Source organism: Lichenostomus cassidix, chromosome 3, assembly GCF_008360975.1.
Source record: "Lichenostomus cassidix isolate B80296 chromosome 3, HeHo_3.0, whole genome shotgun sequence".
Lineage (NCBI taxonomy): Eukaryota > Metazoa > Chordata > Aves > Passeriformes > Meliphagidae > Lichenostomus > Lichenostomus cassidix.
The window spans coordinates 73,243,393-73,528,253 of NC_139483.1; the positions used below are offsets into that span (position 1 = coordinate 73,243,393).

General features: G+C 38.8%; 5 protein-coding genes and 1 pseudogene across 13 annotated transcripts in view; 5 read left to right on the forward strand and 1 right to left on the reverse strand.

Annotated features, from left to right (window-relative positions):
• Positions 1-35,321, forward strand: part of MMS22L (MMS22 like, DNA repair protein) — a 90,426-nt gene extending 55,105 nt beyond the window's left edge. For both annotated transcript variants that reach the window (XM_085056297.1, XM_085056298.1), the window contains 11 exons: positions 10,207-10,397; positions 12,831-12,981; positions 15,702-15,844; positions 16,627-16,769; positions 16,929-17,088; positions 20,134-20,303; positions 27,004-27,215; positions 29,319-29,485; positions 30,904-31,000; positions 32,139-32,306; positions 34,626-35,321. In XM_085056297.1, coding sequence (XP_084912423.1) covers positions 10,207-10,397; positions 12,831-12,981; positions 15,702-15,844; positions 16,627-16,769; positions 16,929-17,088; positions 20,134-20,303; positions 27,004-27,215; positions 29,319-29,485; positions 30,904-31,000; positions 32,139-32,306; positions 34,626-34,725 — 1,702 coding nt within the window. In that variant the 3' untranslated portion in view covers positions 34,726-35,321. The remainder of the gene's footprint in view (positions 1-10,206; positions 10,398-12,830; positions 12,982-15,701; positions 15,845-16,626; positions 16,770-16,928; positions 17,089-20,133; positions 20,304-27,003; positions 27,216-29,318; positions 29,486-30,903; positions 31,001-32,138; positions 32,307-34,625) is intronic.
• A 7,714-nt stretch (positions 35,322-43,035) lies between these two features.
• KLHL32 (kelch like family member 32) lies at positions 43,036-187,127 on the reverse strand. 7 transcript variants are annotated; one of them, XM_085056302.1, is made up of 11 exons: positions 186,648-187,127; positions 143,167-143,255; positions 140,483-140,663; positions 119,774-119,881; positions 107,956-108,054; positions 82,886-83,101; positions 60,404-61,130; positions 50,935-50,993; positions 48,354-48,546; positions 46,142-46,236; positions 43,036-44,381 (listed from the first exon to the last, which is right to left on the reverse strand). In XM_085056302.1, the coding sequence occupies exons 2-11, from the start codon at positions 143,187-143,189 to the stop codon at positions 44,220-44,222; spliced, it is 1,863 nt and encodes a 620-aa protein (XP_084912428.1). In that variant the 5' UTR covers positions 143,190-143,255; positions 186,648-187,127; the 3' UTR covers positions 43,036-44,219. The 7 variants fall into 7 exon arrangements, with proteins under 7 accessions (XP_084912428.1, XP_084912425.1, XP_084912429.1 ...); XM_085056299.1 differs by lacking the exon at positions 186,648-187,127 and adding an exon at positions 169,384-169,519; XM_085056303.1 differs by lacking the exon at positions 186,648-187,127 and adding an exon at positions 160,789-161,119.
• LOC146439996 (uncharacterized) lies at positions 157,636-172,939 on the forward strand. The gene is made up of 4 exons (XM_085056742.1): positions 157,636-157,820; positions 168,499-168,883; positions 169,048-169,774; positions 170,114-172,939. The coding sequence occupies exons 1-4, from the start codon at positions 157,636-157,638 to the stop codon at positions 170,137-170,139; spliced, it is 1,323 nt and encodes a 440-aa protein (XP_084912868.1). The 3' UTR covers positions 170,140-172,939.
• Positions 170,910-177,879, forward strand: LOC146439997 (kinesin-like protein KIF11-A; annotated as a pseudogene).
• Positions 187,128-187,212: 85 nt separating the features above from the next.
• Positions 187,213-191,179, forward strand: NDUFAF4 (NADH:ubiquinone oxidoreductase complex assembly factor 4). Its single transcript, XM_085056307.1, has 3 exons — positions 187,213-187,382; positions 188,149-188,246; positions 190,326-191,179. The coding sequence occupies exons 1-3, from the start codon at positions 187,256-187,258 to the stop codon at positions 190,638-190,640; spliced, it is 540 nt and encodes a 179-aa protein (XP_084912433.1). The 5' UTR covers positions 187,213-187,255; the 3' UTR covers positions 190,641-191,179.
• Positions 191,180-214,626: 23,447 nt separating this feature from the next.
• On the forward strand, positions 214,627-242,772 carry GPR63 (G protein-coupled receptor 63). 2 transcript variants are annotated; one of them, XM_085056308.1, is made up of 4 exons: positions 214,627-214,960; positions 229,638-229,723; positions 234,171-234,248; positions 237,202-242,772. In XM_085056308.1, exon 4 carries the CDS (start codon positions 237,343-237,345, stop codon positions 238,600-238,602), a length of 1,260 nt encoding a protein of 419 aa, XP_084912434.1. In that variant the 5' UTR covers positions 214,627-214,960; positions 229,638-229,723; positions 234,171-234,248; positions 237,202-237,342; the 3' UTR covers positions 238,603-242,772. The 2 variants fall into 2 exon arrangements, with proteins under 2 accessions (XP_084912434.1, XP_084912435.1); XM_085056309.1 differs by lacking the exon at positions 229,638-229,723.
• The last annotated feature ends 42,089 nt before the right edge of the window (positions 242,773-284,861 follow it).

A 284,861-nucleotide genomic window follows, 5' to 3' on the forward strand; every position in this document is an offset into this window, starting at 1 on the left:
TTAACTAAGGGGCTGTTATGCTGTTTGATAACAAAACAGTGAATACTTTTGGAAGATACTTGTGTTCTAAAAGAAATACGCAAAAACATTTTGGAGTAATTAAGTTCCCCATCCATAAATTATATATGAATCAGTGGATTGAAGGAGTGACAGAAGATACGTTGAAATTTTCTATCTGACATTAATGCAGACCTAGTAACGAACAGCTTTCCTCTAAAATCTGATGTTAAATACATAGAAAAATCATTGGAACTTATTGCCCCATCTTCAATATTACACATTATAAAATCAGAATTTTGGTGACGCTTGCACTGCATGTCTTTAAAGTAAATGGAATCCAGTCAGTAGAGAAGAATTCCAAGTTTGATTTCCTTTTCTTTGTCCATGATTATGTCATATGCTAGTTCTTTTCCAAATCCGTGCTGTTCCTTGTAATTTAGTAGGAATTGTTTCAGGTAGACTGCAGACCCATTTCTCCATATATGTAAGACTTCCATCAAGGAATCAGTGGAAAGTTCTTGCAAGTGTTTATAGGACAATATTCATTTGGATCTCGTGATTATGTCATCTCTTTGGCCTGGATCATTGAAAATCTCACTGAGAATCTGCATGAGAGTCAGAAGGACAGGACAGGCTGTTCATAGCATGTTCCAGGTCACTCTTCTGCTGGAAGTGCATGGGGTAAAATTCACTGCAGGAAGAATGTAATAAAAGAAGTAGTATAGTATAGTAGGGTGAACTGGCTCTGCTTGACACTTCATTTGTGTGTTTTATTTTTTTGTGTGTTTTATTTTTCTTTCTTACTTAGTTAAATTCTACAGCATTAGCTGTGTGTCCATTTTCCTCTTTAAAGGGTATCCACATTTCTTCATGCAATTCCATGAGTTTTAAAACATCCTCTTTTTTTATTCTCTTGTCTCTGCCAAGTCTGTAGGTGATATCCTGGGAACTTTTACTGCTCTTCAGTAAAGGGCAGGAATATTCAGGCTAATGCCACTTTGGCCTTTGTGCAACTTCTGCCATCCAGTAGAAAAAAAGTAAAGAATATGAATTACACCTAGATTTTGAGTCTTTGTCACACCAATGTGCTGTTTCCTTCTAAAAGTCCAGAAGGTGAATTCTCAAAGAATATGAAAGTTTCAAGGGATAGCTGTGTTCAGAAATGCTACAGCTTGACAAACTCACATCCCTTACTCTGAACGCTTAGTTTTAAAACTTTGAAGAGGATTAGGTCATGGTTGCTTTTGCCATTTTTAGTGATTCCTTGATTGGGAAAATCATTTAATCAGTGAGAACTTTGCTGGTTATATATCGAAGCACGTTATTGTTTCAAAATTGCTGTGGAAAAAATGGCTATCTTAAAAGCCTGAGACTTGCAGTTCAATTTTTTTGGTGTGGTACATACTGTTTGCTCTGTTGCATTTAAATCTAAATAATTTAGTGAAGAACATAAATCTAGCAAATTCTTTTGTATTAGTTTCAGACAAGGAGCTCCATTTCTTGAATTATATTTCTCTAAAGAAGTAGCAGTCAAGCTATGTATGAAAAAATTTAGAAACTTGGACTTAACATTTGAATAGTGTATATTTGCCATTTTTTCGTATTATGGGATCAGTTGCATTGGTTATGTTTTATGGGGGTTTTTTCTTTGCCTTGGGTTTTTTTTAATATAACCTTTAAGTTGGAAAGCTATGTATACTGGGTTTGATTTAATTTTATGTCAAAATGTAATGTCATCAATTGCTTTTAATTGTGCAGTCGATAGAGTGATTTGCAGAAGATGCATGAAACAAACAGTAAAAAAAAATTGCTTATAAGAAGATTAAAAAAAAAATCATAAGCACTAGTTCCCTATTTGTTGATAGTATAATTATTTAATTACTAACATCTTGCATCATCTATTTTAACACCCTCTCAGGTAATGTGAGAAAATACTACTGCCATACATCACTATAACATTTAAAGGGATCTGATACATTTTCTCTTCTGTTCCCTATGTTTTAGTGACTATTTCAAGTAATGTCTGAGAAATGAAATCTGGCCCCAGTCTTCAAATCACTAGAAGGAAAAAGGTAGTGGTTTAAAGTGGTTAACTGTTCTTGAAACATTTATATCTTCAAAGAGCTTTATGCAATTTCCTGAATAGGTTTAGTTATGCGTAAGGATCGTTTTGTTTAAGGCATTTTCTGTTGATATTATTTAACTTGGGAAGGTGACCCTGAGCTAAATTGCAATGTGTAATTTGAATGCCCATGGGCTGCCCTTCATTGGTTTGATTGGGAGAGATTATCTGGATTTCTAATATACTTTAATTACTCTGCTTATATAAATTGTCACATTAGAATCTTCTTAACTGTTGAGTCTGTTCTGTCAATGATTCACTAACAATAGGAATATACTAGGCTCTTCCACTGAGATTTGAAGATTTATACCACCAATGAAAAGACTGGAATGGCTCTATTTAAACCTACTGTATCTTCAATAGGAAAGAGTATGTGATCTGTTTCTACTCAGGCAGCAATTGATGTGTGGTAAACTGAAAGGATCTGTAGCCTTTTTTTTTTGTTAAAAGGCATTTTTTCAATTAAGGGAACACAATGCAAAATACGTTTTAACATGTTTGGGGGTGATGTATTCCTGATGTGGATGTGGGAAAAAAACCCAAAAAACAGTCTGAGTGGGATTTTTGGATGGAGGAAGATGGAGTATATTTTAGCAGTGGTTAACTAAGGTTTGCAGAGGAGGCTTACAGAGAAGCTGCTGTAATTGAAATTGCAGAATGGGTCAGGTTGGAAGGAACCACAGTGGATCATCTGGTCCAACCTCCCTGCTCAGGCAGGGTCATCCCAGAGCACATGGCAGAATTGTGTCCAGACAGTTTTTGAATATCTCCAGTGAGGGAGACTCTACAACCTCTCTGGGCAACCTGTTCCCAGTGCTCAGTCACTTGTACAGTACAGAAGTTCTTCATCATATTCAGGTGGAGTTTCTGTGCATCAATTTCTTCCTACACTATTGTGATGATGTTAGCCTCTTTTGATCTTTTACTCCTGGGCATCTGCCTGCCTGACAGCTCTGTTCAGCTGAGCTTAGGTGTTGCCAGCACTTGGAAGAATCCTGCTCTCACATGCTGCAGGGGTCTTCCAAGATACAGTAGTCTGATTGCCTACAGTAACAGGTCCAGCTCACCAGCAGCTTGTTTGACACATGCAGCATGTGTGTCTTGTACAGCAAACCACTATTGCTTCCTCTCTGGGATTTTGTCTCCTGTTAACCTACAGAAAATTTAAAGGATTGAATCCAGCGCATGTCTGGTGAGCCTAGAGACATCTGATTTAGTGTCATGAAAACAGAAATCTGTGTGTTTGGAACCACTTGTAGAGCCCCACTGCTGAAGATGTATGCTTAAGTGTCTTGGGGTTTTATTTTGTTGTTTGATAGCCATTTAAATCACAGGCAGCAGCTGGAATGATTAAATATCTGCTCCCTAGTGATTAGTATGTAATGTTGGGAGAGAGGAGTGTCATGGGCTCCATTCCTCATTCTGGGATTTCACATTTTTATTCAGTAACTAGTTCCTACTAGTTAATAATGAACTCACAATCAAGACCAGAGCCTGAGTCCCAGCACAGTGTCAAAACTGGACCCTGGTGCCCTCCACTCTGGTGCTGTGATTCATTGGTTTTTACATTAAAAAAAGTGTATTCTGTGTTTGAAAATGCAAGTAGCTACTGCTGCACCTTATGCAACCTGCTCTTTTTTGGTGTGGATTAGTCATGGTCAAATTTCTGGGCTCCAGTAGACAGAGATTGTGAGTTAGGTGCTCAGCTTTTGTGTAGATCAGTTGTAAGCACCTAGGGAACTTTCTAGTCAAAAGAGGGTGATCTAAGTGAACAGTTTGGGAATTGTTATTCAGGAGTCTCATATCTGTTTGTGCCCTGCTTTTTAACCATTTCATCCTTGTATCCCTTTGGATCTCACCCAATATCTAAGACACATCATTTGGTGTATGCTTCATGTTGTGCCTGATGAGGGCATGCTGTAACACTGACATTTATGGTGTTGTGCAAGTCTGCTAAAAAGAACTTAAGCACCATGGGTGAATTTAAGCATTTGATAAAAATCTTGCATATTAGAGGTCTGAGAAACATCCCTCTTCCCTTGCTAGGCTACCCTGCCCTACCCCATTGCACCAGTCAGTAATCATCATACACATTCATAACTAGGCATGTTATTCGGACATCCTTTTTTGAGTAAACAATTAAACACATGGTCTATTGAAGCAAATTAAAATGAAAGGAGAACACTAAAATATCATTTAATGAATACTGAGCTGATAGAGGCATGTTGATGTTTGATAATACTGTGTCATGATTTTTCCAGTTCTGCTTATACAATCTGCAGTACAGCAGTACAGCTCTGTGATGGTTCTGATGCTATTATTATGGCTTACGCTGTGCTGACACTTATAAGCTGTGGGATCTTTTTCCAAATGTTTCTTTTAATGGCTGGGAAAATTTTTTTTGGTCTTAAGTTTCTCATCTTGCCTAGCTTTTTGAAATGTAGTTTTTAATTCCATGAAAATGAGTGAAAATTCTGTGCACTTTGAGAGTTCCTACTGTAGTCATACCAGTCTCAATATACTGGGTGCTATATAAAGGGATATAGAAAAGAAATTGTATCCCAGAGAGCTTGGAAACAGATTTAAAAGAAGGCTTGGGTGTTTGAATTAGACTTGGGTAGAATTTAGTCACCTTCCTTCATGCGTGTCTCATTGATACAGACTGAATGTGGAAGTGTCTGACAGTGTGTAGGTGACTCCGTTTTAAGCACCCAACTTCCCTAGGTACCAAAACGTGTGCCCAGAGACATTAGGGCTGTTTTCACAGGCCTTAGCTGTTTAGCATCCAGCTTAGGCACTTTGAGGCCATAAAGTAGATGTTCTAGCACATAAAATTCTTGTAAGCACGCTGTCAGTGCCCTTACTAAACATGCTGATAACCAGGAGTTCAGTGTGGAGCTCTGCCACTCGGCACACCTGCATTCATGACTGGGGCCAAGAGAAAGGAGGTTCACCTTTCCACATGTTAGGTCAGGTGGTCACAATCATTCACCAGTGACCAGAATGCCAAAAGCCTTTACCATGTGATGCCTGCAGCCTGCATCTGGGATTTGCCTCACTCTCTAAGCTGCACCACCATGCAGCTAGTGTGCCATTTCTGGGAATCCAGATCCATTTCTTTTGCATGAATCCGCATTTGTAATAAAGGTAGGATCATGCAGTTTGTTATTTGTATCTTGGCACACTGCTATGATACTGCATTGAAACCATTTTGGTCTTGCCGTTGTGAATGCCAATACTACAGTCCAGACTGAAACTAGCTTCTCTTTTTTAACGTTTAAAAAATCCTGTATAAAAGTATTTAATTCACTCTAAGAATGTATTTTCCTTTACACTTTGTATTATATTTTAGGGTATTGTAAGTGTTATGATTCAGAAATGTTACATGTATCGGGTGTCAACTCCATATTTGACACACAGACAACAGGTAAATAAATGCCTATGAACAAATTACTAAGTAGAAATTGAACAGTGAGTTTGTCAACATGGGAGTTGGTATCCATAGGGATCAATGAAATAAGTGCTCTAGATGCAATTTTCTGTAACATGTAATTAAATGGCATAATAGTTAACTAGTTGAATACTCATACTGGATTGTTTTCAAAGGCATGCAGAGGGCACTCAAGGACCTTTTTCAGCTTAATCTTGGGTAGATTTGGTTGCTGGAAATGTGTGTGGCTTCTGCTGAAACCTTCACCGTAAACAGCAGTTCTGGTAGTATGACAGGAAGAAATCAGTAGAGGTATTAAAGAAGTGTTGATGTTTTACGGCATTTGAAGAATGTGAAGTTGGATGAGTAGTTTTTAAGTAACTCTGCAATACTATTTGCTAAATACCATTTGGTTGCTAAAAGCTGAGTGTGCTGATCATCAGAGACTGAATGTTTCATTGGAAACATTGGAATGCTGGTGTCTGTGTCTGGTGAGAGGGGCAGGCTGGGCTTTGCTAAAGACGAGGCAGTGCCCTGCTCTGCCCCCAGACCCCCTAAGCCCTAGTTGAGGTGTCAGTCATGGCATCATCTGGAGACCTGAGCAGAGGACAGATATAGACCTGTTGGAGCAAGGCCAGAGGAGGCCTTGAAGTTGACAAGAGGACTGGAGCACCTTCCCCATGAAGAGAGGCTGAGAAAGTTGGGGCTGTTCAGCCTGGAGAAGAGAAGGTTGTGTGGAGATCTCATGGCAACCTTGCAGCATTTGAAGGAGCCTACTGGGAAGCCAGGGAGGGACTGTGTGTCTGGAACTATAGTGACAGGACAAGGAGTAATGGGTACAAACTTAAAAAGGGGAAGTTTATGTTAGATATTAGGAATAAATTCTTTACTGTGGGGACGGTGAGAGGCAAAGGTTGCCCAGAAAAGTTGTGGATGACCCACAAGTGTTTAAGGCCAGGTTGGATGGGGCTTTGAGCAACCTGGTCTAGTAGGAGGTGTCCCTGTCCATGGCAGGGGTGTGGGAACTAGGTCATCTTTAATGTCCCTTCCAACCAAAACAATTCTGTGATTCTGTGTTGATAATCTTAATGATATAAAAAGAGGGAGAATATTTGGAAGGGAAATCTCCAAATTTAAGTATTGTGCAAGTGCCATTGATTTTCAAAGGGCACAAAGCACTTAGATCTCTTTGAATCTGACTGTGATGGTGCTTTGCTTCTTTTCACTTTGCCTGAGTTTTTCTGGAAATAACTGATGATTGTAGTTGAAATTCTATACATCAAAACCATTTACTATTTTAGAAATACTCCTATATCTCTTCCCAATGTCCCTAGTTTTATCCAAGCGTGTTGGTCCTTCAGGTGGTGTGTTTTAATTATTTATTTGTTTCAACATCAAAAGGTCATTCAGGTCCTTTAAAAAGACTTTCTTGAGCTTAATCTTGGCTGTGCTGGGCAGCTGAAATTTGTAGATGCTGTGGCTGGCCTGGCTTGGACTGGGAGTTGAGGAGTTGGGAATACTGTCTGTGAAGAAACCAGTATCTGCATTCATAGCCTGTGAGACCCTGAGGGTGGTAGCCCCTGGCAATGCTGGTAGGAGAGAGGTCTTCTCTCATGTTGGGGAGTTCTGAACCCTTGTAGATCAAATTAAATGACATTGCATTAAGTCTGGATGCTAATATGCATTCAGTGCAGATTATAGACTAGGAGTGACTTGGAAGTTTCCATTATATAGGCAGGCTGATTAATTTTGTGTTTTACTGTTCTGGCTTGACCTAAAGTTTGGCTTTGTTTTAGTAATGCAGGCTTGCAAGGGCATATTTTATGGTTACAAAATCTGCATTCTGATAAATGGCTGCGATTCCTTACCCTAGGTGTAGGATATAGAAAATAATCCTGTATGCTACTATGTTATCTACACATCCAGCACAATCCTCATTCAGGTAGTACAAACATTCCCTTGTTTAATAAGCCCAGGGTTTATTTGATCCGATGGCAAAATGAAAAAAAAAAAACCACAACTCCATATCTCTTTTTACAGAAATAGGAAATTCATTATTTAAAAGTAAAAACCACACCAAGTTGTAACCAATGTAATGAGGCAACTGGTGGATCCAGATTTCTTAACAGAATGGAAAATTAAATGTATAAAATTTTAGAAACGGAGTGATGTTTGATGGTATGCTTGTCTAGTGTTAGAAAAATGTAGAAACCTGAATAAAAAGTAAAATTGCAATTATTCATATTTTTGTAGAGTTAAAAAATGTACTTGGTAGAAGCAGCTGGCAACATTAGCTGCAGCATATATTGATGACCCATCGATTCTAAGCATTTACCTTATTGTAAGCATTTGTGTAGGTTACTATGAATAAACATAAATACTGATTTGTACGTGTTGCCCTTCCACTGACACAGAGATATATTACCTTACTTTGGAAGTCTGTACACCCTTCTACTTTGCATAGATGGCTAAAGGAGATGCAAGGCACCCGTCTTTGGAGAGGCAATTTAGAGGAGAGAAAAAGGTCTTTGTGCAATTTCACAGCGTAGTCTGGATGTAAGTAGGGCAGAATTTGGTCCCAGAAGTTTTATTCTCTGCATTATGAGGCATCATGCTTTCCTTTCCTAACAAAATAGAACAGAAAAGTCCTTTGTTTTTACTGTTAAACTTTTTCTTTTAGTAATAGGCAAAAATAATTTTTTGCTTGTTTCTTTAGCCTTGCTTTTACATTTTCATGGTTTGACCTCTAGACCTCACTATTTCTACACCCTTTTCTTTGTCCTTTTTTTAACAAGGGGATGCTCCCAAAGAAGTGTTGCTTGACTTTTTATGCTAATCTCACTTCTATTTGAGTTCATGTTGACTTGGAGAATATGCCTTGTAAATAGGAATACCAACTGACATACTGAATATAATCCTCAGTTTCTAAGCATTGATTGTTTTCACAGCATCCTTAAAGGGTAAGCTGTCTCACTATCCAAATATCATGGCTGGGAAACTGAGGCTAACAAAGGCTGTATGATTTATGTGAAGCCACAGAGGGAATAAATGTTGGGTTTAGAATTCCTGGCTTCTGTTCCTGTGTTTGGACTCATGCCATCTCTCAAAGAAATCCTTGATTCCTCCTAATGCTGCATACCTTTCCTTGTCGGTTAAATGTAGCCATTCGAAAAGTAGCTGGTACTCAATTCTCTCTGTCTGTCCTATTGAAACTAATGAATGCCTGCAGGCAGGCATAAGGTATCGTTACCTTTGACAGCCAGTGTGTTTTATGTTTTAAATTATGTGTTGGGCAGAATTTTTGGATACTAATTTGATATAATGAGATGCGCTCCTAATATCAACCATAGTACGGGAAGGCCTTGCAGCCAACCTACTCTTTATTTAAAATTATTCCATTTCAGATGTCCTAATGAGTGCTGTGAGTTGTGTAATTCTTTCATAATTTTCCCCTGTTCCCAGAAGGGAACTAGGAGCTGGAGTTTTTTCTATTTTTGTTTTGGTTTATTTCAAATTCGGGTAAGCATAAAATAAAGATCTAGGGGAAGATTTTTTTCAAACAGTTGCTATTGTGAGAATGGCAGCTAAAAAGAAACAACATTGTAGTCTAGAAATGTTAGTGTTAAGGCAATTCTTGATACCTCTGCGGTTTGCCATTATCTTATAAATATCTTGACTCTGACTTTACAGTGCTGTTTATAGAATTTAATAAAGCAAATGTAATAATGCTGCCTGTGCTTTAATGCACAATCTCAATTGGGTTGACCAGAAGATAAATAGGAACAGGAATGATAGTGCGTTCCTGCAGATTGTTTTTAATAAGCATGTTATTTAGTTGATCAGCCCAGTACTGTAATGCTTCCTATCCTGCTCTACCAGACAAATTTATTAATGTCCCCCCTCCCCATTTCTCTGAGAACATTGATTCCCTGCAGACATATCTCTATTAAACCTCTAGAAAGTCACAACTTCCAAATTAGATTAAGTAGCAGGAATGGTACTAGAAGAATCAAAGAAAATTGAGTGCGTTATTGAATTCATGCCACATTGTCTGAGGAAGAGACGGGAGTTATGTGTAGTGGTAACTTTTGTCTTTACTGTACTAACAAAGCTGTGGGCATTGCTGTCAAACCTAATTGTCTGCCGTGCATCAGGATAAAATGAATCTTTTATCTAAATCTGTGCCTAGTGAGATTTTACAAGTGAGAAGTAGATTTCAGAAGGAAGCTTTGCAATTGATCAAAATCATTTGCTATTATTTTCTGTACACAGCTCTATCCTAAAAATTCTAGTGACAAAAATTTTAAAGAAGCACCTGTCTTTGGATTGGAAGCAGACTTGCTTGTCATGCTAGCAGTTGCAAAATGCAGATATTCATTTTAAAGCTGCCAATTTCTCATTTTGATCTGACATATTAAAAAGCATATAATTAATGGTTGACATTAGTAATTAACATTAACTTTATGGTGCTTAATATGCCATCATTCATCCATCAAATAACTGGTATGCATAATGCCTTTGCATAAAGGTTTTAATTGCTCAAAATGATCCTTCAGTTCTCAGGCTCTACGGTTTAAAGTAGTTGTAAATGCGTTTTAAAAAGATGTGAATTTTTCATTTATTGAACGTAAACATTGTTTTTGTTTCTCCCTAGGAGCGTGCATGAACGTGTAAGCCAGGGACTTCAACTGGGAAACACAGCCCCAGATGCACAGCTTCCATTAGTGGCTAAAGAGCACCACCTTGCTGTCGCCAGTGCTCTCTGGAGAAATTTCTTTCCCTACTTGAAGAGCCAGAGAATGTCACAGACGCCACCTTCCCCACAGCTTGCTGATACAGCTGCAGGTTAGCACTGACCCTCCCTGCGACCTACTGCATTTGGTGCTATTCTCTGGGTCACCAACTTTCAAGGAGTTTATATTTTGGGATATTTTTCCTTCCATGTAGGAACTTAAGTATGTGTAAATACACAAAGTAGAATCTGTTCTAAATGTTTTGGCACAAAGAAATATTGTAGTGTTGAATTGCTTAATAGGATACAAACACATTGAGAACTCCAAACGGGTTTGAAGCTACACAAGCCTGACTTCTTTTTCACTACTATTCACAGACTATAATCAACATGTAAGTGTTATACAATATAAATAAGAGTACTGTTTTTCATGATATCTAGAATTTATCTGTTTTTGTAGAAGTTTGTGTTGAACTGTTCATAATGGTTGAGATTCAAACTAAATTTTTAAAAATATTTTTCATTTGAAGGCAATTTTTAAAAGGTTGCTTACTTGACTGTTGCTTTTTGCCAAACCCTTATGTTCATGGTCATAAAACTATTTCATAATTCATTCTAATTATTTGTCTTGCTTTAGACTGAAGGCTTTTAATCTTGAAATACAGCATTCCATATGTGTGTGAACTCTACATGCAACGAGTCGACTTGGCAGTGAATAGAAAGATATCTCAGTTTGATCTTTAACATCAGTAGCTAACATTGTATTCTGTAGTTACAATGAAATCTTGTATCCAGTTAACTAAAATTCAGAGGAGTGGAGCATAAAATATTTTTTCCCATCATGATATGAATTAGATAAAGTTACAAGCTCAGGAGTACTGAGTTGGTAATAGAAAAGCTAAAAGACCCTTCATTTGAAGCAGCTCTGTGGTAGTTAGGAGGTAGCATTAATGAAAGAGGCAGTGTGCAACAGTAGTGGTCTCACACCGCTGAAACGTGTGAGAAACAGCAATACAAATCAAAGGAAGAGGTTGTTAATGTCAAAACTTTCATTCATTTCCTACAGTGACATAGCTTTTTTTATTCTATATTAGCTCAGTGAAATAGCAAGTGCAGCAAGCTATTATAAACTCCTCTGAGAAGGAGGGGAGTGCAGTTGTGACCTGCTTTATAGAAATGTGTTAGGTAGCACTAGAGAGACAGGCAAACCTTTCCCACGCTGTTTGATTCTTGCCTTAAGGTTGCAGCCCAGAGGAGAGAGAGAGCAGCTGTCACAGCTCTCCTGCTCCCCCTGCCAGGCAAACAGCCTGGCCTCACATTGCTGTTCTGCCTCCCATTTCTCCCCAGCCTATATTGTGGCTAATGCTGCAGAAACGAGGTGATAATCTGGAAGAACGCTGGCACAAATTGTTTCCTCACCTAAGGCAAAGTGGGGATTCTGTATGACCTTCTTGTTTATTCTGAGGCACATAAGGAAGTGGGAAGTCCTTCATGGCTTAAGATAGTCTGTCTCCGTACTATTAATTAAAATAATTTCATTGTTATTTCTGAAAACTAGCCTTTCCTTCTAATTCAAAGTCAGTTTATCAATGCATACAGGTTTATATTTATTTAAATGTTGTGTTTAAATTGAATTGGAGAATTTTGAAACTAGTGAGCCCCTTTATCATTGCCTTTCAAAGTCAGTCCAAGACTCACTTAATGCCTCTCATTTCCTATAATCTAATAACTGCTCAGCATTTAAGATTACATTTAATTTCTGACTTTTAATGCACTTGTCATTTGCAATATTAATAATGTGCTGTATTTTTCATTCTGGTAGTGTTGGATACAAATTCTACCATAGACCTAACAGAAACAGCAAAAGGTTATGCTTCATTAACAAAATTCTGCACAAAGTAATGCCCCAGTTTCTAGATATGCAATTGTTATATGGAGATCCTTTTCAAGAGTAAATTTTTGTGTAGTGCTTCATTTATATGGTAACTTTTGATACATTAAAGTCTATTCTTAAAAAAGAAAGGTACCAGCTTTTACTGAGTGAATTCTTTCCAGATACAGTTTTTCACTGTGAGAAGTGTGTAAAACCAGCAAAACAAATAAATAAAACTCAACCCTGTAAAGCACAGTAATACTTATGTGTACAGGGCAGGATGTAGTGGATGGAGGTAAGAAAAGGAAGTCAGGAAGACAAAAAAGCGAGTTTCAAGATGTTTTTTATTGCAGAGGTGGTAAAACTGTGCCTTCAGGATTTATAAACTGTGGTTTTGTGAATCTATTTAAAATTGCATATGTTTGGATCCATTTTTTCTCCTTTGCAGCCAGTGTATCTTGATGACTTACAAACTGCTTGGGATAAAGACTACATTTTTAATGTGGGTACAAACACTCTCTGTTAGAACAGTTGCCCACTTCTAATTGAGATTTCTGGTACTTCCAGACTGCACATTATTAACTGTAATTAATATTCAGTACTTTTTAGTGGAATGAGGATTATACTGAGAAATTATTAACATGGTGCCTTGTTTTTCTCTTTTTAAAAACAGGTTTTACTCTCTTAGCTTTGGATATACCCAGCAAAGCCCTGTCAGATCTCCAGCCACAGCCTGTTCTGTCGATGATGCGGCTGTTTGGATGGGATGACATGGTGTGGCCTCAGCTGGTGTCAAGATATCTAAGTCATCTAATTCAAAATAGGTGAAAAATTGCAACTACCTGTTCTTCCAGTACCTTTTCATGCTTCATCAGACTTGTGGAAAATCTTGCTTCAGACTGTAATGTTTCATTAAAATGGTCCAGATTTTTTACATCTTCTCAAAGAAGGTCAGCTAGTGCAGATTACCCAGGCCAATCCAGTCCAATTCTTATATACTTGAGAAATTTTATTTTCACTAAGTAAGCCTCTGTGAACCTAAGATGGATGGGTGGTGGTTGTTTTTGTGGTGTGCTTTTTTTTGCCCGCCTTGCCTGCTTCTGAATCAGGTTTTGGAAGCAGGGGAGGTGAGAAATGAGAGAGAAAGAGGGAATATTTCTGTTTCGGACTGTATTTGAAAGTGAAAAATGCACATTTTTAAGGTACATAGTGTACTAAGGACAGTAACTGTAAATCAGGATATGGTAAAGATTATTTAAGTGTGATTGACACAGATGAGGCTATGGCCTTCTTGCAGGGAGGTGTTAGAAGAGGTTGAATTTAGTTCCTTGTGTGTCAGTTTAGAACTTGGGAAAGGAGTGTTCAGTCCTCTGCTATATTTCTCTTCTATGATTTTTACAGGGTGAGTTTCATTCAAGGTTGCAGATAACTACTATGTGCTGAATGAAATAAGAGTTAGGCACATAAATTCCTTTTATAATTTGAATTTTATAATTTTGAATTTCATTGCTCTTTGGGTGAAATCAAGAAAAACATTTTGATTCCTAAACTTGAGTTTTGGTATTATTTAGGTGCTTAAGGTTAATTACTAATTCCCCCAGTAAATACTGAAGTGAGTGATAGAAAGCAGTTATGTAAGTATTTGTTAGCAATATTCATTAAGCATCTGACATATTGTTAAAAATGTATACAAAGATACATTGTTATCCTGGCTCAGATTCATTAAGTCAGACATTCTTGGTAGAATATAGAGATATAATACTTGAAACACTTTTTTTGTCTTGAAAGCACTTTTTTTGTAGCATGATTCATGTACTTATTTACCTTGGGCAGCTGTAGAGCAAAAGTTATCAAAGTATCTGAGTGCTGGGATCTTAAGACTTCATGGTTACTGTGCTCTGATAATTTTTACATCACACATTCTCAGTTAAAAAGGAAAAAAGATTCTTTTGTTTGCAATACTGTTATACCCTGAACGCTCTGGCAACATATGCATGAGCTTTGGAATTTCTTCTCCAGCAGAGGCTAAAATTTCCTCTCCAGAAGCATGTTGTGTAGTGTATGATAGAATTATAACCTGTCTAAACTAACTCTGAGCATATGAATAAGCTCAGTGTTCTGAAAGGACCACTTGGCCGTGCTTCTAGTAGGTAGTTATTGTTCTTTCCTTTCTAAGGCTTAAGAGCATATTCCTCTCAGTTCTAGGAAGATGCCTAAGTCCCCCACCTACCAGCAAGCAAGAGAAACAGGAGGGAGACTACAACAGAAAGGGGTTTAGTGAGCCTTTGGGACCACGTAGACTAGCTGTGTACATCAAGATTACTTGAGACTGAACTTGTTTATGCATTACTGCAAGGAGCATGAAGTCCATGGGCATCCTATTTTTTTCTCTTTTGGACCTGGAATTCATGCTATTTTTTTTTTTTTTTTGCTTTCCTTTAGTCTCCTTACTTTTTTTGTGAGATGTACTTCAGCAGGGATGTTCAGACAAAATATACAGTTGTCACTGGTTTTAAATAAGTGAAGCAGAAAAAAACCCCAACTTTATTATTGTTGTTTAGTGAGAAGCAGAATCCATTTCGGTTTCTATTTGGACCTGTGTTGACATTCTATTGCAAGATGAGTGAAAATCAGTAGAAAATAAGTAGATTTACCTGTACATATATCAAGAAAGAATACTAGCATTTTTTGTTAAAGTTGAAGCATCTAGGACTGACCAGGGAGGAAGTCTCTCAAACAAAAGTTGTAACTATTTTCAAGAAATTTCACTGATGTGAAGCACACATGCAGCTCATTTGATAGTAATTGGGAACAGAGTGCAGAACACACCTGCTGTCTTTTAGCAAGGAGTTTCTGCAGAATTAATGATGTGAGGCTGATATGCTTGGGAAAAATGACTGCAGTAGCTCTTCATGATAGTGAGGCATGTAAAACGTTGGGAATAGAGAAGAGCAGAGTACAGGGATTGTGCATCGAGTGACTCTGCTCTGACACCTGACTGGGAGGATGGTAGCAAGTGTTTGAAAGTATATATGGCAAGTTTGTGTGGGAATGTATATACTTGTGTGTGTATACATACCTAAGTGAATATGTCTGTAAGTGTACTGCCAAGTAGGGCAGTATCCTTTCTCATCTCCAAGATGCCCTTTTTATGTTTCCCTTTTTGATCTGTTTTGAACATGGCATACCTTTATTTGCTAAAGCAGACCTTCTCTTCTCCATCTTTAATGTAGTTAGAACTAAGCAGACTTCAGAGTAGTGTGGGGCACCTGGACTGGCTTTATATAAAAGGCTGGAGCAGCTTAAGCAGTGTCAGATAAAATATTTCCAGCATTGTACATTGTCAGTGTAGATAATACAGTGAAATAATCCGTTGTTAGAACAAGGCATTTCTCACTGTGGGAATTTTCCTCCGTTTTCTGTAGCCAAAACATATGTACATGTGTATAAATGTGCATCTACAGCCAAATGAGACACTCTGTCACCTTTCTGCCTACTTTCATTAGATCTCCTTACCTTTTTTCTTCCTCTTCTACCTACGCAGTTCACTGTGTGAAGCTTTTTCTAGCATGGGCTATACATCCTACGAAGCTCTGACAGTACGTTCGTGGTTTCGCTGCGTTTTGCAAATGTTCCTCGATCAACCAAGTGGCGCCTTGGCCAAGACAGATGCTGAGAGAACAGTTGGTAAGTGCTCACATTTCCCTCATGTTTGCAGTAACAGGGCTATATTGCAAAGCTGGCAAACATTTTCAGCTAATTACAAAATGTATTTTTGTTTGTATTCCTTTACTTTTACCTAATTACAAAATGTGTTTCTTTACACTGCTTGTGCTATTTATTGATAGTTTGCCTGCTCTGCATATGACAAATTTATCACAAACAAAGATAAAAGAGCTTGTTTCCTTGGAAGCAAAGAATAAAAACTTGCTCCCAAGGAGACAAGTTATTTTTCCCCCATGGAGAAACTGCTCTAAAAAAAGTGAAAATCTGAAGTAAATAGTCAGAAATCATGCTGTGAATGGCCTAAAAGAAAAAAATGGGGGGGGGGGGGGGTGGAATCTAGCTGCAATTAATTCTCCCTGGTTTTTATACTGGATGTTTTGCTTTCTTAGAGCTATACTTCATCACTTCTTCTAAAACCATTGCAGTTCTAATTATCTGTAGAACACATCTTCTAGTCACTATTTTTCATCCACATTTTGCAGATTTTGAAAAAAAACAAACCCATCAGCACAATGAAGTACTTGGTTATCCATACTTAATACTCTTCATTCTCTTACAACTTATGTCAGAAAAATTACTGGTTTGGACTTAGGTTCTTTGTCTGGAGAGATGCAATTGGTTACTGGATACTTGTGGTTTAGGCATTTTAAAATAATGTTTCACTTTATCATTTTGGGACTAAATTAAATCTAAAAGCATAACTGTATACTGTATTTACTGATATGCTCTCTTGTAATAATCAGGAAAAGCCTACATGGAGCAGCTGACTGAAATGACAAGACTGATTTTTAAACTCTCAGAAGTAGAAAACATTCTTTTAAAGGCAAATGTTGGAGAGTTGGTTTTCAAGCAAGACCCAAAAAATGCTCTTGTCCAGTTCATTAAGGTACTGTACATCTATCCCTGTGTTAGTTTCATAGGACAGTTTTGGTGAAAAGAGACTATGTATCAAGTTTAGAGTGCTGAAAAACAAATTACTCACAAAAATCTCATGAGAGACTTAGTAAGTTGATTTATATTTATTTGAATGTTTTTGTTTTCTTAGGCTCTTGGTAAAACTTACAGTGGTCTTCACACACTCCCTGAGAAATCTGCCATGGTTGCAAAGACTCTGGAGTATTTAGGTGATGTATTAAAGTATGTAAAACCTTATCTGAAGGCAAAAGGACCTCCAGAAGGCCTGCAGCTTACATACTGGATCATAGGTAATTATTTTACAACCTCTTTTCTTTTAGGAAATAGTTTCAAGGAATTAGTAAAACAAACTTTTAATACTATTTTTTCCCCTCTGTACTATCCACATATATATTTCCTCTATACTATTTAATATTTTAAAAAAGAAAGCACCAAGATGCTGCAGTTAGATCTTTTTTTCCAGATTTTCTCTAGATCCTGATGTCTAACCTCCTTGTGGCTTTTGTTTGTGGGGTTTTTTTATTACTCCTGCAAATCAGTATTTTCAAAAGTAAGATGTTTTCATGTCTTTCATTACTGAAAACCAACTGTTTTACCTAAACAAGCCCAAGAACTGTGACAAGAGTTGGTTTCTGGCTATTTAGCTGTAGTGAGGATGGTTGTATGTCATAGAAGTTCCTGAAGTTACAGCAATTTATGCCCACAGTGGATCTGCTCTTCCCATAGAGGGTCATGAGATCTTTTTGTATGAGGTCTTTTGTTGTTTCCTTCCTCTGCACACTGATATTTCAAACAGAAATGATGAGCTCTGAGTTTTTCCTATAGAACAGAAAAGTGTACACCCTTCTTATTGGGTATACTATTCTTGAAAGATGCTAAGTTTTGAATCACATGGATTGAGATAACATGCAGCTTTAATGTTAGGTATCCAAGTTATGGGGAATAGCCTAGCTCACCAGAGAAAACACTGGAGTAATCACTTATTTAAATTATTTTTTTCAATCATTGTATAGTTAAAGTAGAAATGGAAATGTAGCCAAGGAGTCATAGAATTCAGCAAACTGTAGGCAGATTTTGTAAGGGCCAATGTGGAGGGGTAGGGTAGAATTTAAAATCATGTTTAGGAAAAGGTGTTTCCCCCAGTGGGTGGTTGGGCACTGAACAGCCTCCCCAGGGAAATGGTCACAGCACCAAGCCTGACAGAAGCATGTGGAAGCCTGACAGGAGCAATGCTCTCAGGTATGTGGTGTGACTCTTGGGGGTGTCCTGTGCAGGGCTGGAAGTTGGACTTGGTGATCCCTGTGGGTCCCTTCCAGCTCAGGATATTCTGTGATAAGCAGAATTATGACTACATGGCACATAGTGGAGTTATGTTAGGCCAAGTTGGCTTAGGTATGTACTTTGCTTCTTTTTGGAACTGTTTCTCTGACATACACTCTGTACTTTACTAAAATGCAATTCTAGCATTTTTTCATTAAGTGTGGAACCACTGATAGGATGAAAAGAGTGCTTTAATTATCAATGAATATGCTAGTCTGACCCACTTACCTTTTAAAAATAGAGTAAACTTTATGTATCTTAAAACAGAGGTATGCACACACAGTTTACATGATGATTATAAGGAGCACAGAGAAAGCATGACCGAGATGCAGAAGGTGCATCAAATGTTCTGGAATTAGAGTTTTGTAAAATACTTTGCTTTTCTATGGTGAGATCAGCATACTTTGATACACAAAATGTATATCAAATTAAATGTTTTTAGGTATCCAGATGTGGGTTGGAGCCTTGGACAGTAATTTTAGATTGGTATTTTCCTTTTTAGATTGGTATTGTCCTTTTTGTTCTTTGCAGTAGGAAACAATTAATCTTCAGTCATACTGTTGTGTGCAAAAAATTGTCCTTTCTTTTTATTTAAGGAAACATAAAGAAGGTTTAAAAGAAAATATTCAAGGGTATTTCGATCACTGCTTCACATTCTGTGGGATTGTTAAATTATAAGGACAAAGCCCGAAATTTAACAAATCTAAACACCTCCTGTCTGTAGTCAGATTGTGTCTTGTTCTGTCCCATACATCACTGCAGTGATAATAGAAGAAGTACTTTTAACTGGAATGACCATGTTTCTTTTAAAGCAGGAATCTTAGACAACATTATTAGAAGTATTGTTAGGTGATCTTTCTCTTTCTCTATGATTGATCAGTATGTTTTCTTTCACTCCACAAGATTAATGTTGTTTTACATTGTTTTTAGAGATGATAATGAATGACTTTTATAGATTAATAATATCTTGTAACAGCCTACTTTTGATTTTCCATTATTTTCAAAGTCTGAAACATGTTTCCTTGGGTTATTCCTGTATTTTTAACCCAGCAGACCTTTTATTGCCTCTAATTAAATGTAAAGGTGAAAATGTCAAATGTCTGTGGAAACTACTACCTAAGAATCTTGTTTTATTTAATGTGTATTTTGAGTATTAACACTTCTGAATAGAGTTATTTTTTCAAGAAAAATTACACCTCGCCTGCAATAAAGATGTTTCTCCAAACACCTTTTTGCTCTTTTTTTTTTTTTTTTTTTTTTGCAAATCAAAAGAACAATCTTAAAACTGGCTCAAAGCTGAGCAAGTGATATGTTATCCTGCTGAAAACAAGAAAGATGTTCTCTGAGGCTCTCAGTTTGTGAGCTGATAGCCCACAAAGACCTGGGAAGACCATGCTGGTTTAATGGAGTTGGCTGCCCCACATTCTTCCTAATCTGCTGAAATTAAATGCAATTTGAAGGATATTTAATGTTTTGCTAACACTGAATTGCTGTGTGAGTAGTTGCTGATGTGGTGTTGCCACAGTGGTGTTAGACAAATGTGATGGGGAGGCAAAGGCAGCATTTCTCTGTAAAAGGGATGAATGCACACAGCAAGGTAAATGTTTAAGTGCATGTGTGCTGCTTGCAATAGGGTTATGGATCAAGTTTAGTTGTGTTTTCTGCAGGAGACTAAGAGACTCTGCAAGAGTCTAAGAGACTCGTCCTTTCTTTAGCATTGCTGTACTTTTCCTAAAGCAGCTTCACTTGCCAAAAATCTCCTAATTGTAATGTGTAGAATCAATTTAGTATTTTATTTTGATGAACTGTAAATGGACTTATGGGTTGTTTTGACTGGGATTTTTTAAAGGGATACCGTGGAATGAGTACATGGGAGTGAGACAATTCAGTTGCTCTTGCTACTCTCAGATTATCTAATTTAACATAATTGCCTCTTTAGGCTTTCTTAATTTTTTTCCTAACTGTAAATTGCTTTGGGATTTTTTGATTTTTTTTTTTTTAATTTTTTTCCACAGGATGTCTGGTAAAGTTCTGTGCACCGATACTGGCTACTTCCAAGGCACAGCAACTCTTGTTTCGCATTGTGGATTGCTTACTGCTGCCACATTCTGTGCTCCAGCAGGACAAGGAGCTGCCTGTGGCTTTGCTGTCTGCCATTCAGGAAAGCCTGCATCTTTATCTCCAGGTAAATACCTCAACTCTATTATCAGCACACAAATGTATCTTCAGAAAAAGATTCATATTGCAGAGGAAGTTTTCTTTTCCCCTAGTCGGAACAAGCACTGACTGAATTTACAGAAGCAGTAAGAGTTTTTTCTTATAAAACTGGAATAAAAATTGCCACCCCTTTGGCTTTCCTCATTGCAGGTAGCTATGCTGTGGTACGCTCCACAGATGAGCTTCTGGCCTCATTGCTGTGTATTGAAAACTTTTAGCCAACCTGCCAGTTATACTGGTCTGTGACGTGAGAGATTTCTCAAACAGTGCACCAAGTAATCATAATATGTAGTGAGGCAATTGTTTAGATGACAGACCAAAAGAATATTTTAAATCATTGTTGACTTGGCCAGCTGTAGATAGTTGTAGATGAGATACCCTTTCTTCATTGCTCTTACAAACAAAAGAAAATCCATTGTGTATTATGCTACTGGTTTATCCTAATGCTTTGAGAATGTTTTACTAAGTGCCTGCTGCTTATGATTACATGACTAAAGCCTTCTTACCTATTATGCCTCCTACTCTTCCCTCAGTTTCCCTATCACTCTTGAAACTCTGTAAGGCTTGTTGATGCTGTAGAAAGAAACTAATTTCTGTTGGTGAGAAAGAGAAAAGACTGTATTTTGAAAATAAATAAGTTGACACATTTTCCTTGTAAATTCTTTGGGTTGTTTTGCTTATCATTGTCCCTTCTCTCCTAGTCCTAATTTTGATTGCATTCTTAACTCACTACTTTGCAGGATTGTATTGTGAAACAATGCAGTGGTGACACTGTAAACATCCCTTGGATTTATTCCTTTCAAAAGTAGTTCCCTTAGATTGAAGGCATGTCATATGGAAGTGAATGTGGTTATATAATGCTGTGCAGAGTATGAGTTGCTTTGCTGTTCTGTAGGTATTTTCAGAAGCTGTGTACATGTAGGACCATCTGGACAATGGTATTAGCATGGAACATGAGTGTTTGCTAATTTGGCATTTTAGTTGTGGAGCCAGTTTCTCTGGAGTGTACACAGACGGATGTAGTTTTCGGATGAAACCACTTGAGCTGATTTTGAAGACCAAGTGTTGTGTACCATTGTTTCCTGCTCTGTTTGCCAGATTCTGACTTCCTGACCCCACTTTTGTACTCTTCATCAGTCTGCTGCATTGTCCATGTGCCTTCCAGCTATGCTAGATGATCTTGTTTGACCAAATATTATTTTAGACAAACACTGCTTCTAGAAAACAAGTAATTCTTTAATTTGATAAATGGTATTGGGGAGAAAAGAGAAGAACTCATTCGTTATTTTTCCTGTTTCAATATGGAACTTTTGCATTTTATTAATATTTTGTAATCAAAGATTCTGAAACTTTCAAGTGCTTCAAAATGCTTCATTCATGTAAAAATACTTCCTTTTATGTGGAAAAGTAGAAAAATTCTGATGTAGAATCCACTCAAAGATATTTCAAGATGAGTGTAAAAACAAAAAAAATCTCTTCTGACATCCTTTGAGATTGAATGGATTCTAGGCACTCTCTGGCATCTCAGTTTATTGTTTCACAGTTGGCTTAAGGCTAAATTCATTCCCTCCCACCACAATATGCATTCCTATTTAATTTGCTTTAATGCGTCTGTGAATAGCAATTTGTGACCTGAATCAAATAGTAACTAGCCTCACAAAACAAACAAAAAACAAAAACTCAAATGGGCATATCAGAAAAGTGATAAAACAGGATATGTGGGAGGGAAAGCATGTAAATGTGGTGGGAGGAAAGATGGAGAAACAGAATTCTTTGGGAATAACCTCAACTTGACTAACTTAAACTACAGATGAAATATGTGATGAGACCCTCCTTGGGTGGCTGCCCTGTGCCTGGTGCTCATTTGTGGAGGTAGAGCACAGGTATTTTAGTGCAGGAGCCTTAGTTCACCCTAATGTTAGACAAATATTGTTCTGTAGATATGTCCCTATTAATACTCCAGCTTACAACTTAGTCCCTTGGCAGTTACTTGAAAATAAAGAAACAGGAATTTGGAGACCATGCAAAATATCTTCTTATACTTTTTATTCATAGTGAAAGTATGAGAGCCCTTGAATGGAATTTCTACTCAGCAGTCTGTTTGGTTTTTTTTTTTAATTTTTTTCTTCTTTAGTCTTCTGAATAGTTCCTGGCTCCATCTTTTTTTCTTCTCCTTTCATTCCTTTGGGGTTGGCTGCTTCTGTTTTGTTCAAAAAAACTTCGTCAGATCTCAGAAAACATTTTAGTTTTACTAGCAATGATTTGAAGAAACTTCCCTCTTTCCAGAGTTTTGGACAACTATTCTTAATGTGGTTTAATTGATCCTTTTTGTGGGTTTTAAAGGGCTTTGAAATCAGTACTAGAAGCAGTTAATTTCACATATTCACTGATGTAGCAATTTTATTAAAACCTATAGAATTCATTATTTTTTTCATCTTTTAGGACAACATACAAAACTCTTCCTCTCCACACAGTGTAGTTTATTACTAACTTCACAATTCATCAGAAGCAGTGACTGTATCTCACCATCCCTCACCACCGAAACCTACAGGTTTATTTTTAACAGATCAAAATTAGAGGCTTTGTTTAATTTTACACAAGGACACAAAATTGTCAAATGTGCTAATTAAGACTGGATGTTGCATTTCTCTCTCCTCAGTTCAGACAGACTGGGTTTACTTGTTATGTTTGTGTTTAACTAGAACTTTGGGTTATACAGCTCTGCCTTTTGACCGGTTTTGGGCAGCTGGTCTGGTCTCAACTGTGGAAGTTTTTCAAACTCAGTCACTGATGCTGCCTTGTCAAAGTAGCTTAGCTCTAGCAACTTTTAAACTAGTTGTTTTTTGAGGTTTTTTTATCTTGCCTAAAGGGTTACTGTCTGGATACTATTTTGTCACTGTGCAGCATCTGTTTTGATAATAGTTGATGACCTAAGAAAGATTTTATTGAGATATAATATAAAAATTGCCCTCAGAGTTGTTTGAATGACTGACTTTGGAAAGTAAAGCATGAAGAACATGAATTTTACAATTTTATGGGACTGTTCTTAATTATGAGATAGTGAGGCATGTAAAATTTAACTTTAGGTATTTCAGTACTGCAAAAAATTGAGTTGATTTGTGTGGTAGTGGATTGCTAAAATCTACCACAGGAAATTTCAGACCAAGATTGCTCTTGATGGATTTCTTGGGGAATGTTTTGGAGGAATTTTAGTACACATTTACCAGTAATTTGGGAAAGAACTGAAGCAGTGCAAGAAACTTGTTTTGGAGAAGAAATATTAGTTTAAATATGTCTTGCAGAACACAGTGTGAGTGCATGGAATGAGCATTGTATACATAACAATAGGGAAGGTAAGATACCTTGCTTGATTTATTTAATCCTGTCCAAATACAGAATATTTGTTGATTTCTATCTAAATATGGAGAATGGCAAAAAAGCTTCCTTCTGAGTAGTGTGCTTGGCACATACACTTTCCAATGATTTTAATGGGTCTGTGCAGGCTAAGCATTTGTTAGAGATCAGACCTTAAAAGCCCTCCCATGAGCCACATCTGTGGTCTGATATTTGAGCAAGCTTATTAATACATTTTGTGAATTATATGTATTTAATAGGAATTGTACAACATTAATTGGTGAACAGCAGATTTATTCCAACAGCAGGACTTACAGTATAAGTCATCATTAGGTAGCTTGGCATTTCTGCAGTGAATAGTTCCAGTAATCCATACTAATCGGTTCTTTGCTCTCCACAGGTGATTTACAGATATAAGGATAAATCAGAAGAGGCAGCTCTGGCCACAAAAGGTTCCTGCAGTGAACACACACAGGAATCAGTTGTCTTTCTGCTAAAATGAGGAGCAGATGATGTCATGCTTTTCTGCTCCCCTTAAAATGTCCTTTTTTTTTTTTTTTTTTTTTTTTTTTAATCTTAACCTCAGAAGATGGCTCAAGAACGTAGTTCAGGAAAAGAAAGCAACTCTATCAACCCTTTAAAATCCATCTGCTTTGTAGGGATTGTCCTGGGGGTCTGATGTGATTGATTGCAAATCTCTAGTCCAGACCTGCAGCCCAGTAGCACATGTATTTCTTTTTTCTCCTATTTGAATGGTAGCTCCCTTCATCTCTTTTAATTACTGGTGAGATTAGAAATGAGAAATTTCTGTGTGATTACCTTGTAATCACATCCTTGGCCAGCACTGCCTAGGACGTTTTGCCATTGTACCCAGAGATTTGCAACTACTGTGCAGTGTTGGCAATTTATGCCTTGTGCCACTTGGAATATTGTGTTGTCAGACTGTGTGGAGTTCTGTTGCTCTCTGCACTTTGTAAGGAAAAGGAGTCCAAAATAAAGAACACAGTTTTGAGCTGAAGTCAGTAGACCTTTTTGTCCAAGAGAGAAACCCAATTCTTCTCTAATTTTTTGGGATGCAGTTTCCAAATCAATTCATTTCAACCAAAAAAACCTGAAAACACTTTTATGAAAGATCAGGCTAGGTTTTTTGTTCACTTTCAAATGAAATTATTAAACCTACAGAAATTAGTCAGCCTTCCTTCAGATATCTAAAATATAATATTCTTTTCTTTTCCTTGCAATTATTAAATAACTCTAGGATCATTCTTAGAAAACAGTAACTCTTACTTCTTAATAACTGATGTCTTCTGGTTTTGATACTGTGTATCATTTGTTCATCCTCAGTTTGAAGAACTGTCTCATTTTAGCAACTGTCATTGTTAGTTCTTCAGAGGTGCTGTGTTCTTCATGTATTCCTGCAGGTATCCTCTGTAAGGTTGTGATGTTGTGTCCCTTTTATCAGATAAATTAATATACTTTGTCATAGATATTTGGGTTCTTTTAGTGCTAAAACTGTCTAGAGTCTTAAGAATGCCAGTTCTGATATTTGGATTATGGAATACATTCTGTCTTTCTGTATGAACTTCACTACAGAAAGCACAGGCAACTCTTCTTTATGCCTGCTGCAATATCTTACTGAAAACATCAAACACTGAAGTTTACACACTAAATAGTCTGTCATCTCTAACAGTCTCTCTGAGTCTGCTACTTGCCAAGAAGTAGCAGACTTCTTGTTTTTAAGAATTCTGATATAGCAGCAGCTGTTTTTCTCCTACAAAAATTTGCTCTATGTACACAAAAGGAGGAGAAAATATGAAGTTTTAATCAAAGCCTCAGTTCAGAAAGTGTGTTTTTTATCATTGAGACTTGCCAAAATTATCAAGGAGGCCTAGAAGTATGTGAAGTGAAACCCTTAACCCAAATCTGCGTTCAAGACAGCCACCTACAGCAATTCTTCAGGTGCCTCATTTCTTGAAATTTCATGTTTCCTGTATTTGTTTACTGCGGAACCAGAAGTGGGAAAGTCCCCATTTTAAGACCCTTAGCTATGCCTCAGCCTGCTTTTTTTCTCCTGAATGTTCTGCCACGTTCACACAGACAGGTATAGATAAAAATGTTTTTGGGGAAGGACTTCTATATAAAAAGCAACAGAAATATGTTTTGTCCATAGCTGGGGAACAAAAGCAGCTTGACTTGATTGTTGATTCCTATATTAGGGGCATTAGTTTACCTCAGCAATCATAAATATTCAGACAGGTACTCCTCCTACCCAAACTGGAGACTGGATTGCAATGCTAATGTAAGCTTCAAGTACTGTTGAAATTGCTGTCTAGGGAGCTCCATGCTTGACCTTGTTTTACACCATTATTCTTGTCGGACAAAACTATTGTGAAAACTGAGTTCTCAAGAGGCTTCTGTTTGTGCTGCTGACTGTGACCCTTGAGATAGGAGATCACAGGATCTTTTTATTTTTTTCTTAGTGAGTTTTTTCTTCTTCCTCTCAGTAATAAAAGGAGGGAGAAGGAAACAAGATCCTAACTTCCTCTTATGGCAACCCATTCCAGTAAGAATACTACTCTTTTTTTTTCAGGGATGGGCTATATATATGTTCTATGACTACAGGTAGTGTTCAGATAAGCACTTTCTGGGCAAGTACTTTCATTATAGATTTTTCTCTGGATCAATATAGCTTATATTGAATAAATCACAGCGGTTTTAGTCTTATCTTAAACAGAGTTTAAAACCTCCTCTAAATCCCTTATAAATGGTGCCTAATTTACCCTAGTTTGTTCATACTATGAGCAAATCTTTTCTTGTTGGAGCTCAGTTCTAAGTGCTCATTTTTTTGCTATATCATTTATACAGAAATTTCACATGGTCCTTTACAAGCAGATGAGGTATTTATTCTTTCTATCCCTTCTTAAATCTTACCTGGCTAACATACTTTGTTAGAACATGTACAGGATTGAAAACAGAAATGAGAAGCTTTTGGTCACAGAAACTTTCACAGGTCTGAAATGACAGGGTTTTATTTTGACTTTTAAGGGGAGCTTGCATGTCCCAAAGTTTATCTTCCAATATATTAGCCTAGTGAAAGATTTTTCCGTCCTTTGCAAGCCTTGCCTGACTGTCTTCATTTGCAGACCATCATATCTGCAGCAAATTACCGGTGCTCATTTGTCAGGCAGTAGTTACTCTGTATGCAGCAGTTTACACAGCATGTAGTTAGTGTTTAGCCTACAGTTGTTAAAGATTTATTCAACCCTATTGTTAAAAATTTACTCAATTTGTCATTCTAAAATTTTCTTCTACAGGGCCTGTCCTTCATATGTTGTCAGTCTCAAACACAGGGTGCCTATTTAAATCAGCTCCTTGGGAACATTATTCGACACTACTTTGGACGATTTCTCCCTTCCTCCCCAACTGTGCCTGGTGCTGGACAGCATCCTCTGCTCACTGCTTTGGGCAGCTCCATCACAGCCCCCCAGCTGCTCCGGCTCCGCAAGACCACTCTGCACGTCATAAGGTCAGGACCAGTGAAATATAAAACATCACTTACTAAGGTTTCAGATTTCAAAAATAGCTCATGCCTCTGTTTTCTGCTCAGTTAGCTGATGGTGTGGCTCTTGGAACAGCCTGTGAGTTGCTGGGCAGGGAGCAAAGGAAGGACAGTGTTTGTACATCAGGAGAGCAAAATTGGAAAGATTTGTGCATGGGGGTCTTGTTGCTCTGTAAGTGTCAGGGCATACACAGGTGTGCCAGCTGCCCAGGGGACATGGAAAACTGCAGGTGTGGGAAGAGGGAGACAGGGAGACAATACTTGTTCATTGCACTGTCACCGTTCACATGATGTCAACAGTAGCTACAAATCTGTGTTCCTGCTGCTGAGAGGCTGATGCTTGGTTTTATGTACTGCAGAATAGTGAACAATCTGTATGTTTTGTCCATGCTGGGAAAGGATTTAAACCCCCTCAAATACAGGCTTATATCCAAGGTAATTGGATCGATCTTTGTTAAAGAGTGGGTATACATGTTGATCAGAAAAAGGATGTGAGTGTTGATTTTGGGTAAATATAATAGGCAATCCTGTAAGTAATGCCTGTATTATCACATATTAAGGGAGTGAATTAAGACTTCACAATCTGATATGTTTTTAACTTCGTCATCTTAATGAAGTTATTTTTGAATGTGTGAATGCATGTGTGAACATGGGGATTGAGAGTGGAAAGTTCTGAAGGTGTAATGGCACTTGGTGATTTTGAAGATGTGAAACATTCCTTAGTGATCTGGGAAGAATGTGTTAGAACTGAGCAGCACTCTGCTTTGCAAACTGCTGGGTGGTCATGAGGCAATCACGGGGTCTGTACCCAAATAGGTATACTTTGCTATCCCATTTGCCATGTGAAAGCTGGTGAATGTATTGCTGCTGCACAGAGGAAAGGGAACCACACCGTCTATCCATGCCAGAGAGCTACTTTAGTGGAAGAACACCCAAAAAAAATTTGTGGGAAATCTTCAGAATAATTAATGGAATAAGAAGGTTTCAGAATTGCTAATATTAAAGTAAGACATTACATGATACACGAACTGTGGGTGTTACAGTTTTCATTTGCCTAGTTGCAGTAGTGCTCTGAGGCAGTGCATTGAGTACCCAGAGCTCTGAAAATCAGGTCTCATTTGAAAGTTGCAGAAGCATCCATTACTGAGTTTTTAATAAGGATGCTGTTTTTCAGTTGATGCACTGCTCAGTCAACATATGTGCTTTGTTTCAGTAGGTAACAGTACCTAACATTAAATCTCTTAAAAGGTTTTTTTAAAGGTTCTGGGAGTGCTCATGCTGACTGATGAATAAACGCTATGTTCTTTTTCACCTGCGCTCCTCTGCCCTGAATGCTTCAATTCAAACTTACTGTCTTCAGATTTCGTTAATTTGTGGTGCCAAACCAACAGTACTTCATATTCTTGTATTCTTTTGTGGAAAATTAACAAATCAAGATGTTAAAATTGGAACATTCCATGATGTCAAAATTTGCTTCTATTGCAGACTGACATGTTACCTTTTATTTTTGTATCAGATTTTATATTGGAGATGTTTATGTTAATTCTTACAGAGCAAAAGCAGTCGTTGGCTGTCCTGTTACAACATACTGTTGACAAAAATAAAATAATAATACCAGTGTAACAGCAGAGCTATTACCACAAGTTGGATTGTGAGTTTGCAAAACCACATAAAGCTAAATAATGTAACTGAATAACAGCTGTATTATGGATGTTGGTTTAGGATCTTAGAATCTCGATTCCTTCATCTATTCAATTATATTATGAAGCTACATTTGTGTTTAGCTTTTATAGTCACACATGGGTTTTTAACCGTAATTATGGTAGCTCTTATTTCTCACTCCCCTTTCAACAGAAGAGTCAGAAGGTATCACTGTCCTCTGACAAATTGGGAGCCATAGCTAAGACTATGACAAATAGAAGCCATTACTTGAGCCTAGATAAAGATAGAAATCTATGTAATAGGCCTCCTGCTGAAATATCACAGTTATTTTAAAATATATGGTGCTTGCATTGCATGGAGAAAACCCCCAAATCATAGACTTTGTTCTGGCTTGCTTTGTCTTCCCAGTGAAAACTACCTGCAGTTCAAAGGGAATGCTCCACCGCCTCGCTTGGCCTCCGTTCTTGCTTTCATTCTTGAAGTCCTTCAGAGAACCCAGAGCACTGAACTGTGTGACATTGACTTGGTTCTCCCAACTGTGTTGAAATGCTTGGTACTGGTTAATGAGCTGCAAGGTGAGCTGTTTGTTTGCTTTAAGTACATCTCCCCACACCTGCAAGATTGTTGGGATCTTTCATCCCATTATTTAAGACTCTCAGATGAGGTGAATAAGGTAATCTGGTCAGCTAAACTGGATGAAGCTTTTTTTTCCATTAACTGGTCTGAGACTTCTGTCTCTTAGGCAAAGAAGTCCTGCCTCATTTAACTCTCTAATGAACTAATCAGCTTCTCAGGAATATGAAGGCATTTCCCTTTTCCCCATCCTTCCCATCTAATCTCCTCTGGACTTACCAATTGTGGAAGTTTTCTTCCACCTAAACTTTTGAGACCAAATAAGACTGCGTATGTTCTCTCCATAGAGGCATTATATATGGATTAAAAGCAGCATGTTGCTCTCTGGAGGCATCTCTGAGTCCTCTTTCTTCTTTTAGCATGCTTTGTTTCGTAGCAAGAACATCTTTATTTTTAGCTACTTAAAGAACAAAGCACTCCTTTCACCCCACCATTGTATAACAAATGTACATCAGCTCAAAATTTCCATTTCTTGCTGCTAGAGAGGCATTAAGCAAAATTTGGATTCACCTCTGACTTCTCCTGGGAATTTTCTCTAATAAAGTACTTTTTGATTCTGGTCTATAATAGTTTCAAGGACAAGATGTGCTTAGGAAATTAGCTCAATCATCACACAACTTTCTTCCCCCTTTTGCCATCACAGCCATATCTGCTGGAAGCTGAGTACCTTGTAATGTGCTGGGGAATGAGCTGGAAGTCCTGTGGTACTGTAGCCACCAGCTCCCTGCCTGCCTGGACAGGGCTCTGGCACACCCTTCTAGGAAAGTCCTTGCAGCCCAGTTCCACCTTGATAAAGGAAGGGCTGTATCTCGCAACTTGAGTATTTATTTGGGAACAATTATTGAGAAAATAGTGGGGGGTTTTGGTGGGCTTTTTGGGGTTTTGGGATTTTTTTTAGTGGTTTTTTCCCTTAAAAAAAAGAGGGTGCATTTCAAAACCATCTCTACCATTGAAAGCACAGAGTAGATCCACATAGCTTTGAGCAGGATATAGTGCTGTGACTACCTTTCTTTTGAATCAAATAGGAATGATTAAAGAATATAAACAGAACTCACATTTAAATGAAACTTCTATTTCCTCTAAATGTATATCTCTTGGCTTTGACTTAAAAAGACCATAGTGTATTTAAAAATCTGTTTAAAGGATAATGGTGGTGAAAAGAAGACTTTTGCATAAATTTGTGACTTACTCTGTTCTTTATAGCTAATCTAACTAAGTGCTCTCACAGTCATTTCACTTGTATCAAAGAACAACAAAACCTTTTTTTTTCCCCATTTAAAAATTTTAGTCTTCATGAAAGACATTCTCCAGATGGTCAATTCAAGAGCTCTGTGTGAATCTCGTGGTTTTTCTTTTGCAGTTAAAAAAATATCTACAGACATTGTACAGTACATGGTAGAAGGCTGCCAAGCAGGGTCAGGAGGAGAACATGCCACCCAGCTGACTTCTGTATTTAGGTAACCAGAAAATATGCCAACTGGCAGCAAAGCTGCTGCAAGCCAATTGACAGCAAACATGTTTTTTTTAAATAACTAATTATCCTAACATGCTGCATTGTTGCTTGTTTATGGTATTTAAGTAACGGTGCTTTTGGCACTGGGTTTGAACATACCTTTGCCAAAAAGCCAGAGCAGAAAAACAGTAGAGAGAGAGACATACCTGCTTCCTCATGGATGAGGTACTGTTTTGAGGCATACAGTAGGGAGGTGTGTTGCACCTGCAATGGGAAAATCTCCTCAGGAATGCTGATGGTGCTGTGAAATATGTGTGTGCCTAATTTGAAGTGCAGGTAATCTTCATATAACAAGCTTAGCTTTTTTATTTTATTTTGTGACAATAATAGATTATTATAATGTAAATTATGCTTATTCCATAGCTTTGCAAAATGGCTACTGTATCTCACATGGATACAGTAGAAGAGCTGCATGACCTGGTACTCAAAGACATTCTGCAACCCTTAAGCACTGCTGCTGTATTGGGTCAGGTCTAGGTGAAAACTCCAGACTGACCAAAATAAGAGTGGGTGGTTTTGGGAATGCCAGTCTGTATGTGATACATCACTTTCATGGGATATCATCCCTAGGGTGTTAATTTTGATTTGACTGTAATCTGTGATCTTTAAAGACTTCAAATCCTCAGGAAGGCCAAAGGATGTGCTCCCATCCAGTGGTCTGCCCTGCTTAAGATCCAGCGAGGATTTATAAGAAATGCCAATGTTGTTTCTGCAAATTTGATTCTAAAACTCTTTTGTTAGTCTTTTTATTACAACTATTATTTATTAAATAAGAAGTATATGGTTTAGTTTTGCAGTCACACACATTACAAAGCAAAGTGCTCTAGAAGAAGGCAGTTCTGGTGAAACAGCAGCGGAATCTGCCAAATTGCTTGAAAATAAATGTATGGAATTCTTAGCATTAGGCTTTAAAAGCATGGCTTTGTTTAGAGAAAGTATTCCAGGTAGAGTATCCAGTGTAACAATAGGAAAATTGCTATGCAGCCTGATTGCTTGTTCTGATTAGACTCTTCAGTTGTTCTTGGCATGTTCTCTGCATCTAGTTTTGACCCAGCATTAAAATGCCTCTGTATCCCCCTCAGGCAGTTTATCCAGGACTACACTGCTGTCTATGATCAGCGGGTTTTCAGCATACTGCAAACAGTGGCAGTCTTGGATCAGACGTTCGTTACCAGCCTGATTCCCACAATCACGCAGTCTCTGAAGGATTCCGAGCACAAACAAGGTCTTGGAAGGAATGCTGCCCAGAGGTTTGATTTTTATTTAGTATTATTTTTGTCAATGAATAGTAGAGGTTTATTGTCTTGAACGAAAGCAGTGTTTAGACAGTAGCAGAGACACTTCAAAAATGAGTGATTTTTAAGTGTGTTCAGGCAGACATCTCCCTTAACTCAAGCCTTTCATGGTTTTAAGCCATCTATATTTGCTAAATATTTTCAGAGATACTTTGACAGTAGGGTCCAGAGACCACAGTAGAATTTAGGTGAAGCCAGGTTGCCTCTACATTGTATGCTGCAAAACAGAATAAAGAATTCCTTACCCAAAGAATTTTCCTGTTAGTCCCTGTTTTAGAGGACTTTATGGGTCACATATGAAACCACGATATAATCAGGTCTGATCTGACTGGAAAAGAAATACCCCCAACTTAATTTCAAGAGCTGTCTCATAATCTAAACATAGAAGAGTTGTGGGTGTCCAGGAAAGACTGGCTCTGATAGGCACAGCAGGCTCACACTTCCTCCATTTGCCCCCCAAGAACTTAAGTCAGAAATACTTGACATGTGAATCCATCTGGCATTGGGAGGAAATGGCACATGAGGGGAGCAGCTCTGCAGGGATGGATGGTGGTGTCTCCGGGTGCAGATGCAGCACTGACCTCTCAGCATCTATACCAGTACTGTTCCAAAACTCCAGCAAGCTCTGCGTCATGTGGCAGCCGAGCAAAAAGGGCTCCTCCTGCTAGTGCTGCTCACTGTAAGGCTGCCTGTGACTCTCCTATGGTCTGGGCAAGGAACTGGCCCAGGGTTTGCTTTACTACACGTCCTGGGACTACTCAAAGGGTAGGATCCATTCATGCCCTATGCTGGGGAAGTTCTGAGGTGTGTGTCGGCAGGGCCTGGGCTATAAAAAGTCCAAAAGACAGAGTTATGCAAGAATAACTCGTGAGCCTCTAAGGGATAGTCACAGGGTGTTAATGTTCCATTTAATTAAAAATATATTTAACTCATTTGTAATTATATTAGTCACTTTTTATTATCCACTACCAACAACTGCATGTTTTTAAGAGAATTTTCCCAGGGTGAGTCTGATATACCACTATATGCAGGATTTCCACACTACCTTCTTTTTTTGCTTTGACAATGTATTTCATAGCTAAAATTTCTGGTTTTCTTTTGTTAAATACTGTTAATATGGTAACATTCATCCCATTATCTACAAAATACTGAAAGCAAGGTTGTTTGAGCTTCCTGAAATACATGCTTGGATATTACCTGAAGAGCTACATTTCCTTTAGCCTCATCACTTAAAACATATATTATCTAATCTGTTGCCAATGTTTTCTATTAGTAATTTTTATTTAGAATGTGCTCCATTACCCAGCAGCCTGAGTGATCCATGAGCATTTTGTTGTAAGAACACTAATTTTCTCTCTTCAAGAACACTTGATTTTCTCTCTTTAGTCCCAGCCCCTAAATAAAATTATATTATGTTCAGTTATTGTAGACAATTATTGTAGACAGTTATTGTAGACAATTATTGTAGACATTAAAGTGCAAACCCATATCTATAAAAGAAGTAAGGTTCAGAAGTTGCATTAAATGCTTATTGTGGTGATGTCCAGTGTTGTTATTGCAAGGATCTAGTATGAAAACTGCAGTTTTGTTTGTTCAAATTAATATTTCATGACAAAAATAGGTAATTAGAAAAGACTTAAATGTCATAGGCAGTACTTTAACAATAATTACACTGTCTAGGTTGGAGAGTATTAGAATGAACTTAAAGGTGAAAAAGTCTCATCAACACATATATACTCTTCTGGAAAATCCACTTGAATGACAGTTCCCTTCTGAATTCCAGGTTTATTTTAAAACAGTCATTGTCCTTGGTTGAGGATGGTGGTCTAAATCTGGGTCAGTGCTGGGCTGCACCCAAGTGCCAGGGGCTCACATCACTGTGCTGTGGTGAGAGTCACAGGAATTGCTTATGCAGAAATGAGAGAACAAACATCAAGTCGGAATGCTAATCTCATCTAGGTCTTGAAAACTCTACCTTTTAAAATTAAGAACTTCTGTTTCGCAACAGTTTACTAAACAAGTAGGTTTCTAAGCATCTCCACCACATTTCTAGCCACAAACAGTGCAATCCTTATTCTTCCTCTGACCTGGCCATGCAAAGATTCACAGCAAACAAAGCAATTGAATAGGTGGGGAGAAGTTGCCATATTTTAATATCCCAATATCTCAACAATGTGTTTACAGAGTTTTACTCCTAGGATGTGTGAGATCATTCAAGTAGCATGTTACATGTTTTGATTTTTTTTTCTCTTTTTTTTTTCTTTTTTCCAACAGAGAAGCCTATAAAAGACTCTTATCTTACCTCGCAGAGGCTGGACAAAATGAGATACAAAAACTGGAAAATGAGACAGATCAGCAGTATACTGGTGATTAATCCTTTCCTCTTGGACGCTGTGACATTGTTGGTACTTAAAACTATAGACTACAACACACTAGACAAGTTCTTTATCTTTACAATGGAAATACATTTATCAATTTTTGTGCTTGTTTTTTTTCCACCAATTTATGTATTAATTTAAAAAAATCGGTGGTATTTTGTCATGCATTTGAAGATTAACTCAATATACTCTTGAATAGCAATAGAAAGAATGAAAGCTAATTTATTACATATACAAATGTCTATATTTGAGCCTGTATTGCAACATACAAGACAGGATTTCAAAGAATTTCACAGCTTAGTTCACATTGAATGAGACCTGTCCCTTTTAATAGTGTATTTTTGAAAATCTTATTCAGTCTGTTCTTAAGAAAATCATAACTTTGTAATTTCTAACTTATTCTTTTAGTAGATTGAGAAAAATGTGTGCTCTTCAGTACTCAACTTTTTGAATGCAGTGCATTCACCAGGAGTTGTGCCAATGGGATAAAGCTTGTGTTAAGAGAGCTGCTTTTTTTTTATGTTTATGTTGCACAGAATGTATATAGCTGTCTTAACCTTCCACCTGTATTAAAACATTCCAGTATTTCATATTTCGTTGTAAAACCTGTTTTCTTTGTGGGTAATACAAGAAAAGGCAGATTCAGTTTTCCTGTTCCCTTCATTTTCAATGCTACGTTCTTAAAATCAACTCATAATTTCCAGGGGTCCCATGATCTGCTAATTAGTCATGACACTATTAGTAATCCACTTAGACTAGGTGTGAAAGGTGTGAGGGAACAAGAAGAGAGGACACACCTCTAATGAAAATACTCATAATTTGATGATAGACTAGTAATTAGTCCTGTTTGCCTGGATAGTTGGATCTTTCAATTATTTTGCTGTGCTATGGGTCCTTCCAGGGTGGATCTATCTCTGTAACTTTTTCTACTTTTTTTTTTTTTTCTCTAAAGTTCTCAGGAAACTTTCATTAATGGCTGTGGTATCCACACTTTTCACTTCCCTCAATAACCTGAAGCTTTCTTAAAATTTCTGAAACTACTTACTGGACTTTGGGGGTGGGTTTGCCCTTAATGGCAACACTGGTGAGCAGGCTCTTACTTTTAAAGTTACTCACATTTTAATTTTATGGTGTTAATGGAAGAAAAGATTATTTTTGTGTCTAACAGCTCCACAAAAATCCCTAAAATCTTGTTCAAAACAGCTTCCCTTTCGTTACAGTAATCTTATCAAGTTGAACTAGATAATCTTCTTGCCTAAATCGGCTATCAGTACTTCAGATAATGCAGTAACTAAAAGCCTCTTTAGGCTACTTAATAGTGCAGAACATGGAGGTTCTTTTCATTATGAAAGTGACTTATTGAACTTGCATTGTAGCTTCTCATAAGCTTATGTACCTGGGAGGAGTTTTATTCATCCCAGGAGGATTCTGCTTCTGAAAAGCTTTTTTTGAAAAAATAAAAGCACCCCTCTCCAAGAGAAATTGAGATGCCTTCGAAATTTAAGTCCTACCACACATTAGATCCCAGAACAGATGTCTGACTGTAGTATTACTTCCTGAAAGTAAAAACTGTGATTTTAAAGGATAGAACAGATATTCTAACAAAGCACTTAATGATGTGTTTAGTAGGTTGTTAAAGACATATTTAATACTATCTGTAGTGGTTGGAAGTTTCTGAAAAAGAAATAGGATTTTATGTAAATGCATAGCACCTCCTGGTGCATGAGAAACTAATTTAAACAGTTTGGAAATTATCATTCTTCTCTGTCACAAAGTTAATGTGAACAGAAATAAGGCATTTTGAATCATATTCATCAACCTCTGCCAAGTGGGTGATCTGGTTTGGTCTATTTATTTGGTATGGACATTTGCAGATGTGACTGATAGTTCCCATAATATTAATGAGAGGAAGACTTGGCGAGTACTAGTCTATGCTGACTTACCAAGCATACACCAGAACAACAGTCCAAAACCAGTTAGGAGGAAAGAAGAAGGTGCTGGTTTTAACTACAATATAGAAAAAACCTAAAAGCTAAAAAAATATATATGTTATGTCTTATTTGATGCTGTCTGTATAAAGGCTGCTTAAGGCAATAAACATTATTCAAATTAAGCCTTCCTATATTATTTTACATTGAACAATTTTGTTTAAAAAACAAAAAAAGGGTAGATTCAGATTAGATATAAGGAAGAAACTTTTTCTTGAAACACTGGGACAGGTTGCTCAGACAGGTGGTGGATACCCCATTCCTGGAAACATTGAAGGTCAGGTAGGATGAGGCTCTCAGCAACCTCATTCAGTTGAAGATCCCTACCCATTGCAGGGGAGTGGGACTAAATGACCTTGCAACCCAAACCATTTTGTGATTTACAGATGTTGTTGATGTATTTGCTTAGAAATTCAAATACTACCCATCATGAACAACCCCTCTTACTACTGGCAGTTGGACAGATGGACACTGCTGCAGTTCTGCTCCTTTTCCCCAGCTCATTCAGGCTTCCATGTCCTCTCTCAGGCTTGGAGCAACAGCATTGCCACTACCCCTACCTGGGTCCTCCCATCCTTCTCTTCTCAGCTGGTGCCTGCCTGCACAGGCTGCTGCAGAAGGCAGTGCTGACCATGGGGCTGTTGTCTCACAGAAACATTCAGCATTAGCAAAGTGCTGAAAGGAAAGCAGAGTTGGTGATGTGAGTGTCAGAGACCATGTTGATCTGAGGTACAAGTCTGACTGTTGTGCCACAGCCATGCTGCAGGTGACTGTTTATAGGTCACCACTCCAGACAGCTTTGTGCTGCCACTGTTTTGGTCTGAAGCATCACCATAAAGTGACAGCCTGATTTCAGCTTTTACAGGCTCTTCCTTTGGCCTGCATTTTTGTAGCACTAGGGCAGCATTTTACGTGTTGGATGGAAAGGGTCTCTCCCAGTACATTGTTTAAAAATACTGGGAATTTTAAAGTTGCAAGGACAGACATTTATTAGACTTGTAAATTGTGGAACTGATGGTGAAAAGATCCTGAAAATAAGTTGCACCTAGAGTACCTAATTCAGAGAAATTTTATCATTCATACCCTTCTATATAATCAAAAGTTGATGGTGTTAAGCCCTTTTGAATGTTATGGTGGTTTAACCACAGCCAGCAGCCAAGCCCCACACAGCTGCTCCCCCACCAGTGGGATTTGGGAGAGAATCAGAAGAGTAAAAGGTAGAGAACTCCTGGGTTGAGATAAAGACAGGTTAATAGGGAAGACAAAGCCGAGCATACAAATAAAGCAAAACAAGGAATGAATTCATGGGTTCCCGTGGGCAGGTGGGTGTTCAGCCATCCCCAGGAGAGCAGGGCCCCATCCCATGGAATGGTGACTTGAAAAGACGAATGCCATCACTCCAAATGCCCTTCCTCCTTCTTCCCCCCCCACTTTGTGTACTGAGCATGATGTCCTGGAATATCCCTTTGGTCATTTGGAGTCACCTGTCCCAGCTGTGTCTCCTCTCATCCTCCCATGCAACTCCAGTCTCCTCCCCAGCATGGCAGTACAAAAAGCAGAAAAGGCCTTGGCTCTGTGTAAGCCCTGCTCAGCAATAACAAAAACATCTCTGTATTATCAACCCTGTGTTCAGCACAAATCCAAAACACAGCCCCATACCTCCCACTGTGAAGAAAATTACCTCCACCCCAGCCCAAACTAGCAGAAATCTTAATTAATTACTCATAACTACAGGATCACTGGTTGTCAGTGGAGTTTTGACAAAATATTTAAATTCAGTAAGCTTTTTCTTGCCCCAAGCCTGCTGCCCAGTCTGTGCCCAGAGTGTCCTTTCATTTGGAAATGCTAATACTGGTGACAAGAGATCTGTCTGAAATAGAGCTGTCATGAGCCTTGCCAGCATTTTCTGCACTCATCTTGTTGGCCAGAACTGTTCCAGGATATAACAGGACTATGTGTAGTAAGCACTTTTTTTTCTGCAATGTATAGAATTGAGATCTGAAAGACAGTATTTCATTTTTATATTTTCCCTAAATACCAGTATTCAGTATACCAATCACCTCTGACCCATTATCATCCTTGTGATATGAAACAGATGTCCAGCACACGATGAACAATGGCAGGCAGAGAGAAGTCTGGCTTATCTTTCCTTTAGTAACCTTAACAAGATAATATGAAAAAAAAAAACCTGTTCAGAATTCACATGTGACTTCCATTAGTCCCACAAAGCTGTCCCTCTATTTCGTAGGAATTTTACATTTGTTATTGTTATTGAAGAGCAGAAACACAGTAATTTAAATTACTCTTTAGTTTCATTTTCAGTGAAAAAAAAAGGTAGAGGGTACTTGTTTCAATAAAAAAGAGCTTCTGAAATAGAAAATTTCACACCTTCTATGCTGGCATAGAGCAGCAGACCTATGGAAAGAACAAGGTCCTGTGTTATCTGTTCTAATTGAACAGAAGAGGAGCTGTCAATACCATAAACTGCTTGGCCATCTAAGGAACTTTGATAACTCTCTACTTAAATGCAATGTATCTCCCTCAGGAAACAAAAAAGAGGTTTTATTGTGCCCTGGTTTTCCTTCTTTCAGTAGCTTTTTGAAAATTATGTATGCAACGGGTATTTCCAGTTTAATCATATTTTAGAATTTTTAACTATTACTTAAAACTCAAATTCAGTGTAATCAGCCCATCTGTTAGCAATGGTTATAAAATTACATTGAAGATTAAAAATCTGATGCAGTGTCAATATGTCCTAGCATAATTAAGCTTGTTTTCTGATGAATGACTAGGATATGGCTTTTGTCTACTTGAGCAGCTTTAAATGGTAAACCTTTTGCAAACTTAATGTACAAAGTGCTAAGGTATGTACAGAACAACAACAAAAAGTAGAAGCTCAGATCGTCTAGTCATAGATGTCATGTCTTCACAGGCCTTTGGAAATGCCAGCAGTGTAATTCCATCTTAACAACCAAATTCATTGCATTTGTCAGTCCATCAAACACTATCTTGGCTCTACCCTTCTCCTTGCAGAATGACACCAAAACAGGCATTAAAAATGCAAATTTGCTAAATTCATTATTTGTTTTTGAAAGGCCCAGCATGATCTGCATAGGCACTGGTGGAAAAATTAGCCCAGCATTTGCTTGCATGAATTGAGGGTATTGCTAAAAATACTTACTCTGTTCTTCAGTACTTGAAGCATTGCAACATTAGTGTTTTAAGCATTTTAATTCTGGCCTTACTGTGAAACAGCTATATATAATCATCTCTATTGGAAAACCATTCTTTATGTGGACACTTGATCCCTTATAATGTGTCCTTTGGGGGGAAAAAAACCAATTCATTTTGCAAAAATAGAACTGCATAAGTCCTTTATATACAGTCTATGTTCTAAAGTTCCTGCAGTTTTCCTCCCCTACAAACTCTGCCTGCAGATGAAGTGTTTTAACCTTGCCCTCTTAATTTATTCTACATTCTAATTTTCAATAAACAGATGCCGCCTCTTTTCGCGCTTGTTTCCACATTGTTCCACATTCTGCCTGGGTTGTTTCTGCATGTGTGAATATTCAATTATCTACTTCTCCACGATTCTGCAACTGATGTACTAAATGTCTGTACAGGTTTGGGGGAGGGTAACTGGGGAAGGCAAACTTAGACAAAAAAGAGTTACAGAAGTTTCAGTTCTTCTGAGAGTCAGGAACTTTGCCCAAAAGCTGCTTAACTAAGAAAAAATTGTAAGCCACAACTAGAAATCGAAGGATTGCAAAAACATTACTGTGCAGAAGCAGAACTGCTGCACACTGGCTCATAACATGTGAGTGTTTAGTCAGCACTTGGGTGTGAAATGCTCAAGAGTGACAGAAGAGGCTGTTTGTGCTGCTGCTTGTGAAAATCGGGTATTTTTTGGATTAGAAGCACTAAGCAGCTGATTCCCTTGTGGTTATTTATAGCTAAGAGGCGATAACACATTTTAGGACTCAAAGGTAAAGTATATATACTTCTTTAAATTATATACTTTAATTAAAGCTATATAAAGGATGCAATATTACTTTATGGGAGTGGCCTGAAAAAGATCAGAGAATGGCTCTTCAGTACAGCTCTTTAAGACCTTGTTGCCCAAAAATCATAGTTGCAGATGTAAGTAGCTTTAATGTGTAAATCTAAGGAGTTAAGGGCACAGAATTGCACTCTTCCAAATGGGACAGTCAGTGACTGCTGCTGCATTATTCACTGGTAAGAACACCTCTTTCCCTGAAGCACTAGTGAGTTCTCATTGCAGCTTTTCCCATTACCTTGTACACTCCCAGCTGGATAAATTACTTGTGTTGTATCTGCTCTCACACTGTGATAATCAGACTCTGGCAACAGAACCAGCAAGTGTGGTAATAATATTCTTGTTTTGGACAGCTTTAAGGCTGTGCAGAAAAACCGAGCTAAACTGCATGTCAGAGGTACATACCAAAACCAGTGGGTAGGATGGGGTAGGATGAAGGTTGGGTTCAGAGTTGTATGTTTGCCCGAAATGGTACAAAATTTAGAACATCAGAGGTGGATCAGGAGGTCACACAAAGGATTCTGCAACCATGGCAGTTTCAGAAGCCAGAAACACTCAATGGAAAGATGGCAGACCGAGGCCATGGTGATTCAAAAACTTCAGCTCACGGGGTCGCTTTGCAGGAGTCCTGCACAGCTGCAGGTGGAAGGTAAAGCCAGCCTTGCTTTCTCATCCTCACTCCTTCCAGCTGAGACCCCTCAGCCACAGCAGGGTGCTCTCTGTCTGCTCTTGCATCCTTACTGTTCCCTTTTCTTACCTGGCAATAATTAACTGGATTTTGCTCATCTGGCAAGGGCTATGAGGCATTTTCTGACTTCAGGTGCAGCAAAGCACCCTCCATCTGTCCCTGTAGGTCCTGCAACAAAAGTAGAAAGACCTAGATAGGAAGTGTGACACAAAAGTGACTAAGAGGTTGCTGTGAAAGACCTCTGTAATCAGTGGAGCCTGATGATTAAGAGCCAGAGCAGAATCCTGACACTAACAGGAGCATATGTGCTGTCCTGAGGCTCTGTGGCAGAGGTACCCCTAACCAATACAATGCAATTGCACAGCTGTTTGAAACTGCCATTCACAGTACAGACAATTGGTGATAACAACCAGAGCAGTAAAAATGTCTAAAGGGCAGAACAAACATGATCATTTTCTTGCCTTTCAGACCTCAAACCAAGAGGCACATGCTGCTTTGCACAAGGAAGCTGCCCCCCTCTGCTTCTCAAACCCAGACCACTGCTGCCACTTTCTGCCGCTGCTCAGTAGTCATCCTGATCTATCCTAATCCCTCCCCTTGCTCTCCAGAAGCAGCAGTTTAGGAATTATTCCATAGCTACAGCTGTGGTAAGCTATGAAGCCTAGGAATAAAAGCCTCTGAACTAAGGTGAGACACAGAAAAAATATTTTGCACTCTTGTCCAGAAGTGCACTGGGCTTTATAAAAAGAAGTGTCAGTTCTTGAAACAAAAGCTGATGACTCACCTGGTGTGGTACCTCTAGGATGAGACTCAAAGCTCCTGCACACCTTTTGATTATTTTAGCCACCCTCTTCTTGAAAATGAGATATGTACTCTGTTAGTGACTCTGAAAGCCATACCTAAGTCAGAGCTTGAATACTTGCCTGGCTTGGGCCCTCCAGCCCACACAGGAAAACAGTTTCTGTAAATGGCCTGTTCAGAGAGTTGTCCCTCACACGTGGATTTCCAGAAGATCAAACAAATTAAAACAAGAAACTAGAATATGTCTTGATGTACAGCCTATCCAGCTCCCATGCAGCATAGAGAAAAGTCCTGCCTGGATGTAGGCTTGCTTGGTGCACAGAGGGAGATGTGTTAGCAACTTGAGTCAGTGTGCCAGGCAAAGACAGTGCAGCTGCAGCTTGGCTTGAGGCAATGAGAGTGAGAAAGCTCAGCAAAAAAAAAACCAAACCAAAACAAAACAAAACACCATAAAACATTCTAACCTGATAAGTAGGGGAAAGGAAAGGTGATGTTCCACAAGTACACTGCCCAGCAGGAGTCACAAATGGTAATCAAGCTACCTCCCTGTAACCAGACCCTTAAAAGTTCAAAGATGCATTTCATTTGAAAGCACTGCTCACTGGACTAAGTCAAACCTGTTCCTGTCCAGCAGGCAGGAGCTACTGCCACAGCGTATTCCACATGTGGCATTAGCAAGAGCATCAGCAGGAATTTGATAGGTCTGCTCAGGCAGCACAGTGGCAGGGAGCTGATCAGGAGGTAAGGCAGAGAAGTGCAGAGTATCCATAAATCAGAAATAGAGAAAGATTTAATTACATGCTTGGTTAATATTTACAAACATTGACATTTTTGTTCAATATGTAAATAAAACACAGAGATAAGAGACAGGGGCTGCAGTAGCCAAGCAAAGCCAAAATATACCAGGTTAGAGTATTTGCTGTGAACTGGCATATGCCTGGAGAATGGAATGGAGATACACTATATAAACTGAAAGAATAAATAAATAAATATTGACATTGTTCTACACCTGCTTAGCCTCGGGAGACCAGTGATTTGTGGGACCATATGTTGGACAAAATGAGACTGTTCATTGATAATTGTAAATGTGGCGACCCCTTGCAAACTGGATATTAAAAATATTAAGTAAATGGCACATTTTAATTATACAGTAAAGAGGCTGATCTCCACCATTAAAAGACTGCAGCTGGCAGGAAGAATTGATCATATGACAGAAGGTAACATTTATTTGGTAGTAGACCTTGGTAAATGACATCCCAAACAATCTTTAGATTCTCAGACAAACAAATTCAGTTCAGACTTGAGTTTAACCATGAGGCTTCATTTTCTTTGCCTTTCAGCTGAGACAATTTTTATCTGTTCCTCATATCCTATAGGGCTTGTTTGTTTTTTATTTTCGTTTTAATCTGTTTTGAAGTGTTTAAATTTCAAATGAAGTATTATTAAATGAGAAACTAAACTATGGAGTTTGGAATTGGGAGTCAACACATTTGTTATTCTTTTTTGCCAAAGGTATCGAGTAAGTTGCATAATTAGCACAGTATTATATCATCTTTGTCAACATAAACAGAGCTTTTTTATCATCTTTGAAAGCGCCACTGGTGAACAACTGAATGTGCAAACTCCAAAGAGCAGCAGCCCAGGAAGAGCTGAGAGCATCCACAATGCCTGACAAAGTTGCATAAGGAAATGAAGTACACAGGTAGCAAGTAGTCACCAGTAGAAATGCCCAACACTCTCATGTATTTGCTTCTACATCTGAGGCCGAGGAGAGAAACTGCACACAGGTTTTGTAGCTTCCTTCCTGCCTGCCATGATCCTTTAAGACAAATGTGTGATGGTAAAGCAGCAGCCCAAGTGGATTGATTCTTCTCACTGATCCAGAGAAACCCTTCAATACACAGGGTTTGATGTTTTCCACCTCCACTTCTGATTCTGAGAAGCGCAAGGAGTGTGTCACATTGTGCCAATCCTGTGGTGAGGCACTTGCAGAGTCTGAAGGTTGGGACATGTGAAATAAGGAGCTGGAAGAAAGCAGGCTGCTATTCCATTGGAAGCAAAGGGGAGTGTAGGCCCATAGAACACCTCTTCCTTCCCCTCCTTGCTCACATCCAGCACCTGCACATCAAAGCACACAAAATACTCTTGGGATCACAGAAAAAAGATTAAACAAATTTGCTGGCACCCACCACATGTATTTACTACTAATCCCAACGGAAAGGTAGTTTCAGATAATTTTTAGATTATTTATGGATCTGGTGATCCATTTGCTGTTCTTATCACCCAACCCAAAATCTGAGTGCTCAGGCACTCGGTAGCAAATGGTGCCATTGGATCCTGCTTCTTGGCAGGAGAATGTGCAGCTGTGCAGGTGGGTTACTCTGCACACAGGGGCTCCTGTTAGCACAGAGCATAAATCATTTGTCAGCTCGGTGGTATATTGGGGGCACAGAAGCTCTGTGGAAGATGGGAATGCCAAATAAATGACTGACTTACAGTAGGTAAAGGTATTTGAAAAAAGTGGAACTTTTTCTTCCAAAGGAGAGAGCAACCTCAGTTTTCCTTAATTGAAAGATAAAAAGGCTAGTTTTGCTGGTTAAAGCCAGGCACACTGCCAACAGCTGAGAAGGGACAGCACACATAGCTCTGCCAAATCACTCATTATATTTCTCTTCCCTTTTATGTGGTGACTGCGTCAGGCAGACTGCCAGTTCACGACCAGTCTGGGGATGTGGACAAATGTCCATTTAAGAAAGCAAGATCCCAGGATCATTTTTGCTTGTCACTAAGCCCTATTTAAACCCAGGTGCAATACTGCAAAGTACCTGTTGATTATAAATGAACCCACTGGTGGAGCACAGCTGCTACCTCTATATATCCAAGCCAGCCTGAATGACTTTTTCCAATAAATTGTTAGGTATGGTATCCAACAACTTGCTAAAATACAATTATAGAATGAGAAGAACATGTTTTTAACTGTTTATCTTGAATGATCTACTCTTTACAAATTCACACTACAAAGCATTCATTGTGAGACCAGCAGCTCAGCATCCCAACATACTCCCTTCTTATGCTAAGCCTAACTTCTAGTCTTATGGGACAGTTTGGAAGTGAAGTTCTAAAATCCAAAAAGTTGGAAGCTAATGAAAATGTTGTTTATCAGCAAAAGTGCAGAAACAGATATAAACAAGTTTCTGTCTGTAACTGCCCAGCTGGCCACAAAGCAATGGCTATGATGCAGAACTGCTTCACTCAGACACATGCAGAAAGATAAGAATTCCTAATTTCTGTACTGAAATCCCTGAAAGCCATGGATCTCTGGGTGAGCTGCTTTTATACGAGATGGGAGAATAGAAGAGTTTGCTGAACAACATATTGTCTAGAGCAGGGATCAAAAAACTTCCACTGCTTTAAAGCACTAAGCAGCAGGGCAGGTCACAGGCTGAGTGCACTTGGTCAATGAACAACTTGTTAACTCTGGCTGCCCTTCAGAAACACTTGGAAGGAAAAGAAAAATTACAATATGGGCAAAAAATTCTTAGCCCCATCATCCATTTCTGCAACCCTTTTACTTTTGAACTTGCTTGTGTAACCTGTGAATATATACACATTATTTTATCCAAACCTTGCCAAAGGAAAGACATCTCACCCCTGGTTTACTGGAATATCTTAGAGGAATTTCATCTATTGGCTCATCTGGAAATGCTTTTAATACCTACAGTATTTCCTCTCTGTGTTTATGCAGGTTCAGTGGCTGCATAAGAAATATCCCTAATCTCTCCACTTCACATGTATTTTCCTTCTTTAATAACAACTGTGCAAAACTTACCCTTGCAAAGTTATTGGAAAAGACTTTAAAAGAAACCTAAATCACTCACCTGGATACATGCCAAAGGCTCATTTGTCCAAATTGAATAGCCACCAACTAAATATATTCTGCCATTGTGGACAGCAACTCCAGACTCATTTTGACCTAAAGCAAAGAAGGAAATAGAAACCACTGTCAGTGTTTAATTAACCCTTTTAACACTGAATGCTGGAGTTCTGTAATGGGATGCAAGCACTCCTGGCAGTAACTTGACTGTTTCAGAACTCCCAACATGTGAGAGTGAAGGGGAGGCATGAGGGCAGCTCCTTGCTCTCCACAGGAGCTGTGCCTGGTGCTGCCCAGAGATAGCCCAGAGGAGCAATAACGTGCCTGAGCAGGGGACCATCTGCTCCCTCCTCACGTGTGGCACAGGTGACAGGCATGGTCCCCACCTGCCCCTCAGCCTCCATCAGACATGAACATCCAAACAGCTCCAGAGGCTGCAAATGCCGAGTGCTCCTCACATGCTGCCCACACTGCTCAGCCCTGCTCCTCCAGCTAGGAGAATGGTGAAAGTTGCAGGAGCTGCTGTGCAAGTTCATCCCCATAGCAACGGGCTCCAAACAAGTTTGGGAGTTCTGAAGGAAAAATACAGCCCTAAAAAATCTGCACTGCGCAGTGCAACAGACACCTTTACTGCCAGTTGCACAGAGAGAATGAAAGGCTTAGATAGCTTCTTAGGCAGCAGAGAAGAGGCTGCCTCACAGCATTTAGTGGGACAGGGTCAGCTCCAGAATGATGACAGTGCCTGAGGTGCCAGGGTTTTGCAGTTGCAAATCAGATGACATCCTTCTCAAAGGCTATCAGTTCCTCCAGATAATAAAATAATTAACTGGTGAGCAAAAGACATGCAAAAAACTAGTTCTGTTTGACCATGTGTAATACCTTTTTAATCTATACCTCTCTCCCTAGTATCCATCAAGTACTCCGGTGGCCTGACTTGGAAACCAAGCAACCCTACTGCTGATGCTACTCTAAGAATGTATCACATGCCTGTCTTAAAGTGTGGCCAGCAGGTTCAGGAGGTGACTCCCCTCTACTGCACTCCAATGAGACCCCAGTGCTGTGTCCAGTTCTGGGCACCTCAGTACAGAAAGGACAGTGACATGTTGGAGTGAGTCCACCAGAGGCCACCAAGTTGATTAGAGGGATGGAGCACTTCTCCTACGATGAAAGACTGAGACAACTGGGGTCTTTTTAGCGTGAAGAAGAGAAGGCTTCAGGATGACCTAATTGTGGCCTTCCAGTACCAGCAGAGAGCCTACCAGAAAGCTGGAGAGGGACTTTTTAAAAGGGCATGTAGTGACAGGACAAGGGGGAATGGCTTCAAACTGGAAGTGAGACGGTTTAGATTAGATATTAAGAAGAAAGTCTTTACTGTGAGGGTGGTGAGGTTGTCCAGAGAAGTTGTAGATGCCCAATCCCAGAAAGTGCTCAAGGCCAGGTTAGGTGGGGCTTTGAGCAACCTGGTCTAGTGGGAGGTGTCCCTGCCTATGGCAGGAGGGTTGGAACTAGATGATCTTTAAGATGCCTTCCAACCCAAACAGTTCTATGATTCTGTGTCTCTCCCAGGGATTCAAGGAGACACTACATGTGGGAATTGTATCAGGTGGAGGTGAACTCTGGTGCACTGGGTGGCAGGGACGGTGAGCCTCAGTGCTTTGCAAGTTCCAACTGTAACAGTTCTTCCCAGTAACAGTTGAGAAGAACTTTACAGCTCCTGTAGCCAACTAAGTGCTCAATTCACTTCTGACTTGAGAAAATTCCAAAGAGGATACCTCCTTTTGGGTAATTTATCAAGAACATACTGTTTAGAAATAAGCAAGAGTTAATAGATTTCAGTGAAAGCTTTGCCCTATAATGCCAACAGAAACCATTACAAAATCATGTTATCATGGTAAAAGACACATCAGTCTCTTTTACACTCAAACAAGGAGCTAAACCAATACCACAGGCAAGCTTCTGGAAAATCAGAAAACAGTACCAGTAATATTATGACAAATTATTTTTGACTGCTTAATTAAATTAAATTTATGTGCACCTTCTTCAGAATTTAATGTACAATGTAAAGACCTTTAATCAAAAGTGTCTTCTTGGCTAACAGTGATCTCTAAATCAGAAGCAATTTAGTGAAGTCATGGAGTTCTGCATACTAAAGGCATCTAAAGAGAAAAGATGTTTCAGTTCGACAGCAGTGAGTTTGCCTTTGGTACAATGCTCACCTGTCAGCATGTTGAAGCTGCAGCGGGTCCACTGATCGGCGTCTATGCTGTAGGAGTCTATGTGACGGACCAGGATGCGATCGTTGTTGTAGTCCAGGTCATTCCCACCTAACACGTAAAGCTTCCTTTGCACAGCGGCCATGGAGTGATACACTCTCCTCTGCAGCATGGGGCTGCGGCTCAGCCACTTATTCTGGGAAGAGAGACAGAGGGAACTTATCTCAGCACTGCTCAAGGACACACCTATACTGGTAGTGCAAAAAACAGCAGCTACCGGTTGCTTCTCACCCTTGGTCAGGAATCACAGGTGCACATAGCTGTTCTGTTCATATGCTACACGTGTGTTGGTTGTAACGCTGACCAGACATACTGGACTTTCAACATGTGTTTTACAGTTCTCACATTTAAATTCATTAATTTTATCTTATTTCTTCTTCTGTGTTTTGGTGGTTTTTTTGTCTAGCTCATCAGGTTTCAAGGTTCTTTTTCTTTATAACTCAGTAGCAAATGCTCCTTAAACCAGACTATTAGATGTCTCCTTTATATACAGTGCTAAAATTATCTGTACCAATGAGCTCTGTTATGAGAGAAGAGAGATTCTTCTACCTTTCGTTATGCAGAAGCTTATTTGATCTTATCCTTGGGGAATGAAGCAACAGGGAAAAATAATTTCCTAAAGAATCGTCTCAGGTGATTCAAGTATTTTGTTTAATGTTAACCCTTTATTTGTGGGAACTTACAAAGTTTGCATATTTTTCTTACTCATTAACAATATTCAAGAATTTTACCTGTTTAGGGGACAGTCAAGAAGACATGGAAGACAAGAGATTAAAGCACAGTATTTTATACCTGAGAAAACAATTGCTCCTGCTATGCACACCAAATTAAACAGCCTGGCACTGGGTAAGATTAATTTAAGTGGAGGAAGTTAAAAACCTGTAAGGAAATTTTTTGTGATGCATGTGCAGCAACTCGAGAGCCTCTAAACCTTCTGCCTTTTAACCTCCACAATATATAGCTATACATTTCAATGTGTAATAGTTGAATATTAGGCATTAATGTTTGCATTAGTAGTCCAGTCTCTTAACACCAGACTATAGACACCATCTGCTTTGCAAAGCCTGCCTGCATCCCCTGATTATATCTTTAGCTTCCTCCACTGCAGTGCCTGCCAGGTGAGCCTCAAAGCGCTGCAAAGGCAGAGAAACAGAGGGGCCTGGCGGGGTCATTTCTAATAAGGCGGTGTGTGAATACTAATCAGCGGTGGGGAGGCAGAGGTCAGCGCAGCCGGCTTGTTGGCAGGTAGCTGTGTGCTCGGTGGCAGATGGCAGGCATTATCGACTCACCACAAAGGCCTCGCGCAGGAGCAGGGCTGGGGCTCCGTGATGGAGCTATTGAGATTCCGTGCGAGATGCGAGCAGATGTGATGGTTTCCAGTACCCACCGTAAACAATATGCCAGCAGAATCTTTAAAAAGAGCTCGTGTGTACAAACACGAAGAGCACCTCGTTTGAAGGATGCAAGTGCACAATTCCTCCGTAACTCTTCACGTGCCAGGCTGGGCTCCTCACTGTCAGCCCTGCTCACCGAGGCAGCCCCAGAACTGCTATTCTGGGGAGCAACTTCCACACCAGCAAGTGAAGAATCAAAATGAAAGGTACACAATAGAGACATGGGATCCAAATACATGTCCCTCTCACAAGCAAAATAAGACTGCTGCCTGTAATTGCTACTTGGATTTAGGACAGTCAGCATTTGTACAGTCAATTATAAAACTGCACCTCAAAGAGTGAGGCAGGTGTGTCATCTCCTGTTTCTGCTTCAGGCCCCATATGTGCTATGCATTAAAATGTCGGTGGGAACCACACAGAAGTATCTCCTGGCACAATTTTGTTCCGAATACAGCAATCAAAGCCCCTATCCTACAATCAGAAAAGTCAATACTCTTCCACCTGGGTGTAAATCAGGCTATGCAACTCTGATTGCAAGCTTAGGACTTTTAATTCCTAATACAAGCAAGAGGGCATAACCATGCCCTAACCCTCTGAAATGGTTACTGAGCTGTGCTAACCTAATCAAAACACATACATAATGTATGAAATAATCCCTAAAAGATATTTTAGGTGCTTGGGTAATGAAATGATAGGCACCCTTGCAGTCAGCAGAGTAAGTCATGGCCAGGTAGTACAGTTCTCAAAGTAGGCAGGAAACAAAAAGGCCCATATATGCAATTCAAAGCAGAAATGCCAATGACAAGGAGCAGTTTTGGGACACTGACTTTGAGTATACATTGCCCAGGGCTGCTGGATTACAAAAAACCAAAATAAATACTGATAAATACAGGGGATTTAAAGCACATTTCTGTATTTAATCTAAGATGTTTCTAATGCCTACAGGCTTAAAAAATATAATGAATTGTCAGAGTCTCCATTACTCTGTTAAACTCACATATCAGTACAAAGTGAATTTAAAACACCACTAATTCAAATGGTCAGTGCTTTCAGCCTTACAAAATCCTTATATGCATTTGCCAAGAGAACTGTTTGATGCAAACCAAACCATATATAACAGAGATACTCACCTGCTTAGGATCATAGACCATGAGTCTGTTTTGATACTGTGCAGTATTTGTTACTCCTCCTATAAAAGAGTTTATACAGGTTATATTTTTTCACAAGCAAAGCCAGGAGCAAGATCAGGTACAGCAAAATAACCAATTCCAAAATTCATTTGCAGACAATAATTACATTACATACCACCACTTCTGCTTACATTCCCCTGCACTTCTTACTCTGCTTACAAGGGGAAAAGCAGTCAAACATACAGAAATTCAGAATAGCAACAATAAACACCCCCACACACTTCCTTTGTAGATCTAATTCTATGAGCCAAAAATTAGATAAAAATTGATCTGTTTACAAATAACTGTGCATTCAGCCTTCATCAAGACATAAAGACAAAACCCATCCCTGTTCCAAGGAACATACAGCAGGTGACACAGTTTGAAAGAAGAGGAGATGAGCCTACATGAAAGAGAAGGAAGAGGTCAGAGAGAAGCTCTGCCACACCAGGAGCATGACAGGGGATACCACTGCCAGCTAGAAAGCACAGTGCAAACCTGTGCAACTGTGCTCACCTACATATCAGAAAGAAATTCTGTACTTTGTATTATAGAGAGAACATCTAGTTTAGTTGTAAACTTAGGTTGGAAGGTTCCTCCACAGTGACCAGAAACAGCACTACACCATTTACTTTTCAGTAATGGTCACAAAAGCATGGTGTAAAGCACCTCAGAAGAGCTCAGAATAGAGTCTTACCCAAGGAGATGCTGCAAACCAACTACTTACCTCAACACAGTAAAGAGATGTTTAATGCCCAATCATCCTATTCTCATTTCATTTTAAATGGAAAATTTCACTAAGAAAATATGGAAAACTTCTTCAGTCTTTAATCTTACCTGTGCAAACATGTTTTTGAGTGTGCTCAAGGCTTCTGGGGACATGGTGTCACTGCAGCAGTGCCACAGGTCCCATTTGCAGACAATAATTGCAGGTCCCTCTCTGCCACCACCCTGGGCCCACAGGAAGATGGAATCAGAAATAACACCTGTATGCTACACCTCACCTTCCTCCTCCCAGGAGCTCTGGGCAGAACTAGGAAATGTCAGTGGCCACATACCAGTGATACTCAGACTGACAGGCAAATTATATTACAGTTTTAATGGCACATGCCAATAGTGGACAAAATCCACAGCAATGAAAGGAAGGAATTTAATCTATCATTACATTTTGTTGATGCTTCCCTTTTTGTGAGGGCATACCCTGTTTCAGCCAGGACAGCAGCACAGTGACTTACATTCCTGTTGGCTGTGCTATGGCCCAGTCCCAACAAGGTTTCTGGGTTGGTTTCATTCCTTTTATCCCCAAGCTCTGTGCTGGGGAATCCTCATTTTGCCAGCCTCCAGCTACACCAAGGGCAGCATTCTGGTTCAGAGCCCAACCATGATTTTGAAGCAGCTCTGCCACCTCCCCCATGCTCTGCTCCAGATGTGCAACAGCTGTGCTCCAGTTCCTAATGGCAGCATAAGGGTGTGAAATAATAATTGGTCTTCTGGCTTTGTACCATCTGAGTACTGGGTACATTTGAGCCAGAGGACCAAAACAAACCTAGTCCAAAGCAAAAAATGTGGAGGGTACATAGAGTACACATAGAGCACTCGGCATCCAAGTTTTATCTGCTGATCTCTTCCTACTGAGCTGAGCCAGTTGCTGACACAGAAGTACCCTCTTATCCCTCCAAATAACTTGAGTAGGGCCAAGAACCAATAGCAGAAACTACAAACATATCTATTTTAGAGTCTTCTTGTGAACTGCAGTGGCAGGGAGAAATGATGCTGTTACTTGGGTGCATCTCTGCAAGCACCAGCCTGCACTGGGCACCTGCCCAGGGACAGCAGCACAAACTTCCAGCTCAGAGATGTTCACAGGCTAAGGGAGAGCTGGGATGAGATGTGGTCTTTCCAAACTGTTTCCATCGCACTGTGCCACACCCTGCCCATCACAGCACCTGGGAAGTGCACACACAAGAACAAGAAAGCCATGACTGCTCCTATGTCTGATCTCACAATCTGTTATTTGCCTCTACACTGTTGTGCAGCCTTCACATTCCTAGTGGTCATCAGCCACAAACACACAAAACAATCTTTTCTAATATTTTGTAATTTGATTTTTTTTTACATACATTTTGTTTTCACTCCCAGCACAATGCCTAACATGACACATCAGATTAGTATTTTGAAAAATAAAAACCATAGTAATTTAGATTAATACCTCCAGAATGTTAAACTAGAGGAAACACATCAGAAACAAAATGCTGGGTCATGCATTTCCATTCTGAAAGCACACCTTAATTTGGGGGGAAAGATGTGAAGGAAGAAGAGAAAGAAGAGCATTGTTTCCTCATAAAATAATCAAATAAGCAAATAAGCAAAATTATTTGCTTCTCTTCACAAAGAGCCCCTCACATCAAGTACACAGCTTACATCTTTCCCCCTGCAATATTTCTCATCTCTGGTGTTTTATCATTACATTCCCTTCACATACCGCTCTTCACTTTTAGATTAATCTGCCAAAATGAGATGCTAAGGATTTGCATACAGATTTGACTACACAAAAATAGATCTGGAATTAATAACAGTCTCTATATGTTTTAATTTCTTCTAGACTGGAGTACCCTTGCCTCCAGCAGTATTCTTGGCTTTGAAAGTCATCAAGCTGATTTGTCTGCTCTTAGGTTATGATGCCACATGCTGCTACACTGTCCCCTGCAATCAAAGTGCTTGCAGAGATAGATTCCATGCCTTCCCCTAACAAGTATATTTTATAGATTGGCAGTTTTGATCTCCCCTCCCCAGGGGGATAATCTGCATCTTAACAGGTTTCTATAGATACATCTGTCATTAAATATGCCATCTTATATCTGCATCAATTTTCAAACTCTAGTTCCTTCTAACTTTGAAGTGCTATAGCAAAAGTTTAAAAATTTCTGCCAAAATTCAGATTTAACAAGTCTGTAATGTCCTCTTGAACTATTTTTTTTTAAAAATACTCCAGACAGCTGGGAAAGGGTGAAAGAGCAGCAATATGTCTCTTAAAAATAAGAAAAGAAGGGAAAAAAGACTTTAAATGGTACTAAAAATAGTACATACTTTCTCAGAAAAGAAATGAGGCAATTCTGAGAGACTTTCTTAAACTTGTCTGTGTGTTTTCTGTGAGGAAAGGAAAGGATAGAAAGAGAGGCATCATTACAAGAGAAAGTATTTAAAAATACAAACTATGCTATTAAATTTGATGTCAAGCAGTAACAGCTAATTTGGTCGTAACAACTGTTAAAGAAAGAGAAAGAAAAAAAGTCTGGCTGGTTAAATGACAGAAAATTTACAGTTTGACCAGCATTTGCTGTTTTTATAAACAGAGTGATGATTACACCTCTTTGACAAAAGCAGCTTGCTTTGAGGACTCCAGTTCCTAGAAGGCAAGGAGCACCCTCAGGACAAGACTGCATCCTTCTTGCTCTTACAGACATGAGCACAGCCTCATGGAAAGGCCATCATCCAACCCTTGGGCTTACAGTGTTTTTACACTGCCACCGTCTCTGTTGCTCACTCCCTCGTAGGCTGTAAATGTTGCTGTAAATTCTCAGCTCATGTAACAGTGCCCCCCTACAAGGGGAAATTGGTCGAGGATTCCAAAACATTCCTTCATCCCTTTGCCACACTTGGAAAACATTTTGGGTTGTTATAGTCCCCCCAAACACTCCACAAACTGCATTGAGAAACACCTTCTAGACACACATTTCTAAAAAGAGAAGGGTAAGGAGGCAGTAGATTCAACACCATTTTCCCAAATGCCAATTTATAAGCCATATTTATAACATGTCCTAGCAAGACCTCCGTATGACTTGAGAAATCTGATCCAATCCAAATCCCCCAGAAAATATCACAACTCTCCCAAAAGTCCCCAAGTGCTAGGCTGTGTGCAGGAATCAGAGTTCACTGGGAGAAGTGTAAAACTACACGTTGGCAAAGAGCTCCCATGCATGCTCCTTCCAGCAAATCCAGGGAATATATAGAAACCCATGACATCTACCCTAAGGTGATCTGCTATTTTAAAACAGAAGTCTCTCCTCCCTGACGTGTCTGTGTGTTAAACACAAGATAATCCTTCCTCAACATGCAAATCCAGTGCCTCTTACTTCAGCCAGCCCAGGTGCAGTGAGGACAGCTGAGCTGGAGCAGCACATTCTCCCAAGGTAAGGAATCCCCTGGGAGATGCCAACAGCAGCTCTGATTAATGCTCTTTGACTCCACATGCAACTGTGCCACAAACAAGAGGGGCACAAGCCCTAGGTTTGTTTAAATCATTAAAACTGGATGTTCACATTCAATCTAAGGAGAATCAATGGCACCAGACCAATACTGTCCATCACTGAAAGGTGTGAGATGTATTACCTTAATTCAAATACAGTAAATATGAAGTCTGTACATACATGGAACATATACAGACTAAGACTGGGCCACTAAGGCAATTTTTACGTACTTGTTAACCTCACACCCCCAGTAAAATCCTGTGCCAGCCACACTGTAAAACTTGATTTAGCTAGATTCCAGATCTATTTCCCATAAAATAATTTTATAGACATTTACTGAGAAAAAATTCTTTACTTCATGACAGCATACTGATAGCAAGGTCATACTTTTCATCCCGAATCACTTGCAAACTCAGATTGATTCTTCAAGTTATGTTATCACCATAATTTCCTTAGTTAAAATCTCCACCGTTAGGGAAAAAAAACCAGTTAAAAAACCAAAAAGAATCTTGAATTTTGGGAAAAAAAAATCTCCTATATTAAATATAAAGCAACTGTACAGGGTTGGCTTGTTTACCCCCTTCCCGCAAGCTGAGTTTCTATGTGCATGTCAAGATGTCATTTTAGCTGTCACACTTAAGGTCAGACAACTAGGGCCTCCACAAAACAACAGTGTAACACCTCGTTTTAAACAAGACTTTTCATGTGCTAATCTCTTGAGCACCTAAGGCAAGGGAAGCGTCATTATCCCAAGATGCAGATGCAGGAATGGCCCAGAGCTGGAGTGCTTGGCAGAGGTTCCCTGCCCCTCGCTGTCCCCAGGGGCACTACACCTACACTGGTGGAGGTAGGTTAACATCTGTAGAAGATTAGGTCTCCAGATTTGCATGTGTACTCCAGAGAGGATGCAGGGAAATTGGCATAGTTCAAGTCCTTGCTCTTATGGAAAATACTTCCCTGCTTTTATTGGTAGTGATTGTTAGTAATGTTGAGTGTACTTTGTTTTTCTTTCACTGAAATACTTCACTTTTCAAGCATGTGTCATGAGATTCGTTTGTGAAATTGGTCATGGCATCAGATGTTAACCAGGGCCTAGAAGAATTATCTTTCTATAAAATTTCCAAACCATCTGCCCAATGCAATGTCAGTACAGAGAACTTCTTTGTTGTGGTTTAATCCGAGTCAGCAACTCAGGCTCGCACAACTGCTCATTCACTCCCCCAGCATGGGATGGAGGAGAGACTTGGAAAAGTGAAACTAATTCGTGGTTTCAGATAAAGAGAGTTTTAACACGTAAAGCAAAAGTCATACACATAGGCAAAGCAAACCATGGAATTAATTCACTGCTTCCTATGAGCAGTCAGGTGTTCAGCCATCTCCAGGAAAGCTGGGATCCATCAAGCATAATCGTGGTTTGGGAAGTCAAAGGTCAACACTATGAACATCCTCCATTTTCTCTTTCTTCCCCCAGCTTTATATGCTGAGCATGACACCATATGGTCTGGAATGTCCCTTTGGTCAGTGGGGGTCAGCTGTCCTGGCTGTGTCCCCTCCCAAACTCCTGCCCACCCTCAGCCTCCTTGCTGGTGGGGTGGGTGAGAAGTAAAAACCAACTTCACTCTGTAGAAGCACTGCTCAGCAATAACAAAAACATCCCTGTGTTACCAGGACTGTTTCCAGCACAAATCCAAAACACAGCCCAGACTAACTGCTTTGAGGAAAATTAACTCTATCCCAGTCAAAACCAGCACATTATTTTAATAAATTCTCATGCATTTTTTTAAATAATAATAAAAGAGGACTGTGGGGGAAAACCAATAAATAATTACATGAATATAAACAGATGGAGTTCAGAAAACTCAAGGGCTGAACCCGCTAGTGCTGAGCAGAGGGTCTGACTAGCTCCAGTATGCAAAAGGCTCCCTCTTTTAATCTGCTTCTGTCAGGTTAAAAGCCCCAAAGCAGTAGTAGCAGCTTAGGAGTCCCCCTGTCACCTGAAACACCAGCCACCCACCTCCTATTGCCAGTGTGTACACTCGAATAGTGTTTTGTTTTGTCCATTTTCTTTTCCTGCTGCCTTTGCCATGATTTTATTCTCTATTATTTTTGAATCCTTGTCATATTTGTCCCAAAGGAGCAGGAAAGTAAAGCTGAAAATGAATCCCAGTAATAACAGAAATCCTTTAAGTCTAGTCAGCTTTTGATCAGCAAAGCCTTTAAGAGGGCATGGGGCTGTAGCAGAGGCACTGAGTAAGTAAATGGTCAGTGTGCAGATCAAGCTTTGATGACTTTCTCCACAAATAGAAGGGCCAGAGACTTATATTATCACTATTTAATTTATTCCCTCACTAAAAAACTGGGCACATTTCCATGGTTCCCTTGCCAGCTGGTAGTAGCAGACTGACTTTGAGAGCTCCTTCCTGATGACCTGTATTTCCCAGAAAAAGCAGCAGGGATACAGCTCAGAAACATTTCTAACTCAGACTAATTTTTTAATTACTTAATTTTAGGCCACATACTTCAAAATTATGTTCCCTCCTGCATTACTAATGACTTTTATGCTAACATCTTATACTCAATGATGAACCGTGGATTTTCCAACAGTGACTATGACACAATAAAACACCTCTCTGTACTATTCCCCTGCCCCTGAATGTACATGCACCATGAGCTACATTCTAGTCCTAAGCAATTAATTAATAATAGAAAGCTAGCTATAGTTATTACATCTCCATCTACTTTTCTTTTTAAAATAACTCTATTCAATACACAACCAGGTTTCAATCTGAGACTATGTAATTCAGATCGATACCTACTGAAGTGTAGCATAGTATGCTCTTGTACTTCATAATAACCTGTCAGAATTGAGCAACTCAAAACTTCTAAGCATTTTCTCTGAACCTATCAAAATACAACTGAAAAGCCCTGTCCACCTTATTCCACTGTTGGTAGCATTTTCAAATATAAATGGAACAATACTGATAAAATATTTTTTGTTGTTTTGCACAGTTTTAAAGAATTCATCCAATAGGCTTCCACTTATCTCTTCCACTGATTCTACAGCTCTGTTAGAGACATATCCTTGAACACAGTATCACACTGCACCATTTTATAAACACAAGTGGAATTTAAAGCAAAAGAGCATGCATGCATTTCACCCACATAACTAAGCACATAAATTAATCCTCAGTATAATTTCCCCTTTCCTAGCAAATCTGGAAAGACTAAATTCAATCAGTCACATATTTGACTTAGAAATCCCTATCAAATACTGTCTTGTGTTTTGATTTTGTTTTGTTGTTGGTTTTTTTCCATGAAATTAAGACAAAAAATATTACTTTTTTTCATTTACTCAAGAAAAGACCACACTGATGGATTTCTAGTGCACATTCAATGATTTTTTATGAGAATGCTTAACACCATTTTCTGATGGTGTTTTCATATAATAATTTTCATAATTTTCATATTCTTCATAAATACTGACAAATGTAAACCACGAGACAGGAAAAAAAACAGCAACCAAGACACAGCAGTAGTAACATCTGTGTACTTGAAGTGCCCACCACAGGCACACATCCCTCTCCACTAATAAAACAGGAAAGGTAGTGAATAAACAGGATGATGCTCTGAATACACCTGGCTGGTAGCCTAAAGCAGAAATCCTGTTCCTGTACTGTACCTGGTCTCACTTCAGGGTTCACAGAGCACAAACTCTACAAGACTCTTTAAATGATGGTCACTCAAGAAAGTGACCCAAAGTACCTGCCAGGGATCTTGGTGATTTTCTGTGTTCCGTCCTGCTTTTAATTCCTAAGTCACCATTCATGACTTTAGTGTATATATATTAAAATAGATGCCTGCTAATTCCCCTGCCAGTGCTTGGGAATCCATTCCCAAGAGGCACTTAATCCCTAGGGACAGAAAGGTACATCCACTACCCGAATGACACACTTTGAGAAGCACAGCCAAGGCCTAAGTAGCTAACTTAATCTTCCATTCGTATTCCACCTTTTTACCAGAGGCATTCCAGACCATATTAAAATCCCCAGAGGGTATCTATGGTGAAGATGCCAATCACTGAACAATTACCTCAAGGGCTGGCCCCATTTACTCATTAGCTTCCTTAATAAATATTGTAACTATATAACCTTCCGTGGCACATTTCTTAGTAAAACAGGAATATTTTTCGGTCAAATCTTCTGTAGACAGCATCGACCATATTCTAAAGTAACTAATACCAGAAAAGTCTTACAAAAACTGAGGAAACTATGTCCCCCATCAATGTAACACAACCATGTAACATGTAGCATAAAAATGAAAGACTTAGTTGCAAATGATACCTTATTTAAGGATTGTAAGGCCTGTACATTCATCTGTCTGTGCCGTAAAGCTATGATAACATCCAGACAGTCTTGTGCAGTTGTTATGGGCAGAGCCATGGATGAGTTTTTAAAAAGGTCACCTTGGTCTGATACAAAGTCCTCAAGAGCAAGTGGGAGCAAATCATACATCTGCCTTCAAGCCCTCAAACAATACAAGCCAGCAAGAACTTAATTTTTTATTTCATCATCAGGAATAAATTAACCACAGAATTATAGAATATGCTGAGTTGGAAGGAACCCACAGGATCATCACAGTCCAACTCCAGGCCCTGCACAGGCTCAGGGATCACACCATCCATCAGAGAACAGTGTCCAAATACTTTGTGAACTCTGTCAGGCTGGTGCTGTGACTATCTCCCTGGGGAGGCTGTTCCAGTGCCCAATCAACCTGTGGGTGAAGAAACTTTTCCTGATATCCAACCTACACCTCCCCTGACACAACTTCAGGCCATTCCCTTGGGTCCTGTTACTGCCAAAAGTACCAGATCATATTACAGAAACAATGTCTTTCTTTGTTTTTAGGAAGCACACAGAATTTATCATTGGAAATTTGTCCAAAAGTGCATTATCATTCCAGTTCCCTGTGATTTATGAATGGCAACTGGAGATAGCACATATGATATCAGCAGCTCTGAGTGAAATGTATAAGGTGCATTATGCTCCTATACTTCTAATGAGGCTTCAATTCTTTGTCCTCTCCTAAGAGAAAAGTTATCATGACATACGAACCGAAGAAGATTTATTACTTTAATTCAAGACAGTATTTTGTTAGTACCTCAAACTGTGTGAAACGTTTTCTACCTGATATCCAAAGAAGACCATCCACCACATATCCCGCGTGGCACGAGAGCGACCGATCAAAGGACTGTACAAAGGTCCACTTGTTCTTCTTGGGGCAGTAGCGTTCAACTGTGGGCAACACTTGGCGTAATTCATTTCTGCCCCCCACAGCATAGAGGTACTCATCCACGGCTCCCAGCACAAAGTGTTCCCGGCAGTTCTTCATCGGAGCTATCTCCGCCCAGGAGTTGGTGCGGGGGTCGTACCGGCACACAGTCCTCACGGCACACGTGCGCCCTGTGGAGTGCTCTGCCTCTCCACCAGCTACAAAAAGGAAGTCTCCCATGACAGCAACGCAGTGGTGGCTCCTCCCCACAGGCATAGGCGCCAGCTCGCTCCAGTTAGCAATCCCTGCGATATGAACGTTCTCCTGGTCTACTGGATTGAAGTATCGCAATTCCTTCACTTTACAGACTTCTCGTTTTTTCCCACCAATAATGTACAGAGTGTCTGACTGGAAGCGAGGCTTTGTCCTTGCGGTTTGCCAAACTGGCTGTGCATAGACGCTCTGGTGGTAAGCCAAGGCCTCATTAATGAGCGCTGTGGCAGTTTCACTGGCTTGGACAAGAGGATGAGTAAGAGCTACAGTGTGCAGTGTATCCACATCCATAAGGCCAAAGCGAACGTACTGGAGGAGTTCATCCAGGTACTGGTAGCGGCAGTTGTGCTCCAACCACCTCACAGCCAGCTGAAATTGGGAGGACGGAAGCAAAAAACAAGACAGATGTTATTTGCGTACAATTCTGTCAAAATCTGGTATTTGAAAACTGCTTGCATTCCAAGAGCAGATATGTATTTGCCTCAGTCATGGTATCTATCCACCTAAAAAGCATCTATGAAGCCTATTAGTCCAAAATAAAAAGATACCTATTAAAACTCTACTCACAGTGTGTATACAAAAGCACTGCATTGCACCAGCTCCCCTAAACAATTTCCACAGCATAATCAGTGACTATGGAATACTCTCATTGTACGATATGTTAGTGTTGCTGGAGACCACACTATCACTGAAACAAGCTGCTGGAAAAATAATATAAATGTAGGGGCTATGGGGTCACTGGATACCATAGGTACACTAGAAAGTAGACTAATGTCAGAAGATTAGAAAGAAAAGCCTTTTCTGCCCTCCATATTTCATCCTATTTATGACAAAATATTGAAGAAATATAACACAATACATACTGAATCTTCAGTATTGTTTTTCTTCTTCATTTATTTTATTCATGAAGTGGAGAAAGGTGTAAGGGGACAAAAAATTAAATCAGAGAAGAGAGAAGCACAGAAGAGGCTCTGCTAGTTTGGGGCAGACAGAAAACAAGGAAAACTCAGACTGTTCAGCAATTGCAGCTAGTATCAACATCCAAAATTAAACATAGCATACAAATCACATAAAGCTTATTGGATCCAACTGGTCCTAAAAAGAGGCTAATAAGGGCCTAAACCCTTTCAAGAATTGTTGTATAAGTTATTCTTGAAAACCTCCAGTAATGAAGATAGCAAAACTTCCTCAGGAAAACCATTCCTATGCTCTGATATCTTCTCAGACAGATTTTCCTCTTACATATGCAGAAGCTCTAAACCCTTAAACTCATTTCCCACCTTTGCGTTTATATTCCAGAGCAACCCTTGAAACTGAATCATCCATACAAGATGACAAACATTTTGCTACCTTCTTTTTCTTCTCCACCTCAGATGCATTTTAATATTGGTGTGAGTTTCCTCTTCAGTGAATGAAAAAAGTAATTCAATGCATCTTAGGTCATATTTTCTAAACCTCTGTTGCTTGGCTCACAGTTCTCTGTTAATGAAATATTTAATATTTGCTGTTGAAAACTGGACATAATCTTTCTCTTAAGGGTGTAGTAGTAGTGAATAGTTGGAAGAATCTCTTTGATTGTAATAATCTATGCCATTTGGGCTTGCACATACCACATAAGACTGTCACTGCACTATGATGTTGCTGTTCCATGTTTAAGCTTATGACTAAGTACTATTTTCACCTCTTGTTTTGGTTGTTTGTTTCTGGGGGGTTTTTTTCTGCAGAACTTCCACAGAGTGTCATGCTTTCTCTGTGATTACCAAACTCTCTACTATTACTTTAGGCCACTGCTCCAGTCAAGGTTATTTTCAATCCCAATTATATTTTCCAAAGTGCTTGAAAACCATTTCACCATCTTATTTTCTGAAAACATAAATCCCTTATTATTCTTTCATCCAAGTCTTTATCAAAGGCATTGACTAGTTCTGGATAAGGACAGATTCCTCTGCTTGATACTTCAAATCATCTTGACACAAGCAAAACTTGTGTAGCGGGTGTTTCTAACAAGCTGCATGCTAAAAGAGTTTTCAGCTAAATCTTACTGCCTGTACTGCTATTGGGAATGTCACATAAAGAAGCTGAAAATAAAGGCTTCTCTTATTCATGGCTTTCATATATGATGTATTAAATTTATTACTGCTTCTGTATTCTGTCAGAGAGGGAAGATGACAAACCAAAATCACCTTCGTATTAAGATTAATTTGAAACACATTTTCTTCACTGTGAATCCCTGCGAAACAAATAATCAATGGAGGGCATCAAAAATGCAACAGTAGTTCCATCAGTTAAATGCTGTATTGAGTTTCAAATACATGCATTAGCTATATGTATTTTGACTTGCTAGTAAAAAAGGCATCATTCAAATATATTTGAAAATGTTTATGGACTTGAAATTATTGCGCTTTATAGTCATGTATTCTAAATCCACTAAACGCCCGTGTCAGATGCCTCCTACTGAGTTGTATTAGGCAACTTCCTATTCCATGTCTTTGGCCATATGAACGATTCCAGAAAGGCACTTAGCTCTCATCATTCAGGCACTTGAACTTCAAGTGAAATTCAGGCTATCTTCAGCATACATATCAACTGAATGATGTGTGGGTTGCTATATTGAGATAGAAGAATTTACAAAACTGGAGTTCTTATCTGTCAGCACTTGCATCCGACAGATTAGTTACTTTTGGAACTGGAAGTTCATGCCTTTGCTCACATCTAAAATGGCATCACAGAGGTATCACTTGGGCTACAATGACAGATGTTACAGACACTTTAAAAACATGCACTAATGTAAACCAGGACTTGGTAACCATAAGACTTTTAGAGGAAGTTTAATATTAATGCCTTATTAATATCTTAGAACTTCATCCATCTGCTTTCCTTTACTGCCCTCCCTTTGGTCCCCAATAAATACTGTATAAACACACGAGCAACACCACATACATTCATAACTTCAAAGACATGGTACCTGAATTCATTTCTGCATATGGGATGTGTGATGATCTGCACAGAAGGCATGGACATCTCCGTTACAATACATTTTCTCTGCTGTAGAAGGTTGGCACATGCAATTTGGTTCATACTGAGTTAGGTCTGTACTGAGAATAGTCCTGGAGTCGTAAAAAATGTTTCACTGAAATCACTAATGTTTAACTTTTCTCTGAAGTCACAGAATTTCTAAACCACCACAGCGATGATTGCAAAGTGATACAAAGATTCTGCTGCCACTCATATGAGATGTACAATCTATTCTGGGTCTCAAAGCAAAAATTTTCTATACGTTCCACACTATTTTATCCCATCTCATCTGTCCTGCATCTTTTTTATGAAAACCTTTGAATCTTTTCAAATTAAGTTTATTCCAATCTGCTTGGGATTCTTTACATGCTGGACCTCAAGGTATCCTTGGCCTATGCTATTTCCACCTTTCCCCTCTGACAAGCAGCTGCAACAGCTGTGGGGAGGGCAAGGTGAATCCCAGACTGTCTCTTGTGGAGGTTGCTACTGACTCTTACCAGACTCCAAGTCTGAGGTCAATTTGCAGTGGAAGACTGCATTTTACTGTATGGGTTTAGAAGGCAGGGTAAGAACCCTGCATACCACCTGGATGGTCTGTAGGCATTTGACAGAATGCAGAGAAGCTTTACTGAGTCTTAGGGAGGCAACTGAGGTCTATGAATCTCAATGTGTTTAGAAGTTCCTGTCCAAATCAACTCATGCTACTGTTTGAACATAATTTGACTGCAAGGCCCTGTGGGATCCATACCTAACCTCTGACCCTCCAAGGCAGAGAAAAGGCCGTAAGAGCTAAAAGCTGTATTGCTTTTATCTCCTTGTGTTGCTATTTGTGACAATAACTGTTATGCCATTTTTAAATTCATTTTGGGTCACTAAAAAACTGATAGGAATTTAACTGACAAATGCAGGCATCTATATTTATATTTACAGAATACAGGACCAAATCCTAAATTGTCACACAAGGCTAAGAAACAGGTCATCTGGTTTCAGGAATACTCACAAACTGAGCCTTAGACTTCTACACTGGTTTTACAGCACACTGTTACCATGTTCTCCAGCACAACTTGGTATCTCACACTATGGAGGCATGGCAGAAAACTGAGTTTCGGTAAACCTATATTCTAGTCATTGGATGGTTTGGCAGCCACTGGAAGGCTGAAAAAGTTCAAAAAAAAGAAAACTGAATTCCCAAACAAATCTTTCATTTGTAGTGAAGAAGTCACTGATGGAGACTGTAACACAGTTCTAACTTTCCCTTCAGTGCAAAGGAGGCAAATATAACTCTCATCAACATATGGCAGACAGAAACTTCCATGCACGACACCAGCAAACAACTGTATATTTATCAACACAATTTCTAACACTTTTAACCCAAAAACCTGGTGCCTACATAGAACCTCCAAAATCCACCACATCTACACACTAATTATGGTGCCTATGTTTTCGCCTCTCTGGCAGTAACAATTAGCAACTATAATCAGTATTGGCAAAATAAACTCAAAGCCATTACAGACTTTATGATGCTGCAAGAAAAGACATTCTGGCTTCGCTAAGGAAATACCAATAGCACTTTAAATTACAACTGTGTTTAAAATGCTAACAAGCAAGCAAGCAAGCAAAAGAAAAACATCCACAATTTTGAGGTTTAAAATATTTGTATCAGTGCTAAATAATTTACAAAAATAGGGAAAGACTCCTACTCCTACTGCCATATAGGCAAATTCTGTTTAAATTGCTAGAAGCTTCGTTTCTATTAATTTTAATGTATGAGTTTGTGAGTAAAGGAAGCTACAGCCTAGTGCCTATATCAACTTTAATAAATAATATATTTTGCCATATTCATCTTCTAAACTAAGTAAATGACAAAAGCAGACCCTCAGAAGGACAGGATTTTCAAACCAGATTAATTCTCTTATTCTAATGCCTTAACCCAAAGGATTTTTCTTCTCCAAGGTTACCTTATGTGATTTAGCAATGGAGTGCACTCTCAAAACAGCAGAAAAGAGATGGAAAAATATGTTGTAGCACAGTTGGAGCACACATCAAAGTGCATCTGCATGTTGGATAGCGATTTCATTGTTTTTCCAACACCTGCTTCTGCTTCCAGCACAATGCTTCAACAGTCCAAGTCACACAGGCTTGGAGCTCAGTCTTTCCGTCCCTGCTGTTAATGGTGTACACAGCACACACATCCCACAGCCAGAGAGGCCACAGAGGCAGAGGAGGTTAAAGCTGAATTAGGAATTTCACTCCTGTTGAAGATAACCCTGCAAGAAGTAGTTACCTGGTCCTTTGGGCTGCCAGCTACCTCAGGGAGCAAGAGAGGCCATCATGCCTGTGCCTTGCCTGTTCAGCATCCTGCTGCAATCTTTTTCAAGCCACTCTGCTGGGAAATGTGCCAGACCTGCCCTTGACATCACACCAAGCTTTCTCACCAGAAAAGCCAAGCTACTTCATGAGAGCAAAAAGCTTGACATACTCATATTTATTAGACTCAGGCTCACTTACAGAAGCCACTTTAAGTCACAAAGTCAGTGTCAGGGAAAGTTTCTGTTGACAGGGCTCCAGGAAAAAAGTAACTTTTCTAAGCCTGGGCTCTGTGAGAGGCAGGGGCCACAGGAACTCTATTAGAGTCATCCTGGCCTGCTCTTTACTTGATGTATTCATGCTGGAGCCCAATGGACTGAAAATACGCTACTTTATATCATCCAAGGTGTCTAGTAAATGAGATGAAGTGACAGCAGTGGAAAAAAGTGAGGGGGTAGGAGCACTGGGTTTTTGTGTTTCGTTTCTTTTAGCAACAACAAATAAAAGGAAACAAATTTTCTAAGGTCTTAAAATAGTGAGTTCACTCTGTTTCATTAAAATAAATGCAAATCTTAATTATAATAACCTAGTGAATGTTCTCGTTTTAGAAGAAAACAAAATTTTAAATATGGAAACAAAAGTGGAAAGATTTACTTTCCTGGACTGAGGTCAGATATCTGCAACACAAATGACCCAGTTCGTGCATGACAATCTGATAATGACATACCAGAGGATGAGAAAGAACTATAAATCTCACCTGAACAGCTCTGTTTCTTAACAGGAACAAAAATTTTGGCCAGAAAGAAAAATCAAGTTAATATCTTTGTATCCTTAGCATATTGGACAGTGCTATAGACCTGTTTCTATTGATTTCTGAAGCCAAAAAAAGTCATGAAAGCAGCACAATTACTACAGCAATCACCTTAAAGCACCACCAAGGGAACTCCAAAAAGCAAAACTTGGACTTTACTAGTTTGGTCTTTGAAACACTAAAAATATATATTTTGGCTGTAAATTCGCACATAATTTTGCCTTTTATTGGATTTTATCTAACTCAGCAAGCCTGAGGTGTTGCAGACTGGGACTTCCTGTCTCAAAACTACATTTCAATGGGCAATTGTCAGCTCTTCAAATTTCAAGTACAGGAACAGAATCTATGGATAAACCAGGACATTTATTAAAGCTCTGATACAAAGTCCACTGAGGGCTTTGAAGGAACTTTCACCTAACCTAAAAGGGACAGGGATTTCCAAAGGGCCTGAATTTGGATCTCTAAAGGGTCTCAAGCACTCCTCTCTCTCTCTAGACACTACAAAGGACAAAACCCAGGGGGTTGAGGATATTCATTTAGGCATTTTATTTAAGTAAGATGAACTAAATTGGTCTGTATCATCCATTTAGGAAGAAAAATATAAGAATTGTTACTGAGAAAAGAAATCTCACCACACAACAAAACACACAGATATAATTTTTCAAAGCCATGAGTTACATATGAATATTTTTAGAAGTAGTAACCACACAGCACAGCCTCCAGACTCACTCTGAAATTTTATCAATCAGGTACTATCTTACAGCTGTGGACAGCATGGAAAATTAGTGTCTCCAGCCTAGATGCAAGAGAGCCTTAGAGATAGAAATCTTTTTCTTCTTTTTATTTTGAATTTAAAATGTGCATAAAAATAAGACTCTAATGAGCTGCATGTGGAACAATCAAAATTATGAGGTATTTGCATTTCTTTTGCACCTTGAGCTGAACTACAAAATTATGCATATGATTCTCTCAATCTGAACAGTGGAAATATTAATAATCTATGAATCAGCAATGAAATGCCTTTTGCCCCTGAACCCTGAAAAGAGAGACTTTCTAACTCAAAAAAGTTGCAGTACAGTGACTGAGACCACATTTACAAGGCACTGAGCTGAGGCATATGTGTGTAGCCTGTGAAAATAAAGCTGTGCCATCCCCCACCCTCTTTACATAAAGACATATTTAAATTACCTGTTTGTCAGTTTTACAAATGTGTGTCTACGTAAGTGTCCCCGTGTGGCGCTGCGTTACCAAGCAGGAATGCTTCCATTTGCACATTTGGATTCTACAATCAGAATTAAAATATTTGCTCTGTTCAGGGTGAGCTGATAAACAGGGATTTTAAATTTCCCCTTTTTTTTTTTTTTTTAAATGTGAAAAATGAAAGAAAAACGTTCCTCTAGATGTATTATGCCTTTGGGCTCCATGTGAGGGAAGCGAAAAAAGACAGAGAAAGCTACTGTGAAGGTCACAGAGTGAAAGAACTTCCTCAGGGCACAGAATAAATTAAATCCCAAGGAAAAAATAAAATGTGATTTCCAGAGTGTGAGGCACAAACTCAAAATGACAATGATTGACAGCCAAACTATATCCGTGCAATATCGAAGACTGCACGTTCTCATTTACCTCAGTGTAGCCAGCAAGCGCCCATTAAACATCCGTCTGATGCCCAAATTAACCTTCTTGGCAAACTGAAAGAGGCACAAACTATCATAATCAACCTTTCATTATCACAGCAGCCTCTAGTTAAAGGGTCAGAATAATTGTGCCATCAGAGCCCTGATTGTTTTCAATCAACAGACGACTGGAGTGACAGCTCAGTGATGGAGTAGTTTGATGAAACCGCACCAGGCCTAATCAGAGCAGATGAAAGGAAGGCATGATTGGTGCAAATGAACAGTCGTGCCTCTCTTTTTCATTTACAATCTGAAATTACTCTTAAATTTACAGGGTTTTTTCTCCCTTATGAGTACCTCTGAAAGAATGTTTGACTTATTATGGGTTCTGACAGTGCAGAGTTATAAAACACAGGTAGGGTTTTCAGCCCAGGCTTTAAGTGGGTATTCAGCATAATTTTAACAAATTCACTCTTGAAAAGCACAAAATGACTAAAGACTTCCAATGACCTAACCTTTCAGTGCTGTTTGATTAGCAGAACAATTTATCACAGCTCACATTCTTCATGATAAGAGAAGATTAAAAAAAATGGGCAGGGATCTCTTGCAAATGTTTTCTCTTAGCCAATATATTTATTGTATTATTGCTCTCCTGTTCTCTCTCTCTCACACACACACACAAAAGGAAAAAATAAAGAACACTGCATTAATAACCCTTTTCCTCTTTGAATGAATAATAGAATCCAAGCAAGGGTTTGTTTGGAGATGAAAGCAGAGACCAATTATCATGCCACTGACAGCATCAATATTTAGTTTTCTGGTGGGTTGGGCTGTTCATTCCCACATTTTAAAGGATAGAAAATTAATCAATCCCACTAGGTGTTTCTTATCTTACTCATCAGCACTGATTCAGAGTGTCTCACAAATGAACAGGGAAAATAAAATAACGGAAAAAATATAGGGGCTGTTTATGCAAAATTTGGAAAGAATGAAAGCTTCAGATTTCCTGCACCTCCTCAGCTAGGTTCACTTCCTCTCCAGACTCGCCCTGCTCCAGCCACATGGCTTCCCCTCCTCACAAGGCTGCTGTAAGGAAGGTGAGGTAAATAAAAATAATCTAATTGAACTGTACCTCTGGAAGAAGCAAGTATTTCCAAGTGGTGAGTGGTAAATCTTTTGTTCTGTAATCTTGGTCATCATCAGAAGTTCTCTAGTTTGTCAAGCATTACAAAATTCAAACCAATGTTTATGCCAGCATACCAAAACAAATAAAACAGAGCAGCCTAGAAGCCAAGATTAAGATTTGTCAGAAGGGGAGTGGACAGAGAAGTCTGATCCAAACACCAAAGGCTTTTAAGCAATTTTATGTCTTGTATCTCTTCTCACACTACAGAATGGAAGTTTTACTTCCTTGAAAGTTTAGAACTGTAAGAAGGACATTCACCTAAGTGGAAGTGTCCTCAGCAGAAGAAGCTGTGAGCAGGCTTGCACATCCTTACTGACACACAGAATGCCATTTACAATTATTGAAGTCTATTGTTGATGTAAGGAGGCTGAAAGGTTCTCTGGTCCTTTTTATTTGTATAGTGAGGAAAATCTTACTGCCTTCAGAGAGCATGAAGGCATCAAGCCAGCCCAAGTAAGATTTATTAACTCCAAGTCCTAGATAAAAGAAGCATGACCAAAGTTGCCCAGTCTGTCAGTGATTTGGCAAGAAGTAGTTCCCTGCAATGCTTCCACTCAGCTGACAGCTGAATTTAATATTTGAAATGGCAGGAAAGGTGAAACACCCAAACTTTTCCAAGTGTAAAGACACTGTTTGTGAAATATATACAGATAGTGAACTCTTGGGAATGAACCCAAAACCTTCCTCAGAAACCAGTGAAGAAGGGAAGTAAGAGTTTGGGAAGCTACCAACACGTGTTTGGTTGGATGTAGCAGAAAGAAGACTCCACAGCAAATGTTTCTCTACATAAATAGCAGTGTCTCACATTCACATTTCCCCACCACAAGGCATCACTGCACACATCCGAAGATCCTGTCATTCTGCTATTTGCTCCCAACTCCTACTCAGCCAACCCCAAACTAGTGCTAGATCTCTGCTTCAGCAGTGGCACTGGCATTGTGCACATGGGTGCCCCTGAAGTGCATTTCCAAACTGAAGACTGAGATTACAGCTGGCTAGAAAGACAAAATATGCATCCTTCCAGACACAAACATCTCACCTCACTGTGGTGCAGTCAGACCCTCAGCTTCACAGATGGACAGGGCTTGGAGGACCGAGGGATTGGCTCAGTCAATAAAGAGGGAAGCCAAATACAAATGAGTTGACTTCAGGAGATACATGGCCCAAAGGAAGGTTAGAGAACACCAAGGTTCATTACCTCTGGAGAGTGAAAGCACTTGCTAGAGATTATCCTCCTGACCTCTGATCAGGCTCCACAAAAGCTGCAGATGATTTGTCCAGAGTACTACTCAGAGAACTCTTGGTCTGCTAAATAAAAATGCTGTAACTCTTGGCTGGTTCGCTGGTTTGGAATTTATGTGATGACAAGACGACAACCTGCAACCTTCAGAACATGAGCCCTGCAGTCTGTAAGCCACTTTGCAAGAGGCAGAAATTTGACTTTGATCTTTCAGCTGAAAAACACTGCAGCAAGCAGAGGTATTGGTCAAAGTCTCTAGCACCAAATATGATGTATTTAATGATATTATGCTGTAATTAAAGCAGAGGTAGATAATGCAGCTGTATTAATAACAGACATTTATAAAAATTAATGGCATTAAAGTGAATCACAATGTATTAAAAATACTTCTCAATTTTTCTCAAGTGCTGATAAGATCTGTCCTCTTAAAGCATTTAAGCTGTAAAGCATCCATCACCAATTGCTGCTAGACAAAAATATTGTCCTGCACAGTCTTTCAACAGGTGCAAGGAGGATAACACAACCTCAATATCTCTGGCAGATTTCTTACCTCTTATTATACTCATAAGCAAACAGCTCCAGTAGTAATGATTTTAACACCCGTATTTCCATCTCAGAAATTTTTAATTATTGTTTCCACACAACATCCTTGTGAGAAAGAAAGAAATTCTTTATCCAAAGACAAACTCTTCACCAGCAAAGTACAGTCCCTTGCATTATCAGTTCAATGCTTTACTGCAAGCTTCCTTCTTCCCTGGTGCTACATAATTATAGTGGCCTTCTCAAAAGGGAACATCATTGTACGAAAAAAGCTTATGAAAAAGACAGTGTTAGTTTCATTTTTAATGCATGTGTTTCCTATGAAATACACAGAAAAAAATGACAGTTTTATAACAGTAAAGAATAGAATGTATGATTTCACTTCTTTTACACACTTCGTCAATTTCTCATATTTACTGGCAGTGAGAGTAAGAAGTTTACCTAGAAGACATTGACTAAACTCAGTGAAGACATTCCATCTTTTTAGACTTATAATAAAAGAACTATGATCACAAATCAACTTTACAAAATGCCAGCTGAACTACATTAATATATAACATTATATGTGGTAAGGAATCACATAAATGACTAATTTTAAAGCTAAGAGTTGCTATAATAGAAAAACTGAACTTCTCATCTACTGGAGCTCAAAGTGAAGTAAGGTACAGACAGAAGGTAAACTCTCAGCTGTTGTAAATTATTGCAGCTCATGAAAGCTTGCCATTTTACACCTTCTGGGGAATCTGAACTTCAAAATTATACAGCACTTTCCTTCCAAGTATCTAAAAGCAATTTATAAGCAGTAAAACTCAGGCTTCCCTGAGAGAAGTTCACCTTTCAACCACTTTCTCTAAATGGGAACTAAAAGAAAAATTAGGTGTCTCAATCTTCTGTCCCCTCTGTCTGTCCAACTGAGTGTCCTTATTCCACTACAAAAAATCCCGTGGAAATTTTGGTGCTCATGCCACAGAACAAAGTCTGGTGAGATGCTGGTATCTGAAACTGAGGACGAAACACTTCCCTAAGTATCATCTGTCAAAAGTACTTGAGACATTTTTGCAGCTGAAAAGTGCATCTCCACACAGGCAATAAACATTACATCCTTTCTTACCCTTGGAGCAGCAAAGACAAAACTATCCCATAGTGTACTTCAAGAGAACTCTGCTCTTGTGGAATCAGACCCTCAAACCATGGACGAGTTTTCTCTATAGTCATTTGGAGGTTCTCGACCAAGGCAGATCTATAAATGTGCTTCTTGCACCTAAGTGGTTCTTACACTATGATAAAAGGGGAAGCAAGGCCCAGTGCAACCCCTCTCGATGACACTCCACATATACAAGTGTGTTTAAAAGCTGTATGAGCTTGTGTGTAGCTCCTACTGTAACAGGCTTTACTGCTACCCCACTACACACAGCCACTCTGTTTTCTTGTGCACTGCAATGACTGCCACCCATGGGAGTCTACACACATAAAATAAATGAGCTGGGAATGATCACACTGGAAAGGCTCTACTTACTCCTGCAATCAAGGCAGATTTTGTTTTAACAAGATGATCAAAAAGGAGTGTGGAGGGTGACAAAGCAAAGAAAATAAAACCAAATCCAAAACATAGCATCCAGAGACACAATCTCACTTTTTTCCTTTGAAACAAGTCCAGCCATAGAGAGCTGGAAATGAGAAGGAAATCTCCTCATCATAAACACTCCTAAAATGTAGCCTCATAGGTCCCTAAAACCTGCCTCTCTTTAATAACTGGGTCAAATGGCAAGAAGCTCTGAGGTAAAAACTTCTTGCCACCTATTTTCAAATGCATCATAAAATACTCAAGTTTGAATTCTCCATCACTTGTTGTGATGGCAGAACCAACATTTCTTGGTGCTTTATATCTGGTAAGTTTTCCTAAAGCTGCAAAGAACAGAAGCTTATCCCTTCATAAACACAGCTGTTTAACTAGGACTCTTAACTGTGATTTGATTTCAGTTTAAGGAGATTAGGGTTTATGATAGCATTTGTCTTTTCTGAAACAGGGTAAGGACAGAGAACATGGGAGGTGGGAAAGGACCATACCTCCCTCCAGCAGCCATCATTTCAAAACCTAGAATTGCTCATTTTTATTTTTAGAGAAAACATTCAGGCTGACATCAAATGCATTGAAACTTTACACAGCCACATATAGCACTAGAATAAGTTGCTGGTACATAATTAATAAGTGGAAATTTTTCACCATCTGATACACACTGTTTTTATTGTTATCCCTCTTGTTATTTTTCCTTCTGAAATATATTTTAGAAGTATAGCAGCTCACTACAGAGACAAGAACCTACAAGCTTTCATCAGTAAAAATTGTTAGAAAATGAAATAGGCACAAAATTCTACAAAAATGCAATTCAGCTCTGTGAAAATTAGTCTAAATGGTTCGTGAATGTAAAAGGATTCCTATTCCTTTCTTCCCTATTGTTAGGGTATAATTTTCTAGGGATTTAATAGGCAAATCCAACAAATCACATAAAAATGTATCATTTTCCATAATAATCTTTACAACAGCTATACAGGACTTGTATGTCATTAATGTCTTTGGTCACACACAAAAACGTACTTCGAAGGATATGCTCTCTTAGCTGGTTTATAAAAACGCATGCTTTCAACACGCTGTGGTACTACAAAACTACAACCATCAAATTTTCCAACCAAAATTACAGAATGTTTTGGGTTGGAAGAGACCTTAAAGATCACCTAGTTCCAACTCCCTGTCATGGACAGTGTCCATTAGACCAGGATGCTCAAAGCCCCATCCAACCTGGCCTTGAACACTTCCAGGGATTCAGCATCCACAACTTCTCTGGACAATCTGTTCCAGTGCCTTACCTACCTCACAATAAATAATTTCTTCTGTATATCTAATCAAACCTACCCTTTGTTCAGTTTAAAGCCATTTCCCCCTGTCCTGTCACTACATGTCTTTGCAAAAAGTCTCTCTCCATCTTTCCTGTAGGCCCTCTTAGATACTGAAAGACTGCTATAAGGTCTTCCCAAAGCTTTCTCTTCTCCAGGCTGAAAAATCCCCACTCAGTCAATTTTATTGACTTTGCTTTAATGCTCACAATGGGCTTCAGATTATCTCACTGCTTAAAAATGAGTCCTGCATTAATTTTTCAAAATCAACTAATTGTTCTAAGAAAGCTATTTCTTTTAAAAAGTGACTTAAACACTTAGAACCACATTTGTAATTGCATTTGAGATCGCAAACATATCTAATGAATTGGGAATGTCAGAGCTTCTCCACTACCAGATTAAAACAAATACAAATTTATTATTTAAACTGACTAAATAATACCTGAAGCAAACTAAAACACCTGCAACTGCTAGAAGATAAACCTCATAAAATTACAACGCATGCAGTTTCTCACAAAGGTTAAAACAGGCTCCACCCTAAAGGAGCACTTTGAAAGCTCTTCAGCACAGATTTTCACTTCAGAGACTGTGATCTTTCGATCTGTCATTACTATCCCACATAGACCTCTAGCTTGGAAGCTACTTAATACTAAAGCTTCTTAAGATCTTTTTGACAACTGCATTTGTTGTAATTTCTTCCATTTTTCCCTGGCACAAGGGAGTCCAAAGTGATCAAAGGAGAATAAGGAACCCTTTGTCACAATGCAAGGAAACCCCCAGCTTTGCAGCTCACTTGCACATCTGGAAGTTGCCAAGGGTGTCCCAGTTGGAGCAAGCAAAGATGCGCAGGAGTGCCACTGCTTTTCTATCTCCTTGCCTCCTCACCCTCCTGGAGCCACCAGTGTCCTGACCCTGGGGCAGGAGTGAGTGACAGCATGGGGCAACAGCTAAAGAGGTCTCAGCAGTCATGCTGAACTAACACACTTTTTAGCAGGTCTAGATGTAAGAGTGCGACTTTACTACATCTAACTCCACACACTTTGGGTGCTTAACCCCAAAACTTGATTCTAGGTATCTTAACACATGGATGGCAATGTGTATGGTTTCAGAAAAACTGGAATTCAATTTTCTTCCACCATCTTCTTTCGTTTTGTGGTTACAAGTAAAAGTAAGGCTTCTATCAGTTCCCAAAGGAAAATTTGTTGAAATACGGAGCTGGGAATTCTCAGAAGAGTTTCTAATTTCCTCTCAGTTTCCACAAGCTTAAATCCACTGGAAAAAGTGTTAAACAGCCTTACCAAGATTTTGAAAGTGTAAAGATTATTAACATTTATATCCCTGAATGGAAGACATTAACTACAATAGTAAAAACAGACTACCATATTTGATCATCCGTGGTATGTGTGGGTTTTAGATTTTATCTTATTTTCTTTAACTTCAAAATTAATGTATATTTCCAACCACACCTGGCTTTCAAAACAACTTCAGTAACTTTTTTTTATGTAACCATATATGTCTGTATGTTAATACAGTTATACTTCAGTTAATCTCCAACAAATCTGAGCCACAAAGAGCATAACAGCCAACACAAACCCCAACACAACAGACAAATTCAAATGCAGAATGCAGTAACACAGAAAAAATCTTGTTGTGTGGACACCTCGTTGTCCTTTTCTGGCTGTCCTAGGTTGCAATACAGATGTATTCAGTATTCTATTACCACCAGCTGTGGGCTGTTAGCTGTTATCACCTGCTAATGACCCACCCCTGATAACAGACAATGGGCCTGCATGACTCATGGACTTATCCCATTGTGGATGCTCTGCCCAGGAGGGAGGAGCCAGGTGTTCCCACCTGGATATAACCTGGCCTTGGAACTGCCTGAGCTAGCCCTGTCTACTGGGTTCCCAGGGGACAAGAGCTACCACTGGACCTTCAGCTGGAGACTAGACCTTCACACGATCACCGCTTGAACTGAACTACTTCAGTTGGACTGCTACTACCACCCTAACAGGGTGTTAGGTTGTATCTGACTTTGTCAGTGCTTTTCCTTGTATTATTTCACTTATTTTTAATTTCAGTCTTGAGTTGTGATCTCCCACTGGTTTGTTTTCAAACCAATACACTGGCTTTCTAAATCAAAATCCACATCCACTCCTTAGCAGAAGAAGGGACCCAAATTCAAGTTTTCTGATTGGAACTGACATGTATCAAAAAGAAAATTAGAAGTCGCTCCTGACATAAACCCAGTTTTAATATAGAAAATTGCTTTCTATACTGTTAAACTTGATAAATAACAGTAACAATATTAGCTAACGTTGGAAAAACAGGAGTCTGAAACTTTTAAAAGTTCAGAACAAAAGCATATATAAAGTTCACAAGATATTACTGTAAAGGACAAGATTAAGAGCCCATTTGAATTAAGCCAAAGCAGACAAAGGGGAAAGGTGTTTCATAAAATAAGGGAACAGTGCCAATAGGGACAGCATTCATTTTCCATGAAAGCCAAAATGCCATTACTATTTCAAATGATACAGAAATTACATCAGGAAAGTAGCGTGTGACCTGAGCACATCAGCAGAACAGCGAGAAGTTCCACTTCCTACATCCACTGCTTGATCCACTGCATCCTGCATGGACCATGTCCAGTCTGCAGATCCAGTGGACATTGACCTCCTTGCAGATCTTGAGCCACAACTACCAGCTTGGCCAATATATAATGGATGTCCTACCAAGAATACTGCACATGCTCACACTTGTAAAAATTAACCTCACACAGTCAGGGGAGACTGTAAGAAATACACCACTGCATAAAGTCAATTCAGGTGAGATACCTATGTTTATGAGGAATAGAGTAAGGAAAAGGAAAACTCCAGCCTATCACAGGTCATGTTTTCATACTACTTTTATTTGAGGGTAACTGTGCTTTTGCTTGCAGCTAGTCATGATACACACAGTGCAACCAGTACATGTAGTACACTGGATACTGGGATTCACAGGTGGCTCTCTGGCACTTTTATGTAGACTATTCATGAAAAGGGTACAAAAAAGGAGGTAAAAGCACAGGAAAACATGCATGGGCAATATTTTATTTTTCCATTCAGCCTCACCAATTCACCTTAACTCTGATATGCATCAAGCCCCTTTTTTCTCTCCTATGTCTTTCTTGATGAGAGGCTGACAGCCACATTTTAGAGCGGTAGTTTTCTACTTAGGGTAAATACTCACCAGGAACAAGCATTAGACTAGACATTATTTCACTTATTGCCCAAGAGAGCACTTAAGCTTATTTCTTGAACAGTGAAAGGCTAATACACTGCTTAAACACAACACTGATTACTGAAATGCTTTCCTTCACTTATATTTTATGTTGTTACTTGTTTGGCAGTAGAACTTAAGTTCACATTTAGCAAAGCACTTGGGCCACATTTCATCGAAACATATATACCCCTGAGAAAAATGATTTTTGCTCTCTCCACATTAAAAATTTCTCTGCAATACCAAAAGATTGACAGTAAGAAAAAATCAAATACTGCTCTGAAGGAGTGGCAAACTTGTACCAGAACATGACAACCCGCTTTAGAAACTGCTGCTCTGCATAGGTAAATGTGTGCATCACTGGAGATGTATGGAAGATGTCATTGGACCTTTAATCAGCACAGAACGGTTCCATCATAACAAGCTGCCATAATGTGCACACCATAAAATTTCCAGCAGCACTGAACTGTGGGATTTTTCCTGAAGAATAATTTTGGCCCTCCACAGATGCAATCAGAAAATACAAAATGGAGCTCATGTGTAAAAAAAAAAAAATGCTGTTGAAAATAGGGCACAGAACAGGATAAACAGGACTGTAATAAGAAAACTTTGAACATTTACTGTTTTTATAAAAGATACATTAAAAACTCATATTGGCCTTTAACACTGCAGTCTTCCTGTCCTTTATTTTTCTATTTATTCAAGCAATGACACTTCTCTAATACAGAGAACAAACACTGTTTTTGCACATCCACAGGGATAAAATGAATAAGTAGCACTACACTTTCACACATGAAACACATACTTCATGAGCACAAGTTCAGAAGTTACACACAAGGAATTTAACAGGGCTGGAATATCTTACAAGAGATTAGCCCTGGGAAAAGGCACAACACATTTGCATGCTTTCAAGTTGAATAAACCACTCATGCAGTTTTATCTATGAATTTTTCCTAGATTGTTTGCTTATCAATTGATTACCAAGAAAGCAAGTTGCCTGGCAAAGAAAAAATAAAAAACACAGCAACAACAAACAACCAAAAAACCAAAAACCAAAACAACAAAAAACCCCAAACAAACAAAAACTCCACCCCCCCAAAACAAACAAACAAAACAAATTAAAAAAAGAAAACAAAGGCAAAACTTCTAACATTCGCTTCAAAAGAAATATTGACAAATACTAAAATTGATCTGCTCTTATTTTTAGCTGTTTAAAAATTATATATATCCTTTAACAACCTACTTAAAAAGCAGCAGAGATAGAAGAAGCTAATCTATACTGATCTCACACTAAGATTCTTTTCCAAACATGATCTGAGAGTTCACCTTGGATCAAGTGCCATATTTAATAGAGAACGATTTGACCAACCTACTGCAGGGAGACAGAATGATCCAGTAAATATTTCTACCTTAACTATTAGTATGATCTCTGAAATATGAGTATTAAAGCCTGATTAAGCCACTCAAGTTTCTAATAACAAACATAAGGTATAACTGTATCATAACTAAAGCCAATATTATTTTTTTACTTAAATCTTTGGCTTGCTTCCTACTTGCTAAGGTTCCAACAACAAGCCTTCTATCACTATATTTCTCTGACAACATGTTCCATCTTACAGGGTTGGTTACTTTTTCAATTATCAAGGGAAAGAATTCACCTGCTTTCTTGAAGTACAGACAATGAATCTTTCTTGTAATGGCCAATTATGAAAAGATTCACTTTTCATTTAATGATAAACTAGACATTTATGTCCTGGTCATGACTACTTCCTGTGGAAAAAAGAAGAGAGCTCCATAGGTCATGATGAAGAAGAAAAATATGAAAAAAATAGTTTCTCTTCCTCCACGTGCTTCAGGATTCTTCCTTTGCTTTCTTCTTTTTTTTTTTATTTAATCCTTTCTTTCATTTCACTGCCTTAATTTTACACACTTTTATGCAGCTGACAAATAACAATTTTCTCACATATAAAATAATATTTCATAATCTCACATGCTAATACAATGCAAAAACTCAACAAGAAAACAAATCTTTTGTCAACTAATAATCATTATTACTGGCTTGGCTTACCTAAAAAAACCCTTATCGTGGAGACTCATAAATTGCTTCGATTTCCCAGCCTACACAGGTGTTCTGGTGGGCTTTTTGTTTTTTATTTAAGAAATATATCACTATAGTCTTTGTTTATTGTCTCCATTTAAAATAAGACACATCAAGCCAAAGAGTCTGAAAAATCAACAGGAATTACTGTAGTACTCTACATTAATTCATATCCTAGCACACTTCCATTACTATTACTGTCTAACTTTCTAAAACTTGGTTTGTTCACAGTTATATTTCACCATACTCACTAGAACTGGCCAATTGTGAATGGGTAGCTTAAAAAATCTAAAGTATGACAGGTAAGAGGTGTAGTCACTTCAGCCTAAATCATATTCAAGCATCACGCTGTGTACACATTTTGATGCATTAAAATAACCACCTTAATCTTTATGTGCATTAGGATCAAATCACCCAGTGGACATTGGGAATTCAAACTGGTGGAAATAACTGTGCTCTGCAGACTGTGGCACCCCTTCCAGAGGTTCTCTGAGGGAAGCTTTAATTTGTGCTTAGGGCTTCATGGCAGCCCTACTAGCAAAGGTGCCTTGGGGACATGCTGAATTCATATTGCTGTGACATGCAGGCGTGTGTGTGTGCAGAGGCCACACTAGTCACAGGTAAGACAGATAAATCAAATGGTACCATCCCCCCATCAGCTTTTCTATTATCTGCCCCACTTTGTGCCAATTTCCTCCAGCTTCCCCAACACCTCTTGCTTTGCTGTTCTTCCTTAAGACATGGGATGGGGATTTGTCAAAGTCAATGAGCACTTTATTACAGTGAGAGTGCTCAGTAATGAACAATTCAGCAATTTAATGAGATTCTGTAGATCTGTCTCCAGCCTGTCCATCAAGTTTCACTTCTATAAAGCACCCTGACACTAATCCTCTGGCATACCCAATCTTCACCCTGGGCTGAATATTAGATTCTTCCATGGTATATTGCATTACCACTATAACCTTAGCAAAAATGATGAACTTAACTACACTTGAGGCAATATAGCTGGTCTGATTTGATTTTCTTCTATTGGGTTGACTATGAGGGAATTACTTATTTACTAAGATAAAGCAAAAAACCAGTTTCTTATTGCCTTCTCAATGCCCAAATTGGTAAATATTTATATGTGTCTTTTAATCCATTCTGGAGACCTGGAATATTTATAAATACATATTTATTCCTGGTTGCACAAACTGAATTAAAAAGATGCACGCACGTTTAGCCTGCAGCAGAAAACTAGTTTAAAAAAATTCTTCGGAACAGCATTAGTAACCTTTAGAGAGGCAATTATGATAACACTTAAATGGACAGTGTGGAGTTTGTTGTCACTCAGAAAGCAGCATATTACCTATAAGTATCTCTCCCCAGTATGACCCTGCAACAGAAACAAAGGCCTTGTCACATTTGTTTCATGAAGTGTTCATTGACTGGAGTGCACACAATTAAGGAAATTATTTCTGAGTCTTTCTTGCAGGACAGGACAGTGAGACAGGATTTAAAAACTCCCACTTTGCAAACATCATTACAGCAGGTTACAGAGGGCACATTACTTAGGATGTGCTTGCTCATTACTGAGTGAGTATTAAGTTATACTTGTGTGGCTTTCTACAGAAACTCTTCCAGCAAAAGTATACCCAAGCATGTAGCTAGGGGATTCCACTGATCCTGCAGAGAAACAATGATAAAACCCAATCAGCCAACCATCCATGCTCCATGCATAAACCTGTACATCAAAACTTGCTTCTGATAAAGGGAATATGGGCCAGGACTCCAGACTGGTGTGCCTTAAAAACCTAAACCAAACCCAACCCATCATCATGTATAGTGTACTGCAGGTTCTATTGTACAGGCATCCTCCACACACTAGGACAGGAAAAGGTCTAGTTTTATTTTGGTATTTACAGAAAATATCATCTTTGTAAAATAATCTAAAGCCTCAAAATATTGGAAACAAATATGCCTGTTACCATACTGAAGTGTTATGTTACATATTCATATTGGTTTTCAGGGATGAAGAACTTAACCTGATATTTTTATATCTTTAGGAATAAATATTTTATTCCCACATGACATTGTTCATCCACAGAACGTGAAGCACCCCACAGATGAATACACACTTTACACTTTGAGAAAACAATGGCTTCTAAATGGAAGTGTTTACATAGAATAATCCAAAAGATAAGTAGATAAGTAACAGGGGTTGAAATATAAGTCAGTCTTCTGAATCACAGTTTTCTCTGTTGGCCCAGTATAAACCACTTCCTGAAAGGAATGCACAATGTTTTTTCAGCAAGTTTCCTTCTACCTTGAAATACATGAAAATACTCTCTAAAACATGACAGCAAAGAAAGAAATATAAAGAAGTTTTTGGGTAGTCAATATTATAGAGATTTCCTTAGTAATTCCTTCCTTCCTTCCTTCTAGTGAATTTTTACAGACATATGATGGGAACAATTCCAAGGAGAGGTTTTGGTTTAATTTTTGTGTTTCTCTTAACCGACTATGTGTTTTTTTTCACATGAGGTTTCCTCCCAGCACATACACACTAAAGGTCACAACGTAATGCTTTTATCTTGTTAATACTTTATGGCTAGCAACTGGTCCTTTTCTAGATCCAGATTTTTTAAATGATCTCCAGCTTCTTGCCACAAACCTTCCACTGAAGCCTCCACTCATGTCAGAGCAGAGCTGCCTGTGTGATGATTCTCTCCTTTGCTTCAGGCAAAGTCAGCTGTGGTGGCCCAAACTATTTCAATGGCTATTGAAGTTATACAGCTAAATTTGTCTGAAGTGAATGAGAAAGACTGCAAAAGCAGGTTTGCCACCAGACTCATGGCACTAACTGCATCAGAGGCAATGATAATTGAGTTGCATAGATCAGCCATCTCTTCCCACCAAAAAAGTTGGATCCGGAGGAAAATCTCTGGCTGTATTTAAGCAGCATAAGTTAAGCAGCATGACAAATTTTTCTTTCAAACAAAGTAATTGCATTAACACAACACAACATTTTTAGAATTTCATTTAGGAATTTCCCTCAGTTGTTATTCACAGTTTTTGCTCAAGTGCTTATTCTCCCTCAAGATTGCTCCAGGGTTTCAAAACAACAGATTACTGCTATGGTTTATAGAGTATCACACATTCTGGTTGTTCCCCAATCTCCTTACCTGCCAGATTTGTTCTTCACTGAGTGAAGTGAGTCTATCGCTTTTAAAAACCTCTCGAAGGAGACAGTATGGGAGTGCCAGAACTTCTTCAGGATGACTCTTCAATAGCTCAGAGAGATGTTTTACTAAGAAGCCAATGACTGCATTCTCCAACAGAGTGAGGTTGAAGAGATCCGCAAGCTTATACAGGTCCAAGTAATTAAAACTATTTAATTCCTAAATGGATGAATCAAACAAAATACACGTCACAAAAAAAACCCCAAATGCAAAACAAAAAATATAAAAATCCATAGGTCTCAGATAATGAAAAAAGGTTATTCTTTTGGAGCTGTGAAAGGAAGGCAATATAACCTGAAGTTAATTAACACAGTCTCATTCAAAATGTATATGTAAGTGTTACCAGTGCATATGCAAATACATATGATAGAACTAATTTATATTGCTACTTCTAAGGCGTATATATATGCACAAAGCATCTGTAAGAAATATGGATTAGTACATAATATAATAAGCCAGCATAATTTACACTGTATGTCAAGAGCTCACAGGAGCTAACAAGTGGATTTAAAAAATGTATTTTTTAACTACAATGGTTTGTTACAAAGCAATTGTTTGTTCATTATTTACTGTTTTGATTGAACTAGAGCATCTGTGTAGCACAACTTTAAGTTGTGTGAAACCTTACTAAATAAAAGATGCTGAGCTACATTTCATTATGTATAAATTTTTCTTCAATGGACAAATGAACCCTTTTTTATTTCTCCAACCACTGGCATCAACCTATAGGGGATGTTAGCCTCCTACTCTTTCTCTTCTTCCTCCTAGCAGCTGAAAATCTGAAGAGACAGAAGCTACAGTATCTCAAGGCAGGAAGCTTTTTCCATCCTGCTACCAGATGACCTGTATTTATGGGCTAATGTTTTCAACTTGACATCCCTCCTAAAATAGTACCTGGACAACTAACTACTCCTGTTCTAGACCACATTGTTCCCTTCAGGGAAGAGGTCAAGAATTCACCTGTATTAGAGAAAAGCACACAGGGCACCTGGGAAATAATCATGTTTACCCGTTTTCTCTGCTTTTGCTGCATGCTCACACCTCTCTTCCTCTCTCCTCCGCAATCCTGGTTTTCATCTTCCAATTTACCGCATTGCTCCCTATCAGCTGCCTTCTCCTTGACCAGCCCCATGTGTGAGAATGACAAGGAGCCTCGTCAGTCTCACTTTGCTGGTGAGTTAACACGGGGACTGGAGCAAGGAAGAGAAACAGACTAAATTAAGTCAATTTCACTTTCACTGCTCTGCTGGATGGAATGGCAGCACCAAATGAAACTGACAAGAAATCTTGTAAATGTCAAATGAGCTGCACGGCTGGCAGATAGAGCAGAGCAACAGGGAAGATGGGAAAGTGCGAAGAGGGGTTTTTTTGGAATGTTTTATGGACTACATCTTGAACGTGTGAATTGGGTGCCTGTCCCAATGACTGTGGAGCTGTTTATGCATATGCAATGGAGAGTGGAGAAAGAATTTTTTTACCTGCTTAGAGGAGTCAGTACTGGAGGAAATTGAATCAAATTCCTGTGGAGGTTCCTGCTTGTTACAGAATCTCCCAGTCTGAACAGCGCACCTTCCCTAGCAGAGTTGTACACTAAAGATAAATCCTATCCATTATCTACTTAGGCTGCTGCATAAGAGTTTCACTTGGTTTTCTTGGAAGAATAAAGAAAAGTTCTTTACATTGTCAGAACAAGCACTAACAGCCATCATCCCAAAAGCCGGTTATTCTCGTGTCAGCTCCTCCTCACACTAACACAGAGGAGGTAAGGATAAATCTGCAGTTACAGAAAGAAAGAGAAAAGAATGATTTTTACATGAGGAGTATCTGGTCTGTGTACTTGCTTGGTGATTTAGTATCTTCTGATCACAGAAGATACTAAATGTTGTGGTACCTCACAACACCACTCCTGTGATGGCCATGCAATGGTGGCAACAACACATAGGGGTCTAATCAAAGCAAACATCACAGTATTTGACAAGCAACAACCACACTGTATTGTCCCTAGTTTAGAAAACTATATTTTCAAATAAGTCACTGATTGAATCCCAAATGCCAGAAAGAAATTTAGAAGAACTCAGTGTGTACTTACTGAGCTCTTTTTTGGTCAATGGCTATGTCTAGAGGGGATAAAAATAAATAAATAAACAATCAAACACTGTGACCTCAGGATCAACAGCCCCACTAAAATACATGCCAGGTCAAACTCCACTAAATGTCAGTTGACAAGGAAGGGTGGCTTTTTGCAGGCTTCGGAAGAGGAAAATACTGGAGAGAACATGATAAAATCTTCCCTTATTAGAGAGAAACAGTAACGAGACACAGAAATGCAATCTACCCCTGAAAAATCTTCACATCTGAAATCTCTGAAACTGGTAATCTTTCATTTTTGGTTTGAATATTTTTCATCATCCTCCAAATTCCCCTATCCCCTCAAATCAACAGCAATTGAAGTTGTTCTTGTGAAAGCTGTCTTACAGTTGAAGAAGCCAAATGTACTTATGGATGTATAAATAAAATCTCACCAGTTGTTTATTTATGATACTGCATGTAATAACTTACTTCAGATGCTTATTTATGTATGTGAGTTTATTTATTTATTATCGGGGTTATGTGTTTACTTATTTTAATAGCTAAGTTTCAGATTATTTTTGATGCTTCCTAACATAATGTGTTAGTTACCTGCTGAACTTACAGTTTACTTCTTGGTGAATACTGCAAGTGTGTTTTCTCAAAAGTGGCCTTGGCCTGGAATCAGTAACATTCATTTCTGGTTCTGTAAGATTAGAGTTGATCTACAGGTTTGCATTTCACAGACAAAGAGGCAAATAGTGCATTAGCTCTAACAAATGAAAATCAAGATTATACAGTACTGTAATTACTGTTTCAGTTACAATCCTACAGGAAAAAAATGTCACAGTGAGATTGCTCGATATATACCCCAGGTCATACAACTTTGCTCTTTATAAGTGGTAAGACTTTCAGAGATAGACTAAAATGCAGTAGGTAAGTTAGTTGCAAGAACACCTTACCTTCAGCTTAAAAAAAGTCCCACAGGAAGGATCAAAGCAATCACTCTTAAGTAAGTCTGATTTGAATAGATTTTTCACACTAAACCCTTAATTGAATTAAAAACTTTGATAAATGCTGAAATAGGTTACTAAATAGGAAACTTATTGGTGTGGTCATGAGTAAGAGCACTGGCAGTCTCTGCTTTCCACAGATTTTATTATATTGTGTAAACTGAACAACTACAACTTTTGAAGTAGTGCACAACTTTCTTCTGGTACTGTATTGCAGTGTATGTTCTTTGAAAACCTGCAATACAAAACAGGCTTATGTAAATTATTGAAGCTTTTAAACCCCTTTTTTCATAAACTTATAAGTAGATGCCACTTATCTTTTTTGAACTGAAGGATGAAATATGAACACAAGCAGAACTGTCACTAAGCTGAAGAGAATTAGGGAAAGATAGTGATCCTATCTCTTCTGATATGATGTATGTTACACTGCTGGAACACATTCAGACTAAGAAAATATGTATAAAATTATAGATACAACACTTAAAACTGAAGTTGAAATAGTCCTGAAATCTCACAGTAAACTCAAACTGATTTAGTAAATTGGCAAAATTATTATCAGTGTCTACTTCTAAAACAAGAAAGTACCTTAGATCCTATGCATCCTACTTAGTGTGCATCCCCTCACTGAAGAAAGGGAATCCATTGTTCCACACTAGTGGTCTTCTGATTCAGTAGTATCAACCTTTAGATGCCAAACCAATTCAACAATGAGCTGATATTTAAAGCCTCATAGAAGAAAATATGTTCTACAAACAAATACATCTGAAAGATGACAATATTAAATAATCAAAATAAATGATATGACAGTGTGCATATTTTGATACAGAGGTGTATTTTAATATAGAGATATGATAAATTGTCAAACAAGAAAAACAGATATAAACATTGTGTTTAAATTGCTTCTAAAACTGTCTTTATTCATTCGTACTTTAAAGAATAATTGCCTTGCACATGCCACAGAAAAGGATGTAACAGATTGATAAATTAGAGTTAATCATAACCAAGTACACAGCAGACTACAATATACCTCTATTCCTGTGCTCCGTGTTATAAATAGCAGAAAAAGCACAAGGAGAACTAAGGGGAAAGAATGCATTTCTTTATGACCTTATTTGAAAGATAAACTCCTTGGGGAAATACAATTTATTCAGATTATCAAGACCCTGCTGTGCAAATCTACAGTCTGGGAGCACACTACGGAGATCAAACAATATTTACTTTATTCTGTTGGGTATAAAAGCTTTTAATGAATGCATAATTAAAACAGAAAAAGTATATACAGCTTTAGAATTCCACTGCCAAACCAAGCCATTAATATCCAAAGTACTGTACCCAGTTGTAACTCCACCTGCTTCCTATTTAGATTACAACACTGTTATATATCAAGGTATCAAATGATTAGCCCTGCTGCTGTAGCAGAGAAGGGTTGCATGATGACACTATTTCCCCTCTTCCTAAAAGGGCTTCAGCTTCTTTAAAGCAAAAAAAAAGCAACCCCACGTATGGTGTCTCTGAGACAGGGACATAGCTATTCAAAATCCTTAAGCAGCACCTAGTATAACAGGGTCTTGACCCTATGTCCTCCAGGTTCTCTGCCACATTAAATAGTATGAACCAGCTGGACCATTCAGAAGAGAACCTTGACAAAAATCATAGCAAACGTGGACTCTAAATAGATAAGGCATCATAACAAAATGAAAAACTGTAGTGACAAAAATATACTTATCTGACAACACAAGGGATCAACATAATTTTAAGAGAAAAGAAATCCAGTTCTGCTGGTTCTAGCTGTTTCTTTCTATAGAAAAGATTTTAGTTCTGCAAAAGCTCACACATTTGGCTAAGAACTAATAGATCATGCACACATTCAACAACACCGCAAGAGACATAAACGTTTCATAATAAGCATAAGCACAAAAAAGCATGTTTTAGATCTTATTTGAAATTTGCCTCTGTTAAAACACCGAAGTCATCCAGTTGAGCCATGAAAAGCCTTTTGCTGAAGTTTGGTCACAGTGGAACAGCTGGGTCAGAATTTTTTAATGTATAAAACTGATTACACTTACTATGAGATTAGTGCAGAGTGCAGATGTGTTAATAGACAAAGTAAAAGATGGTTTTCTAAGTGACATGTTTTATACAATTAATTTTTCTGATAGATCACTGCTTTCTGAACACTTTCTGTAATTTTTGCTTTCATTTTCTCCTTTAAGCATGAAAAGTTAATTTGCATCCTTGCTGCTATTTCAAAGTAGGTCTAGAGCTAAGTAAAAGACCAACAATATCAAAACATTTCAGCCCTATTATTTTCCCTCTACCCTATGAGAATTAATTTCCCTTCTCACTTATTGTTTCTCTATATCTGCTTAGTTTTCAGGTTTAATCCTGCTGGCTGGTGCTAGTGAGAATTCTCCTTCAAGGCACAAAGGAGGCCTGTGAGCTTTGCAAGCACAGAGGAAAGACATGACAGATTGCTCATGTGATGACACAAATGTGTGGTATTAAAAAAAAAAGAGAGTGAAACATGCCATATGTAAAACCAAAAAAAGCAAACATTAAATATTTTAGACAACTCTGATTATACATACTTTTTATAATCTGCATACACAATTATGCGTATCATGGAAAGAAATAAAATAATGAAACATTAAAGACTGTCCAGTTAAGTTTTCATGGTACCAGTGGAACAACTACAGGTAAGGTTCTGCAGAGGTTTCAATAGCTGCTTTCCCTTGGGTAAAAGATGCTGCTATAGGAATTTTAAAAATTATTTTAAGTGTCCCTGGCACAGAAACTCCCCAAATAAAAAGCCTCACATCTCACCAGCTACTCCTAGCAAGACAACTGTAGCAATCAGTACTATTTAACAAATAGAAGTACAGGGATGAAGGAACATGGGGATCTTCTAACCCTTCATCCAGCACTTTTATACCATTTCAGACAGTAGAAACACTAAGTGGGGATTTGATGAGATTTATCAACATTTACCATTTTTGCCGAATATAGGAGCCTGCTGTATCTTCAAACGTGTTGCGAGGAATAACATGTCTCATACACACTCATATATTCTTTACTCCAGCACTAATCACAGAATATAGTCTCTACACATGATTTATCATTTTATATTTTTGCAAGTTCTTTGGATTTAATGCCATGTAAGAGGAAAGCTGAAAAGTATTAGGCTAATGCATCAACAAACAGTATTTTTTATGGTAAATGTTCTCTTTTTTTTTCTTGTTTTTGTTGCTAGTATTGACAAATCGAGAAAGAGCAAGTTCTGTCTTTAGAAGCCCAAAGCTTAAAGGAGTAGCAGCTAAAATAAATAATTACAAACCAGAAGAAGAAAAATAGGACTCTACAATATTATTACTTCCTTTTTGTTTTCTTTTTTGTTACAGGCTCCCATAACTATTCAAGGCCATGAGAATACAGGGGTAATAAGAGTTTAAGGCCATGAGAATACAGAAGTGGAAGCCTATTCCTGTACTATACCACAAGTTCATCAAAACATCTTCAGCATAAATTAAGAAAGATGCATCTCATTCCCACCTAGTATTACAAGAGGGCTCATCTGAGTTTGAGACTCCATCTTCTAATTTCCAGTTTAATTTACTCAGATGGTTTACATGCATTTGTTTCTGTGCCAACAGTATCTTTTAGATTTAACAGTGTGATGCTCCTCTCCCTGCTCCCCCCTGCCTCAGCATTTACTCTCTATACATATTTACAGAAAGCAATCATATTCTTCCTCAGCCTTCCCTTTGCTAAACTAAACAAGGCAAGCTCTTCTAATCTCTTCACAAAAATAGGTCTTCCCAATCATCTTAGCTGACCTTTCCTACACATCTCAGAATTTTGATTTCACTTGCTCTTCTGAATGGATAAACTCTTCCCAGTACTCCTGATTTTTCAGCAGTACCTTGTAAAGTAGCATTAATACTTCCTTAGCTTTAAAAATTACCTTGTATGAAATATCTTAAAAGTCAAACTGCCTTTTTCTTGATGCCATCACCTTAGTAGCTCAAAGTCATCATAGGATTTAATACATGAAAATTCTCTGTAAACTTGCTCCTCAAGTGAGACACAGCAACAGCCATTCAGTCTGCCAGGCAGGACAGAAATAATATGACATATTACAAATGGGAATTATAATTCAATAGATTCTATTGAAGATGCTCAGAAACTATTTCCCAATTACTTCTTTAATTTCTCTCTATACTTGAGTAACAGATCATGTAACTGTCCTGTTCCATACCAGTTACTGGGGGGGAAATTATTTCAACAATTTATGACTCATTTCAAATTATATCTGGATCAGTGGGCTGAGGCCAACAGTATGCGATGCAACAAGGCCAAGGGCTGGGTCCTGCACTTTGTCCACAACAACCCCATGCAGCACTACAGGCTGGGGGCAGAGAAACTGCAAAATGCCCAGTGGAAAAGGACCTGGAGATGCTGGTCAACAGCAGCTGAATATGAGCCAAACATGCCCAGGTGGCCAAGAAGGTCAGTGGCATCCTGGCTGGTATAAAGAACAGTGTGGCCAGCAAGACCAGGGCACTGATTATCCCTCTGTACTCAGCACTGGTGAGGCAACAGCTTGAGTGCTGTGACCAGTTTTAGGCTTCTCACTACAAGAAAGGCATTGAGGTGTTGGAGTGAGTCAAGAGAAGGCCAACAGAGCTGCTGAAGTGTCTAGAGAGTAAATCATATGAGGAGCAGCTGAGAGTGCTGGGGGTATTTAGCTTGGAGAAAAAGAGGCTCAGAGGAGACAGTATAACCCTCTACAACTGCCTGAAAGAAGGGTGTAACCAGGTGGAGCTTGTTCTCTTCTCCCAGTGACAGGAGAAGAGGAAGTTTTCTCAATCTGCTCTAGGAGAGATTCAGGTTGGACATCTGGAAGAATTTTTTCATTGAAAGGGTGGTTAATCACTGGAACAGACTGCCCAGGGTGGTGGAGTCACCTTCTCTGGAAGTGTCCAAGAAACAACTGGACATGGCACTTAGTGCTATGGTTAATGGACATGGTGATGTTTGGTCAAAGGTCAGACTCAATCTTGGAGACATTTCCCAACCTTAACAATTTTATTATTCTATTCTGTGAAAAGTAGGTAAGTAAATCCTCCTTAATATCCTGAAAACCAAAGCAAGTTTTAAATCACTATTAAGTATGAAAATTTTAGATATAGAAAATACAAAACCAAAAATTATTTCTAATTCACAATATGTTGAAGTGCAATTTTTATTCTTCATTCATGTCTCCATTACCAGCATGGAGGGCATGGGAGAGTGGAAAAAAAATAAAAATCAACATTACTGATATATCTGTTAATAGAAGTATTAGTGTACCTGAAAGTTTCCCTTTCCAATGGCTTTTTAAAATAACTTGCTATTTTGCCAACATTTAATACGTCAAGCTGAAGTTTTCCAGCTTCAAGATGAATCACTTAAAATCTCTTGAAAACATCCTTAAAAGCATATTAAACATTATTAAGAATGAGCCTGACAGGAAAAGACCATTGCTTTTCTATATTAAAAATATTCACAATGGAAATTGATCATAGGAGTTGGCATCACTGTGAACAACTTCCACTGACAATCCTCATCAAACTTCTAGAAAAATAATTTGGATATGCTCAGTAACGACTTGTTTGAACTTTTCAGTCTAAAATCTCATCACATAATCTGTCCATAATCTATTCCACAGCTACGCAATATTATGTCTGCATCATTGTGCACTGGGAACCTAATCACAATGACAAAAACTGAATGCCAAAAATCTGTATCTATTGTGCTGCTTGGGATCCACTTTGGAGACCCAGAAGATCAGAAAAAGACACTCTCACTTTCAGTGCAGAAGCATGAAAAAAATCCAGCTCAAAGAACAAGAAAGCAGATCCAGACAGGAATCCCAGAGACTACAATAGGCAAACAGTGCAGGAATATAGCAGGAGATTTAGAATCACAATTCAGAGAAGACATGGCTTCTTGGGGAAGCTGAGTGATAGTTCCTCCAACTACTCTGCATAAATGAAATGAAAAATGATGACGACTAATAGAAAGCATGATAGTCACAAACTAAAAAAAAGGAAGGCAACATTCATGACTCAAGTCATTACACTAAAAAACAAACAGGGAGAACATTCAAAATTATCAATATACTCATGTTAACACTCTAGGTATAAATAAGAACAAGGATGTTCATGTGCGAAGAATATATAGTATGGTTCAAACAATGGCTTCATAATCTTTTTACAACCAGTGTTTTATTTCTGGAACATTTCATTGCTGTATACATGTGCTCTGTATTAAGCCCAGCAAGGGGCCACTTTTCTAGAAAATGGGTTTCAGGCAACAACCTCTCACCAAGTGCTTAAGGATTACAAAGCTAATAGACACATCTACAAATTAAGAATTGTGAAAGGGTAGCTGTACTGAGCTGGTCATCTAATAACAAATTGTCTAAAATAAGTGGAACAACATGAATAACACAGACAAATTCAAGTCTCAGAAATATTTGCAAAACAACCCAAAGCAACAAAACTTCCTTAGAATTTTACAGCAGTATGTGATACTCCACCTACAGAAAGGCTAAATCCAGTGCAGGATAACTCAATAATGAGAATAACTCTGACAGACAAAGTAGAAATGGTCACAATTTGAAATCAGTACACCCTAATTCATTATAGGAATCCCATCACCTGAGCTATCTATTAACATTTGACTTGTATGAAAGGATTGAGGCATCACTAGGGAAATATTTTCTTTTTTTTTTCTGAAACCTCAGAAGAGCTCAGTGTTCCAAGTTTACAAAAAATATTAACAGCATAAAATGGGACAAGCTTAACACAAGGAGAATTAGAGAAATTTGTGTGTTATAATGTTTCACAATTTTAATATATCACATACTTTTAGTAGTATGCATCTCAGGCAGATAAAATATTTGCTCAATGACAAATTTGTTCAACCTCAAAATGAAGTTGATAATGGTAACTTATAAAGCAGTGTAACTTTTCCAACAAAGTCTTCAAGGAATCAATTTTGGTCCAATACTGTTAACAGTTAATTGAAGTAGAGAATGGTAAGTTTTGTCTGTAGAGTCTGCAGAAGACTCTGCAAGGACAACAGATTATTGTTAGGCTTTTCTGTTTAAGTAATAAAAAGAAAAGTAATAAAAATAAAAAGTGTGGGTATACATCTATATCTATCTGGGAACCAGTAACATAATATAGAAAATATACCAGGCTCTATTTGGAACAACACTGACAAGCCATCAGCAGGCACTAAGAAGCAGTCATAAATAGCAACGTCAGTTCTCAGAACAGTGCTGCTGCTGCAAAAAAGCTCATGTCATAAAAGGCACACCCACTACTGCCCAGTAAAAGAAAAAAACCCTCTTGCTGCTTCAACATTACATTTTAAAGCTACTCTTCAATTAGTGGTCCCAGTTCTGAAGTCAAAACTTTAAGAATACTTAAATACTACAGGCTGGAAAACCAACTTTGCAAGATTTCAGGTGCTCAACTTAATTTTTTAAAGAAAGACTCCTGGAGAATTTGCTCTTGAGCAAAGATATTTATAACATGAAGAGAATATATGAAAGAAAAAAAGCTCTGACTTAATTTTCAGAAAATAGTTTCTGGTGCATGAATATAGGATAAGAACTACCCTGGACAAGGAACTAGAAAGTGCAGGACTGTTTGCGTTGGCTTTATGGGATTATGTACATTTTGCAGCTCCGCATTAAAGAAAAAATGACTGCAATAAAACAAGTTTTTTTTGGCAACTGCCTGTACAGGTAAAGAAGGAAATATTTCTGCAATTTGACCTCTGGAGTTATAATAGTTTCTCATTCCTCTCAAAAGCAAGAGACTTGTTGCAACTGCAGAAAGATATGAGAGTACTCAGCAGTTAAAAGAACCTGACTGTATGTCAATGACAAAAAGGCAACATTTCCACTTTATTTGGAAAACTCTTATTTGTTCAGGTACCTCTATGCTCCTGCAATATCTGACCTCAGCTCAAAAATTGCTAAGAATTTTTTTTTTTTTTTTTTGCTTATAGCACTAAACCAAGGCAAATTCTCATTTTACAGAGGAAAAAAGGAGAAGCAGAAGAATAATTTGAAAGATTTCCCATGATACAGAATATACAAAGAACAGAACCTCAAATGCCTGGAACCTACTCTAGTGCTCTAGTAGTTAGACAACTCCTGTCTGCAACAACTTTAACAGATTTTAAAGTTATGTATACAGTTCAAAATATCAGCAAAACTGTCTGCAAAGTGTATTGTATAGGCATTATACCCCACTAAAATAAAACTCTCTACAACCCTCTTTCCCCAGATTTATGCAGTGAAAAGAACATCTCTTTGTCCCACAACTAGGAGCTGTGTTATTAGTAGGTTTACTATGTAATAATCAGAACTGATTTCAGGAGGCAAGCAGTATAAAAAGGCCTAGTTGTAGGCCATAAATGGGCAGAAAAGCAAATGAAAACAAAATTGAAGAACACTGAATTAAAAAAAAAATCAGTACATGTGAGGATCAAGAGGAGTTTGCTGGTATTTCACAGAATCACAGCATTAACTAGGCTGGAAAAGACCTTTGAGATCATCAAGTCCAACCTATAAACTAACACTACTTTGTCAACTAGATTAAGGCACTAAGTGCCACATCCAGTCTTTTTTTAAACACCTTCAGGGACAGTAACTTCACCAGCTCCCTGGGCAGCCTATTCCAATAACAAATCACTCTTTCTGTGAATCATTTTTACCTAATGTCCTGCCTGAACTTCCCCTAGTACAGCTTAAGACTGTGTCCTCTTGTCCTGTCGCTGGTTGCCTGCAAGAAGAGACTGACCCCCACCTGGCTACAGCCTCCTTTCAGGGAGCTGTAGATAGTGATAAGGTCTCCCCTGAGTCTCCTCTTCTTCCAGGCTAAGCATATTTTAAGTATTATTGACTTGGGATTCACCTATCATTCTTTCAGTCAGAAATCATTATAAGTCTGACTTTCAAAACTAGGAAACCTGGAAAGCATGAAGGCCAAATGTTAAAATTGGGCCTTGACTCAATGTCCAGTTTGACATTTCCTACCTCTGACCTTCAGTAGTGCCGAACAAGTCACAAGTCCTCCCAAAACCTCCCAAAACATGTGAATGTTCACACTGCTGAAGGTGCCAAGCACCAGGAATGTATGAGGCCTCAAAGACCATGACAACTCTTGTTCATTTGTTTGTAGCAGTTCTTGTCAAGAATAAAAAATAATTCAATCCCTCACTCCCAAATCTCAGTTTACAGTCAGAATCCCTTGCTTTAACACAAAGCCTTTTTTCCCCACAGAAATAGAAAACATTTAATCCATGCAACATATATTTAAGACAAATAACCAAATGATGAAATTCTCACTGACTTTAAGATTTCACCTTTAAGATACCACCTTTAAAAGCTGAACAGATCATCATAGGCCCAGTTTTTAAGTGTTCACAACTACAGACACTTGCCAGGATCTTAAAATCCTGAAGGGTTTGAAGGGCTCCTCTCCACCATTCCCCTTTAAACACAACAGAATCACGTGAAGCAATGCTCTGTGGAGAAGGACATGGAAGTTCTGATGGACAAGTTGTCCATGAGCCAGTACTATGTCCTTGTGGCCAAGAGGGCCAATAGTATCCAGGAGTGCATTAGGAAGAGCTTTGGCAGCAGGTCGAGGGAGGCGACCCTGCCCCTCTACTCAGCCCTGGTGAGGCCACACCTGGAGTGCTGTGTCCAGTTCTGGGCTCCTCAGCACAGGAGAGATGTGGAACTCCTGGAGTGGGTCCAGCAAAGAGCTACATAGATGTTTAGGGGACTGAAGCATCTCTGTTTTGAGGAAAGGCTGAGGGGGCTAGGCCTGTTCAGCCTCAAGAAGAGATGACTGAGAGGGGACCTCAATGATGTATCTGAATGGATGGTGCCAAGAGGATGGAGCCAGGCTCTTCCTGGTGGTGCCTAGCAATTGGACAAGAGGCAATGCGCAGAAACTGATGCACAGGAAGTTCCACCTGAATATGAGGAAAAACACCTTTACCATGCAGGTGACTGAGCACTGGAACAGGTTATCCGGAAAGGTTGTGGAGCTCTCACTGGAAATATTCAAGAACTGTCTGGACACAATCCTGTGCCATGTGCTCTGGGATGACCCTGCTCGAACAGGGAAGTTGGACCAGATGACCCAGTGTGGTTCCTTCCAACCTGACCCATTCTGTGGCACTCTTTCACAGAACATTGGAAGGGCATTTAAAGATGGAACATAGCTCAGTTACTTCAAAAAGAATGTATTTCTGCAGTTAATCTACCAAGGACAGTCACTGCTTTTAAAAATTAACTAGAGCTTACTAAAAAAGATTTTAGCCAATTATTATTCCATGCAATGTTATAAAAATTAGTCCTTGTCAAATACAAATTTCAGTAAGAAATGTTGCTAAAACATTCAAATTTCTAACATTTCAACCACAATTATAAGCAAAAACCTATCAACAGCTTATAAAAGGTTGCATATGCCTAATATTGTTCATTTTCTCCCACCTCAAAATATTCACCACACATACACAGATAATTTTTTGCTACTTGTTTTTCTCCTTCTCAAGAAGTTCTTTAACCTGTTCAAGTTCTGGTCCAGGGCTGAATGCTGCTATATGAGTCCAAACCTTGATTAGGAATACACACATGTTAAGACTCACAATAGTATCTAGGGCAGTCAAATAATTTCAAGTGTTTGGTTACAGTAAACTTTCAATAGCAGTATTGGGGGTCCTGGACATCACTGCTGCATACATACACTTCCTACATACTTCAGCTCCCCATGAAGATGGTAATGCTGCAAATATTAGTAAAAATACTGAGAGGCAAGGAAAACCAAAACACAAACACATATTAACAGTGATTTGGGGCATGTATGACTGGAGGCCTGTCCCCCTAGTGTTTGTCATGTCCACAACATGCCATCTCAAGTCAGTTGGAATTCCAATCCCAATGACTGCTGGTGACTGAACATACCTGAGGTTACTACAGTAATTTCCCCACGATAATCAGGTGTGCTGAGATGTTATGGAAATTCAAGGCCCTTTACATACAGAATTAGAACAGATACTGCTTGCAATAAACAAAGAGGAAACACTGAAATGGAATTTAGAAAAAAACTCCACTGTATAGCTTTGAAAATTTTCAGAACAAAGGTCAAAGTGTTTACAAGACAAGTTCAGTCAATGTATCACTACCCCTCTGATCCAGAGGACACAACAGCTCCCATAAAAATTACCATAGAAAGGATTCCACGTTACCAGTTCAATTCCTACTGAACTGTAAATAAAACTCCTAGTTTAAGATCTAATGTTACCTATACAGCTAGACATACTGTGACAGAAATCACAAATTCAGTAAACTCTGCTTGAACAGATGGGAAATTTAGCAACAACTTCCTCCAAATTAATAAGCAGATGTTTTGAACATATTACACAAGAAAATGGGTGAATGAAGTTACAGCCATTTCTCACGATTTTCATGTCTGAAATAGCACACTTGCAGGACATTATCGATGGTTAATGAAGTTGTTGATACCAATGATCTTTAGGCTTGGATCTTTAATTTTTAGAATTAGATGAATGAGGACAATTTATAACTTTCAAAGCTCTGATTACATATTGGCTGAAGATTCAGTAAGTCATTACAGCATGTATACATGTATATTCATTCTGGGTTCAAGGCCTATTCCATACCCTGGACAGAAAAAGAGTCTTTGTTCTAAATAGAGTTAGTCTACATCACTCTTCTGAACTAAAACACTGGTTTCCTGGCAAATTCTACTCATGCAGTTGTGCAAACAAAATACCATAAATGACGGAATGTGCTAAAATGCTGTTGCATTTACAGTTGTTTTGAGATCTACTGGAAAAGATCAACATCCTGTCATGGAACTTCTTTATTTGTGGTCCCCTAAAAACATAAATGGTTCAGCAAAAGATGTTTCTCTATTACGTTTAAATACTGAAATAGTATTTACCAGTAGTTAAATAATATTGAACACTAAAATAGTATTTCACAGCGGTTAAAATGAGATGGTAAGCTGGAGTACTTCTATTTCTGAAACTAATAATATATAACTTGGGCTTGGGTAATTTAACTCACAAATCTTTCTTCTTAACTAGCACAATCAGTTGAGTATGTTGTAAGCAGTTCATATAGATGGATCAGTAGTGATTAGGCTATCAGTACAACATAAAATATTATGGGCAGGGCATCAACTGCCAAATACATAGGTTTGAATCAAGCCTGTATTTCTTTTAGCTTTAATGAGAAATGGTCTACAAAAAAGACTAAAATGCAAATACTGCATGACTGGAGAATGTATCAACCTGGATCCTCATGACTTCAGTCCAGTTTCACCATTTAATAAACAAGGTTTTCAAAGTCTCTTCTACTAAACTGACTGAAAAATTAAAATAAAATTTACATGATCTCTTTAATGTCTTTCAATAATGCAGACTGAGTCATTCACTATTTTCCAAAATATAATGTAATATATATAATACAATACTTCAGGTGATAAGTTGCCTCTGAAATTCCATCAAATAATACATTTGCTCATTCACTTTCTTAAGAAAGATTCTTTTACAGCATTTAGAACTTGAAATTGACCCCTGTGAAAACAATAATACTGTATCTAAAAATACAAAGTAGAAAAGAAGTAAAAGATATTTACTTCATAATGAAGAATGAAAAAATTCAGTTCTGTTTTGGGTAAGATAGAATAGAGGAAAGAAAAGATGAACAATTAACTGTCTACCACAGTGATACTTCTGAGATAAAATCAGATTGTAACTCACTTCAAGCCCAATGCTGTCTTCAGGTTCATAGGTTACAAATGATTTATAGTCACCATTTCCTACTTAGCATTCTGGTTTTTGCCATATTGTAAATACTTTATAATCAAACCATTTTCTTGTTTCAGAAATACCTTTGCTAAAATGGCTTAACACAACTCAAAGTGCTTTGCATCAAAGCAAACTTAAGTAAAATTTCCCTCTGCTTCTTTACAGGAGGTAAAAAGCCCTCACTGTGTCTGGTGCCTATATTCCTGTTCTTTCACATTAGAGCTGTAAGTCTCCTCTTTCAGGTCACGTCTTCCCCATAAAAGTGCTAAACTAATGCCGCTTAATGACAAATTAATGTCCATGAATAAAAAATACACCTCTAATAGCATAGAGTAATTTGCCATTACAATATCATCATTGGACATGCCCCTGGTTTAATACGATGTATTTAATTCATAACTTAATGAGTGATATATAAAAAGAGAGAGATGAACCCTGCAATTACATTTATGTGAGTCTGTCACCTTATTTGTAAAACCTTAGAGTCATTTACATTCAAATTAGAACAAATGAGTGATTTCACAAAGTGCAGTGATAAATGACCATTGCTGCACAAGACAGAACTGTATTTCCTGTGAAAACATTAACAGTTTCCTATTATTTGTTAAAAATTACAATGCATATTGCCCAGTGTTGTGTGAATAATGACTTTTTTACTGATTAGGTCAGAAGACTAATATGGAGTAAAAATAAATAATTTTTCTTTTCATTTTTTCTGATTTTAGCTTGAATTTCTCTGCTCAAACTGTTACGGACTCACACTGCCACCTGCTGCCCAGGCCCGGGGAGGAAGGGTCCTCACTGCCTCATTCCACGTCCAGCTCAGCCATTCTGCCTTCTGGGTGTCATCTCTTGCAATAAACAAAATTTTCCTTCCAGACTTCTAAGTGGACATGTCACTGACAATATCAGCAAATAAGGAAAGGTGCACTACCTAGTTACAAACACTTCCGTTTTGGGGGCTCATGCATCCAAACTGCCTCAACTCATAAGGAGAATTTAAAGTGAAATACACTGGGGACCTGGAGGGACAGGGAGGACATAAAACGTTAGTATTGATCAGGTGATAATAAAACCAAAGGATTTTGTACACTAAGCATTCTGGCATTCATCAGCCCTGTTTACAGCTTTATAAAAAGACTGGAAAGATTCCAGAAGCAGAAATCTTTCAGGGACTGATGGACAGAAAGGTCATCTAAAGAGGCCACACCAGCTAGAATGACAACATGAGAAGGGCAGGAAGGGAAATCGTGAAGCAATACAGTTTCTCTGTTCCTATTTAAATACATACTAAAGCTGCTCACCCTTCCTGACAGAATTTGCAAAGAGATGGCAGATACAGCACTAACTGTCTCTTCCCAACTTGTGACCTCTCCTGTAACTTTGCTGCAGAGGACTGGCAATGTGCATCCATACAACTACCTAGACCGCTTGGGAGCTTTGATCTTGCCAGCAACAGCTAACCTAGATGTTGCAGCATCATTTTTTTACACATCCATCATCAGTTTCAATTCACATTGCAGATAAATAGCAGCAAGTGGATTACAGTAAGAATGGGATTCAAAGTGACTGGGTATTGTCATTTTGGTATATTTTCACTTTCCTCACTGACACCAACCGAAAAATGGAGAAAAACACCATCATTTTTTTTCCTGAGTCCCATTTTAAGTTGGATTCTTCACTAGTGCATTCACATTTCATATATATATAGATCATTATCTCTGCAATGTAAAGAGATAGCAGAGAAAAATTCCCAAAGTTATTTTCGACTTTTTTACAAGAACTTTTCTAATGACTGTCAATAGCTCAATGACAACAGCTGACAAAACTTGCTCCTTCAAAAAATAGGAAGCTAGCACAGCAACAACTGGTTGCATAACTCTTAAAACCAGAAGAATGTAAGACAACATTATTTTTGTCTACTTTGTATTCTTAGCATGGGAAGGGGTCACTTCACCACAGGATAAAGTTGGTAGACCTAAGTTTGCTGGTGGTGACTAATTCTGGGGGATTGAGGGGAGTGTGCAGAGTATGCATGTATGTACTTAGATTAAAAACTCAGTATTAGTTAAAAAAAGCAAGCCTTGGTTGCAAGATGACCTTTAGATTTTCTTTCCAGCAGTTTAATTCACTCTGTATAAAAAACCCAGGAGCTAAAATCCCAACTGATCTGGGGCTTTTAGCAATACAAAGGTGATGCTCTCAATCTCTGGTGTACAAATTAATTCATCTCTGAAGGAGTGTATCTGAGTGAAAGTTGGGATTGTCACTGGCACCACTCCAAATGGAGAAGTCAGGTTTAAGAAAAATAGCTTTGAAGCTCTGGCCTACCCACGTTTATAAACCATGCACACTCCTCCTTTTAATTCCACATGCAAATTCATTTGTAGCTTCTTCCATTTAAAAACAGTAACATATTTCGATCTACAACACATTTGAATAGTTTAAAATTAGAAGAAGAAAAGATTCAGATCATTAGGCATTTGTACACCGTGAAAAAAAATTATTTTATAAGTCTAAATTGACCATTACAGTAGAAGGTTAAAAATCAAATGCCCCTACCCAAGACAATTTGCCTGCTTCAATAATTACCATGAATTATTCCAGAAGGCCTTATTTTATAATTTGTGAGTTGATTAGTCATATTTTTGTATTCCAGATCTGATCCTGCTCACTGTCAGCTTTTGTATTCAAGAATGCAGAGCAGGACAGTAGAGAGGCAGTTCCAAGAAAATTCCAGCTGACTGCTGTTGTACAGTGCAGTGTTTAGGCTTATTTTTAATCATTCACCTGAAATATTATTTTCTTTTTAGCTTAAATGTTCTTTTCTTTTTATCTTAAAGAGAGCTTAAATTAGCTCTTTTGTTTTTAAATTAGTTTTTTTCTTTTTATCTTAAAGAGAGCTTAAATTAGCTCTCTTCAAAGATGGCATGACTGACATCAGTAGCAAGCAAGCAGATATACCTGTAGCAGAGTTCTATTTAATATAATGAAGTTTCTAAAAAGTAATCTGGTACATTTACCATTTAGCAGGTAACCTAATGCACTTAAAACTAACGGGAAAAATGGCATCAAACTTTCAAGTTCACTTGACACAAAAACATTTATGATCCCAAGAACAATTCTTACAAGTCAGAGTAACTTCAGTAGCAATCAGGATCATCACTGCTCATGTCTACTTTACCTGCTCCTCCTATGTACTGTGAGAATAAGAAATCATTCCCAGCGTTAAGTACAAGGACAGTCACTTCAAATAAGTCTGTACTGAAACTATGCCACTGTCTAATGAATAAACATAACATAAATGATATCCCAGATTCTGTCTGGCTTGTAAACTTAATTTGTTCCTCAAAAAAAGTGCCTGATCTGGCAGCAGAAAATTAAAGGAATAAATGCCATCTAACAGTCATACCACGTCCTGCCTCTCAGGAATACGTGCTTTGCTTTGGACTGTTCTGCAACTTTCTAAACCCCTCACTCACAACTATCACCCTTGTACCTTGAATATTATTCAGGACATACCTAGAAGTCCACTGAAAAAAATAACACCATACTTTAGAATATACAGAAAAATCACTTAGTTTTAAGATTTCAATTATGGACAGTCCAATATCACAGATCCTTGAATACCAGTGGAAATCAACCTCTGGTTTAAAAACCAATTACTACCCACAGAATACTGAGCTGATGTTGATCAGTGGAAGGAAATTCCATTAAAAACTTATATTCTCAATAGCATTCCCTCCTTATTAAGTCTCTTTGATTGTTTAAATAATTTGCAGTTTGTGGCTCTCTGGTACTGAATACAAAAACAGTTGAGGAAAAAGACAAAACTTCTTAGATCTACAACCAGTTATGTAACTCGGACTTACTTATGAAACAAACATTTTTATTTTCTGAATAAATGTTTTAACATTTATTCTCTTGCATGAGAATAAAGTTGTCATGTATCCTTCAGAAAAACATTAGCTTTAAAGTGGAAAATAGGTCACCACCAACACACTAATGCCATGTTCTCCACAGTTCTATTTAAAAAGCCCGTTTTCAGATGTCCATCACATTTAATGCCTTTAACTAGCTTTCTCTTGCTTTCTGCAATGTCATAGTACAGACATGGTCTTCTTTTAAAAGGGAAAGAAGATATTCAGATAACCCATTCCCATTACATTTCAAAGTTTGCCTATTGGTTGCAGCTCTCTGCATTAGCCTCCTTTGAAGAAACCTCAGCCAAAACTGACAATCGATCTGAGCTGGAGAAGGAACTTGGGAAACAACCATCTATCAGCACTGGATGTGCATGCTGCAGCCAAATGCTGTGTGAGTGACCACAGACCTCAGTGCCACTGAAGGCACACCAAGTTCAAGTCTTTAGCTCTCCCACACCTCTGTAGCAGCTAAGAAAAATCGCATTGCCTTACCGTTTGTTCAGCCTGAGACAGATGTGTGCTTACAAGTCTTGTTTCAATGTTTAATGTACCTGAGAATTATGCAGATGACATGAGAGATTCATGAATATGTATGTATCTCAAATAAAATACATCAGCATGCTTCAAAAGAGTCCCCCTCTACAAATGAAGCTAGAAACAAAACCCCCAAACAGCAGAGGTTGTGGAATAATCATAATTCAAGATACAACAATGCTGATATGGGGGGAGAGGTCTGCGTAACACAAAGCTGGAATTAAGACCTAAAGTAAGGAATGCTTGGACATTTCTCTTGTTTACAAACAGAGAAAATATGATTTATCACTGTTTTAAAATAAAAATTAGTAAATTAACTATCTAAAATGAGCATGAGTTTTCAAATGAAAATATTAAATCAACATTAGATGTTACAGAACATTTGATAATGAGAAGTTTATGGATGATAAAATGCATTTAATAAACTAGCAGTGCTGTCAGAAACCTCCACTGCATTACCTAATTGAGGGTGGGGAGAAAATGCTCCTCTCTTTTTTCCTGTCTTTCCTTTGAAGGAGAACTCTAAAAAATTGCCATAAATGCAATTTAAACAATTTGTTACAGAAATCTTTTTGAGATTCATCAACAAATCAAAGTCCTCTAAGCTGTTCAGTCTATAAGAAAGAGGATCTGTCATAGTCAAAATAACATTTTGTTAATTCTGAGACAACCAAGAGGAAATTCCTTAAAGATTAGTGAATATAAACGCCATTGTCGCCTGGTAATTTTTCTGTCCCCAGTGCACTACAAATAATTTTTAACAATCAGACACTTCAGCAATCATCTTAGATGAATCAGATCAGTATAGTGTTCTTTGGAAACTCACAGACTACCAACTTTCCTTGAAACAGATACATCAATGGGCAATGCCAGTTGCATTTGTAGCAAAAAAAACCCCTCATTATTGAAATGCATGGAATTATTACAGGTCCCAGTTAAAGTATCAAGAAGATATGAAACTGTTCAAGACAGTTCCAATAAACTGACAAGCTGGAATATCTAGAGAAGAGCTGGAACAAGTGCTAACAATAAGAGCAGCACTCATACCAGAAAAGCTTGGTCTAATCAAAACAGTTAAAGATAATCTTAACAAGCTAAAACTGTCATCATTACACAGCAATAAATGACAGCTAGATCCCACACACTGTATTTCCTGCATCTAGGCTAAACTAAGCTAAGTTCATGATATCTGAACAACTTGAAACAGCAGGAAAGTAATTCAGTAGCACTATAAATGAAGAACTCTGGCACACTCCATCAGAAAGAAGAGAAAGGGCAAGCACTATTCCCTTTCCAGCATCTGTATCACAGCACGTGGGGTGACAAGAAACCCCAATTACCAACTGCAGCAAGGATAAGTGGCTTTAAGGAAGCCTTCTTTAACTACTTGGATTTTATTTGCAGATGGTACTAAAATAAGGCAAGAGGTACTTTTTAAAGTCACAAAACAATATGTAGAATATAAACAGATATTTAATTAGTTTGGACCCTGAAAGATATCACAGTCTTAATGCACAGTACCTTGATGACCTCTGTTAAAAAGATATACAGCAACTACTCAAGGCTGATTATTTGCATGGACTGCAACTTTACAAAACCAACAAGATAGGTAAATTCCTACTGTGATCTATTCAGACTGCAAATCTGTCTACATGTATGCCTTGCTGAGGTGAATTTGGTACAAAAAATACAGTAAAATGAGTAAACTATAGCCTAAATCCCAACATGATATAAGCTACAGCCACTCCATAGATGTGCCTGCAGATTCCAAACCTTTAAAATGAGACCCTGATTCAAAAAGAGTTTACAGAACTAGCACTGCTCTCTGTCTTCTAACACATATTTTCCTCTCTTTTTCCCTACCCTTTATCTACTACCTTATTCCCTACTGTCAGGGTTTAACTCTGACTAAACGCCAGGCACCTCGACTCTCTCTTGCTGCAAGAAAAAGCTGAAAAAATACACATTAATCTTGTGAGTCAAATGAGATAGGACACTGGTAGGAGGATGTACAGCAGAAAAAAAATGGCAAACAGGCTCTAAACTTAAAGTTGCAAAAAGTGATTTAATTACCCTTCACATATTTTTACCTCCACCTCCTCCTCCTCCAACTACAAAGTGTGTGCCGCCTACCTTGTTTTGATTTCTTCTTAAATATGTTTTCACAGATGTGTAACCTCTAATTGGCCCAAACTTGGCTGACAGCATGTCCATCACTCTCAGAGCCATCAGAGATTGGCTCTGCTGGACTTGGTGAAAAACTTCCAGAACTTTCACTCAGTACACACAGGAGCCATCTTTGTGCCACTCCCCACCCCTCAGACACCTTCCCAGGCCTACCACAACAGCTTCTGAGGGGTCAAAATTTTTCCTAGATGTTAAAAAATACTTTATTGATGTTTTGGGCCAATCAAAACCACCACACCTACCTCCACTACTGTAAATCTGGGCAGTGGGTCCCACTTCCTCTTAATTTTTACAACAGTGTAGCTCCAGCTGTCCTACCTTGGCACACTACTCAGAGCACAACAGTGCTTTTTCCCATCTTTCACACATCCTACAGCAACTGCAGACCACAGAGTTGTGGTTTCTATGACTCATAAAAGACATGGTTATCTTCTAAGTTGTAGAAAGATAAAAAATGTGCAAAAAAATATGCATTATACAAAATGCATCTAAAGACATGAGAGCAATTAACAGGAGAGGAATTAAAACACCACTGATTCTTTCGCAAGTTATTTTACAGTTGGACTTCATCTTAAAGGGCCTTTCCAACCTAAAGATTTCTATGACTCTCACGTCCAGAGAATTTTTACTGGTGTGTTAATTACAGAGTAATTTGAAATAAATGTTTACAAACTCCAAAGTGTTGGGTTTTTCTATGGGGCTAGTGTGATTTTGGGGTTGATTTTTTCATTCATTAGCAATCTATTCCTACATAATTGACTATAGCTTGCACATTAAGGACAAGCTTCAAAGCACTGCTAACTCTGTAGCTGTCTGTCTTTCCCCTGCCTTGGGATCAAAAGTATTAAGATGGTGCTGAGGAAAGGGCTACAAATACCAGAGTGTACTCAACACAGGTAATAGAAAAGGTTAGGACAAGGCTTAATGTTGAGCATATACCTGCTCTTTTCCTACGGCCCTCTCACATTCCTACTTCATGAGCACAACAATACTCGGTCTTTTCCTCACTCTTTAGTAGTTTCTGTAGCTTCTTTCCTATAATACTTTCTGTAGTTCAATTTCTGACAAAGTAAGAGCCACATAAGGAGCAGGGATATACTTACACTGACTGGTTTGTTTTGGGAGCATTAAATATGTTGTATGACTACCAATGTTAGATTTATATTTTTTTTTTCTTATTACAGTAACCCCTGACAAATGGTAGGTCATATGGTTTTGTGGCTAATTTGGCATCTTATAGTTCTTATTTTTCAAACCAACCATCCTTCCCATTACTACCCATGTCTATTTTCTCAGAAAAATTATATCCCTCCTTTCATTCCTGAAAATAAAATTGTACCAATTGCAAAAGTACCAATTGCAGTACTCTCCCAGCTCCTTTAACTTTCTAATCCATTTATAATGCACAAATTAATACCACCTTATTATCTGAACATATATTTTGAAGGGTTTCCTAAGGCTAACACTCAAAGAACAGATTCTTTCTCTGTTAGACACAGAGCCTTCAGGCACATCCTGAAGTTCTTAACACGAGATCCTGCATGGCCCTGGTACTCAGTAGCTCAGCGTGCTGCCAAGCACACTCCAACTGTTCAAAGGCAGTTACACTGTTGGAAGGCAAGTGAATACTAGGAGCATGGTGCTGATGTGCATCTCCATGCCCAAGTGTTTCCCAGATGCAGTTAACACATCCGATTGCAGAAACAGTACTAAAAAGTTACCAAGAGGAGGAAACAGTTCTGTAGAACTGCTACTGCCATTTTATTTTTAGAAGGCTTTTCACAGATGCCCATCAAAGACATGTTCTTGCTATCATCATAAGCCACTTCCTATAGAAGCCAAGCACAAAAAATAAGTTTACTGCAACTCATATTTTTTTGTTTCATAAAGACATCGGCATTTTGGGCATGAGGCCCGTAGAAAATAAGGTGCAATTATATTAAGCCCTATTCCTTCAGTGAGAGGTAGTAGTGCCCTGGAATACACATCAATATTCTGTTGTGAACACAGAATTACATATCTGAATTCTTCACAATACTCATGATCCCAATAGGGAAATTCACGTTTGGTACACTGAGGTAGAAGAAAGCAAATTCCCTGGTAAAAGAGAGAATCAAACTCCCAAGTGCTGATATTAATCAGTGGACCATCCTTGTTTTCAGGAATGAAATTGACAAAATAGGTGGAGGAATAAAGCATCTACCATAAACTGAAACCCAAATTACACCCAAAATTCAGGTCTCCTGAAATCCAGTTTTTGCCATTTAGATTACACCAGGTATTGCACTAATAGTCTCCTACTGAAATTAGGCTTGAAACAAAAGTTTCAAACAAAACCCAAACACAAACAGCTGATTAGGCTAAAAAGCCTTACCTCAATGAGATAGTGAGAACATAAACTGAGAAGCTCCAGCAGCTGCAAATGACTCCCAGCTGCTAGGACGTCCTGTATCACTCCTGGTTCCAAGAGGATCTGTAAAGAAGAAAATGGAAGATTTGTCATCTGGCAGATGTACTCAGAGTACTTGTAGAAAACACTAAAGGCCTCTGTTATTTCAGACATTTGCGTCAACATAAAGAAGAGAAACAATACAATTAAGCATATAGAGAAGTCTTTGCAGACTAGGGACAGAATTTCTAAAGTTCATCTGAATTTCCTACAGGATTTTTAAACTATTTTTGGTTTTTTTTTTCCTGTCAGAGTCTCTAAGTCACACTCCCCCTAAATCCTTTGAAACTAAATGTGTGCTTTTTATGAAGGAGACTTTTCAAAATAACAGAACCTCCTTTTGTTATCTATATATTTAGATCCTCCCATATATACTGATGAATCAGGCCAACAAAACTGACTCAGCGGTCTCCACTATTAGTACTATTCATGCATGTAAAATATACACAGACTAGGAATACCCTGCCTATTCTGCATGGTCCCACTTTATAATTTTCCTAACCCCTGTCTTCATTTTATAGAGCAGGGCTCTGAAGGCACAATGAGCATGTTGCTGGGGAAGTGCCAGAAAGGGCTTAGAAACCAAGACTGATTATTCAGTTACTTGCTCACATAAAACTCCTACTCATTTCAATTAAAACCATGTACAGGAAGCAGTAAGGATAACTGGGCCACAGCTCCTAGATTCCTGTCTTGGGGTCAGCTTGTTAGAGCATCCCTTTTGGGACACAAAAATGTCTTTGGGAATATGGACACTGGTCAACTTCGTATTAGCAATCCGACTACAAACTATTCAGACTAAAATTTTTTTTAAGTATAAGTAGTGCAACATCAAAAAAAATCAGAAATGCGTGAGAAAAATTAATTTTTCAAAGATGCTCAGTTTATTGAATTTTTTCCTTGTATTTCCCCTGGCAACTTTGGTTTCACACCACATGAGGTCAGTCTCTCACTGCTCCACAGGGAAGTAAAGCTTGCTTTCAGATGCTTTTTCTTCCACCCACACAATTCAGTTTTATCTCACAGCATCATTTGTACACCTTAAGTGCAGTGGAATAAGGAAGATGGAAAACAAAAGGAAAGATACTCAACTGCATCTTTTGTAGTTTAACTATTTTTGAGGGAAATGAAAAAACATGTATGCAGTTCTTTAAACAAAACCAGAAAATATCTCCAACATAATGGATATATTAGGAGGAGCAGAGAAGAGGATTGATCCTTATTTATATCAAGAACTCATTTATATTCAGTTCTGGCAGTGTTTGACATCCTTAATGCTTGTGCAAATCACTGCATTTATTAATACTAGGTTTTAAGTGAACATTATATATCATTTACATACTATATAATATATGAAGTTTCTTTATCTGGCCAGAAAGACATATAAGGATCTTAATGTAAATGGGAATCAGGCCCAGCAGAATCCAGGTTTTTGGCTGGTACTACTGAGGTTGCTATGCATGATGAGAGATCGTTCAACAAAAAGTTAGAATGGATTTCATTTACAAAAACATCTCCAATAGATATTGATATTAAAAACAAACAAGCAAACAAACAAACAAAAAAAGCACATCACTGTTTTCAAGTGAGAACTCAAGGTCAGACTGACTAAACAAGCTGGTATAGACTTTATTGTGCTTTTATTCAGGCATGATTGACACTGAGGAAGCTGCCATCCTATGGCATGTTAATAACTGACAGCCAGAGAAACAGAACCCTAAGCAGATTACCACCTTGTAGGCATACACAAACTATATATAACTCTTATAATATTAATGTTTTAAGATTATTTAAAGCTACAGCAATCAATTTACAAATGATGCTAGTAGCATTAGGAGATAAGAAGTAGGCAAAGAGGCAACGAGGGTGGCCGGCTACTGTCTAGAGATGATTTGCCCAAAGTCAGCAAAAAAAGTTAATTTCAAGGTGGCAGATGTATTTCTTACATGTTCTTCCATTTCTTAGAGCCTTCATATACTAGGCAAGATATATTCTACTGAGAAAACAGAGTCACTTTTGTATTTCCCAAGATAACTGAGGAAAGTCTAATTTATCTCTTCACAAAACTTGACCTTAAATGGAACTATCAAAACTTTTATTCAATACACATTTGTATATAGGAAAAAAATACTAATTCATCTATGCCAAATGTTCACCATCAAGAAACTGCATGCTGGGGTGTGGTGGTTTTGATTGGCCCAAAACATCAGTTAAGTATTTTTAACATCTAGGAAAAATCTGGACCCCTCAGAAGCTGTTGTGGTAGGTCTGGGAAGGTGTCTGAGGGGTGGGGAGTGGCACAAAGATGGCTCCTGTGTGTCCTGAGTGAAAGTTCTGGAAGTTTTTACATCAAGTCCAGCAGAGCCAATCTCTGATGGCTCTGAAAATGATGGACATGCTGCTGGCCAAGTTTGGGCCAATTAGAGGTGCTAGTTACACATCTGTGAAAACATATTTAAGAAGAAATCAAAACAAGGTAGGCACGCACTTCTTTCACTTCTTTGTAGTTGGAGGAGGAGGAGGTGGAGGTAAAAATATGTGAGGGAGAACAGCATGGAGACACCAAAGTCAGTGAAGAAGGTGGGGGAGGAGGTACTCCAGGCGCCGGAGCTGAAAACTCTCTGCTAGCCATGGTGAAGGCCATGGGGGAGCAGGAGGTTCCCCCTGCAGCCCATGGAGTCCACAAGGATGCAGAAATTCACCCACAGCCCACACCAGAGGATCAGGTGGATGCCTGGAGAGAGCTGTGATCCAGTTTGGAGTCTCAAAAGAGTTAAAGCTACAGAGGCCTTTCAAAGGAAGGAAAGGCCTTGCTCCTGAGATAAAAGCAGCCTGGCCTCGGCTCAGGAGAGTCTGCACAGCACTTTATGGACAAGAGACTCACATTGCAACAGAATTCAGGCAGGGTGTTGCTCGTGAGATTGGACCCTTGGCAAAGAAGTTCCCAGAAGACTGTTTCTTGTGGGAGGGACCCCTGGCTAAGTAGAGAACCCCTCTCTCTGATTGAGCTGATCAGAGAACAAACCCCTACCCTGCCCACTGTCTGTATTGCTGGTTTGGAAAGAGGGAAGTGTGGTGAGTGGAGAGACTGCTTCTTAAGAGGGTGGGGGGTGAGAGCAGAGAAACTGCCTGAAGAGAAAGAAAAATAAGTAGAGATAAAGAGTATTTGTAGTAGAAGAATTGTGGTGATGAATAGATTTATGAACCTGCTCTGTGGACTGAAAAAATACCCCCACACCCTGCCTTCCTACCCGGGCTTGTTAGTTATAAAAGAGGAAAGCGGGTGAATACTATAGGTTCATAAGAGGGAGAGGGGGAAGTGAACAAAATAGTGTATGAAAAGTTTATTTTTGCCTTGCATTTATCCTCCAACTCTGTTAGGTAATTAAATCACTTTTTTTTTGCAACTTTAAGTTAGAGCCTGGTTGCCCTCTTCTTGTGCGTCCTCCTGGCAATCTCATTTAACTCACGAAATTAATGTGCATTTCATAGTTTTTTCTGTAGCAAGAAAAACCTAGAGTGTCAATGTTTAGTTAGGGTCAAACCCTAACATGGGGAAATTCACAAGGAAAAGAAAATGGTAAGTAAAGAAGAAAGAAAATATTGCAAGCCTTCCTTCTACTGAAACAGGTAATTCACAATTATTCCATACATCTCAGTTTTTATACACTAATGCAATTACTTGACTTTTATTAATTACCACCATACCTCTCTCTTTTATGTGTTATACAGGTCATCCAGCTGAATATTAACGGTAAATGCACATTAATACCATCATAGGCACACCACAAATACACACAGTGACTGACTCTGTTCTCCTTGTCTAACTCTCAAAACAACAGCTCTGAGGTCTACAGAGTGATGCCTATTGCAAATTAAGGAGAGTGAAACTAAGGTCTACTTTTGAATCCCAACTTCAAAATTCATCATAAAATTTTAGTGTGAAAAATACAGAGAAGCCTAATAATTTTCTTTAATCCATCTTCAACTCAAGGGTTATGAGGCATAATTACTGGGGCAGAAACTTAAAGAGTACTTTGGAACCACCAAATTCAGAAAAAAATTGCAACCTTCACCAGTGAAGAATGTGCCTTTGTAAGACACAGGCTATATTAAGACTGGTTCCGGTGCTGTTTTCACATTACTTAGATGCAGTTCAGGTATGGCACCTGGCTGCATCTTACAGCCACCCCTCTATTGAACCCTCATTTCTAAGGGTTACTTTTCATTATACTCTCAACTTCTCTGGCATATGATGGTACCCAAGAAAATCACCTTTAGCACCTTTTCCATGTATACAACAGGCAGATGTTGACAATACATGAAAAACTTCCTTTCCTAAGCATCAAGCCTGACACACTGCTCATCTTCAAACTGAACTCCTTTGACCAACTACTTTGCTCTTACAATGACTGTTTTCAAACAGGAAACCTGTTCCTCAAAGCAGCTGTTCTGCATTTCACCATGCCACAAATCCTTCAGAGAGGATGCACCAAATATAGTCCAGTCCCTACTGTGGTCAGATTTGTAGGCCAAGGGATTGATACAATGCAAAAATTGGCTATTTGTAACAGAATGCTGAGTTCACAAGATCCAGAAAGGCAGATTACACAATTTCTTGGATCCACTATTCTTAGACACACAATTTAAATCTGTATGGAAACCTATCCACTTACGGTTTGTTGATATATTGCAGAAATCTTCTCTGCAAATTAAAGAAATGGAAAATGGTAAATTAAACCTGAGCTTGTAAAGTACAGTTCTGAGGCAGAAAAGAGAATTTTATGACCATCCCCATGGTTACAGATACAGGTGGGTTTAACACCCCACCCCATATTTTTACCCTCTGGCCAGCAGTTCAAAACTAGAATTTATTCCCTATTACCCCAAGATTTCTCTCTTCCCTTCCCAACGCAACCTGCACCCCCTACAACACCTTAGGACCGTGGGTAAGCATGGGAAACACTTAACTGGTATCATATATCTTGCCTCTCTCTTCAATCTTCTTCGGGATCATTTGACAACAGAGTGTATATGAACCACCAACCTTTCCCAAGGACAGCTACTGAGGCCTCACCTGCACACTGTCCAGCTCAACAATGCCCTCCTACTTTTTCAATGCCTCCTGCACCCCTACAGAAAACAAAGCAGTATAGGCAAAAAAAAAAAAAAAAAAAATTGTAAGGTCAGAGCAAACAGGGCAGTAACAGCCAAAAGGGAATGAGAAGGAAACTCCTAAACTCTACTTTCCAAGAAAGTAACTTATAGCCTGAGGGAGAAGGTAAGATCCAGATTAACTATCATCTCTGTGGAGTCTCATGAGGTGTGTATCTGGAAAGAACAATTAGAACATTTAATCTATTCCCTGAATATTGCAGGGAATTCATCCACACACTTTTAAAGGTGCTAAACAATAGCTACTTTAGGCCCAAGAAGGCTAAACTGCACACCTTCAGACAAAGATGGAGAGATTGAAGATGCACGTTTATCACCCTCATTCCAGCTACTCATTTATCCCCTGTATTTTTCTCATTTCCATACAGGTGTTTGTGGGACAATGGAAAAGTGAGACAATAGCATGATTCACATTAAATATAAACCATCAATATGGTTCTGTAAGGAATTACACAGTGCCATATCCAAAAATTCTAGAAAGTAAACTGTATGGAATTTAACACAGAAAACAAAAAAAAAGATTCTAAGATTCCTGCCACTCTGATGAAAAAGAAAATTCCTCCTTGACTCCACTTGCAGTGATCAGCATTTCAAACAAGACAGGCATCAAATAAAAGTATCACTTGTTTTTGCCTGATGGAGATCATTCTGTGCGCTTGAGAGCAATCAAACACCTTAACTTTACTTTTAAAGTAATTTAGACTGCATTTCACACTCAACCAGATAGCACTTCTGCCTGTCTCCCTGTTCATTCATGATTCATTTGAATGCTGAGCTCCTTGCACATTGACAAGTGCTGCTTCAAAAAATTGAGCAGGGGAAGAATGTTCTAGTCCCCTGCAGGCAACTGCCCAAAGCCCTGGCAGCTAATGTTTGGTAGCACTTGCTACAAAATCCAGATGTCTCATTAGCCAATGCCAGAAAGAAGCACAACTAGTATTTCTCTGATACATAATATTTTTCCAGAAGACTAGAAGAAAATCTGTGTTAAATAGACAGCATATACATGCTAAAACCATAGAATATTTCAGTTTGAAAGGCACCCATAAAGATCATCTAGTCCTATCTCTCTGCTCCTTGCAGGACTATCAAACACATTCCTTGAACTCTGACAAGCTTGCAGCCATGACCACTTCCCTGGGGAGCCTGTTCCAGTGACCTGCCACCTTTTCATTATGTCCAGACTGAACTTCCCCTGACATAGCTTCACACCACTAGAAAGAACCCTGACAATAATTAAAGAGGATTTGGATAAGCAAGACTCCAAGGAAATTCACTATTTTTCAGGAAGATGTTTCATTAGTTTAATCATTTTCAGCACTAGAAAAGCTGTCTTATACCTAGTTTAATTCCTGTCCAATTAAGTAAAATATTTAACTTTCTCTACAAGAAACTGCATAAAGCGAGTTATTTAAAGCTCTGTATTAGTCTAAGCCTTTTAGGCAATCTGTAGCTGAACTGTGAACCTAGGACCCAGTAGCTGTAACCTAGTGCTAGGTACAGAAACAAGATTATCCTCCTCAGAGAAGTGAAAAAGGAAATGCCCAAATCTAAGTACCATTTTTTTTTTTTTTTGCTTTGAAATTACATTGAAAAATGGTGTTAAGTATTTACAGTAAGACACAGACCTGTTGTATTATCCATGACTTTGGCATATTGTTCCCAGCAGAAAAAAGCAAGGATAGCTGAAGTCACTTTTGCTAGGGACATCAGGTAGTTTAATTGATTCATTTTAATCAAAAGGTAGCCAGTGGAACTGCTGTGCACAGGATGCAGTAGGTCACTTATCCAAGAAAATCAACTATCACAATACAGGTTTGCAATGCACCTCCATCCACAAAAGGGAGAGGATTAACACAGTAAGAGGCACTAAGATATTGACAGCTGCCTTACTCCGGTCTTAACTAAAAACGGCAGATGAAATACTGGTTGATCACTAGAAAAACCATCAACATCACATGCAGAGGGGAGTTGACAAGAGATGAAAGCCAAGATTCTTTAAAGGAATCAAAGCAATTGAAAAAAGAAATAGTTGTACTTAAAATTAGTAATTATTTGTACTATTTCCTTACTATCTAAGATCTTTTACTATTTCATGGGTTTTGTTAAAGAAATTACTCAGCTGAAAGAACAATTTCACAAAGGAGCTGTAAGATAATACTTTAACTAATCAGAGGTTTGTGTGCATGAATTTGAAAAATCATCAGACGGTACTCTACCAATTCCTGAAAACCATTTGGTAAAGGGATAATAGCTGTTAACAGGATGACAGGTTTCAAACTAACTGAATACAAAGTAAAGCAATAGTTAAATAAGACTCACATAGATAATGCATTAAAGTAATATTGGGAGCCATATACTTGAAAATAAAATGAAGTTCTGGATTTGTAATTGGGATAATATTACCTTTAGTGAAAGACTGCTGCTACATTAGCATTTTGTAAGTAAAAGAAAACCTGTTATATACGTTAATAACAGAAAGTTTAAAACCTATTTTTGAATCATTACAAAACAACATCATATGTGGCCTTTATTAAAAGCAAACATTTCAACATGCCATAGGTAGGAAGTAAGGCTGTGTTAATCCTGGGCTAAGAAGGTATCACAGGACAAATTACCCCAAAATTCACTTTGGGAAAAAGAACTGAACAAAAAAAGCCTCATTATAAGGGCTTCCTCACTAATTCTTTAATTTCAGCTTTGCTAATTCAGGATAATATTTTAACTTTAAGTACACTTAATTTCTATTAATACAGAAACAAAATATTAGAGTTTAGGGGAAAAAGCCAGACCAGCCAGTTAGGAAAAAAGGACTTAGTCAGGAGAACTTGGTATTAGGCACTAAAAAAGCCACTAGTGTGCTCTGCTGTCTTTGGAAAGTTATTTTCTCCCAAAATAATTTTCTGTCTGTGATGCAACAAAATAAGGACAGTGATTACTTGCTTTTGTAATGTGTTTTGAGGTCCTCAAATAAAATTCCATCTAAATGCAAAATATTTGTTACCATAGATTAAAGACATACGATAGAACATAATTAAAAGAAGAAAGATCCAAGTCTGAAGCATTTCAGTATGCATGGGACTTTGTGTATTTGTATTTTTGTTGAATTAGGATCACAATCATCCACTGCAAATTAAAGCCAGTGCTCCTCTGACTTGTCAGTCAACTACACGGGCCTATTTAGTGGCTATCCCATTCCTCCAAATAAGATTATGTCTCTTGTTAACAAAGGAGTTAAAATTAAAAAAAAGTAGTCAAAAAGAGTAGAAAACAATGCCCATGGGTCCCTGACAGAGTGGTTAAGGCTCTTATTTTGACAGCAGGGATTGTGAGCTCCAAACTCTGTGCCAAGAAATGCTTCTCTATATGAGTATTCTAATACATTTAGTACATAAATTGATTGTACTTCATCCATCTCCCTTCCAAGGCACATCTGACACTAGCAAAATGCCCCCATGAGAAGAAACGGTGAGACTCACTGAGACTCTGTAAGGCCTGGCCTTACTGCGCCAGCTATGAAGGAAAAGAGAGAATGACCTTAAAGCCCTTTTGCGAAGAAAGGATATGGTAATTACAACAGGAGAAGAATCAACTACGACAGGAAAACAGTTGTATCTCTGAATTCTGAACATGGGGATTACACAGTAAAATGCCTATGGACAAGATGGAACATACCTAAGACATTTTTTGCCAAAGATTTTATTATTAAAGGATTACTGAGAACGTAGATGCAAAGAACAAAATCAAAGTCTACTGCCATTCCTTTTGTCAGTTTTTTATTTCTATACCAAAATTTCTTTCTTTTTAATGATTAAGGACCATAGTAAAAGATTCAGTTGGAATTGTATTATTTATACTTGAGTTTTAAAATATTATTTTCTTCTGAACAATAAATTTTCCCTTAAAAGCAAAATATTTTTAACAGTAATTACAATAAAGTACCGTCTGCCTAAGTACACAGGAAAATGAAGATTGTATTTTACGTCCACAGGAAGATTTCAAATTCGCAAAAAGAGGCAAGGATGACAGAGTTTCATTTCAGATTTCATGGTCATCCTAAAGATTAAAATTTCTTCATTTTAGCAACTTTCAAAAACTGCAGGCATCCAATATTGCCATCATGCAATATCAAATATTTCCACCAGATGTCTCCAGTTTATTATTTTACACAGAAAGATGCACTCAATTTGAAGTGTAATGCGTCAAATGTAAGTGTAGTATATTAAAGAAGACAAGAAAGCTGCAACTAACTACTTATCTGTTTAGACATGGATATTTTAGGGAGTTCCACAGTGTTACCTAGAGAAACACCAATTTTTTTAACTTATATTTTGGCCAAATATGACTAAAAGAAAAAGAAGAGAGAAAGTTCATGGTTTTCACTTTTAAGAGGCACTTCAGATCACATCTTGATACCCACATTTTCAGAGCAATATAAGGTTGTATTTGGCATGAGTGACTTTTGTATCACTGAGAAATATTTTGTTTTTTAATACAGGAAGAGTTTGCAAAACCAAGGTAAAGACAATCCTGTTTTCAGAACTCTCTGATGTAAGCTTGCAGTAATCCGGTTATTTATTAATAGCCTTTGTGGATTACTCCCACTCACTGCCTTGAAATGTTCACCCAGATTCTGTCAGTCTGAGTCAGTACACATGCAATGTTCAATACATACAGACACAGTGCCAGGAGAGAATTTCAAGGATGAAAGGGAAACGAGACACTTAATTCTCAGACCCACATTTCACTGAGTTGTGTTTCAAAGGCTTCTTTACAAGAGAACTCCTACAGAATCCTTCTCATTTGTCTGTGCTTCAAAGTAGCACTTGGTGCGTCTGATAGACACGACAGAGCAAACTTCGCCTTATAATCACTTATATGTATGAGCAACTGTACATACATGCACATCTATATTTAACTCAGGAAACCCACTCATTTATTCAAAGTAGGTTGTGCCTGAAAATTAGACTCAAAAGTCTCTAAAGGGCCATGTGCAGAAGGCACACATTTCCTAGGGATCTGAGGACACTACCCCAGAAGCAATGTGGGGTCACTTGCCGGGTTACATAAAAGCCATATCCATCCTTTTAAAGGTTCTCAATGTATTTTACACAGGTTTGTTAGACTTTGAATTTTCCAGAAAGATGAGGAACACCTCTGAGCACAGCAGACAGGATGGGTCAGATAGAAATCAATTGCAATCCATTTTCTCAAAGGATACTTTCATTTAACAAGAGTTTTCTCTCGAGCTATAGTTTTAAATTACTAAGATGATGATACAGGTACCTAACATTTTCATTTCTATCAAAGATTCAATCTTTATTAAAAACTTTCAACTGAAAGAAGAAAAAGCATGACAATGACAAGTAATGTACTGAGATCTTCAGCTAATTAACTAATACAGTATGGCATCTCTGTTTACCATTTATATCAGAGAAATCTTTGAAGAACCTATATTTTTCAAAACAGCAGAAACTCAAATTTTTTTCAAAGAAATTCAAGTGCTAGTCTCCAAGACCAATGCTAAAGCATAACTGTTTTCTGGGCTGGTAACAAAAATAGCTCCATTAAAACAGGTAATTTTTTTTCCTTATTTCTATTTAGTTTCCTTTAAAAAGAAAAAAAACAAAACCCAAAAACACAGAAGACCCACATAAGGCCATATACTCAATCCAACAGTACAGAAGCAGATGCCTTAAATTTTTATAACCCAGCAGCTCTTCAGAATAATGTAATATGGATTTAAGCCTTCCTTTTCAAAATTAACTAATAAGCGTCACTAATACGTCAATGGTCTCAATTGCTGTAGCAATATTCCAGAAATAGTTTGGTTATCTATAATTTTAGTGTCCAAAGCAAAAATAGCTGTGTGTTCTGAGCTCACTATCCATGAACTCTGAACTGAAACAAAGTCACACAGCAACACTCTCCAAGCATGCAGTGCAGAGATATGGCAGGTCATAGGGGGTTTTTTTTTTCCTTTTTTTGGGATTTGCTTGGGTTTTGTTTTTTTTTTTTTGCAAAGGACAGAGGGAAAAGGAGGACCAACTTGCACTTTCTGAAGTACCATAATGTGATACCTAATCTGTGGTCATAAAGAGGGTACAATTAAGATGTATATTACCTATAAGCATTTACAAAGATACCTCGACTGCATCTGTCCAGATAGTAAGACACTACTTTTCTCCTCAATTATATAATTTGTCAAACACAGCAGAGTTTATAAATATTTATTAATAGGAAAACACTTTTCTTTACATTTAATTTAGTATGCAGATTTAACTCACATTAAGATTTAAGAATAGTCAGGCAACCATAAAAAGGGCATGCAAGTCCTACATGGTTCCCTACCTGGCAACGATGTACAAAAAGCTGTGTTTTTATTAAACAATCCTTCTAAAGAAAAAATTCACCATAGTATAAGAAAACTAAGACCTGTTAAATGAAAATACCTTGTACTGATTAGTGTACCAGAAAAATATTTTCTAGTACCTCTAAAAGGGTCATACTCAGTTTTTATTGCGGTTGCTTTTGATTGTGTAACTTAATTTGAAGAACTGTAGAATACCTGTCCAGTATATGCAAAGTCCAGTGCTTGTTTTAAACCAAGGCTTGTGACACCATGTAAATTCACCTCATCAGCTTCACTCTCCACCATGCAGAGACTGAACATTGCCTACAGGGAAAAACAGAAATGCCATTAACCAATTTTTGATAAGAATTCTAAATAGCAGCATCTTTGAGAGTTAGAAGAAGATCTATACCAAGTTTTCAGTACTAACAGCACAGCAATCAAACTAAGTCCTTTTATCATTAAAGAAATACAAAAACTTATTCTGGATAAACTGAAACAAATCCCTTTGGTCCATGTATATATACTTCTTAACTAAGTGACTTAGGTGAAATCAGTGAGAACAGTCACACAATAAGGTATCGTTCAATAAAAAAAGATCACTATGCTCTGGAAAAAAAAGAATCTACACAAGCACCACTAAAAATAATACTTATGTATAGTATCATTATATAAAAGAAAGATCAATAAGCCATGCACAATTACTTGAGAAGAAGGTGCAGTAAAAATACCATCTTTTATAAGCAATCCTTTTCAAATAAGCATCTCAGACCGTAATGTGAGCAATGTAATACTCAATTTACTAAGTGAAGAGGAATTATGGAGATGCAGTCACCTTTACTTGTCATCACCCTGGTTTCTCAGATCATAAAAACCTAAACTGAAGATAGGCAAGGTGCTATGGAATTTCCCTGAAAATACCACTGAAGAGAGCAACTGTCTCTTTCACCCAGCCTTACTCTACAGATTATTTGTCTTCACTGCCTCCCTGGACTGAATCAACCCTACTTAGTCTCTGATTCCTTGTGAAAATCTTTTTCTTCTCATCTCCATTAAACATCTTTGGCCTTCACTCTGCCCTCCCAGCCTGCACTCCTGTTGCCCTACCCACTCCTTCCCTCCTCATTGGCCTCATTCTCCATTCTTTGGCACTCTCCCACACTTTTTAAACAAAATATACCACTCAGAGTTTTCAAACAGTAAACTGTGAACAACTAAACTGATCAGTTTTGCCATCTGTCACTACTAAAGAAAGTCTAAGCTTATCCCCAGTAGGTTTTGTGCTAAACTTAACGTCTTTACGGAAGCTACCAAAGCTCACATTGGAGAACTCCAGTAACAAACCACTTCTCATGGACATAACCCCTGCTACACCTTCTTGCTATACTCTGGCTGATACCTGTAGAAGCTGAGACAGTCAACAAACACACACTGGATTTCGTATGTCAATCTGTCCACCAAGCAGTGCTGAATTTAAAGGAAAAAATAATCCCTACCCCTCTAACTCTTTAGCACATACGAATGACTACATGACCTTTACCCAAACTATTCCATGATTCACCTAGACTCAGGTGGCTTCAAGAACTGAGTGCTTCCTGCAAATAAGTAATTTCTTCAGAAAATATTAGTACTTTTCATCATTAAAAGACCATAATTTGGCATAAATCTATTTCCTGGAAACCATCCAGTATAAGCATGAATGTCATCTATCATGCAGTCACTCTTTCTATTTTTGCAATCTCTATTGAATTAAAGTGATATATCAGGGCTTCTTCAAAACTGGCAACAGAAAAGAAGCCACAAATAGTTTAAAGGGTTTATCAAACAAATACAGTAAGACACAGTCATGAAATCTACCTAGGGAGAAAAGAAAAATTCTAACAAGTTCAGCCACTTTTCTTATCCGTTAAAAATGAAATCAGAGTTGGATATTTTGTTGCCATGTAGCAGCTGATGTGAGGCTTCAGAGCTTGCCAGGAGCTGCAAGGTACCCATCAGCCACCTACTCCTTGGAAAAGCAGACCTGCAGTCGCTGTCTGGAAGAGATGAGCTTCTCTTCTCAGAAATTCACTACTAGATAAACCTTTTGGAAAACATACCTTCCACACGCCGATTCCTGAATAAAGAGAGTAAAGTCTAAAGCAACACCTGTCCACCCTGGGGTAGATTTGCACACCTTCTGTACCCTCAACTCCATCGCTGAGCACCTGCATAAAGGCTGGAAATGCTCAGAGATAAAAGATGCTCTGTATCCCCCAACCATGTTACAGTAATTATCTGTACACTACACACCTGTATAGGAACCATCTAAAGACAGTGTGGCTACTAATACAGGTTTTACTCTGATCAAGGGATAATATTCCACACAACGAGTTAAGCTTACAAATACAAAGAAACACTTAACTGAATCTTATCTGTAAACCAGGAGTCATTCCTATATGACTTCTCTTGTGTACACTAACTTTACCTTTAGGACATTATTTTAACACAAAGATTCCAACATGGTCTTCACACAGGGTTTGTTACTACACCTAACTTAGTAAACTCAGCAGGATCAGGCCACTAACTCAGTCACTGTCCATAATCATCCACAGTGTTTAAGAAATACAGCCTCCAGCAGAGCTTTGACTCCTGCCAACTAGCACTCTCCCAGGCAATGCCCAGACCATGGTCCAGGAGATAACTCAAGCCATTGCTGCTCCAAAGAGACAGCATGGAAAAAGCCAAACTGTTCACAGAGGTTCAGCCATACTGTCACATGCTACCCCAGTCCTTTTAGGGCCAGAAAACAAGCCCTCATTCACCTTATTTATAACTACAGCTATAGTATAAGAGTGCAGTGGGCTATCAGAACTGTAGCTGCCAGTAGGACACAGGAGCTTTTCGCGGAGAATCATAGAATGGTTTGGGTTGGAAGGAACCATAAAGATAATCTAGTTCCAACTCCCCTGTCATAGACAGAGGCACCTTCTACCAAACCAGCTTGCTGAAAGCTCCACCCAGCCTGGCCTTGAAGGGACAGGGACAGGACATCCACAAATCCTCTGGGCATCCTCACAGTACAGGATTTCTTCTAATACCTAATCCAAACCTACTCTCTTCCACTTACACCAAAAGCCTTCCCCCTTGTGCTATCACTACATGCCCTTATCACAAGTCCCTCTCCAGCTTTCTTTAAAGCTCTCTCTATATAATGAAAGGACACACACCCTGAAGCCTTCTCTCTTTCAGGCTGAACAGACCCAATTCTCTCAGCCTTTCTTCATAGGAGAGGTGCTCCTGCTAATCACCTTGGTGGCCCTCTTCAGGACTCACTCCAACAGGTCAAAGTCCTTCCTGTACTGAGGACCTCAGAGCTGGATGTAGCACTCCAGGTAGGGTCTCATGAGAACAGAACAGAGATGCAAAATCACCTCCCCTGGCCTGCTGGCCACACTGCTTTTGATGCAGCACAGAAAATGTGGCTTTCTGGGCTGCCAGTGGACGTTGCCAGCTCATGTCCAGCGTCTCATCTCCCACCATCCCCAAGACCTTCTCAGCGGAGCTACTCTCAATCTGATAATCCCCAGCCTGTGTTGATATACAGGAGGCTGCCCCAACCCAGATGCAGCACCTTGCACTTGGTCTAATTAAGCCACATGATATCCCCATGGGCCCATTTCTTGAGCTTGTCCAGGTCCCTCTGGATTGCATCCCATCCTTCAGGTGTGTTAACTGCAACACCCAGCTTGTTGTCATCTGCAAATTTGCCAAGGGCACACTCAATCACTTTGTCATTGATGAAGATAGTAAATAACACTGGTCCCAATACAGACTCTTGAGGGACACCACTTGTCACTGATGTCCATCAGGACTCCAAGCCATTGACCACCAGCCTCCAGAAGCAACTGTTCAAACACTTCCTTATCCATCTATAAGTCCCCTCACTGAATCCATCTCTCTCTAATTTAGAGAGACTGATGTTGGGGGAGACTGTGTCAAAGGCTTTGCAGAAATTCAGATGGATGATGTCTGTAGCTCTTCCTTGTCCACTGAGATAGTCACTTCATCATAGATGTGATACCATCTGCTACTGATAGTATTTTCTCAAATACTATCCTCAAGTATTCTGTGAAGGTTTTTGAAACTGAATAGGAACTACATATATTTTTCAGGAAGCAAGGCCAAAGAATTTGATCAAAAATAAGGCCTGCAATGGTCCTCAGACAGTTCACATTCAGCTGAACTGGATTAGCCTTCAGGAAAGTAGTCTCCCACTTAAATGAACTTAGTACTGCTCACTGATCCACACTGCCTTCACCAGCAGGCAAATTTCCTTCTCAGCCTGATAGTTTTTGAGGTTTAATTCAGCATGAAAAAAAATCTGTTCTACCACAGGCAGAAATGGAACTCAAATTTAGTCTTTAATTTGCACTCTTGTACTTGAATATTGTACTTTTAACTGTAAAAAAAATATGAACCACTAAATTCTGATTTGAGACTTCATCAATACCTAGAGAATGAGTTACAGTTGAGCTGTTAAACTCCAATTTCAGATGCATCCCTGAAAACACTCTAAGGTTTTGTGAGCTTATATAGATTCATCACTCACGCTTTTAACACAAAGCTAGTAGCCTACATTGTTTTTCCCTTAGGTACATTAAAAACAGGGCAATAAGATAAATATCTCAGGTGGAAGAAGAAATGACAGACAAGAAAAACAAATGAAATGCAAAATATTTGGACAAATGCCCAATTCAAAGTCAAACCTAGCAGAAGAGTTGCCAAATTTGGCTAAGCATGAAATGTTAATCATGTTAGTTATCGACTTCATTCAACAATGCTATTATACTTAAAACTTTTCAGCTTGAAATAAAATCTCTTGGATAATGTATAGTTTCTGCTTCAAGACCTTCATGAGAGGGGGAAGTACAAGTTGCCAATGTTAACCAAAGACCCCTTTTATATTAAAGCCCACTGATGAGAAGACTTATCCTTTTTTCCTGTTTCTTTAAATATCCAGATCTTGTTCTGCCACCCAATCATATAATCAGCCAACACTGTGGTGAATAAATTGATTGTTTAAATTCTGATATTTCAGTTAACATTTTAAGTAAGTAAACCAAATCCCCCAATGCAAAGTAAGTACAATCCACTTGCAATTTTGTGACAACTGCACCAAAATTCAAGTCTCAATATGCTGTCACAAATGGATGTATTCCATTTGCAGAATTCCACCTGAGGTCACACTTGTTTCAGATGCTACAAATTTGGATGGCCTTACTTTTGTGGGGCAGGCAGACACTTTATTAGTGCCGTGTTTTGGAGGAAGGGAGGAATCAACCCTCCATTCTTCTGTGAAACTTGGCCTGAAATGGAAACAAAGCTACAGCTATACCCAAAAAGCTATACCCAAAAGAAAAAGAGAACAAAACATACAGTCCTTAGATACAAATGTTTAAGTCATAAAAAATTCTCAGACCCTTTAAAACTTGACTTCAAAGTAATGTGGCAAGCTGGTGGGCATTTAACACAGAACACACCTGTAGTTTCACAACTTGGCCCTCAGCAGTCACAGGCACCTTTATAAAATCTTTTCTTCTACAAACATAGAATACAAAAGACAACAAGAGCTCAAAACTGAATGGCACACAACCATAGGGTGTACAGATTTAGATGTGATCAGATCTGATGCAACCAGGCAGAATAGTCCAAGTAAAAGATGCTTAGCACAGTCATTGTTTCTAACTTTCCAGGCTCAGCATGGCAACATGCTGTTGCTTAGCTCTCAAAAACAAAATGCAAGATAGCTGTAAAATACCACCAAATCAGAATAATGTATTACTGTTAAAATGTCAAGACACATTGATTGATTTTATCAGTCAGGCAGCACTACAGCAACATATATAGACTCCTTCAAAACATGAGACTTGAGGAACAGATAACAGGGTAACAGACACACAAGATGATACTCAAAATCTCCAAAATATAAATTGTTCACTGTCACAATGGTGACATATGAAATTGCTCCTTGCCTTTGAGTCATTTTCTTACTTACTCAGATGTTCCATATCCATGAGAGTAATGAGCTTTTCCTTATTTTTACACACCAATCTTACAGCAATGTCAGTCATAGCAAATAGCAAATCATCACAAAACAACTTAACCAAGTTGTATGCTATTTTATACAAGCAAACTTTGTCAGTGAATTCCACATAGCTTAGTGGCCTTTTAAAGGCAAGAAATGGAATCAAGACATATGCAGTATCAGGAGATAGGTAAATGATGTAAAAAGAACAAATGGTTATGCTTTATGCTGTTAATAAAATAACACTGTGACTGAAAGCATAAGTAAGTTACTGCTGTGACCTGGGGTCTTCAAGAAATATCCTGCCTCTTCCAGGAGTAAAGTACTACATGGTTCCAGTGCATTGCAATAATATCTAAAATATCTCAAAGTTCCCTCAGCAAGACTGAGAAGACACATTCATCATTTTCCATTTTTGTTTGATTGAACTTTAAATGCAACTTTCAAAAGAAATCTAAGCTTTCAAAAATGGGCAAGTAAGCTGAGTTTACTGCAGCAATCTACAGTAACTCCAAAAGTAATATTTCCTCCCTCTGTTTTCTCAAACACTGCTTTGGTAACAACCAGCAGCCCAGTGGACTTGGATCCAAGTCCACTATAACACAAAACAAACATTTGGAACTTCCCACCAATGCATAGCCCCGACCTACACAAATTCTCGTTTAACCACAGACATAGGCGTACAATAATAAAATCCTGGCATACTTTAGAATTACCTCTGTTTAGCAAACTAAGTGCTAAAGAACTGATCAATTAAGTCACCAAGGTTTTCCTTAGCTATTTCTTCTGTAGCATTGAATTTTCAAAGTAATCAACACTATCTAGCATTGTTTTACTGTTTTAAAACTGCTGATTTGTCATCTCAAATTTCTGCCTCCACAATTACACGATGATACTGGCTTGAGTTCTTTTAAAATTATTTTTAAATAGATAGGCATCTTCATTAAGGGCAGTGTTTTATACAAATTCACTTCCCACATCATATGCACTTAATTCTACATTCACCTGTTCCATACCTTTTTCTTTACAGGAAATTTATTGCACTTCTCATCTCAGGCATCAGAAAAGCTACGAACAAAGTAAACTAACACTTCAGAGATCTCAGATCAGCTGCTCACACTGCTCAGGGAACTCAGTAATGATGTGATAGCTCAAGATTTTTTTCATTTCACATGTAATTTTAAGCCTGTGAGAGATCTTAATGGCATCAGTGGAACAGATCAGATTCTTTCTGATTTGGGACCTAAGCTTATCTGTCACTTGGGCTACTAAGTATCCAGTCCTGACATAATCTTTTCTATTTGGACTACAAACTTTTTCAGGCCAAAACCTTATCATTTTAAGTTTGTGTTAAAAATAGCAATTCCCTGTTCATGTAACAGTAATATTAAATAAATCAATCATAATCTATTTCCTCTACTTTGTTGTATTACTCCTGAAATAACCTTTGGGTGTTCTTAGCTTCATGTTCTGATCCTTCATTACATAAGCAATATAATTTTTCATTTGCTGTTTTCACCTATCAAAACAAAAAGGAATACATTCAGAATCTATGAAAAGGAGTCAAAACACTGCTTTGACAGATGACCATGCCCACATCAAATATCAACTGCACTCTAGATGTGCTATGTATACTTATCCAAATAACCAATTTAATATGTGAATGTTCCTTTGCAGTATAAAAATGTGCTTTCTTCTCCTTATAACTAGTTTTGCTTCCCTCCCAATTTAAGCCTGTCTATCCTAAATCAATCATCAGCCATGTCCTCTGGAGTCTCTCACACACTGAAAAACATATCCATCAATACCAATATGAAATATGATTAAGAGGCTCATTACATGATTCCTCTGAAAAAAGTTCTACATAAATTCCCAGAGAAAATGTCACATAACATCAGTCACTGATAACTGAGCCTACCATAATTCATCTGCTCTATGAAATCTACCCAAATATTGTTCTTTTAAGCATTTGCCAAGAACTAAAATTAATCCCATGAAACGGAAAGGTCAGCTATCATTCATAGTTTAAGAGAACATATAGTTAAAAAAATAAAACTGAGCAGCAAAATATACAGCTTTATGCACATTATTCAAGTGTCACATATCACTGTTAGCAAAGCAAATTTCACTGAACCTATAATGTTTCTTTTAGTATGTCAGTGTCAGATAGTGATACATAACTATACAGCCCCAAAGAGGTTACCAAATCAAGGATATATACAATGCACTTGTTACGTTACACTCTCGATACAAAAAGCTATTGCTTTATTGGTATCTTTCAAAATAAGTAATGAAAATTGCAACAAAGAACTACCCTACTGTTTAGAAGACCTAAGGATGTGATATTTTTTCCTTTTTGTATAGTGGACATTCCATCAAGAATAAAGTAATCTTCTTGTTTGTTAACAAGGCACAGGGTCTTTGTTTCCAGTAAAAATCTTTAAGAATTAAAAAAAAAAAAAAAGGAAAAAAAAGGAAAGAAAAAGAAAGAAAAAAAATTTGTTTCTAACGAGTTACATCCTTGATTGAACCTGCATCAAACATAATTTGTTTTGACAGTCAGAGTTTAACAGTGTAATGTGTCTTCCCTAAACCTCTGCTTAGGTACAGAAACATAATTTAAGCCCCATGGAAAAAGTAACTTTGTAGCATGCTACTCCTAATGAGTTGCTGCACCATCACTACAAAGACTCATATTCAAAATCTCTCTGAGTAGTGCCATAGAAACAAAATAATTCAACAATTTCCATGTGCAACTCTGTATCAGAATAAAAAACCCCACAAAATTGTGAACTATTACAGCTACATTAATGTTATTAGTTCCAGTATTCCAAAATGAATAGGTCATCACAGGTGGTCCTGAACATCAAAATTATTGTTTATTTTATGGCAGAAGCAAGAAAACTGAATTGTAAGGACACTGCCATGCAAAGCACTGCATAAAACCCCAGTAATGTACAGTCTGTCCTAACAATAGTCACTCAAAAGCAGGCCTGCCTTTTGGAGAATAAAGAAAAAAGCATAACTAAAACCAGATTTTTCTTCAGCATTTCCAGTCAATCACAGAAAAGCATGAGTCACATTTGCAAATTTTGGCTTAAATTGGTTTAATGCTTCCCAGTGAATGCATAAGCCTATTGTTCACATCCTTCAATGATTTTAGCAAGTGATATCAAAAGCAAGCCCAGAATAAAATTGCAATAGAAGTCACTTACCTCTTGAACTAGCATTTAACTACCACAATACAATTCATTCAGGGGGGCATAGTTTCTTGTGATTTATCCCCCCCCCCGCCCCAAAGAAAAACCATGACTCAAACTTGAACACCTTTAAGGGACTTATTTTTAAAAACATACTTCATACAATACCATTATGACAAGTTTCCCACCTTAATGTAAGCAGGCTCACTCAATAGTTGTATAGCGAGGCTAAATCTAACAGAACCGTAGTAACAATCTTAGTTGTTATTATAATTACCTTTTTAAGAAGCCCTTTATATAACGTGATGTGAATGTCATTAGACACTGACATTCAAATGCTCCAAGCAATAGTAAACTATGGCAATTTCTTCTATTCTGCATCATAAATGCAAAAGCATACTTGTGATGCGAGAAGTCTAATGCTGAAATTTTAAATGGTTCCTTTTATGAGATTTTGTACTAGATACCTTTCATATCTGGCCCATTTTATGGGGGTTTCAACAAGATAACCTTCATATCTAGAATAACCTTCATAATTCTATTTCCCATTATGATTATAAATCTTATTTTCCATTAAGAATACAGCTCAATTTTGCTAAAGTACCACCCTTAATTCCCACCAACATATTTATTAAACTCTTTTATAGAAAGGCAAAGTAATAAAACCAGCTTACTGGTTTTATTAAAAGAAAACAAAAATTCTTTTTTTTTTTTCATATCCTTCTACTGATAAAAAGTTTTTAAAGTAAACAAATACTAACATTTTCCAAAAGAAAAGAATGACTTGGCTAACCAAGCTTGAGTTAATGTTGCAGTCATTTGTCAGAGCAGTTTTCATCGTCAGCTAAGCTCTACCCTCCATCAGCTATTTCCTCTGGAACAAATGCCTCTATAAAATCATCTCTTCACTTTATTTTTAGTAGTCTGCCTTTGACGATGCTCATTTATCCTTCGGCTTTTCCTTCAACTCTAACAAACCAACCCCTTCTGAGCTAAGAGACCACAGTGACATTAATTTAATTATTCTCATAAATTCTCCAGGAATTGACACCTACTCCTTCTTGGCAGAAATCTAACCCTGACAAGGTAGATGATTAAGTGACAGGTATAAGAACTCCTGAAAATGCAGATGGACATTTCATAAGTTGTCCTAATATTCCTAATTTTTATATAAAATAGGCTTTGTGTACATTTGTTGCCCATTTGCATAGCTGGCATGCTATGACCCTGGAAGGGCAGGTTATTTCATCAGTAGCTGAGAAAGTTCCACACATCTAAGGAGATGATAATTTGATTTTTGCACACATACGCATACATGAAATTGGTTCTGTACATATAGAAGTAATGGATATAGCCTAATAGTGAAGAGCATGTTATGCTGGGGTTTAACCATTACTTTTTCACAATGTGAATTCACAAAAAGCTTTTGACAGAGGCCTTTAAATGCCTGGAAGGCAAACTAGGCAAGAGAGAAAAGAGGAAAGATCTTTGCCTGGATAAGTGACTGAATACATAAAACAGTGAACAAGAAAAGACTGGGCCAGTTTTCACAAGGAGTGATGATTCCAATGGAGCACCTCATGCTTAACACACTCAGAGCAGCTCTGGAAAAGGGAAAGAGCAGTGCAGGTAGAAAGTTCATTGAGGCAAAGTTATGCAAGGTAGTAAAGGCATGGATAATGTGATAAACTGTAAAAGGATTGTATGGAATATGCAGTTGGCTTCTAAAATGACAATTATAAAAAAAAACTGTAATCAAAGCTTGGAAATTTTTTTGGCCAGAGAGAACAAAAACAGGAATCAATTCTATGCCCATACAGAAATTTACACTTTGCCTACTGCATGCAATTCCCTTACCCTCAGCTCACAAAAGATATACTAGAGCTGTCAAAACTTCAGAGAAGGGCAAGAAGCTTCATCAAGCATCCTGCACAGCTTCCATTTAAATAGCATCTGATTAAGTCAAAAGTTTCCAGCCTGGAAAAGAGATGATTGAGTGCCACGAGAAGAATACCTAGAAACCAATTGTTATCTTTTCCAATAGAAGAACTAGAAGGAACCAAATGAAACTGGTAGAAATCAGGTTGACAATAAACAAAAGTAGATCTTCACACAACAGGCAGTTGGCCACCCTGCACAGTGGATGAGAAATCTTACACAGGCTCAATGGAAATAAGATAAAAGCTTGGAAGAGAAACCTATTTAGGACTGTTGAATAGCCAGGAATCACACCCCGCTCCAAAACGTCCCTGAGCTGAAAACAGCTGGTGAATTCTCTGGGACAGACCACATACACTTACCCTGGATTTACTCTTTTTCACCAGACATCACAAACAGCTACTGCTAAAGCAAACAGCCAATGATCCAACTCAGTGTGGCCATTCATTATGCTCTCACCTAGTGCTGCTAAGGGCATCTCCCTCTTTTGAGGCATTACCTATCAAGTGCTAGATTGAGAGGCAGCTTGATTCATTCAACACTCACACATTAGGCCATTCAGTAAGAGTGGATTGGGATTTAGAGAAGTTTTTGATGTCTAATGTTTGCAAACTGGCTTGCTCAGGCAGACTAACTCCCGCCAAAGATAAACACTTTACAAGCAGCACTTTACAAGGCTGTTCAGGACAGTCAAATGCAAAGGTTCCAGAGCTTAAATCTAACCTTTTGCAAGACTGAGGCCTACAGTGACATGAATTCAATTTGCCAACATTGTATTTCAGTCTACTAAAACGTAGGTGTTAACAGGATGTAAAACAATGGCACTGTTGACAATGAAGAATTTATTTAAAGAGAGGTATCTCCTCTAAACTTCAAACAAGCATTTATGGGCAACAAAAAAGCCAAAATTGCATTGTAATGCACTTCTTATACAAACAAAGGAGACTGGAACACTCCTTGAGGGAGTACCTGAAAGAAAAACAGGTATTTCAAGAGTGTTAAAAGATTGTAACACTGGCTTCAGCTGTCTCTTTTGCTGGATACTTCTCATGTTATTAAAACGGTATGTGGGTCCTAGTCACTGAAGCTAAAAGTGATATGCTGCCCAAATAATTCCCTCAGGTATTTTCAGCTTCACTACACCCACAGAATAATTTTAATTTTTCCCGTGGTTGTGTAGGAAGATACTGACAGAGACTACAAGATATACAAGAGCATCTACCGCATCCAACAATGTTCTGAAACACAAGACTTCTTCACTGACTACAGAGACTGAGAAGAAAACAGGCACAAAATACTTCTGTGCCACAGGCCTGCCCCAATAAATTTGTTTTCATGGGCAAACACTAAGCAACATAGAAATGCAGCTGAGCCTCAGAACACTCGTTACGGCAGCACTGCAAAAATTAACTGCAGTAGCCTGGAGCAAGCTAAGAAGATAGTAAAGAAAATGGGCAACCAGAGCAACACAGCTGTAATGACTCCTTTCTGTCCTGGTTTTGAACTGAGAAAATGCATCAATTCAATAGCCAAACACCACATGTTATCACACTAATCTGAGACACTGAGCCACAGCCTAATATGGCCTATGTCACTTACTACAGAGTTGATTTTGCCATACACAACCACGGTGCACTTACCAAACAGGCACTTCAAAAAAGAAAAAGAACCAAAAAAATCAAGATGATAAGACAGCATATTGTCTATCATCCAACACTGACAGAATTGCAATGAGTTCAGTTATAAACTATGAGAATTGCAACAGAAACATATTTACTCAGACAGAATAAAAACTATTGGGAATTTGAACACAGAATTCAGAAAAGAGAAGATTCTTGTAGATGTTTTTGATAGCTCCAACACTGCTGAGCTGTGGGAATTCTGTCTGCAGCAAAGAAAAATTGCTTCAGAGCCTCACAGAATAAAATCCCATTAAATACAAAGATAAGGATGAACAAAACAAAATAACCCAGATATATTTCCTTATTTTTTGCATTTTGAAAGAATATTAGAGTATTTATTTAGAAAGTTTTAAAGCATTTGCAAACCATTTTTGTATATATTCCAGAAGAGGTTGTTCAGACAAATATTACACTAGACACCTCACACCCGCCCATGCTATATTACTTTCAATTCTTTAACTTAGTAAAACTATTGAAGTGCCTATATCAAACAATATTTTGAGAAGTGAAGGAATGTGCAGTTTTCTTGACACTCAACTGTAACTGGATTAATGAGTAATTAGTAGTAACATTCTAATTTGTATTTAAACTTTTAAAATATGCTAGTAATTTAACTTTTTGTTTTCCAGGCCTCTTCCTATTTCAGACAAGTTTCTTTTTTACTAATGAGGAGCAAACAGCATTGAGTTCTCCTTCTCAAAAGTTGGCATGTAAGTAACATGTTCACAAAACCAGACAGTACTATGAATCTTAAAATATCTTCTGCGTTGTTGGCATCACTCAGAACCATGTGTATTGTGACACATCTGGCTGATTCCATGTGTAGAGTTTAAAAACAATGCTAAACAGACAGCATGCCAAAATACCCCTTGGGTTTCTTAAAGTATCACTGTATGGTAGTAAATGTCATAAACTCGACAATCTCAAGCCTGGAACCACTACTAAGACTATATTCTTTCCCAAGTTTGCAGTTAGCATTCTTACATAGGAAGAATGTATTTTAAAAAAACGCAAAAAACCAAAAACACACCAAAAAAAGAAAACAAGAGAGATTAAACAGACAGAAGGGGGGAAAGTAGTTTTATCTATCTCAATACTAAGCATATTTAAAAGAGACATCTTTATCAAAGTTCTTATACAGGAAAACTGCTGGTGTGACAGTAAGTGAGAACAGACAGTAGGTGAGAATATCCTATTCGGAAATTTTGTAGAGCAATTGGAATTGAATTAAGGGCTTTGATAATGGATAATGGCACAGGACAATATGAAACAGTATGGCAAAGACCAGAAATTAATTGGTCAAAATCTTGAGGGTTCTCAGACTGTGGGGAAGAATGTTAAGAGTAAGAAGACAGCAAGGACGTATAAGTAAATGAGAGATAGCTGGGATATTACTAGAACTTTACATAAATCATAATGATGGCAGAAAAGGAGCTTTGTGTTTCATGGGAAAGGTTTCAATTGTCGTAAAAGTTTTCATCATTGCAAATAAAGATAAAAACCAGAATATCCAAGGAATCATAGCAGGGTGCATGGTTTGCCAGCTCTGGGATGTTCATTTGGTATCTATAGTTGTACTGTCAGGTTTCCAAACTAATACCTTGGGAAAATCTGTTTACTGTTTGTAAGAATTCAAGAGAGAGGGACAAGAAAAGCAAGCTTATTGGTGAACCTGACTTGTAGTACAAAAGCTCCTTCTCTAGTGTTCAAGCTAGAAAGCTAGTCTGTAAGTTACAGAATGACAGAATCATTAGCGTTGGAAGGGACCTCCGGAGATCATCCAGTGCAACCTCCTGCTAGAGCAGGTTACACAGGCACATGTCCAGGTGGGCTTGGAATGTCTCCAGAGAGGGAGATGCAAGACCTCCCTGGGCAGCCCATTCCAGTGCTCTGCTACCCTCAGTGTAAAGTACTTCCTCAGGTTCAGGTGGAACTTCTCGTTTAAATGTATGGCCATTGCTCCTTATCCTGTTGCTCAGCAAGCTCAGAAGCAGCTGTATCTATCCATACGTGGCTGGGGAATGACTGCAAGTAGAACCACTGCTTGTTTGGAAGAATAGAGCTGATTTGGTCCAATGGGAAGAGCTTACATTTTTCAAGGTTCTCTGGAAAGACAATTTCTAAGTAGCACCACTTTCAGGGTATGATAGAAAAGAAGACACTCTTTGTTTAGTAGATACATACCAATGGGAAAATACTTAAAGACAAAATCACAATATAGTGCAGAAACAGCAGGTAATTCTGATTTCTCAGAACTAGGTCTTTAGCTCTATCTCTAAGACATCTCAAGGAGAGCCTCTTCCTCTTTATGATTAGTGTAAAAAGACTAAAAGATGTTTACATCAGATTTTCATACTTCAGGGATTGGTTTATAAAAATTAATTCCCTAAACTTATCAAGAAACAACACAATATACTATCAAATATGAACAATCAGGAATGTTGTGGACAAAGGAGGAAACTATCTGACAACAGTCAGGAAAGACAGCACAGAAAACCCTTGAGAAGAAACTGTTTAAGAATGAACTGTGACAGTAGTGCAAAGTCTGTGTGCGAAATAATCTACTAGTTCATTTCAGATAAGAAAAATTCTTCTAAGAACAGAGCATGCTCACTGTGGAAAAAGAATTAGAACATTACTGACATTTTAAAATCTATTCCAGATAATTGATATAATTTTGTTCATCTAGGTTAGATGGAAAATCTGCATCTTTTTGAGAAAGATTGAAGTCCTGCAACTAAAAACCCACTCAAATGAAAAGTAAGGAAGAAGAGAGGAGTTTTTCTGACTGGAAAACCAATGTATTTCGTACAAGAAAATCTTGAGGTTATATAATCACCTGCCAACACTGTAAATGCCTACTAATGAAGTCATGCAGTAACATTTCATTTTGCTCCCAGAGGGGAAAAAAGCAGAAGAATCTATTAATTGGAAATGACTTAGCTTGCTACAGTTCTCACAGTGCACACATATTAACTCCACTGCCTTGTCTCAGTGCAATAGATTGAGACAAATGGCAAATCACAGCATGTCAATATAGAAAAGTTTGCCTAAAATGCTGTTTGTTGCTTTAAAAAGAACCCATAAAAATACAGATGTTTACTATTCTTTATAGTAGTATTTTAGAGTATGGAGTACAGAGTATATTCCTTAGCACATTTTGAAAGAAGAGGTACTTCAGAAGCAGAAAACAAATTGAAACTTCTAATTTTCGAGGGTCTATTCTTGCAGTTTAACTCTGTACATGCTGTCTTGGTATCCAATTTCCTAAGAGATCTTTTTCATAAAGAAAAAACCCACAAAATTTTGGTGTACAAATATAACAAACTCCCAAACCAAGAGCTACGCTTAGGATTTAAACCTCAATGTTTCTGCACAGCTGGAACTGTCAGACTAACTATATCAACAGGAAGAATGGATGGCCTGCTGTCACCCTAGAAGGCTGGCCTTAAAGCATTTTGCTGAAGCTAACGTCTCCAGCTTGTCTTAGAAAAGCAAAACGTTTTCCTCCAGACTATAACCTCAAAGGAAATTTGGTAAGAAAACTTCTGGCCTGCTCTATCCACTCTTCTCACAAAGTGGCTCTGACTGCCCCAGTCTGTATAATGACACACATTTAGATACCTTTCTTAAGCATTAACAAACTTTTCTTTCCTGTAAAAGAAAGACATAAGCATCAATTTCAAAGAAAATATGCTTCTCAAGAAAACACTACAATTTAAGAAGCAGCTCCATCTGAATCAAAGCAGACACAGAACAAAACTGCAGAAAACTGTACAAGTCCTCCACAGAAAGCACACAGCCAGTCTCTTGTAGGAACTGTTTTACAATAAGTGGCAGCAAAAAGGGAAAGCAAATTATTTATTCTGACAGAGACCCACGTAGAATTGAACGTATTTCTGGAGACCTGGAAAAGACTGTAGTGGGCTGTTGCTGGCTGGATGCCAGGCACCCACCAAAGCTGATCTCTCACTCCCCTCCACAAACGGACAGGAGAGAGAAAATACAATGAAGTTCATGAGTTGAGATAAGGACCAGGAGAGATCAGGCAGCAAATACCATCATGGGCAAAATGGATTCAAATTTGAGATATTAATATAATTTGTTATTAACAAAATCAGAACAGGATAGTGAGAAGTAAAATAAACCTTAAAACCACCTTCCCTGCACCCCTCCCTCCTTCTCAGCTCTCCCTCCTCCCCCAGTAGTGCAGGGAGACAAGGAATGGAGGCTATGGTCAGTTTATCACCCACAGTTTCTTCCACTGCTCAGGGAGAGGAGTCCTTCCCCTGCTCCATCACGGGGTCTCTCCCATGGGAGACAGTTCTGCATGAACTTCTCCAAAGTTAGTCCATCCCACGGACAAACTGCTGCAATGTGGGTCACTCTTCCATGGAGTGCAGTCCTTGAAGGACAGGTTGTTCCAGCTTGGGTTGCCCACAAGGTCACAAGTCCTACCAAGAAACCTGCTCCAGCATGGGCTTCTCTCTCCACAGATCTTCAGGTCCCTGCCAGGATCCAGCTCCAGCACAAGTTTCCCAGGGGTTCACTGACCTCTTTCAGGCATCCACCTGCTCTGTCCTGGGTCTCTTCTATGCACTGCAGGTGGATCTGTGCATCCTCATGGAACTCCAAGGGCTGCAGGGGCACAGCTGCTTTACCATGGTCTGCACTGTAGGGGAATCTCAGCTCCAGTGCTTGGAGCGCCTCCTGCCCCTCCTTCTCCATGGACCTTGGCGTCTGTACAGTTGTCCCTCTCACATATTCTCACCCTGCTCTTCTCTAGCCACTATTATACCTGCACAGTAAGTTTTTTTCCCCCTTCTTAACAGATTACAGAGATGCTACTATCATAGCTGCTTGGTTTAGCCTTGGCCAGCAGTGGGTCCATCCTGGAGCTGGCTGGCATTGACTCTGCTGGACATGAAGGAAGCTTCTGGCAGCTTCTCATGGAAGTCCCCTCTATAGGCCCCCACTCCCAAGGCCAGGCAAACCCAATACACCTGTGAGATCATAAGAATTGGATGACAGACTCTCCAGATAGAGCTGAAAGCAGGCTGGGATATTAAACAAATCTGTGAGCTGTAGAATCCAGAAGCTATGGTGAGCAAGTTCTTTGTATCACACTGATGTATAGTTGTGTCATCTCAGTTTTATTCAAGGCAAGTCCCAATACCTGATGTTCCCAGAATCTCATTCACTGCAGTACTGTGCTTATTTCTCACAAAAAATAGTGAAAGGCAAGCTTCACATGGCAATGAGTTCTTCATAAATGACTTCAGGGTTAAAAAAACTGAATCTTTCATCTAAGAATTCCTCCAGGAAAAAAAATAAAGATAAAAATCATATATTAACTGCTAAGTTTGAAGCACACGAGTCTGGCCTTTATGACCAGTTGAGAGAGATCTAACACTTCCAGATGGTCACTCATGTAATTCTAAATAAATCTGCTATCCTCCTTTATCATCCACTGGAAATGCCCTTTTCTTTTCACCAACTCTGAAATTAAGCTTGATTCACTCTCCTAAATCTTAGAAAATGAATACCCAAGTAGCCCAAGTTAGGCAAAATCCCCCTAGATACAAAAAGATCAATAATCTCAGGTTAAATATGAAACATTATTACTTTTTAATCTACTCTCACTTTTTCTAAATTATTAGACTCAGGAATACAGTGTATAGTAACTTTCTTGCCATCTTCCTACAGAATATAGATCTTACATCACAATTTTCTAACAAAGATTTTTGCCTATTAATAATAAAAACTGTTTGTGTGATTTCAGAAAGCACAGATTCCATATTTACAGATGATACCTAAAGACTGAAGAATACATCTAACCAACCCATAAGAGTTTGGAAGCAGATCAAATTATTAAATGCTGCATAGATCATCTTCTCAATGTTTTTTTTTAATACAAAATATTTATGTAGCAACTAAAGGCATTAAGATTTTAATTTGTAATAACTGTGCAGCCAATACCAAGTAACTCAACTGGAAATAACAGGATAAATTACAGTGCCCCAAATCTTAACATCAATCAATAAGTGACCAAAGTAGAAGCTATTCCCACCACAGTGTTGGAACTCTGGGCACAGGTGCCCACTCTATGATGTTTCTATGCACAGAGTACAATGAGCTCAGGAATGAGTGTCAAAGGTGTGGATGATAGGGCACCTTTATGAAAATATTTCAACCAAACCAGAACAGTCTAGTTCTGTCTGTCACTGGCAAGTATACACAGCAGTTGCTAGAGCTAGAGAGGTCTAGAATCCCTCTTTGTGCACTGAGGTAAAAGAAAAAAAAAGCAAAGCAATCTCTGTTACAGCAGGGCCTGGGCACCATGATGAAGCAACATCAGCAACTATGGCAGAACAAAGTATGCTGCAGCAGTACCCATAAGTATGCAGATAAGCTCAAAAAATGAGCAATCAATTGGCTCAACACCCTCACAGCAAAAGTCACATCAAGGTTAATAACATTTCTTAAATACACAGAATAAATTAAGTCTAAATTCTAACCAAAAGTGAGAGAGAGCTGACAGGAAGATGAAACCCTGCTCAGGTAATCAGAGATATAGAGCAGTTGTCATACACTGTAATACTATTGCAACAAGACAAAAAGGTCCCCATAAAGAAGTTCATAACACTACAATTATAGTGTAGACAAAATATTTAATAAACTTACTTTGTTAGAGAAAAAAGGCCTTTAATTTCAGCTTTAGTCCCTGATTAACAACAGGATGACTCATACTTAAAAATAGCAGTCAACTACAGAGCTATAGGCAGTCCAACATTTGGAGTGGGTACATTATAAAAAAGGTTAGTAGAATTGTTTCATATGAAGAATACTTTCCCTAGGAGCAAAACTCAATTTTTCAGTTACTCCAATTTTAGATTGGTATTAGACTGGAATTGTCTGAAATAGATTTCCCCAGGAATATTTTATTTTACATCTAGGAAACATTAGTAACTGAAAGTAAGTTTTATCACATTTAAAAAACTACTACGGCTTCCTCTTCGAGAGCAACCATTTACAACCTACAAAAATCCACTCTCAAGCTGAATTAAACAGGATTTATAATAGTATCATAGAATGGCTTGGGTTGAAAGGGATCTTAAGATCACCTAGCTCCAAACCCACTGCCGTTGGCACCTTTCACTATCAGGTTGCTTAGAGCACCATCCAACCTGGCCTTGAACACTTCCAGGGATGGGGTAGCCACAAGTTCTCTGGGCAACCTGCTCCAGTGCCTTACCACCCTCACAGTAAAGATTAAATTCAAACTTCCTCTCCCCCTACTTCCATGCTCTAATCATAGAATATGCAGATTTGGAAGGGACCCATGAGGATCACTGAGTCCAGCTCCTGGCCCTGCACAGGAGGGCAGGAGTCACACCATGTGCCTGAGAGCATTATCCAAATGCTTCTTGAACTCTCTCAGCCTTGGTGCTGTGACCACTTCCCTGGGGAGCCTGCTCCAGTGCCCAACCACCCTCTGGGTGAAAAACTTTTCCTGATATCCAACCTAAATGTCCCCTGACTCAGCTTCATACTGTTTCCTGGAGTCCTGTCACTGGTCATCAGAAAGGACATCAGTCCCTGCCCCTTCACGCCCCCTCATGAGGATGTTGAAGACCACAGTGAGGTGTTCCCTCAGTCTCTTCTTCAACATCCTCTAATCACAACTATCATATGTTCTACAAACATTTCTACATTCAAAAAAACTCTGCTTTTTGACTTTACTGGGGCATTAAATTAATAAAAAGATGTGCACTGGATATCTCTGTTGGGGACAAATGGAGGGATAGAGTGACTTACAATAAATAATTATAAATACCCCTTAATTATATTCTTAACATTTCTTTTCTATGACATGTATGGATATTTGAAGTTGTATACCTATTGAATGTGCTATAATCCTGCATTTTCCAATGGTTCAAATTTAAATCTTGTTCAATACAATACCTATAACCACCCCCATCCTCCACAATGATAATTTTTAATATTATTATAAGGAGAGAAAAATTTTGGGACTTACTCGGAAGTAGTCACTGCAGGCTGCCAGGACCGCTTTATGTGCATGGAACTTCTGCTCTTCAGCAATAAGGGTAATATCACAAAGTATGCCATCACTTCTTTGTTGGTTCAGAGCTGCCAGAACAGCATCATTATGAGAGCTGGACTGACAAAGTCTCTGACCTGTCAGCATTTCCTGAACACTGAGAGAGGAATGAGGAAAGAAACTGTCAAAAAAAATGTAGGAAACAAGCATATTCTGTCAGAAATAGAGAACAACTTTTTCTCAGAAATATTGTTTGATAATTCTTGGAAAGGAAAAAAGTCACGAACCCTGTCAGGCAAAAATCTTTACTTAACACAGACATTACAACACAAGCTCAATATAACAAAGTACTATGAAACTTAAATGTATACTCAAATTTAAAAACATCACTGGTTCTGATTTTTCATTTGCTATACCAGAAGTCACCTGAACTCACAGGATTAATTCAGAATCATTTAGGAATTAAATGAGAAAAATAAAGGGCTTAGGTAAATGCATCACCAGAAAACTTTAGGTGGTTCAAAAGGAAGCACTGGTGGAAATGAGAGCATATGCACATATGCAAGTAGTTCTACTAAAAAGAATGAAGGCTCATGGTCTCAGGTGGCCTGTTTAAATCTGATACTGAGTTACAGAATGTTTTCAGACCACTTAAGGCTATTAATATTTATGAAGTGTTGTAGTGGTTTTTTGAACGTCTGTTTTATGTTGGGTATAGGGGGAGGATGTTTGCTTAGTTTTACAATGCTAAGGCCTTCTCCACCTCTGAATATCTCCATGTATGAAAGTACAATCTGCTTATAATCCAGTCCAAGACTGTCTGATTACAGCTTCCTTTTTCTGTAGCAGTAAGAAGAAACAATATAACTGTTGATGCAAGTGGAAACAAATCAAAATAGATCAGCAAAACCTCTTTGGTCCAAAACAATGCAATTGATTTGAACTCTGTGAGACTACCAATTTATATTGCCAGAGAATCCATATATGTGTTTATAGAAGATGAGTTTACAGAGAGTCATCTCAGTGTAAGTACAAGACCTTTTTTTTTAAGGGGAGAATAGCCCATCATCTTTCCACTACAGTCATTTAATTCATTGCATACACACACTATGCAGCAGCTGTGTGGCTGCTATTCTCCCCTTTCTCTGCCTATCCTACTCCTGGTACCTTTGGCATCTGTAAACTACTGCAGACCTGCCTTGCAGACTGTTTGCTCTAATCTAACCTACTCTTTCAGAAATACAACAACTAAAACATTACTTCTAGAAAAAAGGCTGGCCAAAGAGAAATAACACAGGAATAGCCTGTACTTGAATTTTACCCCTTCTCTCACAGTTTATGTTTCACATATGGACATGCCCTAAATACATTTCAAAATTCAAATGACTCTTTTTTTCTTCAGCTGTTCTGTTTGTGGAACCCAAATCATGTTCTAAATTACAGTTATCAAGAAATCAAACTTGTTAAATACAAGGGAATTATTTTTAACAGTTATTTTTCTCCTGTAAGTTCTATAGCAAAGTGACTAAATCAAACTGGTGCAAGTGTTATACATTAATGATACCCAGAGATAGCTTCTCTTTACTTCTGTTTTTATTAGCCTCTCTCTCAGAACCAAGACCTTCATTCTGCTTGCTTTTTTTCACCATCATCCAGAGGACTATTTCATTCAATAAAGAACATATCTGGGATTTTAAACTGAGTTCTATCATAATCCATTTTATAATTCAATGACCAAAGTGAAAAATCAATTGCCTGTAACCCTTGTGCTAACAACACATGAAGAACACATACACATGAAAGGCAATTTAACTGGAATTTATGAATGAAAATACATAGAATAATTAAACATAACACAACCAATCATTTGTAGTGATATTGTCACTATCAATAGCTATAAAAGCAAGCAAGTCCTCATTCTCTTCTGCTGCAAAAGCATGGCAGGGAAATGGGAATAGAACTGGAATGATAAGGTGTCCCAATAATATTAGGTAGCTTTCTGAGCCTCCAGATCAGAGTGTTAACTACTCTGTAGAACAGAGAACAGACTATCACACTACTGCAAAGTTCTGCAGAAAAGCAATTCAGTTAATAAATTCTGCAGAGTGTTCTGTCTGAAAGAACTGTGTTCTGCTCCCAGAAAGTAATTAAATTATAAATGATAAATTCTCTATTGCATCAATGGGTGACACAACCAAATGAGAAAGGCTACACTGGGAAAGAGACAGAAGGGAAGGCAGAAAGATGCATTTGGAGAGAATTCTTGGAAGACATTTGACATAACTGGAAAAGTTGTATGTCCTGAACAGTGGAACACTACACAGACCTAAAATTAACACCAGCCACCAATTCAGATGCATAAATGTAAAATTCCAGTTGCTTCCACAATCAAAAATTCCAAGTACAGATTAAGGCATAAACTAGATAATGTATGAAGAGACTGTAAGCCTCCAATCAATCCCAGGCACAGGTTTTTTTGCTAGAGATAAGTAACAACAAGAAGGTAGTATTTTGGAGATCATAACATGGATAGGCATTTAATAATGTGAATTCCTATCTAATGAAGGAAAGTATTAGTTTTACTTTTTTTCTACTTTATTAACTGCATATTTGGTAAACATCATACTTAATAACTTCCTACACACTACCAAGTACTATACCTCAGGCACCTCTCAGATGGCATCCTTCAGTTTTGGTCTTCTGAAAATCAAAGCTTATAATTCTGTAGGGAAAGCTGCAAGTGTTCCAGCTAGAAAAAGAGAATGGAGAGGAACATTAAAATTCAAAGCATACACAGCCTCAGCCTTAAAGATCAATACTTTCAGGATGTGCAATTCAAAGGCAACTTTCATTGGCTAGATTTGAGTACAGTCTGCAAGTGACCTTTCCTCTAGTCTTTTCTAGAGATTCACACCCTGACATCTGAATGTCCTGCACCTACTGCCTTTGAGGAATGCTTTCCACAAACTTAGGAACATATATAATTTCAAAAGAGCTGAAGAGGGCTAAGGAGGGAAATAACTGTATCAAAAATCCTTCAATATGAAGAGTAAGCCAAAGGTGTGTATTAGTGTTTGCTTACTTCCCTCAGTAACATACATTTTTTATGTTCAATGATCTTAAGGGTCTTTTCCAACCTAAATGATTCTATGCTATAAACATTCTGGCAAATGTAAACAGTACAGTAGAATCATTTTTATAAACACAACAGCTGTCTTTTCAAAAGGCAAAATATTAAATATATAAATACAGAACAGCTGAAGTGTCCAAAGACCTAAGTTATTGAAAACAGGGCTATACAGCAAATTTTTAACTGGTGTAGCAGCCAGCACAATTGACCAGACATGTAACTTCATATATGAAGTGCAGAAGAAAAAACAGGTTTTAATAGAATAGCCAAAAAACAAAAGTACACTACTTTGGCTGCTTATTTAAACCATATGTGGATCATTTAATTTAACTCAGTGACAATGAAGTAATACCATTCAGCAAAATTTGAAGAATGCAAAGATTTCCATGTTTTTCTCCCTTTTCCTAAAAGCCTGTAATTCTGAGCAAAGGGGATGAGGTCACATAGAATTTATGCTGATGATTCAGCTGGATACTGAGCAAATGGGTATGCCGTGTTTCCCAGTGGTGGTTTCAGAACATTTCACTGTCACCATCAGCCATCACCATTCTAGTTCTATTAAGACAATTCACCTTATCCTTCAAGAGACAGAAAAAAAACCAGTGTATTTAGTGCTGTCAACCAATGAAGCAAACACATTTCTGATCAATGTACCTGCTCTTGCATACACCCATACATCAATACTGATGCCTGCCCTTAGGAAATCCTACCAGAGACTGGTAGAGAACAAATTCAACCTTTCTCTGAACTTTAAGAGGTCCAAACTCTCTGGCCCACACACAGAAAAAAAACCCTAAACCACAAGCAGCGGTGAGAACAAACACAGGAAAGAAGGACAAAGACCTGCAAGGAAAAGCATTCTTTCTAAAACAATTAAGGCATAAGCATCAAAGAATTAACAAAACATTCAAAGAGTCCCATATTAAGTTCAGTGTTTTTACCCTAACAAGTCAATCTTCCCTAAACTTTGGCACTCCTCCACTCTCTTCCAAAGCTCCACCACTGCAGGACTCACTTAAATGTACACCATATATACAAGACTACCATGTGTAAATCATTTAATCAATACTGCACTGACTTTGTTTAGCCATATAGAGTTAAGGCAGCTCAAAATGTTTAATAACTGGAAATTTGGAAGCATTATTTATCCTTAATGAAGAAAAAAATTAAGGAGATACTTCCACCAGTTGCATGGATATGCTACGCCAGAACAGTTCTAAAATCATTTATACCAAGAGTTTATTTCTATTTCAGACAGTTGGCTCCATCTCCATTACATAAACTGTGATTTTGACCTAAGGAAATTCTTTGCATTAGAATGTTTAAGACACACTACTGTCTTTCTATTTAACTACTTTAAGTAATCAAACTGGTTTAAAAGATTAGTTTATGAGTTGAAGGATAAGACTTTTGGTTTAAAAGAAAAACTTTAAACCCACCTAAATCCTTCTGTTATAGTGAAATACTCCATTTTGCATTAAATTAACAGGAAAAATATAAGCCAGACAGAAAATGCTCACTACATCCTAGGTTTGAGATACATGCTAAAATTGACAAAAAACTGTTTTTAAAATAATATATTATTTCACTCATCATGACTTTGTGATGAACACTAATTCCTGATCCTATATTATTTTACAACTAAAATTTCTTCTTGCTTCATTAGTTTCTTCACATGCTAGAAAAGTGCTAAAATTAAAAATCTGCAACCCAAGAAACTAGCAATGATCCAGCTAGCACTGGAGGAACATAATATTTTGGTGGGGAAAGGGGTACCATTCCTAAATGGAAAAAGAAGAACCCTCAACAATTGCTGTGTATGTAAATAGAGTATATCTAAGGATTTCAAAGGAATTCAAAAGAAATCACACTGTCCATGCAAATGATTATGACAAACTACTACATCAAAACAGTGTTTGTTCTGTGGCAGCCTGACAAAATGTCAGTCCTTCTATACATATTTTTGTCTTAGTCTTATGACACAGCAAAATAAATAGCAGGTTTTTTACACTCTCAGGAAATCTTGGAATAAAGAGCCACTCTGCCACATCCATTGTGCACTGTTAGGCTATGCTGCTTCTTTAATCTTAATTAGCAATGCAATTCAAGAATTATTCCTTCAAGGATTGCTTAAAAAAAAGTATTTAAGCAGGCACTACTTCTTCCTTTAATTGGCTGTAACATTGGTTTGGAAATATTAGATGAAGTAGTTTATTATGCAAAAGTATTTATTGGCAGAATGCATGTGCCCTTTTCCAGAAAAAGCTCTTGTTCTTTTATCTTGAGGAGCCAAAACCATGTTCATTGTTTACATAAAATGCATCAGAGGCATTGAAAGAATTTCAGTTACACCTTTTCGCATCATTTTAGTGGGTTTATTTGGGGGAGTTTACTTGTTTTTCTTGTGTCATTTAGAAACAAACTGAAGGCGAGAACATATTTCTGATTAATTCTTGAAACTACAAGCCACCAGAATATGGATTAGATTAAGGGGGGAAGGGTGGTGGAAATCAAAGCAAAACTCATATTCAATCTACTTTATACTGAAAATAACTTAAATGCCACAAAATTCACCATTTTGGCCCCTGTGAAGTAACAAGCTTTTTTTTCTAGTTCACGTATCTGATTTTACAGAGTTGCTTAAACCATAGTCCAAATCATCACAGAACTTACTCTGTGCATAAACAGGCTCTGTATTTTACATTGGATACCTAAGAAACATTTTTTCCACTCTACTTATGCTTGCTTTGTCTGGCAAACTAACAAAATACGTATATTCATAATGGAAATTACAATCTATTAATAATGCCTGAAAACATGCAGGTTTTCTACATAATTCAAGCTTATATAAAATAATTACCATCTTGGTGGTTTCATCAATAATTTGCACATTTGCTCTATGTAAGTAAGAACCAAGTAACAATCAACTGCAATGTGAATTCTCTTACAGAACCTGATACAGGCATTTTTATTAGGTCAAAAATGAAATTATTTAAAAATCCTCATTTTAAATGTGTTCCTAATACAAAAATAAAATAGTATTTGACAAAAAGCTTGTACTCTCTTCTTTACTAAGAAGAGCACTTACTTCTTAGTAAGTTAAGGCACTTACTTCTTAGACAGAAGTTAATAAACTATCCCACTCCTATCCCCTGAGCCCCAGCCTAGGCATAGAGGAAAGCAAGGGGTCTATTACCTATGCAGGAGTCAGCAAAACCCCACTTGACTGCCTCCACAGCTCTAGGTAACACACTGTGTTGTGGTGGGAGAGGTGAGACTCTGCCCTTCCCAGATATTTGGCAAGATTGACAAATCATAATGTGAAAAAATCCAAGTGAAACACAGGCAACTGCTGCTTCACAGTGTTCAAGTTAATACAATAGTCGAGAGAGTAAAAGATGCTTTTGTAGACAGAAGATATCCTCTCTTGCAAACACTGCCTTTAAGAGACAGGGTGGGAATTTAAAGAACAGTTGGTGCCTTTTTTTCCCCACAAAGAAAATAGTTCAACTGTGAAAAGCTGCAACACAAAATTTGAGCTAAATATCTTTCAAACAGCTCACTGAGATCCAGGCAGCCAACACACATCCATCTTCACTGCAGCCAGATGCAATCTCTGCTCTTGTGATGATCCACATTTGGAAGCAGGTAGAAGAGGTGGCTGCCAAGAACCCTTGGGGCTTCAGGCAGCTCTGCTCTTGTGATGATACACATTTGGAGGGAGGTAGAAGAGCTGGTTGCCAAGAAGCCTTGGGGTTTCAAGCAGCTCCTGCTTCGCTCCCCACAACAGTCCTTGCTGCTTCAGAGCCACTCACAGAGTGACAGGAGACTGACTTGCCTCTCTGGGGAGATCTGTGTTACTCATCTCTTAATAAAGGATGAAGTGAGAGTTTGGGAACTGTGGAGTCCTTTATACTGGTACCACTTGAGGCAGCTTTCACTTAGTTCATCACAAAGTTGCTCATCTTCTGTTTACCACTAAACTCCACAGAATGGCACTGCATTATTTAGGTATTGTTTTGGCTTCAAAATTCTCTAGTGTGTGAAAAGCCCTCTAACTTCTTGACTTTTTTACTTTGAATTGGGAAAGCCACTCATTTATCTATTGCCACATAACTTAAAACAATACTGCCTATCAAAAATACATTTCAAATAATCAATTTTAACTCACTCAAACCACCTAGCCAAACCCCAAGTATTTAAGTAAAGATTTTAATCTCATTTCATGTAGGTAGGAGGCTTTTAGTTATATTCCTAAACTGAATTTGTTTCACTTGTCAGTAACCATAAAAAGCTGTTGATTCATAAAACTTCACATTAAATGTGGTGGGGTTTTTTTCATTTCTCTGAGTACAGATGATGTACTTTTCCAGACAGTAATATTTCATTTATATATTTTAATATTTTTAATTATGACTCTTAAGTTATGATGGAAAACAGTGACTCAACGTTACGTACATTAAATTTGCAGTGTGCAAAACTAGCTTACATAGAAATTTATGAAAATTCACATGCTCAAAAACTGGTTAAAAAGACAAAAATATTGAATATATAAATAATTTTTAAGATACTTTGCATTTTCAAGCAGTTACCTTTAATTAGTTATCTTCTTTCCCTCGAGTCACTCCTTTTCTAAGTGTGTACTTTAAGTATTGAAAAACACTTCCACTTGAACGTACACTACTACTTCAAGTTAGATGCATGTACAAACTGAAGGCATCATAAGCTCTTTTTTGTAAAAAAGTAAAATTTTGAACCAACAGGATAAGTCATGAAGATAAAGCATTTGTACACAGTAAAATGGTATTTTCACTTTGACAGCTTCAAATACCTGGTTTAAATTTGGCCTTTAAAAAAAAAAAAAAGGCAACATTTAAAAGCTATCAGAAGTACACTATATTCATTTCATTCCGGAATGGCATCATAGCACATCCTGACAGAGGCTGTCATGGATACAGAATCAGACCATTAAGATTTACCCATGGCAATTTTCTGTTCTAACTTAGACCCTTATACACAGGAACTTCTGCTTCTGCCTTTGGCATTAGTAAGTCAGAATAAATAATCCCTTCAAGTTGTACTTCGCCTTCTCTCAAAGTAAGAGCCTCTTCAGAAACAAAACTATGAGTTTACTATTCACAGAAAATAAAGGACAACACTACCTTCTGTTTGTTTTTTGTTTTTTTTTAATCACAGCTCTGTCAAATTAGTTTGTGAAAAGGAAAACACTTGGAAACATCTTTAAAGTGTAATTGCAAACCTGCTCCTCTGAGTATGTCAACAGACTTCTCCCACATGCCTGGCACACATTACTTTTTCCCTTTTCCACTGAGATCTTTGAGAACTTAAATATTTTCCTCATTCCACAAAAAATGTTCAAGAATGTCAAGGTGTGAGAAAAATTCTGCCACTACCCAATGTTGTCAGTGAAACCATCTCTCAGCTAGAACACAAGTTGCTCATCTAATTTAGCACCTCAATACAGTGACTTTCAATAAAAAGCAACCCTAGTACTAAAAAAAATGCTTAGATTTAATGTAAACTACAACATTAAGGAAATAAAAAAATTGAAAACCTGGATTTGTTTGGGGAAACAGAAGTCAGTCAAAATATCCAAGAGAAAATTCAGCAAAATTAGTAATAAAATAAAAGCACAAAATATTCAAATTGTTACGGTCTTCTGACTAATTACAAGCTATTTCCTTGTGGGAATGGAAAGGTCATTGCTACCTTCAGGCCATCAGCTATAGTCAATTAGAATAATGAGGTTTATTTTCTATTACTACCAAATTACCATCTGTCTTCATAGAATAATTAAGACCTTAAACCACAGAAATATAAAATGAAATCACAGGGGTAAAGACAGTACAAATCTTTATGTCTTTATATCCTCTTTCTGGCATTGTATCTTCTGCGTATCTCAATACATCAGCATTCTGAACATTTTTTCTGAAGAGACATTCAGATAAAATAAAAAGCCAGGTTCATGGTCATCTGTGTAACTTGAGGCATGTTTTACCTAAACTACCAGCTGAGAAAGAAGTTGTTGCATTCCAGTGATAAAACCATAAACAATCATATAGCTCAACTGGAAACCACACAGTTGAAGTTTGATCATTTTGAAGACAAGGTTTGCTTCTAGAATGTGTGTATACAGTTTCACATACTTCATTTCAAAAGAGATAAGTTTTATATGGCTGTAATGACATACCTTTATGCACTATCATCTCAGCTTTTCAGAGCACTAACTGCTGCTTTCGTTTAAGCTACGATACTAATTACTCTCCTGCTAAAGATGCAGAACATAACTTACAGCTGATACATTTATCATGACTGGGAGAACAATATTACAACTTGATCCCAATGCCATTGAAGATATCCCAACCCATGGCAGGGGACTGGACTAGATGACCTTCAAGGGTCTTTTCCAACCCAAACTATTCTATTTCTCTATAAAATTATTTTCTCACCTTTCTGAAAGTTAGGTAACAAATATGTAAAGCAGTCTCAAAATGAAGTACCTCAATCCATACATTGAGCTCACAGTCATTATAAGGGACAAGTTGAAAGCTCTCTGGCTTTTCAGTTTTAAGGCATTCTGCTGCTGGCATGAACCAAAATCTTCAGTTACTTTGCAAAACAATGCTTTCAAGATTTTTCCTGCAGACCTCCTAAAAAGGAAACAAAAGACTTTAGTAGTTTGTAATTGCATGTTCTTTTGGAATTTGATTTGCATTTTCATTGGATTAAAAAAAAAACCACCCTGTTCTTCAAATCTTTTTTTTTTTCTAGAAGATTTGTCATGTTTGTTGCAAAATCATAGAATGGTTTGAGTTGGAAGAAACCTTAAAGATCGTCTAGGTCTGAACCACCTGCCAGGGACAGGGATGCTGCTCACTAGATCAGGTTGCTCAGGGCCTCATCCAACCTGGCCTTGAACACTTTGAGGGATAGGGCAACCACAACTTCTCGGGCAACCTGTTCCAGTGCTTCACCACTCTCTGAGTAAAGAATTTATTCCTAACATCTACACTAAACCTACTCCTCTCTTCTCAGATTAGAACATTTTGCCCCTTGTCCTGTCACTACATGGTTTTTCACAAGTCCCACCTTTACAAAGGTACTGGAAGGCTGCTAGAAGGTCTCCCTGGAGCTTTGTCTTGTCATTGCTGAACAGCCCCAGCTCTCAGCCTGTCTTCACAGGAAAGGTACTACATCCCTTTTGTTCATCTTTGTGGCCCTCCTCTGGATCTGCTCTAATAGATCCAAAAATGTGGAAGGCTTCTCTGACTCAAGTCAGAGTGTTTTACAGTGGAATGCAACAGAAATTTACCTAGAAAGATCATATTTATTTCTCCTGATAACTCTAGAAACAAACATGGAAAGGGACATAGAATAGAGAGGCGTGGTCTCAAATGGTATCAACTTCACCGGGGCCTGACTCAGATAAGCCTTAGATTTTTAACTTTCACAACCATCAAGATGCTTTTACTGAACACAACTATTTTATTGAACACAATAATTATTCTTTTCTAGAGTATTAAGAGTCAAAAATATGTTTTTGAAATTACTTCAAATCTGCATATAGACTATTTACACAAGGTAAGAATATGCAGTACTGTAGTCTACAATCTTGGCAATTGGACTAGATGAAATTTTCATATCTATGACAGAAACATAAAAACCACATAAAAGTACTAATAAAAGTGTGATTTCTCAATACCGTATAGCCTTGCATAACTGAGGTGATCAGTTACCTGTCTATGTGGCATTTCCAGTGAACAAGGATTTATATATTTCAATAAAATCATAGAGAGCTTTTACATTTCTGTGGGACCTGCAATAGCTCTTCCACTTTCTCCATGAAATAGCATTCATAAAGTTCAAAGGTTGTGATTACCATCAGTTAAGTAAACATATACCTTCTAAGAATGGCCTTCAGTAGCCACAGGGTGGCAGAACTATACTTCAATACAACCTGTACCTCTAGGACAGTGACAGAGTACTTCAAGGAGTCTTTTTTTTTCCCCTCTTAAAGCATAATTACAATAATGTAAAATACTTCCTGTGTGCAGTGGGTGCATTCAACACCAGGAATCAGAAGGAAAAAAAAATGTCTACATCAAAACGTTGCAACAGGTAACTGACCTCCATGTTTCTATTTTGACAAAATATTCAAGTCACGGAGTAACTATTTACTAAAAATACAATCAATTTTAGCCCATACAGAATCAAATAGTTACAGAATATCTTGGGTTGGAACAGACCTTAAAGATCATCTAGTTCCAGCTCCCCTTCCATGGGCAGGGTCCATTAGACCAGCTTGCTCAAAGTCCCATCCAACCTGGTCTTGAACACATCCAGAAATGGGGCATCCACAGCTTCTCTGGTCAACATGTTCCAGTACCTCTCTGCCCTCCAAATGAAGAATTTCTTCCTGACATCTAACCTAAACCCTGAAAAACCATTCCCCTTGTCCTATCATTACCTGCCCATGTAAGTCAGTCTCCCTCCTTTTCATAAGAGCCATTTAAGTACTGGAAGGCCACTGTAAAACCACGCTCCAAGCTGTTCTCCAGGCTGAACAATCCCAACTGTCCCAGTCTGCCTTTCAGGAAAGGTGTTCCAGCCCTCTGAACATCTTTGTGATCCTTCCCTGGACCCTTTCTAACAAGTAACCACTTCTTGTGTTGAGAACCCCAGAACTAGACACATAATTGGCTTATGGACTAATCCTCCACTCTTCAATGGAAGAGAACAAAGATAGTTGCAAACACCTTTCTGTGAAGAGAAACAGGCATCGAAAGATTTCTGACAGCTTTAAACCAATTGGGCAGAGTGTCATTCATCTGGACGATGAAACACCTTTGGATGAAGCCAAGAGGGAGATGACAAGTGGGAAAGAAGTAGGAAGAGGAAACAAAAACAATATGAGGGAAGCTGGTCATGAAGAACAACTACAGCTATTTTTTGGTTTTCCTCTTTTGCAAATGGGAAAGAGAAACAGTGGAATAGTACACAATACTAAAATCAGATGAGTATCTAGGAAAATAGATGAGAAAGCATAGAGCTTTTCTACAATTACAGGAAGAGAAGCCAAAGGTCATCAGGGAATACTTCTAATTGTTGAACAAGAAGACTGGATGCTCAGGAGTGAAGGCTGGGAAGGCACACAGAATAAAGACAAAGAGCCAGGGGCAGGGAAGATCCTGGGCTAAAACCTGCATGTGACAAAACCATCAGATCTAGAATAAAGTATTTAAATGTCTGTTGAAGCCCATTTGAGCTAGATTTCAGACCAGAAATTCAGATAATCAAGTTTTGCACCTTTTTTTGTGGAGAAACAGCTGCAGAACATTTACCTTCACTTTCTGCTGAGTGTGATGGACTATAGTGAATAATCTCTGACAGTTTACTTGATCTTAGTGCTAAATGGTTCCAATCATGCTGCTGTTCCACATAGTCAGTACAGCTCTTCCAGACTTTTTCTTTAGTTTACCTTCTAAAAGGTGTTAAAGGGTTACACGCTCATGGAATAAAGAATACTAGAAAAGGCAAAAAGCTAAGTGCTCAAATACCAAAACTGAAGTTCCCTACAGTCAACTTACTACAAGAAAAGGCACAGATATTCCTAATTCCAGCACCTCTTAACACATTAATATTTCAACTCCCTTAGGGCCCTTTTTCTACACTTAAATTGCATCAAAAATTATAAAAGCCTAGTTAATGCCATTCCAGCATAAACTGCTGTATTACAGGGATACCTATATTACTGTTTAGCTGCAAGATGCTTCAAGTATAAATTGAATTTTTACATGTAGCTTTTTATGCTATCCACTTCTAAATTACTTGGAAGTTTAAGTAGGAGTTACAGGACCTGAAGGTAGCTAGAGCCCTGAAGTAGTTTCATCTAATCTAGACCTTCTCCTTACAACAAACTCAGATCAGCTGAAATGCATCTTTACTGAAAATGTGTATTTGATTTAAACATCAAAGAAATCTAGATTGAAAGAGAAAATCAGAGTTAATTAGGTGGCCACAGTAAGTAAGACTTACAGACAACTGTATTTCTGTTTGTGGGCGAGAAGGAGTGGGAGAGAAAGGAGAAGGTTGCCCATCTCCAATTTCTATTACACACTGCAATCACAAAAGCCATAAGCAGTGAAGCCAGCATAGTCCTCTCTGCCTCTAGCTCTTCACCCTGTTTTACACTGCCTTCTGCAGATCAAAAAAAGCACTTTAATTTTAGGAAAAACAGAGTTTCAATCTGGTACATATTTTGTTACTGCAAGACCACAATTTCTTAGATTGACCACGTGCAACATGTTTACACAGTCACTGCTACTTCTATAACCTTAACTAGCCTAGCTAGAGAAGTACTGATGTATCACTGGCCAGGGGGCGGCACAGGCCGGCTCCCCCCGGGCCCGGGGTCCCTGGTTCGTGTAATTCCACCGAATTCGGGGCAGGCAGCCCCTGAGGTTCCGCGGCATGGCATCGGTCTTCAAACCACATCAATTCAAGCAGGAATATAGTGAGGCGAAGGAAGAACTGGACTCCATCTCTGTTCTGGCAGGGAGGTTTATTTGGGGTAATGGGGAAAAGGGAGTTGCAGGGGAGGAGAAAGGGGGGAGGAAAGGCTGGGACAGGATAAGGGGCGCCAGCCCAGAGATGCAAAGACCTCGAGCTGATCCGGACATTGCTTTATAAAGAGAAAGGAAGGGGGAGGGACTGTCTCCCCCAGAGCCAGTCCTGGGGAGTCTGAAGGGAAGACAGGCATAGGGAACCCACCAATAGATTTTGGGGTACAGCAGAGCATATTTCAAAATGAACCAATGGTATACAAAGCAGAGGGACAAAGGAGCACATGGAATCCTAAAACCCCACGTTGCTACAAAGTACACAGATAAGCCTGGTCTGGGATGGCCAAAGCAGCACTGAAAATGTCAGATGGATTTTTTGCACCCCAGAGACAAAACACCTGCAGAAGCTTTGTTATACACACAGAACTGTACAAACCTTACCTGGACAAAGGAGAAAACTCTTATCATTCCACTAGGAGGAAAAATGCTCTCAACTCAAAAGGGATATCAAGGGGCAGATTTACTTGGGGAAGTGTGGCCTTCTCCTGTTCCCTCTGAGTACAGCTGTCTAGAGTGTGAGCCTTTGAAGCATTAGGACAGTTGGGAATGGTACAGTTCCCACACCCTACCAGAGGAAGCTGTGGTGCACGTATCTGATGGGAGCACAAGGGAAAACATCAGGACACCTGACCTCTTATGCTGGAAAACAACTGAATGCCCTGCCCAAGTTGATGATACAGTTAGTGGATTCTTTTTCTCCAAGGATTCATCCCGAATCTAGATTTTACACTAGAGTATTTTACTGGAAAAATAGACCTCCTTTTTACTCTCATCCTTTGCTCAGCTTTACTCAGCTTACTATGTTCCATTTCTCACACAGAATTTATTCAGTGTTCCAGACCAGCTACCTAGAAAATGTTCTGATACTGATCACTGTCATTTATATGCAGTGTCAAATCCAGCAAATAAAAATTCCTCTCAGACCAGAAGGGACACACCAGGTAGGGAGGGGAGGTAACAGGAAATATAGTCTAAAAAACCTCAGTGTGAAGATGCATATGATGTATTTATAGTGTGAGTCATAACTTTGACAATATGTCTTAAGAAACTCAATTTAAGGAAATACTTTGCACTAAAGTAAAATATCACTCTAATTAAGCTCTATGAAATAGGTTACTAGAGAAACATATGAGTTCTTGTTTGCAAACATCAGATTTGAATGTGCTGTATTCTGCACTTTTCAGAGACAACACAAGAATTATTACTTTAAATCCTTTGAATACATACAGATTTAAAGACAGACGCAGATTCATTTTTAGGCAAATGTCACATCGATACTTCTTCGATTACGTAAACAAACAAAAAAACCCCAAACAAACAAACCAGAAGCTAAATTTCAAAAGAAAAGTAAAACTCTTTTTTTTTTGTGAAACAAGTTGCTGTTTAAATTCCCAAGGGCACTGTGAATGTAGGTACCTATGAAAGACTGCATAAGGCTACAGCGAGATACTTACTTGCAGAAGTGAAGAATTTAAAACTTGTATACTTTTGATTTTTTTCTATTAGTTAAACTGACATCTTGTTCTTCCCTTTATATGCACGCAAACAACTTGCAGCTTGTCGACAGTCTTTGTTCTTAAGCATCTATCACTACCCAGACATTAAACTGGTAAGCTCAGCAAGTCTCTAGGGCTTGTGAATACTGCTCCTACAACCAATATCAGATGATTTGTGGAGACAGACCTACATGCTTAACTGAAGGTTGTGAATTGAATGCCAATCACTAGAATCCCACTATATTTGAGAAAGCTAAGTAGTGCCAAGCGGGGTGGGGGGGGGGGGAAGGCCCTAGGAGCATTTGTTTCCTTGTTCCTAAAATAACATTTATTTTTAAATTTTAAGGGCAATAATTACCTTCTTAAAACCCACTAAATACTATAAAAAGCTACGTATAATTCAAGTTAAAACATTGTTTCTTCTCTAACTTAATGGGCATAAGTTCACAGACATGGAATTCCTGTTGAATATTGGAAAATTATTTTTACTATGAGGATGGTTAACCATCAGAACAGATTGCCCAAAGAGTTTGTGGAGCCTTCATTCTTAGAGATATTCGAAACACCTCTGGACACCATCCTGGACAATGTGATCTAGCTGACCCTGCTTAAATAGGGGGGGTTTGACTAAATTCTGTCAAGAGGTCCTTTCCAACCTAGACTTTGTGTAATTGTGCTTTGTGTAATTCTCTGTGGTACAGCTGAGAAGACTATCACTGTACTGCATGCATGCAAGAGCATATTAGTCCCATATGACCTATTTATTCCACATTCCAATCTTCTTGAAGACATTTTATCTCATAAAAGGAAACAGAAGGGGCAAAAGGGGGAAATTCTATCAAAACCATAGCAAATGCACATGCCTCCACATCTCTCTTAGGTGTCCCAGTAGGGCACATTTATGAGTTGCAGTCTTTTCCATTTATTGGAACTGCCTAGGAATCCTTTTAACTCCTGCGTATAAATAATACCAATCCAAAGCAAATGTACTACAGCACTGAACACCCATTTTGTCATAACCCTTTTAACTCCTGCGTATAAATAATACCAATCCAAAGCAAATGTACTACAGCACTGAACACCCATTTTGTCATAAGCAAGTATTTTTTTTTTAGGATAGGAAAACTTGGTAGCCATGTGAGTGCAACTGCTGTTTATATGAAGTTTGATGATTATTTCACCTGATAAAAACAAATAGTACTTTGTAAGCAATATATGCATGTACTTGTTTTTATTTTTCCAATTACACTTAATTAAGACTTGAATTTGGTTGATAATATACAGAAATTTACTGTTATTTCAGACCTCATAAGCCATCTTCCTGGGGAGACTGGAAAGATGACATAGGACACATAAGATATCCAGTCCCTTCTAGATCAGCATCTCAAGTGGCAACAGACATCCCTGTTCCAGAGAGTAAATGAAGCCCTGAATGGCTCCTGATAAAGAGAAAAAGTATTTTATTTAACTAAGTTTCAGTGAAGGCATTTTCAAAGTTTTCCAAAAAATGGCCATCAACAAAAAGAAATCCAAGCAGTTAAAAGAAATTTGAATAAATTCCCAACAGTCTCTAAAACTTTTGCTTTTAAATGCAATGCTTCTGAGAGTCAAAAGTTAAGGCAACAAATCAGAATATATCAGGATTGAGTCACACTAACAAGCCTTCTTGAAAGGTAGCTCTGCTAACAATGATGTCTGGGAAAGCCACAGCTACTAGAGGCCACAGTGGACATCTCTATCAAAGTAAACTGCCAGGTAGAGAAGAAAACCAAAACAAAAGGAAACCATGAATTACCAAAAGGACAACAGTTTTTATTACTGATAGCACTATATCCCAGAAGACAATGAAGATTTTCCTGGATGTGGAACCCTGAAGAGATTTCTTCCTCCAAATCTCTTCTTCATGGACACAAGCAAGGTCAAAATAGTTCCTTCATTCCTAAAAATGCTGTTGAAGTACTTGAAGAAGTCAAAGCTTTACCAAAAATTGAAAAATCCACAATCTTTTTAGCAGAGCACGGAATTACCAAGCTTGCATTGCACAGGTTTGGGGATTTTTTTTTTCTCTTCAGTGTTGGCTGGTTTGGGATTTTTTGGTAGTGGAAAAGAATTTACATCACACAGTTCATCTGACTAGATCATACACTGTTAATTGCTTTAACTGTGCACTTTATCTATCTACAAGATCACACATTAGCATTTTTAATTATTTAAAATACATTAAATATTGCTGGTACCAGCATGATCAGAGATTAACTTCTTAATAATCATTCTTGTTTGAGGGTAAAGCATTTGATTCCAGCTGCTATGGACATTTAAACATGCAAAAACAACATTTGCTGACTTGAAGGGGAGAATCCACTCTGTAAAGGAATGGAGGTAAAAATTAAACTGCCTATGTCCAACAAAACAATACTATTTCATACTAGACACTTTGTAAAATTCAAAAAAGTTAACTTGCTTGGGAAAAATCTGAATTACTGTATTTTACTATATTATTCTGATTTACATGCTATATCACAACACTTTCATGTTTATTTTACTCCAGCTACTTTTTCATTAGTTTAGCTTCCCAGCCTCTAACCCACATAGAAGCTACCTAGGTTGCTTCTACACTTGGATAACAGCAAATAATAAAATTTAAATATATCACTGTTAGTACACCTCTGGAAGAATCAATGGGACAGCATGACCACTAAAATCAACTGAATTTATAAATCAAAATGTGGCACAGACTGATTTAGGAAGGAAAATGCTAACTCAGGTTCTAAAACAACAGAATAGTTTTGTTGCAATCACAGGTAAGCCGTGATCAGAAAATAAATACATTTTAAGGTACAAAATAGCCAAAATAAACCAGTCATGGTGGTTTCCTTTCCCTGTCACCAAATGTATCTTCTGGAATAAAACTTCGCCTGAAGTTCTCATCTTGCAAAAAAAGATTAAAGTTTATAGAGCTGAAGATTACTGAGAGAAGCTTGAAACCATAATCCAACACCAGGCTTATGACTTCTACTAGGGAGTGTCTGAATTTATGTGATTACTGATGCCTGGGAACTGACTTTTAGACTTTGAATGCTTGAGAATGACAAAGCTAAGATGAAAAGCCATTCAATGATGTAACAATTGGAAGCTATTCATCAATGTCTTGAGCTGGGAACAGTGACCCACTAGCTCAAAAAATGCTGACTGGCAAAAAGATGGCCTGAAGCACCCACTCATCCCCTCCAACGGCCAAGCCCAAGGATACTGCAGATACATCCAAGGACTAAGAGGATAATTAAATTGTGTTTGATTTCTCTTTACCAAATGGCATACAGAAGCTGGACTGGAATCAGAGAATTTGCAGGGGACAGACTGCTCCTCACCTTGCCAACGAACTGAGCCATTGTACTGTACATGATCCAGCACTCTAAGCACACACTCACTGCTTCTTTTCCATCTTTGGACAGTAAGATGCCTAATGCAGCCAAAAAATGCAGGACTACTTTGGCCAAGTTTATTCATTTACCTGGCAACACTACAGTCACCCCCATCTAATCAGGAGACAACTGATTTCCAATAAATAAATAAATAGATAAATACATCAAGTCTGAAACATCTCTCCTCACCTTGTAAGCACTTTAACTTGTAGATCTGACAGTGTTGCCAGTCAGTGAGCACATAGAAGCTGTTGCATGACCCCTAGGACTGGCTTCCCCACTAGCCTGCTCTCAGGATAACTCTTGGTTATACTTGAAAAACAAATGCAGGTTTTTACCTTTGTATTTATACTGATTCCAAAATAACCAAATAAAGGCTCTTGCCAGCCATTTTCAGGAGAGAAAGAACACTATCTGCACACTACCTAGAACTAAAAGCTATTTATGAAATTCCTTCAGTAAGTGCTACTGGCAATACAAACCTCCTCAGAGATGAATCAAAATCCGATGCAGCAATACTATTAGGACACAATTATTTCCCCAATTTATTACTATCTAAGTGTGGACTTTGAAGTCTACTCACAGAGAGAGAGAATAAAATTTCTGCATCTGGACTGGAATTTACTGACCTGCAGTTCCCTAAGGATCACCACCTCACCTGCACTCAACACAGCCCAATGCAGAGACCTGCAGTAATTTTTCAACACGTTACTCACATAAAATACTACACTACATATGGTGCTCTTACATGTTTTGCTACTTTGTTCAGAGCTAAGTGGGTACTTCTACGCAGCACAATCAACTAGTATGCCCTAATGACAGTTTATATGGAAGGTTTATTCTCTTCTGTAAAACATACTGCTTTTTCCTACCACCACAGTCACAAAAACATGTGAGCTATTAATACAATTTCCCTGCCTACTTGGTTCCAGTGGGATCCTTCAACCAAGAGATTCTCTGTGAAGACCCTAAGATTGCTTGTGACACACTTCCATTCAACACAAAGAATAACTAAGAAAAAGGTTCAGCCTTAGCCATGATTTTTATTACCACTTCATCAGCTCCATTTCTAGTCTGAGTCTAGTCTATCTTTTAAGGCTAGCGATTCTCTGGGACATTGCTGTGGTTGCATGAAAAACACAAAAGAAAAGTTGCAAAAAAGTCAATAAGAATTATCAGCTACTAAGGCACTTGAACCTTACTCAGTCACAAAAACTATGTGTCAGTAGACAATAAAAATGGAATATTGATTTTGAGGTTTGGTACCATTTAACAACTACTTAGAAAACCCCATAAATCCCTCTTTTAGGTACACAACTGGAAATGCTCTACTTATCTGATTATTGCTTACATACCACTTTATACAGTAATGTTAGACTGAAAAAATCCCAAGAACACATAATAATAAGGAAAATAACTTCCTTGTAGTAGGTAACAATCTCGTTAAGGACTAAAAGAAGAGCTTTCCTTGTAGGAAATAATTTGTTAGGGGATTTTTGAAAGAATTCTTTTCTTTAGCTAACTACAACATTTTAAGCGACTGCAAGATTGTTAACAGTCAGAAACAGGTAGCAAATGTTCTTGGAAATACCTTGGGGAGATACAAAAGACTCACAGCAGTATTGAACGGAGCTGAAGATTTTCACCCTTCTTTGAGGCTGGAGTTAGTTAAAATCATTGGCCCTTCTTTTCTTTAGATTTTTCTAAAGACTGAAAACAGGAGAGCATGAAATGTTACTGAAATTTATCCCAGGTTCACAAACAATGTTTTTCAGTATTTGAAAATTACTTGCTTCTTTTGTTCACAGTCTCTTCTTCCTTTGCAAACCATGAATAACAGCCCATCTTTTATTTGTTTTCACTTTCTCACAGAACAAGTTTGTTATGACTGCTCTCTCCTACACAAAAGCTGGTCAGGGTTCCCAAACACCCTTCTGTTTATTTATGGCAAGCTGCAGTGTCAACATTTGCTTACTACAAATCAGTGCCAGAAATTGCTAAATAAACCCACTGTTTTAACACCTTTTACCCCCTACTATATGAAAGAAAACTAAGCATGCACAGTCCACAAGCCTTTCTCTAGTCTGCATATATTCATTACAGGTCAAAGCAACTTTCTCTTCTTTCAAGATAGAATGGGTACAAGTTCAGCAGCAGTGCTGGCTTCTATACTTCCTTCTTTTGCCTGACCTGGTTTAAGAGTGTAAGAGAGACTTCTGTGGGGTTGCTTTTTAATTTTTATGGTGAAGTTGGTTTATTTTTTCTTAAAGCTTTAAGAGACATGCTGGTGATCCAATCTGCAATACCCCTCCACAAACAGTGATGCCTGCAAAACACATGAGCAACAAACTGAAGAAGGAGGGCAGAGGGATCAGGAATACCTCAAGCCAGTTCTGCTGCAGAACATCTTCTGTAAAAACAAGATGCATAAGATGTCATAAACCCATTAGATGGAATTTTCTGATAAAGTGTGGTTCTTCTGACAGTTTTCAAATGTGTGTAACAGAGATAAACAGATGGAAAATAATCTTAGTTGACAACAGATAGAGGGGCTTTTTTTCCCTTCAAATAGAAGGTTCTGAATTTACAGCTCAAGATTTTCTTCCACCATTCCCTAGCGCTCCTTAGTCTGAGAAATAATTTTTCTTTACTTGGAGAAAAACTGCTGTTTCAAGGGAAAATTCCTAAAATTGAGATCTTAAATACTTTTTAATCTCTGATGTTTAATTAGGAGCAGAAGTTGAATTAGAAACAGAACAGACAAGTGTTTAGACTTCTGTGCCTTCTTCAGGTCTAAGCAAAAGAAACACTTCTGTTTGCACTTTTTTCTTACCTCCCACAGACTATACCAACTAGCTCAGACAAAAAAAAGAAAAAACAAAAAACAGCAACAAAAAAAAAATCAAAAAACCCAAACAAACAACAAAACCCCACCATTCTCTCTTGTATCCTTAGATCACCATAACTATATTACCACTTTATTTTTTTTTTCCTTCTCCTTTTATGTGTTCAGGGCTTCATCTGGTTTGCTATGGGCTACTTGGTGATCACACAATAACCTCCCTCACTACCTGGGGCAAAGAATAAATACATCAGGAACTAAAGACATGGCCTATTCACTCCTTGGATTTCCAACAACAATCGTCAACATTCACAGCACACAGGCTAGTAACAGGAAAAAATGTAGAAACATAATGTGTAATCCTATGACTCTGAATCAACCTATGCCAATGAAGATGCTTTGACTCCCCTTCCCCTGCATGCCCTATGCTGTGCCACATATTATTGCCCCAGAATACAAGTGACACTTGTGTTGCCATTGGTGTCATGGTACAAAGCCACACTGACATCCCACAATAGTGCCTACAACCAGACAAAATACAGACACTTGTTCTAGTTCTCCAGCTCTGCTATATGTGCAGAGAGAGGTGGAAAGCTGAAAGTATTTATGTCTCAAACTCCCACAAATTACAACTGACAAGGTTCTGTTACTAGAGCCTTAATTCTCTTCACCTAGCCAGCAACACCACTAAAAATCAATGCAAGTCCATAGTGCAAGAGTTAGTTCTAATTAACAAAGACAGTAAATTCAAAGAGCCTGTCTAGCAGCTTTCCAGCCTTTAAGGGAGAGTTGCACTACAGTGGATTGGGAATCCTGGGGAAATGTGAACAGCTGCAAGGAATATAAACTCCAGTAATTTTGTGTATGACTTGTTCTCATCTGCTGGCATTTGCATCCAAAGATGTGAAGCATGGAATCTGACTCCATTATGCATAATAGACCTGATCAAAAGGTCTTAAAGAAATTGAACAAATCTAATAAAAGAAAAAATAATGAAGAAAAAATGAAATGGCATGATTCAAACTGAATATATCCTTGAGGATCCAGTCATACCAGTCCAAGAGAGCTTTCTCCTTGTAGTAGATGTAGTAGATGGTCAGCCCTGGCTACAAAAACATTTTGGAGTTTGACTTACTCTCTATTGCTGAATTCATACTTTTGTTTCACCTCCATTCATGGTTATTCTCCCCAAGTAAGGAAGCAAAGCACGCTTAGTCCTCCCATTTACATTTCAGCAACACCTACATTTTTGCAATTCTGTGAGTGTGTTTGGAGGAAGGAGCCACATGGACGAAATGTAAATAGGCAAGACTGCACAGTTGCATTGCCATTATTCAATTTCCTACACCCTTTCTCTACAAGCACATACAGCAGTTGCATTTGTATGCAAAAGTCACCACAGACCACAAGAAATCCCGAGAGTACTTTAATGTAACCCCTCTGAGGCAGGGAGGCTCAGCGCAGCAGGGGGATGGCACACTCTCCAGGGCACTCTGCAGTGCTGATGCACTAAGGCCTTGCCAGAAAGGAGTTTTGCTCCCTTCCTGTTGCTTGCCTGAGTTTTCTACTGAAAAAGAAAAAATAAAAAAAAAAGGAAGTTAGCTAAAGAATATACCAAACCCACAAAACAGGTACTGTTATCCGCACAAGAAGGTAGGACTTGAGTTCAGCCTGGCTCTTGAGACCTCTATTTTGATATCCACAGTTCACTGAAGTCAAAGTCCCAGTTCTATTCTGAAAACATCACCTCAGTTCTTTTTTTGCTGTTTTATGCAACTAAAATATAGGTCACAGCTGAAAGGGGGCTTTTAAAACTAACAGAGAAAAGGCAAAAACCACAGATGTATCCCCTCAAAAGAGAAACTTCTTACTTGCTTTAAAGCGGTAATTTTCAAATACGTATTAGATCAGAAGTATTATTCAAGACACTCTCTTACAAATGTAGCTGTTAGGTAAAAACATTAATACCAATTTAAAAAAATTTAAAAAATATATCTAAAAAAAATACATTCCACATATCCTGATGACATTTCTTCAACCACAGGTTTTTATCTGTTTTGTCTTGACAAGCCACGTAGAGGCACAGTTTAGCTTATAAAGGGCAGTAGCCCTTTTACGTTTTTTAACCTGAAATGAAACCTGATGGAAAATGTTTCAGACATAATAAGGCCATAAGCTTGCTCACATCTTCTTCAAAATTTGTTATTAATCTAAGAAATGCTGTTTTCACTTAAGCAATCCCTTAAAAGAAACCAAAATATACAGGACAGAAATCAAGCCTTATCAACACTGCAGAAATGAACCTAAATCATTCTGATATTCAATACCTGTAAAACAAAACTCCCCTGTTATCCAAACTAATGATACTGAGAATCTTTTTCAAGTGGTCTCTCACTAAAGACTAGAATGAAAGGCTATTCTGGAGGCACAAGGGGTTAGAAAAAATTAAGAGTTTAGACTACTGAAGGGAAAAGCCCACAATCTTAAGATCATCCTACATAATCACAGCATTCAGGGAAAACACAACAGTAAATTAGGCTCCAACACTACAACATCTATACTGTCAAATACCACCACTATATGTATTATTCCTGTCAGGAAAAACAAAGACAGATGGTTGCAGAAAAAGACACTCTTCAGAACAACCTTAATCTTCAAGTACTGATGAATCAAAATATTTACAATATTTATCCCCCTACAGAGCTCATTCCCTATAATTAAAGCCCTTCTAAACTGCCACAGCATATTGCTACAGAAATTTTGGCAGAACAAATTCTTAATTTACATAACTGTTCAGAGTAGTCACCTAACTCAGAGGAAAAAAAAAAATCATTAATTCTCAAGTATTATTGACGTTGTGAAGCCTCTGATTTATTTTAGTCATAATTGTTTAAATATTTTATTGCTTTCTCATCACAGGGAATATATCCAACTGCTGATATCAAGGTCAATCGCTTCCAACTGGCATGAGTGTGACTGGAATTTGCACAGCATTCACTACTGGAATGTCACTTTTTGAAACAGCATCTTTCTTGTCTCAAGCCGAAGAAGAGACTTATTTTGAAGATCTAGCCATGGATGGAGGTGCATAAAGAACCCTTAGTACTGCCCCAGCTCCCACAAGCTATCTGCCCTGTGAGTGACTTCACTGCCACTGACAGAAAGGAGCACAAAAGGTTTTCTAATCTTCCCCAGAAAGGAAGGCAAACATTGTAGGTCCTCAGCAAGTGCAGTACTGGACTTCAGTGTTGAATCTTACCTACGTCCAATTTTTTCCATAGTTAAAAGCGTAATTAAAACACAAGTCTGACAAAATCTTGACAAAACATTTTTCTAGAATCTAGAACACAGACTAGCACCTGCTCAGAACTTGCTGCAGCTCCTCTCTGGTCTACATGAGACATTTCCCTTCCTGTACAGGTCAGGCAGATTCAGGGTGGCTGGTCCACATGGGAACACCCAGAACCAGGAGTTTCAAAGCTCTCCTGGTCTCCCAGTTTAAACTTTGAAGGCAAACTCCAATATTATTACCTCATTTTCTTCTCTTTAAACTACCTTCCAGCATTGCCCCTGAAATTTCTGCAGACTTAACAGGAATGCCCCTCAAAAAACAATCTCCTAAGTATGTTTCTTCTCAAATTGAAGGTTCTTACAGTTTGAAGTCCAAAATTCAGTTGGGGTAAAACCCACACAGGAGAAAAGATTTTAAAAAAAATCATTAATTAAAACAGTTTTTTACAAGACCCTGTGAAAAGTTTCTACTCTTACTTATTTTCAGTAATCAGAATTTGATAGTAAAACTTCAAAAATCTCTTGGAAAGAAAACCATCCCATCTTCAAGCACACACCCATACAATCTAGTATGCACACAAAATGCCAGAGCAACAGACCTCATTTTATCTTCTAAGCGGTCAAAAAGCCATCCAAGTCAGAACACAAAGAAGTGATGATTTAGAAATCACTGTGTCAAGGATCCTATGTCTTTCACTACTAAGTAGAAATGTCAGATAATTAAAGAAATTTGAGGGGATTTACTACTACTACCAGTTAGTAGTACCAGGGGGGTTTGGGGTTTTTTAACAGGAACAAACTGTTAAAAAATTAAAAACCAGGTTTCTAAAAATTTAATAATTTCTTAGGAAAATCCTGCCATTTTTAGCCTTTTGGCACTGTTCCTCTATTTTCAAAGGAGATACGAAAATTCAAAGGTAAGATTCCCTTCCACTCCCAGCAATCAGGGTACTCAGAGTAACTGAAGTCCTTAGAGCAGAAAACACACTGGCAAGCATCATATGAAAATCTTAGATGGATGAGAAATATTAAGGATATCTTTTTTTTTCCAATAAAAGAATTAAAATGAGACAAATATGTGGTTACTGCAGGTAAGTGTAATTATACCGGATGATATTTTTGTTTGGCTAGTTTTTCCCAATAACTCTGTCACCTGTTCTCACACAAGTGATTAAATAAATTTCATTTTTCACTTAATCCAATTCCCATTTCTAGTTCAATTTATAATCATCACTTCCCCATGCTAGTGTGGCATTAAATTACTGTCATTCTTGGCCATTAAGTTCATCATATTCCAGTCAGCAGAATCGATCAAAAACACCACAGCAGTGCCATGAATTTCTTATTAAATACATTCTTTTTTGCTGCTTTGTAGAAGCTGATCATCAGTGTCAGAAGCTCTATTACATCCATTTCTGACTTTTCAGGCAAAAGAAACACATTCGGAAGCAAAAATAGAGACAACAAAAAAGTAATTTCTTTAATGAACACAGCATTTTCTCTGTTCAAATCACACTCACTTTGCTTTGTAAGCGCCCACTGAAGAAATGACCCATGTAAGCATAAATTTCCATCTGCTACTGATCTTCTAACCATACTTCTGCTTACTGTAAACTCAAAATTAATTGCTCCCCTTAACATAGGAAAAAACCAAAACAAAACCACCTCCCTTGATACTACTCAAATTCCTTTGTATGTTCAAATTCAAGTACTGAGTAAAGTTCACTTACATGTTTAGCAATACACAGACTTTTTAACAGGAGTTGCCATCTTAAACACAGTTGTTCATGTCCTGTCTCATGGAGAAGACAAGACTGAAGAAAGTGAACTCCACTAGAAGATCCCTGGAAATCTCATATTTCTTGTCCAAGGCAAGATTCTACACTATTTGTTCAGGGCCATTTTGAAGCTCAGTCACTTCCAAGCTCACTCTCATGAAAAAAAATCCATAAATTAAATTTCTGCATAGTCATCTTTATTTTTAAAATATCACATTGTTTTCTGACAGTAAAGACAGTGCTTAATTTCACCTTCTGTGTGGTGCATGCTGAGCTACAAAGTGTTAAATAAACAACACTTCAATTTCCATATTAAAATTCCCTTCCCTAGCAGCACATTCTCTTGCTTGGAATAGAATGAAAGATGTACCTGCCAAGCTAACTGGACCATTTTCAAAGAAACCCTGAGGCAACTTCTTCCCCTCTTGAAATATTAGGCGTACAATTTTCCCTCCATCTGCCAATTCAATAGCTGCCCAAATGTACATTTTCTCCACACATGCTTATACAAGAATTAACAGGGACTTTTGTTGCTTGTATGTGCAGTAAAACACAATATTTTTATAAACACTGTAGGCACCTAAAAAAAAAAAATCTTGTGCTTAAGAGATGTTAATTGGTACAACTGCCTTATTTTTAGTGTCCTACCAAATCAAGAGCTTATTATTCCCTAAGAGTTTCTCAGAATACCCATACCTAGTGTAGTACTTCATACATAATAACTGTAAAGTGCTTTACAGATGCTGTCAAATTATTCACAGTCTGAAAAGCAGACAAAAGATTAAAGGAGTTTTTCTGGAATCCTTTCAAAGTAAAGAAAAAATGTCTCTGTAATCATCTGTAAACGTGAACAACACAAAGAGATGTGACTGAGTAGCTATATATGGGTAGCTTTTTAAGCATCTGTGGTATTACTTATTCAGCACATCACTGGATTTCTGTAGGATCTACTTAAACAGCAAACACGGATTTCAGATAAAAACTCTAAAGAATTGAACACGCCTCAGGGGTCTTGCCCCTGCCAACTGCTTCATGCAGGCAGATCCCAAAATCAACAGGAATTGGCACGGCTACAGTAATCCTTTACCCTATGCGCTACAGTTAACAGGATTGTGGCCTCTAGGGCTGCTCCTGATCTTTTCGTGACTGAACAAATGCTGCCATGAACATTCACGCAATTTAGACTAACCCCAACTTGCTTCTGAGACCTTTGTGAGATATTTTCCTAGCTCTACAAAATTGGGAAAATTCATGACAAGCTTTAAAAACTGCAGTCACACTGTTTGCTACGATCAACATCCGCCGTTTATTTCCCCGTGCTAAGACTTAAACCGTAATTCCTTTTTTTTTTTTTTTTTTTTTCACATTTTACTGTGGTGTCTGGTGCTAGGCACGCTGCTTCCCAGTGTTTGGTGTGGCGGCTATGGATCAGCTGTCACTCCGGCTCCGCCAGAGCCCGCACAGAGGAGCCGGGCTGGCTCCACGGGTGGAATCCACCCTGCACCGCTGGCCTGGGAGAGCGGCAGCAAAGAGCCATCCGCACCCTGCGGCACGGCAGGGACCCGCGCTGCTTCGGCACAACTGCTCCCGATCGGCCGAAGCGGAAATTCCGTGCCGCGAACCAAATCTTTCCCCACCATCAGCTACAACCACCTGAGCAGCACCTTTTCAACTGCGAGGGCTGCAGATATAATGTCCCAGCAATCAGGGCGCCTAGATCATTTGCAGTTGTGAGCTCTCGCAGACTGAAACGCCGGAGAGGAGCAAAAGCTCGGGTTTGACACTCAAACGAGTAGCTCAAGTCGCGGTACAGAGAGCGCAGCTCGCAGCAAGTACCGAGCCGCCTGGCAGCGCCCGTGTCGCGGCGGCAGAGCCATGTTTCACGGAGCTGCCGCCAGCCGAGCACCTGGAGCACGTCCCCGCATAACCCCGCGGGCAGCGGGACTCACGGCGCCCCGGAGCCACCCCGGGCTCCGGCTCATCCTCCCCACCGCCGCTCCCCGCCGCCTCCTACGCGGAGCCGAGGGCCGGCGGGAGCGCAGCCCGGTGCCCGGGGCGCCCCGGCGGCCGGAGCTCCCGCTTGACCCGTCTCCCTAGCAACGCGGACACTCGCCCTTCTCCCCCCCAGTCCTTTTTCGCCAGAGCCCCCCTTCCCCGCCGCAGCGGTGCTGAGCGGCCGGGGTGCCGGGGCACGACCGGCGGCCGCCCCCCGCCCCGGTCCCGGTTAGGTAACAGGGGCGGCGAGGCGCCGCCGCGGGCCCGGCCGCTCGCTCACCTCGGGCAGGTGCCGGGGCCGCGCACGGCGCTGGCGGCGCCGCCTCTCTGCCCCGCTCCGCTCCGCTCCGCTCCGACGGCAGCGGGGGGACGAGCCGCTGGCGAGCAACTCCCGCGCCGCAGACCCGCCGTCCCGGCTGTGCCGCTCCGGTGCCCGAGCAGGAGGAGCTTCCCCGCCCCGCCCAGTGCGCAGCGGCGGCCCGGCAGGGCCGCACCTGCCGGAGGAGGCGGTGGGTCGGGCCGCGGGATCCGGGCGCCGGGGTCGCCGCTCCCGGGGCGGTGCAGGGCCGCCGCTGCAGCCCGCTGTGCCCCCGGGAGGCGAAGGCCGCCGCGCTGCCCACCCTCCGGGGCCACGGCCCTGAGGGAGAGCCGGAGGGAGAAGGCCTGGTGGAGTGAGCCCTTTAAGTAGCGCTAAGTTTGTAGGCAGAGCACCTGCGAGGCGGGATCGGCACGGGGATGGCGGGGTCAGGAGGGCTGTCGGGGGGCGTTTGGGAAGGAGGATTTTAAGACGAGATATGGCTGGAAAGGGTTGGGTCTCTATAAGGGCAGGTCTGCTGCAGGGTCAGGGCCAGAACGCTACATCCTAGGATATTAAGGCATCAGTGCTTTATCATCCTGTTAAGGGGTTTAATGTGACTTTTTAAAAACCATATTGTGAAAGTGATGAGAAACATCCCTCTGAGATACACGAGCTGCACCGTTGTGTGTTTTTCCAAATGCTCTCTTTGCAGGGACATGGGACCCAGCTCTGCAATGAGGCTCAGTGACAGTGCTTTCCTTTCAGTCTTGCCTCGTGAAACTGAGAGGTGGTGGGAGCTTTTCTTCCCACACCCTCTAACTGATCCCATGATTGTGAAGAACATTCAGGAGAATTAAAAAATAAATGGTTAGTGTTCCATTCATAATTAGCAAGACTGGAATGTGCTTTAGTAGGTAGGAAAAAATACTATTTTGAGAATTACACAAAACAGCTCTACTTTTGAGCAGAGTTTTCGTCTTGCTACTGGCTTTTCTCAGTTTAGTTACTGTTTTCTGATCTGTGGAGTTAATACAAAAACAGTAGGTCCCAAAAATCTCTGCCTCCATCTCCAGCATATCTCCATATTAAATGTTACATAAGTGCCACATCAGTGAAGTTCAAGTCTTTTTCAGATATCAATTCCTTAAGACACTTTTCAGCATGTGGGCCTTCAGTTAAGCCTACTGACAGATGAGTTGTTCTAAGGTGTTTGTGAAAGGTATCTAGAAATACTCCAATTCCTCATCTGCAGAGCAGACAGTAACAAGTGGAAAGTTAGTTCAGAAAGTGCACCAGATGCAGTATATGGAGTGTTTTGGGTAGTAATGCAAAGTTTCCCCAAGTCAAGGGTCAAGCAGCTGGATGCTTATGCAGTGCAATACCAGCCAGAGACCCAATTTTGCTCTCAAACAGAGACCAGTGCTTCATTAGAACCAATTAATTCATGTGCAACACAAAACTCTTATGGCTACAGTACCTTTTCTTGATCGTGTCCAAGTTGCTTTTGAATGTCTCAAGAGGGATACTGTATGACCTCCCTAGGCAGCCTGTTACAGGGCTCTGCCACCTTCAACGTAAATAAGTTCTTCCTCATGTTGAGGTGGAACTTCTTGTGTTTTGGTTTATGGCCAATGCTCCTCATCCTGTTGCTAGACACCACTGAATGGAGTCTGGCAATACATTGTATTGAATATCAGAAAAAGTCACAGAGACTGACAATGACTTTCATTCTTTTTGTAAAATTCTTTCTTCTGGAAATACATAATGAAGAGCTTTTTTTATCTTCTGAATCCTATTCCCAGCACTAGAGAAAGACTACAGATGTTTGATGATCCCCTGCATAAGACAGGTGTAAAGGTAGCAGGCTCAGAAGAAATACCTGTACACAACAAAAATGAAGCCTACCAAATCTTGGAAAAAGGTGCATCAAAAAGAACTATTGCAGCTACTTAAATGAATGCATATTCCAGTTGATCCTGCTGTTTTTCCTTTACCATTCATAGGAAACTAACTTGAGCAGATGGACAAGAGCTTGTTAGAACTGGGAATATGAACTTGCATGACGTAAAAACACTTCAGTTTGGGGCAGTTGATAAAAAAGTTCATGAAGCTGGAAATACCAAGTAATCTATTCTGATCCATGAAAGAGTTATTGCCGCCCTTGTGGAAGAAGACACAGGACATCCTAAGAGGATCCTTCAAGACACTTGGAGAACAACAAACAACATCAATAACAGCCACAGTTTCTCCCACACTTATAAATCCCGAGGGAAAACAGAGTACAGTGGAGTATGCTCACAGAGCAAAGAATGTGATGAAACCTTACGGTAACCAGCAGCTGCCAAAAGGAGCTGTTATTAAGGAGGATACTGAAGAGATTAAGCAACTAAAAGGAGACCTCACTGCCACACAAGAGTAAAATGGAATCTATATTTTCACTGAAAATTCATGTAGCCCTTAAAGGAAAGCTGACAGTTTGGGAAAAACAAGTTGCAGAGTATATTGAGATAATGAGCACTATGGAAAAAGAAGTGAAAACAATCACTAAACCATTCGCAATAAATAAAAGCAATGAAGCAATGAAAACAGATCTGCAAGTCAAGAAGAAATAACTGAAAAGAAGCACAGACAGATCTGCAAGAAACCAAGATTCCCCTAGCTAAGAGTATATGGTTTCATTTCTGAATACACAAAAACTTCATGGCACAGCTAGTCATTCGGTCAGTAGTGTTAATATAAAGGATGTATCTACACAAAACTGTATCATAAGAAGGATGTTGATTGACACAATGCTATAATCCAAATAGATTTGCAGGAGAAATTAATGTTCTGGTCAATAAAGTACAAGATTCAGTTAGTGACAACTGTCTGAAGCAGCAACAGATGTTGACATCTTATCCATATTTTATAGGTGGCCTCCTATCTATCAGTTGTTCAGCAGACAATGTATTTGTGTAAGTTGTATCAAAGTCTTTTACCTCTGTTAAAAAATTGCTGACCTCTGAACTTCCTCATGTCTGAAAATGTATTACAAAATATGACTGTGCCATTTGCTAGTAAAGCTGAACCATTCAGGTTGACTGAGAAGCAAATATGTGGATCAGGGGGAGCATTAAATATCTTGACACCAATGGTAGAAATTGTCTTCAAACGAAATAGTTTGTTTCAGAATAACATAAGGAAATTTTCTGGTTGATGAGATGGAGGGCCACAAAAAGCAATTAATATTTTTTTAGGAGATCTCTGTCTCACTCTGAAAAAATTAAAGAAACAGCCAGTGTTTTTTCTCAGCTGCAAAATACTGTGGAATTTAAGAGAAGTGGAAATAGCAAAGTGTGTGTGTATACAAAGAACACAAATGAGTTAGTGTCCTCACTGCAAAGCCAGCTGAACCTGTTGGCACAGGTGATGCAGAAGAACTTAGCTTGTATACTGTCAAAAAATGGAAGTTTGAAGACTACCATCACTGCTGGGCAAGAAAATGTTTATCTGGAAACTACTGGCCTAGCCAATAGTAAAACTTCTGTTTCAAAACAAATTTATTGCATCTCTGGGTAATTTCTTTCAAAAGCTCAAGGACATAAGTGGTGGTTTATGGCCATACGTTTATGGACATAAAAAAGATGCTAGTAGAATCCATAGTTTGTTTTCAGCAACTTCTTAGCAATCTAGAAAATGCACCTCAGGATACTGTTAAATGGAGGGAATTTAAAACTGCTCAGATAGTCAGCTTTATGGATCAGTAGCAGTCCTTTTTCAGCAACAAGAAAGAGCAGCTTTAGTGTTTACAGTAGGGAACAGAAGGTTTATGATTGAGATCTGTATTTTGTACTGGTTTTTTTGTTCTGCATTAAGGGTTGCAGTAGATGTGGTTTGGAACTACTGCACTGTAAGAATATATCCTAAAATACATTTTATGATATGCATATCAAGAATACAAATAGTTGTGTTCAAAGATCCTTGCCATACTGCTGGAACTAAAACAAACGAATTGCCAATCTTTGGATTGGCAAATAAAAGCTTTGGAATTTGCCCATGAGAGCTACAAGCTGATGGCCTATATTGACCTTAACAAAGGAAAGAATATGTCATGGTGCTGCCAGCCAAGTTCAGAGTCTTCACATCCCTACTCTAATTTAGAGGCCAGCCTGAATGACTCCTAAAAAAAGGATCTTCTTATCAATTTCCAGTTTGTGCTCAATAAAAGCCAGTCAATAAGTAAGAACTTATTCAGAGAATGGAATTGTCCTACAGCTATTGAAAGCTGGGAGCTAGACAGCAAACAATTCTGTGTAATAGAGGGATGCAATGGATTTATGTATTATATACAACTTCTCTCAAAAACAGTGAATTATGGCTTGCAGCATTTACTGTTAAAGCAACAGAAAATTTATCCTTAAATAAAGGCTTGTCAAGCTCTTTTACTCTCTCTCTATAAAAGCTTATATTGCCACAAATATACTCCCTTATATATTTTTTAGAAGACTGACTTCAGAGATTGGCATCAGTGTTAATTTCTTTATCACTGCAACATATGGCAGTCTTCCCTGCTGCCAAAACATGGCCATGTTTCAGCCTCAGGGTACAGCTGGCTTGAACTTAAAACTGAGACTGCTTTCAAACATAAACACAGAATTTTGTGTTACCCCTTCAAACACTATGAAGAAAAGTAAATTAAAATTTTTGTCACTGGAGCCTCTATGAACACTACAGTGCTTCGTGGTTCCAGCCGCACTAGGAAGTATTTTTTCCTTCTAGTTTTTGGATAACATCTAAAATGATTAACAGTCACTGTGTCAGGCTCATGTATCACCTAGCTCTCCATACTAAAAACTTCTGCAGTTCAGATTCCAGTATGGGTTTGAAGATTCTCATCTTATGGTGATTTACAAGTTCCCCACATAGCCACAAGTTACAGCAATCTCTGATCATGTGCAATCAGTGTTTGTGTAAACCTGTTCAGAGCTTTTTTTACAACTCATCTGTACTTAACCCATCATTTCCTCTTACAGTGCTCTTCCTGATTTGCAAAGCTGAATGTAAACCTGCTGTACTGGTGGTGCATGTTATCTCAACATTCTGAAAATTAGCCAGATAAACACAGACAATTCCTAGTTACAACTGAAAGCACCCAGCACCACTATTTTGATTAAAATGCATACCCAGCATCACTATTTGGATTAAAAATATGAAAACATCAAACAGTACATTATGTTCTGAGCAGTTCTCTCAGCTGAGCATTTTCCAGTTTACATGTCAGTACCATAAATATCTAAAAGAAACAAATAGGATGAAAGTCCAACATTGAAAAAGGAAGAAAATATCTGCAATCTCACCCTCTAGCCTCATTGCAGCTGCAGCTAGAAATAAACCCCTTAGTGCCTCAGGTTTTCTGCTTATTGGTGGAGCTGACAAACAAACTGCATAAAAGCACCTGCATAAAAGAAGCCCAGTGGGCAAAAGAAAATTAAAATAAGTAAGGGAGTAAGGGAGTAACTTATTCCCTTCTCAGTAGAAGCTATATAAATAGTAGTGTTAGCTGTAACATTGAAGTTGTCTAGGTTACTGCTTTGACCTGGTTCTTTGATTTGGAACAGATTTAGTCACCAGAGGTGACATCTCCTACTGGAGGAAAGAAACTTCCTGATGGGTAGCAGGGTGTGCAAGGTCCTGCTTGAACCTTGAAATGCTTCCCCTGCTATATGTTTTTCTGAATACAGCCCTGGATGCAGTACTTAACATTCACAGAAAAGGAAAAAAGAAGTGGAGGTTAGACAAGAAACTATAAAAACAGTACTTTATATGACCCGTATAGTACTGTTGGTAGGTAAATTTCCGGCCACTGGATGTTAAGTTTTCTTATTCCTCCATCTCCCTTTCCTAGATCCCCCCTACTCCCAAAGAACAGCTGAGCATGGCTCAGCCTGAGGCTGCTTTAAACAAAATCACTCTCAACTTCTAAACTGTTGAAATCAAAGTAGTCTGGCACATTAGATGTGATACTCCACAGCTTTTATTTCTGTGAAGCAGGAGGTGTATTTCTAACATCAAGGAAACATATTTTACTGCCAGTACTCTGAAAATGTAGCTGCTCCATTCAGCATGTGGCTGCTGCCAGAGCATCAGGCTGGAGGCTCTGATGTGTGAAAACTTCTATGACCGGATGAAAGGCATCATGGCATAGCTGGCAAAGAAGAGCAAGGATAGAGCCTGGGGTCAGGAAGAGGAAGAAAGACCATGTACTTCTGCAGTGCTTTTCACAGTGTGATAGATGAACTTGTATATGTAACACTTTAGGGAGCCTGTTGCAAGCCTCGGTACTGTCACTCTGCTAACAAAAGCGTAGTCCTTTGTACAGAGCACTCTGCATGCCTTTGTTTTCAAAACCAGTGAGTTTTTTCTTCCTTTTTTAAAAAATGTTGGACTTTTATTCTGTTTGTATAATGGTCTCTTTACTCTTCCTTCAGCTTTTTCTTACATTCAGGTCTTTTCTACAATGGAAAGTAGCATGGGCATACTGAAGATCTGAAAGAATGACAATGTTTGCTGCAGTTTCAATCCTAGGACAATAAGACAACCAGCCCTCCCCCTCTCATAAGAGGGAGGATGCAGGTGTTGGAAACCTGCAAGGAGAGGGAGAGGGAGAGGTCATGTAAGTAATTTATTGAGCTTAGTCTGTCTCCAGAACCTAAGGATTTTGTATCATCCCTTCCACAACTACAGCTGGCAGAGCTGACTTTACTGTGCTAACTATGCACTGCAGCAATTCCTTCCCCATGCAGTTAAAAAAATAAGTTAACTGTTTAATCATAAAGCTCTCCAAGTTTCTAACCTCTGAAGATGAAAATAAGACCCAGTGGCTACACATTAGAAACACAGTATGGGACAGTGAGCATGTGGAGTCTTCCTCTACCTGAGACTATTCACTTTTCAGGCACCATCTCAAGAACAGTTGATTCCATAACTGATCAAGGGCTTCTAGTATTTACCCATACAAAAGCACCTGCAGAAATCAGTTATCATAGGCTGCTACACCCAGTACTTACAGTTTGAGGTTTACTACCTTTTAAGTTGTTTCTGCAAATGCTACCAACCTTTCATCTTTCTCAGTATGTGTTCTAACAGTCCTCTGTGGGTTTTAGGTTTTATTGAAGGTTCCTAATGGTTTCATGTTGTCAGAGCATGAATTCATAGACAGTGGAAGGAAGAGCTAGATAGATATCCAAAATAATTACGTTCTGTAGATACCAGCAATACAAGATCACAGCTTACTCCAGCACTTCAGTGTCTGAACTAAGACCCCTGCACCTTTGTCAGGATTTGTGCACTGGAAACAGAAGATATCCTAGTCAACACATTCACAGAATAGATGAGTATGAGTCCACTCACAGTGATACTTAGGCAATATGGAAACTTTAGTTTCTGAAAGCCTGTTATTTTCATGTGCATGACTGGTGCTCTTAAATTGGTGGAGGAAGAACTTTCTTAGTCATACTGGTGGGAGAATCGTAGCTATACTTATTCAGACCAAAGATTCACCTAACGCAGTTTAACTGAACCTTCACACGCTGACATTCCAATGCTTAACTCCTTACTTAAGGGACAGTAGAAATCTGGAATAGAGAGTTTCCTAAAATAGATTTGTTTTATCTAATAGGATGGAATATTTAATCAATCAGATAACTGGTGATAGGTAAGTGCAAGTTCCACATGTATGCAAATTTGCTTCTTTTGAATTTCACGAAAATACCTGTAGGGATAAGGAGTATGCTTGTTGTAATTTATATCTTTTTGTGCATGTTTGCTAGAATGTATGTTTTGTCTTTTTCCATTCTTACTATTAACTACCCATGGAAATATCTGAATACTGCAAAAGCCACTCTAATATATCTCTGCATAGCTGCCCAAGAAATGAGAAATTCAGACACAGTTCTCTTAAGGGTCTACGTTTGCTTTCTCAACATTTTCTTGGAGTGGTTAGGCTACATGCATGGTGGTTCACAATATCATCATTTGGATCACGATGAAAGACAAGAAACAGTGTTCCATAGATCAAATACTAGACAGGCTGCTTACTCCATGACTTGCTCTATCTTGGTAAGAGATCAGATTTAGGTATACTAATTGTTAATCCATCTAGTGTATGTGGGAATAGTTATGTACGTATGTATGTGCTTACTTGGAGGCAAATTTCTATAACTCAGTGACTTTTAACAGGCATACTAGTCCAGAACACAATGTATCTCTTCATCACTAGAAAAAATCAGAGATGCTAGAACAAAACAAAAAAAAAAAACCACCTGTGGCAGCACAGAAACCTTTCCCATGGGAATTTTTCTCTTCTTCTTCTATGTTTTATAAATAAAGTTTCATGTTATTGAAACAGCCTTTTGGATACAGGTGGTCAAATGCCTGGGCCAATCAATCCCGGAGAGCAGATGATTGTGGCCCAATCCAAATAACCTTCTGATGTGTATATAAATCTGTTAATTATTTAATAAAGTTAGTTCTTTCTAGCACTCGGAAATGACTCATCTCTCTCTCAACTCCGCTAACGGTCCAACAAGCGACAACCATCCCCAAAACCAGCCACACAACAACAAACCAAACATTTGACAAAAGAGCAGGACAAAGACCAAGAGGAAGATCCTTAGTACATCAGTTAGAAGTCCTCTTCTTGTAATTGACAAATCAGGAAAGATAAAATCCCTGCTTTAGATACCAAAGTCTTGAAACCCCTCAGCCACTTTCTGGATTATGATTGTACTTGAGGAAGACATATGTGCTATGCTTCTTGTTCACCCTCTTAAAACAAGGGGTATCTGAAAAAATATAGAATGAAAGAAAAGAAAGTGAATGGTTTTCTGCACAGGCAGTAGGTTGAGCTGGCTTACCAGCTCATGCAGGCAGAGGAGCCCTTCTTACCAAGGGGGCTGAGGGGTGGCTACTGGCAGAAGAAGGATTCTTCTGTAGAGATAAAGCACTACTAGAATGCAGCCTAAATTGCTTCTGGTAAGCACACAAAAAAGATATTTGAAAGTAATTTCAGGATGATGGATTCCATTCTGGGATCCAGGCATTTGTCTGCCTGCTCATATAACAGAAAGTCATAATGGTGCAGGAGACACTAAAAGGCAGATTGCAACTAACTTTCAAAAGATGTACCTCTGATTTATGAAAAAGTCTAAATCCTGTTTAAGGTTAGTAGGAATGATAGCCTATTTCCATTCCAGCTACAGTCAGATACTCTTTATTATTAAAATTTATTTTACCCGAAACAACTGAAGTCACTGTTCAAATCATTCACCAGAATGAGAGACCTGGAGTGGAAGTTGAAAAATCTGATCTGAAATCAGGAGGGTTGGGAGTTGTCTGGGGAGGTCACTCTGTACATCTGAGATGGAGAGACAAAAAGCAGCCATGGAGGGAGACAGGTTGGGAAGTTAGGAAATGAAACATTAGGCTTGTGACAGCAAAGGCAATAGATGACAACAGCCCCTCCTGTCCACAAATGCAACAATAGCATACAATTGTGTGTTTGTGGACATGTGTGGGGAATATTGCCTGGTGGGGGCCTGACACTGAGCATGGAAACTATCTCCTGTTGCCTGCTGCACCCAGACAAAAAAAAAGGTTTATGTATACAGTCTGAAAGGGAAAGAACTCAAATGAGCAAGATGCCTTTGGAAGAGTCACTGAAACCATCTTCTGTTTCGACCACTGGGAACAACCTGCAAAATCAGAAACACCAGATAAAATTTTAGCACTGAAGCAAATATTGTTGCCAATTCCCAGTCTACAGGGGCAATAAAGGAAACATATGTCTGATCACCTCTGGCAAACACACATAATGCATTAATAAAATGCTAAGTTGTAAAAACATTTAACATTTAAACCTTTCAGATTTTCCCTGTTATTAGGAAACTGGAACACACTGGCATAATTTTTCATAAATTTTTGTAATAGCTTTTACTTACACATTTTTGTCTATACTTTAGCCTTTTATTCTCCATTTTCAATTTATACATTGCAATACAAAAAAACCCCACACCTTATTTATGCTTATTTATGTTTTGTCAGAAAGACAAAACATCTGAAAAAAATATTTAATTTTAGCAAAAAGTGTAACTGCTGTTTTAAAAATTGCGGTGCTACTTTCCACACCATTTTCTAACCTGTCTTAGCATATTGTGAAAGAACCTGAAATACATGCACGAAATAGAAAGAACAAAATGCAGTAGTCAACATCATCTATTCATTAAAAAAACAAAAAATTATCTTGCTTTGTTACTGAGAGGTGCAACAGTCTGAACTGTAAGAAGTTCATTTTATGAGAATATCCATGCAGAGGATGCTGCATCTGTTAGTGGAGATCATTGGTATGTGCACTTCAGCACTTGAAGAGAACAGATTCTGAAATTGATGTTCTCTCTCCCATGTGAAGAGTCTGTAGTTCTGCTTCTTGACCCCATGCTCAAAGACAGAGTATAGTACATCCACAGCAGTCTCAGAAGAAAAAGAAAACACCTCGTTGTAGCAATTAACCACTCCAAGATGATCCACATTTTCCAAACAGGTTAAAGTATTAAACAAGAACAAATAACTTAGCATGTTCCCTCTGATGTCTGAACAAAAGGTGAGACTGCAGGAGCAACTTGCAGAAATCTAAAAATCTCAGTTGTTCTTGGGGTGAGAGGTGAATTTCCCTATGCTGCAAAGAGAGATGCCCTGCAGGGATCATTTCTACAGTCTGACAAGTGATTTTACACCAGGATGAAACTGGCCCATGTCACAATCCATTGACGAGAGTCTGGCAGTACTTCTGACAAGAGAGGCTTGGCTGCCATAATTCAGACAGGCCATCAACAGACATTTCCTCTGGAGTAACTCAGTGTACTGAATTATTTAAAGTCTCTCATCCGCAGGCTGAGACCTGCTACTTGTAGTTACAGCAGGGAACCTCATCTCCTGCCAGCTGTTAGATGCTGAGACCTAGTCCCACAGAAAGGTGCTCAGAGGGATTTTTGTAACTAACTTCTACCAATTTTGTGCATCTGAAATTCATCATTTGTTACCATTCATATCCTGCGAAGAATTAAATTCCTTAATTCATATTAGAAGAACATGAGTCATCCTGACAAACTGTTTATGAGCTACAGAAAACCTGACCATTTTCAGCATTTTCTAGCCCCAAAAAGTACAATAGTCCCTACAGAGTTCCTGAATTAATGCTTGAGAACACTGGTTTTGTATTTTATTATGTATATAGGAAATTGTAGTAGCTTCATCATGATCCCAAAGACACCTTACATAAAGAAAGAGCTCTGCCTTCAAGGAGTCTCAGTAAGCCTACATTAAAATGCTGCAGCTTTGAAGTTTAATCATGTCCTTATTATACAACCTAAAAATGAACTTTTAGTACATAGAGGTAGTACTTTAAATATTTGGGGACCTCTTTAATGGTCTATTTTAGTAGCCCCCCCAGAGCAACCTGACACTTGCATATTTAACCACTGTATCTCTCTATATAATTAGTAAATGTAACTGTTCAAAATACATCTGTGTCCCACATGCTGCCCCTAGATTTTTGATGCTGTGGGAAGAAGAGGCACACAAAAGGGCTTTCTAACTTCAATAATTATTTCCACTTGAACTCTAATACTGGTAGTCGTGTTGGTATTATTGAAACTTTTCTTGTTTATTTAATGCATTCTCTACCAGCACAATTTGGATATGTAATGACCCCGGTAAATGGTGATACATACAAATGAAAATGCTCAGAAGATCTGTAGGAAGATTGTAATTAATTTTCTGTATTATTGTACATACAGTATTTCGGAATAATGCAGAATTCACTAAAACAATGCAGCATTATTTGTCTTAATTATATCCACCTCTGTGACATACATTCATGCATTAGGTGTAGACCAAATCCTTTGTAGTGGACATTATTTCTGTTGCAACACTGTGCAGCAATAATCCATACTGGTATATTGCTAAATCAAATAAAACATAATATTTTATGGTAAATGAAGCAAGTAGATAATAAATCTTTTTTGCCCTGATCATCAATATGAATACACGTTATCTGAAACTCTGTCTCTACTATGGACTTCCAAAGGTATTTCACAGTAAGATACAGAACAAACAAAACCCAGAACAGCGTTATGAAGAATCTTCCCTTGTGAATTTCTTTCCTGACTCTCACTGAATTACACTCCAAAATCTAAGAATTTTTGATTCATTTCAAATGCAGATTTTGGCTAGAGCTCTGGACTCTTTCCCATTATTTTCATTCCTATTTATTCTGTTCTGTATAAATGTTCTGTATAAATTAAATCAATGGGACTTTATCTGTTTTATATGTTTTAAGGTCAGTTCCTAACCAGTTGCTATTTAGAATTTAAAATAAATTTACTTCAACCAGAAATTTAAGAAAAAATTGTGTTTGAATCAGAACGACTTTAATATTGTAACTCTGCTGGTGACTGCACCTCTTAGAATATTCATTTGTTTTCTGGAGTAAATGCTAAATGAATTTGATGTATATCTCCAGTCATGCTCTGCAGTTTATATTTTGGTTATACAATATTGCACATCCATCTTCACTTCAAGGCTTTTAATTAAAGGTTGTAGGTTACAACCCTGTGGTCACATTTTCTTTGCTCTGCAGTCTGATAGCTTCCCCTAATAGACTCCTCTTCCAGCATTAGTGTACATGCATTTGCTTTTTGGAAATTAGAGGACTTGAAATGGCTTGTGGAAGCAGCCAGGAAAGATGTGTAATCTCAGTATGGTATTCCTTAAATATTTGCAAAGAATCCTTTGCATGTGCCAGGCAGATTTTTAGCTGCTGCATCTAGATAAATACAGGTATAGAACGTGGACTCAAATGCTACTTACCCAGCATAACTCTGATTAAGCCACTGAGCTATTAAACCACACTGTAACTTCTCCAGCTTCTTAAGATCTATATATAAGCCTTCTTTAAGACTGAGATATATATAAAATGGTTTTAGAAGTGTTCACTGAGGTCATTTTGGCTTTCCTATTCTGCACATAATTTGGCTCCCCATAGGTAAATAAAACAGGCTTCAGTTTTTCATGTAACACAAGTACACAATTTGTAAACTGCAGAACGATGTGATTAAAGTGTAAAGGAGATAAATAAGACTGGTTCTGCAACTACTTATAAAAGCATGGAGATTCAATCCCTTGATACATCAAGTCACAGATAATGGAACCAAATTATAAAGTTATTTATACAAAATGCATTACACCTGTATAAATATTTATGCATCATCATAAATTAAAACCATATAGAGAGAATAGAAATATCCTTCTGGGATGCAAAAATATTATATTATTGTAGAAGAGCATCTTGCCAGCACATATAGGTTACCTATATTTGTTATTTTTTATGTGTTCTATTTCATGAAAGAAACTCTAGCAGATAGCTAATATTCTGAATCCATTCACCAACTACCTTCTGGACCATCAGATAGCTACTGCAATGGCAGTGCAGTAAAATCATGGCTACTGTTACTGCCTCTAGTCAGTTCAAAGGGTGGTGTTTGTCTTGGGTGATGTTGGAGCACCAGCAAAGCCAGCCCAAGATGAGCCAGCCACCTCTCCATATCATCCACTTTCTTCTCACTGCTGGTTCACCTCCTCCTCATTTGAGCTAGTACAGTTGTTCTGTCACTGCTGGAGGGAAACAATCTGGGAGCAAAGTGCAAACTCTCACAAACCAACCCGGCAGCAATAACAGTTCAAGGTATTCACACTCCTCCTGTCACACGCCTTTTGTTTTTCCTCTGGTGTTTCCAGTAGCTTTCTGGGGCACCAGTCAAACCATCAGTGATTGATACAGCTCAGAAAAGTTTCTTAAAACAGACCATCAATGCAATGCTGTTTGTTCTGGAGGTGTTCCTACACCCTCACTCTGGCAAGAGGGATGAACAGAAGCCAGGGTTACAAGAAGTAATAAGGCTGCCAGTTGTCTCAACTAGTATTGCCACTAGAGAGAAGAGAGCATGGGGTACTGAATCCTGTGAGCAAAAACAAAGTAAAAAGGTATGTGTAACTGCTGAAATTAATTAATTACACTACCAGGCTGCCTCATTCATAAATATGCTGGTTCCTACTATGCATTTCCAAGCCAAAGTAACCTGCTAATTAGGATACAACAAAAAGACACAAAAAATATGGAAGATGCTGTCAGGTATATCAAGCCACAGTCAACTGGGAGAATTTAAATGCAATGTCTTCGAAATTAGTATTTTCTGACAAGGAGCTAGTGATCTGTCTCAGCTAGTGTGTGAGCCTTTAACACCAAGCTTGCTGCACTTGCCATAAACTTCATCCACATAAGGACTTGCCAAAAACTCCTTTAAATAAAGCACTGCAGCCACCTAGCCTTGAAAATATGCAAGTGTTCTGGAACACTCTGATTACAGACTGGAATCAAGCAAAATCCTTCAATGCATTTGTAGATACTTCAGAAGCCAGTAAAAGATGGATCAGTTGAAGCCAACAATAGAGAAACAAACTGATTTAAGTAACAGAACAACCGAAAAATCACTGAAAGACAAGACTGATCCGTCAGTAAGGCCATCTCTTGAGCTCATCTTCACAAAGTCGCAGGACTTCTAATTTTTGCTTGGCCCATTATCAATTCTTGCTAATGCTATGTTCTCTGGTTCTGCCTAACACTGATGAGATAAGAAACAAAAAGGATCAATGCTCTCATTGTGTTTACTGGTAAACCAGTAATCACGATAGAGGACTCAATTCCCTGAATCCTAATGATCCATGAATTTGCTCAAGTATCCATTTAGACTGACATCAATTATGAACAAAGAGCAACAAAAACACGAGAAGTGGAAAACAGTGTCAGCAGTAGAAAAAGCAGACAGAGTCAAGTATAAACCTGTGCTGCTGCTGTATAAGGGCATTCCCAATTTTCCTCTCTGGCTGACTTCTGTGCCATTCCCAGACCACAAATCACAAAGCTCGCCTGCCTCCTCTCAAAAATTCTCAAGTTGGGCCCCTATTACCAAAAAAAAGGCTTATTTCACTGGGATTACCTGCCTATCCGGACTCATATTCTGATCCCTGATCTTCTGAGAAGTAAAAGACAGCAAAAAACGTTAGTAGTACCACACAGTAACACAAGCTAACAACGGACATTCCTATTGTCCCTTCTCTAAAGGGAATTTTCAGTAGGTCAATCAGACTTTTGATGCTAGTTACCTACCAAAATTAATTTCTGATTTTCCACTCAGCTACAGCACAAGTTGAAAAAGAAAAAATACACACAACATATAATCAAAACTGGGATGAAAAACCAATAAGGTTGAAAGAACGGTCACAAATGTACCTTTTATATTCCAGGTGCATAGTAGCTTTAGAAGTTTCTCTTAAGAGATATGAAAGGATTAAAAGGACATCTGGTGTGGCAGCCTACAGCACGTATGTATTATGCGAGTTACAGTATTTTTCTCTGATGTGTTTGGTGCTGTCCAGTGTTGAGAACAGGCTGCTGGTGTACATGAACTCAGCTGGATACTTTGTGTTCTTCTCACAGGCTGTTTTGTTATTTTTAAATTCCCTGGAAAAATTCAGACTCCTAGTTCAAGAAAAATGCATCCCATTTGAAACTCCATCTAAGCTGAATAAACATACATTCCTTTTTTAATCATCCCACTTCTAGATGCTTTATATGGAAAAAAAAATCAACCTCTTGATTACTGCTATTTAATATCATCATGGTCACATTGGTAAAATACCAAGTCATTAAAGCTTTTTCAATCTCAGTTCTTCTGCTTACTACAGTCTAAGAAAGATTCTTCAGAATAAAAATCTTGTACTTTTGATGCTTCTTTATACATGAAAAGAACAGCCTTGTGCCATCCTCAGTGGCAGGAAGTGACAGGCAGAGCATGACATCACTCTTTATTTTTAACTGACTGCCTTCTGGTGAATTTATTTTGCTGTCAGTAAATATTACAGCAGTGTTAATCACATTCAAGCTTTACGAAGACAAGCTCTGTGCTGAGTTGGATCCCAGAAGCTGGAAGTTCTTAGCTTTTGAAGGAGAAAATTTGTTTCCAAATTTGGCACAATGGCTGATCCTCAGACAGATCAATAAGAGTATGTCTCAGAGAAGTGCTAATATACCTACAAAAGGTCTACAACCACCAAAGGCATCCATGTGGATTTTTCCATTATAAACACACCAGACAGACTCACCACTTACAAAAGTATCAAATCCTGGACTCAGGAACACGTTTAGTCAGCAAGTAGTTGACTACAGTCATTTAATTAAACTTGTCACCAGTCTGACTTCAGCAGATTGTAAAAGCTTCCACATTCCTATTACCACTGCATCACTTGTCTCCTTAGTATCATTTACATGCAATGTCTAAAATAAGACAGGGTCAGTAAGCTTATTACCTGAGAAGAAAAACATGTTTCTATCCTCCTACAGACTGAGAGTCTTTAAGATAAACAAGTGGAGAAACTGCACCTTCCTAATTCCGAAAGACAGCAGAGATCCAGCACAGACCATGCTTATGTTGCCTTGTCTCCACTGTCTTTCTAAATCTTCCTTCGAGAGGAGCCAAGTAAACACTGTCATTCATTAATCCAGCATTAAAGCACACCATAGCCTTGATAACTATCACATCCTAGTTGTTATTACTAAACATTGCTACTAGTAGAAGACCAAGTTCTGAAACACCAAGATTTGCATGCTTACAATAAGAACAGCTAGACACATGTAAGGGCAGAAAAAAAAAAGTGTTTCCCACCAAAAAAAAAAAAAAAAAAAAAGTAGCACAAGAAGAAGTCTGGTCTTTTCTGTGACCTTCATTAACACTCCCATTCCAAGTCACTTCATTCAGGCAATTACTACTACCATGCACTAACTAGTAGCACAGAAGGCACTAAGTGTGCAAAGAGCATATTCACAATTTAAAACCAATAGCGGAATTTCCTACTGGCTAATTCACACAGCAGCTGGAATTAACGAGTCATTAATCTCTGCTGGTAAGACACCTTATCAGTCGTGGTTGAACAAAGTAGTCGACTATCAGGCTTTATCTCTTTTTGCATCAGGCCAATAGTTCTTGCTCTATCTGCCTCCCTTTCTCTGAGGATTGAGTATCTTTTCACACTTTGCTTCTTCAATCTATGAACTGCTGATTCCATCTCAACAAGTTTGATTCTGTCTACAATTTTACCTTTCTTATCACGGGTGGCTCAAGCCCTTCTCAATATTTCCTCACAAGTAGTTTTCCCAATTTTTACAAAGTCAGAAGAAAGGTTATTTGGCTGAGCTGGAAAAGAGGGTCTGCAGCCTGCAAGCACTGTGTAGCCTACAAATGATCAGCAGTACTGGGGAGCTGTCCCTCGCTGCAGTTTCGCGCCGAGCCGCAGCACTGCGCTGCCCCACCGAGCCTATCCCCGCCGATATAGAAGCAGCGACAGCCACCACAGGACGTGTCCGGGGCTCATGCGACAGCCGCCACGGCTGCAAAGGAAACTGTGGGCCAGCCCGCGGCTTTGAGAGCACTCCTGACCGGACCCGCCCGACCGGGGGCTCCGGTCACACCCGCGTTTAGAAAAGCCACCCCGAACCGCCGGCCGAGGCAGCGCCGAGGGCGAGGAGAAAGCACCGCCGGGGCGCCTCGAAGTGAAAAGCGAACCGCCTTCTCTGTAGTTCTCGTTCGCTCGTTTGTTTGTTTGCTTGCTGCAGCACTCGGTTTATTTCCTTCCGGTGCACTCGCGAGCGCGGCGCATCAGCCCGGGCCGCGGGCTGCCCCGTGCGCAGGCGCGGCCGGCGGCGGCGATGGGCGGGCGGGTGACCCGCGCGTTCCGCAATTTTAACGTGGAGAACCGGGCCCGCCGCGAGATCAGCAAGGAGAAGCCCACGCCCGCCCCGCGGCACCCCACCGCCCGCCTGGACGCCCTGGCCGGTGAGTGCCAGCCTCGCCCGCCCGCCCGCGGGGCTGCCCCGGCGGTGGCGGCGGCCTCCGTGGGCCCGGCGCGGAGCCGCGGCGCAGGTGGAGGAGAAGCGGGGCAGGCCGGCTGCGGGCTGCGGGGCCCGGGGCGGCGGCGAGGCCGCGGCAGCTCCCGGCGCGGCGCCGGTGACATTGAGAGCGGGGCTGGGCGCGCGGGGCATGCCGGGAGCCGCGGCGGCGATGAGGCGGCTGTGGGACGGTTCCCGGGGGCTGCGGCGACCACCGCGGGCAGCAGCGGGAGGGAGGCTGGTGGAGGTGGTGTGCTGGCGGTGGGTGACGAGGGCGGTCGCTGGAGCGGCTCCCGGGGCCAGCTGACGGAGCGATTGACGGAAGCTGTTGCTGGGGCGGTCGGTGGAGGTGGTTGATGGGGACAGCAGGTGGGGCGGGCGAGGGGGTGCGTGCTGGGACAGTCGGTGGAGTCGGTGGTTCCCGGGGCAGTAGGGGTGGTGGCGGCAGGGAGAGGCTGCTGAGGCAGTGCTGCACAGCAGTACGGAGCTGCCACAAGCGTGTGCTTCCCGCGGGGCTGTGACAGGTGACCGGCCCAGCCCCACCGTGGGAAGAAGTGGTGTTAAGGTCAGAGCTGTGGGAAGAATGACACCTTCGCAAGAAGGCATGTGCATCTGCGGGAGTCGCGCCGTGCCTCTGGGGAAGCGATGAGTTGGCAGAGCTAACAAAAAGTAAACAGTTAACTGAGATCTTGCCTTTTTGTCACTGCCTTTAGACAGCCCAGAGATAAAAGAAGAAGTTTTCAGAAAAGATGATAGGTTCCTCACCCTGCTAAAAGATGTTTATGTTGAGTCCAGAGATCCACCAGTGCAGGTGAGTGTGTTTCTCTATACAGATCACACCAGCATCAGTGGTCTTAAAACTCAGCACAAAGTCTGTGTCAGTAACAATGCTCTTAGTGCATAAAAGCTACCTTTTTTCAGTAGATAAAAGTGGTGTTTTTATTACTCTTCTATACATCAATAGTACTGACTGTGTCTGACCCTGGATTTTGAACGTGACAGATTGTGATTATACAAGCTTGTAAATGCTGACAGAGTCTTCCTTTTTAACATTGCATTGCTCTTATGTTGGTTTTCACCTAAATTCCCATTTCTGCTTCCTGTGAGGCAGGATAGTTGTCCAGCCTTTTGCAAAGATAAAGAGTTTGCCAGAGGTCATTTGTGGAGTTAGAAGAGACTGGACCTGCTGGGGGAGCAGGGATGTGGTAGAGGAGAAAAATGTTTACATCTTTATGGAGTCTTCAATTACTGATGTTAATGTTTTTTAAATCCAGCTCATGAAGTGCCTTAGGTTTTTTCCTACATAATCTTATGGCTTGTGTGGTCATCATTTCCTTATTGCCAGTGGCTACAATCTTTTACTTGGAAGGCAAAGCATACTCCTTCGTAAAATGCAGACTGGGGTTCAGTCGTCCCTTTTCCATCATATTGTGCTTGTGTGTTCTACCTGTTGCATTACTGGACCACTTTATTCCAGCTGCTTTATTCAGCATTAAAATTTTTATAGTCATCTAGCAAAATATCTAAGTCTCTCTAATTTGCCACTTACATGGTATTCAAGTCTAAAAATATTTGAAATGCAAATACATTTCTTCAGTGTCTCCCTGAAATTTTCAAGTAATTTCTATCCTTAATTCCCATCACAGAGGTTAGGGCTCTAATCTTGAAGTGCTGAAGGTCTAATTTCAATATCTTTCAGTATTAATTTGTAACCCTGTCAAGAGAGATATGAGAAAAAGACAAAACTGGAACAAATCTTTGCGTGATTCCATGCCTGCTCTGAGGTTGCTGCCACATAAGACTTGCCCTTGTGGTGTGTCTGCTTGAAGTTGGTAGAACACAATTGAAATCACAGACTTTTGAGCAAAACAATACAAAAGCTTTCTTCCATTCCTGATGTTATCCTGATGACTTTGTGCATTGTGTACATGATGTGTGCACACCTCTGTGTATGTTTGGTATGTCTGCCTCTGGCAAGTGGAAAAGCACCAGCTCGGGAGTCCTGAAGTGGCAGGTTCCCAGAGACAGATGCTCCAATTAAGAGTTGAAAAATTGTTTTTTATCCAAGCACAATTTTAGCACAAAGTAGAAGGAAGACATGGAGTACAAACCAGACATTCCTTGTAGTTCAGAAATAGCCACACAGGTGCTGTGGCATCCACAACAGTTTTCTCAGCATGTGAGTTAATACAGAGTGTCTGTGGGCTCTGATTACTGTGTAAGTTACGTCTAAATTTAAGAAAGGTTTAATTATGTCTTTTTTTTTCAGTGTCATTCACTGGTTAAATCTTAATTGAAGGAAATACAGTTTGGAAATTAGTTGGAAATATGAAGGGACCTTGGAGAAGAGACTTTGTGGGTGTCCACATGTTGCTGTAGTCATAGGAATTAAACTCCATATGATGCTGCAAAATAGCAGGAAAACTTGTTCTCTATACAGAACAAAAGAGGGAGTCTCTTGGTAGCAAAACTAAAATTTGAAAATGAAAGGAAAGGGCGAGAGACAACATGAGAAAGTTTTCCAGTGATATCAGAAGCATACCAATTTGTTGTATGATTTTTTTGTCCCTTCCAATGAATCATTACCAAATATTATCTGCATTCACATTTGAGTACCGGAATCTGTAGTTTGCCTTGTATGAAGGGCTGCCAAACCTATACAATGCTTGGAGTGCAATGGATAGGAGCTTTTCAGCATTTGGTTAGGAGTTGACATTGTATGTAGAATGGCTGTGGAAGAAGCAAGGCTGGCTGAGCTTTTTTACAAAAAAAGAAAAAATTGGGGAAAACTAACAGGAAATGGCATATTTAGGAAAGCAGCTTAGCTGCTACAGTATGCATACTAAACAGAACTGCTGTTGAGCTCTTTTTGTTTTCTTTCCTCAATCAGGTAAAAGATGGAGGTGGTGAACATCTTCCGTGTAAACAGGAGGAAAAGAGACTTACAAAATTAGGCCACTTGGAAGGTCTAGATGTTAAGAAAGTTCCAAAAGGCAAAATTTCGATTGTGGAGGCTCTGACATTTCTTAATAATCATAAATTTCAACCTCAAATATGGACTGCAGAGAAAATAGCAGCAGAATACAGTCTGGAACTGAAGGAGGTCAACTCTCTTCTGGAATTCTTCATTCCTTTCACTGTGCAGGAATTTCCTAAAGAAACCAAAAAAGCCATAACAGGCCATAAACCAAAAAAGTTAACATAAAAATATTTGCCAAAATCTCGTGTGATCTCACTTGTGTCTTCATTTTACTCTGAACTCTATTCCATGTGTGAAAATTCTGAGCTGATAATGTGTCATCCAGCAAGGCTGCTTCTTTGTGCCAGTGAGATATATTCAAGCAATTCCATTCTATATTGGATGGCTTCAGTGAAATGCAGCAATTACAGTTTATAAACCAGAATATGGCTAGTAAGTAGTATGAGAGCATGTCACACAGTTCTGATTATCCCATTCAAATGTTATGAGTTCAGTTAAAGCATTTTACCTTAACAGATTGCCTTTTTCAGCAGAGACTTCCTGGCCTGCAGCTAAACAGGTGTTCTGTGGGTGTTGACTCTGTAATTTCATGTTGCACTGTTCTTTAAAGAACTTACTGTCAAGGTGTGTGTATATAACATACAGCTGTATTTCGTTTGTATAGGAGTGCAATAGTATTTACACTTTGTAAAGAAGGTTAACCACAAGAGTGCTTAGGAAATTCAGCTGTGTCAAACATAAAATAAAAAGAGGGTGAATAGCAAGACGGCCTCTTTCTGGTGCTGGAACAGTAATGGCTCATACATAATTCCTCTTCTGCTCTATTCTGATTTAGCTTAAATACCTGCACCACTCCAGGTGCTGTTACTCAGGGAGTTTGTAGTGATGATCTTCTGGCATCAGTCTCTTGCAGCAGCCCATGGCATCTGCTGTACGAGAAACAATGCTTCATATTAATAGGTAGCGAGGAAATCTGCAACTGGATCTATTAATTGGACTCACTAGCACGACTTTTGTGAACGTTTGCCCATCCTGTTAAAATAATCCTTTTTCCCTGTGGAGGCCTTGTCTGATCCAAATGTGGGCTAGATCAGGTCATGTTTAATCACGGTAAGTTACCCAGGTGCTAGATGGACAGTAGATGATACAAGGATGACAAGAACTGCAAGGTAGTGGTGGATTGTAAACTTGATACTGTGACTATTTATGTTGGTGTAGGTAAGAAGTTTTGCACTGATGATTAATCCTGTAGTGAAATGTCGTTAGATAAGCTGGAGAGATCGGGCAGCAGACAATCAGAATTGATATTTAAAGATGCATTATGATTGCCTTCTTTCAAAAAACAAACCCAAAATCTTTCATTTTATGCCTATCACCAGAGAAGGTAAATTTATTTAAATGATGTAAGTCAATACCAGCCTTACAATGTAACTTTCTCTTCAAGAACTTTTCTGCCAAGTCTTCGATTTGGAGTCTGGTGAATACCTTACCAAGAAGACTGTCGGCTTTGCTATTTAACAGCAAGATTTCTTCAGCTTCTCTGAGCTGGAACGTGGTATCTCCAGCACAGTTTGCCACAGTGTATTTTAAGGTTTCACTTGATTCATTTCTGCACTACATAATGCTGTACCTTAGTGGAAGATGACACTGTGCATTGTATAAAAATTCAAAACTGTTAGTCTTTAGATGTTTGGCTTGTCATTTGTCCTCTAATACAATGGGGTACTCTGAAACTAATGCACCTGAGTTATGTACCACATTAAGATTTCTTTGCTTTGCACAAAATACTCTGTTTTATAGAATGCTGTAACAGAAATACTTTATTGTTTGAGTACTGTCCATTCTCAGGTAATATTTAAGGTAATATTCAGAAAACAGCTGTGGAATGCATTTGGTATAGTTACTGTTGATATTGAAACTACTGCAATTTCCTTTAAAATTAATTTTAATTACGGATTGAAGTGAATTAAAAACACACTACACCTAGTACCAGACAACAGTTTAACCATGCACTGTTGACCACCTTGGTATGTATTTGGGCATCTTTTGTCTGCCTTCACAAAAAGTCTTGTGATGTGGCTGCAGCATGACAGTGCCCTGTCTCGCTTTATGGTACAATGCTGTGTTGCTTACACCCTTTAGCAGGCACGTACTTTGGGATGTTTAGTGCTCATCATGTTCAGTGCTCCAGCCATACCTTCTGGACAAAATCCTGTCCACAAATGTGATGATTGCAAAGCTATTGCCTGTTTCTTGGTGCCAGGATCTCTTCCTCACAATATATCATCCACAGTGGGGAAGCTGAGATCCCACAGCAGAGTTGGTGGAGGGATCCATTTCCCTGGAAGCAGGTGAACTGGTGGCCCAGGAGGCTTCTCTGGAGCAGGGAAGTTCTCTAGCAAACTGTTTACTCCAGGAAAATTTGATGCAATGCAATTTGTCAGCACACAGATTATTCTGCCAGTCACCTACCCCACCTGCTGGGCAGTGTCAAACCAACATTACAGAGGTACTGCCAGTGGTACAGGATCATGTAAAAATTTGTATCATTATCTATCCAAATTATCCGAGGTCTGAATGTTTAGCTTTCACTCTGTGTTCTAACATGTTGGCTGCCCAAAGCTCACAAGAGCCAGGAGCACAGATCTTTCCTGTTTAGTCCGGTGGAAACGCCTGTCCCTGATCACACACTGCAGCACTACCATCTTGTTCTGTGTAGGCTTCTGACCACAGCACGTTTGTGTGATTACCTGTTCCAGTGAGTATGCGTTTGAACGTTACACTGTCCTTAGGGTTGATGTCTGGAACAAGACTATTCTTACTGTTTCATCTTTTCTAGAACTACTTATTTCCTTTCTTCCAGTTTCAAGGGACATTTTACTCATCGGTTATCTTGCCTGGTTACTAGTTTCTGATTGGAAGAATAACGGTATTTTCTTTACACTTGAAACATGGTTTTGTCTATGTCCCTTTATGTCTATATCCCTTTCCTGTTTGGCTGTCAGCTTAAGAAAGAGGCAATCTTCAAGCAACTGTTTTGAAGAGGTAATTATGGGGGATTTGTGGGAACCTGCAGTTCAGTTTTCTGATACTTCTGCATGAAGAATTTTTCATGTCTCATTGCCGTGCATATGGTGCACCAAATTTAGCTTAGGTGGTTTGTGGTTTTGGCATTACATTTGGTAGGGAACAACCTGTCTCACTCAAACTGCTTTGTTCTTGTAGAATTAATGCACAATCTGTAGCAAGTATTAACTCTGTGAGCCTGTAAGGGATTTGTTTAATTTTAAGTGTGATGCATGGTTGATGAACTTCTTGTATGTGGCATTATTATACCAACTCTTCAAAAGTCACTGAATAAAGTCCAGGCCACCTTAGGCACTGATTGGGAGTGAATACAAAGGAACAGGCTGAGCGTCATTTGAAAATAAGGGTTACATTCCTGGCGAGACATAAAATTGAATTTCTTTGGGGGAGTTCCTGCAGGTATACTGGAATTCCTGGCTTGAATTTTTTAAAAGGAAATTTCTTTAGAGGAAGTCTAGTAGCTAACTTGCCCATCTTTTCTTGGACATAGTCCTGTTCCTCTAGCCTTGTTCTATCATTAAATCTATTCCCAGCCGTCTCCAGCCAGTCTTTGCTGTTACAAAAACTTCATGGAGATGCATTCTTGCTCTGTTCTAGCTCACATGCAAATGTTGGTTGTATTCTGCCCTTTCAGTGTCAGCAACCCGTTTTATTTCTGCAGAGTTCTCTTGCCTTCTAAGAGTAGCACGTCTGCTGAGGTAAAGATGAGAAGACTGAGCACAATTTGAGCTGCAGAACTTATGAATGGGACAGGTTTTCAAAAGGAATTTAGCTTTCACATCTTCAAAAGCTGCTCTTTGAGGATATGTGAACCCAAGTAATCTGTCTCATCACATATGTATTAATTGTAGCTTGGTTCCTGCAGACTGATGGCAAGATAGCAAGATTGGAGCTCTGAGGCTGGAAAGAGTTTTAACTCTGCTTCCCATACACTTTAGTCAGAGGGACCTTCAGTATAAAATGTGATTTTTCTGTAGCCTTCCAGCACAGGGAACTTGTCTTTTAAGCTGCCTCTTTTTACTCAAGGAGAAAAGAAAATTATATGTGAGAGGTGCATATTAAACTTACAAAATGGAATGTCTTATTTCTGTATTGGCAAATCAAGTCAAAGCTCAAGTAGTAATAAAACGGGATCAAAGTGCAAATATTAAAAAAGGTGGCTGTCTCACTGTGTTACATGTGAGCATCACGCTTACATGTTTGAGATTGCATGAAGCTTCATGTTTCACATCTCTTTCTGAAGCCTTTTTCTATACAGGAGTTTTCTGGCTCTTAATCAGGTGCTACCACTGAACTGACAGGGAAGGCATGACCAGAGCAGGTGAGCTTCAGGTGCAAACAGATTTTGGTACTTGAAACTGTGGCAAGTTGTACACTTGCTGATGTAGTATTAGCAATCAAAACACCCTGTTGGTGCCTGTTATTAAATCTGTTTCCAGCAATCTGCAAGTTTAATGAATTCTGTTAACTTTTCACAATTTAGGTACTGCTGTGTCATTATCAGAAGCTAAGTGTAAACTAAGATACAAAATATTTTGTTCAGACACCCTTTTATTTAACAAAATAATGAGGATCTGTTTTTTCTTTAGTCAATCTCAAAAATAAATGCTAAGATTTGTGTTAAACAAAGTTTGTCCCGTTCTAGTTACTGCCATTCCTACCCTTAACTAAATCCAGTCCTCCCCATACCCCACTACTTTGTTGACGAGTGTCATCTATCAGGTTTCTAGTCCTGTTTCACAGATAGGCAGTTAATTGTGTACAATGAGTGAGGCTGATTTACTGTCTACCTAAAGCTACAGTGAAACTGGAATAAATAGAAAGCAAGTGAATTGAATAGCAATGAATCAATGTAAAACAGGCTACTGAAGATGTCTTCAGGAAGAAATAATGCCAGACTCTTGGCTTTGCTTCTCTGCAGAGGAGTAAAGTGGAAATAAATTTCATACTGTGTTCTGCCTTTCTCAATTAGCTGTCACCAGTTAAAGATTTCCTTTGTGGGAACAAATTCACAGTTGTCGTCACTTAACAAAGATAAATTCTATCAGCTCATTTCGGCACATGCAATTCTTCAATATTAAACCATTTATATATTGTGAAGTTTTCATTAATGTAGCCATTTGAGAAATGGAGCCATTTTTCTTGTGACTCTCCTGATAGGTTGACGTTTAATAATGGCTTCTTAACTCTTTAGAAATAAATGTACTGTTGACTATATTTTAAATAAAAATTACTTGAGTTTTACTGTGGACACATAGCTATGATTAAAAGCTGAGAAGATGCTACTAAAAGCAAATCTGTTCTTTCAACAAATAGCATAAATACCTGCTTGTGATGCTTGGGGTCCATGACTCTATACATACATACATAGTTCTCTAGCCTTCAGAAAGCAGTGAAAATGAAATGTTTTGGAGATATGCTAAAGGAAAAAACAGTTTTATTGACAGAGCACTATGAGAAACCCTTGTTAGATTTTTAGACTAAAAAATTTGTGCTTTCTATCACTCTGCTGCTAAGCAACTTGTTACAGAATTCACCCCTTGCTATAACATTTCACTCTAGCATAACATGTTTAATGTTGCAAAAAAGTGTAATTAGTTCTCAGTCAAGAACAAAAGCTGAACTGAGTGTAAGCCATGCTTACTCAAATACTCTTGGGTTTGCTGCAACCTAAAACATACTTTGTGAAAAATGAACTGCTTTCTCTTAGCTGCTCAATACTTCTGAAAATGAAAGATGAAAACCTAAATGTAGTGAAAGTCAAAATGCAGAACATACTGATATAAACTACATAGGGCTCTTGATGTGCTACTACTCCTTTCTGTCTTGAATTTAACCCAAACTTTGTGACAATTTCCCTTGTTTTTAGTTTTTAAAAACATGAAACGCCTTTTCTAAAATAATGTTTTGTCCTTGGTGAAATGATAGCATCTCCTTTGCCTTCTCCTGCACAGATCATCTTGGCTTCCTGAATGAGACAGAGAACTGGTAGATAAATACTCAAATGTCAGGTTGAAGAATGTGTCATGAAGGATTTTCAAATGCTATGTCCTTTCTAGAGCCAGCACTAGACATGGATACGATGCAATTTTCCAGTCTTCATCAAAGGCTTGTGTCAAGTGAGAGACAACTTGAATCTGAACTAACTTCACATTCTGTTGGTTTTCAAGCTATTTTCATGATAAGAAAAAATGATTACTTAAGAGATAAAAATCCAGTGTGCATTCCAATTGGTCAAACTGTTTCTGTAGTTGCAGAGTGGTTATCTAAAGATGCAGCTGAAAAAATGTGGCTTAAAGATGGTAAAACAGCTTATCTGTTGCATCCCTTTGCTAGATACACTAGACAAAAATAGAGTTTCAGTCTGTGGAGGAGATACAGGCAGATGGTTTTGTTGCTGAATCCTTAGAAATAACCCCTCTCTGCAAATAAAACTTTTCCCCAAAGCCCTGGTAAATCTATATATGCTGCAGGTGGCCAGAGATTTTTAAAAGAACATAATTAAATTTATGCAGGGACATCTCAAGGGACCTGTTTGCATCATTTGGGAAGGTGACTTACCAGGATCAACTACTAAATGTCAACATAGAAAAAGAGAATAATATTTGTTTTCTTTGTGTTCTGTAAGGATGTTTCACTCCATAGCTCTTAGATAAGTCATTACACAAAACATTACTTGATTTACTGCTGTGTTTTTCTCTGTTTTGCTATTAGGAATAATATTGTCTAATTTTTTTTCTGAGGTCTGCTAGCAGCAGAGTAGGAATAAAAAATTATAGGTATGAGAAATTAATTTTGACTTTCCTAGCCATGTTTTTTTACATATGCATCTCTTGACATGCAACAAAAATATTTATATTTCACCTTTAATTTTGCCCAGAAAGTTGCAGATCATTTGCTGCATCTATAAGGTCTGTAATACTTTCAGAGCTTGTCCTTGCTCCATCAAGGTTATCCAAAGGCAACAACACTGGAATAATGAGCACTGGAGTCTTACTGACCTGCAGGACCTAGGTGACAGTTTTAACAGTGGAGGCTGGGCAGCCTCCAAGTCAATCACAGGCAGCCCTTTAGACTCTTGGAATCTAATGGCAGGAGGAATGATCTTGGAAGAAGAACTGAGCATTTCATTTGGGAAAGAGGCAGACCACTAGCTACCTCAAAACATTGGGCACCATGTTGCAAACATTTTTGAATTCATAGAATCCCAGAGTAATTTAGATCACAAGGGAAGAATTTATCTTGTGCAGTCAAGCTTTGAATAGTTCCAAGACTGGAGATTCTACAACATGGCCAACCCATTCCAGGGCTTAACTGTCTTTATGAGAAAAGTTATTTCTTTACAGCTGGGAAAAATTTCCTGTTGCAACTTATGACTATTGCCTTGTTCTGCTGGAAGATTGGAAGATTGAAGAGTGACTCCATATTGCTTATGCCTGGTCAAATGTCCTCAGCATCACCAGAATACTAAAAATTATCAGGAAAGAAACTTGGTTCCATCTATGCTTTAGTCCTTTGCTTGGAACATCATCCTTCCAATTCCTGTTTCTACTGGGAGCTAACTCAACCACCTCATCTATAAAACACGAGTAGAGGGAAAAGACACTGTAATATAGCTTAAAAGACAAAAAAATTATTCAGTAGAATACAAACATACAATTTAAGGATTATTCCTGCAATAGTAACACCATCACTCTTTCTGTCAGCTTGCATGTTTTCTCTCTATATACTTCGTTCCAAGCAATGCATTTGTTTCAGGAAAGCAGCAGCCAGGGCTGTGGGTGGGTGAACAAGGAAATGAGCAAAAATCCAAGCAAAACTTATCCCTGTTTTTTCTCTGTGGTTTACCAATGAAAATAATATTGCCTTATTTTATTTAATGAACAGTAATGTAGAAAAATTATACGTAAGCTCACAACTGCTCCTCTTCCCTTAGCAACTCCTCTGTAGTAACATTTTCTGGTAATGAGGTTACAGGATCCACATTAGAGTCTGAACACTTTCTGAAAATTGCTTCCATTTATTGCATGCCTAAAAGATCCATAGTTGTTATTAATTTTCTAAGGCATCAAACTTTATGAAATAGTTGGAAACAAATCTGTTACAGATTGTTATGATGCCTTGATTTTATGTTTAAATGGTATTGATACATAGGAAAAAGTGAGGTGACACTTTACTTTGAAGTCCTCCCACATTTTCTCAATAACAACACAAAAAAAATTCCACAGTTTCTTAATGCCTCAGGTCTACATCAGACACATGAAGAAATCTGGTTGCTATTTTTTTGATCATTGCCTTAGGAGCATACACCAAATTGTTGTCATATCCCTTAAATCACTCCAGGAAGACTCTCTGACAGTCTCATGACGTATACTTGTCTTTCTGGTAGATGTTCGACTTAAGTTCAAATCAAAAGTTAAAGAAAGCCAAAAAATTCTGACCTGCTGCAAGAGGATTGTGGGAGAACTGGTGAAGTCCAGCCTGTGCCAGTGCAGGGGTGCACCATTATCCTCATCAACTCAATGGAATGAGCTAGACCCTCAAGTCCTGGTCCTGCAGCTTAGATATGAGTTTTTATTTACATATATGGTCAGGTTTCCACCAAAAGAAATGATGCATGTGATCAAAAATATGCACAATTAAGTCTTCAGATTAACACTAAGGTATCTATAAATTTCTCAGAAATAAGACCAGTTCAGATTCTGTTGTTCAGAGATTTTCTTGGCTGACAGATAAAAACATTGAAATATACTCTCCTGTGAAAGTGTGAAGTTGCACCCTGTGAAGATTTCTGAGCAGTAAAAGGCATGATAATGTTTAAATCATGTGCTATTGATCTGATCATGTGAGAACATTCTTAAAGTACAGATGATGTTAATAAATTCTCTTAGTCTAACACTCTAGAGCCCTCCTTTTAATACATGGTGATACAGCATTATGGTTATGAAATACTGTACATCCTGAGTCAGTAAATGTCAGTGAACTTTAAAAAGAGAAAAAAGACATGTTGCTTCCAGACAAATATGATTCATTTCTGCACAAAAGAGATAGACACATACACACAAACACATGGTATTATCATTCTCGTATTAGATTTTGAGAGCAGTGTAAGCTTTCTCAAGTGTGCTAAGCCACACTTGGAAAGACATATTATTCCTGTTCTTTTTTACAGTCTCTCAAGAGAGAGATTGTAAAATCTCTGGATCATCAATTTGTGCTGTGTCATGTGCTGGCACCAGTGTGTGGGTTGGTTAGATCCTGTATAAGAACAAAGGCATTTCACCTGCCTGTACTGAGGAAAATATGCGTATGTGAAATGAAAGACAAGTGTGGCCAGCAAGTCAAGGGAGGAGATTCTGCTCCTCTACTCCAATCTAGTGAGACCCCACCTGGAGTACTGCATCCAGCCTGGGGTCCTCAGCAGAGGAAGGACATGGACCTGTTAGAATGGGTCCAGAGAAGAGCCATGAAGATGATCAGAGGGCTGGAGCACTGCTCCTCAAGGGTAAGCTGGGGAGTAAGCTTAGAGAGTTGGGGTTGTTCAGCCTGGAGAAGGCTCCAGGCAGACCTTATAAGTGCCTTTCAGTACTTAAAGAGGGCCTGTAAGAAAGAAAGGGACAGGATTTTACACAGGCAGATAGTGATAAAACAAGAGGGAATGGTTTTAAATTTAAAAAGGGTCAATATAGACTAGATATAAGGAATATATACATATTTTTTTATGACAAGGGTGGTGAAACCCTAGAACAGTTTGCTTAGAGAGGTGGCAGATGCCCCATCCCTGGAAACACTGAAGGTCAGGTTGGATGGGGATCTGAGCAACCTGATCTAGTTGAAGGAATTCCTGCTTATTGCAGAGGGTTAGACTAAATGACCTCTGACGATCCCTTCCAAACCAAACTGTTCTGTGACTCTATAAAGGTTAGCCTATTTCACATGCAGCATCAAAAACTAAAAAAGTACCAATGCTTTATCTCTTTTCACTCATTATTACAAATAAACTGGATCTCCATCCAGATTTACCACACAGGTAGTTATCAAAGATTTGTATAATAATATTTAGTGTTTTAAAAATATTTAACCATCACTGTAGAGTAAAATTTGCATTATTCCAATTTTTCATGCCAATGTGATTTGTAAGGCAGCCAACATATGCTAATTAGAGAATCTCCCTAATTAATTTCTATCAGTGTGCTGCCCTAACATGACTTAAAATGTACAGCTTAATGTATTAAATGTATTAAGATTGCTTATACTTCCCGTTGTAAAACAGGGAGTAATATGCTATTAACAGCAAGTGTTCACAACAATCTTTAGGTGCACATATTCTAATTAAAGTGAACATCCAACATGTTGAGCAAGGATGAGTCATACCTCACAACAGCTCTACAGGGAAAGAGATCTGAGTTGTGTATTCTTCTAAAGTAATGGCCAAAAAAATTAAATTGCTTTCTTTTGTGTGAAATGTGGTTTTGGCTGCTTATTGAATGCCTAAAAGATTAGTGAACGTGAAAGTACGAAGCCTGGGATACACACTGCATAGGACAAGGATGGCAGCTGTAATGGAGGGCTAGAGGGAACTATTTGAAAACCCAGTTCATTAGGCTTTGTTGCTACGTTCATTTTTATCACTCAGGAGCAAGGTAGCAGCATTATGCCACCCTTGGTTACCATGGTTTCCATTCTGCCACAGCGCCCTCTTGGAAAAGAAACAACTTTAGTTTTTTAGTCACTACATACAACCCTTAGGTATTTTAAAACCACAATTGCAACTTGAATTCTCTTAAAACCAGAATTACAAACTTGACCTATCTATGGACAGATCAACATGATTTTGTGTTTGAACACAATACATACTTTCCCAGACCCAAAGCATCTCCTCTCACCCCAGCAAGGTTTGAAAATAAACACACTCACAGAGACGCCTTTTGTCAAAGAGTGCCAAACCTTCTGAACATCACAGTTTTTGATGAACTCTGACAGTGAATGGGCTTTCCAATCCACCTGGCACCAACACCATGGTACCACGTCACTAGCAGGCAGTGATGGACCTAAGAGCTGGAAGAAGCTGCTGGGAACCTCTGGCAGCACCAGCGCTGCTGCTGCTCCTGTCCTCCTGCCAGGAGGGAATGCTCTGCTGGCAGGGATGGTTGAGGTGAAGAAAACAGATCCACAGCGTGAGAGCAGAGCCCTCTCAAAGGGAGTAGTCACTTGATGTCTCATAAAAGAATGAAGGTGTTTTGAACACAGTATTTATTGTAAAGGTGTCAGGCTAGATCAACAGCTTCTGATCTTTGCACTCTTAAACAGCTCCAGAAAGTGCAATGAACACAGACTTGCTCTCTAGCAAGGTGCCTTGCTGCCTCTAGCTATATTTAAATCACACAACTTCCATTGTGATACATCCCTAGGAGAATCTACAGCAATTTGGTTTGGGCATACTGCAAAGACAGCATACATGCAAAGAAGAAAATCATGAAAGGGATTAATACTATCAGAACAATATCTTACGTTCTCATTTTCTTCTGTTTTCACCTTTTTCACGCAGCTGTGGTGTTCTCAGCATATGATGAACAAAGATAGCAGAAGCTGGTCTTTAGGTAGCAAATTGCATGCCAGTGACATATGAAGTATGCTAAGACAGATGGGATAATCTCATTTTTAAATGTGGCTGTAGGAACAACCAAGAATGAAATAATTATTCATATGAAAACTAATTTCAGTAGGCATCAGAGTCAGGTAACAATCACTGAACAAACCTCTTTGTGATTTTCTGACACATCACCATTTCTGACTGCTACATATCCCAAAATACTTGCATAATGAGGCTCCACTTGTTACTAGAAAACTGCAAGGAAAGACACTCCCTACCCCAACTGTCCTTCTTTCTCCTGCCTCTGTAACTGATTAGAGTGGTGGTAAATCTGTAGTAAATAAGCACTGGATAATGTTGACAAGTTAATTGGGCTCATAACTGTGAAGGCAATGAGACATTTCTGCAACTGTTTAGATCAGCTTTGTCAGATGTAAGTCAGTTACAAAGGCGACACATTTAATTCTACAAAGAACACATGGAGAATAAATCAACTTTCAGGCTTGAATTACAGTGCAGGAGGGATAATTACCAGAGCAGAGCATGTACTTAGAAACAAAAACCTTTTGTAGAGTACAAACACCTGGAACAGAATTACACCAAAAATTAATGTTGAGTACCCAAAAAAGAAAAAAAAAAAGACTAGGAATATTGAATAAAACCATTATACTATTTTTAACTATGTGAATTCTCAGTAGGGATGGAGAAGGACAGCTTTGAACAGACTGCCAAACTTATTGAAGTGATGCTAATGGTTCACTAGGCATCCATTTTTTCCTCAAAGTCAGTGCACAACTGTGGAGCTGCTTGCATCTTATTTGCTTCACAGTCTCCATATACCTGGTAGGTGGATTTCATGCATGTGCAGTTCAGAAGACTTGCTTCAGTTAGAAGTGTATATAAATCAGAGCCACTTATAAGGTTAAAAGTATATAAAAAGCCTAAGATGAGCTTTGAGATCTGGGTCAATGGAATTGAGCTCTTTTACACAACTGCCCTGTACCAAATTTTGCCAGTTTTGTGTTCAGCTAACTACAAACTGACAATTTGTTTTTCTTTCTACATACATTATCAGGTATTAAAAACCTGTCTCTGGTTCAAAATCTAGCAATAGTGTATACTGTTCTAACTAAAATGTGTATGACATTTCAAGTCTATCTAGGTAAAATAAACTCAGGCAAGTAATGTGATGAATTACTGACTTTTTCAAAATTTTATCTGTTATAAAAGCTCGATGTCCTTGTTCAGCATACCACTGCCATTAATTGAGGACACCTTGGAACAAAGGACATACATTTGAAAATAAGCAACATCTTCATTTTGGAGTCACCTAATCTGTATGAGTTTGTTGGAATGCAGAGCAAGGCTATAAAACAATCTAAGTAATTTCTCATTATAACAAATAGCTACAGAGAGGTAGGAATTACAATATTATCAGTCCCAAGCACAGAAAAGTCTTTTGTTCCAGTTGTCAAGAATCATATTACTGCCCTCAAGCATCAATGAATTTTAAAAGAAGTATGGGGTTCCTAGGTTTTATTTGGTTTGCAATTACTGAACCTTTGCTGTCGATTTTTAATTTACTCAACAATCATAAGGCTTAGAAACTTCCATTTAAAAAAGGTGGAAATAAAACTTTTCATCCACTAACAGGACTGAAGGATTTAAAACTTCCTGAGTACCAAAAACATTATATATTTTTTCTCCTTGAGAAAAAAATAGCTGGGTTAATGTAAAATCTATGATATCTTAATCAGATATTGAGGATTGATTTGGAGGAATGTTTTTTAGCACATAGCTAGGCATTTTCCTCAGCATTTGTTTCTCAATTATTTTCTGAAAAGAGGAAAATGGACAGTAGCTCATATATTTTGCCTGGAATTATCCAGATATCCAGAAACCACACTACTAATCCAGAATATAGTGTATTATTGCTGATAGAGAATAATCACAATTTTTCTACTCAATATGAGATTGTTTTTCAGAAACACAATAAATATTCCCATATATCATCTGTATACCAGTTTGGATTGCCATTAAACAAATGTATTATTAAATGTTGTTATTGTTGTTTGTAAGGAAAAGCCCTCAGAAAACCAAAGGAGTTTTTGTTTAAACTAACTGGTCTTTATTTATTCTGAATTATTCCAGAGGCAATTGTGGTTTTCAATGGTTTATGGTTATTCTGAGTTATTTTTTTGTTCTTATTTCATAATCTATATAATCTTAGATGTGGCCACTGTGATGCTCTAATGTGATCTAAAATAATGTAATGCTTCCTTAATTTCCTTTTTCTTTGAAATAGAGAAGAAGCTTAGGGGAAAAATAAGAAACCCACTATTGATCAAACAATTTCAAGTGAGAGACAATCCTGCATAATCCTTAGAAAATTACCACAATTAGTTACTACCTTCATGTTTCAAGACTGAGCTACACTTCTAGACCAACTGACTGTGGTAAACTGTCATCAATTTATTGCCTCTTCTTTAACCAATGTTTATGGTATGGAAAACCAACTGTATTCCATGAAGATACTTACAAACTGTGCTTCATTAATAAAATTATGTAATCTCTGTAATATTTATACAAGGAAATGCACATAGCATTAGTCTAAAAACTGTTGAAGAAGGACAAAAAATATCTCTAGAATTACAACTGCCAGGAAAATGAAAAGCCTACTCAAAATATCAACTAATCCAATAAAGATGTTCACAGTAGCTCTAGCATGAATCCTGCTCTGTTCATTCTGTTGAGGAAAAACACCCTGGGGGCTGTTTTCGCACCCTGCAGACTGTTCTGAGACCTGCTGCATCTTTTAAGTACACTGATGTTATCATATCAAGCTGTGACTGAAACATTTTCTATTAAGGCTGGAGCTAACACTATGATACAATAGATCTTTTCCATTTCTAGCTTCTCTATGTGTCCCTGTAGGCTGGAACTTTGCAATGAGGGCACTAAAATGGCAAACAGGCTTTGAGGAATGTGTAGCCTACAGTGCATTGCAAGTCCTGTAAAGCTGTCCTTCTTTTAATATATAATTAAATTGTGGAACTCTTTGCCATGAAATGTTATGGAGGTCAAAAGTATAAGTAGATTAAAAATAAATAAAAAACCATCTCAGATAAAAAACACTGAAGTGAAAATTCACAGCAGAAGAAAAAGTTAAACACAGCAGCTGCGATGTAACTCCTAGGAAGAACAACTGGTTTAGGAAGTTTGTAAGGCACTCACTGCTGGAAAGCAGACATAATTGTTTGGTACATGTTTCTTACTTCTTATTCCTGTAAACAACTACTGACATTCATTGGTCAAGGTGTCAAATACCAATTCACCAGCATTTCAGCACTTGCAAGGACCAGCAGTGAGGTACAGAACCATCCCAACAGGCTGAGAAGAAAAGGTCCTAAGGGCAGCATGAAAAGAAGCACAAGTCTGTATTGCCCATTGATTTTTCCTTTCATCTATTAGGCATTTCTCAGTGCACCACAGGAAAACATCTGAGAATGCATATGTCTGGAAGCACAGTGTTTTCAACCTGTCCAGAAATGTTACAAGCCTAGTATTTCAAAGGTCCTCTCTGCATGGAGACTGTAATTCAGATTGAAGCAGAAATAACTGGTTGCATAGATACAGCTGCTGAGCTGTGTCAGTCACCACAAAAATGGCAAAAGCTGTTGCTGTCCTTTCTTTCTGAGTTCACTTGCCTCTAGAGCTCAGTTGTGGAATGGCCTTCGTGGGCACTCCTAATCTACTTCTGCACAGTCAGCTGGTGTCATTTAACCTATTGTTTAATGCATTTTGAGCTAATCTTGGCTGACCTTTTGCTGAAAAAAATAAGAAACACTTGTATGAGCCTTTCTACCAGCTCTGCTCTGATGACAGTGCCTTCCAGCAGAAAAACAGTTGTGTCTAAAACTTCCACAGATGCTTTCACAAAAGTTATTTAACAAAACTCCACAGCTCAATAATAGCTCACTGTCCACACAGGCAAGGTGTAGTGGAGCAGAATGAGGATTTTCTTTGTTTAATCCTTAAATTAGAAATGTGGCTATGTCCCCACACAGACAGTAGGATGATTAGACTGTGGAATTCAGGATTGAGTTTTTTATTTTTCGGTTCTGCACAAGAAATAAAGACTGAAGGCTGTGTTACAGCCTTGTGATTAAGTTGGCAGAGCTAGAAATCACAGATGTAATCTTTGTACTGAAAGATCATCCCACCACGACTTCTGTTGAAAAACTGTTCCAGAACCTGATTCTTCTGCTTATTAGAAACATTCCAAAATTCAACCCTAAATTTATTCATAGCTCTTCTCCCTCTTTGGTGATTGCCATCTTACTGCCCATGTACTTGTAGGCATCAATCATTATATTAGAAAGGACTTTATATAGAGCAATCAGGAGAAATATGCTTCAGTACACATGATCTGCAATTGAAAAAAGAATAGCTTCATCTAGTTTTCTGGTTAAAACACAACTTTGCTGTAATCACCTCCTCCCTGCATTAAAAAAAAAAAAAAAGTCAGATCTGGCATCAGCCAGTCTGTTTGAAGACAAAAATTGAAAGGGTATGCTGATCATTAGTAAAAGGTTCATTCTTCAAACTTGTTTACTTTTATTAACACAGAATTGTTTTTAAAGGATTATAGGGCTTTAATATTAACAATCCTTTCCTCCCCAGTAATCAGAATGCATTAGAATAGAATGGTATGAAATTATTCATTTTTAAACAGATATTTTATAACACTTACCCCGCAAAAAACACCCAAGAAACCCCCAAAGGCAGCACCTTCTTTTATTTGCTATAAAACAGGATTTAAAATGTATGGAATTTTAAAATACAAAACTAAAACAGCAAAGAACCTTAGAAAAGAATAGTCTGCTATCTGTGCAATTGTCTTTACAGGTGTTCTACATTATTATTTCACATGAATACTGAATAGACAAGAACTAATGTGCCAATAAAAATGTAATATGCAGAAGGTTTGATTTCCAGAAAGCCATTACTTCTCTAAGGAAAACGGATTAAAAAAAATAATTCTTTCCTCAGCCTGTATCTGTTTGAACTCTAGTGCAAGGCCTTGAAGTCAAAGAGGGCATCAAGTAAGGGATATCTGCACACCTACACACACAAACAGCTCAATGTCATAAAGTCTCTGATAAAAGCCTCCTAATTTTGTTCACTTTTGGCATTTATACATCTAAAATTGGAAATTAAATTAAGAAAAGGAACCAAAACCTATGAAGATTTCAATGATGCTTAAGGAACAACCCTTCTCCTCCTCCTTCCATATCCAGCATGGAAATCACCAACCCCAAAAGAAGCAGCTGGCTTTTCAATCTTAGGACTCAGGTACTGATCCAAAGGCAACTCTAATTTGCTCTCTTTGCTGTCTTCCTAGCTAGGATCTACAGTGTTTTCACCTCATCTATCTCATAACAAAGATATGTTTGAGCTTAAATAAGAATTCCACTTCACTCCAAGTAAAGTTCTTCCTTTGGAAGACCTACAGCACTGGGACCAATAGACATACTCATGCATTATACAAAAAAATTGTAAAAGTAGTTGTTCAGGGGATTCAAAATGAAATTGGTCTTAAGATCTGGAATAGGACATGACAAAATTAGGGAAGATACATAGAAGATAACTGAAATTATTACAGGGATTAAAGGGAGAGGTTGTTTTATGAGATCAGACTAAAAAACTTTCAACTGGGAGAAAGCTGTAGTCAGACCTGTTCAAGTTTTATCAAATCATGGAGGTGGCTGGAAGGATGAAAATAGAACCACTTTTCATCAAATTGCAGAATTTGGCTCATTCAGTGCAATTTAATTAAAACAGATAAAAAGAACATATTACTTTACTTGCTAGTGTGCACTCTGTAAATAGTTTCTCCTTCTGCTGTTGTTTCCATTTGCTTTTCTGTTTAGAAAAGCAGAATTTTCTATTAGCAAAACCTTGAGGACCCCCAAGGAAGGGAGATGACTATAAGTAATGAAAACAAGGAGAATAAATGGGACAAGAAACCACAAATGAAGAGAAAGGGAAAAGTTACAGGGAAAGGGAAGAGTTACAGGCCTGAAAATACAGAGATAGGGAACTGGAGTTGGGCATGAAGCAGAGACACCCTGACATCACCTGTCACTTCTTGAAGGTTAACCAAGGAGCAGGTGGATGCTGCCCAGTGAAACTCTGCCTGGAGCTGTGGGAGGATGATGAAATGAATAGACATAGGTTCCACTGTCACCAGGATTCCTCCATCCAGCTTCCTTCTTCTGGTGACATGAAAAACCAACAGGGCCTGGAAGCCGTTGATGAGGAGGTCCTGCAACTTGAAAAGGTCGTGGTTAGGGAGTGTATAGATAAAAAGTTCAGAGGGAAAAGCACAGCTGGAACCTCAATGAGCATTTCTGGAGGAGAGATGGCATTTGATGTACACTCAAAGTACCTGATGTGTGCTAGGGTCTCTTGCCACTGTCTGAGAAAAAAAAAAGATCCACAGTTCAACTCAGTGAGGCTTTTTCCCCATTCATGTAGGTTCTTAGGACATCTTTTTCTTCTCTGAGGGGTGTGAATTGTAAAGGCCTCCACAGGTGGAAGTCACTCTTGAGTTACCAGTGCTGTTCAAAAAATGGTATGGTAAATTTAGGACAAAGGGAACTTACAGAGAATTTGAAAACTTAGCTAATCCCAGGAGCAATTAAAATAGGGTAGTAACTGTTTTAAAGAGAGAACTAAAAATGATGTGCAACATGTCAGTAAAATTTTTATATTTTCATTAAAATGACAGAACAGAAAATTTTGTTTTAAAGTACTATTTCACCTTCATTCTTTGCTGAAGTTACTTACCAGTTCAGAGAAGGGGATTCCAATACAGGCATTTCGCAGTGGTAAATGGTATACCTTACGTAATGTAATGCTCTCTTTCAATGATGAATGAGTTTGCCACCATTATTTTTATTTAACTGGAGGATCTGTGAAGCATTTATCATTGGTTAGCAGTTCAGAAACCTCTTTTATTATAGAGGTAACTTCATAAAATTAATTTTATGGGGCATTGCTTTTGGTTCTGAATAAAAAGAAGTGAAAATGTTTCTAATAAATATCACCTATGTCATCCATCTTCACTTATAGCATCTTCTAAAAGTGAAATTTGCTGATGAATGAATGGCAGCAATTCTAACATGTTGCACAGGATTAGATTACCGAATTGGTGACATCACAAAAGAAAGGGCTGTTTTTGGAAGTCCTATTTTGTTGCTCTTTCAGAGAGTAGTTGCAGAAAACACTGGACACATTCAGACACTACACTGTAGATAGTTTGCTGCACTAACACATTGGAAAGTCAATCCAGCCAGTTTCACTAAACTGTGATGTAAGAATCCCAAAGGATTTGCTGAAATGAAAGACTGCTAATTTTAATTCCCATGTTATCAGTAAAAATAACTGTTTTGAAACAGAGATATCAATATGTATCATAAAGATCCTACTCAAAATTGCATCAAGTAACTGGAGTAGATATAAATCTATGCTGAACATGACACAATAGCAAATTTCCAAAAATAGGCACAGATGGGACTGGAATGGGGGAAGACTACACTTCTTTTATTACACCCTAAGCACGGAAGCACAGGAAACACTGAACTGGGAGAAGGGGAGGGGAGAGAGTGGGGAAAGAAGTTTACAGTTCATCTCTAGGAAACCTAGGAAATATTTTTTTCTTTGGTTCCTGGGTTACAGAATAAAATGAAATAAATATCATATTAAAAAGGGTTTATCAGTGTCAGTAATATGGGACATAGCCTCCCTGCCAAGACCAGAAATACCAGAATGTGTCCAGCATATCAACTACAAGGGGAGGTTGACTGGTTTTATTACAGGTGTGCCCAAATGAAGAGAAGTGTTTTAAATCTCATTCCTTTCTTAAAACTGGGTGATGGGATGAAGATACACGGTTCTCAGAATTGAATTTTAAGAGGAAATTATCACATTGAATACTATTCTGTGCCATGTTGTCCACTTCCACAAGCTGGCAAAATTTGTATAATTGCTGAAGGATTTAAGTTACAAGCCCAGACACTGCAGGGTCTTATAGATTGAGAACTGAATGCTGCATTTTCCCAAAACACTTCTTTTCATGCTGATGTGGAGGGTGCACAGATGCAATAGAGCTTTGGTTTATCTTGCTTCAAAGGCAAACAGCAGCAACTGAAGCAGCAAATGGCCTCTGAGAGGCAGGTGAATTTGTGAGGTTTGTTGACCATCTTTTCATCTTTGCTATAAGAAATAAAAGAGGAATTACTTCAATAGCAGTCAGATGGCCAAAAGAGGACAAGAGAAACTGAATGTGTGGCAATACCTGAAATTGTATACTAAATTATATCATATTTGCTTGGCAACGAGGAAAGTTTGCTGACACGCTTTCTCTTTATCTCCTCCTCTCAGAGTGAAAATAGATAGAAAAAAAAGTAATGAAGCTGCGAGGAAATGATTAGTTGATATTTGCTCCACTGCAAACACAGCTCTAGAGGATTTCATTTTTCTACAGAAAATGTGTGAAAGCATTTTCATGCTACATTTCAAACTCAGCTCCAGTTCACCAGCCTTCTGCACCAATTCTCAGATCAATGTCATAAATTTCCATTTCAGAATAGCAGCCTGTTTTTCCACTGTAATCCTTACTCACCCAGTCTTTCTTCCCTTGCTCCAGTTACTGTGGTAAGCAGAACAAAATACTTGTGTGACTTCAAGTACACGAATAATCCACCAAGGTAAGACTTCAGTACTGTCCCTTCCTTGTTACACTATACTGTGTCTTTTTGTGTCTTCGAATTCATTCCAGTATGAAGAAAAAAAGCAGGCAAAGAGGCTGATAAGAGTTTTTTTATGTTGCACATAGCAGAAACTACATTTTGAAGTCTCACTTCTCCAGGGCAGAGTTCAGAGGCAGCCTTGAAACTCAAGACTCTATTGGGATTGTATACAACTCACTGCTTAATAAATTAAGTGCAAATATAAATTCTCTTAACATCTGGCTTCTGTTCATCTGCATGTTTTCTTGCTACTGTTAGGAAAAAACCCAAACCTAACTGCATTATTTTATCATCCACGTTCAATGCTTTGAAAAAGCAGACTTCACTTTGGGGAATCTTCCCTGTTACCCCTGTGCCAACACTGGCCTGTTCTGTAAGAAAAAAAATTTCTGTGAGGCTGAACTGGAGTAAATACTCAAGAGCAGTAATGTCTGATTTCCCTTCAGCCAATACTAATGGTTTCACAAAAAGGTCTGGTCATTTGCTCCAAGTTTTTACATACAATATAGAAAATCATAATCAGAAAGAGTCTCAATAATGCCAAAATGCTCATGCAGGTTGCTTTTAATTGAGAACTGTTTCAAGAATTCTGACAGTTGCACAGAAAGTGAATTAACATACACATGATGTTACTTTCATTGCAATAATAGTAACAATTTAATGTAATCAGTGCAGTGATGGAGTAATGAGTCACTGCTTTAGGAAAATGACCAAGGAGTCTGGAAAAGGCTAACAAACAGCGTAGTAAACGAAGATTGCCTGCCTTTAGTACACATCAGGAATTAATGAGACCTGTCTCCAACATTAGAATAGTAGACAGAAACGCTCCACCTTCAAGGCCTTATTTGCACTGAGGCATTACTTAGATCAATTCTACCTGACCAGACTTAGCACAGTTTGGAGCAGTAAAGCACATCAGCCATCACAAAGTTGTTGTCCAAGCCCCTCCCTGGTAAATGAAACAGAAAAGGCCAGTGCTTCATTCAGCACTACTGTTCCATGCCACATGACAAGGAAAAGGACAGACATTACTCCTACTGCAAGAGAGGGGGGAGTTATGGGGGGAAACAAAAGACAAAGCAAAAGAAAAGCATAGCTCATAGCTGCTAATTAAGTTCAGTCTCCTGGTGGAACCTACATCTGGGGTGAGGTAATTCAGAGGATCCTCATTTGTACAATACAATTTTCTCCTAACTCCTTCCCCTGCAAGACCTGTTTTTCCCTGCTTCTTTGGGTCTGAATGACTAAGCTTTTCTAGAGCCTTTTTTCAATAAAACCTTTTTTGCTTCCGCCCAAGGAACAGTTAGAATAACCAGCCCTTTGTATTTTAAGTTATTCATTAAAGTTAAATGGCTTTATCTTCAAGCTTGTCCTAGGGCAACTATTATAAGGTTAACCTTTTTATAGCAGCGACTCCAGATAAGTTTCTCAATTTTCTCTGAATCTGGCCAGACACAAATATGTATGACTATGCCCTTGCTATGGTTCACAGTTGTTGCCTCAATACCTATTTTGATTTCCCAAAGCAGCACTGAACATCAAGGAGAAAAAGGTCACCAGCCATGAAAGGCAGTTTCAGAAAGATGTGAGAGAATATCATCACTTCTTATATATATATATATATATTTTTTTTTTTTTTGGTTAGACAGTGATCCTCAATACACTGTCCAGATACATCTGGATTACTGTATTTTATATCGGGGTAACAAAAAACCCACCAAAACCACACAGACCAAAACCTAAACCCAGTAATTTCCCTACAGAGCAATCTTGCTCAGCAGAGTCTTTACCCCAGCCACATATTCCCAAGAGATCACCATCCCCAAGTCTCTCCCAAGTCTGGAGTGCTCCTTGGCAACCTCACCTAGAAGGAAAATGCTTTTATTCTTCAGTTTTGCTTTTCAAATTAGACTTTCTGAACGCTTTCCTAAAGCTCCTTTCCAAAAAAAAGAAGATGTGAAGCTAAAACCAAGGGACATTTATACAACTCCACTGGGTACAATTATGCAAATTAAGACTGAAGCAACTTCTTGTATACGTTGCTATATGTAGTTCTTGGCTTTGGCAGTAAGAACCAAACATTTTTAGGTTTAATTACTCAAACAAACAACTACAGGATCATTTTAAAACATGTTGTTGTCTCTTCCACAAGATGGAGTGCAGTGATAATATCTGAGGATTTTCAAATTGAATCAATATATCATGTCTGCCCTATGCTAGAAAAACCCTTTAAAAACTTTATCCAACCATAGCAAGACAAATCAGAAGCCCCTGTGGGGCAGGTTAGCTGTGCCTATTTCAGATGGGAGGAGTTCAGAGTGCATCACAGAAAACAAAGCCCACAGGTCCTTTTGGCTCTTTTGTTTTGAATTCAAAATGAACAGCAGAACTTAACAGTGAAGAGAACTGAACTTAACTCTGATGGGAAATTGCAACCAAAAAATAGTGCTCACACCCACTTGTTAAAGAAAATGTAAGAATAAAGAAATAATTTTACTCAGTCAAGAATTTTTTAAAGCAGACAGAGAGAATTGCTTTTCCTTTGTATCTGCCTTGCAGTTCCCAGCCATAGCCTTGTGGGTGCAGGGCTGCTGAACTCAATCAAGAGTTGAACTTCTCAAAAATCAAAGCAATATCAGTGCTTTGATTGGATGTAGCTGCTAACATCCTGCTGGCATCCCATCGGCTGTGTGCTTAAGAGATCCATTTGGGAGAAGAAGAAACTTCCTTATTGTCTTTTTTCATGGTCTGAGCTCACTTCGTGCAGTTGTGATCTGATGTAGAGAGAGACTTGTTAGCTGGCAATCAGGTAAATGCACTTTGAAAAGGAAGAGGGATCTTGAAATACTATTCCTTGTTTCAGATACCAAGTTTTGTAAGACAATATAGTTTTCATATCAGTTTACATCCTTTTTGTAGCCATTTGTTATGATATAGTGAGTCTTGCCAATAATACATACTCTGATATTAAAACAATTACTTAAAACTAAATTAGCTATCCTGAATCATGGTAGACTTTGGCCTGAAATTATGATCTATGCCCATGAACTTCCCAGCGTCGGCAGTCACCCTACCCCGGTTTGGAAAAGACAGGGCTGCCAACACCACATACTGTGCAACCTTAGCGTTGCAACTACATCCTACTTGGAAGATCCTCCTTACCAAGTTAGCTATGTGGGCAGTGGGGAGACATAAAGGCTTCTCGTAGTACTGAAAAATCAGCTGGCACAACTCTATGTAATAAAGTGGCTCTTCGAGATATGTTAATTTCTCCTTTACATACGCAAGGACTGCAGTACCACCAAGCTCATACCATATTTACGCCCCTGCCCGGCGGGAAGCTTGGCGCTCCTTTTCGTTTGTTACTCCTGCTCTTCAGCATCTTTTACCTGGATTTTTAAGGAGACGCCTCCAACTTTACCGGCACAGCCTGCTCAGCGCCGGGCGGTAAGAAATGACCCGGGGGGTGCGGAGCGGCTGAGCGCAGCCCGCGGGAGCGGGGCACGGGGGCGGCGCGCGCTCCGCCGGGACGCGCGCACGGGAAGCGCCCACGGCACCGGGGGCGGCGGGAGCGGCGCGGCAGGAGCGTGCGCGCGCCCCCGGGAGGCGGAGCCTTGGCGCGGGCGGGGCGCGGCGGCTCTGCGGCGGCGGCGGGACGGGCGGCGTGGGGAGCTGCCGGCGGGCGGGCAGGGACGGACGGAGGGAGGGAAGGAAGGGACGGAGGGAGGGAGGCGCAGGCTCGCCTGCCTGCTCCTTGGTCCGCCGGTTCCGCGGCGCTGCCCGGGCAGCACAGCCGCCGCCAAAGCGAATGGGGAGGCGGCGCTGAGCGCTCTGCCCTCCGCGGGAGTCGGCAGCCGAGGACAGCGGCGTGGCGGGCGAGCAATGCCCCTCGTTTCTCTGCTTGCGCTGCCCTTCCTCCTCCTCCCGCTCCCGGCTGTGAAGCTTTTGTTTTCCCCGGCCGCCGCGATGGCAGGAAACTTCCCGGAGGGATGGGCTCAGGCCGGGCTTGTGCTGCGCCGGGCTCCGCAGAGCTCCGGCCACGGCGTGAGGTGAGGCGAGGCGAGCGGCGGCGTCGCGCCGCGGCAGCTCCGCGGGAGCGGCTGCTGCTCTGCCCGGCCGAGGGGGCGGCGGGACGGGCGGCGGGAGCGGGGAGAGAGAGTTGCTCCGGGGACCGCGGGGAGCGCCCACGGCTCTGCCGCTTCCCCCGGCCGCGGTCCCACGACCGGGAAGGCGTTCCAGCGGCGGGGATCCGTGCCCGCGGGCCGGGACCGTTCGGGGGTCGGCGCCCCGAGGAGGCTGCGTGGGCACCGGGAGCCGGGCGCCTCCTCTCCCGGCGGGGCCGCCGGAGCCGTCGGCGGGCAGCGGGGGCGGGAGCGCTGCCGGAGCCGGGTGGGCGCTCTCGGCCGTGTCCCGTGGAGCCGCCTGTGGGGCTTCCTGCTGCCCCGGCGGCGGTGGGGGCGGCGGGCGGGGGCGCGCTTCCGGCCCGGTTCCATCCCGGGAGCTGCGCTGGCTCCCGCCGGCTCCCGGCTGCGGCTCTCCGGACTCTGCTGGGAGCACGGGAGCTGTCTGCTCGCTGTCACCTGCTCGTCAGGCTGCTGCTTGTGCCCAACTCTTGGACCTGCCGGTGTCCGTACGGTCTGTGCGTGTCCTGGAAAAGAGAAATAGAAACATCTCGCTTGGTTTTGATTGTTTTTCGTCTGTTTAAACGAGTATGTAATTTTTATTTATGTGTGCCACATGGTTTTCCTCACTTGCTTTGTAAAAGTCAAATGATACAGTATAGCCTAATACATATATCTATAACAACGCATATAATGAAGTTTTTATTGTAAATCAATAAAAGCACTTTTGCAAGAAAACAGTTCATTTACAAAAAGATTCAGGTACAATAGGAATTTTCAATGGTCAGAGCTAGGCATGGCTGGAAAGTTAGATCCATGCCCAAGTGGGTTGTTAAGCAAGATTGGTTGTCCTTACTGAAATGGGTAATGAATGCTTTAGTAGTGGCAAATGGGTTTTGCATAAGGCTTTTTTTGTGGGATATATTGCACATCCTAGCATTAAAGCAAAGGCGTCAGAGGCATCAGGTTATGAAAAGGTCAGTTTTAAATAGACCAGTTTTAGGTAACTGAAAATGAAATGTCCAAGAGATTTGTTTCAAGATTGTTAATATAGAGTAGCTGCATATTGTCAGTTGTCAAATGTTGGTTTTTGTTGTTTTTGTGCAGTTATCTATTGTGAAAATGTATTCGCCAGCATTGCTGTAGCTCCTGCATAACAAAATAGACTCACTAGTAATTCCATTCTTAGTCTACAGAAGCAAATTTGATAATGACTAGTAATTAGAAGAATACTTTCTAAATAACTTTCCTTTGAAATATTTACTGCTGAATGATCAGCACTCAGAAGTACAGCCTCTTAGCTATTCTACCTTACTCCTTTGTTAGAGAATAGCCTTACTGTAAGAATGTGTTCTAAATCTATAAAACTCTTTTTTTAAAGCTGAGAAAATAAATGACACTCTGGAAATTAGTAGTTCATGTGCAACGTCTGCCTACTCTGAGGAGACAGGAAGAAGGCAAGATGAACTCTATGAGTTTCTAATTTTCTTCTTGTGTGCTACAATGCGTAGGTGACTTTTGTCAGGCGGTGCTGATCAGGCATTGCTTGTGGCTTCATCATTGCATTTGTCACTTTAAAAATATTCCTCTAGGAACAATAGCAGATAAAGCCTGGAGAGGCTGTGATCACTTCTCTGCAGTTAATTAAATGCACCCAAGACCATTTTCTGGTTTTGAAGGCAAGTGCTGTGGGTTAGCCCTTGTCCATGCCGTTTAACTCTCTTGCCTTCCAGAACAGGAAATTTGCATGGGTGACCTGTACCTGGCCTGTGTTAGAAGGATGCTGTGCAGGTCTGTAGCAGCTCAGCAGTCTGTGTGACAGTGAATTCAATTTCTGGGAAATGGTTCCTGGCATTGCTTGAGTTACTAGTGTGGACACAGTCTATCTGCAGTGTAGTCTTTCTGCAGGTAGCCTCCCTTAGCTCTGTACTCAATCGTAGTGATCTAATTTACTTTCATTGAGGATCTCTGGCACTAAAAACTGCTACTTTTCATAGTCAGCTGCTGAGAAGTGCCCGGGCTGCTTTCTTCCTTTTTTTTTTTTTTTTTTTCTCTGCTTGTGCATGTGGGTGAAGAGGGAGTAGGTGAAGGCTTGGTGGTTTTCCCACTTGCCCATAAGAGAGAGGTAAAGAGGATCAGGAAAAGGCTTATGTGACGTTCTGGTTGTCAGGGAATGTGCTCCCAGGGCAGTGCCTGTCCATAAGCAGTTCTGATGGCTAGATGTGAAGGTCCATGGCCTGCAGTCACAGGGAACTTCCGTAATTATTTTGTTAAAAGTAACAAGTTGGGCAGAGCAAGTTGGGTTGGTTTTCTTTTTAATCCTCTAAAGGGTGTCAGACTTAGTTGTTAAAAATGAGGAGAGTGAGGCAAGAGGAAGTACAACTATTATCTAAGGAATCCTGTTTGTAGGATCCAGAAGTAGAGTTTCAGGTTGAAAATGGTCAGGTCATGCAGCCTCTCATAGTAATATAAAATACCATAATAGGACGGTGTACTTCTTATCTCTGTAATTTGCTGGCAACCTTTATTTTGCTAACCTAGCTAGTAGCACAGTTTGAACCTGAAAAGGAAAATTGTTTAACCATCTCATTTCCAGTTGAGGATAATACTTGGATACTTATGCAAACCTTATGTATTTGATGGGACTCAGTAAATGCTTCAAAGTACTTCCCCGAACAGGCAGCTTGGCTCAGTGAAATTCCTGTTGGTTTCATTTGAATGAAACCTCCTAAAATGCAATTCTTAATATCGAGCTATTTCAATGTGTAGTTTGGGAGAAAGGTGAGAAATCTTTATTTTTTTTTTCCTGCCTGTGTAAAAGGACTGATTCAATAAGGTGTATTTACACTTAAATACATGTTGGAAGTATCTGAGGAGTCCCACTGGTTTGAATGGCATTTTGAGAAATCTCTTGCATAACTGTAACCTAATTTACCTCAGTCTAGATGTTTATTATACACAAGCTGTGTTTAAAAGAATATTATCAAGACCACATAAGCACAGAAGTGTTTGGAAATTTAAAGCTTTGAAGTAGTGATGATGTGGCCTTTGGGAAGTGTGCCTTATACTGTCTAGGACCCAGTTTTTTTCAGAATGCTTTGCATTTCAATTCAGGCAACCAAAGCTAGTGACTGGTTATGACTTTCGCTTCTCTTCCTGGATTTTCTCATCCTTGGAGTTACTAAAGCAAGGCTTGAATTCTGTTGATTAAATATGACATGGGGACATACAGTAATTGTGGAGAAAGCAAGGTTTTGAACACATGTTCATGTTGGTGAGCAATGCACCTTCTGAAAGAAGCTGGATTCTGTGTGGATAAAATAGTACTTAGTGTCGTAGTTAAAGCCTGTATCTCAGGGTTTAATTGAAGCTCGATAACTGCTGCTTCTCAAGTCTTCAGAGCTTGACTTTTGAACCTTGGTGGCATTAATTTTTTAACACACTTTGTGGGTGTGTAATTTTCCCAGTGTTTTTTTTTTACTCCTAGAAGAAATAGAAGCAAAAGGTATATTTTTTTCCAGGGAATCTTTGATAATTTCTTATGTTGTTGGCAGAGTGAGAACCTCTAAATGCCAACTCAGGCTCTGTCTAAAATATAGTGGTAGGCTGTGATCCATAGGTGGATTGACAATGAAGGGAGATAGCATCTGTTATACATCTGTTACGAAATAACCCACATTGCTTCCTAATTTTTACGTGATAGCACTGACTTGAAGAGGATGGTGAAGCTTTGATGCTCAGTTTCCATTCTGTTGGACACGGGGCGATGCTGTCTGGTGACTACTACTGTTGTTTTCCCTGCAATATTCTACTTACCTGTTTCTTTCTGGGCTATCTTATTGCCCACCTGCTTTCTACGTTTTTCTGCCACATCCTTTTCTTTGTTGATTTAATACATAATTTGTAGTTGCTAATCACTTCATTTGGCCAGTTAGAATATTTTATCCCAATCTAGTGTGCAGCCCTATTGTTGCGTGAGTCAGGTGAGCTGGGCAAGCAGATCAGGTTAAAAAAGCAAAGGGGAAATTGGCTTTCAGATCCAGTGCTTAGATTTTACAGGCTGTAGTGAGGAAATAATTGCTATTAGAAACTAAGTGAATTGAGGCTGGGGCACAGAACTACAGAATAATTGAGATTGGAAGAGACCTCAGGAGGTCACGTAGGCCACCACTCTGCTCTGTGCTGAGCCTGGTTGCAAGTTAGATGAGGTTGCTCAGGGTCATGTCCACTTGAGTTTTTGAGTATCACAAAAGATGGAGATTCCAGAGCCTCTGTGAGTAACCTGTTCCAGTGTTTGACCACTGTCACTATGAAGTTCTTTTCATAAGTCCTAATTGAAGTTACCATAGTGTAGCTTGTGTCCATTGCCCTTGTCCTTTCCTGTGAACCTCCAAGAAGAATGAGGTTCTTGTGCTCTTAAAAGCAACAGATATTTTTCTGATGCTTAGTAACACACTTTCTGTTAGGAATATAGATAACTTTTGCCAAGCACATAAAAACCAATCCTGTTCCAGCCATGGTTGCACACCTTATTCAGTAACAGACTGATTAAATCAGTTGAATGACTTTTTTGCTTATGGGGGAAAAATAGAAGTCTTTTGCTAGCCTTGCTTTTTGAAACATTAGATGTTTGAAATTTCTCCTTCACACATGGTCATGCATCATATTTTCCATCACGTGACTGCCTCATTATGTGTAGTGAATAGATGCTGGTGGTTTAGGAGCTAAATCTAAGTCTTCAAACTGGGCTTCTGAAAGCCAGCTATGTCATCCTGTAATTTTTTTTCACCTTGTTGAGTGAATGCACCCCCCGGATAGCGAATTTAAACCCACTGACTGCAGGGTACTTTTGAGGGCTCTGTTAGAAATGATCTGCAGAGTAGTACACTGACACTGAGGTAGTCTCAACGAGCCTTTCAGGCACAGTCAGTGGACAGAAAAATAAGCCTGTTCAGAAAGTAGTTTATTCTACCTATGGCTGTATTATTTGCTCAGTGTCTCTCTGCTTTGTATCATTAGAGTCTCAATGGCTCTTTTAGCCTTTCTACCTAGCTTTCAGGATGGCTGCATTTAGGCAAGGTTAATCCTTAGTGAGCACCTTGGCAGTCCTTTATTTTCTTGTCACTGCTCAATATATGATCACGTCATGCTCTCAGCCTATTCTGAATGCTTAATAATTAACTTCTATGTGTGTTTCTTTTGTGATGATGTTCATCTCTATATCTCAGTTCTTCAGGAAATGTTAATTATCTTCATTACCCTGCTGTCTTGTGCAAGCTATTTTCCCTTTTAGAAAGGGAAAAAAAATGCAATGGGAGGAAAAAAAGCAGTGGGAAAAAGTTCACAAACAAGAGGTGTTCACTTTGGATTGCTTTGAGCACAAGGGGAGAACTGTGCAAAAAAAGTGGAAGAAAAAGCATGTGTTTTTAATGCAAATTATAAAATAATAATCCTGTCTTTCTAAAGCTGTCTTCAAACTTCAAAACCTGATACTACTTAGAAGTGGTTATTGCTGCAAGTTTTCCACATCAGTAGTGTAATTCATAAAATTATCCCTTTCAAAGGATTGTACAAGGTTCATTGTGTATAATGATAGACTAATATAATGTGAAAAACAGATGACTTCTTTTTTGTCAAAGACTAGAAAAGTAATTTGAGAACACATTATATATGTTGATTAAGTTCTTATTTTCAGTAGATAATACTCCAACAAGCCTTTTATTATTTGATCACGTTGATTTTGACTCTGTTGTCAGTTGTCACTAATGAATTTTCTCTAGACGGTTTTCTTGAGTATTACATGAGACTTGTGGATGTGTTTAAAAGTATTGAACATAATATACACATGGTATTTTGATATCACTAACTATATGTGTATATGCTTTTGCCTATATAAACTCCAAAGTGCATATAATGATTTATAATTGTGATCATATCCAAATTTCCTGTGCTTTGTCCTTTTATCAAAATGACTTTAAGAACCAAAGTAAATCTCCAAACAAAAATCCAAACTTCCCACATCTAGCCAAAGACACCTTATGAAACGTTGAAGAAATGTGTGTGCTGTATTTGTGCTTCCATTCTCTTAACAGTGCACACATGCCCACTCGTACCCAAGACTTTCATATGCTTGCATTGAGCACTCTGGAAAAATTGTGGCCTGGAAAGGAGCTACCTCTTTATTTTGAAGCAAAATCAACTGACTTGCAGTGGGAACTGACTTCCCACCACTTGCCTTATTTCTGGTTTGAAGGGTTCATGAGTCGGTAGAGCTGAGAAAAGCTAATTGCATCCTTAACAACTGAATTCATTCAGCATGTCTGCTCAAGCTCCAAGTGTGTCACTTAGGATAAGGAGGTGACATTTAAAAGAAATTGGCAATATTTAATACTGACTCGTAAAGGCATGTTGAGAGTATTTATAACAGGAAGAAGTTGTACCGTGTATTACTGGTTTTGGGGCATCTGCCATCAGAAATTTCCAGTGTTTATTACGAGGATAGGGATGGGGTTGAGTGCATTTCCTGACTGAAGCTAGGAGTGTTTTCCCTCCCCATTCCCTTCATTTTGATAAGAAGGCAAGTTCCGACTGCATTCATCTTTTCTGCAGATATCAAATCAGAGCGTGAAATCTCAGGTGATAGCACATATTCTGTTAAACTGCTAGATCCAAATGAACTGGATTTAATGTGTGTTTTCAAGGCCACCACAAATGAAGACTTGAAAAAGCATCTTCATGGTAGACTGCCAATACGGTGATATACTTCATGCTATTACCAGCAAGGCTGAAAATGTAATAGCCCTGGAATATTCTCTCTGTTTTTTGTGCTCTTTGCAAAGTTGGTCTCTGTTCTTGGATATGCAGCTTTTTGAATAAATAATCAGATTCTTTGTTTCTTGATGCAAGTATAAATGAGTGTGAATTAAGCATCGCGTCAGTCACTGACCAGTCACTTTGGTGGTCTTCCAAGATTTGACACTTGTGAAATGATGGGAAAGATGGGTTATCTTGATTCTGTTATGATGTTCCATGGATCCTGGCTTGCTCCAGAGCATGATGAGGATCTGAGCATCTTAACTCCAGGAAGGAGGGCCCTGGTGAATCACTCCTTGGGGAGGCTGGTGTCAGCTGTTGACAGGGCAATTTCTGTAGTTTGCTGAAACTACAGAATTGTGGAATGTACTTATTAAGCATTATGTAGCTCTTACATAGAAGCATGAGTCAGATTTTCAGGCAGAGTATGCAGACCATTGTAGATACTGAGAGGTGTTCATATACAGTCCTGTTACAAAACAGGAGAAATAACATAGATACATGAAGCGATTTAGGTGAATTTCCTTTCCAGAAATGCAAGTTCTGTCTGACTGCTGAGTAAGCTTATGTGGCTACTTCAAAGTTGTGTTGAAATTAGGTGAGATCAGTCTCAGCCCTAGTAGGAAGAAAATGGGGAGGGGGGTGGTGTGTGTTAAATCAAATGCTGGTAAGGAAACAGACTTCCCTAAGCTCTGAGGTTGGGGCTTCATATTGATAGGTACTTAGCAAAGTTGCCAGACATTGCCAAAAGGCCTACCCAGTTCACTGCTCAGCGTGCTCAAATCTCTGCTCAGTTGCTGTCAGCAGGTCAGGCAGTGTGGATTTGTGTGGCACCACTGTACAGCAAAGTCAGGCAAAGCTATACAGGTTTATCACTGAAATGGTTCACTGCAGGCCAGAGTTATTCTGTGGATTTAAGACTTGCTTGCTGTTGATGGGTCTTTGAGATTTAGGCAGTGGTGGCTCTATCCTACGTAACTAGATACGTAGAATATCTTTTGCAAGGTTGAAGTTGTCCAAGTTGTGCGTGCAACGTGGTGTATGCTTAAGATACGTTCTGTGATTTTAAGTTGTATCCATTCATCCTGGTGACAGAAGGTCTAATGTTATCCAGTTTCATTGGGAAGTTGCTTATTACCCTCCAGTTCCTCACCTGACTTCCCTGCATATTTTGAACCTGTGATTTTTACATCCTTAATGTTTAAATGTTAGTGTTGTGGACTGGATTTTTAATTTAGTTTGTACAGGTGATATTTATAGTTTTAGGTGCAAAAAGTTGAAGAGTAAGTATTTTAAGACAAGTGGCTCTACTTTGTAATGTGATCAACTTTCATCAGAGTTTTTTCAGCTACCATGAATGGTATTGCATCCTAAGTTTTTTGAATTACTTCTCTTAAAGTCTTAAGAGGGCTGATTGACCATGTGCAGTTCTGAAGGCCTCTTCAGCTGGGCATGGTGGAACAAAGATAAAGAATTTTCATTTCTGAAACTCTTGGTAGAAGCTATTCTCACTTATAGGAACCAGTTTTTCAAACTAGAGCAGTGAGAATTTGCATGTGTGTTTTAAGGACATTACTGCCTTTCCAGATTCATTTATATGCTCAGTAATCACGATGACTGTATGCTGTTTAAAATATAAATGGTTTTGAGCCTATTTCCGGTGTACGGGAGGATATGGTTTGAGAATTTAGCATTCTGCAGCCAGATGGATTATAGCGTTGCTAAGGAAACAGACTATAAATGAAGTGGCAACTGGGTGTCCCTAAAATATCAGACTGCTTGAAGCTGGTATTTTAAACTCGTTTAGGTGGGTAGATAGATGATGTGATGAGAAGTCAATTTCCTGTATTTTATGGTTCATTAATTTTCATTGCTTTGTTAGTATTTACAAAAGGTACCTTAACTTCCCACTCAAACTACCTGTTGTGTGGGTCACTGAACAAAAGTTTGGTATGGAAATTAGAAAATGGACAGAAGCTGTATAGTGAAACAGGTTTTAAAATAATAATTGAAACTACGGACCAGTGGATAGATAACAGCATCACAAAGCCCTGTCAGCAGTATGGTCTGACTGAAGAACTGGGATGAGGGAGTAAGTTGGGATGCTTCAGAGCACTTGGAATAGAGTAGAGCTTCTACAGACCTGGTAAAGTTACAGGTTTTGAACTTCGTCTATGAACATCTGTGTTATAGCTATTTGATATACATAAATGAAGTTGCTCAGAGCAAAGGCATTGAATTGTAGTTTTGATGCTTGCTCTGCCCAAGAAGATACTTGGTTCTTTTTTCCTAGTGCTTTTGCTGAAAATGTATCAGGTTTCCAGACCAGGGTTATTGACTAATACAGCCGAGGTAGTGTTTGGTTTTTTTTTTTTCTTACCACTAAGAAAGGCAAGCACACCTGAGCCATTCTAGCTAAGCATGCAGCTAATAGGGAAAAAGACTTAAGTAAGCTGAGGCTGCAGGACAGACAGCATCCTCTCCTGTTGCTAGGGTGGGCTGGGAGGAGGACAGGCAATGGTTCAGTCTGTCGAGCTTCAGAAACTTGCATTAGCTACTTCTGTAACAAAAAGGACCATCTGTAGAGCTCTTGGTAAGACGGAAAGAGGTAAGAACTTGCCAAGCAAAGATAGTTTGTGAGCTAAATATGAAATGGAAGGCTAAGGAAGGTTTTCAGGTATGTACAGGTGGTTGGTAGGATTTCCATTCTGTGTGTTCTGAATTGAAATTAAACTGTTTTCAGTCAAACACGTTCTGGAAAATATGTCATTGTTCTAGCAGTTAAACCTTCTCAACATGCAGTTTGAACTGTTACCTAGAATATGTTTGAGAGAACTGTTTCTGGTCTTTTCAGCCAGGTAGGCACCAGAGCTCTTTGGCATTAAGTGCACTTTAACTTTTCCCTCCATGATTGTCAAATGACTGGATTTATGGTACTTATATGAGTACTGCATATGGATCAGGATCTGCTGCTGTCTTTTCAATGGAACAGTAGCTAGATGCAGACTAGAACTTCTTAGCATGTAAAACATGACTTTTGCTCTTGCTCCTTTGCTGAGGGGCTTTGGAACTGAGCAAGTTTAATTGTCCTGGTGGCTGCTCCGGAATGATGCATTGAATCTTTCCTGAAAGTCACACTCTGTGTGCTCATTGTGTGGTGGAAGGAGCAGTAGGACCCATGAGAAAGTTGGCAAGAAAGAGCTTTTTTTTTTTTTTTTCTCCCCCCTCCTGAGCTGGAAATACAGGAGAAGCATCATCCCTAACTTATTACTGAAGGAGCTTCTCCATGGAAAGAAGCCTTTCTTAAATACGAAGTTTGTGAAGTCAGAACTGCTGTAACTGTCTATGCAAGGCATTTGATTTAGCTTACTGTTTGCTTAACAGTTCCCAATTAGCCCAGAGCTAATGAGTAGTCCCTTCAATTAACTGTTAATTTATTTGTAACAACGAATTATAAGTTACTTAAAAAGATTGCTCTTAAAAAGGATTTGAATTCTTTAGTTGATCCACGTATTTGTTTGCGTTTTTATAAAAAAATTGAAATACTGATCTCTTGTATTACATGAAATAAAACTGTGCTTTAAAAATCATCAGACTGGCTCATTTAAGTATTTTTGTCTAGCAAATGTATCCAATCTTTTTTATCTCTTTGGGATACATGCTCCAAGCCCTGCTTGTTGGGTCTGTACAGAAATTTTTAGTGCCTGTATTGCATAGCATCTGAACGTCTGTAGTATATCATCTTACCCTAAGAGTTGTCCAGATGGGAACTCTTAATTTAACTGTCTTTTAATCTCTAGTGTGAATAGATTTCTGACTAGGATTGTTTCTCCAAAATAGTTGCTGTCTTAAAACTGTTGTTTCAGTTGGCTGGCATGACCCAAAAATAATTCTGAAGCTATCAAATCAATTAGATGACACAGATAACTACTAAGAATTAGATAGTTCATTTATTCTCTGTTTCTGTATTAGGAAAAATAAGTTACAACTGTAACATGTAGCTGATTTTTAATGGACTAATTTAGACTAAAAGCAAAGAATAGTGTAAATCTGGGGTGAAAATATCAAAGGAACACTTACAACTGTTAGATTATTTTTTTGTATTAAGCATTTAGTTTGGTTTTGGCTGAATGGAGATGATAATAAGTATTGGAAATATATGCACATGTGTATATGCATGAGAAGAAAAGTTATAATATAAATAGACATATAAAGTAAATCATACCATTGCATCCTTTGAGCACTCTCAGAGCAGGATGCTGCGAGTGGGAGTGTTCCTGTTGCTGAAATACAGTCACCTCATTTGACTTGCTACCAGCACCTCTTCCGTGTGAGCCAAGTGCTAAGAAGTGAGATCCCTAATATCTGTACTGGGCAGGCACAGGACTTGGCTCTAGCATGACCTGAATCCCTGTGGGAAAAGCAGAAGCAGGAGGTGTTCCTGCTTTGCTCTGGGAGCTGAATCAAATCCCAGGAACTTGTGGACAGCACACTGTGTGAAGAGAGCACATATTTGGTCATTCTAATCACTTTTTCAGTAACATCCCTTCATCTTTTTATAAAAAGGTGAATTTTTGTTGAAATAAACTTTGTTTCAAGAAACAAGTTTGGTTTTGTGGGAGAGACAGCTTAAATTCCATCAGTGTAGGATGCAGCTGCTGAGGGTGTTACCATTTTTATAAGCTGAATTTTGTAAGCCTTTGCTTACTAAAGAAGACAGTGTGCTAACAGCTGTTGTCACAACTACTGACAAATAAAAAAATTCGCCTTGTCCTGTTTTTAGCAGCAAGCAATGCAATAGTGTATGTAGGATATACTGCAGCTCTGCAGAGGAAGTAAGAATGATGTAACACAAGAGCCTTTAGATCTTTACCTTAGGGTATATGAAGGTGAAACATTTTCACAGAGCTCAGTCTTTTATTTGGAGAATATACTGGAGAAGTTTCTGTAGTTGAAAAGCCAAAATAGCCTTAGGACAACTCTCTTAAAGCTTTCTGACTTGAAGCAGGCTTTTGTGCTTGCTTATTATCTTCTGATGGACTGACTTTTTTGTGAAGGAAGTAACTTTTCAGTATTTCACTTCATTGTTGCCTGTGGTTTGACTTGGTGTCCCAAGAAAACGTTAGGAAAACTTGATAAAATACGGCTGTAGACTAGGCTCGAGGAGATGTGGAGAAGTGTCCGTAAAATACATAACAAAGTTACAATTGATTTGAAAAAAAATTTCATATTTTTGACCTTCTCTAGCCTCTTGCTAAATCTTAAACATAAATACTTGCAGGAAACACTTTTAAGTTTAATGGTGTTTAAGATCTTTGTGATTTTAGTTCCACTATTTCAGTTCTTTGGAAATCACGGCTCCTGGTTTGGGGAGTTGGAATAGACCTAGTAAGATGCAAGTTTCCCTATGATCATCAGTAAGTACAGGTTTTGCACTGTTCTTGCTTGTGGCACAGGACTGTCTTGAATTAAAGTACCTCTTAGTATGTAGAAGCTAAATCTACATCTTAAGCCTTGATCTGTGTTCCCCAGCATCTCACAGCTTTAGGCAAGAAATGTGAAGCACTTAAATTTGCTTGTCAGGGTCTGTTTTAGTCCAGGTTATTCCTTCTGCTTTGGGACTGGGGAGCTGGGTTCAGGAATGAGTGAATGAAAGAGGAAAAGATCAGGACTAACTTTTCAGTAGCTCTGCCAGGTCTAAATGCTGATATCATCAAGGTTGTAATTCCCCAAGTAGAGCTCTTTACTCGAACAGGAATCTTTGCACTCAAATTTCATGAAGGGTTAGAGAACTTTTCCCCTTTGTTCTTGCAAAAAAGTCTAACTAATAATTTATAGTGGAGAGGGGAAAAAGGAATTTCATTATGAAATAGTGTTAACCCCTAACTGTCAACAGAAAACTATCCAAAGCGATCTTGCACAGCAAGCTCTGCAAGGTACTCCAGTTTAATAAAATTTTCCAGATTTACTTTGAAGAAGTTTTTTTTTTTTTTCCTTCTTGGGTGCTTGAAGTGAAAGAATTTCCTAGTTCATAGTGATGTTTTGGATGCTCTTCTAAATTGATTTTAATGATATTTTCATTTTAATGAGACACAGGAATATTTTCTGTGATAGTGTAAGTAGAGATAAGAAATGGCTCTTGAGTCAGAGGATGTGCTTGTCTGGTGGGAAGATCTTACAGGTTACTGAGGTACTCAATCTGTCCAGGCTTCCAGTAGTTTTCTGCCTCCTTGCAAACCTATTCACTTCTTTGACACTTCAGAAAGCATGAGAGGGAAGATTAACTAACAGTTTATATTACTTACCTTACTAAAGAGGGAACAAACCAAATGGAGAAAGTCTACGATAATCCAATGGCTACATTTTGTCTTTTTTATACACAGGTAAATCTGAGAGTTATTTTTTCCTTCCCTCCTTGTTTTGTGAAATAAGTGCAAGGACCAAATCTTTGTGCTAATGGAAAACAGCCTGTTTAATAGATTGTCAGAAAAATCTTTTCAGTCACCGGCTTCCCTTGTGGCTGTTGTGCAGAAGGCAGATGTCTCAGCAGACTCCAGTCTGGCAAATGAGGCCTTATGTTTTGGGTGTTTGAAGTCCACATTAAGTTGGCTGCAGCTACAGAAACTCAGCACTTGAATGATGGGAAGGGTCAGTACCTTATGAGCAATCTTAGAGAGCACCTTGTTCTTACTGCTTCCCTTGCTGAAGGCCATTGTAAACTCATTGGCTGGTTTGTCCTTCAACCCCTGTGAACATAATCTGTTTAGAAACTTGTTCCTGAAGGATCTTGACATCTTTTGTTCCAGTGTGGAGGTGACTTACAGATGTTTCTAAAGCTTATTCTTGCAGAAATTAAAAGTTACGTAGCCTTTTAAAAACAAGCATGTAGTGTCTCATATATTTTCCGTCTTGATACATATATATAAACAATATTTATAAATCAATCAGGTCACTTAAAACTATTAATGTGACAAAGTCAGTTTTCAAGGTTCACTGAAATTTTATGGCTCCCTTCTAAGAGTATAAGGAAAAGCTACATTGAAAATTGATGTTCTCTGTTAAGAACAGGTCATGATAGAATATGCAGATTTTTAGCTATGTTATGCCCAGTTTGCAGAAATAATTTTAACTATCTGAGGTATATCAGCAGTGTGTTGATGATTGATTGGTACAAAGACATGTGAAGGAAGTGCTGGGACCCTGCATTGAAACTTTAATGATTTATTCTTCCTCTCTAGACTTGTTTTCTTGTCCTTTGTTTTTCTAATACTGTTATGCTGTTATCTTTGCTGTTTGAGGAAAATGTAATTCTCTTCTTTATGATGCTCAGTAGTACCCTGCAGATTTAAATATTATTGTTTTGAGAGTCTTTGGGGATATCAAGGTCAGGATCCTGATGGTTAAGGCTAAGAATGTATTTTAATTGATCCAGCAAGACTTAGGGCAGCTGGCTGCTGTGTGCTGGTCTACAAGTGAAATAAACATAGCTGAATGGGACCTGAAACAACAAGTTACTCCAGTGTTGGCAGATACTAGTGTTAAATGGTGAGATTCTTATGATCCATGGGTGACATAGCTGAGGATCTCTTTGGTTTGATGAAGCTTTGCTGCCTTAGTCCTTTCTGTACCTTCTGCAGGAAAGAGATGTGATCTGCCTTCTGTCAGGAGACACAGTGTATTCTACTTCTCCCAATAAAAATAAAGTTTTATTACAGGGAAAATGTTGCTATTATGATCTTGTCCTGCCTTGAATGTAAATATGTCACATTTTACTTTTTCATTTTTTTGGCAGGGTATTTGGGAAGAGAATAATTTGCTGAACAAAACAGCACAAGATGACTTACAATTCCTGCTCTTCATGGGAGCCTGTCTGGATTGGTATGCTTTGGGGTTTGTGTGTTGTTTTTTTTGTTGCCACACTGACATATAGTGATTGCATATATAATCCAAAGGCCCACTTAAAATTTAGGAATCCAAGCATTTAGGAAGCTTTCAGCTTGTTAGTTGCGTGTTCATAACTACGCAGAGACTATGAATTAAAATAGTATGTTTTCAATAACGTTCAGTATTTACTCTTTTTCTAGGTAGTATCACTCAGCTCTTCGTCATGAATATGGTTAATGTGACCATTGAGCTAGTGGGGAAGTTAGAAGTCAGGGGAAATATGACAGTACTAGAAATGACCCTAGAACTGCCCAAGTCCTTTCACATGATCTGCAAACTGAAAATGAAATTTTTCCAAAGACCTAAGAAAATATAATTATTTTTTACATTTTGAATATTTGTGGTTTACAGTAGTAATAATGATTACCATGGCTGAATATTTGTGGTTTACAGTAGTAATAATGATTACCATGACTGACATTTCTTGACAGTTAATGGGTGTCTGAATTAAGGTCATAAGGAAGTATCACCAAGAGGGCAATTAGTTGTACTAAATGACCCAAAGCAGAGGTGATTGTTTCCCACAGTACCTTCCTATGAAAATTGCCACAGTAGTGTTTATAGAGTGGAAAAAAGAACAATTTCCTAAATTAAGGTAATGCCACTTGTGAATAGTTTTATGGGTCATCTGCTCATGCAGTGTAGTTGATTAGTTTCAATTTAAGTTATATGTAAATAGGTATTAAAACTGAAAACTGCTGGTTCCTTTTAGGTAAGAACATTGTCCCTGCTGATTTGTGCTCTGACTCATTCTTTTCAGTGGCTTTAGCAGAAAGGATTCCATTGCAACATGTTCCTGCCTCTGCTTAATTGCATAGGAAACAATGCTTGATTAGTATTGAGAGGGTTGTATGTCCTGGGCTGCTTTGTACAATAATATGGTGTCAGAGAGCACATTCTTGACTATTTTCTTTTGGCACATAAATTCTTCTGAAAACAAAACAAGGCTATGGGCTTCATGCTTGTTTTTATTGTTTCCCCCCTAAGAATATTTTACTTTTTAAATATTTTCTATGTTGCAAAAAATCATTTGTTGCTGAAGTTTGCCTGTAAAATAAAAACCATTGATACTAGCTATAAAGTGTGCAGAAGCTTCTGGGACCACTTAAAATATCCCCAAGAAATAGGATCACTGTACCAGGCAGTGCTACCTTCATGTTTCTGAATAAGAATGATTTTTTTGTGCTGGATGTGTGCTTGGTTCTGATCAGTATTGAAAATATGCTTGCTTTTAGCAGACAAATTTATAAAGTCATTGAACATTTTGGCAGCTGTTCATAGTGTGTTCTGATCTGCATTAAACTTAACTGTTATTATGGTGCTGTTATGTACCCTCTTTTGTCTTTTTTGGAATTTTGGCTTTGACTGATGTCAGCTTTGCATATAAAGTATGATCTTTTATTTTCAGTTGAGCATGCTGTCCAGATTTTGAACAGAAACCTTTTAGCTTCTAAAGCTATTAAAAAGATACGCCATAGTTCTAGCAATAATTATATTTGATGAATAGAATTTGTGTGTTATTTAGCTTTAAGTATGTACTTCATTGAAATATTTGTGTCTATTATGTTCCATAAAAAGAAAGTTGCATATGAGTGAGAACCTTGCTTGAGAGAAAATGTGCATGCACAGTAAATTTCAGCACTGAAATTTAAAAAAGTAATTGTATGAAGCTTTTTTGCACCTGAAAAGAATCTGTCAATGTTCAAAAAGTGAGAGTGCTGTGACAAAAAGGTACCTAGCTGCCTTTTGCTTGAGTACCTGACCATCAGGAGGGTTACCCATTTAAACTATCAAAGGATGATTGTCTTTTACTAGCTGTGTGATTACCATTCAGCGAGGACCGGGGTTTTGAAATTTCAGGATCTGCCTTTCTCAAAAAGCGAGTGAGGACTGAAACGCTATTGCTGTGAAATTATCTTGGTTTCTTTCATCTTATATTCCTGTCTTTACATAATTTTGGGGAAGTTGGAAGGGTAGGAAGAAGGGTGGAGGCAAATGAAGGATGATAGCCAAGGAAGAGCATTGCCGGCAGGTTAGGTAAGTGTAAATCCAAACCACATCTGAGCATGCAGATTCTGTATGCACTGCGCACAGAGATTTCATACTCAGAGTGATACACAGCACAGGGAAGAGTGAGTGCTGCTGGAAATCATGAGGAAGCAATGAGCACAGGAGCAAGACTCAAGAGTTACTTTATACATGCAATCCAAAGCCTACCGTCCTCTTACTAGGTTAGGTGTCTTCTTTGCAACAGCTGATCACTGCTCACTGTCTCATCCTTCTTGAGAAGATATGGCTGATGACTTATGCAACAGTCAAATGCATGGTGCTCTCTTTCCACTTTAAGCACTTGACTGTGTCAAGGCAGCAGCCTGGATGAGATCATTCTCCTCCTCTTCTCTTAATGCTGCACAGAGAAACATGCAAGCATCACACAGAGGGGAGAAAGCACAAAAAAGGATGTTGCTATTTGCGCAGAGCTGGGATGATGAGAGAACATATGTGAGATTATTTTTCTTAGGCATTTTTTTCTGGGTTTTCTAGGAACAGGACTTGTGAGTCCTTTGTCCTTTGCAATATATTGGGTGCCACTGACTTGAGAAATGCAGAGTAGCACATTCTTTCCAAATGAGTTAAGGATGCAGAACACTTTTGCTCCTTCTCCCCTCGCCTGGTTTCTTCTGTTTACAAGGAAATTTTAGGATAAAGCAGTATTTTTTAAAACTTTGATTGCTTGCTATGGAACATTAGGAGTTGTTTGTCCAGTTTTTGTTTTTCTTCCTCTTTAAAGCTTTCATGATACATGTTATCGTCTAAGCCTCTGCTGAACTTCATACTTCAGGGCGTGAGGTTATGTGACATGAAAGATGTAAACTTAACCTGAGTGAGCAAATTATGCTATGTATATTTAAAGTTAGTCAAGTAACTGCTGTATTCAGGTGTTGGTATTCAAATCAGATGGCCATGTATCCTTTGCAGTCAGCAGAGAGAGATGGGTGATTCACTTCTTTCTAAAATGAGCATCTGTATAATGATATGAAATCCGTCCTAAATTGTCTGAATTCACAGAAGCTCTATGGCATCCACAACATCCTGTGGCAAGTGTTTTCATAATTGCTTGTGAAATAATAATTTCTTAATGTGGGCTTCTCAGTTTGAGAGATATGGACATACTTAAGAGAGTAGAGTGAAGGGGTACAAAGATGGTGAAGAGGCTAGAGCATTCCTTCTGTGGGGAAAGACTGAGTGAGGTGGGACTGTTCAGCCTTGAGCAGAAAAGGCTCAGGAGGATCTTATCAATGTATATAAAATACCTGAAGGGAGGGTACAAAGAAGACAGGGCCAGGATCTTTTCAGTGGTGCAGGTGACAGAGGCAGTGGGCAGAAACTGGTAAGGAAATTCCCCTTGAGCATCAGGAAACAATTTGTCTCCACTGTGGCCCTCTACTAGGTGTCTCTGCTTGAGCAGAGAGGTTGGAGGAGACCTCCGGAGGTGTTTTGTGATTTCTTTGACTTTTCCTATTCTTATGTTATGAGAGACAGCAATCATTCACTTTCCCTGTACCACTAAAAATTGGGTAGACCTCTATGAGACCCTTTTTCAGTAGCTTTTGAATAGAGATCAGATGGTGCAGAACTGAACAGACTACTGAAGAGGTGCCATGGATGTGTATTATAGCAGTTGGTGTATCTAAATATACAGTGTATATAGCTAGCTCCTGGCTTTCTTCTCAGTTCCTTTGCCAGCAATTCTGAACACTTGGCTGATGTTTTCATAGAGCAGACTATGAAAATTTGAAGATCTGTTTTTCTTCTGTATGGTAATTATTGGTTTAGCATCTGTTACTGTGCAGATGACTTTTTTCAGTACAGGCATAGCTTTATCTCTAGCACTGAATTTTATAGGGCAGACTTTTAGTTTGCCACTAACTCTCGAGAGATCCGTCTGTACCTTTTTACTTTTTTATAGGTGGTCTTTGTTTTTATTAAGTTGACCTGAAAAACAGTTCATGTTTGTCATCAGCAAATGTCATGGTTTTGCATTTCCCTCTTCTATAAGTTAAAGAGCTTGAACCCCAGTAAAGATTTTCTCTGTAGGATTGTTCTGGTGACCTCATTTCTCTGCAAAACTGACTGGTCCGTTTTTGTTTCCTACTTGAAACTGATTGTCTGTAGGAGGGTTTTACATTTATCTAATGGCAAATTAGTTTCTTTTAGAGCCTTGGTGGAAAGACCTTTTCAAAGCCAATCAGAAATGCAGAAGTTACCTTTCCTGACTTATTGGTTACAGAGCTCTAAAAGATACTGCCCTGGGGAACTAATTTTCTTGCTCCAAAGTTTTAAATCCAGAATTATTTGTTGAATTTATGTTCTTTTGCAGTCCCTGCAGAATGCTACAGCTTCCTTTCCTTCATAGTGTTCTTGACTTGTGGAGTCATAAACCTCAGTGGAACTTTGGGTGAGATTTTCTTGTTCATTGCTAAAATATTTCTTATTTATTCTGGAAACTTCTATTAACCTTTTTCCTGTTGGTTATGTATTTTATTCTAAAAATGTTAAAGAAGACTAGTAAAGGAAAAGTTTATATACCTCAAAAAAAGAGCTTTGCCTACTATATGTGCTTTAACCTGTAATTAACATTGAGGTTTCCTCTAAAGGAGTTGGTGTAAAAATAAAATTAAAGAGAAAAAATGGAGAGAAAGAAAAATCTAGAATAAAGTTAATGAAATTGGTCATTTTTGCGAAACATCAATCTATATAGCTTTATATACTTCTGCTGAGTTTTACAATCTTTGAAATATAATAGGATAAAATAGGAAATTTCAAGTCCTATTCAAGCAGTAAGACCTCTAGAAAGTGAAATTTTTATGACTCTGTTGGGACCCACACTTGAGTGTTCAAGAAAAACTGCAGCCTGTGGGAAGGACTTATATTGGAGGAGTCCATGGAGGACTGTCTCCTAGGGGAGGAGACCACACTGGATGAGGGGAAGAGTTTGAGGAGTCTTCCCCCTGATGAGGAGGGAGCAGCAGAGAAAACATGTGATGAACTGACTGCAACCCCTGTTCCCTGTGCCTCTGCATTGCTGGTGGGGAGGAGATAGAGAAAAATAGGCAGAACGTTAAACTCAGGAAGAAGTGAGGGGTAGGGTGAAGGTGTTTTTAAGATTTAGCTTTATTTTCTCATTAACCTACTCTGATTGAATTGGTAATAATTTAATCTAATTTCCCCAAGTTGAGGTTTTACCTGTGACGTTAAGAGGTGGGTGACCTCTCCCTGTCCTTACTTCAACACATGAGCCTTTTGTAATATTTCTCCTCCCCTGGGCAGTTGAGGACGAGAGTGAAAGAGCAGCTCTAGTGGGCACCTTGTGTCCAGCCAGGGTCAGCCCACCGCAAGAGTCAATTAAATTAGGATGTTTATAATAATGTTGTTTCATGATACCATTGAAAATTAAAGGACACAGAGAGGTTAATCATTTGTCTTAAATAAAAATGCTGATGGTAGTCTGGTCCTGGAAATCATCTAGTGATAGGGTTTGCAGATAGTGAGGGAATAGCTTTGCTATGGAATGAAAGGAGCAGGTCATAGTGCTGATATTACTCTATGAATTCTTGACAGCAGGCTTTCTTTCAGATTGCTGGAAGTCTAAACTGGGGGCATAGATCAGACTTTGCTGTCTTACGGTTCATTTCTTTGTTGGTGAAGTATTATCCAGCCAAGGGTAAACTTTTGATCCTACACAAAGCATGTGGTCCTTGTATAAATTCATAAAAAACATTCCTTCTTCCCTTTACTTTTGCCTGACATTGATACTAAACAGAACCTGCATAAATACTGTGGGCAGGGTTTGTGCTACCGAGCATAAGCTGCTCCTGTTAATAGCACAAGCTTGTCATCATGTGCAGAGTTGGAGGAGATAGACTGCCCTCTGAAGATGCCTTTATCCCTCTTCTGATGGTAAACATGAAAACAGCCAGAGGGGATTATTGCAGTCATCCAGAATGAATGAGGTGAAACCTACTTTAATTTTCTGCTTGTAGTGATCTTTTTTTGAAAAGGGTATAAAATGCTTCGGGTTTCCAGCTTGATCAGATGCCAGTGTGTTCTGAGTGTGTTTAGTTTAATATTAAGTCCAAGATAGAGGGGAGGAGCTAGCACTAAAAAGGGGAGACAGCTCTCAACTCCTTTGCATTTTGTTTGTTAAGAATCTGTACATACAAGTATATGTAAAAATTGCGCAACAAGACGGTGCTTGTAAACTATAAAAGGAAATGTTGCATTGTGTTGGTACCTAAAGGGGGCCTGCAGAAAGACTGGAGAGAGACTTCTTCCAAGGACAGGGCAATGGTCTTAAGATGAAGGATGAGAGATTTACATTAGATACTAGGAAGAAATTCTTTACTGTAAGACTGGTGAGGCACTGGTACAGGTTGCCATGGGATGTTGCAGATGCCCTATCCCTGGAAGTGCTCAAGGCCAGGTTGGATGCAGCTCTGAGCAACCTGATCTAGTGGAAGATGTCCTTGCTATAGCAGAGGGGTTGGAACTAGAAGATCTTTACATTCCCTTCCAGCCCAAACCATTCTCTGACTCTGTAATGATGAAGGAGGGACTTCAGCAGGATGTGCAAGGATTAGACTTACAAGGAAAAAGAGGGTGCACATGGTTAAATTATATGTGATACCAAGATGAATTAACAAAGACATGCCTGAACCAGTGAAAGTAGGAAAACTTACTGCTAGGGGAAGAGTTGTAGTGATGATTTCCTGCACCTTAATATGAGTCAGCCCCTAAATGAAACAAATTGAGAAGTGGTTTTATCCTGTGGACAAGTTATTTCATAATGACAGGTTAGGATGTTTTGCATGTTTTTTCTGAGACATCTGATGTGGATGACTTACATGGAGCCAAGAATTCTGTATTACGTACAATATCTTGGAAAAGCAGGCTTTTCAGTGCTTACCAAACAGGCAGATAAGCAATATACTGATACTGTTTAAGCTATTTAGCAATGTTGTTAAACTTTTCATAGGCAATTTCAAAACAAAATAATGAAATTAGTTCAAAAATTACAAGATTTAAATAAAAATATTTATTTGATTTATTCACTCTTAATCAGTGACGTTTGTTTTCAAACACAAAAGTTTTCCAGTCTTGGTTATGGTGCAAAAAAGGCATGAGTTGAGGTATTGTACCATATTGGCAGGACTATGGGAGCAGGATCTATGAGAAAAAGGCCAAATATTAGGAGACTCCTGTGTCTGGTGATTAAATAAATTGTGTCAACCTGAAGTGTAAACATATATTAAGGATACTATTAATGTTAAGGAAAGCTTAGTAATCATTAGGTTCCCACTGGTTTCAGAGAGTTTTACTTTGTTTATTTACATTTCTTTCTTCTTTTTCAGATGGAAGTACTGACATGAACTTAAGAACTTTGATGCTTTCAGACCTTGAATTTTGATTGTTAATGATCAGTTGAAAATACTGCCTGAACAACATGAAATGCCTTGAAGACCTTTGGTTCTGCTTTCATTTTTCCTGAAACAATGGTTTTCTCAGCAATGTTGACACTGGCCCACTCTGGGACCTCAAATGCTACTTTCATTGTTTATGAAAATGCCTATATGAATTTTACCACTCCCCAGTTCTTGCTTCACAGTGGCACAACACAGCCATTGAGGTATAGTTCAGGTGCTGTGCTCACCACTGAGAGAAGTACTTTCCTGATAAACACTACAGCTGTCCTGCCATCGCAAGAAGTTTTCAGGAGCTTGAGTTTGCCACTCCAGATCATTCTTTCTGCTGCTATGATATTTATCCTATTGGTTTCTTTCCTTGGAAACTTTGTTGTCTGCCTGATGGTCTACCAGAAGGCAGCTATGCGATCTGCAATTAATATCCTCTTAGCAAGCTTGGCTTTTGCAGACCTGCTGCTGGCAGTGCTGAACATGCCATTTGCTCTGATAACAATCATTACCACTCAGTGGATTTTTGGGGATATATTTTGCAGAGTTTCTGCCATGTTCTTCTGGCTTTTTGTCATAGAGGGGGTAGCCATTCTTCTTATTATTAGTATTGACCGATTTCTTATCATAGTTCAGAGGCAAGATAAACTGAACCCCTACCGTGCAAAGATTCTGATTGTGATTTCCTGGGCAGCATCCTTTGTTGTTGCTTTTCCATTATCAGTAGGGAATCCTAATCTGCAGATACCCTCGAGAGCACCTCAGTGTGTTTTTGGCTATTCTACAAGCCCAGGTTACCGAGCCTATGTGATAGTTATCTTGCTAATTTCTTTCTTTATTCCATTTCTGGTAATGCTGTATTCTTTTATGGGCATACTCAACACCGTCCGCCACAACGCAGTTCGTATCCATAGCCACCCTGATAGCATTTGTCTCAGCCAGGCCAGCAAACTTGGTCTCATGAGCTTACAGAGACCTTTTCAGATGAATATTGATATGAGCTTTAAAACTCGTGCCTTCACAACCATCTTGATTTTGTTCCTTGTCTTCATAGTCTGTTGGGCACCATTCACCACTTACAGCCTTATTGCCACGTTCAACAGCCACTTCTACTACAAGCACAACTTTTTTGAGATAAGCACTTGGCTCCTTTGGCTCTGCTACCTCAAGTCTGCACTGAACCCACTGATTTACTACTGGAGGATTAAGAAGTTTCATGATGCATGCTTAGACTTGATGCCCAAATTCTTCAAGTTCTTGCCACAGCTCCCTGGCCACACCAGGCGGCGCATCCGACCCAGTGCCATCTACGTGTGTGGGGAGCACCGGTCGGTAGTTTGAAACTGCAGTTGTTTGACAATGATTGTTGTTTGCTAGGGTTACTTGTTTATAGGCTTTGGGTTGAATTTTGTTTTGTTTCATATGGCTTTTTCAGTGTGGCCATATATATAACTTGATTAAATTTTCAGTACTCTGTGCAATTTTGGGAAGATAGAGGGAGGGAAAGTGATTGGCTATAGCTGGGTTTACTACCAGAATACAATGTAAAGAAAGTAACAAATGTTACCTCTAGGATTCCATGGAAATCCATTCTTTTAATGAAAACTACATTTGGAGCGTTTTGTCAGGTTTATGCTTACTAGGCCTGCAATTTTATCTAATTGTAGGGACTTTTTTAATGCTGCTAAGATATGGCGTATTTAGTTGGTGTAATTCTTTTGAAAAATATTGCTGCTGTCTGCCAATATATTAGAGCCAAAAAGTCTCATTAGATTATTTCTATCTAATATAACAATATTTCAGAAGTTTTCATGGTAACATTAAAAAACTTTTTTTTAATATTTCCATTAATATTTTTGTGCACTTTACAGAATTTACCATATAGTTTGTTCATTCAAATATTTTGTTCTGTACTGAAGGTGTATTATTATTGCTGTTATTATTTGTTATATTGGTGAATTTCAATGAAAGACCCGTGTAAGCTCTAGGAGGGCAATTTATGTTGGTATAGCTACATGTACAGTCATAGATTTTCTTTTTTTCTAACAATTGATCAAAATGAACTGTTTAGTTATCAGGAAAGTTAAAAGGAGAAAACAGAGGAATGAAAGAGAAAGCAACAAAAATACCATGACCTGAGATTTAGGCTAACACGTAGTTTAGAAGAATAGTGTTCTTGTTAAAATTGTTACAGGGTAAAGGGTGACTGTAGTTGTTACTTGAGGCTGTTACAAGTTATCCAAACCTGATGATATGCCTAAAAATCTATCTGAAATAGTGATTTTTGGGCCTGCAATTTATGCTCTGTTGGTACAATGCTGTTTCTGTTTGGCACTCTTACAAGGTTAGGTGTGCTCTACACTGCTGAAATCATGCTGTCAGGCATTTCTTGGGATAGGATTAGAAATAGTAGGGTAAACCAGCTAAGAGTTGAACTATATGAACCACGAACCATGGTTGAGTTTAAGATATAGTCCACACAGTAATTACAGGGAAAAAAATCCTGGACTCACTTGTTTTACAACCTAAGTATTAGATCAAACCATAAAAAGTCACAGAATCATAAAATGGCTTGGTTTGGAAGGAACCATAAATACCATCCTGCTCCAGGCCCCTGGCCATGGGCAGGGACACCTTCCACTGGACTGCATTGCTCAGAGCCCCATTCAACTTGGCCTTGAACTCTTCCAGGGATGAAACATCCACAGCTTCTTTGGGCAACCAGTTCCAGTTCCTCACCACCCTCACATGGAAGAATTTCTTTCTATATCTTTTCTAAATCTACTATCAGCCATTACCCTTTATAACAGCCAGCAGAGTTTGCTGGGGATGTAAGTTAAATTCGCTTTTTCCCTTGGATACAACTTCACATTGATTTTTTCATTGCCCCTTAGTCTCTGTGGTGGCTGCTGCCTCAAGGGTTTACTATCTGTTCTCATCTATTAGGCATCAGCTTCTCTCCCTAAAATGCCAAACTACCTTTCTGATTAATGTCAGGCTGTGTTGGTATCTGCCTGGAAAGCAAAAAGGCAAAGATTTTCCTTGATTATAGCAAACCAAACTCAGATACTTTTTTAAAAATTCAGTCAGCTAAATAAATATTTATTGTGAGACAAGTAAAATTAAGACTTAGGTTTGTGCTTTGAAGCCAAATCCCTGGTTGATCTGAGGCTGGGAAGAATGCCTGCAGAATCAGCTTTTTGGGTCCGTGGCTGAGAACAGAGGGATTGATGTACAGCAACCAGAGCTAGGGTTTGGGTTTCTCTTGCTTCCATCTGTCTTTCAGTGCCCCAAAGCATGGGGACCTCTTAATTGTTTTTGTACCAGAGTAGCAAAAATAATAGCAATTTTATCTACTTCTGTCTTTCCACACAGTACATGTGTATGAAGGAAATGCCTTGTTCTGTATGGGTGTCCAGGGACTGCTTGCTTCCTTAGGGCCACAAAGAATTCATGCCTCAGATTTTTATTAAGGTCATCAATGAAGAACTAATTTATCTCTGTTCTTCTCATTGGCAGCTATTGGTGAAAGTTATTATTTAAATTTTAGGAGTATAAAAGGAACAATTTTGAATTTAGTAATTTCATTTTTTTTAAAAAACTGCCAGCTGAGATTGTGTCTTACATGTAAAGGCACCCGGCAGTGGTGATGTTATTGATGTCCGTGCTTTCCCTTCCTTGTCAGTTTTACTGATGATGGTATAGATTTTTCTGACCTAAAGGAGTTTCACTATAAAAGAGTGTTTTAGTGTGTCTTTGCAGTAAGGGTTTTGTTTTTCAATTACATTTACATTGATAGCACAAGTTTATGACCTGGTTAGTATGGATTTTCTGTTTCCAAGCTGTCATACCTGTTTATTTCTGAAAGCAGCAAAATTGTGCTTAGAGTTAATGTAACAGACTGCGAGTGTACATTGTCTAAACGGCAGGAACAGGTATTTTTGCTGTCTTCCAGCTCTACAATGCCAAGAGATTTGAATGAAGGAAAGATGAGTAATACAAGTAAGTTAGTGAAATTACTTTGCTGAAGGAGGAGGGAAAAACATTTTGTGGAGATTTCATGATCTCTGATAAGTACTGGCTGTGAAGTATAAATTGCAAACATCAAAGACAGTTAATTTGTCTTGATAACTGGTTGTTTACACTGACTGTAACAAGGTTTCTGGTCAAAGCTGCATTTGCTGATCTTTGAAGGAAAAAAACCCCAAATTGTGTGACCCACATGCAGAGGTGATTTACACAGTGATACAGTATTCACACTTCGCAGGTTTTTTGAGGTGATCAGAGCATATAGTGAACAAAAGGGTGTTGAAAAAAGAAACAAGGTGGTGTAGAAGTATCCCCAGGGTAATTATGTGTTTACAGAACCATTTGAGCTATTGTGTCTATGTACTGTCTTGAGAGCAGTGCCTTGATAATTACAGCTGAAGTCTTAGGACCAAGTTGAAAACCTCTAAACTGCTCAGTCTTGCTGTCTGTGATCCTGCCAAGAATCCTGCACAACCTCGCTGAGATTTGTAACATTAAAACACATACATATTGGCAGAATTGGGTCTCCTGAGACAATTTAATGGTCCTGACCAAGACCAAGGATTTTAAAAACTCAGATTGATCCTTCTTGACTTTACTGGGAAATTATAATTTTCTTCCTCTCCAGAGATGATAGTCATTACTAATCTGTATTCCCTCATGTTACATTTTCCGATATCTTTAGTATGGAGGTTTTAAATGAATGTATTTTGAAATATGTTGCAGTTTAATTCATTCTGTCAAAGCATGCTGCTTACACAGTTCTCAATTGTATGAATCTATTACTGAAATGATTCTTTTGTACTCAAAATTGTGTATTTTTGAAATTTCTTGTTACTTATGTAAAAATATTTCTGTATATAGAGAAGAAAATTGTTTTGTCTCTTACTGCTTTCTGTCACTTTTTTCACTTGTATGCTTAATGCTTTTATATTTTATTTTGGGCATATGCATAAATGACTGTAAGACTTCAGTGATCTTTCCGAAACCATTTAAGATTTTTAATTCTTAAATCATTTAACAATGTTCTCCTTGAAAAAGATTTTTATTTATTTTTGTGTGAAAACTAAAAATTCAGAGCACAAGTTTGTTGTCGTTGGAATGGTGAGGAATATCTTAAGTTCAGTTTTCCAGGAGCCACCACTTTGCCAGTATGAAGCAATTTGAATTTTTTGGTGGGTTTTTTTTTGGTTGGTTTTTTTTTTGTTTGTTTGTTTGTTTGTGGGGGTTTTTTGTTGTTGTTTTTTGTTGTTTGGGCTTTTTTTTTTGTTTTGGGGGTTGTTTGTTTTTTGGGTTTTTTTGTTGTTTGGTTTTTTTGTGTGTGTTTTTTGTTTGCTTGTGGTTTTTTGGGGTTTTTTTTGAGGACTGGTAATTTTCTGATGTGGAGAAACCTTGAATTATTGTTTTAAAACTAGCTGTTAAGTAGAGTGGCATTGTCTTTTCTGTACATATTACACCCTTGAAAATACCTGAGAAACAAAAGGAAGAAGAGAAAATAAACATTCTCCAGAAATGTAGCAAAAGTCTTTAGAATTGACTCTCTTGTTTGTATGTGCACTGGTTTCTTGTATTTAATGCCCACCTCCATAGTTTCAAACACTTATTTTATCTGTTTATTAAATAACCAAGGTTGTCTGATTTAGATGGTTCTGTTTAAGCCAAAATGTTTATTTTATAAGAAAAGAGCTTTTGCAGAATGCTCTTTTCTGAGACACTGAGATAGAGACATATCAAGATATCTAAAACAATTGAAATAGTATCCCGCAAGCAGAGGTAGCCTCATAAGAAAGTAACTTTACTAAAACACTACCTGAACTGGAGTACTACCTCTAGTTTGCACTTAGTAATTAAGATAATCTTACTGTGCAATAAATTAAGCAGGCAGTGGTACTGCAGGGCATCATGATTCATATCAACACAAGACAGTGACCTTTATGACTCAAGTGCTGCATGTTTGTATGTGATGGATTATTCTCCATATTAGTGGAGTGAAAGAAGTGCAGCATCTTGGCTGTTTTTTCAGCTTGCTAATGACTTAGCAGAAATTCTGCAGGAGTAATTTCTCTGAATGATAAAGACACGTCCCTGAAGAGTGCCTGAGAGGGGATTGGTGTTTCTGGTTGCTTGAAAATGGCCATGCTCAGCTGCTGAAGTGCCTCATTGTGAGACTCCATACCTCTGCAACAGCCACTTTTTCCCCCTCATCCTCTCCTGGTCCCCCCCACCTCCCCAAGGCAGCTCCTTCTGCACTGCTGTCTTGCAGCAGGCACAGTGGTGGCAGGAGAGGTGGAGGTGCCTGGACAAGCTGTGGAGGCAGCAAATCTCTCACCCCATGCCAGTCTTTCCTGTCTTGAGTTCAGGTTGGACCATCAATGAGAGGCTGAGTTTTACCTCATCTGGTTTTAACCTTAGTGCCATCATAGAGGAGCTGTTACTGGAGCACATATGTTTGGCTCTAGTGCTAGTGCAGGATCCTTGTTTTATCCCCAGTAGTGTTACAAGTTTTATTCTACCTTATCTTTCAATGACGGATCTTCATCCATCTACAGCCAATTCATAAGAATCCCTCAGCTGACTTGTGTCTGTGAGTGTTCTGGACACAGGATCTGCCAGTGAACTTCCAGCATAACAAAAGTTCCTGCAGCTTGCTCTCAAAACAAAATGGCATTCATGGAGACAACCAGTACTCTGCTCAGGTGTAAGGGGTAAAACAGCCATGTCAGTGACTGCACTGTGTGGTGGAGGTAAATGTGAGTTGTAATGGGACTTCTTAAATGCCCTTAAGAGAGACAATGTTTGTTTTTAAAATCGATGTATGGATATTTATGTACAGACTGTTGGGTTGTGTTGTTCTACCTTTTTGTGTGACAGTGAATGCAGCTCGATACCCAGTCATTAAGAGTGCTGCTGATAAGTAACATAGTGTTCATAAATACCAAAGTAGAACTTGTTCCTAGTTGATATTATTATCCTGTCTACATAACCAGCTTTGCCAATGTGCATGCACAGAACATAGCAATAATGAGACATACTCCTCATTTAATTGGTGCTCTGCCTTAAATAGGTTACTGCAGTCCAAACCTCTGTGGTTGACCTGAAACAAAATTAAGCCTCTTCACCATCATGAGTAGAAATTCCACTAACACTGCCCTGTCTGTTTAAAGAGAAGGTCTGGTGAAATAAATGACGATTCCTCCAAGAGTCCGTTAATCTGATCTCCAGAGGGGGTGTACTCACAGCTGTGATAAATTTAACAGTATCTTCCTTGATTTACTGGGCTTAGGCTCTGTGTCAAAGACAGAGGGGAGCTTTTGGTGGCCAAGGGGTATTGCCTGAACACCGAGGATGAGCCACTGAAGCCTACATGAAAATCTCAGTGCTATAGTTTGAGTCCCACTGTTCTTTCCAGTGTCAGTGCTGCCTTTTTCTGTAAAGCAATTCCTTTCACAGGAAGAGAGATTAAATGACATCTCTTCCATCATCTAGTGCTTCTTTATTGACACTTTAATGGTGAGAATGATAATTGTGAATTTGGTTCCCTAGACTTGGATTTCCTTCCCTTCCTCACTGAAGGAGATTTGAAGCTGTCATTTATCAGCCTATGTCTTGTGGTCTGATCTAGAGGAGATGAGCAGTACCATTGGCCCCTCCGTGAACCCTTTCACACTTAGCACTCCTTGGGCCAGAGAGAAAGGGTGACTTTGGGAAGAAAGTGGGAGGATGTGGTCCAGGCAGGTGTTGCAGGGTTTCACAGTTTGGCTGTTAGGAAAGCAGCAGTGGAAGCCAGGCTCTTATCATCCGTGCAGTAACAACCCCAGCCCATGTACGTCTTCCTTCTGCTGAATATTTAATTAGTCTGTTAAAAGTGAAATAGCTTTTACAGAGGGAAGGGAGGTGCTAACTCATTTCCTAACTCAGGTTAGGTAATAATCCACCGATCAAGAGGCGAGGAGAGAGTGTTTAATCTCTGGGATCTCGAGAACAACTGAAACCACATCTCCTTCCTAATATTTTCACTACTGAATTATTGGGTTAAGGGAGTGATCTTCCAAGACTTTCTGTTTCATTTATGGGCTTTTTTTTGCAGCCTAAGCTGCCAGTTGAGCTCTGAAAATGCCTATGGGTGGATCTTCTCGGTGGCATAGATAATGTAAAGCCTATTTTGTAAATTCTAGTTTACATGGGCATGGCTTACTGTCATCAGTGCTGCAGCACTTCTGGGCATATGCTAAAGCAGATGTATATGATGAGATACATCTCTGATGCTTTAGCTTCTACAGCATAGACAGCTCCACTGATCTCTTGAGGCTCCTTTGCAGTCAGTGGAGATGAATGGATGCTTAGGAGCTCGTCTGGAAGGTTGCCTTCCAAAAGGAGAGAGAGAAACAGCACAAAAAAGTCCTAAAAAAATTTTTGCATTCTTGTGATAACTACACTGGAAAAAAGACTGGGCATCATAGAACTCGATTCACTTCCTCTGATACTTCTTGGTAGATGAGATGCAAAATTCCTGCACTTTTAACCATGGTGTGGATTTTCTCCTGAAAAATTAAATTGGGTTCAATTTGGTCCAATTTGTCTGAAAGAATTAGAGCACTTTGCTTCTTTGTGAGAACACTTGCACTGAGAATAAGGATTGTTAAACTAGAATGCATTACCATTGTACCTTTAATAACTTAATCTTTGATTTCTCATTTCCAATGTAGACAAGACTTCATAAAGTCATTTCTGAAATTAACCTGCTTTCTAGCATGAATTTTTAAAGTTTGGTAATTATTCCATTTCTGTTATGTCAAATTAGGAATCCAGAAGACATCACTGCGTAGTCTGAGCTGCTCTCATATGTATTTTGTTAGACTAGATAGAGGGAATAATGCAAGATTTGTGATACTAAATTTAAGTAAGAAGGAAGCCAAGGGACTCTTTTGAGGGGGACCTGACTTTGCAGCCTACTACTTTGGGCAAGTCAGAATCCTTGAAGACAGCCCTTACTTCCCATTTGATTTCAGTTTTTGTTCAGGGATTACCTGATGTGAAATGTAGGAGCAATCCTGTAAATGTTGGTTAGAGCTGAAGCTCTATGTGTCCTGTTCTCCAGGCACCAGCATCTCATTCATCCCTGCTCCCCTCATTCTGTCTCCACAAAGCTTTTGTTACCTCTTGCACTGTGCTGTGCCTCCCAGGTAAGTGGTGGGAGAGGCACTCAGACCTCACACTGCCTCTTCAGCAGCATGTGCTAAACCATCCTGCTGAGAGATTAGTCCTTTCCCACGTGTCCCTGGTTTTAAGGAGATAAGTTCTTTATCCTTAGATCCTGCCTTCCTCCACATGAGCTGGAAATGCAGGATTTCAGGTAGGTGCTGTGGGGGGTGGAAGCCAGGGCTTCAGCAGGTAGGTGCCAGTCCTGCCAAGCATTTCTACTGAGCAGCTGCTTTTCTGTCACCTGGATAACCTGTGACAGCCTGCAGAGGTGGCTGACTTACTTCAGTCACAGGGCAGTGAGATGTAGGTCGCTACCTCTGACCCTCTCAACAGGAGTGTGCAGCAATTCTGATGCCCTTCTGGTCCTTAATGCCTCATATTTATCACACAACAGGAGGGTTTTTTTAAACTAAAACAGGTCTTTAAAAAAGGGAAAAATTTCTAAAAGCATTTTAAATGTGCTTTTTTTAGCACAATAATTAATTCATGTGATTTCTATTACACAGGAGGCCAGACTACATGACTGCAATAACTTTTTCTGGCTTTATTCTGTATGAAATCCTGATTCCACTTACATAAAACTTGATTTTATTAGTGCCATTGCCAAGGTAAGCCTGACTATTGAAAGAAACAATCTCAAACATAATTTAAAGGGCACAAAGAAATAGCCTTTTCAAGAGGGTAATTCATCCTAGGTCAACATTGGCGGCTCTTGATTCTGGAAAGTTTGCTTTTCTAATCAACTTTCTCTGAGGAATTCATTAACTGAAAACCTGTGACTAATGAAAGATGTTTTGTTCTTTTGAAGTTCAAGCTAATTTCCATGAAGGTTACTATTACTAAGCAACAGATTCTGCAGACTGTCTCGTGGGGGCCTGAAACTGCAGTCCCAACAAAGAGTAAAGCAAAAAGCAGTGCAAAAAATGGTGAAATACTATCCCCAGACACTGAGGCCACGAATAGTATCATGTCCAGGGCCTGTTTTGGAGTCTCCATTCTTGAAAACTGTTTTTTGACCAATGGGAAAGCTCCTGCAGGATCAGCATGACCCATATGACCATCTGTGGTGAATGTAAAGCAAGGTTCAACCTCTACTCAAATGTAGAGGTACACCAGAGCGCAGCCAAGGGAAAAAAAATAAGTCCCAGATATATTTCAGCATGCATAATTCTGAGAAAAGCAATCACCTGTAATATATCCCAGTGATTTTAAAAGAAGAATGGTTATTTCAGTTTTGAGAGCAGAGGGAAATGAAATAAAGGAGTGATTTCTTGAGTCACAGAAGATGGTGTCATCTTCTATGCAGCTTTGTGTCAGAGTAGAAATATGTATTTGCACCTTGCTTAAGTAAAAATCCACACCTGGATATTCAGCTTTTTCAGTATAGAGATTTCATTCTGTCCTCTTTATTTGCCTTTATCCACTGGCTTTGCTAAATACAAGGTACAAAGGATAAAGGGGAGGAAACCCCAAGGTCCTCAACTACTTGCAATAAACATTTAAATGCTTGAGTAAGCTCCTTTGGTCTTTTATGAATTATTTTGTGTAACTCTTTAAGTGGTGTAGTTTTCTAGCATAGAATTTGCATGAGGTGAATTTCAATATTTGTTCAATATAATTAATAAACTTTAACAAAAACATCAATATCATACAACTTTACTCACTAATCATGGTATGTGTAGATTATGAACAATCTGGAAAAAAGTAAAATATTGTAAATATTTGAGTTAAAAATATCTCTTGAATGTCAAACTCCCAAAGATAAGAATAGAATATACAAAATAGTTTTTAGCATAGAAATCCAATTTTTTCTAACTGCTCTGATCATTACATTCACAGTTTCTTTTTAACATATATCTTCTGACATCATGCAAGAAAGATTTATTATTATCCAAAGTTTTATAAAACATCAAGGGAGGTACAAGAGACACTATATTTTTAAAAAATGAAGTTAACATAATCTCTAGTTAGATGCTTCCTTGTCCCTGGAAGTATTGAGGGTCATCAGGTGTCTACACTTCCACGTTATGTGAAATCAGTTCTGTGGACATGTCGAGGAGCAACCATGTCCTCAGCTGGCTGTAATGGAGGTGCTTAAATCACACCAAACCCCTGCCACTGTCCAGGCATTTAGTTAAATTCCTGCCTACAGGAGGACTTTAATAAAACATGTATTCATTAATCAAGAACTTAAATTCAGGTCTTTCTTGTACAGAAAACCCCTGTAACCATCACACCTTGTAGCAATAACCGGTTTTGGATTTAATGAGTATCTTAGCACAGTCAAGTACTGTCCCAGGAATACTCTGCAGCTCGTGTTTGGGAGGCTGTTCTGGCCTTATCATGTGAGAATGATGATGCCACCATGAAGCACTGTCTCAGTACTCAAACAGATAAAGAAATTGAAAATAGATTTGGACTGACCTGAAGCTGCAGAGAAGGATTATGTTCAACTTCATGTCTATTCTCATATCAGACCTGAAATAGCTCACACCTTTTCCAGAGCATTCTATATCTTGTACAAAAATGTTGTGTGATGGACCTTTTCCCAGATGACTGATTCTGAATGTTGAACCTTACCCATTTTAAAGGGATTGAGATTTTAGAAATGGCAATCTGTTTCCCCATGACTTCTCTGTGAGAGAAAAATAGTCAGGGACAAAATGCCTGGGAGTCTGAGCCCACCATATCTCTCCCACCCAGATCTGTGTAGAAACTTTGCAGCTCAGTTTAAACATCATCACTGTCTCTGCTTCTATTATGTGTATCAAGTGCCTGGATAGCTTTTAAAAATGAATGTGCTATTAGAAATAGGTTCTCTTCTTTAATTATATCTTCATTTTATGTTGTAGGCTGTAAATCATTTAAGCAAGGGTTTGGAATAAATAAGTTGCGGGAAGTTTGATTAATTGATTGCAGTAAGTATAGCTTTCAGTCTTACAGCAGTAAAGATTTTTCAGTGTTGCCACAAGTCAATTGCATACCTGCTGAGATACTTTTATTTTAGAAAAACGTGGAGAAAATTACTGGTTTTCAAAATTTTGATACTAACACTACTTTAAAATTGGTGTTAGACTGACATAGAGCAGTTTTTGTTTGTACTGGCTTCAGTACATTTTGTTATATCCCAAAATATAAGGAAACAAAAGTTGAGCAAAGAGAAATATGTAGTGAATGTGGGAGAAGGTGCACAAATATACATAATCTGCAAACTGGGAAACCAGAATTCCTTAGTTCTGCTGCTGGTGGAGTAATTCTCAAGAATAATTTGGCATGGAAAATTTCAGGTTATGTTTCTGCAGTAGGTCCTACTTTTCTGAACTTAGTCAGACACCAGTATAAAAGGTATGATGTTCCTGAGAACTAAGTAATTTTTTGGATGAGTGTACTTAGAGCATGGTGTTAATAACACCAAGGTTGTGGGCTCAGTTCCCATATCAGCCATTCACTTAAGAGTTGGACTTGATCCTTCTGGATCCCTTTCAATTCAGGCTATTCTGTGATCTGTGATCATGTGTGTATGCGTGCCACATGTTGACATCAGTGTCATTTACGTTTACAGACTTATCCACACTAAGCTCCATAAAATGAATCCTTTAATTTGGAATTGGTCTTCAAAGGTAAATACAACCACAGTGGAAAAGGGAAAGCTCTACTGCTACACATTTCTTACTGCATTTTGAATATATAAAAATAATGAGATGACTGTAGTCCTTTGTAATGGCCTTCTTCCTTCTTCCCCGTTGGGGTGGAAAATGACAAAGCTGTCATTCATGGTGATGAAAAATGTATGTCTTGCCCAAGGGAGGTGGTACCATTTTCAAATGACCTGGTTTGCAGAATGCAAGTTATTTTGGGATGGAATGTAGAGAGTCTTAATCATCATATCATATCAATCACTATCATGTAATATCATGATACAGGCCCTGTGCTTTGGGCCCCTAGAGCCAATCTTCTGATTGAGGGCTGCCCTGGACAGAGGCACTAAAAGCAAGCATGCTGAAAATAGAAACTTGAATAAATATTTCTGACATGGAAGTATAATGGCTCTTGTAGAGCAACAAACCCTGGTATTTTTAATGCATTGATGACCTATCGTTTTTTGTATCCAGACTTCATAAAAATTTCATAGTGAACAAGTCCCAAGAAATCAAATTTTGAGTTTTTTTCCTAATGAGCTTATCCAGTCAGTGGTATTTTAATTTAACTTTATTCCAGTCAGGGATATTTAATCATAGGCTTCCATATGACCTGTGCCTCAAACAAAAAGATACCCTGTTGAGCTTAAAGCGCAATAGAAAACTATGGTTTACTTGACTCAAAACAAGTGCATGCATGTGCATAGTAAAATCTGTACTTTTATTACTTTTCTGACTCTTTCATTCAATACTAGCAATGCAACCAGTCATGGCAAATGCAGAGGAAGTGCAATTATGGCTTAGGCAGTAATGTGCCTAAACTTCTAGAAAAAGAAACTTTTTTCTACGTGTGCCTGTCAGAACATGTTGTTACCCAGAGTTTCCTGCTGTTCCCTGATATTCCCCTGCATCCGAGGAATTTGTTTAACCATTTTTTGCCAGAAATTTGGATTATTCTCTTTCAAGGGAATATTAAAAATTACAAATGCATTACTTTTTTTACATCTTTGATGTTTTCTTGCCACCAGAGCTAGTATAGCACAAGGACTGTGGCAGTCTCTCGCTGGCAGTTCATTCACTCCTGTCCCATGAAAACTCTTGAATGTGGAATGAAACCTCTTCCAGCTGAAGAAATAATTGAAGACATACATTGCTATGAAATATCCTCGTGTGAAACTAATACAGAGGATGCTTCATTTTGAGAATAATGGCCTGCATATTGTATGCTGAGATATTTTATAAAAAAAAGGCACTCTGGTAGGGATTAGGAGCTGGGAAACATCCACCACTGTTAAACCTGCAGGGGGTATATATCCAGTTCTACCACTTTGGAACATTCATTTGACAAAACAGTGAAATGAACTTGGATTTCTTTTTTTCTTCAGTCACTATAGGCTGGTGGGTTTTAAAGGAGACAGGCTGGATGTTTCTTAAAGTTCTTGGTGGCAGTGCCTTGGATCAGCATGATTTTGTGCTGCTTTTAATGTCTTATAGTGAAATGCACATTGCTTTAGCAGGTTTGTATTTGAAAGGTAATAATGGGACTCATTATGGTTTCCTGAGCATCACTTTTTGTCTCCTTTCTATAATAGCAGTGTGAGAAATAAAAGAAACAGTAAAATGTTACTTTGTTACTACATTTACCTGCTCAGTACATGTCTTTTAATGGCATTTGCTTTGAATTCTGTCAAGAATAAGCTGTAACTATTTGTCAGCTTTGAAAGGCAATATAAGTCTAGCAGGGTGAGGCAAATTCATGCATCTTCTTTTGTATTTTTTAAAAAGTTATTATTATTATTATATCTGGATTCTGGGAAATATCAGATAGTTACTGTATTACAGATTCATTTTACCTAACTTTTAGCACTAAAAATTAGGCATTTAATCTAAACTACTCCCATGTGCTCTCTAGGTATCTTCAGGTGGTGAATCATCCCTTCTATCCAAGAAACTTCTTTAAGGACGATGAGTCATTATTTAGAAATGCCCACCTGCTTCCAATGACTCTTGAGGAGGGTAAGCTTGAACTGGGGGTGTTAACTTTTGCATCTCTAAAGTGTGTTAAGAAGAAGCTAAGGGTTTGCTTCTCTTCATCTGTGACTTATTTATTACTGTGGTTGTGTTTGTTTCAAGAAGAGAGAAGCAGAGAATTGCACCGTGGCAATCCCATGGTAATTATTTAATAGTTTTACTGAATCAAGTCCTGTGTGAGCAGGCAAATGAGGTACCTGATATGGCATTCCCACTTCTTTTAAATATGTACAGCAGTCCCCTCTACTCAGAGGTATAAAGAGGCAGTAGATTGCTTTAATTCAAATTTTGACTGGCCAGAGTTGTCATATCTTGGTTTTTTCTTGCTTCTCTGTCAGCAGCAGAAATAATGAGCACCTTGCTTTTCTCCTGTATGACATTACTTAAAGCTTGCAAATGACCCCTCAAGTTTTTAGGTGAGAGTTCTCAGACTTTCCAGTGTGATTCTTATGACAGACTCTGCAGGCACTCACTGTCTCCCTTTATTCAGGACTCATCACATTTTACTTTCTTACAGTAACTCAATCCATTAATTTTGCCTGTAGCTAACTTACTGTATGTTTGCATCATTACCTTAATATTTTGACTTTTGGTTGCTAAAAGTATGAGTCAACATTTTGTTATGGCAGATATTCCAACATAATAATAATAATAATAATAATAATAATATTAATAATAATATTAATAATGTCACATTCATTACAATCACATTCTATATCTGATACTTGTACTGTTAGTGACATTTAGTTAGATTGTTAGATCCCTGTTATGGTACAGGTATACAATACTGTTTTAAATATTTTTAAAGAATTGTTAATATAAAATAAAGCATGGAAGAAAACTTGTCTAAAGGTTTCTCTCTTAGCTCCAAGCTGTGTCCAGCAGCATTTCTCTCTTTCATCCACCCTCTCTGATGATATTTTCAATACCTTCATCAAATCAGCCTTTCAATTCCACCTACAGAGAATTGTCTTCACAATGTGGGACCTAAATATAGCTACAACACAGCTTGTGATGTACTGTAGTACAAGAGAACTGCAGTAGTTACTGTGATGTACTCTGGGACCATGGTGCCCAGTCCAGGTTGCTTTAACCCAGAGCTGCCTTAAATAGGAAGAAGGAAGCTCTCCACTGTCATAGCAGATAGCGTTGTTCCTAGCAAGCATGTGGGGTAAGCAAGGGTCACACAGATAAATTCATACCACCACTGCAGGAATGCAGTGAGGAAAGTTTCTGCATTCCAGATATTGCCATTTAACCTCACTTTTTACACTGTGTCATGGCATACATTTCCTTTGGTTGTAGTTTCATCTCGTAGCTGTGCTTCTAATACTTGGGCTGAAGAGAGTTTAATAAATTTTTAATAAATCGGGTGTGTTTCATGGTTTCAAAGTAGATTTCTGAAGCTATCAAATAACAGGTGGTCCTTCCAAACTTAACATCAATTTCTTTTTAATATTCATTTCATATATGGCTTCTGTAGCCAAGTAGAAAGTACAGTAGTGAACTTGAGGTGCACCCATGAACTACAAACAATTTTTTTTTTAACCTTTAGAAATGCCATTGCCTTTGAGAGAGTTTGAAATGAAACAAAACTCTAATTACAATTATAGATTTGAACCCATATGGATAATTTAGATTAGAGGTATCAAAGACCAAGATCAGGAAGGCTGTCAGCAACCACTAGTGTTCTCAGCAATTAATAGTAAGTTCCAACTACTCTTATCAGAAAAATCCTCAGATGGAATTTTCATAGGGTTCATATCCCAGACCTTGATATGAGCAACAGAGTCAACTCATCCTGTTTTCCCCTTCTAATATATTTCTACTAAGAAACATACTTATCACAGGCTTTTGCTGGAACATGAGAATGATCACAGATTCTTTAGCCATACTCTAAGGCCTCTCAACTTATTTCACTTGTGGTCTCCATTGAGCATGAGAGTGCAGAGTCTGATGTGAGGTTTCGTATGCTTATGAAGCCATTTGAGACCCAGGGTGGATTGATTTGAAGGTTGTTGTAGCCTTAACCCTCTGTAGCTTTGCTCCATGCCGGGTGAAACTCAGTGTTTGAAGAAAAACATTCAAAACTTCCTATAATATCCCACAGATATCTTATTTTCTAGTTAGAGAACCTGATATTAGAGAAAGAATGTTGTTTGGCCTTTTTTTCCCTACATATTCAATAGACTGTGGCATTATATGATGCTTTTCTAAAATATGATGCCTTAAAGCAGATTGCCCAGCAGTTAAACTGTGGTCAGAGGTTTACACTGATCTGCTGAACAATAACTTAAACACTACTGTAAATAAGGAGCATTTTTTTTTCCAGAAGTATTAGGTAGGTCTCTAGGGAGATTCTTTCAGAAGAAATGTTAGGTAGGGCTCCAGGGAGATTTTCTAGTCTTCCTGAGAGCTGCCAAATAGGAAACAAATTTCATTCTATATTAAACCTGAATACATTACTGTCAAAGTAGTTATTACTGGTTTACCTCAGTGTACTTCTGAGTAGAGATTGGCACTATAGATTCTGTCTGGGTGGGTGCTAAAGATGAACAGATGGGTGCTTTTGGCCAGTTTTTATCTTAAGCAGTGAATGAAATGATAATGACGTATTCGAGTACGACAATTTCTCTAACTGGAAGTCTCAGAAGCAAAAAAAGTTAAATCAGTGCATATGTCTTCCTAATTTATAAGCTATTCTGGTATGCCTCATGATGACTGAACTTTTCTGCTTTCCATGCTAGTCTAAATTTACTTGTTATTAATATCCCCACCTAGGTTAGACTTGGAAAGCAATAATTATTCCTCCGTTCGAAACCACAGGCAGTGTTTGGCATTATGCTGGAGTGATTTATCCCTCTTAGATTAAACTTAATATTGTGGGTGAACACTGGATTGTCCAAATCAAATAAGAAGCCGTCATGCTGTCCTGAAATTTGGTGGGGGTTTTGGTTGTTTGGTTTGGGTTTTTTTCATGTGTTTGTTGGGTTTTTTTAAACAGCAAGTGAGAGTACAGAATTTCCAAATGAATGCATAAGAAATGCAAATGCTACTTTGATAGGGAAACATTAGTGAAATTTGCAGGATGGCTGTGCAACTTTAAAGTGGAAGAAACTTTTCTCTGTTAGGATTAAGATTAGGCATAAAAGATTTTTCAATGCCTCATTGGTTTATTTTATTTTAGAGTTGTAATAGCCAATTTATGGTAAAATAAAATGATACAAATTTGCAATCTGTGATAATTCTTCCTTAAAATTGAGTTAATTATCAAGTATGGCTGCCATCAGTTCCTAAAGATGTCTCTTAATGTCATCTTTTACAGTAATGTTCATGGAATAACCTTAATGATTGGTGTCCTGAGGCTCTGTGTGTCACTGTGTGTCAAAGTGTCAGACAGATTATATAAATGATGCAAATTGTGCAAAAAACGGTCAAGTTACTAAATTGACTAACCTCTGCTCTTGATATTTTTATCTTGCATGTGTTGCAATTTTCGAAGAGTTTATTAGTTTTGTTGGAATTGGCAGTGACAGAGGGTGACACCATCACCAAAATAGAGGTGGTGAAAAATATCTCCTTATTTTAGCTATCTGACTGTGTGGGGGTTTTTTCTTGAGGTCCATCTGCTACCCCTGGCTCAGAAATCTGATCTAGATGCATCACAATGCTCTTCCATTCCAGAAACTGCATAAATGCAGTACTGAATCACAGTCTTAAATCTAAGTGGGTGGAAAGCGCATTTCATTACACTACAGCTTGAATTCTTCAATTTCCTTTTCTTGCTTCTGGGAAGCCTGAGTGCTTTGCTATTCTAGCAGTGGAGTTAGACATAAACCTTAGAAAGCCTTCTTTCCTTGAAGGGAGCACTACAGGTTGCCTGGCTTTTGCTCTGGTCTCCAGTTGCTTTAGACGCAGCCATTTATCTCCAACTTGCTTCAGTTGAGTGCAAAGCTTGGCAGAAGTAAATCCCATCTCACTGTTTCATGGACTTTCCATGTCTCTCCAACGTTGGTTGCTCTACCCACACTTCTCCCTCAGCTTGTCTGCATCACCTCTCCAGCATCACTTGCATCAGCTCTACCTACTCTTACTGGCAAGGGTTGAAGGGCTGCAGTGACCAAAACTTGGCTCTAAAGTAAAAGTTTAGCAGGGATCTTTAAAAAAAACTCTCAACATGAGCTGGCATTATGCATTTGCAGCCCAGAAAGTCAGCTGAATCCCAGGTTGCATCCAAAGCAGTGTGGCCAGCAGCTCGAGGGAGATGATTGTCCCCCTCCACTCTGCTCTCATGAGATCCCCCTGGAGTATGGTGCACAGTTCTGGTGTCCCCAGTACGAGAAGGGCATGGAAAAGTTGGAGCAACTACAGAGGAGGCCACAAAGTTGCTAAGAGGACTGGAGCACCTTACCTACAAAGGCAGGCTGAGAATATTGGGGCCACTCAGCCTGGAGAAGAGAAGGTTGTGTGGAGCCCTCATGGCAACCCTCCAGTATCTGAAGGGACCTACAGAGAAGCCCTATAGGAGAGAGACTCTTCACTGGAAACTGGACGGATAGGACAAGAAGTAATGAGTACAAACTGAAAGAAGGGAAATTTAGGTTAGATATTGGCAAGAAATTCTTTACTCTGAGGGTGGAATAGGTTGCCTGAGGCGGTTGTGAATTTTTCATATCTTGTAGTTTTCAGGGTCAGGTTGGATAAGACCTTGAGCAACCTGTTCTAATGGGGGGTGGAGCAAGGTGACCTTTAATGTCCCTTCCAATACTTAACATTCTATGATCTTGTAACTCAGACAAGCAGATTTCCTGTCAGACTTTTTGACTGGTTTCACCAGGAGAGTAGGATACAGTGTCCAAGCTCAGAATGGGAAATGCAATCCTAGCCCTTGAGATATGAGCTATTGGTTATTTGTAACTTAAGTCTCCTTAGTCACTCTGTCCCAGTGCACCCTACTTCAATTTATCCAAGATGTAACTCATACTCCTTTCCAGACACTTCCTGAATAGAAAAGAAAATGTTCTCGATGGGTTTCTTCTTGGCAACTGGTGTAGTACTAGAAAAGAAATGGCTCTCCCCAGGTAGCAGGGAGCTGAGACAGAGTGTGTGTGAATCTGTGAAGCTTGCTGGAGCCAGCTCAAGCACTTTGGGTGCTGAGACCTCCCCTTAGAGCCCCCTAGGATCTAAATGAGAGCCAGAACAGACCTTGGCTGTGCATGTGCTGTTTGGGCAGTTGGCTACTACCAGCCCATGTAACACATCATATCTGACGTCTTCTGGTTCTCTTTTCAATGGAGTATTTTCTTTTTCTGTGTTTCTCTCTAGCATATCTCATTACTCTCCAGTAGATCCAATTTGAGTGCTTCTCCCCAAAAAACTCAGTGAATATATTCTGACAGATCATGTAACACAATTTCTGAAATGAAATGTTGATGCTGAGTAAAGAAGCCTAATACTTCCCAATTCAAATATTATTAACAAGGTTTACCCCAAACAAATGGTGCTTGCCCAATTGCTCTTTCCAGGCAGTTAACTGGTTTCACTAGAAACCAAAGGATCTCAGTAACAAATGAACATTGGCAACTTAAAGACTGTATCTTCCCAAAACCATTTAGAAAACACTGAACTAACACCTTTGTGACTGGAAATAAAAGCTAACATTTCTTCTTCATGGAAGAAGACATGGAGGAAGACAGGATGACCTGTCTAAATGATTTGTCTATAAGAGTTTGAAAACAATTGGGAAAATCTCTTAAATATGTGCCTCAGTTCATCCAGCTTCTCTGAGACACAGAAGACAATGATTGTGACAAAAGGCCACCAAAGTAGTTATTTGCATTTACCCTGTGTGTTCCTGAAAGTCAGAGACATGTGCCCATGGCCTCCTTCAGCTTATCTCCAGCCCTGTCTTTTACATGTTTTTATGCTCCTTCTCTTCCTGCAAAATGAGAACAGGTGAAATTATAAATGCTGTATAGTAACTCTAAAGGTAAAATGGGAATTACCTTCTCATATAAGTCTAATTCTGGCTGCTTCATCTCCATCCAATGAACAAATGATTAGCCCTTTTTTTGTTGTTCTTTTAAAAATTATTTTCCATCTAAAATTGGCAGGTAGAGTGGAGCTGTAGCCACAGGTACATTTTTTTCTGGGAAAGTTTCAACATAATTGGACTGTGCCTACTTTGCAGAGAAGAGCCGCTAAAAAAATGTACATGTTTCATTTTTTGAAATGCCTTGTGATATATTCTATAAAAATCTTATCTCAGAACCAGCTTGACCTAGAAATGACAGTGTATTGGAGATCCTTGCTAGTGTGGATTTTGGCAGTCCAGAGTGTCTCAGCAGGCTATAACAACATTGCCAAGAGTCCTGCAGAGAAAATTAATCTCTAGCAGTGCCAAGTTGCTTTGGAAAATAAGCCAGGGGCTTAGTTGATTTGCCATCATGAAGCTTCTTCAATATGAATAATTTGCCTTGCCTCCCTCTCATGCCTTTCTGGCTGTGCACTTGACTCAAAATTATTTCCTATGTCTGGAAACCCATGCCACCATCACCTCCCTTGTATGGCTGAGCATGTGTCAGGAGGTAAGACCATGAGGATTTTTGGTTAAGATAGGACAAATATCACTAGAGAAAGGTTAAAAAATTGGGCAGGAGGCTTTTGTCATTTTGTTACCTTACTATGGCCAAACTGAAAAGAAGAAATCGAGTTCCCGTTTGATATCGCTCGGCTTGGGGAGGAAGGTTGAGCAAGTCAGGAGCAAATAAATGGAATATGTGACAAGACAACTGGCGGCTGTATCAGCAAGAATATACATGACCTTCTGTTGTTCCTCCAAGTTCCTGTTTCACAGAAAGCTCTAATAATTTTGGGTAAATAGAGCTGTAAGCTATAGATAGACAAAAAGGCATGAGAAGGAAATAATTCAGTGGGCAGAGAAAACAAGACTGCTCTCTTCATCTTTTTCCATCTGTTGATGTCCATTAAGAAACTAAAAAGGCAGCTGCTGGGGAGTCCTGATCTGCTGGCAATCCAAACTGATTATTTGATTTGCGTCCTCACTGTTGCAGTGCTGAATCTATGTGTTCCAGCAGGAGCTAGGTTTATTATTTTAAGGCTTTTTTAGCCTTCACAGCCATTAGTTTTGTCCTAAGGATTTCGTTTCCAAAATATGCTGTAATCTAACATAGTGTAAATCTAAAGATTATCCAAATTTAGATAACTTTTAACTTTGATGGGGGAGGAGAATGGTATAGCCATTGTGAGGTTTGTGCTAGTTTTTGTACCTTTGAGTTGCAGAAATAATAACAGTGTTTAAAGGAGTCAGCAAGGGGCTATATTAAGAAAAATGCCTTTCCTGGCTATGAACATGGTGTCTATATACTGTTGTGTGTGATTCATTCAAATTCACCATGTGACGCGGTTTTTTCTTGTTGTATTTATTGCAGTTTGCAACTATTCTTTCTGTCAGAGAAATCCACCTATTTACTTTCCTGAGGCCCTCATTTCTGTGGACCTCTGATACTGAATTGAAATAGATCAAGCTGATCTGGCTGATGTTTATTTTCTCTGCTCATTTCATGAACTTTCTGTGCTCATTTCTTTCTGTGTAATGGTTACAGCTCAACCCTATCCCACACACCAAACAAAGACACATTTAAAGAGAACCACTTGGAAGAAAAATGTTGCCTTTCTCTCCAAAGGACATCTTATCTCCTGGATTTATACTTTTAAAAATAAAAGAGGATAAGCATATATTGGTCTCAATTTCACTTATAATATGAACAGATTTTGGCCTCTTCAGACGTCTGCTTGGTAGTGTATGGGACAAAGCCCTGGAAGAAGAAGAGCCCAAGAAAGCTGGGAAGTATTCAAGAGTCACCTTCTCCAAGCTCAGGATTGATGCATCCCAAAGAGAAGAGCAAGGACAAACTCAAACACTAAAAGAAAGCCCACAGAGGGTGGAAGCAAGGACATGCAGCTTGGGAGAAATACAGAGAAATTGTCTGAGCAGGCAGGGATCAGGTTAGGAATGGTAAAACTGCAATAGAATTAATTCTGTCCAGGGCCGTCAAGGGCAACAAGAAAAGCTTCTATGGGTACATCAGCGATAAAAGGAAGACTAGGGAAGATCTGAGCCCTCTCTGTAAAGGAAGAAGAGAACTGGTTACCTAGGACACAGAGAAGGCTGAGGTACTCAACAATATGTTTGCCTTAGTCTTCACCATCACATGCTCCAGCCACACCACCTGAGTTGCAGAAGACAAAGTCAGGGACTGAGAGAATGAAAAACCTCCTGTTGTAGGTGAAGATCAGATTTGAGATCATCTGAGGAACCAGGAGGTGCAAAAGTCCATGGGACTGATGAGAAGCACCCAACAGGTCCTAGGGAACTAGCAGATGAAGGGGCTAATATGCTATCCATCATATTTGAGAAACCATGGCAGTCCAGTGAAGTTCCCACTGACTGGCAAAGGGAAAATATAACCCCAATTTTCAAAAGGGGGAAAAAAGAAGACCTGGGGAACTGCAGGCCAATCAGTCTCACCTCTGTGCCTGGCACAATAATGGAGCAGATACTCCTGGAAAATATGCTAAGGCACATAGAAAATAAGGAGGTCACTTGTGACAGCCAGTGTGGCTTCACTAAGGACAAATTTGGTGGCCTTCTGTGGCAGGGTTGCATCATTAACGAGGGACGTCAGAGCAATTGATGTCATCTCCTTGGAAGTCTGCAGAGCATTTGGCACTGTCCTGTGTGACATCCTTGTCTCTAAACTGGAGAAACATGGATCTGACAGGTGGAACACTTGATGGATAAGAAATTGCTGCGTGGTCAAACTCAAGGAGTTGTTTGTGGTTAACAGCTGAATGTCCAAGTGGGCAGCAGTGACAAGAAGTGTTCCTCAGGGGTCTGTATTGGAACTGGCACTGTCTATCCTTGTTGGTGACATAGATAGCATCCCTCAGCATGTTGCAAGTGACTGCTGAGAGAGTGCAGTATTTAGTTTTGAAGCCTGCACTACAAGAAAGACATCGACATGCTGGAACATGTCCAGAGACAGTCAACAAAGCTGGTGAAGTGTCTGGAGCAAAAGTCTTATGAGGAGCAGCTGAGGGGAAAAAAGGAGGCTCAGGAGAAATCTTACTGTTCAGGTGACAAGCAATAGGACAATAGGAAACAGTCTCAAGTTGCTCCAGTGCAGATGTCAATTGGATATTAAGTAAAATTTCTTCACAAAAGGGGGTTGTCACGCACTGGAACAGTCTGCCCAGGGAAATGGTTGAGTCACCATCCCTGGAGATATTTAAAAGCCTGTAGATGTGGCACTTAGGTCGTTGTTTAGTGGTGGATATGGCAGCTCTAGGTTAATGTCAGATTCAATAATCTCAGAGGTTAATGTTAGAATCAGTAATCTAAGAGGTCTTTTCAAACCTAAATAATTATGTGATTCTATCAATAAACATTTAAGGAATCAAGGGGTCAGAAATGTTTTCCTTTTGATGTTTGAAACAGGAAAATCTTTAAAATTTTCCATCCCTGTCTGAATTATAAAGTTCTGAGATATTTGACAACCATCTAAGAAATTCATTATGCAAATACATAACTTATTTCGGTTATGAAGAATAAACTGGGAAAAATGATGGATGGATGGCTCTTATACCAAGATCTGGGACAAAAAGAGAGAACAGGAACACAGACTAGCTCCTGGCAGTACTGACAGTAGCATCATCTTGACTCATGATGCCTGAACAGGAGCCTTGCGTTGCATGGTGGGCTTTGTACATGTTCACTCTTCGCGTATGCAGTCTTCACCAGCTGAATTAAAATTGTGTGTCAAGATGCTGATCTGGGAAGTAGAAAACCACAGGCAGCTGGCTTGAGATATCCATCTGAAGTGGCCAAAATCTTCCCATGAAAGTCAGGCATTGCTGAATTTTGCTGTTCCCATGGCCAAGGACTTACTAAATTGCCACTGTCTGACTGTGCAGGGAAGATTTTTTTGTATGAAGGGAAATGCTTTTCTTAATGATGCCAGATATGCAGGTGATGTGGCCAGGACCCTTGAGAGCAGCTTGTGCCTAAACCCAGCATCGAGAAGCCCAAATTAGAAGTTTAATCACACAGCCTGCCAATTTAATCAGTGTAGAGAGACAGACGCCTCCAGAGAATGGTATAAATCTTAGTGCAAGCGCATCCTAAAAATAGTTGTGAAGAATCCACACCTGAGCCTGCTGTATGTAAGGGTGGCTTCTCTCAACTGGACAAAAGGAAATGTAATGAGGAATTTTAAAACACGAGAAATTAAAATGACGAGGAGTTAATGCATGTGCTGGGAACATGGTAATAGCACATTCAGAGCATCCCCCTCCCCCCCCATCTTTGTATCTTAAGTAAATCTACAGATACATAATAATTGAGAAATTTAAATAAAATAAATAAATTATTTCTGCAGAGCAATATAATACATTAATATAGAATAAATGCAAACAAATAAATATGCAGACTGGAACAAAGGAATAATAATTTACTTTATTTTGAATTTAAGCATTAATGAAGTATGACAGCTGTACTAGAAATGTAGTCTCTGGCAAACACCAGAGAATAACTACAATATATATACACCAATGATAAGTTTCTGTGTGAGGATTTATGTGTGCATATGAATGTACAATCCTTCCTTACTTCCTCACAAGATAACAAAGCAGTGAGGTAACTTTGAATACCAAACATACCTAGAGGAAGGCAGAGTATAACTATACATGTGGCTGCAGAACCTTGTAATCTCATGGCCATATTTCAGATACCTTATCCAGGAGAAGTGATTATTTGCAGTCATTGACTTTTAGGTTTCAAGAGGAGTTTTGGATGGTTTGTTTTTTTTTACATAAAGCCCTCAGAATTTAGCACATTTTTCTTCTATTAAGTGTGCAAGAATATTTTTTATGTGTTAGGAGTGGTGGTTGCTGACAAGTTAAGGCACTTAAAAGGGAATGACAGCAAGGTGCAATGAGCCTCAGGAAATCAGTGGTTTCATGTACACAATCTTTGTGTTCTTGCGACATTTCTGTTTAATTTCCAGTCCTGGATTTCTTTTGTGTTATGCCAGTTAATAAGCTATTCTCAATCCATTACCTCTGTGCAGCCTTGCAAAGTAATGTTTTAAATTAGAATAGGGAAGGAGGGAAGGTATAAATGGCATCTGGTAGTGTAAATCTCCTGCTAATACAGAGAATCTTTTCAACTAAAAGAAGCACACTGCTTTGATATTTTTATTCTGAGTGAGGTGTCAAGTCTGTGGCTGACAATAATACAGGAAGTTTCCTAAGGCTTATGTGGGCTTCATAGTATTCAGGGAGTTAAGAGAGAGGAAGAAAAAATGCCATGTCATTAATGATGCATCTGGCATTTGTTTATGCATTCCTGTGTCCAGTTTGCATGCAGCACAGCTCAATATTCATTAAATAGCTCTTCATCTTACTGTCACTATTTTGTCAGAGGCGATTTTAATGACATGTAAATAGGTATATATTTTATTGTACATAATGAAATTATATAAACTTCTTTTACATGTTTTATAAATTATTGAAATTTTAGCACCTGAAGGAATTGAATAAAGATGGCTGAAGCTGTAATATTTATCCTGTGTGTTTGTGTTTTGCTCCTGCACTTCAGCAGGCTTGTAAAAGCTCTTGAAGTCCCAAGAACAAGGAAACATTAGGGATTCTGAAAGAAAAATGCCACCTTGTTTTCATCCAAAATTATGATTTTATATCTTTTTCTTGTAATACTGATCTTCAAAATGGAAAATGATGCTAATCAGGAGCTAAGGAATTGCACTTGGACTGTATTTCTATATCAGGAAGATGAGGGTGAGGGAGAGCAAATACCATTGGTCTGGAAAAGCACTTTCAGGGCTTATAAAATGAGCACAATCTAAAGCCAGGTGACAGTATGGTGAGAGCACAGTGGAGGAACACCAGCTATAGTCTGGGGATACAGTGAGCCTGGCCAAGGCCCAGTAAAGCCTTCTCCATTGGTACACAGCCTGGCACCTTGGCTGTGTTCCATGTCCCTCCTGTTAAGTATTCAGCCTGTTGTCAAAGGCACTGGCTACTGTTGTAAGACCCTTATAAGAACAAACCACTCAGTGGATTCCTTGCCCAGGCACCTGTGACCTCAAGGACACAGGAAGGCTTTCTTCCAACAAAAAATGGCTCAAGAAAAGGAGGGAGCAAAGGCAGAGCCCAGCTTTCATGATCCTGAATGGTGTTTCCCTTTTCTATTGGCACTGTATTGGGTAGTCATTTGTGCCCTCTCCCACTTGTGTCCTTTCAACCAAAGTGTCCAAATTCAGTCAGTATTTCCTTGTCAGGAATCTCTTCCAAAGCGCTTAGGAAACTATTTCCTATCTTCCACCATTTGTGTCATTCTTTCCTCTACCCTTGCCTGTTATCTTCAAGATGAAGTGATCAAAACTATATGCAGTCTTCAGGAGGAATTTACTAGAGTGGTTTTTTTTTTCTTTTTTTCTCAATTATTTCTATGATAATTCCTAATCTTCTATTTTTCAAATGTTGCGTTGTTTGAGGAATATATCTCAAATGATTGATGGATTTCTCTGTTTAGCAAATAGTAACTTATTAGAGTTCATCATAGTAATTTATAATTACAGTTACAGAGAAACCATTCCAGTCTGTATGGATGTTTTGCCAACTCCTCTAGCATTCTTGGGTATACCTCCCTCCCTCCCAGACATGGTCTTTAATGTTTAAACCATTTTTTTACATGGTTTAAGACAGATTAAAATAGTTGATGTAAATTATCTCTGGACAGATACATTCATTCTGTAGTAAGGTTATAAGACAGGATCTATGGAATGCCAATACTCTTTCAGTATCCTGAGGTTACTCCACCAAAAAGGAAAATCAATTTCCCAGTCCTCTTAAAAACAGTCTAGAGCATCTTAATATAAAGAACCAATGTCTAATCTGTTAGACTCTCATTTACTAATGCTGGGAAAAAAAAGGACACAGTTATTAGACAGGATTTTGCACTAAGCATCCATGTGGGCTAAGCTGGATACTTAGATTTGTGTGCCAAGTACAGGTCCTAAAATTTAACAGCTCAACACATTAAAGGGTATTTTAAGCTGCCTTGGTAGGTCTCTAGATGTAATTCATTGAATGCCTGATGTCTTTATCTTTTATTTAAAGACTTTCAGTCTGGATATACACATCTCAGTGATCTATAATTTGCAAGTCATGAACATTGTCAAATGATACGTTGATATGTGCCTTTTTATTTTTGGGGGGGGTGAGGGGGAAGGAGGAAGGAGTTGTTTTTCTATGTACAGACCTTACCTAGGGTGTACTTTGGCTTTCTCCAGAGCTCCTGTTTGTGTAGTGATATCACTTTTAAAACAAGAACTGAGCATTGCTTTGAGCATGGGCTTGTGTCTTGCCTTAGATATTACGATGATGTCCAAAATTTTTAAAGTGGAGAGGGGTCTGGGGTATGGAATCAAATGAAATATTTACAGTGATGTCATGAAGCATGCTTGGAAGATTTCCTTGATGCAACCTCCTGGGGAATGCTGGAGTGTCATTACTGCAGGTGCATCAGTGAGCAGATATCAACTCTGCAGTTCTGTTCCCCTCCAGATGGGAAGAAGAGCAGGGCATCAGGCTGGCACCCCAGGACAAGTTTTACAGGCATTTATGTGGCAATAGATGCAGACAGCCATCTGCCATGATGCTTAGGAGAAGTCAGGCACTTAACACTTAGACTTAAAAATAGAGACTTAGGTACATCTGAAAAGCTCAGAAGGTGTCTATCTTCATACAGTAGGTGTCTACATCTTCATACCACTGAAATCCAGCCTTGGTGTGTTTCACCCATACCTGTGCAATGGGCTGGTAACACTTGCCCACCTCACAAGAGGGGTTTAAGAAGCCTTTTTGGTCTTCAAAATGGATAGACAGTGGAGCATGACATTGCAATACAAGATCAGCTCTTACAAGTATCTGACTACAGCAGGTTTTTGTCAATGTATGTTTCCTTTGCTAAGATTTGTGAGCAATCACTGACACTTAAACGGGGAGTATGAATTTTTTAAAGTTTTTTGCATAAAAAATTACATTTCCCTCTGTATTTTATGTAAGTATCTCCACACCTCTTCTTGCAGCTAAGCACAATTCCCCTTACAACTATCTTTTTCAACACAGAAACATGCACTATTCTTCTTCTCACTAGATGGAGGTCCAGTGCCATTTAAATCATAGCCTTCTTGATTCTTCCTGTTAGTGGTGAGATTTAAATATTGGTGCAGTGATGTAGACAAAGCTTTACAGTGTTATGTGTTCTCAATAGAGGACACAGATAAAGGAAACCATATTTATACATAGCTTAAAGCCTAGAATATGCTCTGGTAATAAAACATTTAGAAAAGAGAATGTGAAAAATTCCATCAAGTTGTGAAGATTTAGATGCAGATGTTTAAATGCAATGAAGATTTTATAAAATCCAGTTGTACTGACTTAATTCGTGTTGGCAAAACCAAACTGTTTAATAGATCACATCTGCCTGGCTGCTGCTGCATTAATTGTGACAGTTAATTGCTGTAACTAAAATGTTTTAATTAGGAAAAGTAAGGGCTGCCATTTATTTTGCTTTTCAATTCTTTTACCGATCATTCTGCAGTGCCAGTTCATTTAATACTCATCTGTTCTAGGACTAGAACTAAAGGAAGATCTTTCTTGAGTGGTACTTCCCAATTGCACAAATGACTCCTATTTAACCTCCTCTAATCTTCCTTTCAAGCTTTGCCTTTCACTTCCCAGAAAGGCTGTATCCCTTTTGTTCTCTTTGAAACTCTTTAATATCATGTTAGATTTCTCTGAGAATCATTTCCAAGACAGAAAATATAAAACCAAAATAAAGTCTCAAACATACAGGGATTGGGTTGGTATTGTTATGATACTTTTTTTTTCAGGCTAATATTCTGTAAGGGTTGATGGACCACTCATTTAGGTGATGGGAGAGAGAGATCCAATTTCTTCCTTCCCTCCACACGTTCTTTAGGACAAATCAAATAATTTTGGCTCAAGTATACAAATAATTTTAAGGTCTAAAATACCATTTGGGTCCAGTATTTAAGCTACCAAGTTGAAAATTTAAGTCCTGAAAATCAGGTCTTTATCAGCCTGTCAGTGACAGCAAAGTCATATAAAATTCTTCACATCTACAGTTTTCAGTGTGGGCAGTATCTTCCTGGTGAATGCTGAGTGAAATATGCCTGCTTCATGCCCAAACCCTAAAATATTACACAAATTTGGAATCCTTCAGTACTTTTTCCAATGCTCCTGCCTATTCTGGACTTGTTAACTTTTTTTTAAAGATGTTTCAATCTCATCCATGAAGAGTCTTGGTTCTTGTGAATTCCCTGGCTATGGTGGGACTTAGATACATAAACATAGGTGCCAAGTGCCAGTGGAGATGTCCTAGGTGCCAAGTCATCAGTGTGGAGTAGACAGATACAGCACAGTAGGTTTGGAGACCTGGATCTTCCTGAAGTGGCATGTAGAGACAAAGTGGGATTCTCTAACATATCTAAATGTGTGCTGTTTGCCCAAGTTTGGGCACTTAAATTCTTCAGCTTTGCAGAACAAAGAAATAAGGACCTGATGAAGAGTCACCTATTCTCTTAAAGCACCTGGGATCCAAAAATTTGCTGCAACAGTGCTAAATGGCCTTTCAGACATCTCCCTTGGTGGAGGTAAGTTTAGCAGGTATCTTACATGTAAACTAGGAGCCTCCGTATTTCTCAGACATGAAAATAAATAACTTGCAGGCTATGAGGTGCTGAGCTACCAAAGAAATATTGGCTGTGTAAATATTGTCATGAAAACAACCTAGGTAGGCAGCTCTGCATTTCTATCCAGGACATTTCAGCCCCACTGAGCCCCATGGGCTTGCAACAGACTCTGCTCTCAGTGCAAGCCAGGGCTCAAGTTATGAGCTGTAAAAAACTTGTTTACTTTAAAAATTAATCAACATTTCATCTTTCTGCATTTGGGATAGGTGAAAAACCAATAATGATAAAAGAGAGCATGAATGCTTCAATTTATAATCCTTTTAGACCTGAATTCCTAAAAAAAAGAAAAAAAAAAAGACTGTTATATAATTTTCATATTGATCCTTTTTCCAAGTCCCTTCCCCCATTATTTTTGATGTTGGATAGTTTTAACCAGCTTTGAAAAACAGTAGAGTACTCAAAGATGTTTTTCCTACTAGTCTAATGGAAACAAATATTAGGATAGAGAAGAAATTTATGACTCTTCTGAGGAGGGCACAGCTCAGTCATTGTATTCCTCTTTCACAGCAAGCTCCTGGCTAATAAGGCATGCACATAACAGGTTGGTCTATCCACATGGACCCTGCTCCAGTGAGTCATATTAGCTGACATCTATTTCCCAGTGCATGTGGATGAACTGGGGTGAGAAGCAGGACAGGGGTAAGAGACACAATACAGATTGATGTTTCCAGGCCTCTTCTGTTTCTCTGTTCATGTAGCATTTTCTTTTGTTATTGCTTCAGCAATTGCTCTCATATTTGCTCCTAAATTTTCTCTCTTGCTAATTATACTGTATTTACTTATAAACAGTGAATGTTTTCAATGATTTAAAATGTAAATCCACTCTCAAAATGCAGATGATGCAGCAGCTACTTGATTATGGAAGCAGACTCAGAGTTTTTCTGAGTAATACCACAGTTGTGCTTGGTGCCATATGAATTAATTTTACTTGACATATACCACACATATGCCTACAAAAGAGAAAAGTTCTGAAGTCTTTTACAAAGAGTCAAAGTATATTAGTTTTTATGACCCATTTCCAGGTGCTAAGATTTTTTCAAAATTTTCCTGAACTCATTATGTCTTTTTTCCAGATTTATACCTTAGCCAATGAATATGAATTACAACATTGTTTTTATTGAATAAATTAGTCATATGTTTCCAGCCATTAATTAAAAATAATCAAAATTTATGCAAATCAAACTTTCATTATGTTTGACTCAGCTTAACAAATCACTTACTCAAATATGAGAACTATTAAGTGGAGTAGCACAATATTAGGATTAATATTAAAAGGACCATCTTAAACAATAGTGAAAAAGAACTCTGTGCAGTGGAGCAAATGCTGATTACCCCAAATATGAGATTACAAGATTATTAATTTTAAAGATAAATTTTCAGAATCTCTTTAGAATATGCACTTTATCTGAGCTGTCTGAAAATTATTAGAACTAACCCAAAACTCAGATAAAATCTATGATAAAAAAGGGAAGTATTTAATCAAAGGCCATCTGAGATAAATACGCCCACCTCCAGGAAACATTCTCTATATATAGAGCTAATAATAACTTTACCAGGGTATTTTTTTACACAAGAAGAAGTCATTGCAGAGTACACATGTGGAACTTACATCACCATCTTCTACTGAGATCTCAAGGCCAACAGAAAAAAACAAGGATGTAGCTCATATTGCTGGAAAGCAAATGAATTTTCTTTCTGGTTTTTTATGACAAAGTTCAGCAGAGTGTTATGAAGCTAGAGGGAATTGCCAGAACTGTGAGTGGAATCGAGTGCTGAAGCCCACACAGTAATAATGGAGAAAAGGGAGATATTTTTCTTCAGACAAATAGTGCTATTTTTTTGGCATAATTTTTATCACATAAAGGGGAAATCTAGAGTCTGGTTCCAAGTCCCAGGAAGTTTTGGGATCCAGGTATTGGAGTAACCTTTAGCACACTCTTTGGCAGACTAAGTTCTCTTCATTGAACATCTAAATGGATAAAAGAATTGAAGAAGAAAGAATTATTGGGGCTTTAACATATAAAAAATGTTATGCAGTCAAATAAAACTCCATATCCTCTACTCCTTCAAATACCTAACTTCAGGAAATACTGAAGTTGGAAAACCAGAAAAATTTGACGTTCAGGTCTCCCTTATGCCTCTTACAATCTGATGAGAGTAACAGTAAAAAGCTATGAAACACTCCATAAAAAAAAGAAAAAAGAATCTATATGATTTATATTAAAAGAATATTTTCATTGTACATTCTGTCAACCTGCTTCCTACTCATCTTCAGTTCACTTTAGGCCAGAAAGGTTTAATTTTCTCTGTTGACACAGAAAGGGAGCTAGCCTGTCAATGAATGTGCAAGGTGAATCTCCAGGGAAGGAAATGCAATTATGCTGAGTAACATTGGTTTACTTTCTTTGTAATAAATATGAAGGTTTATAATGTCAAAGGATTGTGCTACAGTTGTGTAAAGATTGAGTATGAATGATAAAAGAAGTAGAAAATATAGCTGAGTTATATTTTGAGCCTCTGTTTTTCCCCAGTTTCTATAGTAATGTTTAGCACCTTTGTTAGCTATTCCAGCATGCTGTGTCCCTGGGATTTGTCAGTTCAGGAAGACAGAATGAAAAGCCTGTCTTGGATCTGGAGATAGACCTCATTAGTTTTGAGGATTAGACACAATACCTAACGCTGACACAGGCAGTCAGCACACAGACACGGAGAGGAGTCCCAGGATGCTTTTAATGAGGCCACCCAGTCTGGATATTGGATTGTGCTCAGCACTCCAAAGACAGGTGGTTGTGAGGCTGGTGGGTGACTCTGCTGAAGCTGCCACCCTAAGAATAGCTGTAAGCCTGGACAAACCAACTCAAAGCCTCCTACAGCTCAGGGGAATTTGCCTTGATATTCAGAGTACAACAAAAAACATAAGTACCAAAAGGTTGCACTTTGGTACCAAATAAAGTCTCTGGACCATTTTTGTTCTGACAAGTGTAACTTGCAGAGGAATTAAAAAGGAACAGCTCTTTGCAGGTGTTGGTCCTTCCCTTTTGTCTTTTCACTGTCAGCTAAGCCATCAGTGTTTCCATGCCGTTCTGGGAGGGAGGAGAGAAATGGCAAGCAGTGTTGCCGCCACTTTTCTCCATTTTCCTACCTGGCTTGTGGTGTCTATTTTTCCCTAATAACCAAAATTTTTGTCCATTCAGTGAGAATATCAGATATTTTACAAAAGATAAGACATGTTTCAGTTTCTCTGTGCTATAGAGAAGTGTCCTCCCAACTGGAATCAAACTACTGGAGACTTTGAAAGCTGAATACTAACAAAATCTACAGCAGTAACAAAAAGATCTTTTAGTTCTTCCTGTTGTTATTAGCTGTTTTTAATCTCATGACTGAGGTCTGACAATTTTGGACTCTTTGAAATTGACCATACTTCATAGATTTATAGTTTTTTAAGTTCCTTGTCAAATCGGAAGATCAGTGATGGTAAAGGCATTTTGAAACCTCTGCTGTAAGAGCTGACTGCAGTTTACTCCTTCCCCCAAAACCTTTCACCTTTAAAATTACTTGTGTGTGGACACAAACCTGCCTGGAGTCCTACTAAATTTCTTTAGAAAAGATGAAGTGTGGGGAAATAGAACTCCATAATCAGACACAGTTATTAAGCACTCAATCACTCACAGCGCTGAACTGGAAAACCAATGCATCCTCACAAAACAACTTCCAAAATGTGATTTCTTGTTGCACAAACTGTTTAAAAGAGAAACCCAGTTTGGCAACTGAATGCTTCACATGTGTTGGATTCAGCTAGCTCTGAAGATTCTTAACACCCATTTGGAAGCTGGGTTCTGCATGGCTTAGAGAGCATTGCAAAAAATGCAGGAAGAATGAAGGATGGTTAGTTGTGGGAAGATATAGGAAGCTTCAGAACACCTGGGAGCAATTCAGCTGAGGCTGGAGGAAGATGTAGGAGGAGGGACAGAGAACTTTTGTTGATAATCAGAGCTGTCAAGGCTTTAGGATGAAAGTATCCTGTGTAGTCTGCTGCATTTGGTATAATTGAACTGTATTGCTCTTCAATTTGTCTAAAAGTTTTAAGAAGCCCATATATTTTGGAAAGGTGTGCATTTGTTCAGTAGAGCTGAATAAGGTACAGAATATCTTGTTTGACTGAAATGAGGTTTTATGTTCTACTTAGACCTCTCCCTAGAAAAGTGGTGACAGCAAAAGCGTCATTTCTTCCCCCAAACTAATAGTGTTTGGAAGTGGGTTGTAATGATATTGTCCCCAGTCCAGAATTAGAATCCTGTTAAGAAACTTGGAAACACTCATAGGAACAAATGTTCTCATATAGAAAAGAACACAAAGAACTATTCTTCATTTTATTTCAGGTGTATTTCAAATACATTTTTGTTATAGCATTTTGTGGAATCTTTTATTAGGAACTTTATAATAGAATTCCTTTATTAAATTAGGAGAAACATCATTGTAGGTTAAAAGGTACAGTTCTTTGATTAAGTGGCTTGATAATGGTTTTCATTAATTTTAGTGTGAACTGAACATCAATTGCCTCTCTGAGTCTTGCCTGAAGTTTGGTTATTCTTGTCTTACACATTTTCTCCTTGATTATATTAAACTTTAAAATTTTCAGACAATAGTCACCATTTTTCAATTGTTATTATTTTCTTATTGTAACAATTATCTGATATTTTGGGTTTTTTTTGTTGTTGTTTCTCTGCATGCCAGAAAAGACTTAATTACATTAGACTTTGAAGGGGAAAAACATAGACCGCAGATTTTAAGATAAATATACTGTTGCATTTCAACAGGTTTTTTTCTTTACTTTAACTTTCTTCTTCCTGATAAGAATGCCAGATTTCTAGATATCAAATTGTGGGACAGTCTTATTGGCTCTAGAAAAGGTCTTTTCCACTATATTAGCAATAAACTTACAGCTTTCAGCTGGAGCATATTCTATTGCCTGCTGTAGAGACTTTCTGCTTTATTAAAAAACACTTGGGCTATTGGTTTAATGGGAGCCACTGGACTTAACTATTCTAGTAAACACAGGATTAACCACAGGACACTTATTTTTGTGATAATAGATAAGTAGACTTTTTGTGATAATAGATAAGTAGACTTCCCTTTTGTAAATACTTAGGTGCAATGAAAATCCATTTTTCTCATCCACTTTTCCAGTATATTGTGTTTTCTTGGCTAGGTATTGGTACTCACTGCTAGTTCCACCATCCACCAGGCCTCAGATGTTTATTTCTCTGCAGTTTTAAATGGGATATAGCAATGGCTCCAGGCCATGGTTTAAGCAGTAAGATCCAACCAGACAATAGGAATTTTCTTTTGCTCTAGTAAATGCATGTGCTTGTTTACTCAATACCACTTAAACTGCATCCAAGTAAAACTTAATTAGATGCTCTGCCAGGAAAAAAAACTATGAGAAGAAAGGAATGGAGAAAAGCTGTTTTTGTCATCTGTTTCAGTCCTCAGACCTGCAAAAGCAAGAGAAGCGTGACCAGCTTATTTCCACCAAGAGAGTAAGTACATGAACAAGCATGGCTCCCTCACTCAGGTTATCTTATCTAATAAAACAGGAGGGAAGAAAAGCCTGTTTGCTGGTAAGCCAAGTTGCAGCTCATGTGCTGGATCGAAATTTCTTGCAATGTTGTTATATCAAGAGATTTCTTACCACAGAATTTCTCCTATGTCTAGGAGACTTATTTTTAAAATTAAATGTCTTAATACTAGTATATTTACTAAATAGATTTTTATTGTTTGGGGTTTTGTTGTTGTCATATTTATTACAAAGGCCTAAGATGCATTATATTCTGGGTGCTCATTTCTCATTACTTCTACTTTACATATTTTTACTACGTTTAGATCTTGATGACTGTTTGAAAGATCTGTTAATGTTTCAAACCTCCCTTTCCTCTTCTTCCCCAAAACTTACAACAGCAGCTGCTACTTTGACCTGCTTTTTCCATGGGCACACATTGTTATTGCCACAGCCTGCATGGATAGCTATCATTTGGTTCTTGGTGTGTCATACTGATCAAGTTTGTGGTGTTGTGTGAGCCAGAGGATCACCAGCTGAGAGCCAGCTGGGCTTTGTCCCACAGGCGACTTGTCACCTGAGAAACACTACAGCTTTCTGTCCCATCCTAATCTACCATTACCTTACACATAAATATTCATTGTCACCCAAAGGGAGACACTGTATGCTGAGCTTGCTTCAGCCAGTTCCTCCACCACAGTAGAAGGGAAATGGCTAAATTGAGGAGAAGCTAAATGAAGAGCAGCTGAGGTCACTTAGTCTGTTCAGCCTGGAGAAGAAGGACTGAGGGGAGACCTTAATGCAGTTTTCAAGATCCTCATGTTGAGAAGAGGAGGGGCAGACACTGATCTCTCCTCTGTGGTGACCAGGGACAGGACCCCAGGGAATGGCCTGAAGTTGTGTCAGGGGAGGTTGGATATCAGGAAACGCTTCTTCACACAGAGGGTGGTTGGGCACTGGAACAGCCTGCCCAGTAAAGTGGTCACAGCACCAGCCTGACAGAGTTCAAGAAGCATTTGGACAATGCACTTGGCATATGGTGTGACTCTTGTGGCTGTCCTGCAGGTCCAAGAGCTCAACTTTTATAATCCCTGTGAGTCCCTTCCAATTCAGGATATTCTGCGATTCTATGATTCTATGAACTGTTTTCTTATTTTTAAAATTTTTTTTATTACTCCAGAATTAGCATTAGTAAGTGCTGTTCAGTAATGAGAAAACTCCACAATTTCTGGTGCAGTGGTATAAGTGCAGGATTGACATTCTGGGCTGGTGCAGAAGATCAGCCTGAGGCTGGAGTAGCTGCAAAGCAAATGTCTCATATTGACAGACTGGCTATGGCTGAGATTACCCTGAGGATGGCAGCTGAGAACATCCAATGTAAACATGCTACAGTGGTCCAAAATTATTTACTTTGTAGCTTGGCCATTCTTCGCTCAATCCTACTGTACTTCCATGCCATTTTGGTTGTCACAAGCAGCCTCTTGACTGAAGTTTAAGCCTTTGGTAATGAATTGATTTCTCCCATGTGTTTGTGCAACTGACTTACTCTACAGTGAGGTTTTACATTATTCTGCAATGTGACAAATATGTTAATGTATGCAGAACAATGAGTCTAGTTCTGGCAGACATTTGCTGTGCTCACAACGCCAATAAAGACAAATTTTTTCATGCTGTAAAATACTCTGATATGACTACAGTGCTATGGCTCACTGAACTTGCTTTAAATTGTCTCTCAGCCTACCTATCAGATTATCAAAACCCAAAGAACTGCTCCCTTTGCTTTCATGTAGCAGTAATTTAAGAAGGCAAAACACCATTAAGTTCAATGAGGCATGATTAATACTCAAACACACAGAAGTGAGAAGTCCATAAAATGTGATCTTGCTCTTACTTATTATGTCTCATAGGTATTTAGGTGGTTTGGAGAAAATTATTTTTGAGGCAGGAACTGGACATCCTACAGCTTTTCTAAAAACATTTCTAGCTGACATTCTACTTAGCAGCCAAATACTGTATTCACATATAGTGGCACTATAACAGTTGCTGAGATTTTCTATTTATGGCCGTATATGTTTATCATGCCAAGCATAATTTATATCCTTGCATTTTGCATATTTAAGATAAAATCAAGTTGACAAAGCCAATGGAAAAAACCTCAATCAAATGGTGTTTCTATGTTGGTAGAATAGCCCTTGAGGAGACAGAATGTTCCCAGAAGATGCTAAAACAAACATGCAAACAGAACTCTAAAATAGGACCAAGGCAAGAGTTCAAGTGCTTTATTTTCTTTCTGAGACAGGCAGCTTAACTGTTTGCTCCAAAGATACAGATCAAATAAATCCAGAAAGTTACATTGCCTTGCTGAATCACTGTCTGAAAGGTTATTTTAAAGATGTTGGAACACAAGCTTGAGGTCCCATTCAGGGTAAGGTTTTCACTGTATGGATGAAAGGCAAGGACAACACTTATACATCAGTAGAAATTAACTAGAAATGTTTAACCATGGAAGAAAAGAATGCCCATATCAATGGGCACCAAATGGCATCGCTTCAGCTTTATCAATGGTGTTAAGGAAATTTTTATTAGAAAAGGGTGCTAATATGATGTTAGATGATGTTGGCTGATTTAGCTTTGCAGCAGTAGCTCTTGAAAACACAGGAACTCTACATTGTGCATATGTATATCTTGAGATGCATTCAAGTATTTTGTAGATGAGAGATTATAGATTATGTTCAGCACAGAAGCAGTTTTCACGGTCTTGTTTAGAGGTTGCAGATATGCAAACAATTTTAACCCTGTGAGTTTCAATGTATGTCTGTACTGAATGGCACCTGACAAGCTTCACCAACATCTATGGGAGCAATATATTTTAAAAAAGATGGGAAAGTCATGCATCAGCCTGCGAGGTCTAATACCATCTGCCAAAGAGGGTCATTAGACTGCTGCTGCATATTCACACTTCCTGTGTATGACCAAATGCATTTGCACAATGATTAATCTGGGGCAGACTCAGGATGTCTGGCAGTAAACTGAGTGCAGCAGGGCTGACCACACAGAAGCCATTTCTCTAAACCCAGGCCTTGTTCTCAGCTTGTTGAGGGCCAGGTACTGCTCCTGCCCCTCTCAGTGGATTCTCATGAAAGAATCAGCCCCAGTCTGACCTAATTAAATGTCAATGATGGGAGGCTGCTGCCTCTTAGATGTATCTGGAATGAGTTACTGGAGGAAATGATTAATTCTCTGTAAGCAGAATGTTGTGTGACAGTCCTTGGTTTGTCAAAGCTTTCCTGTAGCAACTTGTGTTTGAGACACAGAAGAGGACATAAAGGGAAGGTTTTGGAGAACATTGTTTAAAATTACATTTTCTTCTATACTTTCTCCCTTAGGCTATTAATTCCATTATGTGACATAATTCCATTATGTGACATATGTTCCTTATGTAGAAGGAAGGAACTGAAGGAAATTTTCCATGCTGTTTCAAGTGTCTTCCTTTCTACGATCTGTTTCAGAAGTAAGAATGGGATAGAGACCCATTCATTCCAGATTAACATGGTCTCTCTTGTACTGGGAAGCCCAACACTGGGCACAGAGCTATGGATGCAGCAGATCTTTTCCTACAAACCACAGCTGGGACTCCAGCCAGTACTGCGCATGGGATTGTTCAGGTCAATTCTACATTCCAGTTGTTGGATTTCAAAAGGTTCCTGTTGGCCCACGTCTCCAGTTCCTATGGTCTCTCTGAATGGCAATCCAGCCCTCTGGCATGTGAATTCCTCCCTACAAATGGATGTGATCCAGAGCTTCTTGGGGTACCTTCTCTCCTGTTACTTGGGCCGTTAATAAAGTTAATCAGTACCAGTTCTAGTGAGCATCTCAAAATGTGTCTGCATGGTTAAATGAACAGTGTTTTCGCATGTTGCTTTATTCCCACCGTGCTTCTAAAGGATTTGGGTTTTTATCTTGCTTGCTGAGGTTTTTATAAAGGCAAGACTTCTGTTTCACCACAGAATAAAGAATTGCAGTTATGTGCCCATTTTCCCCTGCTTCCCAACTGCCCATGACTATAAATACATCAGTCATTTTATTTAGCTGCTATTCTGTACCTTTAAAATGTGGTTAATGTTTCTAAAGCACTGTGAAGTGCTGTGGTGAAAAACTGCCAAAGATCATTAAATAAAGATTTGTGCTTCTGGAATTTAAAAATAAAAGACTAATGTTTCAAATATGAAAAAAAAAAGGAAAATCAAAGTTAAATAATTTTATGAGTATTACTCCAATTCTAAATGCATCAATGTCAGAAAAGCCTCCATCTTCTCTCTTTTGATGGTCCTAATAAAGCATTTTCTTTCCTATCCTGGGTGTTAAACTGATTCATAAGCATTTGTTCCTGATGACCTTCAAAAACAAGCCCAGACTAGATAGCCAGTACTGACAGGCCTAATGTAGAAACTCTCTTGACTTTGAGTCGTTCTCATCACATGGCCACAAATCTGCAGTTTTGAAGATAGTCTCAAACTGTATTTTTTCCTTTACAAGCAGAACATACAACTAGATCTTAGGTGTGCTGACAGACTGTCAGTGAGAATTCATCCTTGAAGAGGAGATGTACTCCTAGCCAGTATTAGCAAGACCTTACCTCCAGGAAAAGCCAGAACTCCTGGCTCAGGGTAGATTTATCTTTGATTTTGTCATTAAAGATGGTGAATATTACTCACCAAGTATTATTAATACCTATGATGAACTACTGGCTTGACTGACAATTAGTAGGGAAGTGAAAAATACTCTAGTTTTTCTCCTTCACAAAATGTCTTGCAGAAAACCCATCATTTATGGTTAAATGGAGGGAGGGAGCTGGCATTGTACTGACATTACAGGTGGTCTTGGGGTGATTTCTCTGACTAACTTTTTGTAGAGAAACATGTAGCAACTAACACACTAAGCAACATTTTGCGAGAGATGACTTTCAACCAAATGTAGAAATGGCAAAAATGTGTCACGTTGAACTTCTTGTTTCCAAAGAAGTGTAATGTGTTTTGTGATGAACTTAATGATGAACTTAGTGAGAGTTTCTTGCAGTTGTCTGGGTTTAAATGATGGGCTCTATGAAGAGCCCTTTTTGAGAAGTACTGTAGCTGACCTGACTGACACATGAATGACAGATTCCTGTGGTGGGAAAGAAAAGTACTGCACTGCAGGTGATATTTAACCAATTCTGATAGACTTTCCTTTGAACAGCTTTCTTTAGAAAGTTTTGCATTGCTAAAGGATAATGGCAAATGAGCTGCATTTCTGCTTCTTCATGCTGAAAGTTGAGTTTCCGGTCATTCCAGAGGGCTGAGTGTAATAGGCAACTGCTCTGGTTTTTCATTAAACCTGTCAGAACTGCCCTCTCTCTTTCATGGCCTGACAACACAGGCTTTTGGGTTCACTGGAGAATGCACTCTGGAAGGCTTGTTCAGCACCAGTGTGATGCGTAGGACAGTGGGGGGCTGCTGTGTGAGCTTCATCTGCCCAGGTCAGGGTGGGAGTGCTTGTCTCTGAGCCATCTCGTGTGGCTGGCACATGCTGTGTGACAGACTACATCTGTCAGTGCAGTGGTAAATAATTTATCATACATTCGTCTGAACACAGTCGAGGATGGATTGCAAAGGTGGATTGAAAGTAGCCTTTTTTAGCTGTTCTGCTAGCTTTGACGCTGCTCTGTGTGCTGTGTAACAGCAGAGAAGCTGTGCAAGCTGCCTGCATCCTGACGAGCCTTTCTTATGTGCAGTGAGGTAAGGCAGGCTTATTGCTATCTGACTGAGATCTTCTATGCGGGAATGAAGAAAACAGCTCTTCTAAATTGTGTGAGTGCAAAACCAACTTTCCTGGCTTTTTCCATGTCACATAGGACTGGTCTTGTAACTGTGAGTGTGGCCACAAGGTAGGGTAGCCAAACTGTTTTTAAAATTTTGCCCTATTTGTGCTGGCCAGGACTAAAAAAAATGAAGAACTTGCTTTTCATATATTCACTTGAACAAAGGAAACTCCCCTCTTTGTTTATGAAGGCTATGGGACAAGTGACAAATAAATATGCACACACATTTACCTGCTTTTCCAAATAACAAGATAAGGAAATCTGTGTGGTAACACAAAATGTTTTTATCAAGTGAAAATAATCTCAGCTAGCATGAATTATAATAATAGGCTTTAGCACAGACTATATGTGGCCTAAGTGACGGAAATACTAAGTATGCCGAAATTATATATATTATTTATAAGGAGAAATGCATTTAAAATTGTCATGATACTTTATTAACTTTTCAGCCAGGTGGGGATTTTTGTGACAATATAATAGACTTTGCTTGGGTTGGTTTTTTTTTTTTGGTTGGTTTGGGTTTTTTTGCTAAAGATTACTGACTTGTAGAAAATCTTTAGATTTGACATCATCTTTGCATGACTAAACTGCTACGTAATTTTAAAATGAGTTCTGCTGTCAATACTGATTGATGCATTACTATTATTTTCCTATATTTCATTTGTTTCCTTTCACTTTTCTGTTACTATGCTTGTCACTCTTAGAACATGTTCTGCATGTTTAATATTTGATATTCGAGAAATTGCACATATGCTTTTGGTTCAGTACTTAAAAGCATTATTCTCATAAATAAACCTGTAGCTAGCTGCAACAGACCTATTTCTTTATTTTCTGCCTCATTCTGATAGCTATTGTTGTATTTATTTTTTCATTAGTACACCCTTCTTTTGTTGCTTACACCACACCCTTTTATTTTTTAACCAGCTATTACTAGTTCCATCCCCTTTATTATCCATCAGGGACTTTATTAAAAACAGTTTCTTTTATCCAATCACTCAACAGAGTAAAAATTATCATTTTTAATCCAGCAATTCCTACTGGAAAAGACCAACTGAGAGTTATTCTTGACAGTTTGTATTCTATATAATTTCAAAATTCCCATTGGACTGTTTAGAATGAGAAACAGAAAGTACATGTGTTTGAAAGGTTTCCCCATTGCCTGATAAAATGTATGCTTCTCCACCTCCAGAGTGCACATGGGAACTTGGTCTAAAAGGAGTTCTCAGGTCCTTTTGTCACGGGTAGATCATGACACACTTCCACCCCTGTCAAGGGACACACCACCTTGTCACTGTCTTGTCATTGTCCCAGCCTCTGTGGGTCCATCAGCATCTCTGCAAATCCACTTCTCTACTGCTGCTCAGGAGGAAGACAGTACCCATCAGGACCAGTATTTGAAATCATGATGGTTTTGATAGTATCTATGAATGAGGTAAATTTCTTGGTTCCCATGTTTACTGTTCTGAGAAAATAAAGTTAATTGCTTGGAGCTTTACAGCAAATAGTACTGGATAACTATGGCTGTGTACCACCATGCTGAAAGTGTTTCCATGTTCTTTGTAGCGAGGATTTCTTGGCTGAATCCATACCATGATGTCCATATTGCAGCCTCGAGAGGAGAGAAGCTAAAAATGCCCTCACCCTATTGTTTGCAGAAGCAGCCTTTCCTCTGGAAAACTGCATCCCAACAAATCCATGTCTGATTCTTGGGGCTGGTAGATACAGTCACATAGAGACTTCTCATCTGCTGCAGCTGGAATTGGATACTCCAAATTTCCCAGCCAAGTAACATGATTATGTATGGTAGAGGTCTTCTCATATGTTTGAACAAATGAATGTTTAATTAATCTATGTAATCTATGAAATTTTCTTCAGCAAGAAATGTGATGTTTGTCTTGATTCCAGAAAGCACAAACAAGCAGTGCTCAGGACAGGACACTTTCTTGAGGAAGTTTAAATCCTTAATTAAAATTGGATAAAAAAGAGAGTTTTTCAAATTCCTGGTGACCATGCTCACTGTTTTTATTTTAATGAAAGAAGGGGGAGCTCAAGTTAGAGGTTGCCCTCATGAAGCCTCACCAGCAGCCTACTGTGGCAGTGCTTTAGAAGGATCACTCCTCACACACGTCTAACTTGATTTCTTCAAGATGGGGATGCATATCCCTTTTACAGCTGAGGAACTGAAACTTGTACCCAACCTAAAATGCTTACAAGTGATTGTCATGGAGCACATAGTAACTGGACCACATATTTGCCCTGTGAAAAGTGGCTAAATGCAGTTTCTTAATGCAGAAGAGATTTAATTGGGACAACTGGATTTCTTTGGTAGGAGACATCTCCACAGAAGAAATTTTTCTTTTATTTTGTCAAATAGGTTTCTGATCCAAAAACAAGTGAAGCACCTGAACTCTTCAAAGAAAGTTTTCAGGGTTCTTTAGTATAGGGCAAACATTACATTTTTCCTGTGTTTTGTTTTGTGAAAGGTAAAATGGTTTTGACTGAAATCTTCTGAGAATGAAAAGGAAAAATGTGAAGAAGAAAGCAGCCACTGGCCTGAAGAAGTCTGGCACAGGGCTCAGCACAAAGCATTTAACTTTGACAGTGTTTTATGGGCAAGTGAAAAGATACCCTAAATCAAAGTTGTTGGTAACCAGTAAAAGACACTGTCCTTTCAGTCAGTCAGTCACTTTCCAGTGAGTTAAGATTACCATAAAGATTCTGTAGCAATTAAAAAAGAATCAAGCTAACAGGGAACAAGACTGCTATTGTGAGAAATTATTCATATCAGTAGCCTTTTACGGTTATCTGCATTCATAGCCATAAATTTCTGCTCAGATTGCTGTCATTCCAATGAAAATATTTGACTAAGAACATGAATTGCTTTTTTTATAAGTGAAGAACTTGTTTTCAAGAAAGAAGTAGTCAATTTTTTTTCCTTTGGGAAACAAGAACAGCAAAAAATATAACTCAGCAGAACTAGATAAACTGTTTGCATTACTTCACGCTGTATTTTTATTTTCTTTTTAAACTAAGCAAGATGTGCTTGGATGGGAGAGTTTTTATGTATTTATTTATTTATTTAATAATTAGTCTAGCAAAAGCTAACCCAAAATTTAAGGTGAAAATAAAGATGTTAAATGAGGATTTTCATCCAGGAACAATGTGGATATACCCACCTGAAGTAAGTCTTTGCTACAGAAGTACTCTAAGCTGAGAACTAGTGTTTTGATGTGAGCAATTACCTAAGATTGGTGGGATTTTTGTTGCCTCCAGCCCGTCCTATCTTCTATTGAATAAGTAACCCAGAAGATTACTCAGGTTGAGTCATTGTGCCAGACTGAGATCCTTTTGCAGTGGTCTGTTCTTCTGGCCACAAGTGGAAATTACGAGAATGTGCTTGAGGACAGTTAGGACATGAAGTGTCAGGTGTCAGCTAACAAGTGACTTGAGAGTTCACTGAGATACTGGAGTGAAACATCTCAACCCCCAAAAACTCTATCAGTTGTTTCTTGATTTTGCTAGGTAATCTTCTGCCTGACAGTTCCTGAAACATCTGAGACCATGCTCCTTTGCTTGCTCTGTATTCAATAAATGATCTTATTGGAGTATTTTGGTACCTTTGTATCTGTGCCCTGGCTACAGAAAGGACCTGAGTGGTTTTTTGTTGTTTAAATGTGATTTGTTCTCAAAGCCTCACACATGGAGGGGATTCATGGCTCCTGTTTTTCAGGGATGTGGTGGTAGTGCAGCTTCTTGCATTCAATAACTCACAATTCAGTTGGGGCTATGAAAAATCTGCAGTGAATCAGGTGAGTGCCTACGGTCTTGAATGTCTGACTGGAGAGGACAGTAAAAGTCATACAACAGAGGCACAAGTTAATAAAACCAGATATTGAATTATATTCAAGACAGAGATAAGGTTTATTAGCTTGGATATAATGTTGTGCAATGGTTCTTCTGACATGGAATTAGTTTTCGCTGAGAAAATCTAGGTTCTTATGGGTATTGTGCAGGTCTCTGTGGCTGTGCTTATGTCTGGCCTCACCATCAAGAAGCTCCAGTAAGGATTTGGGTGAAAAATGCAGGATGAAAACCTACAGAAATGTTTAAGTGGATACTATTGCACAAATGCTCTTGCTAACAAACTAAGAGAAGCTTAGTGATCCAGGTCAAAGCTGATATCTCTAGATCCTCCACTACAGCTGTGTATTGCCTTTTGGATAACATGCCTGTGTTACGTGCCTGAATGCAACCATGTCTGTGCTCCAAACCACTTGTCTCTTGTATTGAACTACTTGTACCTTGTGCTGTTATCTCTTCTATTGAACTACTTGTACCTGGTACTTCTGATTAAGATAATGGTACTTTTGAATACGATGAACTGAAACTTCGTGGTTATCGTAGTCTATAACCATGCTAGGTGTTTTGTACTTCAGGTTAAATTGCCAAGTTTCCCTTGTCTCAGTCCATTCAAGTTTTGGCAGTTCCAAGGTGAACAAGAATGCATACACATACACAGGTTTTCTTTGAGATATTATTAACAAGAATGTGGAGGATTTATTGCAGCTTTCCTGCTTGATTGGTAAACAAGTTTGTTCTGGCTATACATCTGGATTCCATCCAAATTTTTTTGTTTCCAGAAATGATCTCTCAGCTCCCTCTTTGGAAGTCATTTAACATTGCTTTCCTTCACCTATTGATATCCGTCATTGTATAAAAATCATTGTGTTTTCACATTTCTCTACACCTATTATATGGAATCCAGTGAGATTCATAGAACCTTGGAGCAGCTGCTGAAATTGCTGGTCAATTCATTGGGATGTGAATATGTACACACACAGAGACACACATTCCCTTGGTCAGCCCTTCTTGAGACAGGCCTGGCCTGGGAAGTGTTTGAAACTGCACATTCAGAATGCCTTGCAAAACCTTACCATTCCCTTCCTAAAGCTCCTCTGGTAGCACTGAGCCACTGTCAGCATGAAGAAAACCTGGTACCAGTCCACTGGTAGAGTACAAGAACCAGCTGAACTTGCATGTGCTGAGATACTGCAGAAGAACTGTGATGTGACATCTGCGTCACTGACATGGCCAGGCTATGCCCTAGCTCTTCCCCACTCTAGGCTCACAGATTTTGCCTCTGGAGAGCTGGGGTACAAGGAGAGAGAATGAAAAATGTCCTGATTTCATCACAGACATAAGCCATGAGCCTGGAGCACATGCCTGTGGAATGCAGAAGTGGTCCTGGGTTTCAACATTACTCTCACTCTGTATTGCCTGCAACAACATGTACTGAAAACTTGTCTGGATTTTAAAAGTAATTGTCCAGGAAAAGGCTGGTTCCTTGCTCTCATAATATGACCTTGCCTTAGAGTAAAAAATGTGACATTCATAAATATGGATAA

What these genes read in the sequence shown, in the direction of transcription:
- GPR63 (XM_085056308.1), top strand. Translation starts at nt 237,343, where the DNA reads ATGGTTTTCTCAGCAATGTTGACACTGGCCCACTCTGGGACCTCAAAT.
- KLHL32 (XM_085056302.1), bottom strand. Translation starts at nt 143,189, where the DNA reads ATGCCATCTGAGAGGTGCCTGAG. An exon ending in TGGTCTTCTTTGGATATCAG is followed by an intron (nt 50,994 to 60,403) that starts GTAGAAAACGTT and finishes ACTCTTTTATAG; the next exon opens with GAGGAGTAACAAATACTGCA. An exon ending in TGGTCTATGATCCTAAGCAG is followed by an intron (nt 48,547 to 50,934) that starts GTGAGTATCTCT and finishes CTCTCTTCCCAG; the next exon opens with AATAAGTGGCTGAGCCGCAG.
- LOC146439996 (XM_085056742.1), top strand. Translation starts at nt 157,636, where the DNA reads ATGTGGAACCCTGAAGAGATTTCTTCCTCCAAATCTCTTCTTCATGGA. An exon ending in ACCAAGCTTGCATTGCACAG is followed by an intron (nt 157,821 to 168,498) that starts GTTTGGGGATTT and finishes GTCTGGTGCTAG; the next exon opens with GCACGCTGCTTCCCAGTGTT. An exon ending in GAGGGAGAAGGCCTGGTGGA is followed by an intron (nt 169,775 to 170,113) that starts GTGAGCCCTTTA and finishes CTCTCTTTGCAG; the next exon opens with GGACATGGGACCCAGCTCTG.
- NDUFAF4 (XM_085056307.1), top strand. Translation starts at nt 187,256, where the DNA reads ATGGGCGGGCGGGTGACCCGCGCGTTCCGCAATTTTAACGTGGAGAAC. An exon ending in CCGCCTGGACGCCCTGGCCG is followed by an intron (nt 187,383 to 188,148) that starts GTGAGTGCCAGC and finishes CACTGCCTTTAG; the next exon opens with ACAGCCCAGAGATAAAAGAA. An exon ending in CCAGAGATCCACCAGTGCAG is followed by an intron (nt 188,247 to 190,325) that starts GTGAGTGTGTTT and finishes TTCCTCAATCAG; the next exon opens with GTAAAAGATGGAGGTGGTGA.